Here is a 288,358-nt window from a genome sequence, read left to right as displayed (position 1 = left end):
TAGCCATGCTGACTGAGAATTCTGGGACTGTAGTCTGAATACATCTGGAACATTCATCTGCAAACCAGTATTTTTCAGATGTTTTGGGTATATCTTCCAGAGTTAAAAGACAGCATGGGTAAAGCCGCCATAGATTATAATTTATAGCGATATACCTGGAATTTGTAAATCACCATAGTTAGAGATTTATAGTGCTATATCTGGGATTTAAAGTTTAACATAAGTGGAAAATATCAGATTGGGTGCTCAAGCTCGCTCAAGAATATACAAGAGAATTGCATCAATTACACTTAAAGATTCAACTGTGAAATGCAGCAGTTGATTTAAAACCAGTTTAGAATAGCTGATGAAGTTCAGAATATAATCACAAAGCTGATTACCTTCTATCCAGAAATATAGGTGATATTGATTTGTTAATATAAACAAATGAGTAACCCAAATTTAGAAATAATATTTATTGAAATAAATAATACATCTAAGCAATGAAAAAGTGGCAGCTTAAGGTAAATTTTCCAGCGTGCACAAGATATTGCTTTCAGTAGATGTCAAAATATAGAAGTATAATGACTGAGGTGCTTTTCTGTTTCAGCATAAGGACCAACAAAACATCAGTTTCAGATTGCATCTGTGTAAAATGTTTTTATACCTTGTGTGCTCAAATCATGAATTGATTTCGGATTCCCTTCAAAAAGGATACATTATTTGCATTAGTGTTTTGTTCTGTGGAATTAAGGAATCTTCACGCACAGAATTAGGTGTCTGAAAGAAGCCTTTCTATCTCATTCTAGGTAAGTTACCATGACATGTGCCTAGTTGTACATCCATATATCTCTGAACATGCAGATTAAATTAAGTTCGGTATCTTGGCACCTTACAACATTTTTTTCACACCGTTTCTATGATACAAAAATAAGTAAAGACGAAACAGGAGGGATTTTACAAGACTAAACCAAGGCTGCTGCTGATAGCAATCAAAGATTGATTTCTTTATAGTACCTTTGAAAGGTCTGAATTTCCTAATGCATTATTTATTAGAAATACATTGAAGTTTAGATGACATCATTGCAATTCAAAAGCAATCTCTGGAAAGTATTGTCTTAAGCATTCAGGAATCATTTGTTTTTGCAACTAAAATGAGATGACTTGTCAGACCAACTACAACATTGCAGCTTAATTTGTTTTTCAAATGCTGGGCAAAAATTAAACTCTGAGAAATGTAATATTATTAGAATTGTTAGGGAAGAAAGCAATATATCTAGTTCATCATCTGAAGTTTTTATATTGTATAATTTTTCTACAAGAATGAAAGAAGACATGATATTGTGATAATTTCCACGGATGTGGAGGGGGGGAGGAGGACTTAATTCAACATATGGTCTATGATCCTTTAATGCAAAGAAGGTGAAAGAAGCTGTGCACTTAGTCTTTTCTTACAGCACAAAATTCAATAAGCAGTAGATACATTCACGGAAGAAGAAGGTGTCCCCTATTTGCACTTGGAAAATTGGCATCGCTGTGAAATTATAGCATGGTTAGACATTAACAGTTTTATAGAATATTACTACAGATGAGCCAGTTTGTTGTTGTGGTCAAGACATCAGGCTGGAGACCATGAGTTCTAATCCCACCTTAGCTATGAAGCCAAGCTATGTATTTTGAGCGTTCACTGAATCCTTTGCTATTTTTTCACTGCAAAGTGAGAATTGCTCAGTGGCAATCCATGCTAGCTGTTATCAACCCACCAGCTTGCAGAAACATTCGTGAGAAATATAATTGTAAAGACATTTTTTAAAAAAATTCCACAGCACCAAATAATAGAAGATAGGCTTTGATTCAATACAAAAGACAAAAGGCTAATTGTCTCTTCAATGTCCTTCAATTAGCAATTTTTTTTAGTACATCACATCTTGAACATTCCATTCCAACCAAGGAAGGGCAAACACAACTGCATTTCTATTACTCTATTATTCTATACATGATTCTCAATATTACATGAGTTGGCTGTCCAGCAGTAGAAAAAAAATAGGTTGGTGCTAAATAACTGTATGAACAGCATTTATTAATATTATCAAAGCAAAACAAATCACTATTATCTCCGCTACCATTTGCGAGGTTCAACCACCAATACCAGTATATAAACAAATATACTAACAGGTCAATAATGCAACTGTAAAAGCTAATATTAGCTACATATTAATAGCAATCAAACCAGTGTACTTAATTGTCAGTTTCTGAGCTCAACACCAAGGAAGCATAAGAAAATGCACTGGACTGCATACCAGTACATATAAAAATTTCAGCAAACCAACTAACCCAGCATAGAATTCTAGCCAAGATAGAATTTATTTCTTTATTGAACCAATGCAAAATAAAGGTCAACATTCCAATCATGTTGCCCAGAACATGCTGAAAAAGTACCATACAAAAGGGCGGAAATGAAGCAAAATACTTAGAAAAGAAATATTTTATTTTGAATATTAACAGAATATTCAGAACAAATCATACTTGAAAGGCTTTATCCATGAACTATTTTACATTCTTACAAAGTGGTAAAACTGAATTATTTGTTGGTTCTTCCCCCTATGTTCCATTACATTAAGCAATAAGACAACAATACTGCTAAAGAACAGTGACTAAATGTCAGGTTTTAAAAGACACATTTCAATGTATTTTCTGTTATACATAGATTATTTCCAAATTTATTTCTAGTGGATGGGTACAGATGCAAGAGCATGTGGCTATTATTTTCATTTTCCTATTATTTTGCAAAAATATTGCTTAACACATTGTTTTATCTCATTTTCTTCTTTTTATGTTTAATTTTATCTGATTTAATTTAAATATCAACATTATAAATCCGTTTTTCAAATTCTGCCTTTTTCTATACAGCAATAGGACTGATGGATAGTAACTTCCTGTAAGTACTGCACTGATATAATCCTTAAGAAAATTTTAATATCTAACAGAATAGAAGTAAATGACTTCTATCCACTATTTTGGAAAGAAAAGATAGAAATGTAGGTGGCAAACTGATTTACTGGGCAAGAAGCCAAAAGAAGATGAATAATTTAAATCCAGAGAGCTATTCCCCATTGGAACTTTTTTCATGATTTTGAAAAATAGCTTTTGCCAATGATATTTGAAAGAAATCAAGACATATCCAGACTTTGAAATTCTGATGGACTGAACACCACTGCTGTCTCTCTCTTAGGATTTCGCTTACCTCTATTAATAGATCTTAAGAAAACACATGACTTTAGGAAAATATGGCACAAAAGCTAACCCAAAATATCAGATTAAAGACACACCTTAATCAAAACTGGATCAATAGAGTAGTTCAATGACAGCCATTTTGTTTTCTAGAATAGGGGAATTATTGAAGTAGAAACAGCAGTATAAATTATCCTCAGCTGCCTGTGATTTAACAAACTGCTATTTCAAACAGGCATGATGCCAAGAGAGTTCATCCTGCCATTTCTGCCCATTTTAAAATCTAAGCTAAGGTCCCTCTGAAAGCATCTTTCATGTAGTTCTTCTCTGGGGTGTTTTCCCACAATCATTAATTCAGATAAAAATGTTTCCACGTTTTCAATGCTATAAACAGATGAAGGACAAGCTTTGTTCACAGGAACATTCTGAAGAAACCAATAGAGTACAGGGGCAAAAAGTTGTTTTAGGATAAAAACTATAAAACACAACCATGGAAGCTGTTGTTGGCAGCAATGCTATTTTTCTGAATGAGAGATTTTATTGTTAAAAGAATCAAGAGTCACAGGTTCTTTGCATGCTGTATTTTTAGGTTCACCATAGTGTCATTAATCTCTATCATATGTCCCATTTTCAAAGATAAAAATGGTATTTCAGGATATTTCAGTTTGTTTCTGTGTAAGTATTATTCAGAAAGAAAAAAGAGAAACACTTATCTGTCCTGCTCACTCTACCCATTTTTCATTTTTAAAATGTGAGCTGACTTATTTTCAGTTTGTAGGCAACTATAGAAACTTCAGCTGGACTGAAGAACTTCAGAGGATTTTAGAAAAAACGGTGGCACTGAATAAAATGTTGAAACTAAGAAGGAAAGAAGGATATTTAAAACTGAACAAAGAAGCAAAAGCTTCAGGAGATACTGCATTTCTCTGAAATGAAGACTTTGGATTTTAAAGCACAGTAGATAAAAAATTAAAATAAAATCCAATGCCCAGTCACTCCAGTTTATCAATCTATAGTTGATCACTCCAGATGAAAACAATACTGAATGTTTCCCCACCAATAAATGCATTTAAATGCCATATTTGTATGTGCATTATGCACATTTGTACCAGTGAATATCTAGTCGTCTGAAATCACACTCAACACAGAGTGCAGGAGCAGAGCAAAAATAATAAAAATTGAATTAAAATCATTTATTAAAACTAGTCTGTAAAATTGCGAATACCACATTTATAAAATAAAATAAGAATATGCCACCAACCTATTTCATCTGTTTCAGACAAAACATCTGAAACATACAGCTAGGCAGCAATAATACCAGCAGAAACCCAGTCTCAAGTAAAAAGAAAAATACCTTTTATTGAACAAACAGGAAGCTGAACACACAAAAAAAGAATTCCAATAATTTACAACTTATTTTCTTCTCTACTATGAAGTTCTATTATCTTTATGGCCAATAAATAATCTTACTCATTCAAGACTTGTTCTAAACCAGGCCTGTCAAACTGGCAGCCCACCAGATACATCACATGGCATCACTTTGCTCCGCAAAGGCAAAAAAAGTCACAATGCATCACAATCCAGCCTGTGACACAATCAAGTTTGATACCTGTGTTCTAAACAATTCATCCATATTTTTTAACAACTGTAAGATGCATAACAAGTGACCTCCAATGATATCATTATATCCTTCTGCAGTATTTGTCTGAGTTAAACTGGTCTGCTCTTTACTAGTTTCTCCTTTTAATTTTTCCTTTTTGAAGATAAAAACATTTAGTCCCCACCAGCCATCTGACATATCATACATTCTACAATAGTTCTCAGAAGAACATTCAGATTCACTTAGACTATCAGTAAAATAATTTTAGTCACCTGAGTTGCATCCGCAGAACTGGTCCTAGATCTTTAACTTCATTCAAAATAAAGCAGTATGCCCTGACTATATTTCTATCAATCTCAGGATTAAATTTAAGCCCTTTATCCTGATCTTCAAAGTTGACTACTGAAGCCTATACCATACATCGTCTGTGAAGACTAAGCCAAAATATGAGTTGGATCGCACATCTTTATTTTGTCATTATTTAAGACTGCACCATTTGTATATTTTTTTCTTCCTTGTATTAACATAGTCAAGAGTGTTTTTTTGTTGTCCTTCATGTATTTTGCCACTCAGGTTATTCTGAGCATTAGCTTCTTTGATATCTTCTACAATTCTAGGTCATCTATAAATACTCTTTCTTGATGACCTATCCCTGTTTATCCCTATTCTGTTTATTCATTTGTTTGCAGATCTTTTTTTGTGCAGCCATACTGTTGTTTTTTTCTGTTTTCCTTTTTCCCTGCATTGAACTTGTATCAAATTGTGTTTTTAGTGTCTGTTTTAGAAATTATATCGACCTCCAGCTCCTTTCCCCCTATAGGATATACTAGATCTCTCTTGATTTCTTGAAGGAATTCTGGAATATAAACCTAGCAATATAGTATATAATATAGTAGCCCCAATTGTCTTCAGCCACTTCTCCTTGATTGGCATTAAAAACTGTACAAATAACCAGTCTTTAAATATATGATCTCCTCCATTGCTGCCAACACTGCTCTTCATAGTAGCAAATTTGGAAACATTGAAGAGCTACAAAAATGCTATCAGCACCTTATTCATGAATATTATTATTGAAAATGAGTTACATGAGTGGGAAACCATCTTGAAATTTCTACATGAAATCTTAGAAAGAACAACCTAGCAATAGGAGAAGATTAGGTGGCAAGCAGAATTTACTTATTAATCCTTTTCATTGATCTGTCTGGACTGATTTGTCTGAATAAAAGACTTCAGGATGTGAAAGCAGTGCTGAAATATGTTTATAAATAGAATTCCTGACCAGTGATAGCAAAATGACAAACGACATTGGAGAAAAATATTTCCTTCCTTCTCTTGCACCTAGAATTTTAAGTTCCTATTCTGTGACTTTCCCCAGGAGATTTCAAGTCCTGATCCCCATCTCCAAAAACTTTAGGACCTCAAAATGTGGACTATAGCTGTGAATACTGATAAAATGGAACAGGCTACTGAATGAGGAGGGGGGAAAGAGAAGGTCTTTCATTTCACTGGCACTTGGAAATTTGTTGAGCTATTTGTAAGCACCAAGGGGATTGGGAAGAAAAATAGGGAAAGTATTACATATCACCAAGGAGTTATGAGTCTCAGCAATATAATTCATTTAGGCAGGTACTGAATAAGAGAAAACATTGAAGAAAGTTGCACAGAATCTGGAAACAAAGCTGGAATAAACAGGGGCAGAATAAAAATAGCCCATGTAAGTTGCCTACTGGAAATGTTTATGCAATCTAAAATTTACTAATAAAAAGGTAAATTAATATTACAAGAATAGCCAACCTTTTGTCTCCAAGGGCTGTATGTGATGCCTACTCAAGAACCACATTCCCACTGACACAGGGGCATCTATTTCTGGAGGCAGATAAGAGGCAGGAACAGCTAAGAATTGTTAAAGACAAATCTTCCCTCCCTCCAACAGCAGCAGAAGATGACTGCTTCCTTGTTGCTGCCAATTCAAAATTGGCTATAGGGAGAACAGCTGAAAGGAATACAGTTAAGGGCTGCATATTGGTCTGTAAATTGCCCATATGTGTTTTTTGGGAGAATGAGACAATGATCTTATAAAGAGAGGAAGCAAAAGACTTGCAGTTTGAATTTCTCTGCATTTGAAAATGATGTCAACTGGATAAAAAAGATATTTCTTAATACATTTTAGTAAACATACAAGGAATTTCAGAGAGGACTTTGATAAAGCTATAACCCAGTATGTTCTACTGTAGTCCACCCTACTGAGTCCACCTTTTATTATGTATTGTTATTAGAGATAATGAAGTTTTAATGATGTTCCTTCTTTGAACACCCCAAAATAAAGTCTTTTGGCAGCTTAAAGTCTAACAGCTTTATTATGGTTTAAGCTTTGGTAAACTAGACCCACTTTGTTGGCAGACTGATTGAACAGGAGTAGATAGATTTTGAGCAGCTGTTGCCTGTGCCAATTGTGAGTCAAAAATTACAAAGGTAACATAATTTTTAAAAATATCTTCTGAAATCATTCTAAGAATTAAAGTCTTTTAAGATTCCACATCGTTAGAGTCTACTAAAAGTCACAAGCTACTCCTTTTCATCTGGAAAATAAGAGGATTATGAATTGTTCAAAATTAAATTTTATACAGAATAATTATCTGGGTACGTTGTTGGCTTGTCTGATCTTTTATTCCTGCAGTAGCTATTTTAAGAAAAATTGCTGATGCTATGGGCACTGCACTAGATCAGGTTGGAAGGTCAGCTTGACCTGTGGTGACCTTCACTGCAGGAGCTCAATTGTACCAGATGGCATTACAAATTGCTGGTTACTACAACAAATAAAAAGATAATTTGCAATCACAGTCCAACCATGGTAACCATGACCAGTGAGCAATGCTACGGAGTAGGGGTACAATGCATAGAAAATGCAATAAGATACCTTAAACAGATTAAGCTCTTCCAGGCATACAGATGTATTTCTGGTTTAGAGTTAATATGGACATTTCTCTTCAGTGATCACATATTTTATTTTCTATGGATGACAATTGCTCATTCTCAACTAAATTCACAACTTGCGGTTCCCTGAATTCTACAGCAAGTTTGTTTTGTTTATCCCCAGTACATGTGATTAAATTCTTCTGAGCCTCAGACAGGGGTGAAATCCAGCAGGTTCTGACAGGTACTGGAGAACCGTTAGCGGAAATTTTGAGCAGTTCGGAGAACTGGCAAATAACACCTCTGGCTGGCCCCAGAGTGGGGTGGGAATGGAGATTTTGCAGTATCCTTCCCCTGGAGTGGGGTGGGAATGGAGATTTTGCAATATCCTTCCCTCAGGAGCAGGGAGGGAATGGGGATTTTGCAGTATCCTTCCCCTGGAGTGGGGTGGGAATGGAGATTTTGCAGTATCCTTCCCCTGCCACACCCACCAAGCCACACCATGTGCGACCTGCTCTCTACCTTGGGACACTGGCTTGCTATGTTTGCCACTGTGGCCATCTCATGGCCTACATGCTGACCTGACTAGTTTCACCGCCACTGGCCTGACCCAGCCGTCACTGCAGTCTCATGGCCTGCCACTGGCCCAACTTGGCCGCCGCTTCATGGCCTGCCCGTTGACCTGAACTGCGCCACCACTGCTGTTTCCACCTCATAGCCGAAGTGGCCTGCTCACTGCTCTTGCATCACCTTGCACAGCACAGTGAAATTTAGCATGCTTCACAATGGGGGAGATGGGGTCTCCTCGTCTTCCTAGAGCCTATTATGATGCAGAGCCACAATGCAACCCTGCCCCACTCACCCCTGGTAACACCTATGACAGCGACACGGGTTGGGTCAGCTGGTAGGCCATGAGGTGATCACAGTGAACATGGCAGGCCAGTGTCTCAGGGTGGAGAGCACACCTTCCCAAGTGACCAAGGTATGCCAAGCTGCACCGACAAAGGCCGGAAATAGCTGCCTGCCATTTCCTGCTGCAAAAATCTTTTTTAAAACCTGATTGTCGGGCTTATGGGAGCCATTGATCCAGGAAATCTTTCAGAACATGCCAAAGATCACCAGACTGGGTATCATGTGGCAGAAAATCATGCAGCTTTTGCCAAAGTGCCCAGTCTGGGAGATTTTAACCAGCATTGTGGCAGAAAGTTCCTCTGTGATACTACTTGAAGCCCAATGAAGTAGTTTTCCTTGCCTCACATGCACCACTGTGTCTAGCTCTTTGGGAAAACAATAAATGAGCTTGATCAGTGACCAGAGGGAAGGGGTGATGGCCAAATGAAGTGTAACACATTTTGCAACTCTCATTCCATGCTATTTTCTTCAGGTGAAAACAATTATTTTCATCACCAAGGATGCCTTAAGCATCATGGCATGGGGACAAAATGAAAACAATGTAATGGACAGAGAAAAGAGGTCACAGGGCATATTTGTACCTTGTTTAAATGCAAGTGAGAAAAAGGTTCACGGTGTCACTAGTGTTTTCTGCATTGGGAGTTAACAGCTTCTGGGGAAGGCAAGAGAGCAAAGAGTTAAAGCATATACTTTTAAAGAACTGTTCCACTTTTCAAAATTCCTATGTAGGTTAATAAAAAATAATCTATATAAGAATCTTACCAAAGATCTGCTGTATCTGATCCAGTTTAGCCCTTTCTCCAGACCAAGCTAAATGAGATGGGTGAAAAACTATAATGAGAGATCTCAAAATGTCTGTAAAAGCTAAATACAGACATGGAATTTATAACTTGGCACCAGGGAAAGAAAGTTCATACTGCTTTTTCTTATTATTATTTTATTTTATTATTTATTCGATTTGTATACCGCCCTACTCCCGAAGGACTCAGGGAGGTGAACAGCCAAACAATAAAATAACATAGACATAAAAAATTTAAAAACCAGATAAAATCAAATTAAATTATTTTGGCCCAGACAGATTAAAACACCCCAATAATTTAAAAACAGATTAAAATTTACATATTTAAAAGGGAAGAGATTAGGCCAAGCCCGCCTGCTGGAATAAAAAGGTCTTCACAGCGCGGCGGAAGGTGCGCAGATCCGGGATCCTCCGTATCTCCGGGGGGAGCTCATTCCAGACGGTAGGTGCCCCCACAGAGAAGGCTCTCCCCCTAGGGGTCGCCAGCCGACATTGTTTGGCTGACGGCACCCGGAGGAGTCCCTCTCTATGAGAGCGAACTGGCCGGTGGGAGGCTATTGGTGGTAGTAGGCGGTCCCGTAGATAACCAGGTCCTAAGCCATGGAGCGCTTTAAAGGTGGTAACCAAAACCTTGAAGCGCACCCGGAAGACCACCGGGAGCCAGTGCAGCTCGCGCAGGAGAGGTGTCACATGGGAGCGCCACGTCGCTCCCATTACCACCCGCGCGGCCGCACTCTGCGCCAGTTGGAGCCTCCGGGTGCTCCTCAAGGGGAGCCCCATGTAGAGAGCATTGCAATAGTCCAGGCGGGAGGTGACGAGGGCATGAGTGACCGTGCGTAACGAGTCCCGATCCAGAAAGGGACGCAACTGGCGAATCAGGCGAACCTGATGAAAAATCCTCCCGGTCACGGCCGTCAAGTGCTCTTCTAAAGACAGCCGTGAATCCAGGAGGACGCCCAAGTTGCGAGCCCTCTCCGTGGGGGCCAATGATTCGCCCCCAATAGTCAGTGATGGCGTCAACTGCCTATATCGGAATGTCGGAAACCACAGCCACTCGGTCTTGGATGGGTTGAGCCTGAGCCTGTTCCTCCCCATCCAGATCCGTACGGCCTCCAGGCACCGGGACATCACTTCAAGGGCATCTTAAACCCTCCAAGTATGTGTCTTCCTTAATCTCAGGTCTCTACCAGAAGCCTGAGAGTCTGAAGATTCTGCACAGGAACTTAGCTCTTTTGGACAGAGAGCTCTGGTGTTGTTCTTGTGATCTGTTGTAGCCACAGTCCTAGTTTAGGAGTCACAGGGCAAGTGTTCCTACCACTATTGGCACCACTTTGGCTTTTGGTTTCCACATTCTCTCCAGTTCCTCTTTCAGGCCCTGGTACTTCTCCAAGTTCTCGTGTTCCTTTTTCCTGATGTTGTTGTCACTTGGCACCCCTAAATCTATCATCACCACGGTCTTTAGGTCCTTGTCTATTACTATGACGTCTGGTTGATTGGCTAGGAACAACTGATTCTATAAATAAGTTTTTGAACATATTCTAACAGAAGCAGCAAATTTATATCATTTTATTGAAGTGTCCACATTTATTTCCAAAATGAACTTTCCTACATTTTTGAATAGATGTCAGCCTCATGCAACTTAGATGTTGCAATAAATGCATACGTTATGCAACATGGAGATCAAGTCCTTTTACATCAAAATTCACAAATATCAAATTCTTCAGACGTCCCTATTTCAGCAAGATATAGGCCAAATTGTACAATTGAAAATCAAAATGAAGAGATACTTTTGGTGTACCATGATTTTTCTTTCACACATTTACAGTACTGCATTCATACATTTTTGTATGACAGCTATTTGCACAAATCCCCACCCTCAAATTTCAGGCATATAATAGAGTATTAAGAATTCTGATTTTAACTGTATCATTGTGCAACTTTGCTCTTTTATGTTGACCCTGTGTATTGCCAACACTAAAAAACATATGAGAGAAAACTTTGAAGTTAATAATAGGAAAAAGGATTATTCCAACTCCTCTTACTATCTTTTGATAAACACAGAAGATATTGGAAGGCAATACTGAATTCAGTTGAAATCCCCCAGACATTTTAGGGTTTAATTTTCTTGATAAACTTTACTCTCTTTTTATTACCAATTGGTGAATAATACACAATTTTTACTATTGCTTCTATGTGTATGTGAGTTGCTTTTTCATATAAAAAGCATAGGTCAGACATGGAATGAAATATCAGCTTCTTAAGAAAAGGTTATTAAAATACCATTTTCCTAGTCATTTGCTCTACTGCTGTGATTGGAACTATACTGGTGATATCCTTCTAAGCAGATAAGAGAGATGATTGCCCAGGGCAAGGTTTTTCAATGGTCTTTACAAAGCTTCCTACTGACAAGTCAAGTTCATCAGATACATAGAGTAAAGATGTGTGATTTTCTCATCCCATTTTTTTTAGAAAATCTAGTTGTTAATTTCCTAGCTATTCCAAAGCAGGATTGCCAGCTCTCCAGCCTACTTTTTCATACATGATTGCAAAGCCAATTATTTATTCATTCTATTTGTATGGCTACTCATCTCAAAAAGTGATTCTGGGTGGTAAACAAAATTAAAAATAGAGCCAATTAAAATAATAAAAATATTAAAATACGTAGCATCCAAGAATGTATCATGCATCATAATCCCTAATTATATAACCAAGAATTAATTCCTGCACAGTCTTAGGCCCCAATTAGTATTTATATTACTAGGCTCGAGTATTTATTAGGAGCCAGACTAAATCTTTCAAAATGAGTAGCTGCAACTTTATTTTCATTTCACATTTATGCGTGTATTATTTCTTGTAAGTTCATTGGTAACAGGGGCATTTTTATTTTCTTTTTCCTGATATTCTCCATTCCATGAAGGCTATGAGATATTCTGGATAAGAGAAAAATCCAGAAAGAATGGCACTAAGTCTAAAGTGTTAAAACTATAGAACTTTTTTAAAAAAATATAGCTGCAAAAAGATATTTTTCCCCTCCTCCCAAGTGTCTGTTTTTCCACTGGGACCAGTGGTGGGTTAATATATAACCCAGTATAATATAGAATAGAAGGACAAAATTGAATTTGATTAAGATTAGAGATGAGGATGAAGGGTAATATTGGTTTTTAACAAAAATAGATGAGGAATAAATATGGCAAAAAGAAATATAGAAATTGTAAATTTAATTGAAATGACTAAACAGTGGTTAAATTTGTGAACCGGCCAAATACTCTGTTCAAAGAAAATACATTGTATGTTTATATGTGTGTTTCTAATTATTGCTATTTATTCAGATTTGTTCTCTTTTATTCCTTAAAGTTTAACAATTCATTCTTTATCTTAATATCTTTATATTTGTTTGGGGTTGGCTTTCTTTCCTTTCATCTTTTTTATTGTACAGCAATCTTTCTCCTCAAACCTACCACCTCTCTCTTTTCTTTCCTTCTTACTTTCTCTTTCCCCCACCCTCTTCTTGTCCTCCCTACTTCCTCTTCCTTTCTCCTTCTCCTCCTCTCTTCTTCCCTCTCTTACCCTCACTCCTACTCTAATTTCCCTTCCCTTCCCTTCATCCCTCTCTATTGCTGTATCCTTTTATGCATATGGACTACTCAGAGGGCTGAAAAGGTTATTTTTGACTGGTCCTCGCACTTTTGACCAGTCCTCAAACTTACGACTGTCCTCACATTTTACGTTTTTGCCCTATCTTGTCACCATGATGAAGAGTAGCAGTTGTGAAATGAGTGACACGGCTGTTAAGAATGCTACAATGGGCATGATGACCAGTCATAAGTGTGAAAACTGGTCAAAAGTGCGAGGACCTGTCAGAAATCACTTTTTTCAGCCCTCTGGGTAGTCCTTTTGTGCACATGGACTACTCAGAAGGCTGAAAAAGTTATTTTTAACTGGTCCTCGCACTTTTGACCAGTCCTCAAATTTACGACTGTCCTCACATTTTACGTTTTTTGCCCTATCTTATCTTATCACCATGGTGAAGAGAAGCAGTTGTGAAATGAGTGACATGGTTGTTAAGAATGCTGCACAGGCATAAATGTGAGGATGGTCATAAGTGTGAGGACCAGTCAAAAGTGTGAGGATCTGTCAGAAATGACTTTTTTCAGCCCTCTGAGTAGTCCCTATACACATAGCCATGGCTACCTAGTCACATGACCAGCTAGCCACGCCCACAAAATAAGCCACGCCCACAGAACCGATAGTAAAAAATTTTAGAACCCACCCCGGGTTGGGGGTCACCACAACATGAGGACTGTATTAATGGGTCGCGGCATTAGGAAGGTTGAGAACCACTGGTTTAAACTCTTGCTGTGGGGCTTCAAAGGTCCGCCCTACAGCTGATCAGTGATAAAAGGCAGTTTGGTGGTAGACCAGTGCCTGCAAAAATACATGAGAAGACCGATGCCTGCAAAAACAAATGAGTAGACCAGTACAGCTCTGCAAGCAGTTAAAAGCCTGGTAGACCAGTACCTCTGCTAAATCATAAAGAATTGTCACATGACCATCAAGCCATGCCCACAAAATAAGCCACGCCCACAGAACCGATAGTAAAAAAATTTAAAACCCACCCCTGACTGGGACCCATCAGTTGCACAATCACACTTATATTCTTCCATACCAGACTCTTTCCGTGACCCAAAGCTTGCAAATATTCATGTAGGCTCAAAAGTGGTTATGTATGTCTTTGAAGTAAAAAGAGGAAAACCACACCAAGTTTAAGCCATTAAACATCAAATGAAAGAAAGATACCTTGCAAATTACTAAAACCATTGTAGAAAGTGTAAAGCATATGAATATTCAGTATGAAGGGGAAGAGCTAAAGATAAATTTCTTCCTCAATGGTGTAAAATACCATGGGGAGAAATGGAAACCCAATCAAAATGATTTATACCACTTTGGTAATTTTATCTAATGAGTATAACATATGTACTGTAAATATCATTCACAGAAAATAATTATTAATTTAATTACTAGGCAACATCTGCTATCAGGAGGGAAAAAAACTTCAACAAGACACCAAACAACAGATGAGTGTAAGGTGACTAAAACTAGATCAAATTGTTTGTTCATTTATATTTTTCTGGCAGACATTCAAAAGACTTTTGTAACCCTTTAAAATGGAACAGGTTAGATTCAGAGAACATAAATAACTCAATTAGAGGCCAAAGCACAAACATGGCAGCTAGACCAAGAACCATGCAAATAAGCCCATTGAATTATGGCTATCATTATCCAATCAGCAGACTCAAAGGTTAGATTGGTTGGGTGATGGCAATCCAACAATATTTTAGAGCTTCCCCCAAAACAATCTAGATGTGACCTACAGTTTTAAAATTATTATTTAACCTATTCTGTTTTATTGCATTTTCATTATTCTCCTCTTTATAATCATTTAAATACAGTAACTTTCATGATGGATATATTTGTGCTATAGGCTGATTCTAATATACTTATATAAGGGTCAGTATCTTAACTATAAAAATTATCATTACTAGAACAAAGCCAAACTAATTCACGAAAGCAGCATTGTAATGAACAATACAGATTTAAGGAATATTACACAAAATAATAGCATCTATATGTTATAAATGGATATTTGGCACCTGGAATTTTTAAGAAGTGAAAAAAAAAATTGAAATACATCTAGAATTTGTTTTTAACTGGAATCTTAAAAACTTCCACAAATTCATGCAATAAACTTGGCCAGTACTATAGATACTAGGTTTATAAAAAGCATTCCGGCTTTAACAGACTTCTGTAATGTAGTATTGTTGAATCAGCCTGTAGCATAAATATATACATCACAAAAGATTAATATGCAAAGATCCAATAACCCAAGCAGAGTAAAAATTGAGCATATGACTGTACTATGTACTTGATATGCAACTGAAGAGATTATCAGGACATCTGTTGATCAAACTCCGTGAATTGTGGCTTTCCACTAAATAGAATGGACAGATTATTAAATAATGTATGCAATTATTTAAATAATTATTAATTTAAAATTATTTATTTAAATAAATATGATTTCAATAAGGCAATCTTGCCAAAGAACAATTGAATTTCATCTACCAATGATATGATCAGTACAAAATAGGCATTGTAAATCTCCAACCACACCCCAAGTGTTACAATATACATATTCAAAAAAATGACATGGTGAACCTGTTTGTAATGGATGTTTATATTTCCCCAGAAGAATCTTACTAGTGGTTCACAACATCAAATTTGTGACTAACATTAAGGCTCGGAAACTGGAAAGATTCTAAGCAGTTTGTCCTTGTATCCTTCCTTAAAGATCTAGTTGCAGCATCAACACACTGCTATTTTTATCTGCAGACCTGATAACTCAGAGAAGATTACAGGGAGAGACAAAGATAACAACTGTATTAGGCCCAAGTGAACCATCTGTTTCTTCAGGACATTATGACCAACCCACCCAACAAGTCTGGGCAATGACTATCTAGAGGCTTATTACTCATATTCAAGTAATTAAAATTGTTCAGCTTTGGGCTTTGGACTCAATGGCTGAAAACACCACCTGAGGCTCTGCAAGCTAATTGTCTTGAAATATACCGTCTCAGTATATTTCAAGTATACCGTCTTCAGCTGCTGAAACTCATAAAATGTTCCATTCTGCTACCACAAGAAGTTAACAGAACTCCCAAAGCTTTAGGACAAACTACAGTAGTCCTTGATTTAAGATTATTTGTTTAATGATCATTTGACATTAGGACAGCTCTGAAACAAGTGCTTTAGGACTGATCTTCATACTTATGACCATTTCAATGTCCCCTAGTCATGTGATCATAATTTGAACATTCGTCAGCCAGCATGTGATTGCCATTTATGACCTTCCAATGGGGGTTCTGATATTCAGACTTAATGGGGCAAATGAGATTTGCTTAATGACTGTGTTTCACTTAATGACCCTGGCAAAAAGGTCATAAAATTGGATATGTCTCACTTAATGACTGCATTACTTAGCAGCAGAAGTTCTAGTTCCAATTGTGGTCATACAATGCTACCTTTACATCCAACTACCCAAGTGTGCGGTTTGCATCTAAATATGACCGCAATGATATAATTCATAGTTAGTGGATGTATAATGGTGAATCCATTTTTAAATACTTATTGCTTGGATTTTGGCACCAAAAGGTCTTGCTTAATCATAAAGAGCCAGTTCTGATAAAATGACGCCAGGAGAGATCCAGCATAAATGAAAAGTTGTCCTCTGAGCTCTCTAGCATGGTGTGCCACACAAACAAAAGAACAATTTTAGTATATTTTACAGATATGATTAGAAGCCCAAAGTGAGCATTGGTTGCTAACCATTCAGATCCTGTGATGCAGCTGAATAGAAAAAGACGATAAGGTAATTAGTAGGCAATTAGTCATAGCTTCCTTCATTTATTGTGTCTCAGCAATCATCAGAGTGGGAGACAAACATGATGTTACTCATGTAGATGGTACATTTAATTATGGGATGATGATGAAAAAAGTGGGATTGAAATAATGGTTATTATTAGCAAAGAAACAACTGATAGTGAGTTATAGGGCAAGTTGTACCTTAGTGAGAACTTTTTTTTTCAGTTCTTTTTAATCGATTGTTTCGGGAGTACACAACTTGAACTTGAATGCACAAAATGAACTTTGTGCATTTCTTCACAAAGCCTTAGGAGAGCTCCCCAATCAGCCCATTCAAACGTGGCTGCCAAAATCTAAACGTTCCTGGGACTGAAGATGAGGTAAATTTAATTCAATCTCAACTTCATCCATTTCTTTCACCTACCCTCATCTATTTTATGAAATGCAGTTTCCCAGATATTACTCAAAAAAAAAAAAATACAGTACTAAAGTTGATGCATTAGTTTCTTTATTCCCCAAATGTTTTTCTGGGATTGATGCTTCAATAAGTAAATATAATCATTGTTGAATGGTTATTAATTTTCTACATTGTACTTCATGGTAGAACTCATGCACCAGTCCTTTTGATAACAAGGAAAGGACTGCAAATGAAATAGCTACCTGTCCCTCAAAAGTATAAGAGATCTTTTCAAGCTTTTAGTGTTCATGAAGAATTTGTGATACCTGATAGAGAAAAAAAATGTTCATTTTCTCTTGTATCCCAGTCTTCTATTATTTCTTCCTCTCAAGTGTGACGAGTGCTATGTTTGGCAATATAATCAGAAGACTCTATGATTAACTTGGATTTGTTGTTCTATTTGAATATGCTTCCCTAACTTCTTTCTCTATCCAACTCACAAGTCTTTCCAGGTACTTTTCTACTTATGATTTTTACTCTTTGTAGCTTGATTTGTTTTCCATAGATCACTTAAGAGTGGTAACATCAACAAAAATAATAATATAGATATAAGCATTTAATGTTTCATAAAATCATTGAAATTATTATTCAATTAGCTCAGTCTAAAAATGCCTTCCCTAAAACAAAGGTCTAGATTGTGATGCTTTTCTTCAAAATGGAAAAGGTAGAGACCAAGACGCAACTTTCAAACCTTCCAATAGCTTTGAGTAGTATGAAATAGGCTCTTTCCCATGAGCCCAACAAACAGATCTTAGAACTGAGGCTGTATTAATCAAGATCTATCCTGCCTGATCTTAAAATTCAGACAATTTCCCATTCAGATAGGTGTTCCTTTAGTCTCTTTTAAAGTTTAAAACCCTAATGTTTAAAAGTAGTACTTTATGCTTTACTTAGAAAACAAATAAAAGACAGTATAGGTTTTTTTTATATATATATGGATAATATGCTTTCAGATTTTGCATTAATTGAAGCACTTGGGAATTCAAAAATAATTGGGGTTATTTACTGTTTATTCCAGATTGCCTCTTTTTCTTTTATCAAGTAACAAAGGAAAGTCTACTTAGCTGTGGTCAAAACTTATATCTCTTAAAGCAGAATAAATTCTGAAAGCATATGATTATCCAAAAGGCGGGTGGAAAAGAAACTTGTAGAATTAATGAACTACCATTAGTATTTCTTTCATTTACTGTCTTACAGTTTAACCTACAACTGGAAAATGTGCAACAAATTAGAAAAAAAATTATCAGTTAGACATACTTCTTTTTTGTACATATTTCTTTATCCTCAGATTGAAATATTGGATTTATTTTATTTTATTTATTGAGAGGGGAGAGAGAAAGATATAAAATAAAATAGCTGCAAGGTGATTTATACACACATACACACACATATGCACACAAATATCTGAATCCTTTTGTGCCAAAAATTTCTTTTGTGATTACAGCTATTCCTTTTGGGACAAAGCGAAATAACAGAATAACAGAGATGGAAGTGATCTTGGAGGTCTTCTAGTTCTATCCCCTGCTCAAGCAGGAAACCCTATACCGTTTCAGACAAATGGTTGTCCAATCTTTTCTTAAAAACCTCCAGTGTTGGAGCACCCACAACGTCTGGAGGCAAATCATTCAACTTATTAATTGTTCTAATATTCAGGAAAGTTCTCCTTAGTTCCAGGTTCCTTTTCTTCTTGATTATTGTCCATCCATTATTTTTTTTTTTTTTTTTTTGCACAAATGAAAATCTTTTCAATGCCATTTTAATGGGTTGGGTGCAATAAGACTATTGCTATTCCAGCTGGGAATGGCATGCTGCTTATTGATTCCACTGTAATTCTACAAAAATACTTTTTGCCAATTAGCTCCTTGAAGATTGAAACACAGATGAGGACTGGCTTTTTCAGGTACAATCCTATTTAGAAGACACTGAAACAGTCTCAGAGCCTGGTTTCCTATTGACCAATATTTTCTTGTTAATAGTTAATTTTAGTTTGTTCATCATCAATATACTCGTGTATTGTGTTGTTACCATTAGTGGCTGAATAATGATCCTGTGTTCTTGTATTGTGGCTTGATTACTTTGGCCTATCAAAATATTGTATGTTGTGAACTTTGCATACTCACTGGAAATGTTTCCTCGGGAAGTTTCAGTAAAACAAGAAGCAGGGAAATCAACCAACTGTAAGTTCTGTGCTTATTCAGTCAAGAATACACATTATTGTCCCTGAACCATTGCATTTAATGGCTAGTGGAAGAGTTCACAGACAATCAAGATAGGGCAACAGCATTACTGCTGAGAATTCTTGTCATAGAAAACTAGATAATCCCGGAAGGTCCATTGGGGCTTCTGAATTAGCTCCCAAATTTACAGCACTACCTAAAGCTACAGAATGTATTCTAATAGAGACTTTCAGGTCAGTATACATGCACTTTTGAAATGTTTTACTGCCTACCTACCACCTTTGGCTACCTGGTTCTCATAAGCTCTCAGACCTGGGTATATAAGACTTGCCCTAGGTAAAATTAAACCCTATATTAGTAGTTGACCTATGGTCATTTCTGGAAATAGGAATAAAGAAAGAAATTATTGAACCCAAACTGAAAAGATAATTCAGCTTTATTCCGTGGCTTTATTTTAGCAAGTATGTTTTGCTGACTGCTTATCATATATACAGCAATGTGAAATCACAGCTACCAATTCTCTAGTTGGTTTTGGCCTTTATACACATCAAATTTTGCTTGTAGTAGTACTAGTAATAGTAGTAGTAGTAGTAGTAATAGTAGTAGTAGTAGTAGTGTATTATTATTAAAATTCACCAACCAGCAACATTTTAGTTAGATTAATGCCATTTTAATATTCCCATAAATTGTTTAATTCATTTAAAACTTGCCACTAGATTGTAATAAGTTTCAAGTGTTGACAGCTAGGAAAACAAATGCCACTCAATCTTGCAAATCTGTTATATAGCCAACTTCCCAAAGTTAAAGATTGCCCTTGTATAATATATTAATCTTTTAATAGAAGTCTTGGTTTTATTACTATTTTCTCACATCCAGCCACTTAGGAAATAATAAGATTTCCTCTAAATCAATGACTTCATTTGTTTCCATTTGAAAAATGTTATGGTCCATGAATTGCAAAGAAATAAGGTCTTTTACGAACAACATGCTTTGGAGTCTGAAAGGAAAGGAAGCAAAAAAAGGTAGTTTTGGCTTCAATTATCAACACATGGGGTTATCTGCCTGATTGCTAGATATATTTCTTCAGAGTTACAGGTTCCATCTATGCAAGAGTGTCATCTGGCAGGATCTCGGAAGACAGCCTTTTCTGCTGTGAGTTCCCCTTCCCCCCCCACTCCTTTGGAACATCATCCTCATGAAACCTAGATTGACCTCAGCTCTGCCGACCTTTAGAAATGCCCTGAAGACATGGCTCTGCCACCATGTCTTGGAGTCTGGCCATGGTGGGAAGCTTTTACATTGGTTTTGTTGAGTTAGATAAAAGGATGGACTTTGTCCACTGACCATAGTTATTTTTGTTTTCTAAGTGGTTTCTGTTTTATATGTTTCTATATTGGTTGTAAACTTTTTTTTTTTATTGGACTGCTCTTTTTAAACGGTTGTAAGCTGCCCAGAGTACTCAAGTGAAATGAGTGGCCATGCAAATAAATATATCAGAATTGGACACAAACCACATTTAAAATGATTGATCTTTCATTCAGAGCAATCCCAGTCTGAAAGAAAGAAGTATTTACATTCAAGACATAGTAGGGAAATAAGGTGTAGATGCTTTTATCTACAGCAATTTGCAAGTCTGTTTTAATTTATGTGTACATACTGAAAAAAAATTGTATCATTGCTGTTGTGCTTTTACTACCTAGGTCTAGGAAGAAAGATACTTTGGATCCTATATAGGATCCTTTGGGTCCTATGTACCTTGACTTGTTCAAGGCACCATTTGCTGCCTTAACTAGGTAGAAAGACAACTGAAAATGGTTTCCTTTTATTCACTGAATTTGAGATTAGCTCTTAATGAAGTTGAAGATGGGAATGGAGGAGAAGATCTATGCTATTATAAATTCCTAACTTGATACTTATAGAGGTCTATTGCTTATTAATATCATCTATTAGCTTGTTTTGATCTGAAACACAGTGTAGAGCCACAGTGAGAAATGTATAAAGTATCCGGAATTCCTGAAAGCTATTTCACTACATAAATTGCTTTTAAGAATTAACTTACAGACTTTCTAGTGAAAGTGTATTTAGGACATGTATTTGAAGGTATGCATGTCAGATGTGAGTGGAAGCAAAGAAAGAAACAAACAGTACATATTCTACAATTAAATAGCATATATATAGTAATATATATATTTTTATATTTCTCCTTTTATTACTAACTGGCTCATAGAAAATCATTATTAAAAGACACCACTAAGAATAATTCCTATGCTACCCCCACTGGACTGAATGGGAATTACATTGGTCATGTTCTTCTGACACTTCCATTCATCTCATTTAGGCATAATCAGGAGAAGCTCCTTGTGGAACTAACTATGGAAAATGTATGCTTGAATTTATATGAACATATTTAGTAGAAAGAGTTATTTGCACTTGTACTCACTGTTCCTGGCAAGCAACTACATCTGGAATTTGGTATTTACTACTGGAGCTGTAGTAAATAGTTTATTTAGAAATTAATATCAGCTGAAGAAACTCATCTGGGAGCCCTCTGGGAGGCCCTTCTAGGCAAAATGATATTAAGAGTTAGCTGCTACTGCTAGGAATACACTGAACTAAGTAAAATGCTATCATTTGTTTTGTTTTGTAATATGTAGTCCATAACAGCAAAAAAAAAAACAAACACACACACAAACAAACCTCTGCAGTACAGTTCATCAAAGCAACTTGCTAATAAAAAGAGATGTCTTCTTAATGCAAATGTTCAGTCAATAAAAAGTACCTGGAGAAACCTTTTTTAGTAAGTAAGAACAGACAGTCCAACAGCACATTGCTAGCACTGCAAGTCAGTATTTTCTGTTGCTTGCAATGGCAGTCACCAATGGCCTTATTCAATGCAGCAATATAGCAAATATGTTTGTGAAGGGAACGTGAAAAAGTAAGGGTAATATCAGAAGACCATTTCTTTACCTTGCTGTAATGCACAATCACAGTGTACAGTTAATGAACTGCACTTCTGCATGATCTAAAGTTCTATTGCACTCATACAAATACTCTGGTTACTAATGCATCTACAGTTGTTGCCGCAGGAGATCTAAAATGTGAAATGGGCAAGTCTGATTATATCTCAATCAACTGATGCTCCATTATAACATCTATTAAAGTGATACCAATGGTAATTTGTTCCTTTAAATCCTATGAAGGACTGAAGGCAAAAATAGTGGAATTTAGCCTCCACTAGCTGAAATGTCTATTAAATTGCATAGAGAAATATGTGAAGCCCTGGGCAAAATTCAAGTTACAAAAAAAAAAGGATTGGCTTTTGAGTGGCAAAACAAATCTAACTTTGGTGCTAAACCAAGAGGCATTCTCTGAAAATTGTTTAACTGAAGTGTGGACTGTAGATCACATTTTCCAAAATGCAGTGTAATTGGCTTTTGGCAGGATTGCCCCTGATATCAAGTCCTTTGTTATCAAAGTTTTTAATATTTATACCTTATTGATTGAAATAATTTGTTTTGTTTTAATTTGAAAAGTCAGCAACTTCTCAACACAAGTACAACCTGCTAGCTTTTTATGATCCTTGTAGTCAACAGGATGTTAAAGAGGAATCTGCAGAATTTAAATTCAGGAATGGGATGTTCTGGGAATAATGGAATGTTCGATCTTTCTCCCAATGATGCTGAATGTCTTCTAAGTCAAGGATTTCCAAACCTTTTCAGGTGCTGGAACTTATTAATTTTTTAAAAATTCCTGGATTTCCTGATCAAGCAGGCAATCTGGTGATATAAAATTGGTCATATTCATGTGGTTTAGCACAGTAGTCTATCTTCTTAATCTGACTTGCTTAGTCTGTCACAGAATCCCATCACATCATTTGAAAACTATGCTCTAAATTATACTTTATCAGAGACAGTTTCCAGTTTGACAGTTTCCAGAAAAAAGTCAGTCAAACTCAAAGCAATTTGAAGAGTTCCAGGAATGGTCCAGTCCTTTGGTCAAGAATTTTATGTCCCAAACCCCTCAAACTGCTTTGGGCTTGTTGGATTTACTTCTGGAAAAATGTTAACGGTGGTGTCCCCCAAGGCAGCATCTTAGGACCCACACTCTTTATACTTTACATAAATGACCTTTGCAATCATATTATAAGCAACTGTGTTCTCTTCACTGATGATGTAAAACTATTCAACACCACCGACAATGCTGTTGCCCTACAAAGAGACCTTGACTATGTGTCAGAATTGTCAAACAATTGGCAACTCCAAATATCAACCAACAAATGGTTTGTCTTACACATTGGGGAAAAAAATCAGAACATCAAATACAAGCTGGGTGGATACGGCTTCGTAGACGACCCTCATTATGTCAAGGACCTTGGAGTACTCATCTCAAATGATCTAAGTTCCAGAGTTGACTGTAACAGCATTGCCAAAAAGGCATTAAGAGTTGTTAACCTAATCTTGTGAAGCTTCTCCGGTAATATTGTACTGCAAACTAGGACATACAGAACTTTTACTAGACCAATTCTTGAATACATCTCATCTGTCCTGGAACCTGGACTATATATCAGACATTAATACAATTGAGTGAGTCCAGAGGTATTTCACGAGAAGAGTACTCCACTCCTCTGCTCGTAACAGAATACCTTATACTACCAGACTTGAAATTTTGGGCTTAGACAATTTAGAACTATACCGCCTTCGGTCTGACCTAAGCATAGTACACAAAATTATCTGCTACAATGTCCTACCTGTCACTGACTACTTCAGCTTCAACCGCAATAGTACATGAGCACACAATAGATACAAACCTAAGGTAAACCGCTCCAAACTCGATTGCAGAAAATACGATTTCAGCAATATAGTGGTCAATGCCTGGAATGCACTACCTGACTCTAGTTACTTCCCCAAGCCCCCTTTAACCTTAGACTGTTTATTACTGACCTCACCCCATTCTTAAGAGGTCTGTAAGGTGCGTACATTACCAACGTGCCTACCATCCCTGTCCTTCTGTCCCCATTTATTCATATCCTTATTTTGTATTCATAATCATGTTTATACTTATATCTATAATCTTATATGTGTTTGAAAATAAATGAATGAATGAACCATGTTTCCCCAAAAATAAGACCCTATCTTATATTTTTTTGAACCCTGAAATAAGTGCTTGGCCTTATTGCCATGTGCTCAAAAGCCCGATTGGGTTTATTATCAGGGGATGTCTTATTTTGGGGAAAACAGGGTATGTATGTATGTATGCATGCATGTATGTGTCTAGAGTGGGAAGTTTGTCATTATCTGACAAGGAAGGAAGGAGAAAAATATAACATTTCAGAGTTTTCCAGAATGACAAGTTTTCATATTGGTAAATTTTGTACAACCCTGAATTAAACTTCTTTTCAGGTCTTCACCTCTTACTTAGTTCCCGTAGCAATTTTTGTTTTCTTTCACCTACTGGGTGAAATCCAGCAATTGTTACTGCACAATCAGTTCTCCCTATTCAGCAACATAATAGAAGCCATAGGAAAAGAAAAGCCAGTGGGATTGACATTGCCCTGAAACAGACCCCTGAAAGAGATGTTTTTCAACAGAAGGGATGACTGTTTCAGGGGCTGCAGGTCCTTAAGGAGAAAAAAAAACCACCATAAACAACTCAGTTCCCATAGTAGGTCCACATGACTATTGTATTCCTTATCTAGTGGGATGGAAGGATATTTAATGAACTGCATACATCCTCATACAGCTAAACAAGATCCTGTAGCATTCTCTACAGAGTTATTTAATGAACTGACAAGTGTAAAGAAACAATGAACAGGCAACAGCAGAAAAAGAAAACAGATGAATGATTGGTAGTCACATTTACTCATTGTTTTAAAATCATTGATCTGTAGCATGGATTTTTTTCCCCCCATTATGACCCAAATAAAGTGAGCAGCTCTTAAATCATTGCTTATCTTGATGTCATGGTAATCACAGTTGTTCTGAATTTTATAACATACAAAGCAAAATGTTCAAAATGTTTTGTTTATTTCTTTGGCAATCTGGGTATTCTCAGGAAGTTTCTGTAACACTAAAGTTAAAAAGTATCAGTTCTTTCTATCCCGCTTCTTCAAAATATCAATGTTCACTTCTATAGAGTGCCATGTGTAAAAACCATTGCCTGTGCAATTCTAATCTTTGCAGATAATTACTACATCCTGTACATAATTACAGTTTAAAATCTGATCATGTCAGTTGTTATTTTTGTGATATAGAGGTGTATCAGGAATTGTGAAATTGTCCGTGTTATGGATTAAGATTAATAAATATGGAAGAGTATACAAATTAATGCGTCCCAGTTTTTACTCTTGAAAATCTAGTCATTATAAATTACACCCAAAATGTTCCTCTAAGGTACTTTAAAACATGGTACATGTTGCATACTGTTTAACTCATGGATTACTGCCAACAGCATCCTTAAATCCTACATTGACGTCTTCACTTCAAGTGTTTACACATAGTAGAGAGCACTTATTTTTCATAAGAAAGTTTACCTGAACAGAATTTCTGACAACATGAAACATTATGCATTATATAAGATCTACTTCAATAAAGATTGTCCATAGAAAGTGAATCCCAAGGCTCTTAACATTTAGAACCAGATACCACAATCACATTTAGCTTTTGCAAAAAAAAAAAAATCTCAGATAAATTTCTTGACAGCAAAACATATCTAATTTAATTTAAAGTAATCAAGGAGAATTAATGTGTCAATGAACCATTGAAGAACTGATGATTAAACCAGTAGCAAACATGGATTCCCACTTCCAAAAAGAAAAAAGGGTTTATAAAAACTTAGATTGAATCTATAGCTTTCAAATCATTATGGGCACCTACCTGTGCCCTGTATCATATTTGAGATATAGATTTTAGCTCAACAGAACTTGATGGTGGCAAGTATGAATCTAACCTCTTAGATTTACCTTGAATTACCTTGCCATTATTGCTAACTTTGGAAATAATGGACCTAATTTGTTCATTCCAACTTGCTCATTGCACATACATATTATATGTTTGATTTGAAAATTTTATTTAATAATGTCTTGTTGTGAAATAAAGGTTAGAATGCAACAAAAATGAAATGAACACTTTATCAATAATATAGCTAAAAATCCTAAAAGTCCTGAAAAAAATACACACACACATACATAAATGGTTTGTCTATATTGTGATCAGATATTTGCTTTTACATGAGATAAACAAAACTAGAACTCTGTAAATGGCTTTTTAAGAAACTGGAATTCTTTTATTACACTTGCTGAGTTAGTTTCTCCATAATTATAATCTAAATTGTATCAATTAATTGCAACATCAAGAGGATTATGATGGCATCAAGCAGGCCTTAGGTCCAACACAGAAGAAACCTGCTCCTCTGAAATCTGCTACAGGTGAGGTTATACAGGACCAAGCACAGCAGATGGCACGCTAGGTGCAGCACTACTCTGAGTTATATTCCAGAGAAAATATGGTAACTGAAGAAGCATTCAATAACATTGAGTGCCTGCCTGTCTTGGAGGAGCTTGACAGCGAATCAACTTTAGAAGAACTAAATGCGGCCCTGGATTCCCTTGCCTCTAGCAAGGCACCCGGGAAAGATAACATCCCTGCCGAAGTTCTGAAGTGCTGCAAAGAGAACATCCCCACTGAACTGCATGAAATCTTCTGTCTTGGTTGGAGGGAAGGTGGAGTACCACAGGACATGAAGGATGCAAATATCGTCACACTGTACAAGAACAAAGGTGACAGGGGTGACTGTAACAACTACCGCAGCATCTCTCTTCTTAGTGTTGTAGGGAAGCTATTTGCCCGTGTCATACTGAAGAAGCTCCAGGTGCTTGCAGAGAGAGACTATCCAGAATCACAGTGTGAATTTCGAGCCAACAGATCCACTACTGACATGGTATTTTCCCTTAGACAGTTGCAGGAGAAATGAATGGAACAAAGACAGCTACTTTTCATAGCCTTCATAGGGATGGCCTTTATAAAATTCTCCCCAAGATTGGATGTCCACCTCAGCTTCTCAACATCATCAAGTCCTTTCATGAGGAAATGAAGGGCACTGAAGTTTTTGATGGCTTAAATCAGATTCCTTTGATATTTGAAGTTGAGTGAAGCAGGGCTATGTCCTCGCACCAACTTTATTTGGAATCTTTTTTTTTTTTCTGTCATGCTGAAACATGCTTTTGGAACTGCAACAGAGAGTATTTACCTCCAGACCAGATCAGACAGAAAACTCTTTAATCTCTCTAGATTGAGAGCAAAGTCTAAAGTCCAGCTGAAATGCTCACGGGATTGACCATGCTGGCATCACTGCTCAACAACTTATGGACAGTTTTAGCAAGGCCTGCCAAGACTTTGGACTAACAATCAGCCTGAAAAAAACACATGTCATGGGTCAGGACATGGATTCACCACCCTGTATTACAATCTCTGCACAAGAATTGGATGTCGTCCATGACTTTGTGTACCTCAGCTCAAATATCTCTGACACTCTCTCTTTAGATACTGAGCTGAATAAATGTATTGGTAAAGCGGCCACCACATTTTCCAGACTTACAAAGAGAGTATGGCCTAATAAGAAGCTGATGGAACATATAAAGATCCAGGTCTATAGAGCCTGCGTCCGGAGCACACTCTTGTGCAGTGAGTCTTGGACCCTCTACGCACAACAGGAGAGAAAGTTGAACACCTTTCATATGCTCCGATGTATTTTTGGCATCACCTGGCAGGACAAAGTTACAAATAGCGCAGTCTTGGAACGTGCTGGAATTTCTAGCATGTATACACTATTGAAACAGCGACGTCTATGCTGGCTTGGGCATGTCGTGAGAATGGCTGATTGTTGGATTCCGAAAGATCTCCTGTATGGAGAATTAGTGCAGGGAAAGCGCCTCAGAGGGAGACCACAGCTACAATATAAGGGTATCTGCAAGAGGGACCTAAAGGCCCTGGGAATGGACATTAACAACTGGGAAACTTTGACCTCCAATCGTTCAGCTTGGAGGCTAAAGACGCAGCATGGCTTTCTCCAATTCGAAGAGACACTTGTTCGGCAGGCTGAGGCAAAAAGGCAGTCCTGAAACCAGCGAAATCTGGGCTGGGCAGGGGACATAATGTATCTGCCCTCATTGTGGAAGGGATTGCCACTCTTGAATTAGCCTTTTTAGTCACACTAGATGCTCTTTTAGGACCTCTTTCCAGAGCACGATAACATAGTCTTTTGAGACTGAAGGATGCCAATGAATGATCAATTAATTGCATTACTGGGAAACCCCTAGTTACCCACTCAATGATCTTGCCCTTAAATGCATTTGTTCAGGACAGCTGTTATTAACATTTTGATTGATTTGAATACCCACCGCTTTTTCTTCACACTGCATTGTCTCTCAATCAATGCCATTTTAATAGATTTTTATTCACTGATATCAATGTTCCAATAAATGGAGGCATGCAGGAGACCTAAATTACTAATATGTAAAATTTGCTATCAGGTATCTGTAAGGAGAGAGGAGGGAAAGTTATTTAAAAAAAAATTAAGACAGAAGTCATCATCACAGTTGCAACCATCATCTTGGGTTTTTTGAGGCCCCTGTAACTTAAGAAAGGACATACATGCCCCTGCTGGCTATTATATTTTAACTAAAGGGTTTATTGCCTTGAATGAAAAAATATGATCCAGCCATTCCAAATTCTAAACCATATATTGGATATGCACCAAACAATGTGTAGGCAACCCTAAGCAATAGTTTCAATCACATAGACTTACAGCAAGAAGACCTAGCAATAGGGAAGGAACACTGCCTCCCCACCCCCACACCCAAAGTTTAGAACAATTTGTACGGACATACATGGTTTAAAAATCTTTTGGGTACAGAAGGCTTTAACAGTAAAATCAAAAGGCTGAGGTTTTCCTTTGGTTACAAGAGACAACCTCATTTAGTTTGAAATCTGGAGCTAACTGCTATCTGACAGTGACATGTGACATATGTCAATCATGAGTTCACATTGCTGGGCTGTCACATAAAGTAACAACAAAACTTTCCTTCTTCCTTGAAAATTTCAGCTATCTTGACTTAAAAGCATTCTGTACTCCAGGACAGATGAATGTATAGCAAGAGATGAGAGATGAATGGGGGAGCAAGAGATTTGGGCAGATTTAGTTTCCATGCATCAAGCTAATCATTTCCATTGTTTGAATATCTCAGGTGAAAATTAATTAAATTAAATATTCACTATTTTGAGACGTTGCAAATATTGGGAGCAATTGTGTCAGAAACATCATAATAGTATCTAGTAAAATCCAGGTTCTTTATGAAACTTAATTCTGTTTTTCAATGTACACCTCCACAAAATGTCATCTATATTTAGTGAATAGTGGGATACAAGAAAGATCCATCTGTGATTTAGAAGATATATATAATTCTCTGAAGCCTTGAATCAGATCACCCTTATTTATCTGCATATGTTCAATATAACTGGGAAAAAAAACTATTTATAGTTTCCAGAACTTTGGGTTGAGATATCCAGAATGAATTCAGAGAATATCTTTTGGGCCACAATACAGAAAACATTTAATTGTCTGTGCAATTCCTGGAATTTAATACGAAAGATGCAAGTTTGTTTGTTTATTTGTTTGTTTGTTTGTCAAACATGTACAGATAAAAAGTATAGGTATGGACATAAACAGAAACAAAGGAAGTAAATACAAATAAATGGGGACAAATAAAAATAAATATTAAAATTAAAATTATTAGTTAATTATTTAAAAATTATTAATTAATTATTATTAATTAATATTAAAATTTCTATGCGTATCCCAAAGATTGAAGCAATATATCACTACATAAAGCATGTTTAGAACCCATATTCAGGGTGAAATCCAGCAGGTTCTAACAGGTTCTGGAGAACCGGTGGTAGAAATGTTGAGTAGTTCGGAGAACCGGCAAATACCACCTCTGCCTGGCTCCAGAGTGGGGTGGGAATGTAGATTTTGCAATATCCTTCCCCTGCCATGCCCACCAAACCACGCCCACAGAACCAGCAGGGAAAAATTTTGAATTTCACCCCTGTCCATATTGTATAATAATTAATTCTTCTAAATTGTATTACTTGTGATTTATTTTTTTAAAAAACCATTTCTCATCCTTGTCTTGGTCCTTCAGCTTGATTGTATTCTGAAAAAAGCAAATGTTTTGTATATCACCATAACTTCATACAGCAATGAACTTTCTTCTACTAAGCCTGAGGATTTTCTTCTAATCAGTTCTGTAAGAGTTGCCGTATAACCTAAGGGTGCTCTTTAGTTGCCCCGCTTGCCACCAGACTTCTTATTAGCAGATGCATACATAACACTATCAACTTTCTAATGGGGCCTTTAAATCAGCCTAGTGGGAATACAATCAAGCTATGAACAGAATGAAAGAAATGCTTTAGAGCACAATCTTGTTGCTGCAGCTGGAGTTTTGTAGATTTGTTATCTACATATTGAGTCTTTAAATTATCTCCACAGTTTTTACCAACACCGTCTGGAAAATTAATCAGACTCTGCTTAACCTGAAAATCTTGAAGCTAGCAGAAAAAAAAGAAGGGAAAGGAGGGGCGAATGCTATTTTCATAGCTAGCTAGCTAGATATTCATATTTTTTTTCTTAAACTGCTTTATGTTAATAATTTACATATCATGCACACTTGCTGAAGCTGTTATAGGAAAGTGAATTAGGAAGTGGAACAGATCAATAAAACCAGGGGGCTATGATGTTTTATAATTTCATAATTGTCTAGATTTTTCTTTTTATGATTTGGGCATGTATTATTTTGTTATAATAGCTCTCTTTGGGAGTGTTAATATAGATTGTGCCCAGAAAAGGCAGTCTTGGTACGATAAATGAAAAACCATCCCCTACGGCTTGGGCTGGATGGTTTTTCTATTTTTCTCCCTATCTCATTTCAATATCCATGTTAAATTAATAAAACCCTTTTTCCCATTAAAACCTAAATGGTAAAATATTTATTTTTCCATTAGGAGTATTGTTTTGAGAAAAGAGAAATAAGAATAAAAACTAGAAAGAATGAAAGGAGAAAATAAAGTAAATAGAAAGAGGTATCTCATTTTCTTTTAAATAGACTGTGTACAAATATTTATCGTAATAACTGTAATAGGAGAAATATTTATAAGTGTCATAAAATGTACCATTTATGCTAAAGCAATCCTTACTGCTAATAGAAACAATTCAGACAAAGTTGAGCTCCAGTTATTGCAGTTTTTCTATTTGCTTTGACTCAAGATTGGCTATTTTATTTTCAGACGCTTCAGCTTTATTTCTACATATCTTCAGAGACTTGGTCAAAATGTGCAGCATAATGGATACAATCACTTTGTATCACTGAGAGTGGGTCTGGAGTGCCATTTCAAACGTTTCCTTCTATATCACAAGTGGCCAATTTAAGTACACTTGGGGATCGCTTACAGTGGTGAAATCCAAATTTATTTACTACCGGTTCTGTGGGCATTGCTTGGTGGGCATGGTGTGGCTTGGTGAGTGTGGCAGGGGAAGGATACTGCAAAATCTCCATTACCTCCCCACTCCAGGGGAAGGATACTGCAAAATCCCCATTTCCTCCCCAGTCCTGGGGGAAGGATATTGCAAAATCTCCATTCCCACCCCATCTGGGCCAGCCAGAGGTGGTATTTGCCGGTTCCCCAAACTACTCAGAATTTCTGCTACTGGTTCTCCAGAACCTGTCAGAACCTGCTGGATTTCACCCCTGATCACTTACCATCTGAGAAGGGCAGGATCACATCAGTTGGAATGTTGATACAAAATATGCAGGGTTGCACAAATCAAGAGAAGCAAGATATTCTGATCTCCCCCCCCCCCCCGCTTAGGTATGGATGTTTGGGATCTCGTAGTTATTTTAGGTTTCTTGCCTCAAAGTAGTAGGAAGTTACTAGCAGAAATTTGGCTTTTGTGAAAGGAATCTCGAATCACGTAAAAGGATGCAAAAATGTATATTAAAAGTATTATGCCAATAGAAAACCAAGACAAGTGTTTCCCTTTAGTTCTTTAGTTTTCTAGATTGTATTTTTATAAACATAACTTCATTTGCCATTCCATGCGATTCTATCACTTCATCCTTCTGCTACGTCACTCTGATCACATTGTCCTGCATGTGAAGGTGAGACTATAACACTGATGTTGCCATTTTACAATAGAATAGAATAGAATAGAGTAGAGTAGAGTAGAGTAGAGTAGAGTAGAGTAGAGTAGAGTAGAATAGAATAGAATAGAATAGAATAGAATAGAATAGAATAGAATAGAATAGAATAGAATAGAATTCTTTATAGAATTCTTTATTGACCAAGTGTGATTGGACACACAATGAATTTGTCTTTGGTGCATATGCTCTCAGTGTACATAAAAAGACAAGATATATTCATAAGAATCATAAGGTACAACACAATGATAGTCATAGGGTACAAATAGGAAGGGAAACAATAAATATCAATATAAATCGTAAGGATACAAGCAACAAAGTTACAGTTATGCAGTCATAAGTGGGAGGAGATGGGTGATAGGAAGGGTGAAAAGACTAATAGTAATAGAAATGCAGCCTTAGTGAATAGTTTGACAGTGTTGAGGGAATTATTTGTTTAGCAGAGTGATGGTGTTCAGAAAAAAACTGTTCTTGTGTCTAGTTGTCTTGGTGTGCAGTGTTCTACAGCATCATTTTGAGGTAGGAGTTGAAACAATTTACGTCCAGGATGCAAGGGGTCTGTAAATATTTTCACAGCCCTCTTTTTGACTTGTGCAGTATAAAGGTTCTCAATGGAAGGCAGGTTGGTAGTAATTGTTTTTTCTGCAGTTTTAATTTCCTCTGAAGTCTGTGTCTGTCTTGTTGGGTTGCAGAACTGAACCTGACAGTTATAGGGGTGCAGACCCAATAATTCCTCTGTAGAACTGTATCAGCAGTTCCTTGGGCAGTTTGAGTTTCCTGAGTTGGCGCAGAAAGAACATTCTTTGTTGTGCTTTTCTCCTAGGAAGTTCCTACTTCTTGAGTTATACCTGAAAATCCATTGCAGCATAGGGCAGCAGATTAGGTGCCCTATGCTGCAATTCTTGCCAGATCAATCTTACTACTTTAATGAAATAATTCCGATATAGATCTAAATGGAGTAGCATTCATACTTGGTGTTTGAAGTATCATTTGAAATCAAAGAACTAGTTGTATAAAACTGCTGAGCAAGCTTCCAAGTCATTGTCTCCGGATCATACGCACAAGTCCAGGAAAAGCATAAATCTAAAGCTCTTCACAATGACCTGTTATTAAGGCACTAGACTGTCAAGTGGACAATTACCCAGAAAGCACTATCTGGGACCATTTATGAAGATGGCACTTAACAAAAAGAAGGGGGGAGACTGTTAAATGTCTGTGGAAAGGCAATTCTTTTTTCTCCTACACCACCTAAATATATTTCTTTCTGAAGAATAATTGAGCTTTCTCTGGCAATGATTTATGAGAAATGCTTGAGGATGTTCTGCTGAGATTTATCCTTATTGTGGAACAAACATGCTAAATCACTAGATTTACTAGGATACATGATTAAAGTTTCTGAACTGTCCACCTAGGAAAGCCTTAATTCTTTATAAAATGTTTGTGTCCATATTTACAAACACAGATGGCAACTCATCAAAACCCATCATTTATCCATCTTATGGGAAGTTTATAAGGATCAAGTTTTTTGTAGCTATTATGAAGGAGTTTTACAGAATCCAACCTAAATAATAAATCCAACTTTCTTTCTATTTTAGAGTTGCTACCACTGACATTGGATTTTGAATTGTCATTGACAGGTTGTTTTTTTAAATAAGAGACCAATTTGATAAGTAGCTTAAAGTACTTTAGGCTGTCAGTGGTGCTTCACCTTTACAGAGATTACAATGCCTAATTCAAAACTGATATGCCTATTGTTGAAAATGTAAACTTACAAAGGGATTTCCAGATGATTCCTATTTGGTGACCAAATGTTTTAATGTTTAACGCACAAACATCCCAAAAAAGTATAGAGTTGCAGAATCAAAACAGTGCAGTCTCCTTTCAGGGCAATTGGCAGACAGGAACTTGGTTGTCTTGTGAAATCTTTATATATTATGGGATATCATTTTTTTCAGGAAATTTTCTGCTTTTACAGTTGAATACTAAAGTGTCTAATCAATGATACTAGAATTAACTATTTCAATTTATTGATGAAATTATCTGTTTATTCACTTTTTAAGAACAATTATGTTCCCTTATACATTCTTTTTATGAACATATGATCTATGGAACTCTGTTGCCATTGGTCCCAGATGAGATAGCCGATCCTTAAGCATTAAATGTTTGAAATCTCAGAGTGTTGGGGAGAATGGCTAAAAGAATGTTAGAAGAGACCTAGCTCTCTCTACAATCCATTTCCCAATCCAATAACTTCAGAGTAAGGATTGGATAGAGGGCAATAAAGTAATTATTTCTCCCAGCTGTTTCCAAAGAGAATTCAGTGTGCTTCTGCTGGAAAATTTTCCATATTCTATTCTACTCTTAGATTTTTCTTTTCCTTATAGGATGAAAACATGGCAATAGTAACAGAGGACAGAAGTCTAAGGAAGCAAAATCCAGGCAGAATCTAACTAAGTAAATTCATTTATATTTGCAAATGATTCTTTGGGATATGCGTACTCTCTCCAGGACAAACTCTAGGACAGTGATGGCTAACCTTTTTGCCGTCGCGTGCCAAAAGCGGGGGTTGTGTGGGGGAGTCACGCACGTGCATGCCCACACCCATAATTCAATGTGCCCCGCCCCCACCATGCATGTGCGTGCAGCCCCCCCCCGCACTCTCCGCACTTTTGGCACATGATGGCACAGTGGCCCCAGTAGGCCTGTTTTTGCTCTCCCCAGGCTCCAAAGGCTTTCTTGGAGCCTGGGGAGGGCGAAAATTGCCTCTTCCCACCCCCTGGAGGCTCTCTGGTGGCCAGAAACAGCCTTTTCCCCAACTTCCGGTGGGCCCAGAAAGCCTGACAATCAGGTGGCCAGCTCGCACATGCGCACTGGAGCTGAACTAGGGCAATGCTCGCGTGTCCACAGATATGGCTCCGTGTGCCACCTATGGCACGTGTGCCATAGGTTCACCATCACAGCTCTAGGACATCCATGGGCAGTCTTGCTACTAAAAGTAGGTAGTTTTCTCTTTGACTAAAATAAAAGAAATCCTTATCTGTCCATATTAATTTATCTCAGAGAAGAAAAGTCACGTAATTAAATATAATAATTCTGGATACAAGATTTAGATGCTATGTTCCTTTAGATCCTGACTTCCTGATCACCCACAGTAGAATTCCTTATATACCAACAACAATCTTTCTCCCTCTTTTAAGCAAAATGGATAGGAGATGTATGCTCCTTAATTGACAGAAATACACTACTTCCATTTTCAATCACTTCTTAAGAATTCTACCTCACCATTAGTTTTTATGTGGTAAGGAACGGTGAAGATATTTGGACAATCTCCAACAAATTTCTTATTTTTGTAGCTTAAGCACATTCTCTCAAATAATAGCCAAATCATTTTGCTATACTACATGACCCAGGACTCTTGGACCAATGAGTCCAACTGGATTTATGCATGTTTCAGTGTAATCACACAACCACAAATGCTGCCAGCATGTAATAATGAAGTATTTTCTCAAGAGAAGGATATATTTATATCCTTAATGTCAACTGGATATAGAAGCATTTGAACTTTGACATACATTTTCAGCTGAAAATAACTAGTCTAGATCTTGAAAACTGTTTGTCCCATTGCATGCTTGCTACATAAATGATACTAGGTACAAGGAAAGTTGATTAAATTATTGATTAGCAACCACAAATCTAAAAAATAACCCAAAGGAAAAAATAAAACAAACCAATCTTGTCCATGCTAGATGAACCAAAGAAACAATTTGCCATGTTAAATAATCTGTACAGGCCTATAAACAGAGCAATCCTAAAACTGCTATTAGGATAAAATAAGCAGTAAGTTTTTGTTTTCACTGGAAGAAGATCAAAGATACTGTCTAATGCATTTCCCTTACAAAGTCCAATGATCATCTCTAAATCTACTTATCTAAATCCAATTAATAGCCGCACATTAAAAGTATCCTATTTGCAGTCCTGCAGTGCTAGCAAACAGATTCAACCCACTGAATTAGTAATGAATAGAAATAAATGTTTTCTTTCACATGGTGATTTGTCCTACTTAAGAATTTTTCTGAACCATCTTTTATTATGCAATAGACATTTTTTCAGTTATTACAGGATGTCCACACAATTAATTACAAAGATTTATTGTGAAGACATTTTTTTGTTCCAGTTCTCAAATTGTAGCATGAGATGGGAAGTACCCTATTTATTGTCCGTTATTCTGATTATCAGTTCAGAAATTCTCAGAAGAAACATCATTTGATTAGAAGGGGAAAAAATATCTTCCCATGTCACTGTTTTCCCATTTAGCTTTTGTTTTGTTTAGAGATATGAAGTCTTTATCAGCTTTTATATTCTCTCTACTGTTGATATCTGCAAAGATGATAATTACAGTATATCTGAATATAAGTGTTAGGTGAGCACATCTCAAGCCTGGAAGTCTAACAACAGGTTGTTTAGACCCATGCTTCTTGCACTACTAGAATATTGAATTCATCAGAGAGAATAGTTTCTATATATCAGTGTATTCTGCCTATGCTACTGAATGAATTGACTATTGTTGTGCAGCATTGTCCTTGACATAGTGCTGTCCAGGAACACAAAATATTATCTATGCAGAGAGACTAGTGAGATCCACAGACATTTCAACAAGAAAGAAGAAACTCTGAAAGTTAAGAAAATCTAACTGCCTGCCCTGTGCCACATCAACATCTTGCCCAAAAGCAGAATCAATCAGAATCAGCTCCCAAACATGGACAAATCTGAAACTTGCTTGCACAAGGACTAAAACAGGACTCAGCTGCTCAGACTAATTAATCAGAACCTAGAAACAAATTAAGAATCAATCAGGAATCAACATTCCAAAAATGGCCAATTGGAAGCCTTCACAAATAAAGGGCCAATCAGGAATCAAAACCACGAAAACAACAAATAAAGATCAGGGACAAAGAAAAAACCAATCAGAGACCAATTCTAACCAGCCTGTACCAATCAGTTTAGCTAAACACCAATCAGAAGTCAGGACATGTGGTTATAAAGGTAGGATTCCAGTCAGCTCCTGCTTGATTGCTTATTGTCTGTGTGGAAGTTTCTTAGGTTATTTTTTTAAAACAGCCAGCTGACTTTTATCAGAAATGGAGATATTTATCAGGATTTGTATAATTCCCATGATCCAAAACTACTTTTACAATGAAAATAAGGCAGATTGCCTTCTCACACCCTATAACCTTTCTTGTGCTTGATCAGGTATCTAGCTTCTCACCTATAATTGGACATGTAAGGCCAAATACTTCATTCCACAGTCAAAGGAAGGCCTTTCCTATTGCAGTCTGCTTGCATACACAGCAGTTTGCACTGTTGTCAGTGATGGAGGATGTTTGTGAAAAGATTGTGCAGAAACACAAAAGTGCTGATAATCTGAGCCAATCAATTTAGTATAGTTATCCCTAGTGTAAATGTAATTCCAAAATCATGTCATTGTAAATCATTACAGTAAGGGTTACAATGATTTGAGAAAATGTAGCAAAGCAACTTTATTATTTAGTGATTAAGCAAAAAAAAAAACCCCACCTATTCCTTTTGTTGGTTTCAGTTCCACAATGCTGGGAATTTGAAAATGTAGGCTGATACTTTAATCAATGTTTTTCAAGTAATGCTGCCATATAGTTGCCACAAGAGATTGAGATGCAAAATATGTGTTGGTAACCTGGTTTGCTAATTACAATCTATTAAAAATAGGATAATAAAATTTTCACAACTAAAGCAGGGATTAGCTTTCAGGATATCTAGTAGGTAGTTTTGTGGTTTTCAGCTATGTATAATATGTTAGAAACTGGATCTAGCCCAATAACTCAAAGACATAGCCCAATTCTTTTCAGTAGTTTTATTGTTGGTCTGTTGGTACTGGAGGTCACTGACCTTGTACCTTTCTCTTTCAGGTATACATCTGGAATCAACTGTGGAACATGTGGTTGGCCCTTTTGTACCCAGGAGGAGGGGTCAAGAGGTAAGGAGTGGTTACAGGGATTATGGGATATGTGGTTAGTTAACCCTTGAAGGACCGGGTGGTCAGGGAGAAGTAATAGTTAGGCATTTATCATGACAAAACCCCCTCTAAATGCCTAACTGGATACCAGGGGTAATGTATGCGCACATACAGGAAATACACAAGTACAGACATGAATTACAAGCAAACACGCATTTTTGACATTAGGTAAGCATGTTGTTTATGTGGTAGGGGTTTAGTGAGAATATCTGCTGTTTGCTCCTCTGTGTCACAGTGTACTGCTCTAATGAATCCTATCTCTGAAAACTGCCTGACGTGTTTGTATTTAATGTCAATGTGTCTAGAACGCTGACCTATGGCATCGGCCCTAGAGATCTCTATTGCTGCTTTGTTGTCTTCGTGGATAACTATTGGATATGAGGGTTCAGCCCAGATGTCGCAGAGCAGGTCATCGAACCATACTAAATTGTTTGCGGCCTTTGATAGGCAAACAAATTCTGCTTCCGTGGTTGATGTGGCCACCAGTTTTTGCTTTCCAGTGTACCAATGGATGGGGCAATTGTTGAGTAGTAGCACGTAGCCAGAGGTGCTTTTTCTGCATCCTATGTCCCCAGCCCAGTCAGCGTCAGCATAGCAGGTTAGCTTTGGTTTCTCGGATGTTTCTGGTTCTAGGCAGAGTAGGGCATCCGCGCTGAATTTTAAGTATCTGAGTAGTCTTTTGATGGCGTTCCAGTGTATTAACGTGGGCTTGCTTACATGCCTGGACAGTAGATTGACGGCTAAGGCGATGTCGGGCCTGGTCCAGTTGGATATGTATAGCAGTGACCCTATCGTTGATCTATACAGTTTGTTGTCTGTGAAGGGTTCAGATTCCTCATACATGGTCTTCAGGAACTCAGGCTGCATGGGGGTCTCGCTGGGTTTTGCTTCGGACATGTTGCATTTGGACAGCAGCTCGATGATCTTTTCTCTCTGGGAGAGGCGGAAGCCCTTGTTGGTTTTTATCACTTGGACCCCTAGGTACCTGTCAATCTTCCCGAGTGACTTTAGGGAGAAGTGGCTACCCAGGTCGGTGGCGAACTTGTCACATCTGTCCTTGTGTTTGCTGATGTACAAGATGTCGTCCACGTAAACGAGCACACCCTCGAATGTGTTGTTTTCTCTCCTCGTAAAGAAACATTTGTCGGCTGAGGTGGCCTCGAAGCCCATGGATCTGAGGGCCTTGGCCAGGCAGTCATACCACCTTTTGCCTGACTGCTTGAGTCCGTACAAGCTTTTGTTCAGCAGCCAGGTTTGGTCCTCGCCTTTGTTGTACCCAGGCGGCGCCTTGACGTATATTTCTTTGTCCAATTCGGCGTGCAGGTACGCTGTTTGCACGTCGAACTGGAAGACCTCCAAGCCTAGGATGGTGGCTATCACCAGGGCGCTTTTGACGCTCTCCGCCCTGACGGTTGGCGAGTAGGTGTCTGTATAGTCTTCGGGGTATCTTTGGGCGAAACCCTGCGCGACTAATCTTGCCTTGTATAGGACCTTGTTGTCCTCTAATGTCTTGACCCTGAACACCCATTTGGTTCCTATAGGTTTTTTGTCCCCTGGAACTTGGGCAGGTGAGTATACCTGGAGGTTCCTTAGGCTTTCCATCTCCTTCTCCATGGCAGACATCCATTTTTCTTTTTCTTCCTGGGGGAGCCCGAGGATGTCCTCATATGAGCTGGGCGTGAAATGGGTGTTGTGGATGGTCATAACGTAGTCCTCTAACTTCTTTGGTAGCTTGTTTCTGGTTCCTCTGATTGGCCTGCTGGGTGTTGGTTCGGTTTCCTGCATGTTGTCTGCCTCATTATCCGTTAGGTCATCTATCTTCAGTGAGGGGTGCCCTTCTTTCCAACCTTTGACGCTTGCCTTGCGATGGTTGGCTTTGTGCCCTGTGACCTCTCTGACCTCCCTTTCCCCTTGGTCATGCTCGAACGTGACCCTATTGGTTGGGATGTCATTGGAGTGTACCCTCGACCAGTTAGCGTTTTCGTGGAAACTGGCTGATCTGGAAACCACAAAACGGTTATTGTTGTCGACAAATCTGTAGCCCTTTGTGCCCGGTTCGTAACCCACGAACCTTAACCTTTTTGATAATTTTTCCCCCTTTCTTCTTAGTTGCCTGGGAATGTGGACATCAGCTGGGGCGCCGAATATGTGTAAGTGAGCAATGTTGGGCTTTCTGTTGTATAGCATCTCGTATGGTGTCTTATTGATAGAGCTTGACCACAGTCTATTCAGGGTGTAATTGGCGTAGTGTAATGCCTCTGACCAGAAATGCTGCCCCATCTCAGCATCCTCCAGGGCGCATCTCATCATGGTTTGCAACACCCCGTTTTTTCTCTCTGAGACTCCATTTTGGAAGGGGGAGAAAGGTGAAGAGGTGTAATGCGCTATGCCCTGCTCCCTCAGCCACCTTGTGAACTCTTTGGCCATGAACTCTGAGCCCCTATCGGTCATTATCTGCCTTATTCTCATGTTGTGTTGCATGTCTACTCTCCTGTGGAATTCTTTAAACCTTTGGAACACTTCATTTTTGTGTCTCAGGGAGTAGACATACCCGTACCTGGTGTAGTCATCTACAATCGTGAGGAAGAACCGCTTCCTATGTCCTACAGAGGGTTTCATTGGCCCTACCAAGTCCATATGCACCAATTGGAAGGGGTATTCCGTGGTTCGTTTGGATCCCCTGGGGATGGCCTTAACCTTGATCTTAGAACGCTTACAAACTGAACACTCCAAGTAGTTTTCGCAGTTCTTTACTTTGAGACCCTCGGTACATTCCGTCATTTTCTTTACAATGGGGAAGCTTATGTGTCCCAGTCTCCTGTGGAGGAGATGGGCGCAGTTATCATGCAGTGGCTTGCCGATAGATACGGACTTGCTTGTCTTCTCATGGCTACTTCCTGCCTCCTGCTGCACCCCCTCTGTTTCTGGATACTTATCTATCCTGTGGTTTGTGCTGGTATCAATGCCTTCTTCCTCTCTTGCATTGGGTGTGAAGTAGGGGAGTCCCTCGTGTATGGTTACCTTTCCTATTTCTTTCCCCTGCTTGATCAAGTGTGCCTTTCCATCTTTAAACTTTATTTCTATATTTGTGTCTCGTGTTAGCCTCGTGATGGCTAGCACATTGTGGGGAATCTCTGGTATGTACAGTACCTCCTTTAAGTCCCCTAGCTGTGTGATGTGTACGTTTCCTTTTCCCACTACTCTGACCTTGCTTTGGTTTGCCACCTTTATCTCTGAGTCTATTTTTGTGAGTGAGTCTAGCAGCTCTGGGTTACAGGTAGTGTGACTTGTGGCCCCTGAATCTAGAAGCCATGAGTTTCTCTCTATCCTGTGTTTGTCATCTGGGTCATCGTGCCTGATCCCGTACATGGAGCCAGAGCTACTCTCCCTGGAGTGGTCTCTGCGCTCGTGGTGTTTCTTGGGGTTGGGTGACCATCCTCGCCCCCTTTCCTTTGGGTACCTGCGTTCAGGTGACCTTCCCCCTCTACTGTCGTGCTGCCCCCTATCCCTATGGTTCCTGGGGCAATCCTTTTTTAAGTGGTTCCTCGATCCACAAGCATAACATTCTGAGGTATCCCTGGCCCTATCCTGGAAATCCACCCTCTTTGTGGGTCTGGGGTCCCCTTTGGCTAGTTGGCGTTCCCTCCTCAGGGTGTCCTCTGCAACAAGCTGACTGGTCAGTGAGCCTAGTGTGAGGTATTGCATGTTGAGGCTATTTAGTTGGGTCATGAATATGTCCCAGCTGCTATCAAGAGAGTTTATGATTATGCTTATCATGCTCTCTTCAGTGATGATTTCCCCCCTCTGCATGAGTTCTGTCCTTGCAGCATTCATCTTTAAGATGTGCTCACTCATGGGGACCCCTGCCTTATGCTTGGTGGAGTGGAACTCCCTGGATAGTCTAGTGGTGGTGGCTCTGCTTTGGCTATAAAACAGGTTACATAATTTTTGCATAATATCATAAACAGTTAGATTGTCCTCAATAGATGGATACATAGCGGATGGAATGGAGGTTAACATGATGCAAAATGCCCTGTGATGAATGCAGTCAATTTCCAGTGACCAGGGCTTTTGGGGAGGTTTGTTAGCTAGGAACAGTGCATTCTCTCTCATGAGAGCAACTCTTAATTGTTGGCTCCACTCTATAATATTACCCCCATCTAACTGCAGTTTTGGCAAATTGGCATAATTTGCCCCAGAAATGTTAGTAAGGTTACTTACTGGGGGGAGCTGTCCATGGTCCAAGTTGTGATTAAATTCACAATAAGGCTTTGGGATGTCTGTGGCCATTCTGTACTTGCTTGGATCTATGTAACTTGCTTCTCTTATTACAGGCAGGTACTGGGCATGCGCGAAGCTCATTCCGCGCTGGAGTCCATCGGGTGAGGTTCCTGTTGCTGGAGCTCCCAGGCCTAGGCCTAGGCCCGTCGGTGGGAGGCTGGACCCGCCTCCGGTGGGTCCGAAGATCCCTCCCTGAGGTGGACACCACTGCTGGATGGCCGGATCCCCGGCGAAGAAGGGCAGAAGGTGAGGGGGCGACGCGGTCGTAAGTCGAGGACTTTCGCGGGTCGGCGGCGCGGCAGCAGCGGAGGTCGTAGGTTGAGGACTTCCTGCTCCCGGCGGCTCGGCGGCAATGGCGGTGGCGGCGGCTGATCCTCCCTCGTGGTCGCTGGTCCCTGGTCGCGTGGACTGGCCTGATGGGTGTCGTGGCGTTGGTGAGTAGCCGGTCCTTCTCTTCTGCCTCGGGCCTCGCGTTGTCGGTGTAGCGGGTGGTGAGTTCGAGTCCTGCGGTTGACTTTTCCTGCAGGCGGGCGGTCTTTTGTGCCGGTTGCTGGTGCGCGCGGAGTTTTTTGTGGGCTGTGCCTCGGTTGCCTGGTCTCTGTTGGTTGTCCTGGCCTTCTTGTGCCCCCCGGGATTTTTCTTCGATTTATTGAGTGCCGCGGGAGGCTCGAAAGCAGAGCCTAGGGCAGCGGTGATGGTCTCGATTGCCTTTTGCAACTCGAGATCGGTGGGCGTTTTTCTTTTTGTTATTGCGATCTCTTCGTGGTCGCTTTCAGAGTTGGGCTCTTCGTAGTCACTTTCTGAGTCTCCCTCGTCTGTTTCGGGGTTCGGGCATTTTCGCGCCAAGGGATTCAAATCCTGGCTTCCCATTGGCTGGTGCTCGTCCCAAGATGGCCGCCGGGAAGGGGGCGCGGAGATGGATTCTGCCGGCTCAGGGTCATCGGGTTGGGGTGGCTTACCCTTTTTTGCTGGCTTTTCTTTCTCTGTGGTCTTTGGGGCCTCGATCGCTGCTTCTTGTTGCTCGAAGAGGCTTTGAAGGTCCGCGATGAGGTTTTCTTTGTTGCTGTTTCCCTCCATCAGTTTCAGGATGGATAGTTTGAATTTATTCATTTTCTGTGCTGTTTCTTCTTCCGGGGCGATGATTTCCTTGGATGGCCCCTCTTCATCTGATTGTGAGTCCAGGCTGGAGTCCTGTTCGCTTCCAGCTTCTGTCTCCTCCATGGCCGTGGCTTCGGTTGCAAGCTTCTCAGCCATCTTCTTGGTAAGAGCTCTGGTCTGTGCTCTGTTTGCTTCTTCAGGATAGGTGTTGGGTTCAGTCATTGTCTGGAGTTATGGGCAACCATCCTCTGCTACCATTTTGTTAGAAACTGGATCTAGCCCAATAACTCAAAGACATAGCCCAATTCTTTTCAGTAGTTTTATTGTTGGTCTGTTGGTACTGGAGGTCACTGACCTTGTACCTTTCTCTTTCAGGTATACATCTGGAATCAACTGTGGAACATGTGGTTGGCCCTTTTGTACCCAGGAGGAGGGGTCAAGAGGTAAGGAGTGGTTACAGGGATTATGGGATATGTGGTTAGTTAACCCTTGAAGGACCGGGTGGTCAGGGAGAAGTAATAGTTAGGCATTTATCATGACATAATATTCAACAAATTATTAAAAAAAACAGATGTAATGCAGATCAATATTTTTAAAACTTGTTCTCTGCATAACGTTGACTACTGTGGCTAAGGTTTTCGAAGAAAAAGCAGACAGATGGTCAGTAAGCTATGCCATTTTGTTACAAGATCAGCATTATTTGGCTTCTCCCCACTCTGAAAGATCTCAATTTAAAGAACTTTGCACTGCAGCATTTAGACTCACCTTTTTTTTCTTCCTTTTGTATTAATGGCTTTTTGATTCCCTTTAGGTAAGAACTAACTTGTTAGTTCACGAGCAGGCACTGTTTGTTTTTATTGGGAATCTTTTCATCTGAAAAGTGAGATTAAGAAGTTTAAAATCAAATAAACACAATCATGGCACAGGCTAGTCAGACTATCAAGCCCAACCCTCTGTTCAGTGCAGAAATCCAAAATAAAATATCCCCTACAGATGACTGGCTACACTTCTCTGGGTAATTGGCTCCACTGTCAAGCTGATCTTACTGAGGTTTATCTAACATTCAATCAGAATCTGCCTTCCTATAACTTGTATCTATTATTTCATGTCCTGTACTGTGGAACAAGAGAGAACAGGTCTCAAGGGTCTGTGGTAGGATTTATTCCCTCCAGACTAAGAACAAAGTTCTGGCAATATAGAAAATGGTTCCATTTTTTTCCCTTATAGTTTGTTGCACGTACTTTCTTCATGGCCAACACAGCCTGATTGAGCTTAGTTTGCAGCACCGTATTTGAACCAAGTAATCAAAAGGACATTGAAGTCCCAACTCAGATAGAAAAAGCAGGTATTGCTTTCTGAAGCCATTAGGATAAAGCAAGGGGACCTGTGTCATTCCTCTGTTTTGATAGAATAGGCAGTTATCCTAAGCCAAATGGCTATTTTTTGCTGATGAGGTCCTTGCTGCCAGATGCAATGCTTGCAACCTACTATATTAAAATGATTGGTGTGAAACTGTAATTCACAAGAAATGGAGCTATTTGCCTGTCACATATCTGGCCCTTCACAAGAGACCCTTTTATCTCTGGAGGATTTCCAGTGGGTATTTAACTGTCACTAGGAATTCAAGTAGCAAATAATTTTGGCACAGAATGGCTAGAGCAAGCTCCTCTATATATCATTGTCAGTCCCTTCCAGTCCCTGAAATACCAGTAGCCTCATCTATCTTTGTAATAATGTAGATTATCTCCTTGACACACAAGCCAGTATCTGCCCCAATGCTTTGGTTTTCTGTTTTAAAGGTTGAGCTATGTCAGTATAGTCTCACCTAATGAAGGAATAAAAATGGTAACACCATAATATGATTAAGCATCTCATTCAATAAAAGTTGGATTCTTGTCTACCACATCTGTACAAATATTTTGAATTACCTTAACCAGGGTCATTGCATTTCTTGATATGTGAATTAAGATGTTTATGACATTTGGCTTCAGACTATTTATTTTCCCTGGGGAACAATAATGGGCATTTCTTCTCTAGTTGTGGGGGAACTGTACCTTTATTACTTTTTTAAGGGTCTGGGAACATGACAAGCACATGTTATTGCCAAGGGTGCTGAATTTTTTTTTATTTTGGGGGCTTAGAAAGTCTTTTTGGAAAAAAAATATGTACTAAAATATATTTTGCTGGATAATAAACCCTGTTATTCTACACTTTCAATTCCATATTTAAGGACACTTTCAAGTCCATATTCAAGGACTTGTATATAGCAGAAGTTTCACAGACAAGATTGAATACACACAGACACACACAGAGAGAAGATTTGCCTACTGTATTACAGAATACAAAACACAATAATTAAAACAAGTAGATGGAGAGATGGGTAGATGAATGGATGGACTGATGGAGGAAGAGACAGATGGATGGATGGATGCATGGATAGATGATAGAGACAGACAGACAGAGATAATCTGCTCTAGAATTTAAATTCTTTTCCCAACTTGAATTGGAGACATCTGTCCAAAGTTTTGTCTGGTCTGAGAATTGTTGATTTCTGCCTCTTCAGCTTCATCTCTTGTTTAAAATGGCAAATAGTAATGCCATGAAAATTTGGTGATTTGCTGAACTCCAAGAGCAAATCTTCTTGGGGGACTACAAAAATGGGGTTGGGTCAGCTGTGAGTTGCTTGTTTCTGGATAAGGAGAAACATAATTTGAATTAAGAACAATATAAAACTTCTCTCAATGACTTTTTATTTGGAATCACAATGGGTCATCAAGAAAATGACATCTAAAAAATAATCTTCACAAAGCATGTTCTCTTCCGTCTCAGAAAATTATATCCTAGACTGCAAACTTCCTTGGCTTGGCCTAATCTCTTCCCTTTTTTAAATATGTAAATTTTAATCTGTTTTTAAATTATTGGGGTGTTTTAATCTGTCTGGGCCAAAATGATTTAATTTGATTTTATCTGGTTTTTAAATTTTTTGTATCTATATATTTTATTGTTGGCTGTTCACCGCCCTGAATCCTTCGGGAGTAGGGGGGTATACAAATCAAATAAACTAAACTAAACTAAACTAAACTAAACTAAACTAAACTAAACTTTAAGGTTTCCTTTATTTTGAAAACAGTTTGACATAACCTGCACTAATAAGAAATTGATATTCAAGAAATCCCATACTATGCTTCTGTGACTATGAAGCTGCATATTTCTTTATACTGCTCTTGAGTTACAACCACAATGGAGCTTGCCCATCATAGCTGCAATTCATGATAGTTGTAAAATGGGTCAGTCTATGTCAGTGATAGCGAACCTTTTCAACACCGAGTGCCCAAATTGCACACCTGTGCATGCCCAAACTGAAAGGTGCACACATGAGATGCAGCAGAGATCTGAAGACCAACTGGCCAGCGGAAGGCAGGACATCCCAACACTGGCAGCATAGCAAGAGGTAAGATTGTCCTTTATTTCAGGCTTCAAAAATGTCCCAGATGTTGGACTTTCAGGATTTAGAGACAGTAAATGCTGCTTTTCACTTAAGTTCATCTCATTGCGCTAACTTCAGATGAAACTTGCATGTTCATTCCAAGACTTTGTAAATCACTGGTGGACAAAAGCTGTTTCTGAAGCATGAGTTTTCTTCAATACTGGCTGAGTTTCAAAATGTTATTACATTTCAAAATCTACTCTGCAGCTGAGCACAAATTTGAAAGACAGGTTTTGGTGTACATGCACATATTATTGTTTTATTATTGATTCAATTTGCCATGATCCTGGCTCTTGGCTTTAACCCAACCTTTTTAACGCAGCCAGCAATGATGTTAGCTCTCTGCAAAGGAAATATCAGCAATATGATGCCTGAGCATGATTACGACTAATTCCTGGCAAAACACAAATAAATTTTGATTAAAATGCTATCTGTATTATTTTTTCCTAATCTCTTCCTGGATGAACCTAGGTTTTATGTGAAAAATCCAAATAAAGAATAACCTCACAAGTGGGAAAAAAATCCTAAAATGTTAAACTTTATATTCTATTTTTACTATATCCAGACCCCATCATTTATTAAATATTCTCTGATAAAATACTGTATTTGATTATTAATTATTTGACTTTCTATGAAAATTTCCCTTAATTTAACCTCAGTCTTTAAAATTAATGTCAAACAGTAAAAAAGCATTTATACCTTGTAATGCCTTTAAAAAAAAAACCTGCATAAACAATACACTCTGATAAGAATCTTAATGGAAACAAACCTAGCAGAATGAAATTCAGAAAAGGGGATATGTGTCTGATTATGTACATATGTGACTAAGGTATCCACAACACACAGAGATAACATTTTAAATTTCCCAAGTACTAAATTATAGCATTGTCAGAAAGAAATGATGCTGGGATGAAAATATGCACACTTATTTTTAATTAACTTTATAGAAAACTGCCGATATGCTGAAAAGATGCTAAGTCTGTTAAAGCAAAGTTGGCAGGTGTGAAGCTGAGACAGCTCTTATTGAGAGAGCAGCAAGGGAGCAGGTGTAAGGCGATCTGTGCCTGAAAGAACAATGAATGAAGATTCATAACACATTAGACAAACGGAAACAATTAAAGGTGGTGACGTTTGCTCAGGCTTCCAAATCCCTCACTCTTCAGACTTTCCATTTTAAGTAATACCACAGAATATTTTAAAGCTCCTTAAAATGGCAGCTGCACTTCATTTTCCAGCACAAATTAAGATGAGAGATTATTATGATAAAAACTAAAATACCCCAGCCAGAACATTTATTTTGCCCTGATAAATATGTAATTTCATGGAGTGTTTTAATGATAACTGAGATTGCCTAATGCATGTGTGGATTTGTGCCATGTGCTTTCTCAGATTCTAGAAAAATAAAAATGAATTTTCTTATATGCATGGAAATAATAATTTAAACTACCCATATTGATAGAATGGGAAGCTATTCAAGGAAAATATGAGCCCTGGTAGCGCAGCAGACTAAAGCACTGTTATTAACATGCACTGCCTGCAATTACTGCAAGTGCAAATCTCACCAGGCTCAAGGTTGACTCAGCCTTCCATCCTTTCTAAGGTAGGTAAAATGAGGACCCAGATTGTGGGGGCAATAAGCTGACTTTGTATAAAATATACAAAAGTATGAAGGCTATTGCTTAACGCATTGTAAGCCACCCTGATATGGAAGGAAGGAAGGAAGGAAGGAAGGAAGGAAGGAAGGAAGGAAGGAAGGAAGGAAGGAGAAACAGAAATATCCTCACCAGATTGCCATCATTACTATGCTACATATAAAAGTATCTGAAAATGAATTGGCACAGTATCAGCAATTTTCTAACCAAGCACTTTCTCCAGGATCTCTAAGCATGGTTGCTAGCGATAGAGGCAAAAGAGGGAGAGATAAGCACTAAACAATGCAGACAGATATCAGAAATTATATTTAAAATTCAGCCAATTTTGACAATTTACATATTGAAAACACAATAATGTAGGGAAAGAGAAGAAATTGACAAGTGTTCTGTCTGTTTCTGTTTCCTCGTCAGTAAGGGATCAACTACCATGGATATGCAATGTGTTAGGTTTCCTGTTTTGTTTTGATTTTTAATTATTATTATTATTATTATTTTGTTTTGTTTTAAATTTCCAAGCAACAGCCTGGAGATAAAATGGCTTGCTTGAGTCCAGGAGCTGAGAAGGAAGTACTGTAGAAGCAAGTGTTCCAGCCAGTGAAAAAATGGAATGTCTGAAAGTTCCAGTATTGTGGAAGATGAAACCAGCATTGTCCCAATTGAAAATAGAACAGAGCCAGAAAACAGCTGAACCATCCTCTGTTCAGAAGGATCAGAACCAATTTTGGATTTACACAAAATCTTCAAATTAAATGCCCTTAGAGACCAAATCCAGAAGACTGGAAGCAATAATAAAAGGGCATAGTACAGATACCTGGGAGAATAAAGACATTTTAACTTTGGCCTGTGATAAGAGGCATGTTCATGCTTAGAGAATACATCTACCAAATGACTTTGATGGTTCATGCCACCAAAAGACACTCTTCCTGGAATTTTCTAACAAGAAAAGAAGGAAAGGGATGCAAACAGTATTTAAAAATGATGTACCTGAGGGGTCAGGAAGTTGGTTTAAAGGCAGTATTTTGCAAGAAAGGGTCAGTTCCATTACCAGATACACTCCCTGAACTCTATAGCTTTGCTTTGTAGAACAAAAACTAAGCCAGAGCAGGAGATGGAGAATTTTAATGACTGGGAAACAGTGCAATTCTCTTCTGGTATTTATTTCACCAGTGAAATATATTAAACCAGTTTTATCTTCAAGCCCGAAGAGATTAACATTTTCTTCCAATGATCCAAAATATTTTCATAGTGCAATGAACACTAGGGATGCTCTTGGAAAATCACATTAAATATGCTTATACTTTTTATAGCGTTCATCTTCACAATTACAGGTAGTTCCCAATGTACGACCACAATAGAGCCCAAGGTGTATGTTGCTAAGTGAGATAGTTGTTAAGTGAATTTTGCCCTATCTTGCCACAGTTGTTAAGTGTATCATTGCAGTTGTTAAATTACTAACACAGTTGTTAAATGAATTTGGCTTCCCCATTGACTTTGCTTGCCAGAAGGTTGCAAAACCTTCCCATAACCCTGGGACATTGCAACTAATCACATGACCCTGTGACACTGCAAATCAGTTGTCAAATATCTGGATTTTGATCATGTGACCATGGGGATGCTGCAATGCTTGTAAGTGTGAAAAATGAACATAAGTCAATTTTTGCACTGCTGTTGTAACTTTGAACGGTCACTAAATGGACTGTTGTAAGTTGAGGACTATCTGTACTTTGGTGGGATGTAGTTTAGGCTTGAATGCTATATACTCATTCTTTACCACTCTCCTATATGTCTGTTTGTTACAGTTGTACCATCACTGTTATCCTTATTTTATGGAAAGGAAATGGAGCCTGAAATTAATAATTTGTCCAAACCTCTTTCCCTGTCCAGAAAATCCATTTCTGAGATAGGTTTGGAATTTAGGCTTGTTCTCCAATATATTGTTCAAGAATGGTTTTAAGAGAAGATTGGAACTTAGTTGGACTCTATTTTTACTTTAATAAATGTTTTTCAATCATGTCCATAGTTGGCGGTTCTCATTAATATCTATGGCTTGTGTATTTGTTTTTTAAAATGGTGTATGATTTTTAGGGCTGAATTATGTATAATATTAAATGCATTACTTGGAGCAAAGCAATGTTTTTTAAATTAAAAACTGTAATGGACATCCCTTCCCTCAAATGCACCTATCCATCATCATGACAAGCATTTTGTTAGTATATTCCTAACTTAAGCCTGTTACACAGAATTTAGGATATTCACTTTACTAAAACAGAGTATTTATTTTTTCAAAGTTTATAAGCTGACTTTTCAAAATGCATCCATTCACAACCGTAAATAAATAAGTCTCAAAATTAAAATGCAGTGGTATAATAACTCTGAAAGTAACATTCAAAAGGTCAGTTTAATGAGATCAATAAAAGAAATTCAGAGACCAGCAAAAACAGAGTCGTGACTTACAAAAATTAATCACAAGCCTTTCAGAACAGGAGATTTTCAACATGGTTTTAAATACAATTTCTGAAATGGCCATCCCACTTGTCTCATTCATGATAGTTTTATACTGCAAAAGCCAATGCTATGGAGAATTTAAAATGGATCTAACATATGCAGGTCCACCAGGCATATGCAGTCCTTCTAATAACTTAGACCAGTGTTTCTCAGTCTTGGCAGCCTGAAGACGTGTGGCCTTCAACTCCCAGAATTCCCCACCCAGCATGCTGATTGAGGAAGTCTAAGAGTTGAAGTTCACATATCTTCAGGGTGCTAATCAAAAAACACTGGCTTATACACAGTGCTTAGATACTTTGGAAATTTAAAAAAACCAAAGAGTAGTTTGAGTAGGGATAGAAATACAATAATGCAAACTTTAACATGCTTAATATATTGGGCAGAATCATAAGACATTGTATAAACCAGAGCTGTCAAACTTGCAGCCCGCAGGCTGGATGCATCACGTGCTGGCCACACCCAGTTTAACAAAGAAGGGAAAAGTCGTGATACATCACGTGATGCCGCCATGATGCTGTGAGTTTGACACCCCTGGTATAAACAGTTGTATGGTATGTCATTATTTATTTTAACATTTAATATATTGTCATATGGCTCTACAGTTCCAGACCGATGATCCTGATAGATTCCAGAAAAGAATTGAAATAAAGTAACTGATGAACCAATTATTAACCCACAAATAACATATTTCCCCACCACTGATCACATCTATTATCTACTAATCACACATCTTAACACATCTTATTTAATCTGCATCTTCCAGTCCTAATTCTGTTGTACATGAACTTTTCATTGACTGAAGGCCTGAAAGATGCAGAATTAATTTCTAAGTATGAATTCCTCTGTCCTTTGAGGAAGATGGTGGAAAGCAAGACAAAGTCATCCACATAACTGACACTAGCACTAGGTGTGATAAAAGGTCATTGTTGGAAAATGACGTAGTATAGGACTCTGAAAAAAGAAGCTGTATGTGCAATGCTTAAGGCATGGAAAAATAAATAAAATGGAGTTTGCCTTATCTCTCTAATAACAGAGTTATAGTGTTCATGAAGCAGGAGATTTATTTGTGTGCAATCAGAAATGGAATGACCTACAGTATCAAAAACTGGAAAAGCTTGGAGCAGATCAATAAAGATTCAAATGGTGGCAAACTGAGAACCTGATAGTTTTATACAGCCATGCCTCATAAAGTTAATCTTATCTGAACTTGCTAGGCCGAACACTTTCCAAGTTATAATAGTGCCTTTCACACTTAGTTTTCAAACTAGTAGGATTCCTTCGTGTATATTAAAAAAAAAAAAAAACTTGCTACTCTTCCTCTGTCTTTTAAGAACAGGATGTTTGGGAGAGCTGGGCAGAAGTCTATTTTTCTATTTCAAACCTTTATTGTCCAGCAGAGATTGAGATTGGCTGAGTCTCCCTTCGTGCACCCCCTCCCCCAACCCAATACAATTCACAGTAAAAGAAAAGAAAAATCCCTAACCCAGTGAATCTTACTAACAAATACACAATCCTACTGCACCATGTGAACTTATTGCACATCGTGCAAGTCAATCGTACTATGTTGTTGTAAAGTTATTTTCCATTCAGCAGCCTGACAGCCCTCGGATAAAAACTGTTCCTTAACCTATTTGTGCGGCTGCCTATGCTTCTAATAAATAAATAACTTTATTGTCATTGTATGTGTATACACAGTATATCCATACAACGAAATTCACTTAACACCCAAAGACCAGGTCCAACACACATAACAATCCCCAAACACACTCCCACCCACCACAATTCTCCACCCCTAAACCACCAAACTTCCCGATGGCAGGAGAATAAAGAAGCGCTGACCAAGATTTGAGTCATCCCTGAGAATTTTCCTCACTCTTCTAAGGCAGTGAGCCCTAGCGATGTCATCTAGTGATATCAGGGGACAGCCCATGATGTTGTGTGCTGTGCTCATCACCTCCATAGCAACATGCCTCTTTTTGATGGCCTTTTTGATGATGAAGCATTGGATGATCTCCTCCTGCATGCACCACTTGAACCTTCTCAATGTGATCAGAGTTTCTGTAGGAATTCCCTTCTTTCAGCTCCTTTGACACTGCAGGGCTGCCACAAGCAGGTATAAAGATGCCATGGCACAGGTGTGTCTGTTTGCCAAGTTTTAAAAATCCATATTTCATTTCTAACACAAATCAGATGTGCTCACTTATATCAGATCTCATTTCTTCCAAAATGACTGCCATATATCAATTCAGAGAAACCATATATAGTGCACAATCTGAAACTATCAGCACCAATAACATTTTCTAGTGCCTCTAGAGCAGTGATGGCAAACTTATGGCACCCATGCACACAGAGCCATCATCCATTGCTCTTCCAGGTTCCAGCACACTGGCCAACTGTCTTCATGTGCATGGGAGCATCAGAAACCGGAAGAGAAGCTGCCTGGTGTGCATACGCGTGCCGGGAAGATTATCTTCCGGTTTCGGCACACATATGTGCACCAACAAGCTGGTCTTCATGCACTCATGTGCACCAGAAACCAGAAGACCTGATGGCCGGTGCACATGCGTGCACCAAAACCAGAAGATCATCTTCCTGGTGCATGCATGCACACCAGGCAGCTGCTCTTCTGGTTTCTGGTATGCGTGCACTCCCATTTCAGCACTTGGAGCCAAAAAGTTTCACCAACATTGCGCTAGAGCGTTCTAGCTGCAGAACGCTCAGCTTAACAAATACAAGCTGTGTTGATTCTTCTTATTTTGCTTGGGGCAACGAAAAAAACACAAAGGTACATTATAGGTGAGTGGTAGCTCTGCTAACCTGCTTCTAGCTATTTGAACAAGAGAATCTCAGAGCCATCATTATTTCTACAATTTCTCTCTTTCCCCCCAATAAGATATTTTCCCTGTGCCATGTTGCATGTGATCCTTCATACTTTTATTTAGAATCCATTTAAATCGGGTATTTAAGTTATCAAAATGTAATTTTTAATCTGTTTTTTTTTTTAATACTGTAAGCAACAGCTTTCGGAAATTCTGTGAATAGCTGTGTTATTTTTATTAATGTATGCATGCATGCTCTGTGACATAAAATACATCTCTGGTTATAGACCCACTTGCAAGAAAGATTTAAGAGTATAAAAATTATAAAAAGGAGTTTTGGGGGTGTGCTAGTAGGTCTGCAAGAGATGCAAATTAGATAAGATACAATAACTAACCATGAGTTGTATGATTTATCAATATATATGAGCTTCTTCATAGGTAGAGCAACAAGATGTAAAAATACATTACATAGACTAGCTAAGGAATTGTAACTTTCTTCCAAATTTAAGATGTACTGTATGCTGATGTTCAATTTCAGAAAGGAAAGCAGAAAAAGGATTTCAAACTGAGACTCATAGCTTCAGAGACTTTTTTTTTTAAAGGAAGACTGTTTCTCTAGCACAATGTTGGAAAATCTTTTCAGCACCGATTTTTGAAACGGGAGGGTGTCCCCGGGGAAGCACCAGAAACCGGAAGAGCAGCTCCTCAGTGTGCATGCATGCACTGGGAAGGTGAGCTTCCGGTTTCTGACTCGTGCATGTGCACCAGTCACTTGGTCTTCCGGTTTCTGGCATGCATCTGCACATGAAGACCAGCTGGCCGGCACTCATGTGCACGCTGGAAACCAAAAGCTCAGTTTCCCGGTGCGCACATGCACGCCAGGGAGCTGTTCTTCTGGTTTCTGGCGCTCCCGCACACACGAAGACCAGCTGGCCAGTGCGCTGGATATTGGAAAATCAATGGGTAACAGCTGGCATGCTCAGAGAGATGGCTCTGTGTGCCACTTCTGGCACACTTGCCATAGGTACACCATCATGGCTCTAGCAGGACCAATTTGTCTGAAAAGTGTATGCCCAGAAAGAGAGAGGGAGAAAATCTAATTCCACAGGGATGAGTCATTAAGCTGGCAAACTGGCACAAAACAAAACAAAGTCACAAGCCAGGGATTTGTAACAAATGAATCTTCTAAATGAAAATTCAGTATTGCTACAAAAATAGTTGGGGAATCAATTCAAAACTGATTTATAACAAAACCTATAAAACTACTAAAACTTTACATTTTAAAAAAACAATCTGGATCATTTTCCAGACAAATATATGATTTACAAAGCCCCTAACAGGCCACAGAAATATTGAATACATTTCAAAGTACACGAAGAACAATTTAACTCTATTTGTATGCTTAGTCTTGGAATTTGAATCAAATGTTCTGACTATTAAAACAAATGCAACCTAAAATTATCAACCGTGGAAAAAATGACAAAAATATCCTTAGATGATTTTTTCAAAATATGTTTTCATTTGCCTTCTGAAAGAGAAATATAAAGTGTTCCAAAATAGCAAAGATATGTGGCCAGAGAGCACAATAAATTTGGGAGAAAGCCTGAGACTTTACATACTGCATACAATATAAATAAAAAAGGAAAGTGAACAAGGCCAAAAGGCACAAGGCATTAAGGAAGAGAAGACAATTCTGTGTATTCCAAAATAAAATAATGTGTAAAGAATAAAACATTGTTGGAAAGGAATTGAAGAATGCCTCTTAATAGAAGAATGCTAAATATACTCTATAAAGCAGTCATGAAGACAATTCAATTTCAAATCTTTATTGCCAGTGCACAACATATGTACAATGCGATTGGTTGAGCTCCCCCCCAATTTACAGCAGGGCTGTCAAACTCGCACCTGCCAGATGTGTCACATGCTGGCCACGCCCATGCCCGGTTTAGCAAAGGGGGGGAAGTCCCAATATGTCACGTGATGCTGTCGAGATGCTACGAGTTTGACAGCCCTGACTTACAATATACGCAAAACAAGTTGTCCAAGTAAAGGCATAGAAGCAGCACAATATACATCCTAGAATAGAATTAAACAAAACAATGAGTATACTAGTGTGTTGGGATTCAGTATTACTATTTGTTTTCCCAAAGAAAAGAGAGGAAAATTACATTGTAGAAATGATGATGAGCTGGACTTCACATGACATAGAATCCTTGATCCTTGCACAGAGAGTTAAATTACACAGTCTCCTGTACTAAAACTAAACTAACTAAACTAAAACCAAATGCCAACAAGATTTCAGAAATGCCAACAAGATTTCCTGATACATATCTTGAATTTGGCAGAATCTTTAAAAGCATATTATTTTCCCATTGAGTATCAGAATAACTTTATGATTTTTAAGTTATAAAAGTCTTTGTTAATGTAAGCTCTATTTTGGCAGTCGCAAAGTCTCACCAAACCACTAACAATTTTATGATTGACCAGGAAAGCTCCCCATATTCTATAAGAGCCTCTTTTCCAAATATATATATGCTGAAAAATAATCTTCATCCAATCAGTTAATGGAATAAAACAGTTCAATTTATTAGGAGATCATAGTTGTGGTTCCTTTAAGGCAATTTTAACAGATGATTCACTTGGTATGTTGCTGTGGGTTTCTTCTTCTTTTCAGAGTTTACACAAAGGGCTTTAAAGCCAGCAAAGAGGATTTCTCAAATGGCACTATCCTGTGGACTGCAAAATGGCAATGCATTTAGGCATTCCACTCCACTGAGAGTAAGTAGTGGTAGTCATAGACTTTCAAATTTAGATGGATTTTTTTTTGTTGATTTATCCGTTAAACAGAAGAAAAGGAGGAGAAGGGAATATTGGCAAGAGTCCCAGGAAATAGAGCGCAAGATACAAAACGGATGCAATCAAGAGATACGTTTTTCATTTTTGTCTGCTTAGATAATCTCTCCAAATGTGCTCTGTCATTCTGTGGTGCAGAAGAATAATTAAAGTAGAATTTCACCAGAATGTCTTCCCTCCTTTCTTGATTCATATTGAATCTATTTAATTCCAGGCAGTTTTTGCTACTTTCATTAAAGAGGCCATTCAAACACTAGCTTCTCAATGTAGGTTTTCCATTTTCTCAAAAAAGACATGTGAGGCTTCAGCATGAAGAGCCCTGAGCACCTCTCCCTGCCTGCTTCAGTACTTTGAAACTATGGACTAGGGGCCTTTCTTTCGACTTACTGAAGCTGCATTCCAGTCTTTGTCTCTGGGCTAATCAATGGAGTCCATTCAGATCTTCTAACTGCTAACCCTTTTCACAGCTAATAATTGCAGCAGTCAATTATCTTTTGCTCTCCTGCTTTTCAGAAACACTTTTGGGCTCCCTTTTCAAGCTTTGTTCAAAGACAAGAAAATTATTCTGATTGGTGTGTGTTGTGCTACTGAGAAAAAGAAAGAACTCTGTCTGCCAGATGGAAGGCTTAGGGCGAGCAACTTTTGTTCCAAGGCAGCTTAGAGAGAACTATCAAATTGCAGATATATTACCTTTGATGCAACCAGTGTTTGGATTACAAGAGCCCTAAAGATATTCTAGCCTCCTTTGTTATGGAACATAATAAGAACTCTGCTGGACCAGATCCTTGCTATCTAATTCAACATCCTGTTCCTTGCGCTGTCCAGCCAAGTGTCCATGGGAGGCCACAAACAGAGCTACGCTATCCTGCAATGATCTCAAGACCCTGATGCCATTTCTTTATTTAAAATTATTTGTTAACCTCATTTCAAAACAGGATTTCTAAGTACATTAAAGAACAACAGTATAAAATGTATACATAATAATAGCATAAAACTCCAGTTTATGGAACTCAGATCAATGCTTTTAAAATAGATTAGAGCATTACATGTTAAATTGTGCTCATCCTCCAAGCTGTGTATTTGGTCTCTGAATACCAGAGAAAACCCATCACATTCTGATTTCATAATTTCACCAAATTTCAGCGTCACCAAAATTTGACTGCCTTTGATTGCTTGTGGTTAAGTGAGCCATTATTTGATCAGTTAACATATTCTGTAAAATGTGCTTGGGTAGTTTCTTGTGTTGTACAAAAAGTATCCAGCATTTCTATCTGGATTAGGCATCATTTTCTTCACCTTCATCCACCCCAAAACTGCCTCTAAATCATTGTGTTCCACATAATGGACCTTTTAACTCAGATCTATGGACTTTTTCCTGGTATTGTAGATAATTAAAAACATGAGGGGCTAGAGAACTCAAGAAGGAGAATTAAGTCCAATTCTATTGTTTTCTGGACTTAGTCCTTCAAAAAGAGTAAGAATCACTATTGCAGCAAACACTGGTCCAACTAAGCCATCTAAAAATGCTGTACACCATAAGAAACTTTACTGAAGGCTGCTCAAAAATCCAGAATTTACTGGTTGCACTGTTCTTATCCAATCCCCAACAGAGGCTTTTATGTAATTATTTCTGACCCCATGAGCTCAAAGGCAAGACAGCATGTAAGATGCATTATGTATAAATCCATTGAAGCTGTTTGTCTTTTAATCAATTTACTATCATAGAAAACTAAGAAAAATTAAGCCCACTCAATGCTCTTGTCCTTTATTTGTAGATCATTAGGAAGTACTAATTTTATTTATCTTGTATCAATACATTTTAATTTATTGTTATTCTGACAAATAGTACAATGGTGCATAATTATAATTCAAAATAACACAAAATACAATAAAACGTTAAACTGTATAATCATCATAAAAGATTTAAGGCAACAAATAAAACAGAGTTAAAACCAACCAGTTCAAATTCCTGGACACAGAAAAAGATTTTGTTCTGCCTCTCAAACAGTTGCATCAGTTATACCCCCGTGGAGAGGCTGCTACAACTGAGAAATCTCTTTTTGTCAACCCTTGAAGGTAGGCAAGGTCAAGAAACAGACAATGATCAGAAGAATGCTACCCTATTTTTGTAGGATGTAGTGAATAGGCCTCTGCTCCCCTACCAAACACAGTCAAGGCAGGATTATTTTGAATTTCTTCCTCATGCTTTCCCTTTCCCAGAATTAAATTGTCATTTTTCCTTCCTTATCTGTTCCTGCAGATAACAGATAACCTTCATCATGGTTATCTCTTGATACTTTCCTTGGTCATATGTATTTATTAATCAAACTCATTTATGGATCTCATGCTTCCAACAAAACCAGAAAAACTGGATGCTGATGACATGCTGAAAGAGAATGTCTACTTATGGAGGTTTTTGACAGCTATTAAAAAGTGATTTGCTATTGCCTTCTCTTGAGATTTTCCCTTCTTTCTTTTTCTAATTTCCCAACCTAACCTCAGATCTGGTTTTTCCTGATAATCTTCCAAGCGCTAACCAAATTCAAACCTATTTCATTTTTGGGAATCAACCAAAATGTTGTTATTGTTTCCTTGTTCATTTTAGATTTATTTTAATGGGTTTTCCAAGAATTGAACTGAATTAGTGAATTTTGCTTGCAAAGTACTTACGACCACAATTGAGCTGCAAATTTATGTTGCTAGGAGAGACATTTGTGAAGTGAATTTTGCCCCTTTTTTACAACCTTCCTTGCCACAGCTGTCAAGTGAATCATTGCAGTTGTTAAGTTAATAACATGGTTGTTAAGTTAATCTGGTTTTCCCATTGACTTTGCTTGTCAGAAGGTCGCAAAAGGTGATCACATGATCCCGGGATACTACAGCCATCATAAATATCAGTTGCCAATTGTCTGACTTTTGATTATGTGACCATGGGGATGCTGCAATGGCCTTAAGCGTGAAAAATAGTCATGTCTTTTTTTTTTCAGTGATGTTATAACTTTGAACAGTCACTAAATGAACTGTTGTAAGTCGAGGACTACCTGTATATGCTATGACAGAGCTATGATTCCTTTCTGTTAGGGCTGCAGAAATCTAGATAACCATTAGGTAGACCCAGCCGTTCAGAAAACCCAAATTCATTGTTGCCATCTAGTTTATTGTTAGATATATGGTACATAATCTTTGGATATGGAACATCTTCATGTCTTCTCTCTATGTTTTCTTGCTAACTTGTCTTGTATAGATTGCTTTGTACAGAGAGAAATTTATGTTGGGTAAACCTAATCACTAAATTTTGCTGGTGAGTTATTCCCTTCCTAATTACCACCGCCTGATTCCAAACATTATGTCAAGCCCTGCAAGACTAATCATTCATGAAACAGGAACCACTCTGATTTCTGGAAAGAGGTCTTATCGAAGCAATTCTCTCACTTAATTCATACTTAGCATAATTAAAGTGGACATGCTCACTTTCTTATTCTTCCCTCCTCCTTTTGTCTGTGGTGTCTCTTTTTCCAGCTCTAGTTCTCCAGGGTCTGTCAGTCATTCTATCACACATCTCTAGTTTACTCCTCATCATAATCCATAATTTCAAAATAAAGAGGTTTATTTCTTTGTGGGAAACTACACAATGTATTTTATTACAGTTTCTTACTTTCCCTGCTGAGACAATAGTGTAAGCTGAAATATCTTGCATGCATTTAGCATAAATATACAGCGTGCTGTAAATGCATAACTAATATAGCATTTAAATTCCCATAGAGGTTACTTAGGATGTGGCCTAACATTCTTTCCGCTACCTTGTCCTTCTCCTTCTTAAGGATCCTCTAGACTATTGCATCTCTCTCCGCTATTATTGATCCATATAAGCTTGCTTTATACATGCTCCATCCATCTGCACTGCCTGGCAGAGAGATAATAGCTTCGCTACTATGTTACATTGAGTTAATGAGAAATTTTCCAAAATATATTGAGAAAGAACATTTATTCCCCTTGTAAATTGATAACCCGCTCAGAGTTCATATCCTATCAGAAGGAAGTAATGTCACAGCTTAACCAATTCAAATGTTCCATGAGAGAAACTAGAGAGCATATAAACCAGGGGTGAAATCTAAAATTTTTCCCTACTGGTTCTGTGGGCATGGCTTGGTGGGTGTGGAAGGGGAAGGATACTACAAAATCTCCCTTCCCACCCCACTCCAGGAGAAGGATACTGCAAAATCCCATTCTCCCCCAAGTCCTGGGGGAAGCATATTGCAAAATCTCCATTTCCACCCCTCTCTGGGGCCAGACAGAAGTGGCATTTTCCAGTTCTCCAAACTACTCAAAATTTCTGCTGCCAGTTCTCCAGAACCTGTGAGAACCTGCTGGATTTCACCCTGATATAAACCTATAGATCTGTGGGTGCATCGCTTCAGTCATGCGTAAGTCTGCCTAATAGTGGTTTTTCCAGCTTCAGTTTTGGGCCTCCAGTTGTGCTGCATACCCTCATCAAATTTAACTCTCAAAAATATTATGGAACATGAAATTAAAAGCAACTGGAGGGCATGATATTAGAAAAGGCTAAACAGTTATGTTTGAGCATATAATAATGTGGGAGAAAGGGTGCTATAGTCTTCTTATAGATGCTTGGATATAATTTCATGGGCTTCCTTTTTTTTTTTTTCATTTTTCTTATGACACTGGGGAAAGATCATTTTTAATGTTACAATTATGTTTAATCCTTAGTTTGATTTGACCAAACTCCAGCTGCAGCATCCGATAAATTTAATGTAATTTTGCAGAATGCTATGGAAGTAGTCAGTCAAGAGTTAAAAAGAAGCCAATACCAGGTTTTAAAGAAGTAAATAAACCACTAAGTCTTGCAGATCTCCATGTTGTCAGATGATGTTGATGATCTTACAAAATGTTTAATTTTACATTTTCATTAATTTTTAATATTGAGATTCATGCCATGACATAATGTGGTGATGCTCATTAATCAAAAAGCTTGCCTGCTCCTGATCATTTCATTGTTTCTCTTACTTGTACAAGCAAATTGTGATGCTTTTAGATGAAGCAGAAAATGAAGGATAAACATTTACTCAGTGTCCAGGGTAAATGATTTATTCTTAGTTCAAGCATGTGTTTTATATTAATGGATTCTGAAGTGATATTTATAAATAACGGTACCTCTTTCTGCAGAATAGTTTTTGGTCAGTTTCTTTAAATATCTTCTGTGATACATTGCACTTGTCAAATGCATGATCTAGACTCCCAAATGTTGATGGAGGATTTGCTATATCTGTTTCACTGATACAAGAAGCGAACTTTTGTTCTATATGTCTGGAAACAAATTAGCTTTTGATATACATAATTCCCAGGGCTCAGTTACAGAAAAGTATCTAATGACAGCAATTCTGTTGTCTCCTTTTCTATTCTCACTGTGCTGAATAACAGAACCTGGTTACTTTACAGTGGTATTGGTACTGTAAAGTAGAGCAACCTTTTCCAGGTAACAGTAGAAGAGAGGTTACCTATAAGCAGGAATAAGTGCCTGATTGGTGCGAGTAGACATGTTTGAAATGTTGAGTGTGCGCACAATGCCATTTAAGCTTCACTTTAGGCAGTTAAATGTCTTAGGCTGACACTAGATAATTGCTTCACAAAGGGATTATAGAGATAATCATGATTACGTCCAAGGAAATGTCATGGTTTCTCTACAGAGTTGACATCCTGATGGCCTGGTCTACGTGATAGTTCTCTAGCCTTAGAATTTGTAGTGATGTCTTGGATATAACTATAGTAACTCTGTTATCTCTGCAAGAAGGAGGGTGCCCTCCCAAGCATTTTTTTTTTCAGCAGCTACTGAAACTTGTCTAGCCTGAACAAAATTGCTTGTGGGCTCATAGATGTTGTTTGATCTCTGAGCAGTTTATTGAAACTGGGAAACAGCTAAGAATGAACGAATAACAGGCTCAGTTTATCCCAGGATAGACACTAAGTGGAGCAAATATTACTTAAGGAATTGTTAAAGCCGGAAGACAGGTGTACCATTTTATCAAAGACAGTCCTTGATGTAAAGAATTGTCAAAGGACAGCCCTCTGTTTGAAGGTATCCTCTTTGTGGAATCATTTCCAACACTGGCTGAGTGAAAAAGAACTTTAAAGAATCATATGTAGGCGAAGAAAAAGCCTCGAAAAGGCCTTTTGCTGATTCACTTTGACAGTAGATTGAGGAAACATGGAAGCTGCATGCATTTGATATCTGACACATTTAGTTTTAAAATAAAAAAGTATAACTTAATAAATAAAATTTGACAATGTGTCTAGGTTTGCATTATGAAACTGTGCCATTTTAATGTATCTTGTTTCCTATATAGCCATTGGTCTGTTCAGGTTTGCAAATTAAATGGTCTCTTTTTACTTAGAGAGCTCATTGGTTCGCTCTGACCTGTCTAGGTTAGTCAAAACATTTTTTTTGCCCTGCCAAACATAATAAGGTATGCTTACACAAGCCACTGTTGTCTATTTTGTTACCTTATGGTTGGGGATTATGGAAATTAAAGTTGAATTCATCTGGAAGGAATCAAGCTGGAGAGAATCAAATTGAATGTCACTCAAGAATTATTTTAATTTTTTTCTTAAACACATTTATGTATTGTAGAATGGTCTCACTCCTACATACCGCACCATGTTTACCCAACCCCACCAATCCCACTGGGGGGGTGGAGGGGCGTGAATGCAGCAAGTTGTATACATATATACATATGTGTGTGCATGTGTGTGTGTATCTTGGTGTCACCTTGTATACTTTGGCATTTTTGGATGCTGCTGCTATTATTAGATTATTGTTATTAGTATCATTATCCTTGGGATGTTGACATTGTTTGGTGAGTGGCATATTTTCTTTGGAGAACAGTGCATCAGAATTTCATTTTAATGTGTGCCATTATGTGTACAGGGAAATGACAATAAAAACTATTCAATTCAATTGCTTTCAATTGCTGCCCACATCATTTTTTCCCCTCATTCTCTCAATCAGGGCAAAAAGAAGGGAAATGATTCACTTCGTAATGAATGAAACACCTACACACACACACATACACACACATATATATACATACAGAGAGAGAATCATATTAATTTATTGAAAAAAAGAGAATCCCAATCTTTGTATGACATCTGAAAGATCAGAAAGTAGGTGGGTCGACTACCTTTGAGGAAAAACTAATTCCAAGAAAGCTGGTCATTGTATCAATGTAATGTAAGAGAGCACCCAGAGAAAGACCTCCAAAAATTACCTTCAAATGGCACCAGAAAATGATGTGTTTTAGATTAATACCCAAACATTTGAATTGGGACTGGAATTTTGGAGCTAGGAAGTTAGTGTAAAAATGATATTAGAGTAATAGGTTCCTAACAACCTGTTCTATTTACTCCTATTGCTACAGTATTTGATAGTAACTGAAGTTTCTGGGCCATCTTCAAGGGCAGACCTTATCTTAAAACTTTTTTAATTTACAGGATTCTTGTCAAACTGATGGATCACATGAGTTATTAATCTACTTGTTAAAACCACAAGCTGTCTTAAGCAGAATTTTGCTATTTAATCATGTAAACTGCTTTTGATATTTTTGTAGAGGCTTATCTGATAGCAAGATAATCAGGCTTATAAATAATGTATCTTTACAGTATGTCATCTTAACATTTTTACTGAGTTTTTCTTTTCAGAACCTAGTTTATTTTGCCAAAAGTCCCTATTTAATACTGTCACTGAATTAGTATGCCTAAGACGAAAGAATTATGCTCCTTGAGCTCGCTCTGGGAAGTACAATGAGGTCAGAGGAAAAACAAATCAGCATGTATACCAATATCAAGATTCGAATAAGCATAAATATAAAGCATAAAACATAAGCATAAAGTACAGAACTGTAGACAAGTTCATTATGCATACGTGCCAGTTTGGTGCTGAGTCAATGATCAACCCGCTCCCCACCACCACCATAGAGAAAGCTGTCAACTATAATGTCAATGTTTAATCAGCATTAAGATCAAATACAATGAGTCATTACATTGTAGAATGTAGGTGTAAATCATCTCTGAGGCCCGCAGTAGCACCCATTCTTGGCTCTCATACCAATACTTCATCTGCTCCATGAATTGGAGAGATCCATATATTATTTTGAAGCAAGAAGTCAGGTATGTTTTAGTACATCTTTTTATATAATACATTCTATTAAAGTTTAAAAATACAAAGATAAAAACTAATACAAACTAAGAAAAAAGTAAAAATAAAAGATTAAAACTGCTGAGAAAAATAAAAAAGAAATATAAAGAAATTACTTCCCCCTTCATCAAGGCAAGTAGACTTGTCATCAGCTTGTCTCACGCTTCTGCAAAGGATCTTTCCATATCTCATCTCTTATCTGTAAACAAATTATAAAGCTTTGTCATTTAGTTCTAATCAGCAAAAATTCCTTACCAGAAATAACATATATATATTGACTGTAATCAAATAGATCAGTTACATACTCCTTTCCTTACCTTTAGAACAATTAACTTATCATGTTCTCCAAAATTACAGTGAGAAATCTCTTTCTTCCCATATCTTATCTCTTATTTATAAAACAAAGATCTGAATGATGAAGCTTTAAAGGCTCATCATTCAGAACTAGTAAAAAAAAAATCCATTAAAAGCTATCAGAAACAACATATTAAGAATCTTTATCTTTAATCCCTTCAAATAGTATCCCAGACGTTAATTTCTTATTATTTTCTCTTTGTCTTCTCTTAGAAACTCCTTCACAAATTCAACTCCTATGTGAAATAATTTTAATCTTATTTCATTCTATATTTTAACCTTAATGAAATAAGCCCATTTTGTAATCCTTTCCTTTATTTTCAACACCATAACATTATTTTCTCTGAAAATGTAAAAAAAAAAAATTCCCTTCTTTCCATACCCTATCTACAAACAAATATTTAAAGTCTTGTCATGTAGACCTGGTGAAAAAATATCCATTAAGAGCTACTAGAAAAAATATACCTATTAGGCTTGATCACATAAGCCAACTTTATATTTATTTGTTTTAGTTTTAAAAATCTTGATATTTATGCCTTAGTGTCCTAACTGCTGATTTCTTTTCATCTCCTTTTTGTTTTTGCTCAGAAAGTCCATCATGACTACATTACATCACTTTTGTAACTCCAGAATAAGAAAGTTGTCCAAGTCACTCTTCTGATGTATTATTTGTGTGTCACTTTTAGATATTAAGAAATCAACCAGTTTCATCTGTAGATTCAGTGTTACATCATTTTTCATTTTTAAATCCAAATCAAAACCAGTCTGATTCTCACTTGTATTCTCTTCTATCTTCTCTTTTAAACCCATTTTTATGGGTTTGAAGACAATCTTAAGAGATTTCCGAGTGTATTGTTCCCAAATATCTTCTTCCAAAGTTGAAATGTTTTTCCAATTCTGTGTTACGGTAGATAGTCTTTTCTCCTTTAATTAAAATCTTTATTGTTTCAAGTTGCTTCTAGTATCCATCCTTCAAAGTCTTTTTTCGTATTTTTCCCTAATCCACAACATTTTCCCATAAAAAGATTTATTACACTTAGATTTGAAATATTTGTATATATATTTACTAGGATTTTAATTATAAATAATCAAAATATTATTTCCAATTCATCTGCCCTCTTAGTCCATTTATAATTTTGAGAAATCAATGTTCCAATCAGTCTTCTGCAGTATATTTCAGAATAAAATTTTAAATTCTTAAATTACATGAAATTTCTTTCACTGTGGATTGAAGAAAAATTACTTGGCATGAGGAAACATCTGATTCTGAAGGTTCTTAGTATCTAAAAAACAATTAACAAGCAATTTCCTAAAGTAATCAAGAGAGGAATTCAATGTCCATTTGAAGGCTCCAAAGGACAGCTTGGTCAAAGCTGACTGTCCCACAGCTCCCAGATCTTTAAAACCTGCCAGATATCAATGTTTTACAATCGCCTTGAGAGGCACCTTTGTGTAGAGCACTTGTGGTCTTTTCCTTCATCGAAAGAGGAATTTGGAGGCTCCCATCCATTTGCCAGCTGCCCATTCTTCTATGATTGTCAGCTTCACTGAAAGCGGAGCCATCTTCAGTTCACCATTGTTATCGTGGAAGTCCAGGTATGTTTTAATAAATTTATTAATTCAATTTATTATTATTTATTAATTCAATTTGTATGCCGCCCTCTCCGAAGACTCAGGGCGCCTGAACATACTCTGAACATACTCTGGGAAGACAGTGATTGAGTCCATTTAGCTTGAGTTTAGCACATTAAAAAGTCAACCAATTATGGTTTATTCAGCAAACTATACTCAAACAAACCATTACTTGGCATAATAAGCAAATCCAACCAACATCAAAAAGACAAGCTGAATAGCATCTTTATGAAATGCAGATTTCTTGTCTTTCTATTCCAAAAATATTTGAAAATGACTACAAAATGCCAACTGTATTTTTAAACCAGATTAATTTTTTAAACATGTTTCAATATAATACACTGCACAAATGAGAATTACAAATGCATCATAATGCATTATATAGGAAAGCAAAGTTTGAAGTAGGAGCTACGAGAAAAGTTAAATCCTTCCAAAGGTTTATGTTGTCTCCTTTTTAGAAATGGATGTTCAGCATTTTTCATATCATTGTCCCCATTTCAAAAACAAGAAATGATGCCTTTGATCCTGCACTTTTAATTTTATTTTTCTTCTTCCATAGGCATGTTCTCCTGTCAGAAATATACAAAGGACAACATGTCTGTTTTCCATCTGAATGCCTTTCATTTTCTACAAAGGAAACGAAAAAAAACAAGTAAACACTGCATTTAGAAGCACATTGTGCTTTGCATCCCACCAAATGGACAGTTGTAAATTTCTCCCGCTGAAGCTTTTGTATGGCTACAGAATCTGAAGTGGAGGCCCGCCAAGCATTGTTCAAGGTTTTTTTTTTTTTGTCTGAGTTGCTACCATTTACATCTGCTGGGAACATCTGCTGCCATAAGACATGTGCAACCATTTCTCTGCAATGCTTTTTCTTGGATTTTTCTACATATACTCCTTTCAGCTTTAGGTGAGGCATACACCCTGCCATTTTATTTGCTCTTTAGCATGACAAATTCTAATAAATCAATAAATAAATACCTTATCTCTCTGAAAGCCTCCTTTGCTAATTGTAGTTGAAGCATGTACCTTCCCCATCAGTTCTTATGAGTTTTCAAGTAGCTATATAGTTCCAATAATACCATGCTATGGCACTGGTGGAAGTGATCTAAAAAAATAACAATATCTGGTAATGTTCAGTTATACATTGTGGCACAAAATGAATAAGACCAGTAAAATTAACAGTTACATATTCAAAAAAATAAAAATTGCCGATTTTAATAGCTGAAGTTTTTAACCTTCTTGAGTAAAGAATTTTAATCTGGGCTCACAGTTCAAGGCAGGCTGTTCTTGTCTCAACTGGGTCTAAAAGCTTTGAGAAAGATGTCCATATATACTAGAACCAGAAGAATCTCTCTCTTCTCCAATCTTCCTACACCATAAAATAAAAATTGTCAGTGCTGAACTCCTACCATAGTACTCATTTCTGCCTGTTGAACCAAGTGTTCCCTCATAAATGATCAGGACAGAAGCATGAGTAAGTGGAACCCTGGCTTCTCTGAGTACCATTTGATGCATCCCATGCAGGTACGAGAAGTTTTAAATACTACTGTATTTACTTTTACTGAGACAGTGAAGACATCACTGCAATTCCTGTTATCATATGCACCGATTGCAAGAAATCAGGCCCATGGAGTCAACTCTCCAAGGTGAGACTGTCAACCTACTGGTCAAGTAATTGGTTCTTGTAAACCTTTGGGAGGAGGCCAAAAATCTAGCCACTGCACCATTATGTGATTCCAAGTAATAACCATAATAACCACACATCCCCCAGTATTTTGACTAAGTTAGTCTCAAAGAATTTGTTGGTGACAACTTACAGAAAAAGGTACCTGTCCTCCTCCTTCTATATATTATATTTTTGTAGTATGTTATTTCAGACTGTTAAACTCAATAACTATGAAAGCTGGAACTTGCAAAAAGGGGACCTTGAGACTCAACATAACCATTTTGTGAACAAAGGCCACATGCAACTAGGCTAACATAAAATATGGGCGCAAGCCAGGGGTGAAATTTACTTACCTTCCCTACCAGTTCGATAATTTGCGCGCACCGTACGCACACACACGCACCATTGTCTGCACATGCTCAAAGCCTTCTGCGCATTCACAGAGGTTTAAAATGTCACAAAAAAGCGACATCATGATGTCCGCATGGGTGGGCAGAACCTCCCACAGCTGCCGCTACCAGTTCGCCCAATCCAGATAGAACCAGCTGGATTTCACCCCTGGCTCAAGCCGTCTTTTACAAAAAGGTATATGAAAGAAGTATTTAAATTTTGGAAAATATGTTTTCTCTGATTTGGTTAATTTCATCACCTAATGTCACCTTCCCTCCATTCTTGAATAAATACCGATGCCTATATTCATCATATTTTACAGCATCAGGGTCTGGAAAGACACTATCTTATTTTCAACTTTTGGAATTTAAACACCACTTTTATCAACCATAATCGAATGGATTATGGAAAGAATGAATAACACCTGTAGCAATACTTCCATTCTATGTCAGCTTCCAATAAGATGAGCAAACTGCATTTTTCCCTGTGACTGAGTTTACCTATAAAAGGAGTGTCAAACTAGCGGCATGTTGGCTGGATGCCTCAAATGCAGGCCATGCCCACCCGGGCTCCACAAAGGCAAAAAATGTCACAATACATCACAATGTCACATGACGTGATCAAATTTGACACCCGTGACCTATAATAATTCAGTTTATTCTTCTACTCAAAAATTTCCATTCCACATATTTTTCAAGATTCAACACTCACATCTGCTGCTAAATGCCTCTTGATCTTTTCCCATTTCTCGGGCATCCTGGTTTCTCCAGAACTGCAAGCCACACAGCACATCATCCAAAAACAATTAGACTATGCCAAGGATCTCTACAAAAGTTTTAGGATCCTCATTACTAGGAAAGTTCTTTCCATTACACTTGTATGGTTTGAACAACATTGTGCCTTCTTTTTTATTTCTGTCTAGATACTATTTCCTATATTTTCACAAATTAATACTGACATTTTTCATTTGTCGTATCCAGTTTTTCCTCATTGCCTTTCCTCATTCCCATCAATTCCTTGTGCCCCTTGTCCTTGGCATTTACCATATTTCTGGGGTTGGAGCAGGAGGAACAGAAATCCGGAACATCCGGATTTCTGCCAGGATGAAATTATGATTCATTGAAAGGACTACCCTACAGGGAGAGACTGAGAAGCGTCAGTGTATATTGATGCCTCTGCCTACATTTCCATCTGCAATGTCCTCATAATTTCAAGCTTCTGATAGGACTTCACACAGGTCAGCAAGCTACCTGCCTGAAGAAGAAGGGACTGGTTTAGGAGGAGGAAGAGGAAAAATAAAGCAGGTCCCTGCCAAATGAGAACACTTGATTGCCCCTAGCCAAACCCCAAAGAGAACCTGCTGAACTTGGGGAGCTGCTAATGAAAATGCTGAAAGCATAGAGTTCCCCCTACCTCTCACTTTCTGCATAAGATCAGGATGACTCTGTCAGTTGTACATCTCTGTTCGTGAGGGATTAAATGATGCTGCAACCATCCTTTCTCTGTGCCTGGAGACTGTTGAGGTATGGATGGGGAGCAACAGCCTAAAACTGATCCCTGGCAAGATGAAGTGGCTCTGGATTAAGGCTCTTTGATTATTGGAGAATTGTCACCTTTGGTCATTGATAGAGTTTCATTGCCTTCTTGTCTCTTCTCTATGGAACATCATTCCCGCAAGATACAATTGCCTGCTTACCTTACTGCTTTTCCAAAAGGGGCTGAATCAGTGGTGGTATTCAGCCAGTTATATCCGGTTCAGGCGAATCATTAGCGGCGGCTGTGGGAGTCTCTGCCGATCTGCCCAGATGTCATCACGTTCTGTTTTTGACACTCTGTCCATGCGCAGAAGGCTCCACACATGCACGGACCTGGCGCAAGCGAGCGAAGCAAGCACACTCGCACGCATGCTCACATTTGCAAACTGGTAGCGAAGGTAAGCAAATACCACCCCTGGCCTGAATATGTGGTTTTGTCAGTGGGCCTGGGGACCATGAATAGAGATGGAGCCAATCACATGGTTAATTTGATTGTGTTGCTGCTGCCATTGCAAGTGGGGTGGGGGTGGGGGTGGGGGTGGGAAGAAGGGTGATTGTGTTGTGGATTTTTTTTTATTTTTTTTTTTATTTAATTTATATGCCGCCCTTCTCCGGAGACTCAGGGCGGCTTACCATGCGCTAAGCAATAGCCTTCATTCTTTTGTATATTTATACAAAGTCAGCTTATTGCCCCCACAACTGGGTCCTCAATTTACCTACCTTAGAAAGGATGGAAGGCTGAGTCAACCTTGAGCCTTGGCAAGATTCGAACCGGCAGTAATTGCAGGCAGCTGGTCTTAATAACCAGCTTAATAACAGGGTGCCTTAGACCACTGTACTACCAAGGCTCTTTTTTTTTTAACATTTTTAATGTTGTAAGCTGCCTGGAGTCACCTGTGTGTCAGTTGGGGTTATCATAAATAAACAAATAGATGGAAAATAGAAACACAAGAAAGAAATGCAAGCGTTCTGACTACAAAAGAATAAGAGATTAACATTCTTCCTCTTTCTGATAAGCACAGACCATGCACAGCAAGCCCAATATGAGGAACGGGTGTCAGGCTTCCCTCCTTGCAACAGTTAATTTAAGGTACAAGAATCTTCAATCTCTGATTAAAAGTATTTAATCAAGTTGGTTCTAATTCAAGCTGGTCTCAAGAGAGCTCTTAAACCCCTTGCCTATCACAGCAAGGAAAAGAAACTGGCTATAAATCACAAGAAAACCCCAAAGTGACAGTCTTCTCCAACAGCACTGAACTTCACAGGTGGTAATAGACAATTGGGCTGTAAAACAAGTTAAGTGTTTTAAATGTCCAGGAATCATTTTTTAGCCTTCTAAAAGAAAGTAGCTCTAGTTAACTTTGCCTCTGACTTAAAGGACTACAGGAGCAATTTTAAGACTTTATCACACACAAAGAGAAAATTTTGTTTCAGCTGCTATTCCCTGCAAAAACAGTTACATAGCTTTTATGTGGACCATTTTTCCAGCTTTAGCTCCTTATATTTTAAAATAAATGCAGTCAAATTTTTAAATTGATTACTCTGGACACCTAGAACTGCGTCTTGAAGTTAAATTTTTAAGAACAGCAGCTAAACTCTGACAAGCAGTAAAATCCACTTGGCTAAACCCTAATTTGATTCTACCTCCAACTGAGCTGCTTCCTCGAATAACATCTGATAGGTATAGATCTACTTAGTAGGAAAACATCACAAGGAAATTGCTGTTCTGTGGCCTTTCCCATGAACTTCTGTTGCATTCTTGTATTGAAAAAGCTAAGAAGGTCATTAAGCGGTGGACTTAATGATACAGAAATTCAGAATGACCTCAGTCATGTTACAAGGATTTATTGGTTCTCGAGAGTTCTCCAGAGACATTCTCTCATAGACTGTCTATGACTCTTACTTATTCTAAATATTGCTGGACATTTACCAGAGGCCATTTCAATGCTCCCCCTTCCACAATTTTAAAGAGAATGTATATAACACTCTAGCTTTCCAAACAAAGCAGGAGAGGTTGACATGATAGGACATGTTTTTTTGTGATGTGATTTTGACTGTGATATTCAAAGATTACTTCAGCTCAGATCATCCTGAATAATTTTATGTAAACTATTTATTGGCAGATATAGACCCTAATATGTTATATAATACCTACTGTATATAGTTGTAAAATTCTACTATTTGCCAATAAGAACTCAGCAGAACATTGTATCATCATAGTTTTCATGTTCTGGCTTCAGCGAAGGAGATACAGTAAATGCCCATGCAACTGGCAAGCAAGATGTGGACACAATGTGGGAACTTGGAGACAAGACTGGGGTAGAAAATATTGTGAAAGGGGTTTGGTAAAAAATGTAGCAAGACAGGGAAATAAGGGGAGGCACAAAGAGCGTGTTGACATGGGTGGTTCGACCAGTGCATTTGAAACAAGGCTTGTGAAGCCATCAGGAAAACTTAGCAGGAGAAACAGCAGCAGATGGGTAGGAAAGGTGGCAGAAGCACAGCGGGAAGCAGAAGAAAGAGTGTGCATGTGTGCATGACAGCTTACTGGAGGCTGGAAAGACATTAAGCCGGATCAGTCAATCCGTAATCGCAAAACATTCCATGTCTTGAAAAGTGCCAAGGAGGAGCCCAGAGACTTGGTCAGGAATGTGCCAAGGTTGAAAATGTAACAGGAGTCCAGAATAAGAATACACAAAGCGCAGCCAGATGCCAAAGTGGCTTCCAGTTTGCTTTCTCTTCCTTGTCAAGCATGCATAGCTGAAGCTTTTCTTGCTCAGCAGCTGCCAATAATGAGATACTAGGCTTGTTTGCATGATCGTGGTCTGGCTGCTTACTCACAAGGCACTTATTTTTATAGGTACGGGATTCACAGGCCGGGAGTGTACGTCTTCCCTGCTTCTTAGCACCTGTGTTGGCTAAAGAGGGATGAGTGATGGCCGAGAGAAACCTGAGAGGATATCAGCATTTAATTCAGTGGTTGTTGAATTTTTATTTACTTTATTTTATTTATTTATTTTTGTCAAGCATATATAAGATCACAGATAAAAGTATAAACATAATTATGAATACATGAAATGTATAAACATGATTATTAACATATGAATTGGATACGAATAAAAAAGGGACATTAGGACAGCGATGGTAGGCACGTTGGTGCGCTTATGCACGCCCCTTACAGATCTCTTAGGAATGGGGTGAGGTCAACAGTAGTCAATCTAAATTTTGGAAGTTTGGAGAAGAAGCCACAGAGTCAGGTAGTGCATTCCAGGCATTGACCACTCTGATGCTGAAGTCATATTTTCTGCAATCGAGTATGGAGCAGTTTACCTTAAGTTTGTATCTATTGTGTGCTTGTGTATTGTTGTGGTTGAAGCTGAAGTAGTCATTGACAGGTAGGACATTGTAGCAGATAATTTTATGTACTACACTTAGTCAGACCGAAGGCGGCATAGTTCTAAGTTGTCTAAGCCCAAAATTTCATGTCTGGTGGCATAAGATATTCTGTTACGAGCAGAGGAGTGGAGGACTCTTCTCGTGAAATATCTCTGACTCTCTCAATTGTATTAATGTCAGATATGCAATGCGGGTTCCAGACAGATGAGCTTATTCAAGAATTGGTCTATCAAAGGTTTTGTATGCTCTAGTTAGTAGTACAATATTACCAGAGAAGAAGCTAAGCAAGATTAGGTAACAACTCTTAATGCCTTTTTGGCAATGTTGTTACAGTGGGCTCTGGCACTTAGATCTTTAGAGATGAGTATTCCAAGGTCCTTGACAGAGTGCGGGTCATCTACAAGGTTATGTCCATCTAGTTTGTATTTTATGTTTTTATTTTTATTTTTTTGCCAATATGTAAGACAGAGCATTTGTTGGTTGAGATTTGAAGTTGCCACTTGTTTGACCAATCTGACACATAGTGAAGGTCTTTTTGAAGGGTAGCAACATTGTGGGTGGTGTTGAATAGTTTTACATCATTAGCAAAGAGAACACAGTTGCTTTTAATATGATCGCAAAGGTCATTTATGGAAAGTATAAAGAGTGTTGGTCCTAAAACGCTACCTTGTACAGGATAATTTTTTTCTGAAACCAAATTGTTTGTTGGAGAGTATATTGTTTGTCTCTAGATGGAGGGTAATGGTTAATGATTGATTCCATGACTTTGCAGGTGACACAACATAAAGAGATTGGTGTGTAATTTTCACTAGGCTGAGGTCTCCCTTTTTGAAGCAAGGGATGACCATGGCTAGTGACCATTGGTTGGGCAAGGAGCTGATCCTGAAAGATTTTTCAAAGATTATGCTTAGAATTTCTGCTTTTGCAGTGGAAAGGTTTTTTAAGAAGTAGGCACATAGTCCATCAGGTCCAATGGATAGAGATGGTTTTAGACTGCATAATGTCTTTTCAATGTTGTCTTCTGTAAAATCAATATGTATTAGATCATTGTAATCATTGTAATTATTTGTGGTACGACTGGGAAATATTGGGTATGAGCTGTTGCTATTTACAAAGATTGAGCTGAAGGTGCAATGCCCAGTGAGACTTGATCTGCCCGCATCTTGGAGCCTGGCTCCATTAGTACTAGTGTGAACCATGTATTACATAAATACAGGACAATTCTATACCACCCTATTGCTTTCTAATATCAACCCTGGGATAACATACAATGTTGTCAGGTTCTGGGCAGAGTGCTCAAAATTCCTAAGATGTTGATAAATGCTAAATACTAGATTTAATGAGCACCTAGTTCTCCATGTGCTTTTGTACCTTGATGTAGCCTTCCATATATTGACCATTTATACTCCTCTATATTCCTCTAATAAACATACATTTAATTTTGAAGGGTCCTTGGTGCTGTCTGAGCTTGGTTGTTTACCAGCACTGGTGATGTTTCAGTAATGAAACATCTGCAAGAAAACAAACAAGTTCAGAGAGGAGCAAGGACTCCTCATGTCAACCCTGATCTACAAATATTCTCCTTTACTGGTATTTAATTTTTAATTCATGCATCTTTTATATTTTCTAGCTTTTTTATAATTTGTTTAGATTTTTATTTTTACTCTTGATGTATTCTTTATGCTTTTCTAATTACTGCACCCAACCTTCCTTAGGCTGATCTGGAACATGATAAAGATTTGATTTGAACTATGTGTTATGGCTTAAATTTAGATATTGTCATGTTCATTCATTTTTATTGTTTACATATCAGGTGGCATTTTGATGCAAGACCCTAATAAAGTATACTTGATTTGATTAGAGAGAAGATTGGGGTTATATAGCCCAAGAATTCCAGAGAAAGTCCTACTCCTATATACAAGCAATTTAGTACAGCAAAACTTTCATTTTTTCCTGATTTATGAGGCTAGAAGCCTCTTTGATTAAGGACAAGCATTCCACATCTATTTACTATACTGATAATTATCATTCCTTTCAATATACAATGAACAAAGTAATTTTCAGAAAGAATTCAAACAATCTTATTACCAAAGAGCAGAAGAATGAGATTCAGGATTTACATCTTGGGACATAGATACATACATTAAATGGGGCTTCTTGGTATCTTGATTAGAAAGACATGAGAATTGGGCCATAATCATCTTCCCAAGAAAAAAAAGTACTAACTTTGTTTATGATCAGCTCACTTTCCAATCCATCATCGCTATTCTGACCTCTCCTCCTCTTTCACTGTACAGATGAGTGACTCTGATATGCCTTTGAGTTGTTGTGCTGTGATCCACAGTTTCTTCCTTCCCTGAGTTTTCCATCCACACAAGTTGTCTTTGGCCAAATGGAACAATTATATTTTCAACGTGACCCAGAATTGAGGTTGCCTTTCAATTCCAGCAGCAGCTATTAGAGAGACAACATACCCAACTGAATTCAAAGAGCTCACAAGACTTTGGACTGTCACAAACTATGTTTCTTCTATTTGGCTGTCCAAGGATCCAAACTTATTGGAACTTTTCCTATTGTGGTCCAGAGCAAGCCTATGATTTGCAACTTCCTATCCCCCTAAAAAAATCCATCCCATATTTCATCTTTCTATACTGCTCTTGGAGTGACCAGCTAGACAGTTCCTTACTCCTTTCTGTCCCACCATTCCCCCTAGCCCCTATGGGGGGGAAGGGAAAGTTTGAGATGGAACACACTTTGGCTTCTTGACATTGCTGGGGCAGACAAGAGCATTTCATCTATTGGAAAGGCTCTTTTGACACTGATTGCTCCTAGGAAGCGATGACTAATGTCATGCATCCTGTACCATCACTTCCAGGCATGATCCTTCAAATTCCCAGGTCCCCCAAACACCTGAGGTGGCTGTCCATAACATCAGACTTCTGAAAGAGGAAAATCTGAAGCACCTGAGTGATCCTGTGCTAATTCTATAGCACAGAATCAAGGAATGTTTTTGTTTGTTTATTCCTTTGTTTGCTTACCATATTTGTAACAGCCCTATTTTAAAAGGACTTATGATGGTATACACTTAAAATGACAAGCACAGTAACAATTAACAATAGATCAATATGCAACAAAATATATAGAGCCATATACATACAATGTCAAATAAATGACATTAATATTCATAAATTAATATGAATTCACATACAACACACACACATATAAATACACCTAAATAGAGCACTGATGAACATATGCCAAACCTCAAATGTCTTTTTTCAAGCTCTTTCCAAAGCTTAAGAACAAAGGCACCAACTGGATTGCCAGTGAAAAGCTGTTCCATGATGAATGTTGTCGCCCTTGCCCCCAAAAGACATTTCTCTCTTGCTTTCCCTGTATCACTCATGGAGAAGGGAACATGCAGCATCTCCCCTTGAACTGAGTTTACAATTTGGTACTGATCAAGTTCCACCCTTTTTGAAATAAGTTGTTGTACATTCCAGATATCAACCCATTCAGGCATGAGTTCTGCTTACCTTTACTACCGGTTCGTAATGGGAGCGCGCATGCGCTTCTGCACATGCGATCGTTAATTGTGATGTCTGGTTTTACTACTGGTTTTACTACCACTTTTACTACTGGTTCGCAAGAACTGGACAGAACTGGGAGCAACCCACCACTGAACCCATTCAATACCAGTTCAATACCAGCATTTTAATTGTACCCAGAAACCTAATGGAGAGCAATACAACACCCTCAACACAGGTATTATATGCAAATAGTGGTTCTGATCCAATACAGGATCTGCGGCTCCCACTTGGGAGAAGTTGCCCGGCTTAGACACCCAGGTGAACAGGGATGGTTCTCTTGGATATCTTTGTGCCCTTACTCCAAAGATATTAGTTTATGTGGCAAAGGAGTTGGGCTTGGGCTTGTAAATACAGAGTTAGTTACAAGAGACCAGAGGGGGAAACCTGACTAGTTGATGAGGGCGGTAGACTATAAAGAATGATGGTGTTAGGTCCGTGGGAAAGGAGAAACTGAAGACAATGCATTTTCTACTATTGTGGGAAAGAATGCAGAAACACTGTATTCCCTCCTGTTCTCAACTTCCCTCCTGTAAGAGGAGGAGGGAAGTTGAGAACAGGAAAAGCAGATTTGAATTGGCTAGAGAGCTGTGCAAGAAAAGGGGTAGAGTAGTTTGAATCAATATATATATTAAGAGTGGTTCTCTGTCAATCAGTGCTGTTCAGTTGTCTGACTTAGCCATTAATCTGCTTGCAATAAAGATTAGCCATGACAATTCCTTGAGAAAGCAGCCACAACTGAATTCCTGAACCAAAAGGTCTGACAATAAAGGACCTGGCTCCTTCCAGGTTAAGAACAAAACAGTGACTATAGTAGCTGAGAGAGGGGATCACCACATCAGCCTAGGGGATGGCCATGATGTTCAGGGATTGCAGAAGTACAGGATGATGAGTCTTTGCAACAGTATTAGACATGTACATAAATCCCTACACCCACACACACACACAAATGCACAATTCTAGACACAGAATTGGCACAACTGGTAGGAACATCTTCAGACTCAACATGATTGAGTCTGAAAAACCTAATCATGTTCAGACCTGTTTCATTGCTGAATAGGAGAAATCTTTCAGAAAATTCCAGAGCCATATATTAAGTTCAGAAGTTGGCAAATATTCAAAATAAAGCAATGACAAACTACTTCTATATTCCTACCAGGAAAATAGCATGCATTGGAACTGGAAATCACAAGGTTTCTAGTGGTGAGTTGTATTAATTGCCTCATTTTTATACAACAATATCCCCACTTTCCAGCTTGCAACTGAGTCTCATAGTTTATAGTCTTACACCAATTTGGTGCCATCTAGAGGTGTTGGATTATAACACAGGTCACACCCCCCCAAAAAGCAAATAAAACTGATATAGTATAAATCTTTTCCAATTGGCAATTTCTTTCTCCATGCCCCTGCTTACTGAAGTAGATTAGAGCATCCCAAAGAATTCTTTTAATTTAATTAAACATTGGTTAGGAGCTATTTGAATATTGTAAATAAGATGGTTTTGTTGTTGTTCTTGTTTCATGTTTCTTAATACTCAAGATCTGATTTCATGCTTTATAAAAGGGTGTCTTTAAATGCTCGACACAATCACATCTATAGAATGAGTGTGGAAAATCCCATAATTTTATAACATCAGCTGGTTTATAAACATATCAAAATTATTGCTGACAGTGCTGCCCTCATGCTCTGCAAGCCAGCACTACACAGACTTTGGAATTCCAAGAGTAAGACGCACAGGTTGATCTCTTGTTTCTCAGACACGAAGCTCTGCCTAATGAAAGGGAGGGAGGATTTTCTTCAGGTCAACCTACCAAGCAAAAAAAAAACCTGGAAGTAGATTTCCCTTCTGCAACTTCTTTCATGCAGACTTTCTATTTAATTCCTAAATTAAAGCAATTGATGGTCAGTCAAATGCTAAAATATTTTACATTGCTTAGTTGTTGAAAGAAAAATTACAACAATACATCTAAAAAGTTTCGTAACAGGCCATTACAATGGCCAAATACTAAAACTGCAATTCAGCGCGCGCACGTGCACACACACACACACACACACACACACAAACTGCAAACATAAAATCTCTGAGGATCTTGGTAACTTAATGCCTGCCTTTGCAAGACAGTGAATTAACCTGAAGAGCCTTGGTGGCGCAGCAGACTAAAGCACTGTTAAGTAACACCAGCTGCTTGCAATTACTGCAAGTTCAAATTTCACCAGGCTCAAGGTTGAGTCAGCCTTCCATCCTTTCGAGGTAGGTAAAATGAGGACCCGGTTTGTGGGGGCAATAAGCTGACTTTGTATAAAAAAAGAACACTGCTTAGAGGGGGGCCGAAAGCCCTACTAAGCAGGTATATACAAAAGTATGAAGGCTATTGCTTAACGCATTGTAAGCCACCCTGAGTGTCTGGAGAAGGGCGGCATATAAATCGAACCAATAAATAAATAAATAAATAAATAAATAAATAAATAAATAAATAAATAAATAAATAAATAAATTTGAAGCCATTTGTTATTAGTAACATAATTAATTCTGTGTTTGTTCAGAAATATATGCAACTGATATTTTTTACACATAAGAAACTTATATATTAATCTAATACATTACTTATGCAGTCGCTCTCTACTCTGTAACTGTTTTCTATTGTTCCTTTTAATTTCTTGTTTTTAATCTATCTCTATTAAAATAATCTCAGTTGAGAACTTCTACATATTTAATGAAGTTTGCCATACTCTTTATGAAAGAGAGACTATAGTATGCCAAGATAAACCACTATTTCCCCTAAGAGCTGTTCTGGTTGTTGCTCAAGAGCTGGACATTGTGTATATACACATTACAGTACTACATATCCATTTACAGTACTCTCTGTTCCTTTTATCCTCTCTCATTCATTTCCTTCACTTTCAGCACTATTAGCAGAAAGAAAAGAATTGCTGGGAAACACTCGGCAACTACACCGTTCTAAGGCCACCAAGTGCTGTGCAAAGTGGTTATTAATTTATGGGAAGAATGGGAAGAAAAGGCTACAGATTGGACCACCATGGGTATGAAGAGGCACTTGCACTTTTACACGGGCAGCAGGCAATCAACTGTTTTGTGTTATTTCTAGTTGTCTGCAGTAAAGACCCTGCTGAACAGCGTCTGTGAGACTTCTGTTGAGTCCTAACCTAGAAACTCAGCTCTGCATTTATTGTTGGGTCCTGGTCAGGATCACTGGTTCCTGCTAAAATTACCTGCAAGAAAACAATGACCTGTGGGGGCAATGCTGTGGCTTTCCCTTTTCTCCAATTCAGAACATTTTAAGCGTTGGCCTCTCTTTTTTTATATATTGTCACACTTGTTTTAGGGACCATTATGCTCCAAGGAACGTTTTCCTTTAACTTTTTTTGCTTTTGCTTCTGCTTTTAAGGTTTTTGCTTTTGCTTATGATCCCATTCATAATATCCATGTACTTTTTGGGCCTTGGAAAAGCATGCTGGGCAACCAAACATTGTTAGTAATAGCCCCCCCAAAAAATGATACCTCTTTTTTATTTCATTTATATTTTATTACAATTAAATGGAACTAATCACTGGAAGTTGAAGACTGGAGGCGGACTTCCCTGAACTATGTTCTCTAACGTGAAGATGTTCCACTAACTGATTCCAAGTTCCAAGAAAATATTTTGGTATGCAAAAAAGTATCTTATCTTATCATGAATGAAAAGGAAGTGTTGGCACATCGTGCCTCAGACTTCAATATTGAAGCAACCAAATGAAAAAGAACCATCGTCAAAAGTCTTTTTCAATAAAGTTCACAGAGAATATGAGTTTTAGGTGAAAAAGCATGAAAACTCCTACCTTTTCCTTCAGCATATCTTAAAATAGTGGAACCAATACCAAATATAAAAATAGGCTCAATTTAACCAATTTTATACTTCAGAGATGGATTAAATATGCCAACAAGTGCAAACTCATATATCTTATTAAGATTTATAATACGTGTGCAATGTAAATGGATTGTCCTTACCACAGCCAAAAGGCTGATATTGCACCATTGGAATGTATGGCCCAATTTATTCTGTGGGTTCATTTGCCACTTGAGAGCAAGATGCCTATAGATGTAGACCAGGGGTGAAATGCTCCCAGTTTGGACCGGATCGCCTGATCCGATAGTGATGGAGGCGGGTGGTTCGGAGAACAGGTAGAAAAATCCCTGCCCTCCCCGCCCCCCATGCCCAGCTGAGCCACACATTCATCAGAGGCTTTTTTTTAACTTTTAAAAGCATTTTTTCTACAACCTCTTCGGCCAAAAAAATGCTTTTAAAAGTAAAAAAAAAACCTCTGATGATCTTGCAGCTCAGCTGGGATCGTCAAAGGCTTTTAAAAGAAAAAAATCCTTTTTTTCTTTTAAATGCCTCTGACAATCCAAGCTGAGTTGCCTGATCGGCAGAAGCTTTTTAAAAAACTCAGCTTGGATCTTCAGAGGCATTTAAAAGAAAAAACCCTTTTTTAAAAAAAGCTTCTGACGATCAGGCAACTTAGCTGGGATCATGAGAGCCTTTTGAAAGCATTTTTTTACAACCTCTTCGCCGAAGAGGTTGTAGGAAAAATGGTTTTAAAAGTAAAAAAAAAAAAATGGCCACGCCTACCCAGTCACATTACCCCCCCCCACCAAGCCACGCCCACAGAACCGGTAGTAACTAATTTTAGATTTCACCACTGATGTAGACTTTATATGAACAAAAACATGGGACTCACTAATACAAAATACAGTAGATTAAAATGTGCTGTATAAATGAATTAGAAATATAAATGTGCTTGGATAATGATTGCATTAAATAACTATATATAGACATGTAATTTACAGCTAAATAGACATGTATTTACAGCTAAAATGATACATTGTACCTTTTTATTTTTGTTGCAATTTTTCCACTCTTAAAAGCACACCTTCGTGTTTTTTAATTTTCTTTGACAATGCATACGTTTTTATCTTTGTGTTTTTTCCATTTCTGTCATTTCTTTAAAAGCAATAAAACACTAAATAAAAATATAATACAGTAAGTGTATAAAATGTAAGGACAAAGAAAGAATACTACATGTTTTCAATGTTTCTTTTATAAAATGAACTGTCACACCATGTACCATATTTATATATAGTTTGGTGCCACAGTTTTGAAAAATGTAACAAATCCTGCTCTGAGAACTATATTTGCAACTTTCAGGACTCTCCTATGTACAGCTTTGTTCTAGAAGGATAAATATACTGTGAGGCTTCTCAGAGCCTTTTTCCTCATATCCATAGAGCCTATCCTGTTCCAAGCCTAACTAAAATAACATCTCCAGAAGATTTATTGCCTTTTCTATGCACTGGCCATAACTTTTCTTTCGTGATTATTGTCAACAGAATGCCATGTATTTTGACAACAACTTTCCAAATCAAACCAAAAGCTCTGAGCATTTAACATACTGATATCTTCTATAGCTTCAGATGAATCAAAACAATGTGTAGAGTGAATCAGAAGGTAAACAGTATCTGTCAACAAATTTAGTAATAATAATCATGCAGATGATTGGTTAGGAATTTGAGAGACTAAGAAGTAGATTCAAATATAATTCATTTTTTCCAGCCACCAACTTAAATCCTCCAGCTATGGGTTTCATCCAGATTAAGTTTAAATTCACATGTGGCTCAGCTTCTTGCTAATAACTACAAAGCTTTCATCTTGAATGATTTGCAGCACTTATATGTTTCTAGTAATTTATCCTTACTTTATTAGGTAGCTTAAAGGAATGGCTCCCAAGATGAACTGTGTGAAGCTTCATGCCCCACAGTCCAAGTTCAACACAATTACCATGTTCAGCTGTTCATCTCCTATGTTCCAGACACACAATATCTTCCACTTTATCCTTATAATACCAATACTACCATTACCTAGGTCCAAATGTGCTTGTTGTCTGCTGTAATGGAAGAAATAGTAGCCGAACATCTTCCTATAATGGAAGAAATAGTAGTCTAACATTTTATACCTTACTACATTGAGAAGAGGTGACTGGCTGATACATAAATAATACCAGGTACATCTCAAACCAGTTAATGGAAACAAAACAAACAAAGAAGACAAAGCAGCATATGTAGTATAGCATATCTTATAACAGTGATGGTTAACCTTTTTGGTGCCAAGTGCCCAAAGCCCCTGGAAAGCCTCCTGCACCAACCTGGAAGCCAAAATGGGGTGTAACTCCCCCCCATGCCCTGTTGTGGGCCTGGAAAGCTCCTACACCAACCTGCACTCCCCATGCATGTGCCCTGCCCCCCCCCACATGCACGCACATAGCCCCCGCAGGTGCCCTTTCCCCCGTGTATGTGCAACAGAGATCCAAAAATCAGCTGGCCGGCGGGAGGCATACGTGCATGTGCAGTGGAGCTAGGCTGGGGTGATGGCTGGCGTGCCTGCAGAGAGGGCTCTGCTTGCCACCTGTGGCACACACATGGCACACACATTATAAAGATAGAATTAGACCGAGAGTTGGACCAGAAGAATACAGGTAGATAGCCAGACAGCAACCATTCTTAGCCCTTGAAGCAGCCATTGCATTTAGTTTCATGAATGGGCCTGACTTTTGGGATTGGTGAGAGCTCATGAGGCTATTATGAATGGCTGCTATGCTATTTGTCCAAAAGATCCTTTGAGATACTCAATGGACTGGTACCTCTTTGGGTCATATCAAATTCTCATAAAAATGAAGTAGAAGAATGTAGGAATGCTGAAGGACCAAGAAGAAATTCTTCTCCTATTTATTTATTTATTTATTTATTTATTTATTTATTTATTTATTTATTTATTTATTCCCCACCACAACCAATTATCTGTCAAAAAAAAAAAACATCCATCTCATCTAAATATTAGCCATCTATCCTAATCTTTGCCTATTTCTGCAGTTTACAGGAATCTTATAACAATGCTCAAGTCTTCCATCATTATTATTTCTTTGAACTTTAGGACAACATTAAATACCTCATTAAAGAACAAACTCTGTTTCAAATGAGGGTTAAAACTATGAAAAGTGTATCTTTTCATTGTCCTAGACCTTAGATTGCCCTCAATATAATGATCAGATCCTAACATTTAATATAATCCTGTTTAATAGAAAATTAGTATCAAAGCATTGTTCAGACTCAAGTAATCTTGCTGAAATAATATGCAGTTATCCAGTTTTAACACTGGAACATATCAAGGATAATATTCTTGTAATGAATTCAAAGAAGATTCTGATTTTTGATATTTATTACAAGGCAAATATTAATATCAATGTTAGTAGATGAAATGCCTTAGGATAGAATAACATGTAATACAGATTGAAAACCTAGATCAAGAATCTGGTCTAGGAAATCTGAAGAGACCAAAAATATCAGCAAAAACTACTGATATCAAATGATCCCTGACTACTGTTGGAAAACACTTTGGAGTTCCATTTAACTTTTGAAGAGGACAAGCTAAACTTCTGTTTAAGTAGATAGACTGGGCCCATTTAGATGGAACATTTGAAGAATTGTCTTTATGTGCATGCAATCCTTATACTGAATACTAAAGACCTTGATAGTGTATATCTATTATAAGATCCAGGAAAAAAATGAAAGTAGATGTCCCTAATATGACAAATGTGGGAATTCTCCCAGAGATGTTCCTAGCATTCTGTATTGTCCAGGTGGGCCTTCTCTCTTTTTTTTTTTCCAATGCAACCTTATTCTACATTTGATGTCATTGGATTACTGATGCAATTTTGTTCATTCACTTTCGGAATATGGTATCTTTACTGTATCACTGATCTAATACTAGATGTCACAGATCCTTCTTCAGTGGACTGCAGTAGAATTCAATTGTGCTAGTTGTGAGGAAACAAACATCATTATGTAGAATCAAGTATTTGAGATGGGCAGCGATATATGCATTTTCCCTTGCACTGCAAAAATCCTTAATGCAGTAATACAAGACTTACAACAAATTGTATTGATACATTTTTATTCCACATAACCAACCAGTTCTTGTTGGTTCCTTCATCCTTTTGATTAGTCATCAATATATTGCAAATAACCCACTTTCATATTGGTTCCATGGTTCTTATTTGTTGTTAACTCATTCTATAGTAAATACCCTTTCTTACAATTAACACTCAGTGGGTTATTCTACCAGTTATGTACTTTTACAACCAAAGGCAAAACATCAATACCACAAGCTCCTTTGTGGCTCTTTATAGTCTCACATTTATTTCAACCGCTTACATAAAATAGTGCATAAATGCCAGCACTTCCCAAATCAAGACATTAACTTCCAAACTTAAATAAAGCTTCATTTCTCCACTGTTTCTTCTTTCATTACGAAGATAGAATTGCTCTCAAATATGGTACACAAAATGGGGATAAAACCCACTGTGTTAGTTTAAGAAAATGACATTAAATGTGACATTCTTTGTGTGATTCTTTGGATACTGTGGAAGATTTATGTTTGCTGATTTGAGAAGAGATGAGCTGCATAATTCACCATGCCTCTACAGAAGCACCTTTCCTGGGCCAAGAGTGTCACTTGGCCTTTGAAGAAATATGTGGAATTACAACAAATCAATGTCAGTTTCATTAAATTAACTTATTAATTAACATATTAAATTAAATTAATATGATTCTATCTCATTTTACTAGCATTGTGTTTTCCCATCATATTAAACACTACAATCTAGCAACAATTTACAGAGGTTTGGGGAAGTGTACCCAAGGCTTGGAGTGGGAAGGGAGATACATGTAGTCCTGGAGTCTCAGGTCATACAATCCTGCTTTATATTTAATGATTAGGAAAGCTGAATAGGAAATCTACCAGTTGCCTCTGTACTAATAGAAAGAATTTATTTTTGACATCTTTATTGTATTTTCCTTCAAGCCATTATCTAAGCAGAAAGCAATTTTTAGCAAGGGGAGGAAAGAAAGAGGGAGACCAAGCTTTGGTAGATAGATAAGTAGGTAATTTTTTATTACAGTTTTTGACTGACATGTAAACTGACTCTCTTTTCTGCCTGATTGTTACATTGAACTTTTATCTCTATTTTTGTCAATGAGACTGTAATATAAGCCACTGTGGCAAGTTCATACATGAGGGTGAGGAGTGGAGGCATGGCATTTTTCCCGTCCTCTGCCTATACTTGATATGCACTCGCCAGAATGTGTTGAAATCAAGTATTTTTATATCATAGAATGCTACAGATGATGCCATCTATAAAACCATGATAGGAAAATAACATTAAAGACATTTGGCTGTCTCCAATGTTGGTAATAGGCATAAAAAATGGTTTGGCCTCCATGGATCTTTTCATCTTAGAATGTTACTAAACCTGCTGTCTGAGAATTCCCAGCATTCCTAGCCAAGATCAGGAGCCTTGGTGGCACAGTGGACTAAAGTGCTGTTAAGTAGCACTTAGCTGCCAGCTGCCTGCAATTACTGCAAGTTCAAATTTCACCAGGCTCAAGGTTGAGTCAGCCTATCATCCTTCCGAGGTAGGTAAAATGAGGACCCGGATTGTGGGGGCAATAAACTGACTTTGTATAAAAAAGAACACCGCTTGGGGGCCCCCTGAAAGCCCTGCTAAGCAGGTATATACAAAAAGTATGAAGGCTATTGCTTAACGCATTGTAAACTGCCCTGAGTCTCCGGAGAAGGGCGGCATATAAATCGAACTAATAAATAAATAAGATGGCCTTCTCTGGGAAGGATGACAAATGCCATTCATTCTGTATGACAGTTTGGAGGGCTTTCCAGGGGTATTACAGGATGCAAACTATTGGGAAATCTCATCCATTTTCCCAGGACTGCACACTAATTCCAAACTTAGCAGCAACCCTCTTGTAGAGGGAACCTTGTAAAAAAAAAACAAAAAAAAAACAGGGAAGTTGTTGAAATCCCCAAACAGGCCTTTCTTCTCCAGCCTTTAACAACAATAATACAAAAGGCTATTTTTATACAAAGTAGTCTACAAACCCAATGATGTGTAGCATATTAAGAGAAATACATTCCAATCAACAGTTCCTGGTGAAAAATATGGCAATTTCATTATTTATATTCTGAGGTACATTCTTTAGATCAGGGGCTTCATGCTTCTTGGGAGGATGGGGGTAGAATAACTACATTTAGAGTTGTACTTTCTTACATTTTCCACCATAGTATATGTTTTGAGTTTATGTCTCCCTCTCTTTCTTTCTCTCTCTCGCTAACATATTCATAATTTCTATCACATTAAACTTTCAAAAATATTGCACCAATATAATTTCCCTTTGATGATGTTGGACGATTAGATTTGCCTGCCAGCAATTTTAGTTTTCTTCATACTTTATTTTACTATGAGATTCTAGTTCTTCCACATTTTTTAATATTTATTTATTTATTAAAGTTATATGGCTGCTATCTTGCAAAACATAGCTCTGGGTGCATTCCCTATTTATTTTTCATTCTCATAATCCTGCTTTTGTGACATCAGAAGAGCAACTCATTGTGACATCACAATGAAGAGATTACTGTGATTGATGGGATGAGGCAGAGACTTGGGAGACAAAGGGAGAGGAAAATAGTTCCTCATAACATTCTTTTTCTGCTTTTACTTTCCTTAAAGACATTCCTAAAGCAATGAAAATATTCCTTCTTTAACTAAACTGAAGGCAATATTACAAGATTTCTTTTAGTGCTAAATGCCAAAAGTAGCCCTACTATTAGTTGGAATGAGGAAGTTGTCTAAGGTGATAATGGCTGAAAAGGCAGCAAGCCACTGAAGAAGATAGATGGATACCCCAGTAGCTTTATTTATGCCCTCTAAGGAAAAGTCTGCTGCTCTAAAAGAAAATCCTGAATAGTTCTCAGGGTACTTTGCAGCTTTTGCACACGGTTTGAAAAAGGTTTCCCTTTTCATCTCATACAAAATAATTTTGGACTAACCATTCTAGTTTGAATCTTCAAACAATTCAAACTGTATCTCTATTACAAAGTAAACTCAATTAATGTGATAGGATTCTGTCCAAAGGGTAACCAAGGTCTAAATTTTCTCATTTGATCACTCATTTTGATGAGATCTGCAAAAGACCATTTGTTAAGTATGTGAAAGATCTCTGGATCGAATCACGCCATTCGTAAGCACAGAAATAAAAATGCTGATTATAATTTAGAGGAAAGTGTCTTTGTGGATCATTCCCAAACGGCCTTCAAGAGAAACCTTTTCAGAATCCTTAACAGTATTAAAACATCCTTGGTTAGTTGGCTTGTTCAAGATAATATTCTTACTTTTAAAGTAAAACTGAGTATCTAAATGTTGCATTTTTTTATTTTATTTTTAGGAACTAAAAGTTTTGTATTGCGTTATTGTAGCATCGGATTGTCAACCAATTCCCGGGTTTGTAATAAAGAATGGTATATAAATTTTCGGATAAAGATGACTGTGGTAATTGACTTTCAGGTCAGTTTTGATTCATCGCTCAGTTTAATGCCAGGGAAAAGTAGCACCTGTTGAAGAATTGTTCGAAAGCTCTTGAGGAGCACAACCCGAGAAGATAATACTGTAGAACCTGGATCCCGGGGTGGGTCTTCCTTTAATTAGAAAAGCGAGCAAAATAGATTTCGCGACTGAAGAACAGGCGGTCCTTCCTTTCTCTTGGATCGGGAGCGGAGGGGGCGAAGAGAGATCTGACCGCCAGTTCTGAAATCAATGGCTATCACTGCTCTTGAACGTGAAGATCGGTAACTGCGCTTCCCCATTGGTAGGCTTTGGTTATGTAAAAGAGGAAGTGGAGAAGTCCCCCAAAACATCGCAGCCACAGCAGCAGCCGCAGCAGCAGCAGGCAGCAGCGCGCGCACACTCAAAATTTCTACGGGCGGGCGCTTGCAACTTCGGAGCCTCCAGAACTGCTGTCTTTGCGGCGTGCCTGTGTTTGCTGCCGCCGCCGCCGCCGCCGCCGCCGCGATTGCTCTCCCTTCTCCAGTGCGCGCTTGGAGCAGCTAGAGAAGTGAGTGGAGGCGGCGCTGTGCATGCTGGGCTCAGATCATGGTGGGGCTTGGCAATAGGAAGCCAGGCAGGAAGGACTCGAACTAGCGTGCGGCGGCGGCGGCGGCGGCGGCCAGCGAGCGAGCGAGCCAGCGCTAAGACGGAGGGTTTGCGGATCGTGAGAGCCGATCGCCTGGCTAGATCGGAGCTGGAGTGAAAGGGGAAGCAAAGTCCCGTAGGCAGAGGCGGGACGGAGCTGCGAGGGAGGCGGAACCGGGGGAGGGGGGTCATTTGGAACCGCGCTGTACGGCCCCCCCCCTCCCCGGTCTTCGCCTCCCCGATCTGACTGAAGGAGGAGAAGAAGAAGAAGAAGGAAAAAAGAAAGAGAGGGGCAGGGAATCCCCGCTTCTTGCAATGGGAGGCGCCGGTTTGGTCGTCCGTACTGGTGCGTGAAGCAAAGCCGAGACAAGAGGAGCGTATTTCGGCGCCGCCAACACCTCCAGGAACAGCCGCCGCCGCCGCCGCCTCCCCATTGCCGGGAGATGGTGGCATATGAAGCGCGCTGGAAGGACCATGGTTGAAAGGAACAGCAAGTTCCTGCTGATCGTGGCGGGGTCGGTGTGTTTCATGCTCATCCTGTACCAATATGTGGGGCCGGGGCTGAGTCTGGGCTCGCCGAGCGGCCGCTCGTACCAGGATGAGCTGGACCTCTTCCCCACTCCGGACCCGCACTACGTCAAGAAGTACTACTTCCCCGTGCGGGAGTTGGAGCGCCAGCTGGCCTTCGACATGAAGGGGGACGACGTGATCGTCTTCCTGCACATCCAGAAGACTGGCGGCACCACCTTCGGCCGCCACCTGGTGCAAAACGTGCGCCTCGAGGTCCCCTGCGACTGCCGGCCCGGGCAGAAGAAATGCACCTGCTACCGGCCCAACCGCCGGGAGACCTGGCTCTTCTCGCGCTTCTCCACGGGCTGGAGCTGCGGGCTGCACGCCGACTGGACCGAGCTCACCAACTGCGTGCCCGGCGTTTTGGACAAGCGAGAGAGCGCCGCGGTCAAACCTCCCAGGTGAGACGGGAGCGGGAGGCTCCTTCGCGCAGTGATCTCTCTCTCTCTCTCTTTTTTTTTTTTCTTCTCCACCTTTCTCTTCCCATGTCTTATTTATAGTTTCTCCTCGCCGTCGGACCTCTATGTTTCCTCACTGCAACCTTGTTAGGTAGGCTGGAGGGAGCAGTAAAGCCCAAGGTCAGCCAGTGAGCTTCAGGCTTCTTTCTCTAAGCTTAGGTGTTGTGTATGTATACCTGGAGTTCTCTTTGCTAACCTGACGCTCTGACCACTACCTGTACTTCACAAGCCAGGCAATGCCAGGAGCTTATTGTTGAATCTCTCCAAGCTTGGCAGTTTCCATAGCTGACTGATGCCAACTACTTTGCTCAGCAGGCTGATGGCTGAGGAAAAGATACAGTTCTCCATGGCCCAGCTGGCTCCTGACTCTTCAGCCAAAGCCTTAACCTTGCAATTTGATTCACATTTACTGCACTGTTGTGACTCACTCTCACTGCTGGCTGCTTTTGTCATCAAACTCAGAATAAATGGTTGAACTGTTTTGCTACTTATCTAGCTCCCCATTCCATTCCATTCATTCGTTCGTTCATTCATTCACTCACTCACTCTCTCTCTCCCTCCCTCCTTCTCTCCTCTGTCCTCTGTTCTCAGCATGCAACATAGTCCTGAGACTTGGTGTTCAATGCAGTTGGTGCCTGTTTCCTCTGTTCTTGCCCATTTGTGTGTGTGTGTATAACACAAATTAGGCAGGCCCTTCATTCCTCTTCATGTGTTTGTGGAAGAAAAGAAAGAGAGGGAGGGAGGGAGAGAGAGAGAGAGGGAGGGAGAGGGAGAGAGAGAGAGGTTGCACCTATGGAATTTTCTGTGTCTCATGCAGCTGCTAAGCCTTTGAAAGGAATGAAGGCAGAAAGAATTGTATCAATCCCATATATGTGGCCTGCCTGTCTCTATATTGTGCTCATTGACCCCATAGTCGTCTTTCTTTTCCACTGCCTTCTGCTGGAACTCTCCTTTCCTGCTTTATACACTCTGGAACTGGCTTTCCTCATATACTTTGTAGGATTTCCCTGAGATTTTAATTCATTTTCATTCAGAGCTTTAGTGTGTACCTCGTCAATCTTACTGTAGCAGCGGAGAGGGCTCCTGAGAATGTGTGGAATGTATGTCCATTGCAGTCAGTCTCCATTCACCCAGAATAAGGGGCAGAAGTTCAGGGTCCCATTTAAGAGCTTTCAGAGAAATGGATGTCTGGAGGTTTTTTTACTTTAGATGTCTACCTCATTTCACACATTTTAACAAATTCCCTTCATTTGATTTGGGGTTTCAGGCATATGTAAATGAATCTTATTTTTCTAAACCTGGGTCTTTGTCAACAATAAATCTTTCCATTGTTAACCATTGGCAGTGTTAACACTTCTCATTCTCAGAGCTATCTTTATTTTTCTGCATTATAGTGCATATGGAAGAAACACTAAGAATGGTCTCTTGCCAGATTCCTTTATATCTTTTATAGACTTTTGTTTTACTTTTTTTTTTTGTAATATTGGCTGCTGTCTTTGTACATGTTTACTGATTGTAATAGCCCTTTTCTATTATTATCCACTCCTGTCAAGTTAATGAATGCCATGCCTAATTTAGAATTCTTGTTTGTACATAGTTATTTTATATCTGTGCTTTTTAGCCAAGTAACTTTTCTCTTAGGTTATCCTGTTGATTGTTTGTGCGTTTACTCTACATGCCTGCTGGATTTTCCCCATGTCTCTATCCCCCACCCCATTTTCCTTTTAGATGGCATTAATCTTCTTAAGCATCCTTTATTCCTAGAGACATATATCTTTTTCTCGTGCCCACATTAATTCCTAAAACACTTTTCATCTTCTCATTATGGTTTTCTTTTACCATGTTTGCCAAGGTTTTTGAGTATAGATTTTAAAAATCTAGCTAAAGTCAATCTTTTGAAAGCATTCCACCCTGATGTATTCTAGTCATCCACAATTCATGCACAAATTGCTTCCATCTACGGTCACCTAACTTAAAGGATGTATGTATGTAAGTATGTATGTACCTATGTATGTATGTATGTATGTATGTATGTAGTATCTTTTGGCCTGCCTTGTGAGGTAGTTCAATTTTTCTCTTCCATGCTGGGTTTTATTCTTTAAATCATCTGAAGTGTTTTTATTTCCTTATTTTCCTTCCTATCTTAGAGTCATGTTTAAAGATTGATTGTTTTCTTGCCATTCTACCGTAAGTCATTAATTCCTGCTACTTTTTAGAGCCTTGATCTCAAACACAGCTCCTCTAGTGCCATATGGTTTTCTGTTCATGTCTGTTGTCCATATATATTGGTCATATCCTCTGTAATCCTTCCAGTGAGTAGGTAGTCTTGGGAGGCCAGAACAAAGCATATTTGTCTTATCTCTGCTGCACAGCTCATTTATTACCCACCCCCTTTCCCCATTTGTTAGACTTGTTCAGCATGGGATGCTGCGTGGAGTTATTAATTATATGTATTGATTCTTCTGTTGTTGCTATCTTTTCAATGCACCTTGGTCAAATTTTGATTAATTGTTCTAATTGCCCTATAATCTACTTTTATGTAAACTGACTCAGGAATATCATATCAAGAAACTTATCCAAAAGGGTTCCCTTTCTGCAAAGACAAATATATGTGAATACTGGCATACAATGGTCCTCTCCCCTCCCTCCTCTCTATACATTGCTACTTGATGATTGTAAATGAATAATTGTTTCATGTTCTTGGAACTTTTACGTTAACCTTCTCCCCCCCTCTCAAAAAATTCCTAAACAAACAACTTTAGTTTGCAAATCATCAGTAGAGAAAATAGATTTATGGGCAGATATAGTTGCATGCTTTCCTTATTTAAATTTATACTTAAATCCTGTTCTTACATGGCTTTCCTTTCTTGGAACAATGCAATGCTTGGATAGCAAAAAGCCAAGTTGCAGGTTTTGCTGTGGGTTTGGTGATCATAGTGCCCACAAATTGTTTGCTTTGCCTGTGTAGACTTAAGGACTTTGGAGCTATGTTGTATCTACAATGAAGTTTACAATATAATTGGTTAAATATCTTGTTTTTATAACGACTTTCCATTTTTCTTTTCTTTGGGATCCAATGCTATTTCCTAAAATAATTTTCTAGGGGTTTAATAATAATAAGTAAGCATGCATAAGATTTCAGTTCTAAATTAAAGTATTACCAGATTTAGGATTTCCCATGTACACGTTCAGATACTGAGTTTGGCTTATCCTTGAACCTTTCTCATGATGTCCTACTTTGATCGAAAAAAGTACTGTATTGAAGCATCAATGGCATTATGGAGGAGCAATCTTATTTCTCCAAGCCATCCTCAATAAGCATCCTCCTTGCCATTCATTAACTCTGAACTGGATAGTGTTTTGTATATTAAGAATAAACAAGAATTGTTGACTGACTTGTAATATTGCTGTGTCACATAGGCCTATTGTATGGTAGTTCATTTTATCTTGTCCATAAAAAGATAACATTTCTCCTGCCTGTAATGAAACCTGGCTTCATAAGCAAGAGCTGTTTATGTAAAACCACTGATGAAGTAGATTTCCTTTGTAAGGGATTCATTCTTGCATTATTTCCACTACAGTGGTGGCTATATCACTTCATTTTGCCGCTTTGAATAATGTATCTAGGGTAATGGAACAACCTATGTTTTCATGTCTGGCACACATTATAGAGCCTGCTGGGAGCAGGAAAATTCATTGGGTGATAATCTTTTATTGAAACAGCTTCTGCCATTGAAGTATGTGCAGTATTTTGGGATTCCTGGAGCTTTCATCTGGTCAACAGAATTCTGTTGCTGTTGACAATTTTATTTCAAAGAACAGCAGAAATATTGGTCCTGATGCATTTCACTTAAATAACTCTTTGCTTGCAGTCTGTAAGCAAACATATTGGAAAGAAAGGATAGTATGTGGGTGGTTTAGTAGGACAGGATCCCATATATGACTGCTTAAAGGGACATCAGTACTTGAATCTCCTCAAATATAGCTGCTGGTGCTACCTTTTTGAATTGAAATATCAGTCTCTTTTGTTTCTTAATTTGCTATTCAGTAATGTGGAAAAGCTGTATTTCTGGAAAGAAAGGACTCGTGTTTCCTTAATGCATCTTCTGAGTGTCTTACAGGTATTCTTGAAGGTCATTCACTAGTGCTCATAAATGCATACAAACCATCAGCTAAAAGATTATTAACCCTGGAAGTAATACCATTTTAGCATTGCTAAGTGCATCCTTATTCTACATTCTGTGAGCTTCTGTGCACTTTCTGCATCCAGAATGCAACGGCTTTCCTACTTCAGGTTGGTCTTGATAATAGCAGTTCCTTTTTTATAGAGACACATTCATTGTCCTCTTTGTTGGTGCCTGCTATAGTGGTATCACACTAACCTAATTGTTTATTTTTAAGTGTTGTTTGTTTTGGAATATTGTTAGACAATTGCAGTTGTTACAGTATGCTAAGAATTATCATTTCTTTACTCTGCAGATTTTTTTTTTTTTAAGAATAACACTGACTTGCTGGAGTGAGATTATTTAAAGCACATTTGGTGGTGTTGTACTCTCACAAAGTAGCTGCAGTAATGAGCATGACAAGTCACAGAATTCTCATTTACTAGAAATGCAAACTAACCCCCGCCTCCCATATTGCCTATCGTTGCAGATTGGTATGTGTGTGGGAAGGGTCACTTGCGTTTTTTTCTGACTGCAGAGCGTAGAGCACGCTGGGCTGGAACCATCCATCATGTTGAATTTTTGTGGGCCCAATATGGGGTCCAGAGACATTCTTCTAAATAATGAAGATGCTGAATTCTGATACTCTGCTTTAAGAATGCTGATATCCTACCTTTGTTTTGCATTAAAATGATCTTAATAAAATTAGCATCAAGGCGCATTCCATCAGCACATTGATCCCTATTTGATATGGAGTATAGGTATGGAAGTTACACAGGGCACTAGATTTTCCCAGAAATGTCATGCCAACAACCAACATTCATCTAACATTAGGTTTGAAAAGCCCAAAGCAATATGTCCTTTAAGCTCTGAAAAAGGTGGCAAGAAAAGTGAGTATGAGAAGGGATTGCATTCTTATATTGAGAGAAAGGGAAGAATTCCTTCAAAGTGACGTCATCCTTGTATGCATTGAAGATTCTCACCTTGCCATACCATATTTCAGTAGTTTCTGCTAATAATAGAGCCAGAGACTACCTTATGTCTGCATGAGAACATGCTTCCAGGGGTTCTTCAAGGTCATCTCCTTTCTGCTGTGCTCTGCCCTAAGCAGACAAGAATTCCAAATTCCAGCTTTCTGTTTTACCATATTTCAGGCACAGTTGAAAATGGGGCTCAGGCACATTTGGTAGCCTTGCTTCCTCCTTTCAGGCAGTGGTGAAATTCAGCCGGTTCTATACAGCTCGGGCAAACCAGTAGCACTGGGAACAGGAGGCTCCGCCCACCGTCATCATGTGCATGCGCAAAAGGCTCTGTGCATGTGTGGAGGAGGTGCGCGCGCTCACATTTAAGAACCGGTACCAAAGGTAAGTGGATTTCACCCCTGCTTTCAGGGATTATAATTTTCCTTCACAGAAGCAAAAGCAGGGAAGTATGAACCTTTTAAGACCAATGGCATCCTTAAAGAACTTAAATAAGCCTCCTAGACCTCAAATATAGCTCACTTTTTCTCAGACATGTGTGTAGCTGATGCCCCAATAACTGTAGCTAGAAGGTATCTAACATAAAGATAAATGGGGAGAGGTGATATAGATTTTCAGCTCTTTGGGTACCATTTGTAAGCCCCAATGGGTTATTGTGTCAGAATTCACTGAAGCTCATATGCACTAAATTACCTAGTTCTGGATTTGATTTGGTCCTCTTTTCCACATAAGAGAGTATCTTATTGAGGTCCAACCAGACATTGTGTAGAATATTCACAATTAGGTTTTCTCTTGTATTGCTGATTTGCAGCATAGTGTGTTTATTGTAGTGATTAGTACAGTAGTACTCTTGGGAAACATGATATTAAAATCCTCTCTCCTCCCTCCCCCCCCCCCCGGCCCGGTAGCTATTTTTCTGCATGGAGGGAGACATGAAGAGCATCCATTTTGGCTTGGAAAGGATTGACTGAGCATGGACTTTCTTAAACTCCTTGGAGCAGCCAGTTGATATGGATTGCCACATTCTGCTGCTGAAAACAGAATATTTCAGTTTTCTCCTTTTGTGTTTCCCCTCCCACTTCCTCAGTTTCTTAGCTTCCTTCTCCCTACATTTACCTTTTTTCATTCATGAGTTTCTGCCACAGCTTTACTTAATCTTGGTTTTGTGCTCTCATTAACAAGAATCTGTCACAGAAATCTACCTGCTGAGCCTTTCACGGACGTTCTTATTGCTGGCAAAACCACTGGGAATATCTCTCATGTGTGCACAATAATATCAAATGATAACATTAATGCTACTAGTAAAAATAAATCTATCAAATGACTGAGTTGTCTGATAGAATTGCCCACAAAGATCTAAGTAGAAATAAATTCCTCTGGCTAAAAGCTTAAATATTGGTAAATGAATGTTATCAAGTTTTTCTGGCAAACAGTGTTTTGTTCATTAAGTCAGAAGGAACAAAAGAGTTCTAGACTGTGGCACATTTTGTTTGAATGTTTTATGTATATTTTCACAGCTTGTTATCATTTTCTCCTTCCTTGCTGCAAATTTATTTTCTGTCCATTTAGAAGCTCCAATGGATCACGTCAAGAACTAGGCTTTTTTGGAAAATCTTACATATACAGCTCATATATACAAGTCTAGGCTCATCCTCTGTTTAGACATAAAGCATTCTGAGCAACAAATATTTATACTGTATGGGGAAACAGCAAGTTGCAACTCCAAACTCCTTTTCTTGCAGCCTTCAAAGTAATCTGCTGCAAATCCATATTTGTTTTTAAAATATATATAATTAAAAAATTATATAGAACAGAGAAAAGGTCCAGATCTGTTTCTTCCTCTCCAACAAATCTTGGGGATAGAATGAAAATCCTAACTTTATTCTAAATCCTGGGCTTCCCTTCTTCAGCTTCTGTGTACACATAGTTTAATTGACAGACTTCAGGATTCTAATTAAAGTCAGATTGATCCAGTAAATTTACATCTCAGAAGTCTACAAATTAGGAAGTAGAATTGTTTAATTTCTCATTAGCATACTGAAGTGAATTGCACGTTTACTATGGACAACACACCAATTGTTATTAATGTTGTAATCAGGACAGGCCACAAACTTTTAATATTAAGTAGGGGAAGTGGCCTTCGGACCACATGTAACCCCAGCATTCCATTTGCCTCTGCAACACCCTAAGATTACATTTCTGAAAGTCTATGGCAAAATGACCAAATTTCAGTCAAAGTTTAGACCCATTTGGGGTTGGTGTAAGGATGGTAATGATCTTACATTTTTAATCCCACTTCCGGTAATGTTAACAGTGTTACCAGGTGGTTTCTGTGGACTTTGAGAAGGTTTGCAGGCTGAGTTTTTGCCCTTGATTACTCAAACTTTTTCTTTCTGGATTTACAGGCTCTGTGATTCACTTATGTGTCCCAGACCATTTTAAGTATTGTTCTTATTTTTGAATATGAAGCCTAAAAGCTAGAATAATCTTTCAAAACAAATTGGTATCATCAATGAATAAAATCCAGTCTTTCAATTCACATTTTTAATTGTTTTTTTAAAATTATGACTTCCCTTGGTTTGACTGAATTTCAAGTTATGTGTTGAAAAAGTACTCCATTAATGACCCCAAGTTCCTAGGATTGCACCGAACAGAAGCAGATAAAACTGCTGTATTCCACTACCATCTGTACACATCAATCTCCAAGTAACACCCAGCGAAAATTATAGGGACTTAAAAACCATTAAAACCTTTCTTTCTTCCCAGTTCTAGGTTTTTTTTTTAAGTGTTGCGTAAGTATGCATTCATAAAGTATGCATTGAAAAATAATTTTGCTTCCTCTGTAGGCTTCCTTAATCTTGGGCTTTGTATGCATACTTACACAATTCTGTCACAGAATTTAGCTGCTGACCTTTCTTTGGAATTTCTCACTTTCTGTAAGAGTGAAAGATACATTTTGATTCTCTTAAAAATAAAAAGACTACTACAACTACTACTATTACTACTAATATAACTATATATAACTTACTACTAATACAACTGTCAAGTGTATTTAGAGTCTTTAGAAAGAATACTTTTCATAAAGTAAAAACAGGTAATTTGCAGGCTGCGTGAAATTCTCAGCCCCTTTATGAAGCCTTCTAACTCTTTTTCCTAATGGTATCACATCTGCTGAGATATTACACCATCCTTTAAGTAGACAAATTGGCAGAGAATGTACCAGTAACACTGAAGACCACTGTACCAGTTGGATGCCAGTTTTTTGGATTTTGTGTTGGTCAGTTGGAAGAAGTGCTGTCAAGGTTGATAGCTTTTGAGGACTACTGAGGGGCAGAATTAAAACAATTGCTGGAGGTTTATGGAAGCATATGTGGTGGTAGTATGATAGGCTGAGAATCAAACAGAGAGCAAGTAATTATCCAAGATTGCAGAAAACTTTAAGGCTAAATGGGGATTTAACTTAAGAGTATCTCTAAGCAGATGCTAATTCCACTGAATAGAAAATTGTTAATTTTCAAGTTGATATTTGATCCCAACATTAGCATGAACACTGGTTAAGGTCATGGGAACTGTGGGCAACCTAAATGTGCTCTTTTCTGTTGAACTACACTCTGTTTCAGTCTCCCCTTTCCTTTCATTTTTTTTTTTAAATCTGTAACTGTAATGTACTTGCTACTTGGTCTTTTTGAACCTCCCTTGATTTCTTACTACTTTATATATTTAATTGATTGAGAAGTGTACACTGCATTGAGAATCCAGTGTAAATTCATTTATGATAAACTAATTTTTCTCAACCTTGTATTCACAAGGTTTAAATTCCCATAACTCCTGAGCCATGACTGATTGTCAAAAAAGTTGCAGAAATTGACATCCAATACATCTTGAAGAGTATCAGAATTAAGGAACTGTATTTCTTAGGTCAAGTGGGCACAGTTGGGGTGTACCTTTTTGTTTAACAGAGACAATAAAGTCTTTATATCAAAAATTGGACTTGGAAAGCCCTCCTTTTTTTACATAATATTTACGTTTATTCTTGTAATATTTGAGAAGTTAGATCTGTATCTGCTTTTTTCAGATATGTAAATTTGAAGCTGAAATTGCAGTAGTGTATAAGATGTGATAACAATCTTTTAAAGTCATGAATAACAAAGGAGTGCTTGGATTGGATTATGGATTCTCCTCCTGTTTTCCATTGACTGAAGAGGGTGGGAGTCATTGTTTTCATGGAATCAAACCAACTGTCTTTGTTTTCAGTCCTGATAATATTTTTGAATATGGTGATACTCAAGCTGGCAAGGAAATAACATTTCCATTGGATACTTCCAAAATCCTCTAAAAGAAAAGAAGAATACTGACCTTATAAAAGATTGGAAAGAAGATTGCTTGTTACCACAAATTAATTTGGTTCTGAAACTAAATATATTTATTCATGAACTTGGCATAGTTGTTCCAAAACATCCCCTTCTTCAGTGGGAATAATTTTAAGAATATGCTTCTCTTACTGAAATCAGTGGGATATTTAAAGTATTTAACTGGCTGAATAATGCTATTTTTCCACACTGTCCCTGTGGGAACTATAATAATTGATTTCTCAATGCAATATCTGGTTATTTTAATTCTCCAGGAACAGCTTTTTTTCCTTGTTTAATTTTCAGTGAAGAAATTGGAGCATGAGAAAGAAATAGATTATTTTTTTAGACAATCCTTTTGTGGAGCATTGCCATGTGGCCACAATACAAATGATGCAAGAGCATATATTTTGGAATATGTCAGATGTGAGATGTTTTCAATGCTACACAGCTGGGCAAAGAATGTGTCTAAAAGAGTATTGCTTAATCTCTGGTTTCATGTGGCTCTCACCATTATCTAGGCAAAGATCTTTCTTCATGTGTATGTGAAGGAGAGTCCTTCTTCTGCACAGTCCTATAAGGTCTGGCAACTTTCAGCCCTGATTCTGCCTCCATTGGATGTGCACAGCCATTAGTATTTTTCCATAAATTGGGGGTGGGGGGTGGGGGGATGATCCAAACTTGATAAACCAAACATGTCATTTGTATGTTCCATTATTTGTTTTCATTAATTTAACCTTTTAAAAATAAGATTTCTTATTTAAGTGTTACCTATGAAACCAACCTTTCTCAACTTATGGAACAACTCTTCATGTTTGTTGGCAATTAGGTATATAATCTTTTATATGCCATAAACCATTTTCTGTCAACCCACACCTAACTTGTACCATACTTCCCTACTCACATCTCAGTTTTTATTTGTCAATTCTGATTTTCAAACATTGCCAGTGTGACTGTTAACTCATACTTGTCCTACTTGTCCATTAGGACTTCTAGATCTCTCTCACAGTTGCTACTGTTGTGCCAAGTACCCCTTATTGTACACCTGTACATTTTTTTTTCTTACTATATGTGCTACTTTACTTTTCTCATCACTGAATTGCATTTTGTTGACTAGGGCTCAGTTCTCAAGTCTGTCAAGGTCCTTCTGTATCTTGAGTCTTTCTTCTGATCTTCTTCTTCCCAGTTTGGTGTCATTTACAAATATGATGAGTTCCACTTTTATCCCTTCATTTATGAAATTATTGAAGAGTATTGGGCCTAAAACAGAACCTTGTGGAATCTCACTGCATGCTTCCCTCCATGTAGATGTAGTTTCATTGAAGACAAAATGTTGAATGCAGTTTGTTAGCCAGTTACAAATCCATCTGATGGTGATGCTGTCTAACACACATTATTCTACTTTACTAAAAAGTAGGTTGTAGTGTACTTTGTCACATGCCTTACTGAAGTCCAAGTATAATATGTCCATAGCATTTCACTGGTCCACTGTTTAGTCACTTTGTCAAAGACTGTAGTAAAATTTGTTTGGCATGATCTGTTTTTTATGTTGGCTTCTAGTAATAGCTTTGCTTACTACTAGGTGTCCACAGATCCATTTCTTAATTATCTTTTCCAGGATCTTCCCAAGTATTGATGTCGGTCTGTAGTTTCCTGGATCCATTTTTTCCCCTTTTTTAAAGATTGGAACCACATCAGCTCTTTTTCAATTCTCAGGTAGTACCCTGGTGCTCCAAGATCTTTGAAAGATATGGTTCAGTGGTTCTGAGACCACATCTGCCAGCTCCTTCAGAACCTTGAAGTGTAACCTATTTGATTTTGGTGATTTGAATTTGTCTAGAATGAATAGGTGTTGTCTTACCATTTTCTTGCCTACTTTGACTTGAATTCCTAATCTGTCTTTAATGGTTCTATTGTCAGTAGGTTAGTAGATCATAGTTTCCTTGACTTTTTCTTGTTTTTGTTTACATGTTGAAGAGAGTTCTTTATGCAACCATGTTGATTTCTTCTTGGATGTCTTATTTTTCTTTTTCAACTGTATCATGCTGGACTGGGTTTTTGTAATCTCATTCCCGAGCTCTCTAAGTTTGTTGAAATCAGCAGTCTTAAAGTATAAAATAGTAGTTTGATTTTGCTTTATTGCTTGTGTCTGCATTATATTGAATTCCAATATGACATGGTCACTCTTCTCCAAAGTTCTCACAATTTGAACCCATTCTATTATTTTATCTCTATTACTAAGAATTAAGTCCAGTATAGCTAACATTCTAGTTCCCTTTTCTACCTTTTGGGAGACAGTTTTTTGCTAGATTTGTCAGGAGTCTGTTTCATCTCCCACTAGGTGCAGAGGTTGTCTCCTAGTTGATACCAAGATAATTACTATTGCAGTGTGCTTCCTGCATACCTTAGCTAACTGATAACGAAAAGTTCATCTGTTTGGTTTGATTGATCTGTAGTATACACCCATGACAATATCATTGAGTTTTCATTGTTGTTACTTTACATTTCTATAGTAGTGAAGCTGTCTCTTATACTATATATAAATCAACTCCATCTCCTATTTTATTATGCCTTTTCTTTTGAACAATTCAAATCCCTCAAGCTTTATGTACCATTCATGTGTTTCATCCCACCAAGTGTCGTTAATGACAACAGTGTTTATATCTGCTCTCATGTGCTTCAAGTTCACCTTGTTTGTTCTTCATACTTTGACTGTTAGTGTATAGTGTCTGACTCCTTTTTGATTGACATTGTGTTTACTTCTTACATCTCCTGTTTTGTATTGGAGTTCCCCTTCTTTCATGCTACTTGGTTGTTTGTTCTGAGATTTATGCTTGGCATTAATTTCTAAAAGTTTGTCTCCCTCTTCCTCCAGTTGTAGCTTAAAGCCCTTCAGATAAGGCAAGACAGTTGATTTCCAAAGATATTCTTCCTAGTTATTGTGAAGTGGTAGGGGTAGGGTCCATTCCCTGCCAGAAGCCCCTCATAAGGGGTTTTGTAGATCATGGTCTAAGAATCTAAAGTTCTTTCACTGTCACCATCTCCAAATAATTTCAAAAGTTCTGTGTTCCCTGATTGGATATCTACCTTGGGAGCACGGAAGAAAGCATCACCTATGCACCCATCTCTTTGGCTTTTATTTCTAGCTGCTCATAGTCTCTTGATCCAGGAACACGTTCTATATTTTCCTTTGTGTGATAGATTTTACTGTTAGTATTTCTTGTGCATGCATTACTTGGAGATGTATTAAGCAACATCTGATATCTCAATAAAATTAGATTACAAAGGTTAATTACTGCGGAAAGTAAACAGCATTTTGAGAAAAATGCTAAAAGGGAAATACATAAAGTAAAATTTGCCTGTTGTTGGAATCAAGATTTCTTACAGGTCTGGCATATCTATAATATGAATGAAATTATAGCTTGTTATAATTGGCTGTCAGTTAGCAATTATTACATGTATGAAATGCTAGAAATATTTGAAAGCATTATTTATACAAGCATGAGTAATAATTCCATGGGCGCAGAATTGTAGTTTGGAATATGTCAGTTGTATGCTTAAGTGCCTCTTTATTGTGCTTCAAAAACAATTGTAGCTAGGATGGTTTGTGAAAAAATTCCAGAGTTGAGTTAGGACCAACTCCAGTGTTTCCAAGAATTCTTCATCAAGCAATGAGAATGAGGAAAGAAGAAAAGTTAAACCAGATGTTTCAGGCATGCAGTGTGCTGTTCAAAGATAGTTGCAGGAATGGATTAATCAGGGATGGATGCAATTTCCCTGATAAATGGTGTTGGGGGGGGGAGGGCCAAAAAACTTATAAAACTCTTTTGTGCCTTGTTGAGTGAGTCTAATAAAGCATTATCCAATTACAAATTTGAGGTGTTTTGATAATAGTATGTTGGTTTATTTTTAAAATATATCCCATTGCTTGTAAAACCCTGCTTCGTTATATCACAGTCTCTAGAAATGTTCAGACCTCTTTTCCCTAGATGCTTTCTGATTAAGCTAAGCTGTGTGAATGTTTCTTTTCCCTAGAAAGGATTGTGTGGCTCTTGTCTTGATCTTAATTGAAAAGTGATTTGCTTTCTAGCCATGCATCTTAAAGCATTCTATACTGCCGATGCTTAGTAAGTATTACCTTTGGGACTGTTGATCTGTACCAAGTGCTAACCAATAAACTTAAAGAATTTTGATCAGAGTAGCAATACAAGAAGACCTCAACAATTGAACAGAGCGGAAAAGCACTTTCTCAGTATGCTCCTTGGAGGTGAGTAGATGAGACCGTTATCTTTAACCATATATTCTAAACAGTTACGTCTCCATATGTTCTGTTTAATCACGGCTATTGAATTTCTGTCTGAATAGTTGTTGATTTTATATAGATGATATCTGAAATGTCTCTAAATTTACTCCACTCTGTCCTCTTTTGTGTTCATGCTAAACTCAACTTAACAGCTGAAAACTCCATTTGGAGAAGCAATTCTTGGCAAATGCCTTTCATCTTTGAGAAGAAAATGGTGATTTACAATTAGCAATTTCATGTTAACATCGCATCTTATTGCATAACTCCAGCTAATGCAGAATCACAGTAGTGATTCTTAGATTATGCCTTAGTATAATTTACAATAGTACATTTTATTCATTGCGTTTTGGTATTTGTAAAAAAAAAATCCTGTTTGCAAAGTCTTTATTTTCATAGCTATATAAAAAACAATAAAGAAATATAAATATATACACTTTAAATGAAATAATAGACTTTTTGCAATGACAGACGTTTTCAAGATTTTTTTTTTATATTAAAGATAGATAAAATTTACAATACTCACTAAAAGATTAATATTCTGGTTTTTTTTTAATAAAGTTAAGCAATTTCCAGAATAGAATTAAGGGACATGCTCTCTACACAAAGCATTCAGACAAATAAAAGAGAGCCAGTTTGGCCTAGTGGTTAAGGCACCAACTGGAGAATGGAAGACTTGAGTTCAAATCCCACCTTAGCCATGAAAGCCAGCTGAATGACTTTGGGCATTCACTCTCTCTCAGCCACCTCACAGGGTTGTTGTTTTGGAGAAAATAGGAGGAAGAAGATGTATTGAATATGTTCGCCACCTTGAATTATTTGTAAAAATAACAAAGGCAGAAAATAAATAAAACTAAACAGTAGATGTTTTGAACACATTAAAAAATGAAACTGATATAATTCAAACTGCATCCTGAAAATCTATATGCAACTTATAAATGTTTTAAGCCTGACCACTCTTGCCGTAAAATATACCAGTAGATAGGATTATTGTGGATGTTTTTCAGAATCTGTTCTGATGCTTTGATTGGTTAAATAGTCTCATAAGACCGTAGAAGCAGCACCCAAATGACAATTGGTCACATTTTGTTTTGTTTCCAAGTTCTTTTGTTGCCTACGATCTATCTCTGGCAATTTCCCTTATGCTGTCAAATCTTGTCAATACAGAATCTATCTGTGTGCATGTTGGTATGTGTGTGTGTGTGCATGTGCATTATAGATGTGTGGCCCTTTCCTCCCTTTAGTAACGATTGCTGCTAGGATATTAGTGACAGCATTGCAAACCTTGGGGTGGGGAGAAAGAGATCAATGTTGCATTGCTGAGACAAGCTAGGGGAGATTGCTGGCTCATCAGTTCCTGGCCTCTTTCGCTTTTCCTAATGGAAGCAATGGATGGTCTTCAGCAAAAACATTAAACTGTAATCATAATCGGTCAGCTATTCCTCCTGTTCACATACTTTAAATCAGAAAAGACAGGATTAATCTTACCCTTCCTCCTTCCTCTCCCCTGGCTTTTAAAGCTCCTTTTAAGTGGGTTTCTCCAGAGGAAAGTGGCAGATACAAATTGGGTTGCTGCATAGGAGGCAAGAATGAATAGTTTTATCCTGTCTAATGCTGTGCCTGTCTGCTGAAATGAATCGCTGTCTCAGAACAAACATGTTTAGTGCCCCTTGTCAGGGCAACTGCAAGCCAACTTCTAGAATCCTCTGGTTTCTGGGTAGGGCCTGTGAATACTCTTGCTTTCCTAATTCAACTAACTAAACAGTTACTTACTCTGTCATTGTGTCTCAAACTGACAGAAAATGTAAGGGTGAGTTTTATTTTGAATTTTGGGAGCTTGGATTTTGTTTTTCTCTTATGTCATTATGTGGATGATGCCTATAATACATAGGTGACAGGCCTACAGCCTACAGATCTCTTACCCAGGTTTTCCCCATCAGTTAGACCAGATATGCAGATCTGAGGCCCCAAAACTTCATTGGCTCTTGCCAATGTACAGTCTTGAGGCTTCTTAGACTTTACTCTACATTTCAATATGATAAAAAATAAAAATGATTAAATATGTAGGAAGCTCTCACATGAGCTGTATTTTAATTATTGAACTGTATTTTCATTACATTTTCATCAATCCAAATTTAATGTTTATTCTGGCTCTGCCCACCTAGCTCTTCAATTTTACTCTGGTATACCACTCAAAAACCAAATGAAATCTCCGGTGAAAATTTTTAATGTGGAAAAATGGCAGACATTTGTACATGTCAAGACATAAAGTTAAAAAAGGTTTCCCTCCAACAAAATATAGGATAGCCTCACAATCATATATTTTCTTGGTTGATCAATATCAAGCCACAAAACTAAATTAGGCTTGAGCAACATTTAGTTAGTATCTAGACCAGGGATATCAAACTCAAGGCCCAGAGGCTGGATTCGGCCTGCAGGGTGCTTAGATCTGGCCCGTGGGGCCACTCTGGAAACGTTGAAGGACTGGCCTGCGGGGCCTCTACCAGCGAAAACAGAGCACAGGAGGGCCGCACAGGAGGGCTGCACAGAGTTCCGTTTTCGCTGGCAGAGGCTGCAGGAGGCTGTCACGGCCAAAAACAGGACTCAGGGGGGACACGCACGGGCCACCCAAGCTCTGTTTTCACAGGCAGAGGGCTGCAGGAGGCTGTTGCGGCCGAAAACAGAAATCGGGGGCCCGTTTTTGCTGGCAGAGCGCTTGGGCCACCACAAGTGGCCCCGACATGAGTGACGTCAAGCTGGCCACGCCCACCCTAAATACGCCCATCCCAGCCCACGATGTCAAACACAACCCTGATGTGACCTTCAATGAAATCGAGTTTGACACTCCTGATCTAGACTGACTAAGCACACAATGTAGCTCACTTTGTTCATTAGATTGTTTTGTTCCGTGTTTTTCTTCCCAATTAAAGGGGACGTAAGTAAATTAAATAAAATTTTACTTACAATAATATCCCAACATCTCTCCCCACCCCTACAAAGAACAATAATCTTAGAGTAAAAAACCTACAGTAGCCAACTGATCAAATTGCTCTTCAGGATACATAGGAAAATCCAACTTTTCTCTTAATAGACAACATATTATTCTAAATACTAAGGCTTAATTTTAAATTGCTTTTCAATTCTCATAAGTGGTAGAAAATGTTTTCTAATAACTCTCTCTCTATTTGCAGTCCTCTGCAAATTCCACATCATTCTCATTCTCAAACCATTCCTAGGCTCCTAAGAGCATACTTTTGGGGGCTGCCAAATCTGCAGAGGAAAGGGGAAAGGCATGAGCTCTGAATTTGCTTCATTCCTGTAAAGAAAATAAAGATTAAGCCACATCCTTATGTTTCTATAAGTAAGAACCAAATCTTTAAGAAAAATATTCAGAGCATTATTGATTAGTAGGTCAAATACATTTCAAAGTAATTATTTATCTCTTCATTGATCTTAGTTTGTTCCTAAAAAAAAAAGCATCATTCAATAAAATGAAAGACTACTAAACACTGTAAGTTATGCAAAATGTACCTAAAATCTATTTATTTGGTTGTCTTTAAATGTTTTAAAGTACAGGTAGTCTCGAGTTACGGCCACAATTGAGCCCAAAATTTCTGTTGGTATGTGAGACATTTGTTAAGTGAATTTTGTCCCATTTTATGACCTTTCTTGCCATAGTTGTTAAGTGAATCATTACAGTTGTTAAGTTGGTAACATGGTTGTTAAATGAATCTGGCTTCCCCATTGACTTTACTTGTCAGAACGTTATGAAAGGGGATCATAGGACCCCGGACACTGCAACCGTCATAAATATGACTCAGCTGCCAAGTACCTGAATTTTGATCATGTACCCATGGGAATGCTGCAACGGTCATAAGTGTGAAAAACAGTTGTAAGTCACTTTTTTCAGTGCCATTGTAAGTTTGAATGGTCACTAAATGAATTTTGTAAATCGAGGAATACCTGTATTTAAAAAGTGAAATGTAGATTTATTTATCTTTTTATTATAAATTCAGCTTGATTATGCATTCATTTCTTCACTAGTGACCCAGTTTGGAGTAGTGGTCAAGGCACCAGGTTAGAAAGCAGTAGACATTTCAGTTTTAGCCCTGCTTTAAGTGTGAAGGCATCTGGATAACCTTGGGCCTTTTCTCAGTTGCAGGAAGGAGACAAGCCACTTCCAAAAATGTTGCTAGGAAAATGCAATGTAGTTGCCAGGAGTTAAAACTGATGTGAAAGCACAAATTTTCTTTATATTCATTAGCATAAGCAGTAATATGATTTGATCTGATACTTTTTCCCCAAACAAATAAGGCATCTAAGCAAGGATGGCTGCTTTTTCCCATTTTATTTTATTTTGTTTTTTTCATTGTATAACATAGAGTATTAAAAAGAAAATGAATATTTCCAGTCTGAAGGTCAAAAGATAAATCCTGCAATAAATTTGTTTGAACATGGCATGCTCATTTTTCATTATGTCCAAATCAAGATGTACTCTTGTAATTTAAATTAAATAATTTACGCAATAGCTGGTTTTGAAGTAATTTTGATAAATCTTTTGTTATATTAAACAACATAGAATGAGTTTCAAAAAGCTGCTGGACTTCGTATCAGTAGGGTAGAATTGTCTTTGCTGCTTTCTTAATGTACCTCATGAATATATAATAAAATAGTCTATTCAACAAATCTTGTAATTTGGGGATAATGCAGAGAAAGTGTGAATTTAGTCCCCAGTCACTAATCATTACACTTCTATAGAAAAGCAGTTATTTCTCTTATCTGCAAATATATTTATTGTGGTCATTGATCAGAACCATATATACCGTATTTTTCAGAGTATAAGATGCTCCTACCTTTTTTGGGGAGGAAAACAAGAAAAAAATCTGTCTCTGTCTCCCATCAATTTGCCTCCTTGCAGTAAACAGCAAACAGTCCCTTTCAGTTTCAGTTTCAACACAGCCTGATTAGCACAAGCAGCGATTGTCGGTTGGGTTGGCCTCCTGACCATCAGCTGTTTCAAGGTTCAGGGATTGCCATTGCCTATTGCCGCCTTCATGCGTCCCACCCAGAACAGGCGGAAAATGGGGTGCACGGAGGCTGAAAATGGGGCATGAAAAATGGGGTGTGGGGAGGCGGCAATAGGCTATGGCAATCCCTGCAGCCTGAATTGCTGGAAGGCAGAGTCCAAAGGGTGGGGGCCGGTGGATGGGCGAGGCTACATTCGGTGTATAAGACGCACCCAAATTTTCATCTCTTTGGGGTGGGGGAAGTATGTCTTATACTCCAAAAATACAGTAGTTTTGTAAACATTTATGTGGCTGCATTTATGTGGGCTCATTTTTGTGAGCTCAAATGGAAATACATAAACAATTGTGATTAAATTAGGACAAACTAAACTGTTCTATCTGAGAGTCTGTTTTAGTCAGAAACTGTTCTGAAAACTAAGGCAGTGACTGGAAACTTCTGGCATCTGTATTCATCCACAGAAGCTTAGATGAAGTTTGCTCTGTCCCACCCACCACAGACACTCAGCTCCACCACTTCGGATACAATTCATTTATTTAAATTTTCCTCCCTTCTATTTTCTTTTTATCCAGCTCCATGCTGAGGAATGACCTTGCTTAGTGTTTTCCTATAAAGGGTTGGAGGTATGAGTTTAAACATATATTAGAAAAGAATGGACTTTTAAGAACTCCACAAGAAAATTTAATAACTAGGCTGTTGTTTCAATTCACATTCCAGACTGGGTTGTAAAATGTTCTGTTTCCTGATTCCATGCTTTTGGTGTTTGCCATTGGTCATATTTAAATGGATTATAAACAGAAAGAGAAAAAATGCCTACTAATACATTTATAGCAATTGCTAGTTTCTATTTGTAGCTGAAAGTTGCCTAATTTGGTGCACAACTAATAGGAATTAATTATGCTTTTATGAACATTTGAAAAATGGCCTAAATACTAAATATTTTTTTGCTGTCATGGCTCACTTTGAAAGCAACTGTCCCAAAACTTGCTCATTTGGTTGCAAAGCCTTGCACAAAGAGTCAAGAATGGGAACTAAGGCTATTTAGTATAAGTTTGTGTAGAAAACCTTGATGAAAACTGATCATTAATCAATGCTATAGCTGCCCTCTTTCTCTTTACAGGCTGTAGGTAAGGAACTTGAAGCACTTTAACAAATCATTCAATGTCTAAATTTAATGAAATAAATAACTACCCTCTATTCAGTTTTGGGTTTTTTTATGAGTTGTATGAACAAAAATATTTTGATTGTAAATTATGACCAATGACAACCATCTGTAATCTTCTTCTGTTCATGGGCCAGTATTTCTGTAACAAACTACAAAAGTAGGTGGCACCAGTAAAAAATCAATATATTTAATTTTAATTTAAAGTACAATTAAATTAGCTAAGTACGGTTTATATTATTATCCTCCATATATCTTCCTTATTCTGCTGTCAGGCTAAAATCACAATTCAGCAGAAACATTTGAAGTTTTCAGACCATATCCAAGGCTCTTGGGGACTGCATGGCTACCTAGACGTTTCTGCTTTATGATTCAGCTCCATGACCCTGATGATCTCTTAGTTGATCAAAGACAAAAGCTGATACTCTTCCGTGTCTTATTTTTGCCAGAATCGGTTGTGGCACTTGAGTTCCATGGAATTTGTCTCTTGGAATTTGGAAAGGCAATCAAGACAACAACAAGGCTGTTGTTGTTTTTCAGAATTTTCAGCACATGTAACAGAAACAAAAAGATTCTTTTCAATGGATCAAATTTTTCTATCCACATCTTCCCTCCTGAATTTTGTAAGAAGGATAAAAAAGAATAACAATATGAACTGTGGCTATTACAGAACTTTATTCTATAGTATGTAGGTGAAATAAAGCAAGAAAATGCTTCTCAAATTCCCACAACCTTAGGGTATTCATTCTTCTGACATAAATAGATAAAATATAACAGTTAAGGATTTCTCACACCTCCAGTGGAGAGTGACAAGCATTTTTCCCTTCTTCCCTGTCCTTTTGAAAGACCTGCATCATACTGTACTTTTAGAAAGTGTGTGTGGAGTGGAGTGCAAAAACACTGCAAGCTAAGCAGATTATTTGGTTCACAAACAGCAGTTGCCTCTTGATAAGCCCAGGGCATGTGTGCAATTTATTTTTGCCAGTTTTCTGATTTGAGAAAGCATCCATGGGATAAGTATATCTCAAACCAAAATGGGCCATGTCCTCAAAGAGCACAGTCTTAAAAGGTACTGTAGAGTTGGATGGATCTGTAAAGTTGATTGAAATTTATTCCTCAATTATATTGCAGTCTTTTTTTAATGCTATATGTTTTTAAATTAAAAATGTTCACTGAGAGTTAATAATAATGAAGGAATTGACTCCTAAGAAATATAGATTCCAAACTCACAGTACAAGGAGAAAGAGAACCAAGTTGCTTGATCAGGATTGTAACTCCAAATTTCTCATTATTTTCATTAATAAGAAGTAGGTTGAAACCAGATTGAATATGAATTTTATTCAGTATTCAAAAAACACCAGTGCCTTAGCAGGAATGTTGCCTTTCTCCTTGTACCTGCTCTGGTTGTGCTTATGAAACAGAACTGCAGGCACAGATGCAGGTCTTATAAATTCAGTCTGACGGGCAGAGTGGATGGAATTGTTTGCTTGGCCTCCAGCTAGAAAAGCCACAGATCTCTACTGTAGGCTTTGCAGCACTGAAAAATAAATAAAATAAGCAATTGGGTTTGTTTAGTATCTTTGAATTTCTCATGCATAAAGATCTTTTAATCTTGGTCATGGTAATTGAGCTGTCAGTGGAAAACCCAAACAGTAAACTTTTTAAGTGTAGATTTTTCTGTTCCAGTAGGTGAATAGATAATTTAACTGAATTATATATTAAGTGAAAATGATATTTTAGTAAAAATGTATTTTTGCTTTAAAACTGTTGTATTTTTTTCTTTTATTTCCCCCAACATGTCACTGTAATATAAATTCCTTTCCAAAACAATAATGTAACACTTGCTTGGATTCCAGAGCACATTCCTGCCCATAATATATAGTGCCCTTATTGGTAAAATAATTTATCTATGTTAAATGTATATCCCGCTTCTTTCTAACTAAATTCAAGTCAATTTACAACATTAAAACAAGATACAACGGTTGGATACCTCTCAATAGAATTTTACAGGTTGTAGTTTCCAAGCAAGTTTCATAAGCAGCATACTGCAGTTATCTAATCTGGAGGTAGATAGACTGATCATGAAAGTTCCAATGGAAAAAGTTCATCACCACTGATATGAATGAACATCAATGTTCATTTAGGAGGCACCTCACCCTGTTAGATAGCACCCAAAGCCCAGTCACACTGCTTAGCTGGCTATTTCTGTTCTATTTTGATTTTGTTGTAGCTTATCATGTCCTTTCTAATTCTTCATACCTAACCTTAGTATCAGATTAGAAAGAAGGGAGATTAACTGCATATTGATCCCCACATTTTTGGATGACTGTATCAGATTCCTATAGATAGGTGATGGCAAACCTTTTAGGCACTGATTACCCAAACTGGGCACATGTGCATGCCCAAACTGTGCATACCCTTTCTGGATCGGGACGCCTTGTGCACGGTCACTCATGCCCTAGTTACCTCCCGTATGGACTACTGTAATGCTCTCTACATGGGGCTCCCCTTGAAAAGCACCCGGAGGCTCCAACTGGTCCAGAACGTAGCCGCGTGGGTGATTATGGGCGCAGCTCGTTTCGCCCATGTAACACCTCTCCTACGCGAGCTGCACTGGCTCCTGGTGGTCTTCCGGGTGCGATTCAAGGTGTTAGTTATCACCTTTAAAGCGCTCCATGGCTTAGGACCTGGGTACCTACGAGACCGTCTTTTGCCACCAATTCGTCTTTTGCCCAGTTCGTTCTCACAGGGAGGGACTACTCAGGGTACCGTCAGTCAAATTATGTCGACTGGCGACTCCCAGGGGGAGGGCCTTCTCTGTGGGGGCTCCAACCCTTTGGAATGAACTGCCCCCGGAGATATGGAATATCCCTGATCTCCGTGCTTTCCGCCATGCCCTCAAGACCCTGATGTTCCAACAGGCGGGGCTAAACATACGAACATGTGAATGATTTTTTAAATGTTGTCTAATTCTGGGTTTTATTTGATTGACCAAACTAAGTAATAATTTTAATTAGCAATTTTATGATGTTTGTGTGTCTATATTTTTCTTGACTGTACACCGCCTTGAGTCCTACAGGAGAAAGGCGGTATAGAAATATAAATAAATAAATAAATAAATAAATAAATAATAGATAGATAGATAGATAGATAGATAGATAGATAGATAGATAGATAGATAGATAGATAATAAATGTGCAGGAGAGACCTGAAGACCAACTGGCTGCCAGGAGGTCGGGCACCCCAGCACCGGCAGCATGGCAAAAGGTAAGATCTTTTTCTTTCGTGAGCTTCTGTTTCATTGTTTGCAGGGAAACAGAAGCTCATGAAAGAAACACTATGGAGATCTGACCTGGGGTAACGGCGCCATAGGTTTGCCATCATGGCTATAGATGTTGATGAGCCAACGAGACAAGATGGAAACATTCAGCAACCCATAGGCTACCAGCCAAAGGCAAAAACAATAAATCTCATTGGTTTTCTTGTCCAGCTGTGTCTTGATATGTACACAATATTCTTTGAAAACTAAAACCAGAAGCTTTGAGTTACTGGCTCTTTTTCTCTTAGCATTGCAGTTGTATCAAAACCTTCAACTGCAGCCATATATTTGTATGAATTGAATACTAACTTGAACTTCATGAGTTTGTGTGTGTGCGTGTGTAAATTCTGTCTTTTCTAAGAATCTAAGGAAACTTAAGAGCAAAGAGATTCCAAACACAGCATCCTTAAATAGGGTAAACCTTAGTGTTGCTGTATATAGGCTGAAAAGCTTGTTACTGCTCCGATAGAATTTATTCTGATTATGGAAATCTGAGATGGTCACTTGAGCATGGATATTTAGTATCTCCAGAGTAGATCACAATTAATTATAAGCCTGTTCTCTCTCAATGCTTGTGCAAATTGAACAGAACTGTCCTAAATCACAGACAATAAAAGTCCATAAGATCTCAGAATGTGTCAGAAAGTGAAGTCAAATGATAGCAATTGATATAAAGACCAATGGAAATATTTCTTTTGCTTGTTATAGCAGTATAACAATTGACTTGCTGAGCCTGTCTCCTTTCCCTAGTTCTGTTTGTGCATCTGCTATATCCATTGCAATGCAGGTATTGAGCCATTCTTTATCCAATGTGCCCTGCGCTGCCTATGCTCCTGTTTTCATTTTTCAGTCCTTTAAATTTCATGGTGTTCAGCTTTCTATAATAATCCTTTTCTAAGAGGCAATAAGGACTTTCACTGTCTTGTGCCAAACCGAGCTGCACAGCTGCCATCTACTTGTTTTATTGTCTGTAGAAGCTGCACCTAGCTCGTATTTTATTCCATTCGATGATTAGGACAAGCATGCTGCAAATGTGCAGGAAATGTCTTTTTATATCGTCATCATAAAATCAAAAATAACTGCATTGTCTCCTTGATTTAACGCAGTTCAGCAAAGTCTTGAGTTCTAAATGGATTTTACTGCCTCTCCATTTTATTTCTCTTCCTTTGTGCCATGCCCACACCTCTTACTCCTCCTCCTGATAAATATCACCAGCTTGTTTTTGTTTAAGTGGTTGCTGGGAAGCAAATTTCCTCAGCTGGCCTCCTCCAGTAGTATTGGGTCTATAATCACATTATGAAAATGTAGGAAAGGTAGACAGTTTGTAGCCTGCAGGCATAGATGCTCCCCTGGGGCCTTCTTATTGCCCACTTCTTAGCTATAAAAATCTTGATGAGTTCTAGATGGCCACAATAAATTAGAATTCTTTTATCTCTTTTCTGGCATAACTTGTGGCTTTCCAGATGTTGCAATCCAGGTTTGGTAGCCCAAGTAAGGTGCCCCAAGAGCAGTGTTTCTCAACCTTGGCCGCTGGACGATGTGTGGACTTCAACTCCCAGAATTCCCCAGCCAGCAGAGCCAGACACATCGTCCAGCGGCCAAGGTTGAGAAACACTGCCCAAGAGGAACTGTGGCAGAAGAGCAGCATGAAAGAAAGAATGAGGAAAGTGCTACCAGTGCTGCTTCCTTCTTTGTCTCTTATTGCTTCCAAATCTGCCTTAGCAGTAGACTCCTACACCAGAAGCAAGTCCTTGCAAGCTCTGGCAACTCACTTAGCAATTGCTACTTGCTTCTCTGTTCTCCTCAGGATTCTCTTTCTCTTCCTTTCTTACAAAGGAGCTAGAGCTAGAGTAAGCATACCTGCAAAATCTAAACCACCAATAGATGACAGCAAAGAGGTATAAAACCAGTTTTTCTAGCTGCTATCTCCTGATGATTGATCAGTTTGTAACCAATATATGTTGAACCTTGTCTCCTCATTCTCTAGCTCATTTACCTTCAGCTGCTGCAACCTGTTTGGACTGCCCTGCTCTCAGTAGCAGCCTGAGGGGTTTGGCACCTGAATTTTCACAGTTAGAGAGCTGCATCTGAGATACTTGCTTTGGGCCCAGAGAGTTCTACTTATGGCCCTGACTTCCATAATTCCCAGTTGGCAAAACTATGCCAAATTATAAGATCTGTAGTCCAAAACACATTTTTAGTGAAGGTTGAGTAAGGGGGTGACAAAAGTTAGGCTGTTGGTTTATGCTCCGAGCTTGGCAATTTGGTTGCAAATGTTTCGTCACCATTCAAGGAAACATCATCATGTGACAAAAGTCCTGTCCTGAAAAAGCATGTATCGTTTGGAGTTCATAGGTCTTTTAAATTTAAACTAAATTAAATTTGCTTGCTCATTTCCTTTGAGCAAAATTACCATAATTATCTGCAACTAATGCTAGAAATGTTTGCTTTTACTATCCAGAAAATTTTATCATTGTGAAGTAAACAGTGCATTGAAAAGCACATGTACTTAACTATCTTGGTGATAAACACCTAATAGGTAACACATATGGTGGCTTGATCAGTGGAGTCCATTGGAACTTTCTAAAAATTTATTTGGAATAAAATATTTTTTCAGGATCCCTTAGTGCGTCACTCTTCTAATTACTAAGCAACAGCAAAAGACTTGAGTGTTCTTTGTATAAACCTAATAGTAGTTTCATATTGCTTTATTTAAATTTATACTATTCTTACCTTCAAATTTCAAAGAAAATAGAAATGCTATTTAGTAATATATACGCAGTATCTTACATATTGTCACTGCGCTATATGTTTAATTAACTTTCTAGATTTGTTATCTTACCTTTTATCACTGAAAGGCAGTTTAAAGGATCTGTAAAATGTCACAGTATGCTACATTTATGGTGACAAGAAAAACCAGTTGATATTGGCTTATCATAAAGCAGAAGAATCCTATTCAAAAATGTTTTAACGCGCTTATGGAATAAATTTGGCAAGAGGAGCTTGTCCACACTCAAAAAGCACCTACAGTACTAAGATGTTGGCCCATATTACTTCTTCGATTGGTCATATTACAGAGCAGTTTTTTCCCCAGCTTGGTGCATTACAGATTATTAGGTTTCAGTCCCAAAATTTTTTAGCTACAGAGTTAACAACTGGCTGGCAATCCTGAAAATTGAAGACTAGTATTCTACAGAACATCCAGTGAGTGCCAGTAGTGGAAGAAACCAATATAGAGAGTTTGATTGCTTTAAAAACTGCAATAAGCTATAATAAGAAGGGAGACTCTGTTAGCTACAGTGAGCCTAGGCCATTTAGAATTTTTCATAGCTCAAAAAGAAGGTTCTGCTTGAAAGATGAAAGGGTGACATAACAGACTCTGCAGCTCAGTTCCATTGTTGTTCCAGAGCCTGTTAGGAATGCCACATAATAGCTGTGGTTTCTGACCATTTTGTCAAAGACAGTCATAAAGTAGTGAGTTCTGATTGGGTGTTAAAGCCATGAATGACAGAAGGTGTGAAGCAACTGCAGCATGTTTTCTAGAGTGAAAGTTTCTTTCTAGGATTCTAGTGAAAAATATTTTTGATAATCAAATTACTAGAATTTCTGATTCAGTGCTAAACAGGCTGTGGATCAGGGCTTTGGGGTCCACAGAACAGAATCCAAGCAGATGGCAAACAGTTTTTTTAGGAACAAATTATTGACTGGATTTCTACATTATCCTCACCTATGAAACAGTTTTGGATGGTTTTGAATTAATGTTTTATGTGGACTCAACTAATTATTATTAAATCAACTAATCATAGTTAAACCATGTCAAAACAATGTTGTTAAGTCAGACAATATTTCATTACAGCAAAGAATGGCTTTGTGATGTTTTCTCAAGACAGTGCTCCAAGGAATTTACATCTATTATTGAATACTCATGCTTGCTACCATGGGTATATATTGTACCCGTTGTAAATGACAATTTGTAAAGATGAGATTAAGGTCACCATGTTAGTTTGCTGCTGAGCAGAGATGTCCATCAGATATCAAAGATGCAGTCTTTGATTATTATTAAGTTCAACAATTAAAAAGTCTATCTAAATCAAAAGTCTTTTGATTTAAAAAATGTATTTAAATAATCAAAGTATAAATAGTCATTCAAAGCCACAAGGATAATTGATAATTGAGTGGTTGTACCCACCACTCATAGGATAAATCTACATTGCACTAGAAAGCTACGGTATTAAGAAAAAGAAACTTGTCAGTTTAGCAGCCTTTCTATCTCACCCTTACCCTTACTGAAATATCAACATAAAGAACCACTGTTGTCAACAAAAGGCCTTTATTTTGAATATTTTTAATGCGAAAATAGCATTTAGTTGTATTGATGGGCTGTTAAATATATTGTAATAATATGGAAAAACAGTATCCTGATTTGGTACATAATATTTAAGCATAAGTATTTCCAATCAGATCACAATCAATCAACCAATACACAAGCCTACAGAATATAGCTTTCTTTGAGCTTTTAAAGACTTGGTTGCAATCTTACATCAATTGCCTAGATTTGGGTTTTTACATTGATAACAGCTTACAATATTGCATTGTCTTCAACAAGTTATATGAGGAACAATCATGAAACTGCTCAAAAAATGAGCAGCCGGAGTGGAAATTGTTTGTTTTACTCCTATTTTGGTCTATTTCTGGAGAACATTTAAAATAGCAAGAAAATGGACAGCAAGGAAGAATTTTTGAAAGGTATTCCTCGATTTACGACCACAATTGAGCCCAAAATTTATGTTGCTAAATGAGACATTTGTTAAGTGAGTTTTGGCCCATTTTACAACCTTTCTTGCCACTGTTGTTAAGTGAATCACTGCACTTGTTAAATTAGTAACACCACTGATAAGTGAATCTGGCTTTCCCATTGACTTTGCTTGTCAGAAGATCACAAAAGGTCATCATATGACCCCAGCACACTGCAACCGTCATAAATATGAACCAGTTGTCAAGCATCCAAATGCAAATCACGTGACCATGGGGATGCTGCAATGGTCATAAGTGTGAAAAATGGCCATAAGTCACTTTTTTCAGTACTGTTGTAACTTTGAACAGTCACTAAATGAACTTTTGTAAGTTGAGGACTACCTGTAATTGTTTCACCAAGTCCTCCAGAGCAATTTTATTTCTTTGCTAATTCACGATCTTCACAGAATACACAGTAGAGGCAAAAATATATGAAAATTATGAAAGCAAAAAATTCCATATATTATACTGTATTGTAGGAAGGTTTTAATAACTTTAATAACTGCTTGACAAATTTAGTAGTATCCTTCTATGTTGGTAGTATTCTGATAAAGCTATTCCATCTACTGGTCTTCAGCAGCCTAGCATATGAAATGGCAAAGGAGATTCAACAACAGTGCTGAAGTTTTCTATCCCTGCATTAGAAAGTAAACATTCAAAGCTTCAGGGTACTAAACTGGACTACATAATCTGTCTGGGTATTGTCTACTTTCAGGGATGCAAGATTGTAGTCTAGAGATTATGAATATTAAATCTTGGAACTTGCAGAATGTTGGGAGCCATGGTCCTCCCATCCTCTGCATATAAAATATATTTAAAGTGATTACATTTGATTTTGTGTGAAAAGATAATACCGGTTTTATTTTTCTTCTCTGTTTTCTAATATGTTGTTTCTGGTGATTTGGATTTCTGTCCCTCAGCCTCTAAGCAGTAAAATAATTTGGTTGCTCATGTACAGATAGTGTGTAGTTACAATGAAATTGATCAGATTTTTGTTAATTTCATTTGGTTGTTGTTTAGGAAACTGAGGTGCAATTTCATCAGGGTGATGGTCAGTGTAATTCAGGGGTGGGTTCTACTTACCTTTACTACTGGTTTGCAGTGGGATCGTGCGCGCGTGCAAGTGAAGCAAACACGCACGTGCGCTCTTCTGCGCATGCGCAGAAGCATTTTGAGGACGTCAGGGTCGATGGGTGGAGCCTCCCGCTGATTTTAATACCAGTTCTATAGAACCGGTGCGAACCGGGGGCAACCCACCACTGGTGTAATTGCAGGTGATTGGATAGGAATCACTGCCATAAAATTCATGGCATAAATTAAAAGGTTTTTAGGCAATGGAAGCAATTGTACCATCAGAATTCAGCAATGATGTGGGGCAGCTATGATGTTACCCATATCTTAAGTTGAATGTGGCACATTATTTTGAAGCATTTTAAACTGGTACTGATTTTTTCTAAATACCAGTATGTGCAATGTTTGTCCTGGTCTCTTATTCTCTACTGTCTATGCAATCAAGGCAGCATACAATAAAATAAAATAGCATTTGGGTTTAAATAGCAGTTGTCTAAAACAATAGCTTCTTTTTAAAACATTCATTAGCATAAAAAGTATGGTAAGGCTTGAGGCTATTTTGTAATCAAATTGCTTAATAAAACAGAGTCCAACAATTGTGTCATTGAATTTCCTTGTGTACATTTGCATAGTTTTTGCTAACATTTTATTGTATTATGTCTTGATCTCTATGTAGTTTTACTTTCCCTCTCTCCTATTTAAAACTCATTGCAAATTACTATGAAAAGGTCATAATTCTAATCATTGGCGCAGTGCAGTAAATTGGAATGTATATATGAGAGCCTGCATCATGGTGGTGATGTCTGCATCTAACTCCTTGATGTGTCTCTACAGACCTACGAACTTCAAGCCTTGAGCAAGATTTGTAATATGTTTTCATTATTTCTTCTTACCCTCCTCCTTCTCATTAAAATCCCAAGATCTACCATCTGGACTCTGTTTCAAAAAAGGAGGCACTTAAAATTAAAGAATTCGTAGATCAGAACTTTGTTTTAAATGCCAGAACTGAAAGAAGTTCCCAATCCTTCTGTATGAAAGGCAGTTTCCAGTTACTCCAAGTGGTTTTTACTTCACGAGTGTCATTTAAGTTGGGAAGAAGAGTAATTTTATTACAACTATTGTTCAGTGATTGGGAATCAGAAATCCCAGTTGATTTAAATAAATCTATTAATAGATCCAGATCTGTCCATGCCTGCACCAGAAACTGTTATGCATTATCCCCACTGAAATGATTAATGAAAGTAAACAAGGGGGGAGGGGAAAGGTTGGTAGCAATAAAAGTCCAGCAATCCAAACATTTATTGCGACATAAAAGCATTTATGAGACCAGCCTACCACAACATATGAATTAGGTCTTTAAAATGTTTCAGGGCTCTTAAAAAATTAGAAATGGATAAAAGCCATAAAAAAATAGAGAATGTTTGTTCAATGGATTTTGCTATCAGTGAAAGTAGAATACAGTGTCTGGGCTTTTTTAGCTGTGGTTTAGATTACAGTTATGCATTTTTGTATTCTTCAGCATTTCCACTTCCACCTTTGAGTGGGTGTTTTCTAGCTCTGCTTAAATGATTTATTAATAACAGTTGCTAAATATCTCAACAAGTTATTTCAGGCACATGCGTAGGAAACATTTAGAATGTCTCAAGTTGTTCTTCCTTAAAATAAAAAGGAGTACATGTACAGTTGGAAATCTGTGTTTTTGTTTTGTTTTGCTTTGTTTTGAAGATGGGGAAGGAAATGTATTCACGTTTAAGGGAAGTAGGAAAATGGGAAGAAGGCCCTTGATAATCTGGGCATTTTGTTACATCCTTTGTGCCAGATGTTCCCTGACCTTGCACGCTCTGGTGGCAATTAATACTTTTTGAGTTATTTTTCTTAGCAGCTGTTACCAGGATTGTCTGAACAATTAATGAGAAATTCCAAGAATTTTAAATCACAACATTTAAGGCAAATTATATAAGCACAGTCAAAATATCACTGGTTATTAAAGCTAGAAAGAGAAAAAAAACCATATGGACTCTAGTTGTTTGCATCTGCGCTATTTAATTGCTTTAGACAAATTTCAAGAGCAGGCTCTAAGATAATGTTCCTTAGAGCAAATCATGGGTGACTCATCTTTGCTGTGATTAGAATCATAACAAGGACTTAATTCTGTTTTGGCAAATATTGCTGCAAACTTTGCACTCCCAAATTTTTGAAAAGTGTCTTACTGTCAAAAAACAAGTTCCTTCATTCAATTTTTTATTTTAAAAAATGTAAAATAATTAAAAAGTTGGTTTAGTAAAATGGACATTTTTCACATTATTTTAAAAATCATTTCTTTCAAAAATATGTTTCTGAGATTGAAGTTTTTTCATAAATCTCAGAATTGGAAAAGGCTATTTAGGCCCTTTAGTCCAACCTCCTGCTTTGTGAAGGAATTCCAGATTAAAACGTCCATGACAGATGGCTGTCTAACCTCTGCTTAAACACACCCAGTCCACCACCATTCCATGTAATTGGTTTCACTGCCAAATTGGAATCTGCCTTCTTATAACTTTAAAACATTAATCCATGTCCTGCCCTCTGGGATGTGGTCTTGGCCTTCTGTGTGATTTATTTTTAGGGGTTTGATTTATAAATTTCTGTCCCTTATCATAACTGGTTTATGGCAATTCCTCTGTCCCTTCATTAGCGTTTCCCCTGCCAGCCCATCCTATACTATTTTGGAACCTCTGTTAAGGGTTGAAGAAACTTAAAGTATGAATATATGATAAATATGTTTATCACATAGGATAAATATGTGATAAATGTCTTTATCATATAGGAAACCTGTGGCCTTTAAAATTTCAGGAACCAGCATCTCATTCTATGGACAATGCTGATTTCAGGAGCTGAGAAAAGCACTATAAGGTTTGCTGTTTGTCTACAGAGTCTGTTCATTTAATATTAAAACTGAAGCTAGCTTGTATAACATTTGTGAATCATCTCTTATTGTCACTTAGTACTATGTCTAATATTCCTGTGAATATTATATATTCCTATATATATATGCCTATACTGTTGCATTTCTTCAGTTTTGGTGCCTCTGGTCTTTGGAGAGCAGTCTGTTTCTAGAGAAGATCTAAGGCCTATGCTATTTACTTAGAGGTATTTTATAATATTGCATGAGCCTCAGTATATTTTGAATACAGCAAGAACGTGGCTTGCTTTTTTATTATTACTTGGCTTTCTTTATATATATATATTTAAAATCATGCATTCAAAATCAAAAGGGTGCTTTCAGGGTGCTAGGGATGCAATTTTGCCTGCAGCTCCTTAAAGCTGATCAGTCCCAAGAGAAGGTGTGTCTGGTTTAATCATTTACCTTCCGCACTTCTATTTTGCTTTTGAATCCAAAGAGCTGCACGATCCTGTTGTAAATAATACTTGCTCTGAACAGTAGCTGGCTAAAACCAAGCTTTACCATTAACCAATGTATACACATCTTGTAGTTTTCCTCTGGGCTTAATAGAAGACCCATGCAGGTCAAGAAAGATTAAAAGGGCTTCGTATTATGCTTTTGGCATTTCAGAAAGGAAGGCTTATATATCAAAGGTAATGCATGAGATTGATTTGGGGGCGAAGAAAGATCTATGGCTCATTTCCCCCATTGTGAAGGCATTGGGTTAAAAGGGTTTCTTAAGTCCAGCTTTAGCTTCTAGGGCACCTGTAACCAACCACTGAATACAGCATAGAGTGTTTTGGTGAGTTTAATAGCTCATTTCCTCTGTTGAACAGAAGGGGGAAAAATAATCAGTTGAAGGAGAAAGAAAAACAAACTGTTATTGCTTTAATCAAAGCAACAGCAAGGTCATAAATCTGAGAGGCAGGTAAACAGTTGTAGGAAATACTTAGGAAATACACGGATAAGGAAAGTAAGTTTTTGTGCTCAGCAACCATTGGGAAACTAAACTGAATAGATTATATACTGAATAGATTGTGCAAGAAACAGATAAAACTGTACAATATGATTGTGCACTTGAGATCATACACATAAATAATCTATCTTTCTGCTTTTCACTTGTTTTCCATCCTGGTTAAGAGTGCAGTAACTTAACATAGAATGCCTGAAGCTAAACTAAGGGATTTTTTAAAAAGTGATGTTAAAAATCCTTTATGTTTGGAAGTAGATAAGGTAGAAACTTGATTAGGAAGAAGGTGTTTTATTTTTAAACATAAAATCTTATTGTTACATTTCAAACATTCATATTTTGTGTTATTTTTGGAAAAATGAAAAACAGTCTCTGTATTCAAAAGATAACATGGTCATTAATAACTACATTGGACCAAGCAACAGAAATATATAAACTTTAAGAGCTTCTCTGAAAGGGATCATTCCCCGTTTGTGCTTGAAAAGTAATAAACGTGGCCAGAGATTTAAAGTATTTGGCTCATGCTGAGACCATCTGGGCTGATAGAGCTTTATTCTGTTTCTCTCTGATCTGAACATCTGACAGGTTTTTCAGGAGGTATCCTCACTTTTACATTGCACCTTAACACACACACACACACACACACACACACACACACACACACACACACACTTTACTTTAGAACTGTGGAGGCTGTCTTGGCTCCTCTCATGCTGCCATGAAACATTCTCCAACGCGCAGCTTGGAGAATCCAAAGCTTCGGGTTGTTCAGTAGTTGATAGCCTACACTGAGTGTGTTCCTTTAAGAGATTTCTCTTCAGACACGCCCACTTGCTCAACAGAGTCCCAGTTTAGTTCACTCAGTTGAGCCTGTGACACTGTCTGAAAATTTCTCTGGTTAACAACTAGGAACTATTCCTGAAGCTTTGGATTCTTCAACCTTGCTCTTTGTAATTTGCTGGGGGTGAGTCTTCCTGCGGATTCAGGCACGCTGCCAGTGACTTCTGCTCGAATTGAAGCCTGGCTTCCTTGCCTGCCCTTGACAGCCGCGTGCGTGTGTGGTAGGCTTCCCACATTACGCTCTGACTGACTGGACTGCCTTTAAATTAGCGGCTCGAGATTGACGCCCTGCGCCCAGCGGCGTCTCTCTCTCTCTCCCTCTGCCTAAATTGGTGGTTCCTGGCGTCAGGATCACTTGTGAGTGATCGCACGCCGCCGCCCTAACAGGGATCGAGATTCAGCCTCCCCCCACGGCCGTTATCATCGCCGAAGCCTCTCCGGCGCCGGAGCGCCCCTCATCAGCCCTTTATTCAACGAAGCGCTCGCCTTCAATTGAGCAGCTGGGGAAGCGCTTCTGAGCCTTCGATTGCCCCTCCTGAATTCTAGCCTGCTCGGAGCTCAAGGCGGCGGCGCTTGAACGGTTTTCAAAGTGCACGCCATTTTTAGCCGCCTCACCGCTGGGAGCTGCGCTCAGCGGCAGCTCAAGCTCCTTGGTTTTTCTGACATCCTTTGTTCTCCTGCCTGGCCGGATTCACCGCCTGCTCGTGGTCAATCGGAGGGGGGGAGGGCAGCCCTCCTGGCCTCCACTGTCATCCTGGGCCTGCTGCCCTGTTTTTCGGCGCCATTTCTTTGCCCAGAGTAAAGTCTCCAACGGCTGTCAATCTCTGCCCGGCAACAGCCTCCACGCATGCGCAGTGGGTCCCTAGAGGCAATCCTCTATTTCTAATGCATTGAGTTCATCGGCTGTCAATTTCTACCCGGCAACAGCCTCCACGCCTGCGCAGTTGGTCCCTGAAGGAAAAACCTCATATTCTGCTGCATCAAGTGCCTTAACTAGCCTGCCTCTGGAGCAATCGGCTAGTTTTTTTCGTTAAAAAGTTTTTCTGTTTCCAACACCTCTCCGCCTCCTCCTCTGCTCCTGGACTTACCTGCCAGCCCTCTCCTTCACCTGCTTTCCTGTAAAAAAAAAAAAAAATCCTATTAATAATAATAATAATATAATAATAAATTAAAAAAAAAAAAAAAGAACAACGAACGGGAAAGAGACAGAACAGGAAGCGAAGGTTCCAACATGGCAGAACGTGCTCTCTCCTCGGATCTGGAGGACAACAACAGCTCTCCCGAGCGCCTCCACGAACAGGCCAAGCAGCGTAAAAGGTCCCGGAAACGCGCTGCGCATCCGTCTTCGTCGGCTGCTCCATGTTCTAAAAAGACAAAACACTCATCAGCTGCTGACAAGGACGCCTCCAGGAGACACAAGGCCCTGGAGCGCCAGTTTGAGAAAGCGCGCAGCCAGTCAAGGCAGGAGGCACTCACTCACTTACCGGTTCCACTCTCGCCCGTAGTCGTGGCTACTTCCCAGCCCGTCCATCAGGATCCTCAGCTTCCTCCGCGACCTTTGTCTCACACGCCAAGCATGGGGGCTGTCCCTGAGGCGTTATCGACCCACTACACGGAACCGGTGGACCTCTCGCGCACTGCCTCTCTCCCTCGGCGACCGCAACCAGAGGCAACCTTTACTCCTACTGCTGCGGGTTTGCGCGACATGGAGACAGCCCATCCACCTTTTCAGTATGATATTCAGCAGATCATCTCTGACACGGTTACCAGGACTCTGGCAGCAACTTCTCAGCATGCTGCTCCATATGGAGCTTGGCCTCAGCCACAATTTCCTCCTCCTCCTCTTCTGGCCCGGGTCTCTCAACAGAACCCTATCCAGAATCAGGCTACGACGCATGAGTCCGATCCGTATCTGGACCATGGTCACCGCGAGGAGTCGTCTTCGGAGGAGGGAGAGTGCGACCCGTCGGACATGGACTTGTCTGATGATGCAGATATGCCACCCGAAAAGCCTGCTTTCTCGGGGCTCTTTAGACCCTCGTTATTCAAATCGCTCCTGCGCAAGGCCAAGTTGGCCACAAATATGGCTGACCCAGTCTCTCAAGTTGATCAGCCCGGTACCTCTCAACAACATGAGGCCTTGTTTACAGCGCCTAAGGCGCAAGCGGACTTTATTCCGTGTCCACAGCTTTTTTCCGAGGTGGTCCAACGATCCTGGTCCACGCCTTCTTCCTTGCCCGCTCCTTCGGGGCTAGACAAAAAGCTCTATTGTTCGGCGCCTAGTCTCCAAGATCTCCTTCAGTTACCAACAGTAGACGCGCCAGTGGCCAATCTGACGGCTTCCTCTGTAATCTCCAACGACGTCGCCGACGGTTTACGCTCAGAGGACCGAAAAGCTGAGTTTAACTTCCGACGTACGCACAATGCGGCCGCATGGGCGGTTAAAGCAGCCACCTCTGCTTCCTTCTTCAGCCGTGCCTGCTTAATTTGGCTCCGTCAACTCCACGAGCGCCTTCCCTCTGCGGATTCACGCCTCCGCCAAGATGTCAACAAACTGGTGGCGGCTACCGAATATACGGCGGACGCCTCGCTCAACGCCGCGAAGTTTGCTTCGCGCGCCCTGGTGTCCTCCGTTACATCTCGCCGTTTATTATGGCTTAAAAATTGGAGAGCTGATGCCAAGTCTAGGTGGCGCCTCGCCTCAACTCCATATAAGGGTTCCCGTCTTTTTGGAGAAGCCTTAGACCCCATCCTCGTCGAGGACAAGGATAAACGGAAGGTGATGCCATCCTCGTATAAGAGGGCAGATCGTAGACCATCGTCCTACTTCACCAGGCAGCCCTTTCGGAACGACTCCGGCCCTTCGGGGTCCTTCTCCTCAAGGCCCTATTCTCAAGGATTCGACCGTTCCCTCGATAGATCCTCCTTCAGAGACCGTGGTCGAAAGGCCTCAGCACCCAAACGGCCATTTCGAGGTACGGGATCCCGTACCTTTCGAAGAGGGAAGTGACTACACCCATCTTCCCATTGGCGGCCGTCTGACTCATTTTCTTCCCCAGTGGGAGATCTCGACGTCGGACGCCTGGGTGCTCCAAACAATCCGTCTTGGCCTTACCCTGGAGTTCTGCTCCAGACCTCCCTCACACTTTGTCCAATGCCCTATTTCTCCCAACCTGGACAAGCGCCAGCTAATGGAGGCAGAAATCCATCACCTGCTTCAAATCCAAGCCATCGAACCGGTTCCCCACCATCATCGCGGGACCGGCTTCTATTCAATTTTCTTCCTGGTCCCCAAATCATCCGGGGGTCACAGGGGCATCCTAGACCTCAAGAGGCTGAACGAATTTATAATATATCATCAGTTCAAAATGGAGTCCCTCCGATCAATTCTGGCTTCCATTCGGCCATCGGACTGGATGACCTCTATCGATTTGAAAGAAGCGTACCTCCACGTACCCATACAACTGTCCCATCGTCGTTTCCTACGCTTTGCCTACAACAACAGGCATTACCAATACAGAGCAATGCCCTTCGGCCTCTCCTCCGCCCCAAGGACCTTTACAAAGCTCCTGGCAGCAGTGGCGGCCCATCTACGTCAACATCCGGTCCGCCTCCACTGCTACTTGGACGATATCCTAGTGCTCTCCCCTTCTCCGGCCCGAGCATCCCGAGACCTAGCAGTGGTGTGTCGCTGCCTTCGTCATCATGGCTTCTCCCTCAACATCCCGAAGAGCCAATTGCAGCCCACTACTTGCATTCTCCATCTCGGGACATTAATAGATTCTGTAAGGGGCCAGGTGTTCCTGTCAACGGACCGGTGTTCCAGTCTCCAGTCATTAACATTCCAGGTCCTCTCCTCTCGGAAGGTGCCCTTGCTGCTCCTGTCCCGCCTGCTCGGCAAAATGATTTCCTGCCTGTCTGTCGTCCCTTGGGCGGGATTCCATTCACGCCAGCTCCAGTGGTTCCTCCTCCCCTTTCAGAGAGCCAGGAGGAGCAACTCTCCCACACAAGTTTCCCTCCCGCCAGAGGTCTCAAGGTCTCTCCTCTGGTGGTCCTCCCAGAGCCTACATCAGGGCAGCTACTTCCAGAATCTACAGCGCCTGGTAGTGACAACGGACGCCAGCCTGACGGGATGGGGAGGTCATCTTTTATCCCACGTTGCCCAGGGAACGTGGTCAGCAGAGGAGAGCCTCAACGGGATCAATTGGTTGGAACTCCGTGCGATCCGCCTCTCCCTCCAATGGTTCCAGCAGATTGTGTCGGGGCACCATGTCCTGATACGCACGGACAATGTAACCGCAAAGGCGCACATGAACCGCCAGGGGGGGACTCGCTCGGGTCCATTGATGGAGGAAACGACCCTACTGCTGATCTGGGCGGAAAAGCACGTCCTATCCCTTGTGGCGGAGCACATCGCCGGGACCACGAACATCACAGCGGACTGGCTCAGCAGACAACACTTGGACCACGCCGAGTGGCAACTTCACCCAGATCTGTTCGCCGAGATCGTCCGCAGATTCGGCACGCCTCTAATCGATCTATTTGCCAGCCGCGACAACACTCACCTACCCAGGTTCTTCACCCGGTACCAGTGCCCTCAGGCGGAGGGAGTCGACGCCCTCGCCTCTCCCTGGCCCAGGGGTCTCCTCTATGCCTTTCCCCCTCTACCGCTCCTTCCTCGTCTAATCCGCAGGATAATAGCAGAGAGGGCAGACGTCGTTCTGGTCGCACCCACTGGCCTCGGAGGTCCTGGTTTGCGGATCTGGTGGACCTGTCGGTGGCACGGCCGTGGAGGATTCCAGGGGACAGGATCGTTCTCAGCCAGGGGGTCATTCTGCACCCAGACCCGCAGTGGTTGCAGTTGACCGCCTGGCGCTTGAACGGATCTTGCTAAGGCGAGCCAACGTGCCTAGCAATGCGATCCCCACGATTCAGGCGTCAAGACGGCCGTCAACATGCCGCATTTATAACGCAACCTGGAACTCCTTCTGCTCCTGGTGTGCTAAATTCCACCTGGATCCAACGTCTGCCTCTGTCCCCGAAGTGCTGGGATTCCTTCAGCGGGGCATGGACAAGCACCTTGCGCCTAACACTCTTCGTCGCCAAGTTGCTGCACTTAGTACGGTCCTTTCGACTTCTGCAAAGCTTCCTCTCTCCCAGGACCCGACGATTCGCGACTTTCTGCGAGGGGCATCCAACCTGCGCCCTCCTGTTATACATCGATACCCGACCTGGGATTTGACTCTGGTCCTTCAGGCCCTCATGCACCCTCCATTTGAGCCTCTCGCCTCCATCAGCCTCCGCTTTCTGACTCTTAAGGTGGCGTTTCTGGTCGCGATTACTTCGGCTTGCCGTGTATCCGAACTAGCTGCACCGTCTGTGAGAAGCGACCTTTGTGTCTTCCATGCAAATCGCGTGGTACTAAGACTAGACCCCTCATTCCTGCCTAAAGTAAATTCCACATTCCATCGTGCCCAGGAATTAATCCTTCCGGACTTCTGCCCCGATCCTCGACATCCTCGGGAAGCGGACTGGCACCTGCTAGATGTCCGACGGGTTCTGCGCCGGTATATTAAACGGACTGAGCATTTCCGGAAATCTGAATCGCTCTTCATTTCCTTTCTGCCCGCTTCCATGGGCCGGAAGGTTTCTTCCATGACAATTGGGAAATGGATTAAATCCTGCATCTCTAGGGCTTATTCGGCTCGGAACAGACCGGTTCCGCAGAGAATTCTTCCACACTCCACCAGGAGCGCCGCCACTACGGCCGCCTGGGCCACTAATGTCTCCATTTCCGACATATGCAGGGCGGCTACCTGGTCATCCTTGAACCCCTTCATCAGGCACTACAAGGTGGATTCCTTTGCCTCGGCGGAGGCATCCTTCGGCCGCCGGGTGCTCCAAGCTGTATGCAACTCTTCAGACGACGTACAGCAGCCGGGTTCCCTCCCTGTCTGAACTTGCTTGGGTAAATCCCGAAGCTTTGGATTCTCCAAGCTGCGCGTTGGAGAACGGACGTTGCTTACCTGAACGTCCCTTCTCGACGCGCAGCTGGAGAATCCAACCCACCCAGTTTGGCTGCTGGACATTCCTTCCTGACGCTCTACTGCTCCTTACTTCGTGAACAAAACTGGGACTCTGTTGAGCAAGTGGGCGTGTCTGAAGAGAAATCTCTTAAAGGAACACACTCAGTGTAGGCTATCAACTACTGAACAACCCGAAGCTTTGGATTCTCCAGCTGCGCGTCGAGAAGGGACGTTCAGGTAAGCAACGTCCGTTCTGTACAAGTCCACCAATTCTAAAATAGAGGACTTCTTGCTATTTCCAGTCTGAGTAGGAGAAACCAATAGACTGAATTTGGACCGGGTATGGTTGGCTGTAAATGGAAAGAAGCAATATTAGTGAAAACATAATATGGCAGAGTGACACAATGAGCATAAACAGATTGATTTGAACATGTCGTCTTTGAAATGCTTGGCACTCCCCATAAATTTGTGTATTATTTAGCATGGAGGTGAGGAAGTATTCTCTTGGTCCAAATATCTCAACGTAAATTGAATCTTTAAACATTCATTCATTCATTCATTCATTCATTCATTCATTCATTCATTCATTTTGCACTATTTGTGTGGTTGCCCTTCTCACAGAAACATGACTGTGTGGCATATTGTTGTATTCTGTGTTTCCTGATACTATTTTCAGATATATTTCTCTAGGTTTTGTAGAAATTGAGATGTCCTTTATGAGTCAGGATATTAATATGAATGTGGATGTATCTAAGGAAGATTAGTTTTGTGTAGAGGTTATCATATATAATCATAGTATTAATTCCTGTGCAAGGAAAAATAATGCATATAAACATGCAGAAGTCGTGCTGGGGTCTATTTTTCCATTGATAGGCCTACTTCAAAGTGCTTTCATCTTCTACAAAACTGTAATTGTAAAAAATATGTTCTATTTTTATACACAATTATGTGTTCAAGCGTTGACTTTCTATTCTCACAAAGGCATGTTTATGGAGCTACAGACATCTGAATATTTTATTTGAAAAATAAGTTATCTAAATTGCAATTAGGTTCACATACTTGATTTGGTGATCACCTATGAGCATTTTGAATTTAATTAGATAAAGCCATTTAAAATGGATGTTTTGTGGCCTTCCAACTTTGGTCACTGGTGAAAAGTTTAGTCTTTGGATTATGTCTTTGTGTCTTAATCTAGCAATTTATGAATCCAATGCAGAGGTGGGTTTCAGCAGTTTCTGACCAGTTCTGGAGAACCGGTAGCGGAAATTTTGAGTAGTTCGGAGAACCAATAGCAGAAATTCTGACCGGTCCCAGCCCCATCTATTCGCTGCCTCCCAAGTCCTAGCTGATCAGGAGGAAATGGGGATTTCGCAGTATCCTTCCCCTCTCACACCCACCAAGCCACGTCCACCAAGCAATGCCACGCCCACCAAGCCACACCCACAGAACCGGTAGTAAAAAAAAATTGAAACCCACCACTGATCCAATGTCCTGTTTATCTAAAATGAGGTTGCTGTTTCTGACTTCAGCATTGAAATATGCCAGTAATGGGAAATGAAATTAGTAAATAATTTAATATCTTTCCTTTAGGAAATTGAACAAGGCAAATCTGAAATCGAATGCTGTTATTTTTCTTTATTAGAGAAATTCTCCCTGTAAGTTAATTGTCCCAGGTTAACAAAACAAAATATTTCAAGAAAACTATGGGCCTCAGCTGCTTTGGCAATCTTACTACTACTTACAGAATGTAAGCATGGTTCACTTTTAGTGCTTTTGAATCTCTTGAGATCCTGAACAATTATCTAGAACTGGAAGGTGCCATTTAGTCCACTTAGTCCTTCTGAGAACAGGAATCCATTCCTAGTATATGGCTTTCCAATCTCTTTTTAATTCAACCTGGAAATGGTGAGCATTACTTCTTTGGGCATTCATTTTCACAGTCAAATTTGCTTTTTGTGTTAGAATTGCTTTTCTGACATTTGGTCTGAAACTGCCTTCCTATAACTTGAATTCATTATTTTGTGTCCTTCATTTTGGAACAATGAAGAACAAGCCTTGACCTCTTTCTGTGTAACATCCTTTCAGGTGTTTCAGGAGTGCTATGTTCTGTCTTCTCAAGGGAAACGCTCCCAGCTTTTTAAATCTCTCTTCTAGGATATAAATTCTGATTAGTTTTCTCTGAATCTTTTCTACTTGTGTGAATCGTTCTTGAAAATTTGTGCTGAACTGGACAGAATACCCAAAGCAATTGCTGATTACAGCAAAATATAATGAGTTACATCCCATGACTTTACTTTGAATGTTATGTGAGTTATATAAGCACCTATAAAGAAGTTGTTCTGAGACTTATTATTATTGCAGGCAATGGGCTTTGGGTTTGAAAAAACTGTTTGGCACAAAACTTTTTAATTTTTTAACTATCATTGCTCAAGAAGCCAGTTTCAACCTCAAATTTCCCAAGACGTTATTTTTTGAAAAATAGGTCTATCCATTGCACAATCAATTTAGAATGTTAGTTTCACTTCCCAGAAGAGGGTAGCGGAAATCAACATTGCTTGCAGAATTCAAGTGAATAAATTATTGCATCATCTGTGTACCTTCTTTTGGCAAGTGACTCACCTTGCTGATTCCAAATGTGCCTCAATAAAGGAAAACAACATAAATTCTGGGTTTTGGGGAACGTGACTCAATATGATGGCTAAAAAGAAGTAAGATTCAAATTCTGAGTTCATATTCATAAGTAGCTTACAGCAAGTAATTAACAGCATTTATTCACCATCTGTGATTGGGTATATTAATTGATTATTATTCTAATTACTGTTTAATTACATTAAATCTCTTTGAACACTAAAGCATGAACCATAGCCATCATAACTATTATGACTGTCTCACCTAAGCAGATAAAATTATTTTCTATTCCTTATTTCCAAACATTCAAAAACAATAAATGTTAAGCTCTTTATTATTGTCATTGACAGTTGATGATGTTTTTGAGCTAGTTAGAACATAATACCTTCTTTCTTGATGACTTTTGATGTACTTGTCAAAATGCCTTCCTCTTATTGCTCAATCTGGAAGACTTTACATCATCATAAAGCAATTATTTTAAAGCCAGAGAGTTATGATGATTAGCAAAGTTTGTAAATTCATTGCTTTGACCCACTATTTGACCCAATATTGACTACTGTTACTAACTCTTATTCTTAAAACTTGTTTGTGTCATCTCCTTTTGTAAATGGCAAGGGGCGTCAGCCGGTTTGACATCTCCAAAAATGATTGTCTTTCCAGTCCCAGAATGTCAAGAGAACATAGGATTTGCAGTTGAATATAATTGGAAGGCTCCAATTTCTGGAGAAAAAATATTTTCCAAGAATTGGATAGTTCTTCTATATACTGTAGATAATATATGGATATTTATTATTTATTTATTATTTATTTTGTCGCATTTCTATGCCAGCCAACTCTCTGGGCGGCTTACAACAAAGAATAAAACAATGCGAACAATCCCATAAAAATGTTAAAAAGAAAAACATTAAAATATTAAAAACTTTAAAACGTTAAACACATGCACTCCAATTCGTGGCCGAGTCTCTCAAGATCATTATAACGAGATCAACGGCCCCAGGCCTGCCGGAAGAGCCAGGTCTTCACCGCTTTGCGGAAGGCCAATAGGGTGGGGGCGATCAAGACCTCAGGAGGTAATTGGTTCCAGAGAGCCGGGGCAGCCACAGAGAAGACCCTCCCCCACGGGCTCGCCAGCTGACATTGTTTAACCGACGGGACCCGGAGGAGACCGACTCTGTGGGATCTTACCAGTCGCTGGGAGCTATATGGTAGAAGGCGGTCTCGAAGAATAGATAGAACTTATGAAAGTTCTTAACAGTGAATAGGTGAAAATATGATCACAAAAAACTGTACGGTATTGGGACTTATTCAGGAGGTAATTTGCCAGCATTCACAGCCTGCCTTTGGGATGTGCATACCTTGTAGTGCCAATAATAGCTTTGATTACTACCTTCCTGTATATGCATGATTATTTCCAGTGGATGGTGATGTGCAGTTTGGTTTTTTGCGTTTTATTTAAAACTGTTTGATTTGCAGTCTTAATTTTGAGGTCTCTGCCTTGTTGCTGGCAAGTGTCTTGATAATATTCTAGACTGTCTCTTTTAAACGATTGAGTCTCTCAGCTAGAAAAAGGAAATTCTTTCACATTATTCCATTTGAACAGCAAGGCAATTTTCCACATGGTAGCTTTATGGAAATGTGCTGCAGCTCCCTCCAACCATGACCAGGACATTATAGGAAATGTATTTTCATGGAAGATTTGCTTCAATTGCCAAGTGCAGGGTGTGGTAGTGGTGGCAATGTGGAGAATGGTGTTTGTTCTGTTAATGGACAACAGTGTGCCATGATGTGAATCCCTTCTGTTAAATTAAATTGGCTGCATTTCCCACCATGACCAGCTTGTCATTATTGATGCATTGTTCTTTGGCACAAAGAGCTGCTGTGTGATATGGCAAGACAAGTTCTGGAGAAAAGGAAGAACAAGAGAGAATGAACCATGAAAGAGATATATGCATACGTATGCATATACATACACACATACAAATTCTTGTTAGGAATCGTCTCATACAATCAGAAAAATCTCCCTGACTTACATGACAGCAAGTGGCTCAGAGTATCCCTTCCTTCTTTGTTCAGGCTGAAAGGAGATAAAATGCTTCTACTATTGTTTCATCATAGTCACAATTTGGTTTTATCTGTGTTGCCAATGGAAATACTTCCCACTCTCCATCTTAGAATTCATAGCAAGCAGTGTTTAACCCATCTATTTTTCCAGTACATCAGTCAAATGGAAAGAAAGCTTTTTTTTCCATTTTGAAATGTAAATATATGTTAGAATGCTTGTGAGATATTATGAGACTAATGGTGAAAATAGTGAGTATTAGAGGTACAATTATTAAGAATAACTATATATCCAGTTGTAGTTCTGTTTAAATTTAAAAAGTCCAAGTTAAGATCTGTTTTAGGAAATTATTTGAGGCAGTAGCTTAGACCAGACATGAGCCCAACATTGCAACATTTGCTGCATGTGTACATTCCAATTATTGTGTTTATGTGAATTTGTTCAAATATGGACAAATGTGTTCCTGATTAAAAATAACAAATTATATATACAAGGTATTTTCAAAATCGTATAAATGGAAGTTACCTCAGAGGTCATAAGTTCCTTTTTGGTACACAAGTCACCAAAGTTTCTTGTTCTTCTTTCTATTTTTAATGATAAATTTGGCTGCTTTGTAGCAGTGTTCTCAGATTTGATGAGGTTGTCCTTGGAAGCCTATGCAGATTTATTTAACATCAAAACAAGATCCAAAAATATGTGCTTCAGATTGTAAATGAGCGGAACAATAGACAACAATGGTAAAATTCCATAGTATAATGGTGGAACAATATCTGATATTCAAAGTCACTGCCAGGATTCTGTAAACAATAAGCAATAGCTATATGTGTTTTCCCCATTAATCATAGTGATTAAGTCCAAGAATATTGTCCAAGAGTAGGAGAACTTTAGAAAGCCAATTTGGTGTTGGTGTATAAATTGAGAAAACATGATTTATAGTTTCACCTTATGTCAGCTTTGGAAACCATATTAACACCAGAAGTTTCCACACTGCCACCTTCTTGCGCTTGGGAAATAGGAGGGGCGGAAATTAAATAGAGGGATTGTAGTTAGACATAATAGCATTCTTTTTTTTTTTGAATTTTTTTTTATTTTTAAACATAAAAACATCATCATTCAATACAATCTCAGAGAGTGTGTTGATCGGTTAAAATTCCCATATCGAAAATTACAAATTATTTAATTTCTCTTATTTAACAACTTTATATATCCCTTTATATTATTATTCTCATTTAACAATTATTTAACAAAGGATTAATTCCCATAAGAAAACATTTCATATATTTTGTCATTACCTTAATTTCGTGTTCCATGTTTTATTATCTAGCCATTGGTAAAACAAATCCCATATCAAATAATATTGTTTATCTTCCTGTTCTCTAATTTCAACTGTCAATTTACTCATTTCATCACATTCCATAATTTTCTTAATAACTTTATCATCAGTAGGTATCTTCTCTTCTTTCCTTTCCAATTTCTAGCAAATACAATTCTAGCTGCTGTCAAAACATTCACACTCAAGTGTCTCAGTTCTCTAGTATACATTTCTGGTAAAATCCCTAATAAAAATATCTCTGGTTTAAAGTCAATGTGTTTCTTTGTCATTTTTTCCAACCATGTGTGGATTTTAGTCCAATATCTTTTAGCTTCTGCACATTTCCACCACCTATGGTAATATGATCCAGTAGTCTGATGACATTTCCAACATTTGTCCAATTTGTTCTTGAACATTTTGGCTATTCTCGTCAGGGGTAAATGCCACCTGTAAAACATCTTATACAAATTCTCCTTATATGCTGTAGACATTGTCATTTTATAATTTTGCAACCACAATTTATGCCATTTCTCTAAATCAATCCCGACATAATAGCATTCTTCTTTTCAGTCAAGGTCAGGGTGTTCCTGCATCTGGGGGAAGAGTGGTTGCTCAATTTGGAACGGATGGTGATTGAGCCATGTGATGGACTAATGGGTGCAGGGGCTGGATTTGCGGTTTTGATTTACTGAGGAAAAACCCGGAACTCTCAGATTCGGGTTTCCCCAGATGTGCCTACTCTATCTACTCTAATAAATTGGAACTTTGAGAAAATGCCTGTCTCGGAGTTTTTAATTGCAGTTGGGTTCTTCTGGAACACTGACACCTTAAGCACTAAGTCAGCTAGGTGACCCTAGGACAGTCACTTTCTTTCAGGAAAGAGGCAATGGCAAACCACTTCCAAAAAGTCTTGCCAAGAAAATTGCAAGAACTAGTCCAGACAGTCCACCAGAAGTAAAAACTGACTCAAAAGTGTGTGTACCCACACACACATACACACACAAGGGAAGGGGGGGTTAGATTTACAAATGCATAGCCTCTCCTGAAATGGTGTACTATATGACTATCTGTCAAAAAGACTGAACCAACATCTATTATTATTATCTATTATGCACCTGCAAGGCCACTCACACAGAGATATATAGTTCAGCAGTTGACACTAGGATGCCAACTACAAGATCCTTGTGTTCTGAAAACACACACTATTGACCTTGTGTATGCCTTTATCAGTGGGCAGGATCTCTCTATCTGTACCAAGAAGTTGCAAGTTACTTGCCATTTCAGTAACCTACAGTGCTATAGAGCAGTGTCAGGGCATTATAGTTCATAACAGTATCAGGTGGTTTGCATTTCCCTGGTACTAATCTCCATGCCGATTTTACCTATCACCATTTCAGATAAGCTCATTGGTTGAATGAGAAAGGACTTTATCCTTTGGTAGTTTTAAATCCGTCATCTGCATCAGTTACTAATGAACATTAAAGTTTTTAAATCTTGCATTCCAACCCATGATGCATTTCTGGTGTGATTATTGGCACTGCACAGGACTTTCCTCCCTGAGTTTATGAAACATCATTCCTGTATTTCCTTTTCATAGGAAAAGCAAAAGAAAAGAAGTGCAGTTGTAGGTAAAAAAGAATAACAGCAATAAGCTTACCATGCATGAGAGCTGAAGGTGAAATAGAGGGAAGTCCATATCAATCTGGAGCTGGCCTTGGTGCTAGGAGAACAAAAGATCTGCATTTTTCACCTTTTCAAGTTTACAGTATATGCAGTTGAACTCTTCACTGACCATTTGTCTTTATCTTTTTCAGCTTCCCAATAATTGAGCATTCTAGAATATTTGCAAATACAAGATGTGAGCTGAATTGTCAAACTGTTGCCTTTCCTTCTTTTCTGCCAGAAGAGTGAATGAAATGCTATTTAAGTTTTTCAAAGGTGCTTTGAATGCTTTGTACAATTGAGAAGTCAGTTGCAATATGGGAGGATTATAAAAACCTTATCCTTATCTTTTCCTCCTCCAGATCCCCTATGGCTTGTCCTCACATTAAATATCTCCTTGGATTGCATCCAGGGTGTATAATCAAAACAAAGTTAAGACTCATTGAATCAATGGGATTTAAGTGTTTAATTGTGCATTCAAGACCATTGATTTTGATGGGGTTTAAATAATTTCAACTCTCTCTGGGTTGTGCCCAAGAGAATTTGCAAATCTTACCCGGCTTGCATTTTTTTATTGCATTTCTTTAAAAAATGCCTATTGAAACAAGGATCCACTCAATCTTAACATCACTGGGGTGATTTTGAAAATTAGTTGACAGTTGATTTCAGTGGCTAATTATTTCTGACCAGTTTTAGCATGTCTTTAGTTGCTCATCTTAAGAAAAAAGAAATCAAACAGTTTCAGGAAACAATCTCATTATTGGCCAATTCATTCCTTCTCCAGAGCATGCCATAATCAAGCTAGATGAGAGAAGAGGCATAGAGGTTTGTTTGCATATCATGGAGAAAAGCAGAAATGTGCAATTAAAACTATGCACATACTGTATGGACAGATGGTTGCATTAATTTTAATTAAGTATATAAATGGGACTTAATAGATACGATGTGTCAGATGTCATATAAGTCTTATTCCTGAAATGTTAATATATGCTAAAAAGTGTTCCAGGGAGGGCAGTCATCCTTGTTCCTTAACCAATATTGGTATTTTTAATGTACAGAATTTTATTGTGTGACAGTGCAAAATAAAAGGTCAAAGAGAGCAAGCCTTGAATGTTGACAAAGAGTTGTTTAGTCTCCATTGAAGTCCTGAAAGATAGGATCCCATTCTGATCTTAATCCTATATCTCAGTAATCTGTACTAGGTATACTTCAAATTGGAATCCTGTAAAAATCAGAGGACTGACTTTGTGTCCTTCATAGCTTTTCATTCTGTCAGGTATAAGGTGACGAAACTAGTGCCTTTCTTTGCATAATTACACCTAAAATATTTAGGGTTAGATTATTATAATTATTTGGTCAATAACAGACCCTGACTTAATCCTTAAAAACTAGGTGTGAGACATGCACTTTGTATTATTAAAAGAGACAGAAGGTGTAACACAGTAATTTTCTTGAAATGATGGATTGACTCTGTGTAAAGATAAATCGGGATCCCCGTGAGGAAGAACAAAGAAATATGGTGGAAGTAAGAAAGATCTAAAAGTCTTTCTAAATCCGTTCTCTGAAAAAAATGTAATCAAACTTCCTAAGCTTTGCCACATGAAATATAATAATTTTTTAGCAAAAGCTTCATAAATTCAGACCGAAGGCAGAAGGAAGGCCCTTTTCCCCCCACCCTGCTATTTGTTTGATGTGACAATTAAAATTTCTGGGTTAAAAACAGAGAACAAGAATTCTAGTCCTGCCTTAGGCACAAAACCAGTCGCTCTCTCAATCCGGGGAGGACAGTCCTGGCAAGCCACTTCTGAAAAACATTGCCAAGAAAGCTGCATGGACTTGTTTGTGCAGTTGTCAGGAGTCAAGACTGACTTCAAGGCATGCACACACCATTTTTATCTAGAGAAATATTCTCACAGTTGATTTTTTAATTAAAGTCATAAAACGGAAGGATTTTATACAAGGCTGGGAAGCTTTAATCCATTTATATCCACAATTACATATTTAAAATGCAAATGTAAAACTCCCATCCTCCTAAAGGGTATGCTGTATTTAGAAGATTTAGAAGGCCTCTTGGTGGGAGCCTATGTCACAGCCAGCTGTTTTCACAACTCTCCCCTCTGTGAGAAGAATATAAGTTGGGATAACAGGGACCTGGCAACGAATATACCAGAACACTGTTTCAACCTCATCAGAAATACAGAGAGAACAAAAACTGGTTCTCTGTGAACCAACCCTTTTTGAAGTTTGAAGTGTGCCTGCACTGATATGCTGTCATCACTGTGCAAGTGCCAAGTGTGCTTTCTGCAGCAGATATAGGGTATAATCCCCATGTGGTACAACTCAGCACTTGATAAAGCTTTTCTGGCTACTGGGTCATGTAGGATTTCTCAGCTAAAGGATTTATGGGGCAACCTGAAGTCTTGCCAAGCGTTAGTGTCCGTTTGTTATTAGCATTAATATGCCTAGTTTTCCTATAAATTGTTTGTTTTGATGTTTTTTTTCTTTAACATAAGAAGATTACACCGTCCCTGTTATTTAAATCATTGATATATTGTTTTATCTATAGGCAGCAATTCAAAATGGGTTACCAAGGATTGACCAATATGATCTAAAAAGGAAACCATCATGCATAAAGTTAGAGCATCTTAAAATAGAAGAACAATAATGTAAATATTATGTACTGTATCTAATGGGGATATGTTTTCGCCATATAAAAATAAGAAAAGAAAAAGCCTGCTCTGTCCCTAGGTTTCTGCCTCTCAGTAATAGTCACAGAGTTTCAAAAGTTGAATTTGAAGTTTGGAAATGCTGCAGAAGAGGTTTATCTTCTAGAATGGGTTTTTTTTTTCCCAAAAGACAGCCTCTGTTATTAAAATGAAAGTATTTAGCTCAGCTTTATGAATGTCAATGCTCTCTTATTGTTGATGACTTTGCACAGTTTCAGTAGCTAGCAGTGGCAAATGAATTTGATTTTACAAATAAGAAATTGAGGCTGAAATAACTTATCATTTGAATTGAAATTGATGTGGCACAATGAACATATAGTACAACTTAAGTGTACTAGCCTAGATGGGTCTAGCTTTCTTGCTCATATTACACACAAACATATACATATACACACAGGTACTTATATACATACATACCTTTTTCAGTGGAGAGATTTTGCATTTGCCCTTGAGAACACAAACACTGTTGAGAGATGTGCAATATATCGTATGTCTACATTGACTCTAAAGACTTGTATCCACATGATTATTATTTAGTTAGGAGGAGGGTCTTCAAGCAAAGGTGAAAACAAAATTGTCAGTGTCTAAAGTAGTAAAAGTAAATGGAAAAGTATGGTAAAAACAATCCTAAGGAAACAATGGTGTGCTCAGTTTAGGATGGTAGAAAAGATACCAAGAGTACAACATGGGAATGGGGAGACAAGACACATTTAAATTATATTAATTCAAAACAAGAGTTAATTCGAAAAAAACTTAACCATCTCAAACACATAGCTTTTTGTAAAAACTTTGAAAAATGGAATGGAACACTGCTGTAATGTCATGTAATTAATAGTTTCCAATGAGGATTTTAATAGCATCAAATTGTTATTGTTTGTATGTTTTATAAATCACTTTAACACTCTTTATTCATGACCGTATGTAAAAGTCTGAAATTTAATTTCAGATATAAAAAGCCTAAAATACAATGCTGGCTTAGTGCATAAGATATGGCAACATTATAGGTGTGAGCCGACTCCTCTCTAAAAGTTCTTTTAGAATTCTATTTTCTAGCTCAGATTGTATTTCAGTACAGTAATCTCCTTTGTTTGAGGCTTCAAGGGCTCTGAAAACATGTAGCTTTCTCAAGGGCTGGGGCAGTATTCTAAGGAGATATGCTTTACTGGGGTTTCAGGTCTTCCCTCAGCATTACTAGTTAAATAGACAGTGAATTGAGTGGGATTCATGATGAGAGACATCTGGACTCTGTTTCATATTCAATGACTTCATCACTGAAAATTCAACAGGGTTCAAATTTTAGGACTGGGTTCAGTAAAACCCAAGCTAGTTGCTCATTTAGCAGAAGAGGCACAGGTTTCTTTCTCTCTCACACACAGACATACACACCCAATACTTAAGTGCAGTATGTCATGATGCTTCTGATGAATTAGATGCTTCACGGGTCCAATTTTTTTATTACAGAAAGGCCACTTTCAAGGAGGTCAAGAGTTTTGGAGGCTGTTTGTTTGTGAAGGGAGAGGAAGAGAGAGGGGGAAATAAATTTTACTTTCTATTCTAATAGACTACCAGCATGTAGGGAGATATTATCAAAGTCCTGTTCTTGTTGGGCTGTGAGGGCATCTACTACCTTAAAGCCTAAGGTGGTACTGGTGATATGATTCTGAGTTGGGTTCACTAATCATTCCTGAGCCAAAATCAAATAAAATAACAAAATATGTAAAATAAACCACAGAGCTGAAAGAGTCATCCAGGGAGTATTTCTTTATGCCTGAGGCATTGAGCAAGAAAATCACCTCAAGGGCTTAAAACAAGGATAGATGTTTAGTGTCTGAGCACCACATTTAATTGTGTGGATTTGAAAACTGGAGCAAGTGAGGGGAATAACAAATAAATGTGGTCGAGTAATATGGAGGGGCCAAGCCAAGGTTTCCTGTTTCTGAAATATTATAAGCTTGTTTTTTTTAGAGCAGGGTGTCAAACTCATTGGCCAGATGCGCCACATGCTGGCCCCACCCCTGCCCGGTTTAGCAGAAGAGGGGATAGTCACGATGTGTCACGTGATGACGCCATGACGACGCGGGTTTGACACCCCTATTTTAAAGTGTACACTTATATTATTGTGAACTTTATGCCTTAAAATGATAAAAAAAAACCCTGCATGATCAAAGAAAGCTCTATGCTGTCAAATCTGAAGTTCTTGAACCTCAGCATTATCAATCCTGACTTATAGGGAAATGAAGTTCATACATACAATGTTGCCTACTGTCATCAAGGAGTAAGCACCCACAGAGATTGTAAATAGATTATTTATTTATCTTGTTGAGATTTCTTACCTCCACAGTAACATCTGGCATCTGCTAGTTTTTCAGTGCCAACTTGCCCAGGTAGTCACAATTGAACAGAAGGACACACACATACACACACACACACACACACACAACTATATATATAGTTATATAAACTTTGACCAAAGTTCTTGGTCTAAATATCTATCACAGGAAAGGATGAATTATTTCTTTCCACTTTTAATATTTTATTCTTAATTTTGACACAATTCTAAAAGGGTACCTTTTTATCTCAAGCATTCTGATCTGACAAGAGTGTCTTTTGCAAATGCCATGAGCTCAGAACATCAGTGGCATTCCAAAAAAAAATAATTAGACATTCCCCCCTTTCTTTAAATTGAATTTCCATTATGTTATGTATTAACTTGTAACAATTTACTGAGAGAAAGATTTCAGAATCTGACTTGCATCTGACAGGCTGATCAGTCAATTGCTAATAGACTTTGGATGCTCTAGAACAGTGTTTCACAACCTCAGCAATTTGAAGATGTGTGAAATTCAGATCAGCTGGGGAATTCTAGGTATTGATATCCATACAGTACATCTTCAAGTTGCTGAAATTAAGAAACAGTGCTCTAGAACTACAAGCTAATGGATTTTCTATTGTTGCTTTGTCGCTGTTATTTCTGGTGGTTAAGCTAAAGTTCAGGACAAATACACACCTGTCACAAAAAGGGCTTTGTCTTTATATAAAAGGAGACAGATAAAATTTCCAATTAATTTGTATTATACTCTGTTTTAATAGTCATGCTATTACCATGATAGATGCTTAGTTAATAGCCTGCAATATAAAATGTTCTCCTCCTAGCCCATGAACAATGGTTCTGGTATAGAAAAAATAATTTTACAGAGGTGACAGAGACCTAGAGAGGTACAAATGCTTAGTGTGAGATTCTTGGACCCATTGTAGATTGATGCAGATCCGTTATGATTCTGTAGCATTCAATATGGTGATGCCAGATTCAGTGTCTTAGAGCCTGGGTGGTGTAATGGTTTATGCATTGGGTTTAAGAATTGGGAAGATCCAAGTTCAGGTTCAGTCTCATGAAGAAATTCAGTGGGTATCTTTGACTCAGTCGCTCTCTGACCAAGACCAAGATATTTGCAGTGGGAATAAAATTAAAAGATTTCCCCATGGACTCCTAAGAAAAAGTAGAGGTATAATAAAAATAAATTATATGGCGTGCATAACAACATGGAAAGAGGGCCCACTGTAATGTTCTATATGGAAATGGGAACACGTCTCTTCTGATGCTAGCATTAGAATAAATTAAGCTAAATAATTGAGCTCAGTGCAATTTGCATAATTTATTTATAAAGCTTTCCTTAGCAGAACTATGATTTTTTTTTTTGCTGCGCTGATCTATGCTAGGACAAGTCTTTTAACCTTCACTCTTGATCACTAAACTAGAAATAATAATGCCTTACTTCAAAAGCACTTGGCCCCTTTTAAAAGTACTATAGAAGTCATTAGCAATAAGAATCTTATTATAGACCCACCTCAGTGGGAGCTGATCATTTAGTCTATTGGTGTCACATGGCAACAAGGTTAGCTGAGTGCAGAAGGCTGATCCAGTCAAAGTCAACTGCCATTAATTACCTACAACAGAGTAAGAAGTGTGTTTAACTTGTGCTTAAGTGCTTTATTGGATTGCAGGAGAAAAAGAGCTTCTGTTTGAACAACCAGGGATTAATATGGTCAGATTATGGTCAAGAGAAAAAGGGCTGATAAGGGCAGGCTGCAAACAAATGAGATAAATACCTCAATCAATGCAAAGGTTAGAACTATGGTTCTCTATTGCAAGTACAGAATCAAAGTGTATATGTACTCTGAAATTATATAGTATTTTATTGTTCTGGAGATGTTTCAGAAGATAGCTTGCTTTCCTCTGCATTCCAAATTGCAGCCTTCAGTTTTCTCTTTGATGAGTGGAACCTTTTAAAGGAAGTGTAGCATAGTCTTTGATCTTTTACTGCTGTTTGCATGTGTGCAGACCATTAAGGTTTTGCATGTAAAATTGATGCTAACTTACACACTTCATCTACTGCAGTGTTTTTGAAGCAGGAATTCTTGGGAGTTAAGAAGTCCACACATATTTAAGCCAAGCGTCATAGAATGGATCTCTGTCTTTCCTATCTCTGTGTTATAATATTTTTGACAAGAATATCCAGTTAAAATATTTTCAGCTCGGAGTTCACAAGAGTACAAATAGTCCTGTTTTCTTAGTAGCTATGAAATGCAGTACCTCCACAGAAAGGAATCTTCACTGAACCCTGATATAGCTTTCCCCACCCTAGATACCGTTCAAGTATCTAGACCAGGGGTGTCAAACTCACAGCGTCATGGCGTTGTCATTTTTTAAATTTTTTTTAAATTTTTTTAATTTGATTTATATGCCGCCCTTCTCCGGAGACTCAGGGCGGCTTACAATGCGTTAAGCAATAGCCTTCATACTTTTGTATATTTATACAAAGTCAGCTTATTGCCCCCACAAACTGGGTCCTCATTTCACCTATCTTAGAAAGGATGGAAGGCTGAGTCAACCTTGAGCCTTGGAGAGATTCAAACCAGCAGGAAATTGCAGGCAGCTGTGTTAATAACAGGGTGTGTAGACCACTGTACTATCAAGGCTCTTATGTGATGTGTCAGGACTTTTTCCCCTTTCACTAAACCGGGTGTGCGTGGCCAGCATGTGACGCATCTGGCCTGTGGGTCAGGAGTGTGACAGCCCTGATCTAGACCATGGATATGAAACTTGCACCGTCACATTGTCGTCACATGATGTTTTGAGACATTTTTCCCATTCACAGAGCTGGGATGGGCCTGACCTGCACATGACATATCTGGCCCACGGGCCACCTGTTTGACACTCCAAATCTAGACCTCCATCAATGACAAATAATTCTTCTATTGGAAAGACTTCCAGGTTTGAGAGGATCTGTTTACCGGCAAACCATTGATTTTGAAGTCTTTATTGTAACTCTTAAATGACACAATTTCCTGACATCATTACACATTATAGACTTTGCTTCTAGTCATCACAGCCACCTGATTGAAACAGTCTTCTAAATTACTATTACTGCAGGTGTATTTATATACAACTCTTTAACATTGTCAGAGTAACATTTTCTCTTTTAAAAGCAAATAACAAATTTCTTAGAATTTCTGCCTTCTTTTGGAGACATTTATCCAAACAGCAGGGAAAGAAAAGTGCTTCTACTTTTGCAATTTGCTTTTATGGGATGGAGGGAAAATGTTAGAATTTAGACGAATGTTTGTGAAGTCAATGCTACATTATAAACGTTCTCATGTAGAAAATAGTGAAACATCATCAAACATGGCACTACACTGGACTTTTCTTTTTCTTTTCTCATATTTCATAAATGCCAAGATATGATAAAGTAAGCTGCAGGTTAAATCATCTGCTTGCCTTTAAGACAATTCTGTTGAAAGCATAGTAAATGCTGTCCTACATCTGCTTTAACTATTTCTCAAGTAATTAACTAATGACTATCATATTAACAGTTAAGCTACATTATGAGCACTGTATAATGTGGGGAATCATATTCTCTTGCAATCTGTGGAAAATTGATTCCTACAATGATATTAAAACTCCTAGCCCAAAATATTTTTTTCTTTCTTCCCTTTACTCTTTTCAGACAATATCTAAAGAATATCCATTCTCCAAACCAATTGAGGAAGTGTTCATTTGTGAATTTAACTCATTCTTCCCTTTAAAATTGTAAAGTTTAATCCCACTTATGGCTAAGAAATAAGGATTTTACTGCTGCCAGTAGCAAATGTGCCAGATATACCATTAACTCTAACAAAGTTCTGTTGGAGAGGATTTATGAGAGGTGAAGCTGCGACTCATAAAATTAGAAGTGTCTAATCCCAATAATATCTATTCATTAGGAGCCCTATTTATGCTGATAGGGACTCCCATCTAATTAAGTATGTACAGGAGTCCTCTTTCAGAGACCAGAATATACTTTAGCGATCTTCTGTCCTTATCCCTGCTTCATTAAACATTTTCTTTCAAAAGAACCAAATTGCATACTGTATTATAGACATGGCTAGAAGCTTTTCTTTCTTTCCTCTCCTTTCTTTTATAATGTAAGCCCAGGAGACACTTCAGCACTTGGGGCTTTGTCTGGCAATAAAGGAATTTAATTTTTTGTCCTCTGCTGTGCCCTCAGTCAGGTTTGGGTGCCTGTTATTTGCCAATTGTATTGCAAAAGGTGATCCATTTGCTCCATCCCCCCTCCCTATTGATCTTTGCACAAGGCTATATGAAGCCTGTGGTCCTGAGTTTAGGGTTTCAGCTGTGGAAAGTGTTAATGAAGCTCCCTGGGTATTCATTTTTTTTCTCCTTTTGGGATTTGTGTGTGTAAGAGAAGGCAGCATGTGAGAGACAAAGACATACACAGCATTACCTTGAAAGTTATTCAAATATTGCAAACTGAGCTGTATTTCAAACATTATTCTTATTATTGCCATCATTCCTAAAAAGGAATTTGCACAATCTTTTGGAAATTTCTCACTCAGAACTTATGAAAAGATTAGTTGCTCCCAACTGTCATTTTTGGAGGTTCCAATCTTATGAAATGGGGTGAAATATCAACATTTAAACATGTGCGATAAAGAGCGTAACAACTCCTTATATTATTATTTTTTCCTTCACTTCCTCTATTTTTATAAATAAGCATAGGAAATCCTTAAGACAGCACCCAACTTGATTTTGATTCCACTGCTGTTTTAGAAATAGACCAGTTTTTACAATACCTGGAAATAGTTGCTTTGAAACTTCTTTCTACAAACATCTTATCTGGGAACTTGTAGGGATATATAGTTTGGTGATAGTGGAAGGTTAGATTGGAGCTTTTCTAACCTAAAGGACTAGTTGTCAGAGCAGAAGTGTTTTCAGAAAGAAAGCAAGAAAGAAAAGAATCCACACAGTGGTTACAGTTTTCATGTTGAACAGCACTTCCCTATTAAATAATTAACCAGCTTCAGCCTCAAAACTACTGACCTGAAACATGACATGCCACCAGGGGCACAAGTCTCTGTCAAGTCAGGGGCAAATCTGAGGAGTTCTGTAAAAGACAGCAGTGTGTTTCCCAATGCATTTCAGTTCTTCATTTGACTGCTACATTGAAGCTTTGCCTTGAAAATGCTTCTAAACGTGCTTTGTAATAGAGAAATTTTGGTGCAGTGGCTCTCTGTAGACAAGTAATTGTATTTTTGTATGTGCATCAGCATTACTCTGAATCTTCTGCTGAAGAATCCATTTTGTTCTAGAGGAGTTGAGGACGGGAGCTTTGCATAAATAAAAACAATGTTCCAGGTGGTAGCCAGGGGTGTGTGTGTGTGTGTGTGTTTCATTCTGGTTTTGTAAGGATATCATCGATTAATAAACTAAAGATAATTACTATAATTAAAATTAAGATATGTAAAATGCCCATTTGGCTGCCGTATCACTGCCTAACTAGTTTACCTACAAAAGTATAGATACCAAAAATATAGTGGTGTGGGAAAAAATTTATTCCAGAAATATTTCTATCTTATAGGCCAAAAGAAGTCTTGTGTGCTAGCAGTTCCTTGCCTTTCAAATTGTGCTAATTGTCCCACATAACTGGAATCTCTCTAGGGCTTCCTTTGATCTATAGGCTAGCATTAAAAATTTGTTTACCTGTCCCATTAAAATCTATGTACAGAGCCATTGAGGCCTTTTTGCTCCGTGTTTTGATTCTTAAAGACATCCTTTTTGATAACTTTCATGACTTAGGGAAAGTAGAAGTCTCTAGACTCCTGTCCAACACCGTACCCCACTACTATATACTAATCTGAATGTCTCTCATGTAAAGACTGCACTTCTGTTTCCTTGAAGGAAGAGAAGGTAGCATGTTTACACCTACATGCACACATTCATGATCTGCATGTTTAGTCCTGAGAAAGACAATAGGATAGCAGTTTGAAATAATACTACATGAAAGAAGATCAAGAGCTATTTGTCACTTCAGAGAATGGGATACAGAAAGCTCCCCCACCCGTGTTGCCCACCAGACAAACAGATGTGAGACCCATTTGTGAGTTTGGGCTTTCTGGAACAGATGGGACTGCTATTTCTGTACCAGCTTTCTTGCTGTGAAATGGCATACTGTCAGCCCTCCCAAGTAAACCAGATAGGAAACACAACTAGAGTAACTAATTCAACTTCATTGTAAGGCTGTATTAATAAATTTTGCAAATCTGAAAGTACAAATATCCTGCCACCAATTTTAACCATCTGAACAATTAAGGAGGGATCTTCCTATATTTCTTTCTCTAATCATTAAGACAGAGAAGTTCTTGACTCTCTTGTCTGATTGTTTCCTTGGCAGCATCTCTTCTCCTTGTTTCCCAAAATGATCCACAAGCTCCATTACACATACGTATCTGTACAACTCGATTCAGTTCTTAGCCTGGCAGTTTTCTTCAGGTTGCTATCTTGGTCCCTGAGTCTGGAATGGCAACTATAGTCCTATTCCAAATTATCAAGAGTTTAACACACAATTTGGAGCACCTGTTAGATCTATTTTATTTAATCTCAGGACAGTGGTGACATGATCTGAAATGGGAGGATGTTTTTCTTTGTCTTTTGTCATGGAAAGATCAGTCTTTGATTGATTAGAAATTCTTCTTACCCACTCCCTACTACAGAAAGGTAGATCTTATTCATCCAGTCTATCCCAAGTCTGGGTTCAAAGGGCACAGTGGAATTTCCAAGAATTTGGTGCATAGTTTGTCTGAGAGCTTAGTAACATATGGAATGAGAGGGTGGCAATGACTTTAGACTGGATTGTACCTGCATAACCTTTTTCTATCAATTCTGGAAGCCTCTGAATTTCTTTGTTTATTTGTTTGTATGTTTGTTTTCTGGGAGATGAAATAGCAGAAGAAAAATGCTGGAGAAAAATGAAGAGCAAATACAATTTGACACTGGTAAGGGCCTTTGTTAGAGACTGCACTGTGGCAATAAGAGTGGCAAAACAGAAGTATTTTGCTACTCTTATTGCTTCTACAGCCTGCTTCCAGTGGCCTTTTTAAGGTGACTTGCTCCTTATTAAGGGAGCCATAATGAAAATTTTTCATGGATTTCTCAGATAACATTACGGGGTTTACAGTAATTGGACTGTAGAGTTGGACTCTGGTTGTTCAGTTTCTACAGAGTTGGATGAACTCTAGTCTGACATGATTGGGCTGGAAACTGGATAGGTTCCTTAGAGTTATGAATGTGTCCATCTGCATTTTAAGTGCATTTTCCTACTGGTAGGATAAGGCCTCTTAGAAGGTAGCAGGTGGCTGGATCCAAGCAGTAAAGTCATCTTTAAAAGAGACAATAAGCCTACAGCCGTGATGACGAACCTATGGCATGTGTGCCAGACATGACATGCAGAGCCCTATCTTGTTGGCACATGCGCAGTCACCCCAGCCCAGCTCCAAATGCTTCATTGCATTTCACTCAATCAATTCCAATCTCTCGCGAAAGAAAAAGATCTCATGAAGTTGGAATTGATTGAGTGAACCTTTATACTCACGCGCTTCACAATGGGGGAGGCAGGGTCCTGTCCTCCTCCTGAAGCCCATTACAATGCGGAGCCACCATACGACCCTGCGTCATCTTGACTTGGCAAAAAAAAAAAAGCAGTTTCTTTTCCTGAACAGCTGCCAGTGTTGGGATGCTCCACCTCCCTGCCAGCCAGCTGGGCTTCTTCAGGCACTTAGCTTGGATACCTATTAGCTCCACCCCACCCTCCGCCTCAGCGAATGGCACGCAAAAATTTGGCCGGGCTCCTTGAGAGATGGAGTTTTCAAGGGGCCAATCTAGCACCCCGGCTGGCTACAATACAAACATTCATTGTCAGCTTTGAGATTCCTAGCTGCAATGGGGAGCAAAGCTAGGTTCATCCCCCTGTGCCGATCCAGAAGATAAAAAAGGAAAGGGGGGCAGAAAGAAACAGTCCCGTTGCCAAGATACGCGCAGGTCGGAGGGGGGCAGAATTTCCAACTTCAGCCACCTGGTGCAGCACAGGGCTTTAGGCAAAGACTGGAGGGAAGCACTGCTGGCTTGCTCATGCTCTCTCCCTCTCCAGTCTAGCTTGATGCAGGCAGCAGCTCAGCTCACATTGCCCTTTGCAAGCCCACTGTCAGTAAATCTGGGCGCCAGTGTGGGCTGACTTTTTGCCTAGCTTTGTCCAGCTGTCGGGGAGGGGGGACAGGCGGAGGCCTGGGGTGGAAGCCTGTGTCAAGCTAGACTGGGAAAGCTGGCTGCAAGAGGAAGAGAAGCCAGGTGAGCCGGACCCAGATGCTTCCCAGGTCCCCTCGTCCCAGAAGCAGCAACCTCACACTCTCCCCTCTCTGCTAGCCCCCTTCTTCACACAGGATTGCCCAGCAGCGGGAACGGAGTGGGAGAAGGGGGAGCAACAGCCGCTAGCATTGAGGGGAGAGTGCCACACAGAAACCGGAGCACACAGGAATGCCGCTCCCCCTCTGATCGCCTGCTGCTGGGCGATCCCGTGTGAAGAAGGGGGCTGCATCCTTGAACTCTTGGCATCCCTCAGTACTATGGACATGGTATCCTTCTGGATCACCTCAGGATTCACAGTGTTGCAGTAGTTCTTTTCACCTCCTGCTGGAAAAGGTTCTAGTTAGCATTCATGGGGAGAAATCCGCTCTCAAAGCCTTTGTTCTGGGGAGTGCCTCAGGATCAAACATTAGTTTCACATTTTTTAGACTAACCTCCCATTGGTTGACAAGAACAACACATTCAAGTTCATTGTTCCAAATATAATCTGAATTGATGTCACTTTAATCTTCATTATTCAGCTCTTTATCAAGATAAGTTATTGGTTTTGTAATCACAATTAATTTGTCCAGCTGCAACAGCATTTCCTCCCCCCATCCAACCAATAAATGCTTAAATTGTGTAAACTGCCAAGAAACGTTCTCAAATTAATCAAATCTAGTGCTAAGCTTGAAAAACATTTTTAAAATTGCTCTATCCAAATTAAGCTGCTCCAAAATAATCATATTATGATAAACCCGGGTTACTTTCCCAAAATGCATTCTCTGTGTTTTATTGGTTGGGTTCACACAACAAGTTAAGCTATAACAGACAAGGCCACGTCAGGGCAAGGCTTCATTTGATACAAAGATCCAGGTCCCTTCTCATTTTTGTTTGTTTTAATGCTGGAATTGAATTTGGATTGGGCTCTTGCTCTTATAGCACATGTCTGTGCCTTATTTTGTTTGTAAAAGCTGTCATTCAGCTTTGATAAGATAAAATTACAGAAGCTGCAAGTGGGCACTAAGAGCTCACATGAATGCTGTGGAAGGAATGGGCTTTCATTCTCACACAGGGTTCTGCCACTTTTAATATATGTATGCAATACTGTTTGCCTGAAAGTATTCCCAGCCACCCACCCACCCCCAGTCTTCCTTCCCATAAATTGAAAATGCATCAGGACAAAGCATTTCAACCCATTACATTTGTTGGGATGTTCAAAGAGCCTGGGACCAAAAGGTCTCCCAAGACAAAAGCATATGTGGTTGTTTCTTCCACACCATCACCTGGACAGTGTTAGGTCAGTCATTGCTAATGGGAATTATTTCTGCTGCTGAACTACAACATGCTGAGGAGAAGGCATTTCCCTCCTTTTCTTTCATTTTAAACATGGATGCTTCAGACAACACTTAGAACTTCCCCCTTGCTACCAGAATTTGCTTTAAAATACTGTTGATTTTTCTTATCTTTCTGTGGAATTAATTCAGCTAGGATTTTACATGTGTCTCTTATCCTGCCAGACTGCTGTATCATCTCTTTTTAATTACAGATATAAACTCTGTTTACAGCTAAGGGATTTAAGAACAACTCTATTTTTAAATGACTAGGGATGTGGTATTCAGGGATATGGTATTCATAACTGGCTTCTTTGGGATATGGTAGAAGACTATCTATCTATCTTCTCTTATGCTTGTTATACTGAGAGACTTATTGGAACAAGAAAGACAACTTTGCCTTTGCATTAATATACAATTAATGCTGTACCTTATGCCATCTGTCTTGCATTAGTTAGGTTCATACATTGCTCTAAGATGTACTGTGATTTATTGGTGGTTTTATATAATGTGCTATGATATTAATATTAAAGTTTATAAACCACATTTTAAAGTTTAGTGTTTCACTAAACTTTAGTGAACACTTTTAGTGTTTAGTTTCATGCAGCATAAAACAAGAGGATTTTTTTTTTTTACTGTTAATCTACACATTTCATCTGAGAATTTGGAACTCTGGTATGTTTGCTTAATCCTATAGTATAAATTTGGCTTTTTTTTTTTATTTGTATGTTGCCAAATGCTTGCTTATTAGAAAAAGTAACGTTTTCCATAATTTTTGGTGAAATGGCTAAGGCATTTTGGTGAGTTACACTGACAATAAAATAACACCTCCTTGTTCCATGTATAAATGCTGAGTAGCTTCTTTTCAACATTGGTCATAACACTTCACCTTTCCCTTGTCTGAGGGCAGTTGGCTAACTTCAGTTGCATAGGACAGCCCCTTTGGAAATCAAATCCCAACAATTCGCCTCTAATTCAACGAAAATAAGCAATTCTCAAAGGAATGATTTCACTGTGTCTGTAGACCAATTCTAATCCACTGCAACATCTTTAGTACAGTACTAGTTCCATACATACTATTTTATCTTTATTGTATAAAATTCATCTTAGCCAACATAATGATGTCAACCATTTGAACAATAATAAATAAAAGTATGTAGATAAAGGAGAACAGGTCTTTGAAAACAGTTACATGCCACATTTCCTGGATATTTTGCTGTATGGATTGTCCATTTCCAGTTGAATTTTTTTTCAATGAAAGTAAGTTTTACAATTATTATTTTTTTAAAAATAATATTCCAATAGGCTTGAATTGTGAATAGGTCTGAATTATGAAATATTTTTCATATAACGTGTAGTTGAAAATTGGCTGCTGAATGTGCTAAGAACTTCAGATGATGGAAGAAAAACATCTGTGAGAATAAATAGAATGCTTAGCAAATGTTTCAGTAAAACAAGAGTATGTTATTTCTCCTTGATCAACATATTAATAGATAAATGGATAAAGAATGTTTGTGACAGTAATGGAACTGTGTTGGTTGGGATTTGGGTTAGAGTTAGTGTGAATGCATAAGTAGTCTTGTAACCAGATGATGCCATGTTGCTGGTTGAGAAGCAGAATGACTTTCCCAAAAAAGCTAATAGATTGTATGAAGCAATGAGGAGTACAGACCTGAAAATTTATATATCAAAAATATTAGTGATCGTGGTATAAGACAAAGAAAATGGAATGAACGGTAGCCCTTTATAAATAAATTGTGAAAAACCACAGTAAAAGGATAAATTTGTGAAATCTTGATGGAGTGTTTACTAAAGTTAGCAAATCGATCAAAAGATTCTAAGATGTACAAATGTGACTAGAAAGGTATTGGGTAGTAAATAGTCTACTTCAAGTGAATGTTTCTCTAAAGTAACCAGTTGTTACACACTTCTGTTAATAACAACATGCTTCTTATTTATTTTGCTGTGGAATTGAGAATTGGGCAGGTCAGGAGAAATGGACAAATACGTTGCATTCTCACGTGCAGACATTTGAATGATCATCAGATGGCCTCAGAGGGAAGAAAGACATTCTTAACAGCCCAGGTAAAGGTAGCAAATATCCTTCTGGGTTCAGCTCCAAGTGGGGAAAAAGACACTGGAAACATGGTGACTGCTTGGAAAGATGGTTTAATGGTGGACAGGATCACATGGTTTGAGTTCCTGAACAGAAAAAGGGCCGAGATGCTGCGAGTCCCTGGGTTTTATGCCCTCTTTGAGGTTTGAACTTCCTGGGGTACAGAAAGGGTATCCTGATCGGTTGTCAGGCTCCCAGGCGGTGGGGGTCTTAGCTAACTTTGTAAGTTGTCTCTCAAGCTTGCTTGAGTCTTGCCATGTGGTGAGTTTCTGTTGCTAGATGGGTCCTATTGTGTTGCAGATGATGGTCCATTGACAAAAGGGGGGGGGAAATGAGTGGGCTTGGCTGAGGTCTTAATGGCCCATTGACCTTAATGGTGGGGGGGGGGCAGGTAGCTGCTTTGTCTTTAAAACATGTTTCTCCGTTTCTCATCCAGGGAACTATATTCTGCCTTTTTAATATTTCCTAAAATATTTCATTCTTCTAGGAGAGAGGTGGGTGCTAACTTCCTATGATTAAATCAGACTTTCAATAAGGAATATCAGGTATTTCAAGTCATCTAAATTAGAATAGATTAGACTGCTCCTGAATTATTGTGGAAAATGTAAAATATGCATGAGGCTATCAGCCCAGGGGCCAGGAAAGACAGAAATGGTATGCATTTGTTTCCTTTGGCTAAGAGAACATTTGTTTTTTCCCTCACTCTTAATCCTTTAAAATAGTTCTGAGCCATCCTTTGAAAGGATGTTGAGGAGCAAAATCTTATCTTGTTTCCCAGATTAAGCTGACATGATGGCCCTAGTGTCTTCACTGTCTGTCACTTCCTCCTTTGATGACTGGTAACTAAATAAATAAATGCCCCCTGCAGTGACAGGTTCTCTCATTAGCTTTTGTACTTCCATGCCCTCCAGTAAAGGGATGATGAACTCAGCACCTGTTTGTAAGCCAATCATTTTAAAGAGGTATGGGGATGGGCATAATTGTCTACAGAAATTTGACTGGATAGGCTAACAGACAGGACTAAGACAATCAGAATGCGTTAATCACAAATTACATATCCTAAGGCTTTAAAATGAAATCATTTTAAAAGAAAAATAATTGTGGGTGTTCTAATTAATTAATTTAGTTTTTTTTCCAAATCCTGCATGAGGGAACAATGGAACAGTCTTATGTGAAGGAATAGAAGGAAAAGGAGAGAACAAAGTGGACCTTTGAGCCTTTGTTATGGAGACACTTCTCAATGGAAGGATGATTCTGCATTGTCATGTTACCAATTTCCATTCTTGTGCAGGAAACAACTAATAAAATAAGAGTGTGGCATAAAAATCCATGGCATCATAACATGCTGCCATATGTTTTATATTACTAGATGTTGCTACTGATATGCCTGTGACTATCTAGCTGCATAATGCAGGATTATAATATGCAAAAACTGAAGTTATCTTTTGAAGACAATCTAGCAATTGAAATGGCTCATAATGCATCTGTGTTTTGAATGCCTTCAGGATTGCCCTGAGAGTTTGGTGAGTCCAACAAGGGAGAATAATTTTTGCTGATATTATCTGTCCAAAATTTTCAGAAGGTTAGGAATTACCTTTTAAAAACTGTATAAAAAAGAGATAATTTGTAGAAATCAACTCTGCTCATAAAAGCACTGACTGGAATGAAGAGCCTTCTATTAAGCAGAGGACAAAATTTGATACATTACATGTATTAGATTAACAAGGCCATTTTCCCCTATGTTGTTTCACAGAAGCTGCCATCAAGCAAAATATATTTCTATTTCCACTAAATTATCTCTCAAAAGCTGCCGGCATGGTACAGAATATTTCTGTCGAGCCCTATCCTCCCACTGGGCGCCGAACCGCTCGACAACTCACCTGGCTCCGCTCGCCCGCGCGGCAACACGTGCGTGGGATAGCATGGGGTTACGCCTGCCCCTCTGACACGCTTCCTAGTTTCGGCCGGGACACGCGCACATTTACACGTGGGGGGGATGCACAGAGGCGCTTCGGTGGGGGGGGTGGAAGCGTCGGGGCTAGGGTTTCACAGGGTCGGGTAGCTTTTGCTCGGGAAGTTTCTGACATGCAGCAGCTGGCTCCTATCACCGCCCCGCCCGTTTCCAGCCTGCTGATTCGCCACTGGCGGGGCGTTGTTCCGGGCTCCGCCTCACAGCTGGCGGGCGCGGGATGGATTTAAGCGCTACATGCCGTATGCATGGAGCGCCAATTTTACATCGTTACGACTGCAGCGTTTTCGGGACGGACAAGATTAAACCAGCATTACATTCCAATGTTGTTCTTGGTGGTTTGTCCTTGTTGCGCCTGAGGATTCTGAGAGGAAATTGGCGCTCCTCTTTTCATCTTTTCATCTTTTCTAAAGCGGCGGGATGGCGGAGGGTTTGGACCCTGAGGCACTTACACAGGACATCGTGGGGGATGAGCAAGAGGAGACCCCACCAACCCAGGACATTTCTCTGGCTCCAGATCCGGTGGTTCGGCCAAAAGAGCAAGTAAAGACCCACGACGGGGAGGAGCGCGAGATACTTGAAATACAGTCTGGCGCCACCCCCTCTGCTTCTGGTGACTGGTGGCATAGCTCGGCGCTCGCTGGCCCTGGAAGCCTCAAAACGCAGACTCCCTTTTCTATGGATGAGAGGTTTCTGAAGTGGCGTGAGAGACGGTGGGTGGAGGATGAGGAAGGGGGTGAGTGGAGCTATTCCACAGGTCTGGGCCCCTCCACCTTGGATGTTTTGAGGGAAAGGTTTGGGGAGTCCAGTTTCCGTGATGCACAGTCCTGGCAGCCATGGGCTGTGGGGGTGGAACCTGGTTCTGGTTGGCAGAGTGGGACAGGAACATCAGGTGCAAGCACACGTTTCCGGCTAGCCAGCCCTAAACCGCGGGTGGAGCGGGCAGCCAGTCAACAGAGGAAAGCAGACCCCCCCTCATCGGACACACATACCTCATCTTCAGGGGGGGACGGGGGAGCACGAATGGATGCCCGAGGATGTATTAGAGGATGTATTAGATATTATCTGTCCAAAATTTTCAGAAGGTTAGGAATTACCTTTTAAAAACTGTATAAAAAAGAGATAATTTGTAGAAATCAACTCTGCTCATAAAAGCACTGACTGGAGTGAAGAGCCTTCTATTAAGCAGAGGACAAAATTTGATACATTACATGTATTAGATTAACAAGGCCATTTTCCCCTATGTTGTTTCACAGAAGCTGCCATCAAGCAAAATATATTTCTATTTCCACTAAATTATCTCTCAAAAGCTGCCGGCATGGTACAGAATATTTCATTATGTCATAAGTGTAGTCTATTTGTGTTTGTCTTGGATTCCCTAGTAAAGATTGAGCCTTCTGTCCTGTCCTTTTACCTCTTTTCTGCAGACAGGAATCCTTGTCCAGACTACTTCTTTTTGCAGAACAATCCACAGACTATATACGTATTTTAGTATCATTTCTGCATTAGAAATAGCATTAGACATTACCATAACTCTGAAATAGACAACAGGGCAGTATTTCTGTAGCCAATAAAACACTTATTTTTTTCAAATTCTCTTTAAAAAGAGAGACCTATGTTTTTCCAGATTAGGAATTAATCCTATTATTCCCTAAACTTAGTACCACTGTAGTTAATCATGACTAACAATGTATTGCTTTCCATTCATATTTAAATTTAGTTAGATCAAAAGTTTTCTGTATTTATTATATACGGATATATATTGAATAGAAAGCAACTCCCTCACTAACATCTTTAAACTTAGCAATATCCTAAAGTTAATCTTTAAAAAAAACATTTAATTGAACCTTGAGACTTCCATCAACTTTGAGCCTTCCACCTTTTGTCTCTAACTTAAAGTAGTCTCAGAAAATAATTCTGTTCTCTCTTTTGTTCTTTTCCTGCTCCTTTTTTCTGTACCTCTCACTTCTGGGAAAAATTTATGCTAACTGTTAAATTCACTTACTAACCTCCATGCTACCCAGACATTAAAAACACCCCTACATAAACTTTGGCCAATGATGTTAATGATTGACCCATTGTTTCTTTAGTTAGCTCATCTAGTGAGCCTGTTAGATAATGTTCTTGTGGATTTCATGTTAAATTATTGGGATTTTATATACGGTAAATAATTTGAATAGTTCAAACTAAATTTCTGATTAATCTACTGTTAAAGTATTTCACTCATTAAATATAATGCGTGAAATAATAATCACGCATTATATAATAATATAAATAATGAGCTAAGGACTGTTTGATTCAAAAGAAAGCTGCATGTTCAAAGATATTTTATCTACCTACATTACTAAAAACAGAGTGCTATTTCAGTCTGCAGATAGATTCTGCAGAAGAATAATGAAATAGTGAGAAGACATTGACTCCTCAATGATAAGAACATAATAACATTTGCTTAATTTTATATTAGATGAATTGGGCAATAGAAAACTGTTATTTCACTAAGGCCTATCCTATATTTTTTATAGGGAGCTGTGGACATATTAATATCTCAGCAAAGGCCTGTGGTTGAATTCCCTTGTTGTAGCCTCACAATATTTCTCTGTATTTATGCCAACTACCCCCTGCTGCCAGGGTTCTGGGGCTCTAGAATTTCCCTAAATATTCTGTAAAAGGAGGAGACTTCATGCTGATCTCTTGCACATTCGCAGAAAACATTTTGAAGTCTGTCTGCCATATACTGTAACAAAGGGATTGTGTTGATCTGAGATAGATCACAGCTGAAATTGTGGGGAACAGTGTTCCTGATTTGTGGTGTTTTGGTTGGTTTTTGTGTTGGACTTCTATTGTAACTTGTCCAAGTTGAGCAGAGTAGAACGTGTCTGTTCAATAAGTGACCTTCTGATTTTCTTTGACAGGGAGACCATTGAGATGGTTGGGAAGGAAAGTTTCTTGGTGGTTTGTATTGTATTCTATTTCTTTCCAAAGCATAGGGCTTCCAGTTTCATTTGGCCCTTATATTGCTTGGACACATTTTTCAGTTTATTATGTTCAAGCAACTCAGTTGTTTTATTACAGGCTTTGCTGTTCACGTCTGTTCCTATTGCCAGAGCAGCACCTGCTGGTTAAAGGGAATATAATTGCTTTCTGGGTTGAGAACTGAGTTTTCTGAAAGCTCATATTTTTACCATCCCATGTTTGCCTGACCACATACTTCCTTATTTACTTTGTCTACTTATTGGTTGAATTTGTATAATCTGGCAAACTGCTAGGCTCTTCCTCTTTACATACACAATTACTTATAAAATACGTTTAGAAAAGGGCCAGGGTGGAGGAAATACACAAAACTGAATATTCAGAGTGATTAAAGGTTTATTGATATCATTGCATCTTTTCATTTTGTAGCTAGATTTTTTAAGAATCAGTTTTTAAATGTCATTATGTGTCAGGTGGGAAAGACCAGGACCACACATGAAGTTCCAATTAAATTGATTTATTAGTATTCATTCCTATGTATAAGAATCTATTCAACGATTAGCACTATTATGGCCTAGATGAGGGTCAGTGGAATTCAAGAGGTGTTAGATTTATTTTGTGGCTCGGTAGTGACTGTAAGATGATTTCTCTTTTGACTGCATCCCCAGGCTCTGCCACTCCTTCTCCTACAGTAGTAACCTAGCAAGGCATAGATCACCTGTTGCATGGCTGTTAATAAAAATGGAAGTTCAGAGTTATGCTAATGTCTTCCCAGTCTAGACACTCTGGGAATTACAAATCCAAAAATAGCTGGAAAATATCATATTAGAGAAGGCTTTTGTAGATAATCAACAGTAGATGCTTTAATACTTGTCAAAAGAAGAAGTTAATTGAAGCTAGACAAATAACCCTAACTATCTCATAAAAACTGGCCAGCTTACATAATTTGAACAAGAGAGCCAGTGTGTTCCTTTGAGACTCCATCCAATAGGTTACTATGTGTGCCTTGTTTCATTCAGCTATCACTTTTGACCTTCTACCCAACTAATCTTTGCAACTAACATAAATGTGCGCCTTAGTATTTCTAACTGCCTTGAGTCTGTCAGTACATAATAATCAAATTGAATAAATATTTCAAATTCCTAGGCATCAACATAATCTTTGATGTGTATATACTAGCAACTAAGCACTTGCATTTTCCTATTTACTTTAAGCCATTAACTGTTCAAAAAACCTACAGTGTTGAACGGCAGATATCCCAAGAAAACAAAGTTTGGAGGAATTGAATTTAAAAAAGAGTAAGAAGAGTGAATAAGAATTTTAAAAAGCTGAGTAAGAATGGTTTGTTGAAGACTTAGTCTTCAGCTTCATTACATTCTTTTTGTTAAGAAACACAGATTATGCAGCAAATATATTTTGCTTTTTTCAATATTTTATAAGGTTGCCAAATTATTTTATTTTCAAGTGTTTTCACTAGAGTCATAACAGCAAATATATCCAATCGTTATTCCCAGTAGCAAACTCTAGGTCAAGGCTGGTTTATTTTTTAAAGTAGAATATTCTAAATAGTGTTTGCCATCCAGTGTACTTGTACCCTGAAGTATGTACTTCCTTGTATGAAAGCTCTAGAATTTTTCAACCCCTTTCAAATACACATTTTAAATATTATGTCTGTGGAAAATGTGGAAAAATACCAGGCTTAGAAAAAAAAGTTACTGTTGGCCTAACTAAATAGCTAAGTGGGATATGATTAGAGAAACTGAAAATCAAGATACCATGTTCATATAGATGTATTTCCCTTTGACGTTCTCCAACCTGATGGAGAGATAATAGGAATGGGCCCAGCATGTCTGGTAAAGCCTAAAAGAAATAGCAAAGGAATCTAGTTGTATTTCATGTCATAGGGGGACCAAGTTACTTGAGGAACCTAAAAGTCTATATAGTGTCCAGGCTTTGTAAAAGGTGAGCTTTCCCCAAAACATCGTCTGACATTCTGCATAACTAAACATACTTCTTCTTTGACTTCCAGTCAAAGAATTATGTTTGTTGGAATTCAGCACATCTGGATGGCAACAGGTTTGGAAAGGTTGACATCAGGTAAACTGGAGAGAATGTGTATTGGAGTCTAAAGGAGATTGCAGACTAACCACAGGCTTTCTCTGCTGCCCTAATTTGAAAAGCAGCCCAAATATTGAAGGAGAAGGTGAGTATTCAGGAAATCAAGTTGCTGAAAATAAAGTTTCAAAAACTAAAATTCTTTCTCTTGGGCATTGCCTTTACTGAGCCTGATTGTGCAGAATAAGAGAGCCTGAGCTGATTGTGCAGAATAAGAGAAAGACTCATTACAGGCAACTACTGTAATTAACTTCAAATAATGTTAAAATCAAAGATGTTAGCTGTTGCTGAATTCCAAGACAGTAGGTCAACAGCTGAAAAATGCTGTGATGAAACATCTCCCAGCATTTGTCTGAGCTGGGCCAGCCAATTGTGCTGGAATCGTCTGTGGTTTTGAGGCTATGAGGGAGCTGTATGAGGCTTGCCAAATTCCTTTATGCTTGTGACTGAAGCCAGAACTAATACTTCTAAAACATAGCAGCCTTGTCCTTGTTATGGAAAAGTGTTGCCTTTATAGACTATTCTTCCTTTTTGCTTTCCTTGTCCCAGCATCAATCCTAGGCTGCCCAGAGACCCACAGGGCTTTTGTGCTCTGCATTTTATAGCAAAATAAACAAAGAACAGAAATGTAAAACTTTCTCTCTCTCCCTTTTTAATGGGTGGGAAATCTTCCATATTCTGCAAGTTTTAAAAATGCTTGCCACCTCTCTTGGGATATTGGTATGAAGAAAATCTGCAATTAAGACTGCTTAATTATTTTGTCATTTTCAAGCTGTCCTTTTAAGCATATGGCAGAAAATTGGTTCCTGTTCTGAATCAGTTTCCTCCTTCATTTACTTCTTTGTTTATTTTTCTTCATTACAGAGATCTGCCTCCTTTCCTCCCTATCTAAATTCCTCCTTAAAATCCTACAGAGCAGTGTTTGTCAACCTCAGCAAGTTTCAGATGTGTGGACAACACCCATCATTATCCACTGCTGAGACTGAAAAACACTGCTACAGATTGACTCATAACATTTACTTCTATGTCAGTGACTGAGACCTTGCACCCCAAATGTGAGTAACACTAATTCCACTGAGTTATGGGAAAGTATTGCATTTCCACTGCAGATTAAAACAAAGCTCAGGCATCGGTTGGGAGTGTTGAGAATGGAAGGTAGCGTTCCAGTCCATTCAGAAACAGGTTAGTTGAGCAGGGCTCTCCTTTGTCAAGGCTCAGTGTGTTGATTAGGTCACACATTGGTGCTTGTTCTGAATAATATTGAAACCCTTGAGAAATTCCTTTGCCAAATGAGGGGAATGGAAGGAAGAGAAGAATTGTTTTGTGGTGTGTGAAAGGAAGGACCAAAGTCTTGTTGAGACTGGCAGTAGAAGGTCAACTGTCTCCTCTGACCTTGAACTGCCTAATTGATCTTTTAAGACAGTTGTCTGCATTGCCAAAGCTGACTGAGGCTAATTGACTACTGGCCTCTGAGGAGTGCTAAGGACTAGTGTGCTTTCTGCTTCTAAATCACTGTGTTCTGTAAACTGACACCTGTCTTATGACTAACACATAATATGCCATTCTGTTCTGGTTAGTTTTTCTTTTAGGTATGTATAGAGAACATAGGCTACCAATTCTGTACAAATGAGTTTACATGCTGCGATTCCATGTGTAATTTTAATAGTAAAATAATGGGATTAGGTTCCTTTATAGTGCTCACTCTGATGGCAGTGCCTTATCTCCTTATCCAGGCATCCAGTCCTAGCTATATACCTTTCTACAAAATATATACTACTCCAAATAAAGAGTAGACGAGCTTTTTGTAGCTTAGTATTTCTTTCATTAATGTTATCTTCTTCATCCTCATTGAGTTCTAGGTTTGTTTCTCTTGTTCTCCTGAACAGAAAAAGACTCTTCCTTATGTTGGCTTTTACCAAACAAATGGATCTTTCTTAAGATCATGGGTTTTTCTCTTCACAGATGGTTGATCTGCAACTCCCCGCATCTTTCATTATTGATCATTCTGGGTGGAATTTTTCAACATTTGCAGGGCTGGAGATGCCCATCCTTACTTTCTAAATCATTACAGTCAGGCTGTCTTTCTGATTTATTTTGATAGAATTCATATATCGAAATAAACCTTATTGTGGTTTGTTTTTTGTCTGGGCAAGTTCAAACACTTTGGATTCTAAATATTTATTGTGAATCAAGTTATTTAAGGAACCATAGTTCCTTAAACCACAAACGTGGTTTAGGGCAATGAGTAAACCATTAATACTACATGGCATTAATTCTTCTATTTATCACATGGCTCCATAGAGGAATATTCTGCTTGATAACACATCGTGAGAAGTGTATTCACCTAGCTTTCCTAGCTGAGTAAAAGCAAGCAAGCAAACAAAAAAATATACTTAATTAATGTATGCCTATTAATTAATACAATATTTATTTTAAAAAATTACATTCCACCATTCCTTTTTCTTAGGACTGCAGTGGTATTAGAAATTTTTGGTTTTATATGTAGATCATTGGCATTGTAAAGAGCTCTCTATAATTTAAATATCTAAACAACAAAAGTAAAACATTAAAGCAAACTGTCAATTACTTTTCCTAGATATTCCGTATTGTTGTCACCTTAGATAAAGATTAATAGATTTGATAAATGAAGCCTCTCTTTAATATTTGACATATAGACACCAATTCCTTCTAAGATTCCAAAGAAAAGGTCTAGCATTACCATACTTGGTAGGTTAAATCTATAATTATACACTATTCCTTTAAGCATTGCCATGTTATTCTTCCCTAAAGCAACTAATAATTACTTGAAACCTTTTCTATGTTGTGAACTTGAAATGTCCCCAAGAATAATTATATGAAAATATGTACAATTGGACTAATACAATCATAGTTTCCTGGTGGTAATTTGGTGCATCTCAACTGTTTATTTTTCAGTTCTTACAATTAGAAAAACTGACTGACACTCTTTTATAATCCAGATTACATTATTTATTTTCTATACAGATGTGTTCCTGGAGAAACCCGGGAAGCATTGCATTGCATAGAATAAAAATCAGAATTAACCAAATTAAAACGTTTCTCACAAAATGTGATGTGAATATTATTGGAGTTTTCAAAATCATTTTCTTTTTCCACACGCTACCAACACTCTGAAAGTTGGTTCATTCTTCCCATTTACAAGGAAGTAAAATTATTGCTATTGGTGACCTGAGAGCATCAAATTCACAAAGTAGGCATTAATGGGAAGGGTGGCAAATCACAGTGTGTACATATAATGATTGAGTGATGGAACTACCAATCAAAGGATGACCATGGAAGGCATCTCATTGCAACTGGAATTTTTCCTGGAAGTTGTCTTCCTGTAATTGGCAATTTTGCCACTTAGTCATCAAAGTGCATGATTATCAGCTCTTTGAGGTAGGCTAGGTCATGAAACCAACAGAGCAAGGATTAGAGAAATGCTACTTTACTGCTGTAAGGTATAATTACAGATTCTTGAAAGCCTATTAAAGTTTTCTTCTGCCCCCTCTTATACCGAACAACTCAAGGCAGGATTATTTTGAGTTTCTTTTCTCACACTTTCTCATTTCCCAGAACTGAATTGTCTGTCATTTTGTCCTAACTATTCCTGCATTCTTCTTTGCATTCCTACGCACTCTTCTGCAAGGATGGCATTATCACACAAATTACATGCCTAATGTATTTACATCAGACATCATGAGGTCATTACATAATTGAAGCAGTTGGGTAATGATATAATAATACATGTGATGTTTTAAAGTCATTGGGATCTTGTTACAGATGCCACTGAATGGGGGGGGGGGCTGTATCAAATACAGGCTTTAGCATTCTAGAATCAGACTTGGAAAACTGGCTGAAATTAACAGAGATATTTCTGCATATCAAGAGACTGGTGGTATTTTCCCATTACTGGTTTAAAGCAATGCCGCCTATCCTTGTGTGGGCAAGACAGTGTTGTATTGTGCTTAAGGTGTTTAACTGGCATCAGGGAAACCCATGTTTAGATATTTCTTCAGCCATAAAAATCACCTGATTGTTTTGACACACACATCCCTCTCCCTCCCTCCCTCCCCCCCTCTCTCTCTCTCTTAACTTCATAGGCTTCCTGTTGTCGAATAAAATGGAAATGAGTGCTTTGCATAACATCTTTAGTAATTCAGTGAAACACAGGACATAAAACTAACCAAAAAAATTAAAATGTTATTATTTGTAATAACGTATATTATTTCTGTCCTAGCCATTCATGTCATCTAGCAAAATATGTTTGTCCTCTTGAATCTCATTCAGAATGTTGCACAAATCTTCCAAAAAATCTTTTCTGGTGCTCCCATTAGCATCATGTACTTTTGAGCATTACTCATGGATCCCCAATAATCATCTGTGGAGTAGTGTGTGTGAATTGGACAGCCATATAAATTTGTTTGCTAAATAAATAAATAATTGATGAGATCTATACATCTGTGAGTCCCTTGGACTGCAAGGCGATCAAACCAGTCAGTCCTAGAGGAGATCAACCCTGACTGCTCTTTAGAAGGCCAGATCCTGAAGATGAAACTCAAATACTTTGGCCACCTAATGAGAAGGAAGAATTCACTGGAGAAGAGCCTAATGCTGGGAACGATTGAGTGCAAAAGAAGAAGGGAAGGGAATGGCAGAGAATGAGGTGGCTGGATGGAGTCACTGAAGCAGTCGGTGTGAGCCTAAATGGACTCCGGGGGATGGTAGAGGATAGGAAGGCCTGGAGGAACATTGTCCATGGGGTCGTAATAGGTCGGACACAACTTCACGACTAACAACAACAACATACATCTGCAGCTTAGGTGACACTAGTTCATACAACTTAGGTGACACTAGTTCATACCTTCTAATATACTTTTAATTATTTCATAATTAAACCTATATGTTCATTTCTGTTAATCCCATGCCATTTTTCAATATTCCCTGCTAACAGTCCAGTTGCCAATATTGTCATTACTATTTTTAGTTTGTCATCAGACTGACTATTGGTTATTAATTTTCATTTTTATTTTTATCTCTCTCTTTTTATATATGCTCTTCGGATGGAACTTTTCCCAACTTGTCTCTTGATGGATGAATTTAGGTAAGTCTGTTCTTGCTATTTTACAGTTGAGTAATGTATACTGTATACTGTATACTGTATACTATCAAAGAACAATTAACACCTTTAGAATGCTCTTACTAGGTATAAAAATCTGTATCAGAGTTAATCTGTATATGAAATTTGTTTAGAAATCTACAAACATTCTTACATAAATACAACATAGTTCACATATTATTTGGCATATTTTATGTAAGGGTCAAAGGGTCTGTGCAAAAAAAAAAAAAAAAAAAATAGTAAATATGTATTCCTGACCAAATAAGAAGGCTAATTTTTACAATTAACAAACAATGATACACAACTATAACTAAAAAACAGGTACAGCGTTTCGTGATGTTTTTTCCCTTCATGGAGCTGGGGTGGGGTGTCCAGCCCACAGACTGCCAGTTTGACACCCCTGACTTAGATAGATGCTAGAAGTGCTCTCTGGAAAGAGATCTCACAGGTACAGCCATAAAAAGACAATAATGATATAAGACTGGATTATGTATATCAATGCCCAAAATAGGAGGCCCTATTAATCTGATATTGCTCCTTTTTCCATGAACAACAATAATAATGATGTACTAATGTTCCAGTTCAGATTTCTAAATGTTGTGTATGTCTTTTTAAAACTCTTTTATTATGCCCCAATGATTTAGCAAATATTATGGTTTTTATACTTCTGCTCACTGAATTGTTTGATGTATACATTGCTTGATAGTCTGCATATTAAAACAACTATGTAATAATACAATTTCTTAATAACTTTTGTGATATTCATGTGTTGTGGGCAAACCTGAATGTTAGAAGGGTTCATATGTGAGTAGAAAGTTCCAGGAATTCTCTCCTGAATTATAAATTATCTTATCTTGGTCAAGCTAACTTGCCAAAATTTCTAATGTATTCTCCGTCGTCAACAATATGACATCTATTAGCCCATTGTTGTGATGGACACAGTAATTAGCAGAGGTCTATAGAAATATAATATGAACCATTCATCCAAATATCTATGAGCTTGTGTTCAGAGCTTTTGTCTCTGAACACAAATATTTTCATTGATGCTATTTATTATTCCTGCATTCAGGGTATTCCAGGGCTATTTAGAATAGAATTTATAGAATTTGTTTGAATCTATTGCTGACTATCAGTTACTTTACATTTGTTACTTACAATGTTTTCGTATTATATTATGAGGAGTTAAATAACACCAGAGATGTAGAAAACGTCTGGTGAATGGGTTTATATTTTGGAAATATAAGGAAAAACGGGGAGGAAAGACAAGAAAAGATGTGTCAGTAAAATCTGTCCTTAAAATACTTCTTACAAAATTGAAGTCTTAGAAACAATAGCATGCTAGAGGACATGGATACATTCAGGAAAGCTTTTTATTTCCATTAAATCAGACAAATGGGCAAAACTTTAATGCTAATGGATGCACATTCAGTGATCATCATTCTGCTTTCTTCAGAGCTGTACTATCTCTTCAACTGAATTAAATCCACAAGTTCCTTTCCTGTAGAACTGTCAATTTTTCAACTGTTGCATCACTACTACTTCTGGTTGATTTCTGTATTTGATTAGGGTTGAACTTATTGCACTGCAGCTGAAGTTCCTAGAATCTGTGTTAATTCTTGTAAACTTTCAGTTAATGTTTCCAGTACTTTGACAAGTTCTTGTTGCGAAGATCTGATCTGTTAACCTAATAAAACAACTATAGAACCTTTTTTTTAATTTAAAATTCCCATTTTGTGATACCTTATGGCTTTATTTTTCCATAAAACATTTACCTTCAACCATAATATTGAATATCATACCCTGTTTCCCCCAAAATAAGACTTCCCCTGATAATAAGCCCAATCGGGCTTTTGAACGTGTGGCAATAAGGCCAAGCACTTATTTCAGGGTTCAAAAAAATATAAGACAGGGACTTATTTTCGGGGAAACACGGTAGATGAAAGAATACATAAAAGAAAATTAATACAAAATTAAGTCCGTGTACCAACTGTTTTAAGAAAAAGTACATATGGAGGCTAAATAAAAAGCTAATGTGCACACACTTCTGTAACTTTAGTCTAAATAGGGATACTTTATTAAATGAAAATGGAAATAATCACATAATAGCAATAGCACTTAGACTTATATACCGCTTCACAGTGCTTTACAACCTTCTCTAAGCAGTTTAGAATCAGCATATTGCCCCCAACAATCTGGGTCCTCATTTTACCAATCTCGGAACCATTTGCTACAAAATGCATAATTCTACATTTTATCACACTGTAAGCTGCTCAGAGAAACCTCAAACCATGAGATGGACAGCAAATAAATTTAATAATGAAAAATAAAATAAAAAATAATTCCAATAAAATAAAAATAATTCTGCTAGTAATAGACAAGCTAATTAAAGCCATCACAAAAGAAATCTACCTTTTGTCTTTTCATCAAATCTTGACAGTCTTTTCTGCCTTTTCATTTGAGATAAACTACTGCCTAGGAAGGTATCTCAAATTTTTAATTTGGGAGTCCAATCCAAATTGTAGCTTCAGGGCAGCCCCAAGTAGTCCCCAATGCAATAGTCCAATCATGAGATGATCAGGGCATGGATTATTTTCTGAAGGGCTTCCTAAATTGAATTTATTATGCAGGAATTAGTTCCAAACAAAAATATATGTTTGTGAAGGCAAGATCTCTTGATTCTATTCATTTTCTGTTTACTTTAAACAGCATTGTCTGTTGTTTGATAATAATTTAATTCAAACCAAATCAGCCACTCATCCTGCAAATGTTCTTAAAGCCATTGTGTCATTTGTTACTAGGCCATCTGCAAAAATATAAGCCTAAGTCTAGTAATACTATGTAATACTAGCTAAAGAACATTGATGATTTGCAGAAGGGGAATAAAAAGGATTGGAAGGAGCATGGTTTGTAAGACCATCTGCTACTATGATTTGGTCTGTCTATATTTAAACCATGGCTCCAGCACTTACTACAGGTTAACAAAAGCTTTTAAGTAGGGTAGCTAATGGGTCACATGTATCGTTCTTGTAAGGTTAAGACCCACAAGTCATCATTTGTAAGGCAGTGGGGAATGAATTGTCACTGGAGTGGAAAAACATTAAATCAAAATGCAATGCCACAAGGGCCTCTATTGTTTCTCAGCATTATGTGTCTTAATGAAATGCAACATTGCTGTTGCTTTCCCCTTTAGAATTTGAACTCTATTTAAGGCTATCAAGAACCTACTAATTTTAAAATCACCTGATATTCTATCAGAATTTAAAAGCTGAATTTTCAGACTGGAAATAATTATTGATTTCTAAATAAAACTATAGGATTTTCCCTTTTGTTTAATTTAGAATTTATATAATCAGTAGTATAGTGAGATATTGAATAATATGTTCCATATGGTCTAGACCAGTTGAATGTCATTTTGTTCATAATGATATTGTTTTGGACATAGAAGCTAGATAAAAGTTGCCTCGAACTACTAGATAGGTGACTTATGAATTTAATAACAGACAACTAAATAAATAAGCTTATACCCTGGAACATTCTTGCTGTGGACAACTTGAAGATTTGGTTCTGTTCCTTAGACCATGTTTTGTTGTATATCTGGATTCCTGGAGAAGTCTTTTTGAACTTACCTGTGTCTTGACCCTGTGTACAGTTTCTGGATTGTATCTATGCTTGACTACTGTTGACTAGATAAATCAGATTGCTTATTTGATTATGTGAGATTAGTACTAATTCCTATCTCTCTCTTGCTTTGCCTTTCATTTTATTGCTATAAAGTACAACATGAGACAACAATGTTAACAATTCTCTTATTTTCAGAGGGATTGCATTTCAGAACCCAGAAGCAATTACTGAGAAAAGCAACTCCTAATATTTGCTAGATAATCCAGCAACAGTTGAAGACAGATCTGTTAGTATTTTCTGGGTGAACTCTAGTGGAAATTTTTTTAATATTAGTATATTATAGTCCTTTCATATTACATTATAGGTCAACCTATTTTCTGCAGACTAAACTTTAGCTGTTCGTAAAGTATTTCAGTAATCCATTATAGACATTATCAACAATTTTGAGAAATCTTAGAAAAAGTTGATTATAAGGTATGCCTGGCTATTGTCACAATCTGTGATACCAGACAGATATTCATATCCAAAAGGACTCTTAATATTTCTGCCCCTTTTGAAGAAGCTTAATCCCATTCATAAATAGATAAATTTAGGATTCCTTCAGTGAGCTGGTTTGGATTCAGCTTAGCTGTATAGCTTTCTGATACACATATAAAATGATAAAAGGCAGAGATACAGAGCTCTTGGGGCCATTAAGATCCTTTCCTGAATCAGTTTTATGCTATAAACAGAGTCTCCCTTCTGTGGCGCAAAATCATTTAGCTTAATGATGTACTTCTTCAATAGCAGAATTTTTTGAGCGATTCACTTAGTGAAATCTTTTCATGAAATGGACTGACCTTTTGTCCATTTATTGATCTGCTAAATATCCGTATGTCATGAGATATTGGTCAAATCTATCAGAGCCCACAGCATATGTAGTGAATACATGAAATGCAAAAATGTATTTCATGAAATCCTGTAGGTGCCATTTTCTGAAATCTCACTTAAAACTGACTTATATTTGCAGATGTAGGAGATTTTTCTTTCTACAGGGATTTTAAGTGCTTCTACCCAATCCATGTTATATTCTCCCAAACATTCCAAAGTTCTTGGAAAATCAGCAGAAAGTAAATGTTTATATTTTATCAGTTCTTTTACTTACTTAATACATTAATAAGGTACCATTGAGTCAAGCTAAATTCTGGCTGGTTGCATGAACAAATTGCTCACCCTTTATCTTATTTTAGGGTAAGCAAAAGCAATTTTATAATCTCTTTCATTCCACCAATCCTCCTTCCTCTACTTCCTCAATCTTGTCAAGAATAATCATTTTGGTTCATCATCCACTTACAACGCATGCCCAAAATGTGTAAGTTTCTACTTCCTTATTGTTGACCCAAGAATGTTGTACAGGATCAACCAGTTGGTTTCTTCTCGTAAACCATGGTACTCTTAGTAATCTTCTTTTGGTTAGTCTTTGTAATTGAGTGGTATATATCTTCCTCCTGTAGCTGTTTCTTATTGTTCAAATTCACAACTGTATATTATCACTGAAAAGAACATTCTTTTAACAGTTCTATAGAAATATTTTGCTCTATCATTACCTTCCTCCATAAAATTAATCTGTTTACTTCTTGAGCACATTATCCATCTTTATCTATGACTGATCCCAAGGAAAAAAACAGCAGTTTTCACTTCTTCACTATGAACTTTCATTAAGAAAAAAGAATTACATTACCTTTGTCTTCTTAACATTTATCATTAATCTGTACTTTCACTTTCCATTTTTATTCTGCACATGAATTCTTTTAGTTCATTGTTACTTTCAGCTAAGACAGTGGTGTCAATTGCATATCTCAACTATTAGTATTCCAGCCCCTTATTTTGATTACAGCTGTCATCTTTTCTAATCTTGTTATTTTTATAATATATTCACTGTATACATTAAGGAGATATGAGAACAATATGCATCTTTGTCTCAATCCCTTTCTAGCCTGAATAGCTGTTTTCAATGTTCATGCAGGGTTTTATTCCTTCTGTGGCTGTTTATAAAAAGTGATTTTTTCTATGAACTGGTGAGTTCTCCTTAGTTCCATATTTTAATCTGAAATTGGAAAAATGTTTTAAGTAGTGCTACAGCAGAGTTCCCCAACATTTTTAGTTTTGCAGACAGGCGGGGAGGGGAGGAGAGAGGAGATGTTGCCATGCAAGAGGCCAGCAAGTGTGCGCAGTTCCATTTGTACGAGTGATGTGCACACATGCCTCCCGCTCAGCAAATGGAGCACATGTGTCCCCTCCTGCTTGTGCATGTGAGAATGCATGTGTGCGTAGTCTTGCTGGCCGTTTCCACAGCCCGGTTGCAAACCACTCACAGCCCACTAGTTGGCTATGGCCCACAGGTTGGGAACCCCTGCACCAGGGGTGGAATTCAATTATTTTTACTACCGGTTCTGTGGGCGTGGCTTGGTGGGCGTGGTGTGGCTTGGTGGGCGTGGCAGGGGAAGGATACTGCAAAATCTCCATTCCCACCCCATTCCAGGGGAAGGATACTGCAAAATCTCCATTCCCTTCCTACTCCTGGGGGAAGGATATTGCAAAATCTCCATTCCCACCCCACTCTGGGGCCAGCCAGTATTCTCCGAACTACTCAAAATTTCCACTACCGGTTCTCCAGAACCTGCTGAATTTCACCCCTGCCCTGTGCTGTAGTGCACTACATTAAAATACAGGTGATTCAAACTATCTGTGACAATAATTTCAGTGAGCTTTTCTAGTTGCCTTTGCAGTTCAGCCATAATATAGAACAAATGAATAGAACAATCATATATTAAGCACCTTTAACAATATATAATTTAGAAAAAATCAATAAATTATAAATTAATATAAACTGAATGCTCTGTTAAATTTCTTTCATTGGGGGTGTTACTTGAAACTCTGACAATGACAGTCTTTATTAAAACTATGTTGAAACTAAAATGGTTTTTATTTTATTTTTTTAATTTGTTTTGAAGGATGTGTATTACTACTACATATTCTCTTGAAAACAATTACATCTCTGTATGGGTTGGATTTGTACTGTGCAATGGCTAACAATGGCTTGTTATGAAAACAGATGTTAGTTTACAGATTTCTTCCTTGTAGTTGTAACATACGAAGATTGAGACCCCTCCTTTCCAAGAATGTAGCAACAATAACTTGCTATTTATTTTGAATCCAGTCAACTAGACTTTGCTAACAACACAGGCAAGGATTAAGCCATGTTTCTAGATTCTGGTTTACAGGCAAATTATACCTTGCACAGAAACCATCATTTTCCTAAAATATAGTTTATTAAGTTCCAGTGAAATATAAAAACACCAGCTTGCTGCAGCCTAAAAATAAATAAAATAAAATAAAAATGTTACTCTCATCTGCAAAGACAAAATGAAGATACTCTTTTCCTTCCTATAATTGAACAACCTCATGGGATTCTGTTTCCATTCTTGATGGGTGCATAGAAAGAACTATTTTTAAAGTTTCAGTGAAAAGTTTCACAAAGTGGCCTAAAATTGTTCTCTTTCCCAAATTGATTTCTTCTTCTTTAACCTGGGGAGCTTCTGGCAATACTATTTTTTTCCACATATGTAGCCAAAGAATGGGAACTAAACCTGTAAAAGCTTTCTAACAGCTCTGACATTTTGCCCATCAATTCAGACTAGGATTCATTATTAGATTTGGAACTTGCTGCCCTGTGATAAATAAATGAAGATTTGAGAAGACACATGTCTCCCTGCCAGGATCAGCAAGCTATTTCTACCATATTTCCTATGGTTATATCCAAATGAATTGTTATAATTCAACTAAGATAGTTTTATGTTTCTCTAAAGTATTTTAATTATTTCTATACATGGCCCATTACATAAATTCTTCATTGTGGTCCCAGTGATTCACTGTGTATTTCCAGTGGGCACCATTTGGAATTTTTTTAGAGCATAAAGAATTGGTCCAGATACAATCGAAATTTAAATTGCTGGGATGAATATCAACAAATTCAGATATGCTGCTGCTGATACTATTTTGATCGCTTGAATGAAGAAAACTTGGGGCTCGTTTCTTGAAGGTGAAAGAAGACATAAAAACCTGTTTAATGCCCAATATTAAGATACATACATTTATTTATTTATTTTATATTTCATATTTCTTAACCATCTATCTCCCACAGAGAGGGACTCTGGGCAGTGTACAATACATAATTTACATAAATGATTATTATATCTCAGTAGGCAGCACCAGCACAAAGTGGAGAAGAAGTTGAAATACTAACAGAGTTAAATTCCTAGGTCAGAAATTCACAGGGATGGAGCTGTGAAATAAAGAGATACCTGTTACTTTGAAAGTACAGAGACATCATACTGCCAACAAAGTTACATATTGCGAAGGTTATGGTTTTCCCAGGCATAACATACATATGTGTATTTAGGTTAAGGAATATTAGAGAGGATGAAGAAAGATAAAGATGCCTTTGAATCGTGGTGCTGGAAAATATCTGAGAAAAATCATTCACTGCTAGATGAAGTAAGAGCAAACTGCTCACTAGAAGCATTCACAACAAAGCTAAAGAATAAATATTTGACACATTTAATGTAAAAGGAAGAGTCCTGAAAATACACTAACGCTTGGAAAAACTGAAGCTAGGTGAAAAAGAAGCTGACAGAAGAGAAGGTGGCTAGATTATTTTCAATCATGAAATAAGCATGAGTTTACAGGGACTCAAGAAAGCAGTTTCTGATTGACAATCCTAGTGAAATGTTGTCTACTGGGTCACTATGAATCAGAAGCAACTGAACAAACAGTGAAATGGTCACATATTGATGTCAAAAAATAAATTGCTGCAGAAATATGGGGAGACAGGTGTTTTAGTCTTCACTGGTGACATCTGAAGGCAAAGATTATTTTTAAGGAATCACATTTTGCTGTAAGAATTGTTAATTAAGATATTAAATAGGGCAGTGATGGCAAACCTTTTTTCCATCGTGTGCCAAAAGTGAGGGGAACGTGAGGGAGTTGTGCAAGCGTGTGCCCACAGCCATAGTTTAATGCCCCCCTTCCCCCCCCACACACACATGTGCATGTGAACCCCCCCCCGGGCTCCCGTCACTTTTGTCAGGTGACAGCAAAAAGGTTACTGGTGGGCCGAGTAGGCCCGTTGTTCGCCCACCTCAGGCTCCAGCGGCTTTCTTGGAGCCTGGGGAGGGCGAAAATGGCCATCCCCACCCCCACCCCCGGAAGCCCTCCAGAGGCCAGAAACGGCCTATTTTCTGACTTCCGGTGGGCCCGGAAGGCCTGAAAATAAGCTGGCTGAGCCATGGCAACGCTTGCGTGCCCACAAATATGGCTCTGCATGCCATCTGTGGCATGCGTGCCATAGGTTTGCCATTACAGAAATAGGGAAATGCAATATTTCCCACAGAAATACTACACTAAAGATATACTATCATTCATTGTAGAAAAATCACAAGAATTGTTTGAGAAAAAAGTTGTAAGATGTAGCTCCTGATTTTAACTCTGAACTTTGTTCAGAAATGTGTTAACAAACATTAATTTGCACATTGTGTTCATTTTCAGAGCCATTTGTCACCCTTTTATAAAAAGGCTGGTTTCAACAGCCTCATAATTCATTACAACTGCAAAAACTATCAAGAATGAAGATAATTACAAGGATGATACTGAGATATTAATTTTCAGTTGTTGTCTAATTATTTTGATGGTTTAAATCTGAACAATTGGCTGCCAATATGTATGAATCACAATAATCTTTACAGGGTTACTTGGCAGCAATGAAAATCTTACTAGAAGAGGACTTTGCATAACAGCAAAAAGACATTTTTGTTCACAGTGTATGCAAAATTCATGTTCAGTTTGCTGCAAGAATCCAGCTACCCAGATAGATAAATTACCAATTAACATTGAAGAGAGGATGTCATTTTGGATGATTTTGAGTTTCTGGAAGAATGTATATATAAAATCCGATTGGAAGATTTTATTGAAATTTCCCAGGATTAAGATAGTAATGTGATCTATAGCACTTTAACCCATCCAATGGGTTTCTCAGACATCTAAAAGAATCACTCTTGACATAGTATGAATACCAAATGGGATGAGTCTGCTAGATTTTTGCTGCTATACTCAAGTGATAGATGTAAGGCTGTCTCCATTTTCTTTTTCTGGTGTGCCATTATCTGTATCCATGCACAAGCACACTTTTCTTGCATTCATATTTTAATCTTTGATCAGAGATCTTCTCATTGCCTCCACTGTCTGTACATTAACCTCCACAATACCTTGCAGCACCACTTGTCCTTTTTCTTTCCCCACCAACTTGTTTCATAGCTATGGTGATGAGGCACAGCTTTCAGAAGGGACTTTTAAAGAGAGGGATTGTGTAAGACCCACCACCACCACTGATTTCTTGTGGCATAGATTTCACGTGGCTAGTTGCATCAGATAGTAAATTCTAAGCAGCAAGCAGGATTACTTTAATTCTTGTATAGTACTTAATGTTTTTTAATGGGAAAAGATACCGAAGACATATTATAACTGTTAAAAACCAAGAAAAATTGAGTTATTCCCTCCTGCTACCTGTGAATTTTTAATACATTATATTCTCCCTTCTAAATTGATTTGTGAACATGATAAATGGTATAATTTTCAAATAATCAATTCATTTATTCATAACTGATGTTGCCCTCATTAGTCTGTATCGGTTCAGCAGATAGGTTTCTCATAAGTATCCTACATCCTTCACTTTCACCGAAATGACTCATGATTCCTCATATGATCATTCAACCTTCTGGTTATAAATGTGTTTCCTTTTTGTCCTTGTGATCATTTCCCATAGAATGAAGACACTATCCATTGCATTTTTCCAGTCACAATTTCTTGTAACACATTTTGTCACCCTCAGATATTATATCTTCCCTTCCCTAAAAGTAATTGCCAGATGCTAATAACCTAAGCAAATTTGCCAATTTGATCAATTTAGTGTTTACTATATTAAGAAGAAGTACTTTCAAGGAGGCTCATAGCAGCATGAACAAGCAATATAGACATTAAAGATATGAGTGAGAAAGGACCCTGCTTGTTTATGGATTACTGCATAATTACATATTTTAATCAAGGAGAATGACTGACTTTCCTTTCTTTACTACCCATAACACTGTTGTTAATAGATCTGGATTCATGAGCAAAGAATTTTAATAGAATGTTTGGGCTGTTTTTTTCAATATGCCAAATAGAGTTTTTTTCTCTTAGCTAATCCTTTTAAGTAGCACACTAGTGGAAACATCTGAGTTATAGAAATCAAGCAACTACCATTGTCCTAGATTCTGCATTGCTGGAAAATCCTTATATGTTCAGCATCATAATCATTTTCAAATCATAACACAACCCAAATGTTATGCCATATATTGTGAATATCGTAAGATTTATTACCTCTTCTACTGAATGGAACTAAATTGCTAATCATCTATAATTTTCTTATATAGTCTAAGGAGAGCTTTACAGTGGAGCCAAAACAATTACCAAAGCCAAACTAATAGGTTTGATGCAAAATGATGGCTGAGATTGTAAAACCATTTCTGTAGAGGCACTAGAAAGAGTCTGATTGGAAGAAAATATTTTAAAGATACAGGTTTGTAAAGGTTTTAGGAATCCACTGGGTACTTTTAGTCTTTAATCTAGAGTACTGTTTGCATTATACATTTTTTTTTTTAAATTGACAAAAACGTGTTTTTATCCCTATTGAAAAAAGGAAATAATAAGCCCTGGCATAAGCATCAGTAGACATGACAAGATATGAATTATTTAAATGCATGTTTTTTAAAACCTACCTTGGTCATTCAAATAGCAATAGAGTTGATCAGCACAGTGATAAATGTAAGACGCTGATTCTTTTTAGAAGAGAATATATGTAGCTCACAGTTGAACTATGTTTGAGCTCCTGGTGCTGTCTGAGCTTGATGGTTTGCTAGCAGATGTTTCATTACCCAACAAGGTAACATCTTCAGTGTCCTGCTGATGTTACCTAGTCAGTAACAAAACATAGGCAAGCTCATACTGATTTTTTTTTTTTTTTTACTGAATTAAGGAGAATCTATTTCAACAGCGTTGAGGGCTATTTGGAACATGGAACTATGGAAGACTGACAGAAACATTTGATATTTTTTTTCAGTACTTCTGGTTTGCCTTTGACTTTAATTTAAAATTAATCTGGCAAGCCAGCTGCCCAGAAGGAATTTTTCACCACTTGCTACAAGTAAAAAGATGACTAACCAAGTCTCGTTGACTTCTTTTCCACTACCGAGTTTCAAGTCTGTAGGTCATTTTTGCCAAGGTAAACTGAAGGAATATTTTTGGTTCCAAATCCCACAAAGGTTGAGGTGGAGTAAAAATAAAATCTGGATATAGAATTGATTGTAACAGAATATATGTATTGTACAAGTACTCCTCAACCTACAACCTTGTTCGAAGTTACAACGGCAACAAAAAAAAGTGACTTATAATCATTTTTCAAATGAAGCCTACAGCATCCCTATGGTCACATGATTAAGATTTGGTTGCTTGGGAACTGGTTCATATTTATGGCAATTGCAGTATCCCAGGATCATGTGATCACCTTTTGCAATCTTCTGACATGCAAAGTTAGTGGGGAAGCCAGATTCACTTTGTAACTGTGATACTAACTTCACACCTGCAGTGATTCACTTAACAACTGTGGGAGGAAAAGTCATATAATGGGGCAAAACTCATTAACAACTATCTGAGCAACAAATTTTGGGTTCAGTTGTGGTCATAAACAAACAAACACACACACACACACACACACACACACACACACACATCCATCCATCCATCCATGCTTACTGTAGCCAGTGGGACATTATTTGACATTGCCATATGTTATGAAGAGCAGTTAATTCCACAGCTATTTCTTGGGCCATTCAAGTTCTGTGTATTTCTTCCTTTTTGAGAGGTGACTGCACCCCTGTGTTTACTGTGAGGATTAATTTGGCAGCTATCCAAATGTGGTTTGGAAAAAGTCAATGTTGGATCTTGCTTTAGCTAAGGTTGTGGGAATGGATGGATTTTTAGCAGTCAATAGTATTAAATCCCATTCAGATAAGAATTTATGAGTGTCTGTATGGGGAGAAGCAGAATTCTTATTATTAATAATACCCATTATATTACTGTTGGGTTTCATACACCTAGTTATAAATAAGGTTCTCTCACTGTGATCTCAGTACTTGGCTTCTCTTGCAGATTTGGATTGATTTCTCTTGCAGAAATAATGGAGTAAAAATAAAATGTATTTTCTGTTCTTCATTTAAATACATGCATTACCAACTTTATTGTTGTGCATGGCATTTCACACAAAAAACTAGAAGCACTGATAGGATATCTGCTCTACCCAGAGCCATATTCTTCCTCCAGATAACAGATAACAAATGATGCAGCGATTCCAAGACTAGTATTTTTCTATAATATCTGTCCTTATCACCTGTAGCCTTATTGTTTAAAATTTTATTCAGTTGTTGGCTTCCTTCATGACAGATGTATTTTTCCATTGCTTGCAAGTAGCTCCTGTGAATGACATAGGCAAGCCAGTGCATAATGAGTTTATTTTTGTTTTGACAACATAAATAATCAATCTTGGTATCCATAAATGTGTTAAGAAAGGTTCAAAAACTGTTTCATGTGTTTCTTATTAAAGTAAAAGGAATAAATCTAGACCATGACCATTAAACTTAAATGTCTTTGAAATTAATGCAAAAGAAGTGAATGAATAATTGATTTCATTGGATACTATGACAAACAAATTTACCCTAAATCCAATCCAGGGTATTTTCTAAAATATACCGTGTTTCCCCGAAAACACGACATGTCCTGAAAATAAGGCCAAGCCTGATTTTTGGGATGGACGTAAATATACGTCCTCCCCCAAAAATAAGCCCTAGTGAAGGGGTGGGTGTGGCCAATATAGGAGGCAGCCCTTCCCTTCTCTGGTCAGCTAATGGCAGCTGGGCCCTTTAATCATGACCCATGGATCAGCTGAGCTGATGGGGAGCTGCCTCTCATTCTCTCTCTCCCCAGCGTTCTTGGCGCTCGCTCGCCTGCCATCCATTCATCCATCCATCCCCCTTACCTGCAAACTCCTGGCCCACTCACAAGAGAGCAGCTGCACTTCTTGCCACGTGGTGCCCACCTAGCATTCAGGATGGTTTCCCTTGCGGCTTCCAAACCCCGGTTGGAAGCCTCTGGAAACAGAGAAGATGCTGATCAGGCCAGCCACTTGCTGCCAAGTCTTCCAGCTGGGGCAGAGAGATGGCAGAGGGCTAAGGGAGCCTCAGCCCCGCATGGGGAGACCGTGCCAACACCGCTGCCATCCGAGCACTGAGAATGGCTTCCACTGCGGCTTCCAAAACCCAGCTGGAAGCCACTGGAAGCAGAGAAGAGGCCAGTTGGGCCAGCTTCCTGCTGCCAAGTCTTCTGGGAGTCTCATGGAGTTGGAACCATAGAGCGGGAAGCGCACTCCCAGAGTGGCTGTTCTATGATTCCAACTCCAATTCCGGCTCCCGGAAGACTGTTAATATTTAAAACTTAGTAATATTTTTCTGGGGTAGATTGCTTTTTAAGTTCTGGTGTACCCAAAGTATCCTGCTAATTTGTTTGGGATAATGAAGACATCTTTAGAAAGGTTGAGAGTGTATCAGTTTAGCAAGAGATCAAATCAAAAACAATGATCACAATGAAGCATGATGTGGTTATCCCCAAGGTGCTTTTTCAAGAGGCAACTGGACTTTCTGATTAAGGTATAGTTTCTTGCATGAGAAGTGAAACATCTTCAAAGAAAAACCAGAAAGTCCAGTTGCCTCTAAAGCACCTTGGGGACAACCATGACCTGGATGACTGAGAATCTCCACAGACACGATGTGGTCATTAATTTCTTCCAGTTTGCTATCTATTAATGTGATGATTGAGGGCAAAAGAAGAAGGGGACGACAGAGAAATAGGTGGCTGGATGGAGTCACTGAAGCAGTAGGCGTGAGCTTAAATGGAAGAGGATCCAAGAAGAGGATGTGCGGAGGCCAAAGGGTGGGGGCAGCGGGAGGGTGGAGTTATATTTGGAGTATAAGATGCACCCAAATTTTCAGCCTCTTTTACGAGGGGGAAAAAGTGTGTCTTATACTCCGAAAAATACAGTACTTGATCACAAGTAGTCCCCGACTTACAACTGTTTGTTGCAATTCACACAGCAGAGAGGTTTTATGTGAGCATACCAAGAGTGAGGCTCACAGTATAAGCAGAGGCATAGCTAGACACAGCTGTCTCCAAAAAACAGGACAGCAGAAGCAGGGTGTGTGATTCGCAAGCACTGTTTGGGATAACAAAGTCTTCAAAATGCAGCTCATGGCCCAGAAACTCAATAAAATACTGTGCTGTTTTTAAATAGCATAAGTAATAGGTGGTGGTTGTTTTTTTAAAAAACATGTGATTGAGGCTTTAGCCAGCTAACCAAACCATGTATAAAGGTAAAGATTTCCCCTGACCAATCATGTCTGACTCTAGGGCACAGTGCTCATCTCCATTTCTTGGCCAAGGGAGCCAGCATTGTACGAAGACACTTCTGTGATCATGTGGCCAGCATGACTATATACCAAAGGCGTATGGAATGCTGTTACCTTTCCACCCAATCGATTTATCTACTCGTATTTGCATTCTTTCAAACTGCTAGGTGGGAAGGAGCTGGGACAGGAACTGGAGCTCACCCCATTGCCTGGTGCTCAGGTCTCGAACCCAGGCTGTAAGCTTTCCAGCTGACTAGCTCATCATCTAGCTGCTGAACCATCACTCCCACCAGCTCGTACTACAATGTTTTTTCATGTTGATTGTTATTGCATTTTTTTTCTTGCTCTCCCAAAAAACATCCTATTTAAAATTCCAGCAGTTTGCTTTGGTAAAATCCAATTTAATCTACATCATAAATTGTTGCAATAATCAAGACAAGAGATAAAGATGTATTAATTTATATTGTGACTGTAATTATAGGTAATGTCACCTTTCTGATACATACGATTCTTGTATCGCATTTTTTATACTGTATAAAAAAAGCAGGCAAAGAAATAGCATTATTATTATTTATATGAAAGACTGGCTGTCAGAAATACATTGTGTCCACAATTGGGTTTCCTGTTTCTTAGAGTGATTGTTTTGGCACTTGTAAAAATGCTAAAGAATACTATGGTTCTCCTTCCGGCTTCAGAAATGGGATAAATTAGTCTTGGCAGTGATCTCTAGTGTCAGAATAATTCATGTCCTAAGACTATACCAAAAACGTACCTTGGAAAACAATAACAAATCAAACACTGATTTGTAAAAATGCTAAAGAATACTATGGTTCTCCTTCTGGCTTCAGAAATGGGATAAATTAGCCTTGGTGGTGATCTCTAGTGTCAGAATAATTCATTTCCTAAGAGTGTACCAAATAGTACCTTGGAAAACAATAACAAATCACATTGACTCAATGCTGGCATGTCTTATGGTCCCAGCCTCTATTTGCTGTTTTCAGGTGGGTTTCTAAGGAATATTCTGAGCCAAAGTAAATTAACTTGTTATAATGAATGATTCCTGAACAGGATGTTTTTATGTAACCCAACATTTTCTTTAATAATTCTTCATAGGGTTTAACCCATTCTTCAAAGGATTTTAATCTCCTGCTCTTTAAACATGCAGTGTGTGGATTTTTTTAAAATCAATATTTAAATGTTTACTTTAGAAACCTTAAAAATATTTTTGGAAAGTATCATTAAGAACAGGCTAAGAAGTGTAACAAATATGGTCGCATTGTTTCAAAATAGTTTAGCTGGTATTTCAAAAGTGTTTTTTAATTGACCTGAAATGGCAGACTTCACAGAAACTGTGTTTTAAAGAAGGAATAAATCAGATTCTAGTTATGAAAGAGTCTGTGTTCACATATCACTCTAGACCAGGGGTGTCAAACTGGATTTCTTTGAGGGCCGGATCAGCATTGTAGTTCTCCTCTGCGGGCCGGGGGGCGGGGAGTGGGAAGGGAGACAGGACGGACACCTCCTGCAGCACCCTGCCAGCCAAAACAGGGCATGGGGGCTGTGTGCGGCCCCCTGTGCTTCATTTTTGCCCTCCATGGCAGAGTGCTGCAGGAGGCCGGGGAGGAGGAAGACGGGCCATGGGGAGCCAGACACAGCCTGTTTTGGCCAGCAGAGCCACTCCGGGCCAGTCCTTTGATATTTCCAGACTGGCCCGCAGGCTGGATTTAAGCACCCCGCAGGCCAGAGTTTGACACCCCTGTTCTAGACTTTGTAGTCATTGTTTTAAATAGATGTGGTTCAGAAAAACCACATCAGCATTCCTCCCCTTACAATATTCTGAATCTTAAGTCAAATAGTTTGGATGGCTGTCAACCAAACCATCAATTCTCAATCATTTATTTGGGAAAATTGAAAATACTAAACAAATGGTCATTGCAGTATCAGCTTCCCTCATCTTTCATCTGGAACACAATAAACTGTGCAAGATTGCACTACACTATATGATCCCTAAATTGATAATTTGATAAAGGAAGTTGTAAAGAACAGACCACAGATAGTCCTTGACTCACAACAGTTCATTTAGTGACTGTTCAGATTTACAACAGCACTGAAAAAAAGTGACTTATGATCATTTTTTCACACTTAACAACTGTTGTGGCATCCCTATGGTCATGTGATCAAAATTCAGGTACATGGCAACTGACTCATATTTATGACGGTTGCAGCAATAGCTTCTGGGAGTCATGTTACAACCTTCTGACAAGCAAAGACAATGGGGAAGCCAGATTCACTTAATTTAGTAATGTGTTACTGAACAACTGCAGCGATTCACTTAAGAACTGTGGCAAGAAAGGTCATAAAATGGGGCAAAATTCACTTAACAAATGTCTCACTTAGTAACAGAAATTTTGGGCTCAATTGTAGTCATAAGATGAGGACTACCTGTAATGCGGATCTCCATTGCTGTGTCTAAACCTCTAAAGCAGGTGCGTCAAACTCATGGCCTGTAGACCAGATGTGTCACGTACTGGCCATGCCTACCCCCGGTTTAGCAAAGGGGGAAAAAATCCCAATACATCACATGACGATGACATGACAACATGAGTTTGACACCCCTGCTCTAAAGAATAAATGGAATTTATGGGTGATTGGTGGAAATGAAATTAGTGCTCTCATTCTGGACAGTTATTGACAACCCCAGGCCTCAAGCTACGAAATTGTTCTATTAATGGTGAAAGAAATTACAGGGAACTCTGATAATCTTTCTGTAGCAAGCATCTACTAGTTCAAATTCTCTGTTAACAATGTAGTTTGTTGATATATGAAAGATAGAGAGAAGCTGATATTAATTAAATATGTTAAATTTCTCACCCATTTTGCAGTTTTAGTAGTAATTCATTTGTGGGATTAACAAATCATGATGGAAACTGTTATTTCATCATGCTTCGTCTTTCTCAGCAACTAGAATCTGTCTTGGATTTTCATTTTCATTTACATTTCAGATGTACATGAAGCTACCACTCCTTTTAGTTTGTCTTGCTGTAAAAGAATAAGCTTATTTTATACTAGTAAAGATCATTAGAATTTAATGAGTTAAGCCTGTTAAATGGAATTCAAATGTATTTATCACGACAACAGGAACAATCCATGAAGAATGACCATGAAGATAAAGGTATTTTTTAAAATTCTAATTTAATTAAATTAAACTGCAATTAAGAAAAATAGGAAATATTTTAAGGGTGAGATAAAAGGAAAACAAAATATAAGAAGTGATAGGAGATTGGTTTATTTTGAGTAATTGCTCTGTTAGACACAGATAAGATGTATCTACATCAAATTTTGGTGTATCTGCTGTGTATTTTAATTTATTTGTCTCTATTTTTCTCATCTGTTTTAAGTTCAAAGCAACTTATATTTCAGTTTAAAATTAGCCTGATTTTTCAAGGCAGATGTTAAAAATAAGACATATTTCTTACTGAATTCTAAGTTCTAGAATTGGGTATAGGGTCTCATGTGATAATACAACATAGAATCATATTGTCTTTTTAAACACCAGGGTCTTACATTAATTTACTCTATTTTAGGAAGTCACTGTCTTCCTAAAACTTTTGATTTTCCTGCAGTGTTAATCATGGATGAAGAAGTAGGATGAATAAATCAGTTGATTTCAGACTCATTCATAAATATTTTCTGAGCTAAAGTGTTCCTTCATTCACCCATATAAGATTTTTTTTTAATTTTTAAATTCATTTTTTACAAAACCAAATGTTTTGCATTTTTTTTTAAATTTTACAGCAAACATGTATATATACATTTTCTTTAGCATATAAATTGTGTTATTTTTTGAAACGGAGATCTGGGATGCAAATTTTGAAGACATTGAAAGATTAAGGCGTAATTACAGTCTCTGGATGAATCTAGAACTGTGAGTCAAAACAGCTCTCTTAAAAAGGAGAATAAGCACAATCCTTGAATGTACCTCTTTGCATGAAGGATTACAGTATTCTTACATAGCTAAATGTCTGTGGAGATTCTTAGTCATCCAGGTCATGGTTGTCCCAAAGTTGCTTTTTCAAGAGGCAACTGGACTTTCTTGTTTTCCTTTGAAGACGTTTGGCTTCTTATCCAGCTCTGACTGGATGGTGGAGAATATAAGGATTTATATTCCTCGCAGAAAGTAGTCATTTGCATTATTTTAGAGAGTCCTTGAGGCAGTCCTTGAGGCAGTTCCAAGAAGGCTCCACACCCATTTGCACTACTCATTTGCACCGGAGGCCACAGACAAACCTCTAAGTGGCCTCAATGACTCTTTAAAAGAATGCAAATGACCAGCTACTGTATCTGCAAGGAATATAAATCCTTCCATTCCCCCACCCCTCATACAGTCAGAGCTGAAGAAGCTTCTAGGATGAGAAGTGAACCATCTTCAAAATAAAAACAAGAAAGTCCAGTTGTCTCTTGAAAAAAGCACCTTTGGGACAGTGTTCTCACATGTTATAGACTATCGTGGGGATATCTTTAAACCAATATTCAGAAATACAAAGGACAGAAATATTTCTTAAGACCTGGGAAAGGAAGTAGTATTCAGAAAAGATTCAGGTTAGCTCTGATATACCTGATTCACTAGTATAAGAGGAAGGGGAGAAAAAAACATCTGCAAGTTTACTGTAGCCCATTTCAATAAAGTATAGTTCTAGTCTTCCTATGTAATCAGTTTTGTGATCTGGTCTAGGACTGGAACATATGAAGCAGGATGGCTGAGTAGCTTCTGCAGAAGGATCCCCAAATTGCTATTCTGTCTGATCATGGTGTAAAGTTAATTTACACCAGTATTAAAATTACTGTCTGTGCTTCTAAACTGATCAGAACTCAGTTAACATGTACTTCTGATCCTCAGCCTTAAAAACAAAAATAATCTCTAGCAATTTGAGTATTTTGGGAGGTGGGTAGAGATAGATTATGAGAACCTCATCGCAACACAGGTCACATAACTTGCGTATTTGTGTGCACCGTTGGGGCAGAAGTACAAAAGTTTTTCACCATGATTCACGACAGACATTTAATTATTTTCACATCTTTGCAGTTTGTTCTGGATGTTATATCTGACAGTAGTAATTCTTAAGTGGCACACTTAACTGAGTGTGGATATACTGTCAAACTACAAAAATTAATAACTAAATAGGATATGTATGGGTTTTGTTTTAACCAAGATTTTATTGAAACAGTAACCAGAGCAATGTCAGTTAAAAGTTGCCAAGTTTGAAAAACACTGTTTTATACATTTTTCTAATATTTTTCTAATATTAGAAATATTATAAAAATATTTATAATATTTTTATAATAAATACCATTCCTGAAATCTTCAGTAGGTCCTTGTTTGAAATATTCTAGAAATTAATATTTTCTCAGGGCATCCATCCATTATAAAAGTCAAGATGACAGCTGCAATTCCCTACCACCCCACACACAAATTCCTAGGTTTTCTTGCTTTTAGAGAATTCCATACTCACTTATTCATATAAAAATTCTATGAATTATAAGTTATTCCAAGTAAAAAGCTAACTTGATTTATAAATTACATGTCTAATATGGTTACTGTCATAGTCTGGCACCAATTTAAAAATGTAGTAGAGATGGTAAATGTAAGATGTATGTTGGAAATAATTCTCCTGTCGTATGCTGTAACTGAGCAGAGAAGACAGACTACAGCTACATTATAATCTCATAGTATAACTGTTAGCAGCTACTGTAGGACACTGTAGCAGAACTACAATATAATTCTAGTGTTTTGTTCCTAATGGATTAGGGTTTCTGCTCAGGAACAGTGATGATGACAATGCTTGAATGATCCATTAATCATCAACTAACTACCTAGATTTTAGTTTAGCATGCTGGATTAACTCAATCAGTATAGTTGATTATGATTGTTTGTTGTGTGAACCCATAAAATTGGAATAATTTCAGTATAAGGCCTGTTTGGTCTAGTGGTTAAGGCACTAATCTAGAAACTGGGAGACCATGAGTCCTAATCTCCCTCAACAATCGGCTGTTTAACAATTGTTTGAAGTTGCAGTGGCATCACAAAGGGTGTTTTGTGACTTATAAAGCATATCCAACCATTGTAAAATATCACGCACACCCTCCTCTACATTTTGGGCACTTGGCAACTGCCTGACATTTATGACCTAGTTCTGCAATGCTTTTTGCCATTTTAAAGCAGAAAATTGCAAAAATACTCATTGGATATGCTGGATTTATTTTAACCACATAGTTTGCTTAACAACCATAGTGACTCACTTTATGACCATTGTAAAATCAAGTCAGATCATGTGGTGACCCATTTAATGACTATTCTGACTTTTGGCTAAAATTCCAGTCCCAATTGTGGTCATAATTGAAACTACCTGTAAAACAGGATTACATTATTAATGGTGTATTGCTTATTTAAATAATAAATAAATAAATAAATAATTTTATTTCTATACCACCCTTCTCCCGAAGGACTCGGGGCGGTGTACAGTCTATTAAAAACACAAAGACAAACATCAGTTAAAAATAATTAAAATTATTACATAATTTCAGCTCAGATTTAAAACCCAAAAATTTAAAACACCCAATTTAAAAATTATTACATTGATAGCCCGGCTTGGCGGAACAGCAGGGACTTGAGGGCACAGCGAAATACACAGAGGCCGGAGATCTTACGCATTTCCGGGGGCAGTTCATTCCACAGGGCAGGGGCTCCCACAGAGAAGGCCCTCCCCCTGGGTGTCTCCAGCCGACATAACTTGGCTGATGGCACTCTGAGGAGACCCTCTCTGTGGGAGCGAACTGGCCGGTGGGAGGCTGTTGGTGGCAGAAGTTGGTTTCGAAGGTACCTGGGTCCTATTTCTAGTTCTAATTCTGTTTCGTTCTTCAAGATACTATTAATCACCAGTTAGTTATGCTTATCTAGAGATCATAAATCTAACATCCATGCTCTCCCACCATTTCCCAATCAAAGCATCTGAAGATTGATGAGAGACCACAATATATCAAGTATCTTATTTGAATTCTTAATGGTGCACAGCATATATATTTTAATCATCACTTGTCTTGGTAAAATAAATGGAAAAAGGTAGTTGGCAAAGGATTGTAGAAGTCTAGAGCCTATTCCATGTAATTTTCATATTTACAATTCCCACAAAAGGTAGCCTCAGATTGAAATGTTTTTAGTTATAGACATAGTTTACTTTCCCCTTGGATTCTCCATACATTTTTCTAAAGAAGTGTAATCCGATCAAATTCAAGATTTGATTAGTTCCAGCTGTTGAAGGAAAAGGCAGCTAATTTTTGTTAGAATGCATGTTCTCTTAGAAATCTAGAAATAATAATATAGGAATTCCTTAAGTGATAGGGTCCAAGATAGATAAAAATCTTGCTAGACACGTTGGCCCCGTAGAACAAGAAACACGTGTTCACATGACAACAGCACAGACATGTCTGTGATCATTGCCCTTAGCTCATGAAGCTCCACATGTGTTTTTTATATTCCTACCTGGAAATAATTTTCATCCACAGCATTGGAAAAGCCCAAATTATAAAGCTATGTATTACATTTTAAACACTAGTTGGTCCAAATAAAAAGGCACAGTATGCCTCGTTTTGTGTTTCAAGGCCTAAGTGGCAGTGCTAATGAGAGGAAAGATTCCTGTTCTGCTTACACTTGGCAGTGGAGTCATGTAAAATCTAGGAGGTTGCTAGGCTGACAAGCCAGGAGATGAAAGAATAAGTAACAACTGCTTTGAATTATTCAGTCCTGGGCCATCAGGTACTTTTGACCCTTCAATTGTAGCACATTCTGAATAATTGGAGGTGGGGGAATGCCTCAGGGATATTTTAAAAAATACTGGTATCAATCTTTCACAAATGTTTTTCAGAGAAACAGATTTTGGCTGAATGTTGGAAGAAACATGCTAATAATTAGAACACTTTGGATGGATACTCCTGGTTAATTAGAAGGTCTTTGCTGAAAATATTGAAGCAAAGATTGGACAGTCTAGCTGGATAATATTCTACAATATGCATCCTGCATTAAGCAACAAATTAGACCTCAAATATTTTTTTCCAACTATAGAGTGACAACCGTCTATAGCTCTGCTGAATTGCCTCCGCGAGATTCTATATTTTACCTCTTTTGTGCAAGAAAAGGAACAACTAAAGCTTTCTTTACCTGTATATAATAAATCTCTACATTGCAGTCTGACAGTTTGTCAACACCCACCTTAATTCTTCCATTTCCAATAAAAAGGAGGCTATATGCTCCTTTAATATCTCATGCGTTTATAAGTTCATGACTCCTAAATTATGAACACTATCCTTCAAACCCTTCTCTTCTAGATTAACATACTTTATCACTTATTTTTCCCTCTGTGTTCTCTCTCTCTCTCTCTCTCTCTCTCTCTCTCTCTCTCTCTCTCCCCTCCCTCCCCCCCTGTCACTCATATCAGCAATTGCCTTTTCTGTAGGCAACTTATTTCCTTAGCATACGCTTAGTGAAGGGTTAAATCTTGCATGAGTTGCTTCAACCGGCTTATGAGTTGGCAGCAAATATCATGGGTGCCCTTTGTAGTGACCGGTTCTCAGGTTGCTACTAAGGATATGAAACCATGAAAAAGCGATAAATGATATTTCTTTTTCAATTGATCATGCATGTGCCATGTATGTAACCCAAGGTTATGATACCTATCTTGCAGCACTTTGCAAATAGTGGAATTGTCTTGCTTTTGGGTTTCAGAAGTTTTGGTCTTAGAATTGGGCCTAAAAATTCCTTGCTTGATTACCGCTTTCATGTGCGAGGAAGACTTTCTACATCTTTGGCAAATAATACCAGAAACCTATACACAGAGTCTGTGGGATACATATTGCTTTAACACAACCATATCAAGAGAGAATGCTATTTTGTGAAAAGTGCAGTAACTGATAAGGAGAAAGAATAGTGGAAAGAAAATAAGCCTTAGCCAAGTTGGTTGAAAGAATGTGGAAGTCTTTAAGTGCTAATCACAGGGGGAGTATGAAGAGGTATTCTAATGTCTGAAGTCTGTGGGAAGAAGAAAGGCAAGTGCTGGAAGCCACATGATTAAAAATCCCAAGCTCCCAGCAGAACAGACTTGTAAAATAAAACAAGGTTTCCCAGGCACCAGTTTAATAGGCTATCAGATTGAATGGCCCAATTGGGATAATCCATACCTCTCTCCAAATCATTGGGAAGAGTGGAATGTGAAGTTGGCTTTCACTTACTTTTAGAGACTTAGAATGCCAAAAGAGTGCAACTAAAGTGATTACAAGTTCCTTTATTTCACTTATTTGCAAATAATCTTTTTGTCTAGTTTCCACAAACACTGATCAAAATCTTAGTGCAGGAACCATTAAAATTCAAATTTCTTAGAATTTCATCTCTGAGCCTCTTAGGTGAACATTTTGAAACCAAAGGCATATTCTTTCTCTTCTTTTCTTTTAAAGACAACAAATTACTCATTTTTTTCTGTTTTGTGTATCTTGTGTGCTCATGTTCTCTTGCTACTCATCAAGCTATATCTAATTTTAAGTTATCCTGGCTTGTGCTTGTTTTTTTGTCTTGTTTTTTTTTAACTTTCTTCTGTCTTACAGTTTGATTTTATTATCTAAATAATATGGTAAAGAAACCAGTTTCAATGTTCTTTTCCACTGATATGCAAGCATTAGGGGTCTGTTTTTTGATATTCATGCAGCCCTTGGAAAGCACCCACTTTTCAAAATCATTGCCAAAATCTTTGTGAAGATAGCAAAGAGTATTTGCAAGGGGCAGGAAGAGGAAAATTGAAAAACTGGCCTCCAGAACTTATTAGGCTCATTCACTAAAAAGAAACCACCGCTACTGCCAGACTGAACAGCCTCTCCTAATTAAGCACAGGAAAGCAATGGGCCGGTTTAATTGACCACAAGGTCCCTGCTAGTGGTGGTGGAGATGATGATACATGCACACTTCTATTCAGATTCTAAGGAATAAAGTTCATAGAGGTTAATGGTTGAGATTAGTTTTGTGGGCTACATAGTAAAATAAAAAACTGCTTTCAAAGATGTTCAGAAGCAGTGTAGATAGTTTCAGTTTCATAAACTCAAGACTAGATTATCATAGATTCATAGGGCTGGAAGGAACCTTGGAGTCTTCTAGTCCAACCATCTGCCCAAGACAGGAGGAAATTAAGGAGAGTGTACTGAAGAAGTAAAGGTGGGGGATGTTCTTGAGAAGGTATTTATCAGCTTACACAAATTCTTGAAGACTAAGGATATTTCTATAATGGCAGAAATCAGAATAGTTATAGCAATAGAACACTGCAGTGATAATATAAACAAGTTGTGAAAGTTGGACATTGAGAAAAAAAGGAGACAAATGATATATGGGTTTGGAAATAGCTGCTAAAAGTAGCAACAGCAACAGCAATAGTATTTAGACTTATATACCACTTCATAGTGCTTTACTATTTTACTATGGAAATACTATTAATATTTCAGGATATCAAGGAAGCTGAATCAACCTTGAGCCGGTAAGAATCGAACTGCTGGCAGTTGGCAGAATTAGCCTGCAATACTGCATTCTAACCACTGCACCACCACGGTTCTTAGTACCACAAAATGTTAAGAATTTATCAGTCAGTTCCAGATAAAATAAAGACTAGTTTAGTCTTTTGAGGTGATGAACCTCAAAGCAGAAAACCAGGTACTTTGGACACTTGATGAGGACACATAATATGCTAGAACAAATCCATTTTGCAAGGTTGTGGAGAATAAAAGAAAGAAAAGACAATGGATAAGATAAAAATATGGGATCAAAGATATGACTTGTATGTCCATTGAAAAGTTATGCATTATTGCTAAGGAAAGGTGAGAATGATAAGCATTTGTCTACACTGAGCTGAGATTTATTAAATGGTACCTAACAAATTATGACAAACTTTACCATAAAATGTTAGATATCTGACCTAGATTAAGAGCCAAAACAGCCCTATTTTGGGAAGGGAGCATTTTGTAATGATTTTAAAATAGAAAATAGTGCTCCAACTAATATGATTTTGAAAACCCTCCTCACCAAATCATACAGATCCAGTTCTGGCATATGCATTTCATTTCAATCTTCTGTCTATTAATATCTCTACTTAGCCATTATGTTGACTTTGAAGCATATTCTACATTCTATAACCTTCCTGTATCATTACAGTGCACGTTCTTAAAGCATATTCTGTCCATTTTTTGAAAACAAGCACTTAATCAAGATGTGTATTAATTAGGTTTGTCACCTACTTTGCATTCTGTTTTTAAAGCTGCTAATGAGTTACGGCATATTGATTTCAATATGCCACCTTTTCATATCACAGAGACACTGGAAATATACAAGTCCTTTAAGATGCTCCGATGCTAAGAGTTTAAGAATATCAGAGATCTGCCAGTTTTCCTACAACTTCCAGTTTATACACCATTTGAAGAAATGAATAAAAAAATCAAACTGCCTTAAATTGTATTGTCTGGATATATCTGCATATATCTGCAACTCTGAAAAAAACTGCCATTTTATTTCTCCAAAAAAAGTATCATTTGTGGAAGGCAAACAGTTCCTAATTAACTGGCATCTTTACTTGTTCAGAAGGCATCTTTTGACTTGGACATGTGATATTACAGTAAATGTGAATATTTTAGTTGCTGGTTGTTAATGTCATTTATTTCCACCATGGTGAGAAGAATAATATACAACCAGGAAATTTGTAACTCTGTAAATCTAAATCTAGGCTAGGCAAGCATATAGACTCCTTGAAAATTATATATAAGAAGTAAGTATGTAAATATTCTTGCTTTACAAAGAATATATCTAAAAAGTGGATTGAATATTTAACCCTATATTGATAATGATGGCCTGTTGAGTCCTTATTGTTTCTGCTTCCTTTGCTTTGGCCAGGTTCATAAATCAAATTGGTTGGCTTGCTTGATAGGTCTTGATTTAGTTCCCTAAAATTTCCCTACAGTTTAGTTAGCAAATCATACTTTAGTAGGATCCTCAAATAAAGTCTTGAGATTTGACGTCTTTTCTATCACTTAAACAAAGCATTGCTGCTTTTCCAAATCAAGACTTGCTACTATACTTCAGTTGCATATAGCAAGGATGGGCAAGTCCTGATGACTCCATGGGCTATGCTGGAGCTTTTGGGAGTTGAAATGCAATATCATTTGAATAGCTATAACTTCCTTATCCACCCTTATGAAGTGTTTTTCATAAGACAACAACATAAAACGTCATAGGTTTTAAATCATTGACAAGTAGCAACAAGAATATATTTTTATTTTTTTCATTGTTGTCTTTTCCTCAAATAGCTCTTCTTAAATTCTTTCTTTTGCCTTTGCAGCTAATCTGAGCTATTTTTCAGACATCAGATGTGTGAGGTGTCACTACTGTTAGCAGGTTGATCAGTTCCAGTCTGATTGGTGTTCTGAAACAGTGTTTTCAGAAAGCCAATTTATTTTGCTCATAACTTAGTAAGAAAGCAGTATTTTAGATTCTTCTCAAGGGGACAAGCCTGTCAATCAAAGTGATACAGACAATAATTACTGTTTCCTTCCTCTGATGCTGGCAAAACCAGTCTCTCTCTTTGCCTCCAAAACAATCAGTTAGTGCTACCAATATAGACAGTCTATTATCATAATGTTGGTTTGCAGCCTAATTAAACAGATTCTGTTACACCACTTCAGGTCTATCTATCACCTTCTACACTGCCAATAGTCCTATTTGTTGCAGAATACAATCAGTGTGTGTGTGTGTGTGTGTGTATGTATGTGTGTATATGTAGATAGATAGATAGATAGATAGATAGATAGATAGATAGATAGAGATAGATAAAAAAGCAGATTGAGCTAAACATTACACTAATCTTCAAATTCCACTGTTAACCATTATTATATTTAACACATAGAAAGTCCACATACGGTTTCCAGTCTCTTATAAAGCTGTCTAGTTCAGTGGTCCCCAACCTTTTGGACCTCAGGGACCACCAAGTTCATAATTTTAAATCCCGTGGACCACTAATACAAATCCAGAGTGCCGCTTGCTGAAGCACCTGGACTCCCAGTGACGGGATGGGGTCCTTCAGGCACTCTCCCTTCTCTCTCTTCCCTCTCTCTCTCTCTCCCAGTCTTTCTCTCTCATTCTCTCTTTCTCTCCCCCTCTCTTTCTCTCTCTCTCCCACTCTTTTTCTCTCTTTCTCTCTCTCCCACTCTCTCTCTCTCATTCTCTTTCTCTCTCCCCCTCTCTTTCTCTCATCTCTCCCACTTTCTTCTCTCTTTCCCACTCTTTCTCATTCTCTCTCTCTCATTCTCGTCTCACTCTCTCTCTCTCTCTCTCATTCTCTGTCTTTCATTCTCTCTCTCATTCTCTCTCTCATTCTCTTTCTCTCGTCTCATGGGCCAGCCAGTGTCTTGGGGCTGAGCGGAAGTCCAGCCTGCCCGAGAGATCAAGGTGCGCGGAGCACCAACAAGGACTGGAAGAAACAGCTGCGAGATCCAGCGAGAGACAAAGCTTTGCTCCCGCTCTTGAATATTGAGCAAATCTCCATCCCCCACCCTTCCCTTCTCAGGCCAGGCGAGGAGTGACTGGGGGGGGGGCAAGGGGCGGGGACAGCCACTGGTGGGTTCAGCTGACAGGAAGCTACAGCAGGGGGAAGAAACAGCCCTGGGTTCCCGCCACCCATTGCTTCGGCCTGCCTGCACCACCACCCTCCCTTGCACCATTACCTCATTCTAGAGCTCTAGTCACAGGACTGGCCATTGCTCATCTCGGAGCAGCTCTTCTACCTGGGTGTGCCGCAGACCACCAAAATTTTCTCACGGATGACCAGTGGTCCGCAGACCACCGGTTGTTGATCACTGGTCTAGTTCATTATCTCTAATCAAAGCTGGTAATTTCGCCATATCTGCTAATTCAGTCAATTTCAAAATCCATTCTTCTTTTTCTTTCCAGTGTTTGGCAAGTACAATCCTTGCAGCCGTCACCATGTCTTCAAAATAGCACCCCAAATTGTTTTTCAATTGGCTTTCAATTGAAAATCTGACTCCTGATTTATGACTCTTCCTGGGCCACACATCTGTGGCCCAGAAAACACTCTAATCAAGAAGCTCCTACAGCATAATTGCAGGAAAAGGAAACCCAAATCTGGCTCGCTTTAAATTATTCCTTATGTCTCTGTAATCTTCTTCTGTAAATCTGCCTGCCTGAATGACACCAAACCCCTTTTTTTTTCTATTCAGGTTCAAAACTCTTCCTATTAATCCTCTTCAAAAACTAATAAATGACAAAGTTAGAGTGATTTGGTTCCACAATAGCAAAGGTATCCTTAAAACCTGTCTGCCTAGGATTCCTAGTAGCTAACCTCACTGAAAATGAACATTTCTTCCTCTCTGCCCAATGCATTACACTTCACACATAAATTCAGTTCACTAAATTTGGAAGAAAGAAATACGATTATTCAAAAGAATTTAAATGTTGTAGGATGATAGAACTAAAAATATCAATAACGATACATAGGTGCCAAAGCTGCTGACCTACCGAACTAAAGAATTGCAGTCAAAAGAAACATTCGCAAACCTGAAAAGATTAAGCACCTTGGAACGTATAAAGTCATGCTTCTGAAGTCAGTAAGTTTTAACACAAGTCTTGTTATGGCCACTCTTTGGAATGTGAGATACATGCACAACTCAATAACAAGAGCTTCATTGAGTGGAAAACTTTCTATTGATTGCTTCAACTTGCTTCAACTCTTTTTACTTCTTTCAATAAGCCTTGAAATTGATAATTGTGGAAACAGAACTTGGTAATTTAGTGGGAAGCCATGAGTATTCAGCATTTTTAGCATGGGATATCTTCTTAATTAGCCTAATACCATAGGATTAGCAACTAGGAAAGTAACAGTTCTCTAAAGCAACCTCTAAACAAAACTGAATACCAACTCCCAATACCAGTCCACCATACTTTGGGCTGCTAGAAATCGTAATTCAGCAACAACTGAAGAACTGCCGTTGCTATTTTAGAGCATTACATCAGGGGTGAAATCCAGCAGGTTCTAACAAGTTCTGGAGAACCGGTAGCAGAAATTTTGAGTAGTTCGGAGAACCGGCAAATACCACCTATGGCTGGCCCCAGAGTGGGGTGGGAATGGAGATTTTGCAATATCCTTCCCCCAGGAGGGGACGGAATGGAGATTTTGCAGTATCCTTCCCCTGGAGTGGGGTGGGAATGGAGATTTTGCAATATCCTTCCCCTGCCACGCCCACCAAGCCATGCCCACAGAACTGGTAGGAAAAAAAAATTGGATTTCACCCCTGCATTAAATAGTGATCTTTTGCTTTCCATAACAAAGTTGCTCATAGGATCAGTAATTTCCCACCCTTTTATAATAAAATAGGTAATGTGATTCAAATCATTTTAATGAAATGATCTTGCCTCAGACCCACCCCGTTTGTTTTGAGAAGCATCTCTTGCCTGATTCTGCTTCCTCAATAGAAACACTTAGATTTAATTATTAATTTGCAATTGCTTCTACAACAGCAATTCCCACAGACTACAATTTCAATCTACTTTCCTAGAGTTTTCTTTCTCTTCCATGCATCCATCTTTCAATTTCTTACAAGAAGCAGTATCTAATTCTGTTTATTATTTACTACAGATAGATTTTGCTGCTGGGCAAAATCGGAGACTGGAAATGGACAAACAGACCACAAGGGGTAACATTATCTTGGCAGTAGCAGATTTTTTTTTTTTTTTTTTTGGTGTAGATAATCCCATAGATTTCCTTAGGGTAGGTATGTGAGGGCAGTTAGAAAAATACGATTTAAATCCAGCACAGGAAGAGAATGCTAGTAAAAAAAAAAAATTAAACTGATTCTCACGAATGAAGGCAAGCTGATTCTACCTGCATTTTATTTGGTATCAGAGGGAGGGAGGGAAAATGCTGTCAGGCTTTTAAGATGCTGTTACTAAAATCTATATTGATAGAGTAGAGTTCCATTAAATTCTGTGGATTTACTAACTCTGTTTCCTAACCTGCCCTGGCCTAGCTCAAAGTGTTGACATTGGGGGTTGCAGATTTGTCATTATAATCTCTCTCCTTCAGTTTATGTCTGGAAAGATAAAGCCAGTTATCAGTTTCCCTATACCAAATACTGATTTGGTATTGCCTTAATCTCAGGGTGTTTTTTTTTTAAAAAAAAATTGCACCATTTGTTGTACTCTCCTTTTTCATCTTCAGAAAAGAGGTTCCTTAAACCTTCCTTGCTTCCAGCAATCAAAAAGATACTAGCATGCTTAGGATATTTGATATTTCACCCAGCGAATTTTAATTCTAATTTCTCTTTTTATTCCTCTTTCTTCTAATCACAATATATTCTGCATATATGCTAAATATATAGGTATACTTCTTTTCCAGTTTTGAACCATTTAATTAATATTTCATTCCATATTTCATTCTAAATTCTTAGTCAGATGAGATAAAGACAATTTGTTGTGGTCAACCCAGATTAAAGCCTTGAATAATCGATGTAAGAAATATTTTTTTAGAATTCCTTTACCTTTTCCACTATCCATCAGTTGATAATCTTGGTTTGTCCCCACCTTTTCTGTTTTCATCTTGTATGAGACAGTGTACAAGTGTACAGTGTACAGTGTACGAGGCTCTTGTTCAAGTGTTAGTTGAAGATCACAATGCCTTGGATATTATCTTACTAGAATATAATATGTGCAATTGTTCAGTCGTTTAAGCATTCTTTAGCACTCTTTTTTTAGTACTAGAATATAAATTGATATTTTCCAGTTCCTTAGCCACTGTTGTGTTTTTCATTCCAGTTTACACACCATAAAGAACATTCTAACCACATTGTTTTGTAATGTATTAAATATCTCTGTTGCAGTTCAAAAAACTCCTTCATATTCTCTTTTTTCCCTTTCTTCTTAACTTTCTCTTATGAAAGGATGTTCATTACGTAGTCTCAAAACTCCTTATCTGCCCAACTGGCAGTTGAAAGAATAATGAGTAGAGATCAATAATAAACAGGATAAACAGTAACTTGGGCCTTCTAGTTATAAAGCTGATTTAAAGTTGAAGCATTATTCTCTTTATTATAACTTAACAGGCACACTCAGTGCCAATGGCACTTCTGCAGCAGTTCTCTATCCTACTCTTTGCAATTCTTGCAGCTTCCAGATGTGTTGGAACTACATCTTCCAGAATTCATTGCCAACACGTAATATTGTTCCAACATATCTTGAGGATGCCAAGTTAGAGAATTAAAGTTCTTCCCAAAGTGCAAGTTTGTATCATTAAAGAGTTACTAAGAAAAGCTTTTGGTAGGCATTGTTGCATTGATAATCAGAAATGTTAAATCTTCAAAAAGAAAATCCTCTGGCAATACCACAAAATTCAAATAAATGGCAATGAAACAAAATGCCTGGCTGAAAAAACAGCGAATGCCAGGTATGTCTTACATAGATTTGGACCATAAGCAAAAAAAAAATTTTAAGTAAAAGTGGAGGTCCATTATTTACTTGATTGAATTTTACTTCACATGTTGCATTCCCTTGAAACTGGCAAGTCTTCCAGAGATATATGGCTAGGGATATGAAAAGCATTTAGAAGTTGTTAAAATTTCTCCTATGTCAAGGGAAATGTATGAAGTAGTGGAAAATTAATATTTATTATATATTTTTATATATTAATATTTTTATATATTTATATTTATTTATTATTTATTAATTAAATTTATTATATTTATTATATATAATAAATAAACTGATTTTATTGATTAAACTGATTTTGTAGCTTTTAAAACTGATTTTGTAGCTTTTTAAATTCTTAAATCTTGAATTTGAATTTGTATTCCCACGTTTAACCTTATTTATTGGATATTCTGATTTAATTTGTCTTTTAACTTTTGTATTTTCTGTTTCTTATTGTTGTGAGCCACCCTGAGTCCTTCGGGAGAAGGGCGGCATACAAATCCAATCTATCTATCTATCTATCTATCTATCTATCTATCTATCTATCTATCTGTTTTCGTAGATTTTCACAGGTACAGGTATGTAAGTCTTGGTGTATTTGGGTCTTCTCCCATGTATGATTGAGAGCACTTTGGCAACATTTCGGCAGAATCTCATCTGCCATCATCAGGCTTATGCAGAAGACCCCTTGCATAAGCTTGATGATAGCAGATGAGATTCTGCCAAAACGTTGCCAAAGTGCTCTCAATCATACACGGGAGAAGACCCGAATACACCAAGACTTACATATAATATTTCATATAACGTTGCAAATAAATAGTTAGCTTCAAAATAAAAAGCCATAGTCTGTTTCAGGAAAAAAAAAAAAAGCTTTAAAAAACCCCTTAAGGAATCCTTGGTACGCCCTGAGCTTGGTTGTTTTCTTGCAGACATTTCACTACCAACCTACCAGAAAGTGTATTCCTAGCAGATCTTTTTTGAAAATTAACTTTTTTACTAATATAGTTGAGAAGACACTCACCTAAACATCTATGGATCAATATTCTGTGCCTGGAGTAATTCAGTCCAAGTCTTTGACTTTTTTTTTTTTTTTTTTTTTGCACAGTTAAATTGCCAAAAATATAGCTTAGCATATGAAGGAACTCAGTTTTTCATCTCCGAGCAGATCTAGACACAAAAAATAAAATTGAGGAGAATTTTTTTTTTAATAGAAACAAGTCTTTTGGTAGCTCACAATCTGTGTGGAGTATTGGCAGACAAATAGCCTTGACTCAAAGCCCAAAACATATAAACAATTACTTAGCTTGTTACTACTAAGTAGGAAATCTACTGAAATCTAGTGATCAATAAGAAACCTCTTAATAACAATCTAGCAAAACTGGTCAGTGATGTTCTCTTATCCTTACTAAAAATTACAGTAAGACTTGGTGTGGAAAGATAAATATTGGGTAACATAATAAAGGCAATAAATTGAAGTAGGCATACAAATGGTTTGGGTTCATACATTACTTTAAGTTATAAAGTGGCTGGCATAGCATCTTCTCTGAACAGAGACATTTATCATTTATAGCTTAGACATATGTATCCAGCCAATCATGGCTTATTCAAGAGACAAAACAATGATATCAAAATCCACACAGCGCAAGGTAAAATTTGTAGTCCTGTCTTTAGAGGATTTCCTTATGTGCACTTCCCAGAGACCTGCAGTTCTTGACATACATGGATGCAACTTGCTCACCAATGCATGCAGAAACTGTTCTGTGTCTCACTTAAGATTACTTTCCAGTAGTGCATTAGAATAGTCTTGGAGCTTTTTGTAACCCTGGTGTCATCTGATCATTGTCCTGACTTTTACAACCACTTTTGGGAGCACACATATTAAAGTATTGCTTCTTTCAAGGGTTGAGTTAACAGAAACCTAGAAAAGTCTCCCAGTTGAATTAACTTGTTAGAGGATCTCAAGCTAGGATTTTTTTTTTCCATTCCTCATCCCCCTTTGGTGGCAGTGGGGAGGAGGGACTACAGTCTATCAGTTCTAGTGCTTTTATTTTTTGATTGTCAGGTAGTAAATTCACTGTGAAGATGGTCTGAGGGTTGCACAATGCATTCCTCTTCCTATACTTAGTGACTTTTGATTATGGAAGGGGAGGGAGCTGGAACCAGTTGGCTTTTCTTTTCTCTGTCTCTTAATTCCAGGCAACTGTCACTCACTCCTTTACTTCCATTGTACGTGCCTAGTAGCGGAACGGATGGTAATTATGCGCATTTAAACTGTAGCACTTTTCTCTTGCTGAAGTTACTGTTGCTTCTGCCACACTTAAACTAACTTTCAGTTCCCTTCAAAACACCTGACAAAATGCTCAGTGCTTTTTTTTTCTCTCACTGTTAATTAAAATGTCTAAAGAAACTGCTCTGTTCTCTTTCAGGTTTATGTCTGGCTCAAGCTCTATGCATAGTCATTAGATAAACATATTTTATCTGCATAACGTCTTTCATCCTTTAGAAATAGATATGTTCTTAACAGCTTCTAACAGCTTCCCAATTTGACACCTTATAAATACTTTGGGATTGCAGAGCCCAGAGTTCTCAGCCAGTGTGAGTCTGTAATTGCTTTATTTGCATACTAGTTCCTAGCAGGGGTGAAATGATCCCGCTTCGGACCAGATCACCCAATCCAATAGCGATGACGGCGGGTGGTTCGGAAAACCAGTAGCAAAAATCCCTGTGCCCGCCCCACCATGCCCAGCTGAGTCGTGCGATCATCAGAGGCTGTTTTTTTTGTTTTTTTTACTTTTAAAAGCATTTTTTCTACAACCTCTTCGGCCAAAAAAATGCTTTTAAAAGTTTTAAAAAAACTTTTGATGATCTGGTGATCATCAAATGATCATCTGATGATCGCGCGGCTCAGCTGGGATCGTAAGAGGCTTTTCAAAGCATTTTTTCTACAACCTCTTCAGCCGAAGAGGTTGTAGGAAAAAAAATACCTTTAAAAGCTTCTGATGATCCCAGCTGACTTGCCTGATCGTCAGAAGCTTCTAAAAGCATTTTTTTCTGCATCCTCTTCAGCCGAAGAGGCTCTAGAAAAAAAAAATGCCTTTAAAAGCCTCTGGCGATCCCAGCTGAGTTGCCTGATCATCAGAAGCTTCTAAAAGCATTTTTTTCTGCAACTTCTTAAGGTTGTAGAAAAAATGCTTTTAAAAGTTAAAAAAAAAAAAGTTGACCATGCCTACCCAGTCACATTACACTCCCCCACCAAGCCATACCCACAGAACCAGTAGTAACAAATTTTAGATTTCACCCCTGGTTCCTCGGCTAAGTTAATATCGTTATGACACTTTTTCTTACTGAGATCTGAGTTCAAAGGGACTCATTTTCCTTTCTCTGCTCAGTATTTCATCAATTCTATTATTATTTTTAGCAAGTTTAATTGCTAAATCTTAATTAAGGGCCCATATAGAACTCTTAAGGGTTGTGTGGTGATGTCATGTCTAGAAATTGGCTTAAATTGAGAAGAAACTCAGCACATTGATTTTGGTTAGAATTAGGAGTTTTGTTTGTGTTATTTTTCTGGTTGCGGATTTGTCAAGTTTGTCAGAATCATAGTTTAGTTTTCATATTATGCTAAGCCATAGTGAAAGTATGTCTACTTTGAGCTTAGCACAATGTATAAACCAGGTCATTGTCACTTGTTCAACAAACCATGCTGGTTTAGCTATGCCATTGAAGTCTATAAAGCCTTGCTTTAAAATACTGATTAAATATTATCTACAAAGCAAGACAATATGAATAAAATCTGAGGAAAAGTTTTATAAATTCCAAGAACTTATTTTCATTATTATTCTTCTCTTTATCCCTTATTCTTAAAAGATACTGACTTTGTTTCCAGGCTTTGACAAAAGGAAACTGAATGCAGACCATTTGCTTCCCCTGTGTTTAGCCTAAACCTTCAAGGATGTATTTACAGCTGTCTCAACTGAGGGCCATTTTTACTGCTGAGGGTTATATCCAGCTCTTTCAGAAAGAGAGGGAGATGATTCCTCCAGCACTTCTAAAAAGTGTGCTGTCATCAAATATTGCAGCCTAAAGCCCAGTTATATATCCCAAATGATATGGGGCTCATATTCACAACTGAATCCTGTATATAGGTGATGTCAGCCCTTTGATGAATGTTAGAATGATGAGGTAATATAAAGCATTAAAGCAAAAGCTAAAGAATCATCAGTTGTGAGCTAGGATGTGGCTCAGAATGAAACAAAGAGAAGAAAATGCAAGGAAAGAGCTGATATAATGATGCTGCTCAAGATGCGGTAATCACTTAGTTTCTAAGGGAGGCTTATAGAGTCTCTATAACTGAGTCCAAGTCTGTTCAGCATTCAAATATGGGCCTATTATCTTTTTGAGATCACCAAGGAACAGTTGAAGGTTATTCACTTTCTTCGCCAGCCACATTTGCATTGAGTGAACCTTGCTGTTCTTTTCTCTTGTCACAGAGAGAGAGGAGGCAGGGTAAAAATAGGAGCAGCCCTCTTCCTATTTCTGGTAGCACTGGGCCTCAGTCAGACAGCCCTAGATTCTTCTTCCCCCGCTTCTGCTAGGCAGGGTGTAAATGTGGCGTGAAAGCAGTTTAAAGGGCCGGGCCTCTCTCAAAGCCAGCAGGATATCTGAAACAGTCCCACGTCCCCAGTGGGTGGCTGTCACTGGCAGTGTGCTTCCTTAGGCAGAAATAGATTAGCATTCCCCTTTTTTCTGTTAAATCAGCAAAGAGAGTCTAAGTGACAGCTGTATTAAAAACAACAGTGCCTCAGAATGGGATCAGAAGCCATCTGCACCAAGGTTCATGATGAAGAGTCTTTTCAAAGTACTTAGCTGTTTCTTGAGAAATCAAAAGGGGGGGGAGAGAGAGAAAGAAAATGAAGGGGTACAAGATTTTCAGCCTTCACTTTTTTTAAAAAAAAATCTGTTTTGCACAACTGTTGTTCTTTTTCTACCTCTCCATCACAGCAGGATATCTTTCAGTCTGATATCCAGTTCTTCCTTCTTCCTGGTATAGTTTGCTATCTGCCCAGTATCTTTTTTCCTGAATGTTTCATGGTATCAGCTGGGAGCAGGGTGGGATGAAGGAGACATAGATTCCAGACTCCCACCCTTTGCCAGTGGCCTTTGCTGCCACTGCTGCTATCAGACTGGTAGAAATATTTTAAGAAGCCAAAAGGCCTTTGTTCTTTTTAATCTCTCCTGCTCCTTGCTGTCCTTCAAGCTTTCCAGGATTTTCAGCTGCATGGCTTGGCTGAACAAAAAAATAATGCTAGAGCTTTTATCATTAACCTGCTCAGCTGCAAATCTTCCCACCCTCTTTCAGCAAATTCACACATATATTTGCATGTGTAATAAGCTGTATTCTTCTGTCTAAAGAGGTGCTCCTTGAAAACATTGTACTGTATGAGAAAGAAGGCCTACAGAAATTATATGCGTGTAATTACATTTTTCATATTATATAAAATATAGAAGTGGACCTGTCATGTAGCTTTTTTTTTTTTTTTGTGCTCCCTGTAACTGAATAGTTTTATTTTATTATTTGAAGGGGGCAGGGGTTTATTTAAAAATATCTCAGCATGGTTTCTTCCAGTACTTTTAGAAGTATAGTGTTAAGCTTACAACCTTTTCTTCATATTAATTTTCATTACATTAGATATATGTTTCCCAGATTTTTTAGCAGTTTACAGTTTCTGCATGACGTTATTATTTAATTGTTGGTAATATTTTTCCATTTTAATTTTATTGCTTGTTTATTGTTTGTTTTAAGTGGGAGTGATGTTACAAAATTGTTGGTTATAGCTATATTTTGGCATAAGATGCAGAATAGTATAAATTGGGGTAACCTTTGAACAATGTTTGTTTAACAAGGATTATTCTTTGTTAATACTACAACGGAAAAAAGATAATCAGGTGGCTTCAGTTATTTTCTCTTGTAAAAAAAATCTGAATGTGTATTTCTTTATCTGTATATTTTAAAAATAATCTGAAGACCAAGTAAACTATTATGTCTTTCTTATTTCTAAATTAGATTAGTTGTCTAAATCTACCTATGACATATAATACATATATAATATATAATACCCTAATCTAGAAGTCTTTAAAGTACAGTGGACCATATTTTTATCTTGGATATTATCCTCAAATAAGTTTCTCAAATAGTTTGTACAACTCACATACATTTTTTGCTTCAAGTGACATTTTAATATGTTTGGTATTGAAATAACAAATGGAGGTATATGACATAATTCACATCATTTGTGGATTTTACAGATATTCAGGTTTCATAGATCCCTCTTTCTCTTAATGGTCTGTTAAATTGTCTGTTTCATTAGTGCTTAAAGCAGTATCAGAATGTGAAGGTGAGGTGTGAAATGAATGTAGCACTCTGTGGAACTTCCAGATTACTATAAATCATTGCTTACCATTCTGATTTGCTGTTAGCCTCTAAGATTGGAAGTATGGTCAAACTATGGTCTGTAGACCTGTTACAGAGCATAAAGCACTTGGTGCCACTTTAGAAATGCTGACCAACAATAGTTTGTTCTAAACTGGAAGAAAGAAAGTCTACTATAGGCATTCTTGGACAACACAGACAACAGCTTTATGTTATTAGGTGCTGAGACATTGGAAAAAACCCCGACCTTGTAGTTGGGAGAAACCTAAAGGCCAACAACCCAGATTGTTCTCATCCCTGCAAATGTCTAATGAGGAGGTTACAACGCTGAATGTTTTTGCCCTTTGTTTTTGTTCTATATGTATGATGAGAAGGAAAAGCCTGGTGGGAGATGTAATACTCATTCATGTTCAGACCAAAGCAAAAAGGAGATGAAAAGACTACAACTCCTATGGGGCCATAGAGCAGTGGTTGCTAGATTTCTAACAATTTGTCATCTTTAGTTAGTTTAGTATATGCATCTGACCTCAGGGATGGATGGCCTGAATAGAAATAAAATACTAGGCACAGAAAACCAATTGGCAGCCTCTTTACTTACTTCCATTCTGCATGTCATCAAAGCACTTCAGTATTTAAGACCTAAGTCTACAGTTTCTTATGCTGCTGTTTGAATTCAAAACAATTTCTGAGTGAATGTTTGCTTCTGTTTTGCTTCCTCTCTGGAATGTCTTGCTTCCTAGATGGATCTGCTCAAAGAATTTATTGTAAAAAATAATAATAATAACTTTATTGTCATTGTATACCCATACAAGGAAATTCACTTAACACCTGAGGACCAGGTCCAACACACAATAACAATCCCCCAAACACATCCCCACCCACCACAAAAAAGGCACGGGGAAGGAGAAGGCCACCACTTCCCAATGGCTAAGCTCATTATTTTACTGCCTTATTTTAGCATGTTAACATATTACTTCTCACTATTATCCAGCTTGAGCTGCACATCCCTATAACAAAACTTGTGTAGCTAATTGCTGTGACTGAATAAATCAGAAGGAATAGGTAATAATGCTAAGTCACTTCAGCATCTTTTGTTGAAATAAGGATTATTTAGGAGAGTTGGCCTGAGTGGTCCTATTGCTACTATTTAGTCTTCTCCTTTTGAAACTAAAAGGAGATTGAGATTCCTCTTTTTCCAGGATTGGAGATATTGGGTTTTCTTCCTTTGGAAGAAAACAGCCTTCCCCTACCTGGTGCTCTCTGGATATATTAATACTGCAACTCCTAGCATTCTTATCATGGAAACTGAGTTTGGGGAGCTGTAGTCATAACATCTGAAGATTGCCAGATTGGCAAAGGCTGAAATAAAATCTTCTGATATAAGCTTTTGAATATTCAGGTTTTAAAGAAACGAACAAAGAGAAAAAGAAGTGGACGCTATCATGTTGCAAATAAAATATTATTCACTTTTGACCTTAATTTTGTTCCAACAATGAAATGATTGGTTTGGATTTTACTCCTGTACATTTTATTATGTGCAAATGTGTCCCAAAAAGATCTACAGCCATCCTAGTCTTTTAGTTTTGCTATGACAGGGATAAAGATCTCCTCTTTGCTCAAAGCTTTGTGTTCATTAGTAAACATATGACCAACTCATAATTGTTGGTTCTCCACTGTAACTCTATTAATGGAAAGCTTTTCTTTCCAATGCAAAAGCTTTTTCTCACTAATGACCAGTTTTGCAGAAAGCCCATAAAGCCATTAAGTTATTCCATCTTTAGTAATATAGAAATATGGTACAGTATTAATAGCCATCTGCATATTAATGTAGGGTAAGATGGTTTGCTTCTATTTCATTGTTTGCAGCATTCTGTATAATTATGCAAATAACCAAAAGTTTTTCTGAACATTCAGTAGAAATTGCAACAAGGAAGGAGGTTTGGCAATCTTCCCTGAATTCCTAAGACTCCTTGTCTCAAACTAGTTAGTAGTACAACTGGAAGTTCTCATATAATCTTCTATGGCCATTTTCTTGCTAGAAACTTAAAGCACTACTTGTTGCCAGCGAAAAGAATGAACTTGATTCTGGCATTATTCCTCAGTGATGTTCTATACTTTTTGGTCAACATCTTTGGCTAATGGAAATCATGCACAAATCAGGATGCTGTAACAAAGAAGAATAAAGCTTTTTGAGTCTACCCTGGCACTCTTAATGAGATTTGCAGTATTTAATATTTGCTGGAAGTAATACTGAGGACTTGCCCAGAGAGTTCTAGCCACATCTTCCTCATGTTATTTGAGTGGCCTGGGGTCGTTCAAAAGATTTGAAAATTTGATTGAAAAGCCAGGCTGGTACAATCTTGCAAATCAAGCCTACAGAAATTGACAAAAAGTCTCTAGGCATTTGGAACGATTTAAGTCAAATTTGATTTTGAAATGTGGGGGAGCAGGAAAATGGTATTGAGATCTGCTTATAACTGCAAAGGCAAAGCTGGAAGAAAAGTGATGGACTAGAGAAGAAGTGCAATAACCATATCACTCGATGTGGCATTGCTTGTGGTTATATACAGGAGCAGCTCACCTGGCCTAGATGCCCTGAAGAGATGCTGCAAAATAGCATAGATTATATACACATTATTAAAATAAAATCCTGTAAATTTGAGTAAGTAAAATGCCTTTAATCTGAAATGTAAAATTATGACAGAAGACCGATTCTGAACTGAAAATGAGAGAAAATCAGCATGGAGATGAAAAGCTTCAGGGAACCAATTTAATTTGGCAAAGGATTGAAGTTTTATCTTTTCTTATTCCTAGCACTTAGAATATTAGAGTGGGAGCATCTCAAAAGAAGAAATCCTGCAAAATGTTGATGCTATTGCAGCATTTTAGATGCCAGAAAGAGGTAAAGTGAGACAGACATCTGGCTTTCTTCAGCACTGTTTTTTCCTCAAATGAGTTTGAGATGAGTTCTTGGGAAAGGAGGAAGAACTATTGATGTCTGGCAGCAATGCTATGAGTGCTGCCCATGCTCGGACATGCCCACACACAAGTACATGCATACCAAGAATCTCAGTACTCAGTTGGAAGGAATTTGGGCTTGTCTCAAATTGGGATGAAATGTTTCACCCCAGAGAAGTTTATAATCTAAATTAAACGTTTCAGATTTTGCTTCCATCATTTGTCAATATGTTACACTTCTTCCAGGACCTTAATAGCTCTTTTTAGGGAAAGTGAGACCTGATTTATATAGAGAAACTGTCTCTGATCAGAATCTTGTAAATCAGAAGAATTACTCAGGATATATATCAGAACTTTCTGAAGACAAATAGGAATAGAGATATGATAAAAGAAAGGAATAAATTGCTCTTATTTTCATCACTGGAGGTAGGGAAATGTTGGAACAGAATTAAGATGCCAGAAATAGCTAGTACAAAACCAATAACTGGATAACAAAGACAGGATTTCCATATCCAAAGATCAGATAAGACTATTGTGTTATTTATTTAAAAAATCAGAATGAGAAACAACTCCTTACTCAGAATAGAATTGGAAAGTATTATATGAAATTTAGTGCCTAAAAGGTGTAGACTTCTTACTCTCTTACAGCAAGAGCAACAAAGAACCTTGTGGCACCTTAAGGATTCATTCAGAACAAAGTGTACAAGTAGACAGATTAACAAGTTGCTTCGTATTTTCTGGCTTCTCTCTGTTTCCTAAAATGCAAGTGCTTGGTCTCTGTCTGAACTCGTTAGACTCCTTTCAGAACTGAATTAGAAAGGAGCTGGGATAGATGAATGAATGTTTACCTGCCCTCACACGAGTAGAACTACAAATCTAGAAGTCAATCTTTAAAAATCCAAAGTCTTATTCTAATAACATACAATATTAGCTTGATTCCTTCAATTTTCAGTCTTCAGACATCCATTGTAAATAGATCAATCAACCTACCAGTATGTCTTTAGCAAAAAACATTCTAAATATGTTTTTCTAAATTCTAAATATACTGCTAGATACAAAATACCAAAACATGTAACTGCTTATGATTATAGCAAATATGTCAGAGAAAATGGTGTTGCTGTTTATGTGCCAAACAAATTAATGTCAATGCAGCCTATAATCACAGTATATTGAAAATACAATCATATTGTAAAATTACCACGGAAAGCAACAATCCAAATATATTGTGACCTTCTCAGTATTATATCCAGTAGCTATAAATCTGACAAATGCAAGATCCTGTAAATAGAGAAAGGTTGACTGGACTTTAGAAAGCATATGTAAAGACCTTATGGCTCTAAAATGAAGCCATTGTTCCTCCTTCCCCAAATATAATATACCATAATCTCTGGAAGGCAAGTGGAGTCTGGGTGAACAGTGAGAGGCTGTTTTTAGAGTAACTCAAGAATATCTTCTGATTTTGGAGTTACATTGGGGGTAATAGCTGCACCAGTTTTACTGAAGCTGCATCTATTTTTCAAAGTATCACCTTCTATTGATTCCAAGGGTGAAGTATGGTTTTCAATCCCACAAAAGGTTTCACTGGCTTGAGTCACTATGGTACATAACAACTTGATTTTTGCTTTCATTAATGCATATAATCTCAGGATACTAAGAAAAGAGCAAAATAATATTTGGGTTTCTACTTTGTAGATGGTGACATAGAGAAGCCAGACCTATTTAATTAGTTGATGCCCTTTTTATTTTAAGTGAGGTTCCAGTTTTAGGGTACATTTAATTTGTCTAAATGAGCCTATTTATCCTTAATGTGACAAAGAACAAATCACGAAACCATGAGTTCAATCTTCCTAGGATTTTCCGTCTGGTTCTTAACTTTTTTTTTCCTGCCAAACTTGGCTGAGTTCACTCATGACATTAGCTTCATCATAAATTGCACTTAATAATAAGCAGCTTGCATCTTAAGTAGGATGTATTAACTGGCTACAAATCTTGGTTTATAGGAGCTCTGCATGTATTAAGTGTGATGAATATTAAAGCAAATGTATTGTTTAATTATAACTATGATATATGCAAAGGAAAGTCAAGGAAACTTCATGCCAGAAAGAATACTTTTTTCCATCTACTAACTGTTAAGAAATCCCAGTTTGTGAATCTTCCTTGGAGAAATAGAAACTAAGGGGTAATCAAAACCCTGTTTTAAATATTATTTTATTCTCATTGCTTTGAACCAATTTGTTTATATATAACCTTTGGGTTAATCAAGTTTAGCTTTATTAGATTCTTTTCATTGGAAAATGCTAATGGGTTACTCTTTTAAGTCATTAAAAATTATGTGACTAAACTTGTTCTTTTCGCTATGTCACACTTCTTTCACTTTTTTTGTGCCTGTAGCATTCTAAAATATACACTTTGCAGATTATTCATTGGATACGAGGGGATACAAAACAAAATACCCCCCTAAAGTGCAAGTGCCAATTACTACAATTATATCCCTTTATGGGAGATAGAAAAGGTGCCATCTGTTTTGTCCTGCACACATCTTGTTAATTAATATATGTCTTACTTAGACTACTTCATTAGTGTCTTATTATTCTCCTAACACAGTAGTTGCCATCTACTTTTCACACATCTTCCTCTCTGCTGACTTCTAGATCAGATGGCAGGTGGCAAATAAAAATTGGTCCCAGTTTCTCCAGGATTTTTCAACAGATGCAGACCAACCTTTATGAGCTTCAAATAGCAATGTCTCTAATATAGTTATATATAAATTTGCATGGATGAACAAACCATATTATTCAACTTTCATCATTATATATAATTTTTATTTTTACAATTCAAGCTGAAGGGAAACAAGCAAAATGCATCCTCTCCTTTTTTGTTGACCTTAACAGGGCCAAAAATAAGTTTCCATAATGTGCTCATGAGGTTCCTGCATAAAATAGAAGTTTTCTTGATTCTCCATATTCCGCTTGCAATACATCTACCTTCTCTTGCTATCAAGTTGTTTTCATGAGAAGGTGAACCAGAATGATGTGGTAGGCCTGAAAAGGCCTAGCTTTGAATCCTTAATATTGGGCTAATTTTTTATTGGATTCATACTTACTCCAGATAGACCTCGACTTGTAGCCAGTCACTTAACAACTGTTCAAAGTTAGGACAGAGTTTTAAAAAGCTATATGCAACCTGTTTTTGAAGCTACAACTGCTACTCACCTCTCCCCCTTCACGGTCACATCTATGACCAGTTGCAGCATCCCATAGTCAGGTGACTGCAATTTGTGACTTTTTTTTTGCCAGTTTCTCACATTTTTTGCCAGTTTCTGGCAAAAAGACATTGATTGAATATGCTGGATTCTCTTAACAACCCCATGATTTGTTTCATGAGCACCTAATCCACTATAAAAAAACATGATGACGCGCTTTATGATTGTCATAAAAATGGTCACAAAATTGACTCCAGTCACCTGGTGTCTTACTTTATGACTGCAGCAACTTATGACTGAAATTCTAACCTCTATCATAGTTGCAAGTCAAGGACCAACTGTACTATTATGGTCATGAAATTCAGGCACACTCATGAATGCACTATGCACAGGTCACAGGAGGTTCCTCCGGTTATTCCAAATGCATTTCCTTGACACCCCTCGAAGACTTCTGGTATAAAATTGCTCCTGCAGGTCCTTGGTTTAAGACCTGTCTCCAGATGATTGCTTGGCCCCCATTCTCTTTTACATGTCATGCAAATACGAGATGCCTGTCTCCAGCTTTATTGTCTCCAGCTTTGTCACAATGTATCAGTCCTTTCTTCATCCTAGCAACACTGCTTATCTCAGCCTAGCACTCTGCAGATCCCAGCCTCAGCCAGGTTTCTGCTAAGCAAACAGACAAGCACTAACAAAACTAATTATTTAATGCCAAATATATTATCCACACAACAAGCTTACAGCAAGCAATTAGTGACTGTAGCCCCAAACTCACTTGTGAAAGCTTTGTTCCATTGTGATAGTCCAATCTTCAGACTTTCATTCATATATGCATATGTATACGGATGTCTCTGGCAAGAAGAGGTGAAAGCTATAAATGGCAATTACTTTTTATTTATTGGGAGTTTAGTTTAAAGCATTCAGATTGAGAAGGAGCCCATGCCTTAGATAAGGCAATTCCTGTGAGATAGATGATGGTTCAGCTAACTAATGGAAGAAAAAAAGTTCAGACCAGTAATTAGAATGAAAACTCCCTCCAAACAGTATTAGGAAGAAATGGAAACCATAAAGTTTTCTGAAATATTTATAAGGAAAATAATTAATGGGAGAAAATTATTAAGATGAGGACCTTCCCTTCTTTTTTTTTTTTATCAGCTTTATACATTTCAGGAGACTTAATAATATATTATTGTGAAAGCATGATTATAACCCCTCCCCTTGAGATGAATGGCAGAGGGATGAAGCTTATTGGAGAAAATGTCGTGCTTATTGCTTATGGCTTATTGTATCAATTTTTTAGTAAGAAATATCTTGGCTAAGCTTGCCAGTTCCCTAAATGTGTTCCAGCCTGATTTAGCTGTTAAGCAATTCAAAGTGATCCACAACAGTATCCGTTTGTTTATGTTTTTCACTCTAAAGACTTTGCAATATTTTAACAGGTAAGAGGTCCCTACTTCAGCTAAGGAACATGGAGCAGGGAGTGACACTGGTTGAATATAACTGGGTTGTAATGATTTTCTCCTTCAGGATGGAGTCGGAAGGATTATATTTCAATTATGAACTTAGTAATATTCTTCCTTCTTATTCTATTCTTGTGAAGTCCATGAGCCAAGGAGATCATATTATTATATAGGCATGGTTGCAAAGTCTTAATACTCTGAAGTGCAGCAAATATGTCTTTCTCTTTAGACTAACCCATTGCCTTTGCTCAATCCGTCACCGCTAACACTCCTTTCTTTGTAATAGTGGAAAATATCTGTAGCTGAGAGTTGAGTTGTAGTTTCTATAAGCTTGCTTTTCTTCCTGCAGACATTTCATTACCACCGTAGATAACTTTATTCCCCCATATATGGCTGATGCTACCTAGCCTGGCAATGAAACAACCTTAAAAAAAAAAAAAGCAGCACACTCAGAGATCACTAAGAACCTCACTTCTTTAATTCTCTTTTTGACTACTTTCGTTTTTGAATTCAGTAAATGAAGAAAAAATAGCATTGCCATCCTTGTGATAATAACATGATGGTTGTCACTCACTCTGTCTATCACTTGACTTATTTAGTGGGTTTGTATACTGCTCCAATTGCAGCCAAGTGATTTACGTACCTTATTCTATAAAATAAGATTTTAAACATACATTGAAATCAAGCAAGGAACAAACCGCTCACAATTCTGTGCCAAGGACAACAAGCAACTCAGTTCAAAGAGAATGCTACATTGCAAAAGGGGACATTTCATAACGTTTCTATACCAAAGGCCTCTATACACCTTTGGCCAGCTTTTAATCACCTTTCTAAAGCCCAGTCAAGTTAAGTAATGTGTCTCTTAAGGGAATTACTGATGCAATGTATGTGATAGTCTGCTCTACTAAAGAACTTCAATTCTCATTCTAACTCAGCTTGGTGTCTGACTGATCCCAGCAAAACCTCAACATATCGGAAATATGGTTGCAAAATAAATTATAGTATATGTGAACATGCACATCAGGGTAAGTAATACCCTAAGAAATAAGATGGACAGTTTTTGTAATGCTGAGATCTGTGAAAGAAAGTACTGCTGCATCTTCAATTTCCCAATATATTTTTCTCCTTGTGAAAGAGGCTTTTGTTTGCCTGTTACATGAAAAGTATTCTCTCTTGGAATTTAGTTAAAGAATGGGAAACCAGGAAAGCTGCAATTCTTAGATTATTTGTACTCTGAAAATGAAAATGCTCTTTAACCAATGCCAGAGCTAAGGTAAGGGCATAATACCGCTCATTCCATCCATGGGAACTTCACCAAATGTTCAACATTTGGGGAGCAGGAGTAAAGCTACTTTGCTATCAGATTGAAAACAGTAATAAAGCAATGCAAGGGAAATTTGCAGTACTATGCTTAGCACTATTCAGGGCCAAATTATAAATGAATAGTAGCTGAATAACCTTTTGTAAACAGGAAAGCTGTTATAGAAGACTGAAGCTCCATACTCCATTTCCATTCCACCTAACTGTACCTTCTTGCATGGAGTTGAAAAAACACGAAGTGCAATTTGCTCAAACCTTTTGCAGAATTAAAAGTGTCCTCATCCTCCTTTCTAATCCTAGCTATTTTATTTTTGAAGTGGCTGTCCCAATTCAGTCATAAACATACTTTCTTCTAACACCATTTTCCATTCTTCCACTGCTCTTTTGTATAAGCCAACATTGAGAGAATGGTTAGCATCAGTGTTGGGTTGCTACCGATTCACCCCGGATTGGGCAAACTGGTGGCGGCGAGAGGCTCCACCCACCCACCCAGACGCACGTGCACACCCCCATGAGCGAACCGGTAGCGAGGGGTTTTGAAATCCAACCCTGGTTGGCATAACTCCTGCTTCTAGTTTCACTAAAGTGCCCCAATTTGACCAAGCCAACACATAACATTCCTGGTTATTTTAATTTTGCAAAATATCATTGGAGAAGCCATACAACAAAGAACATGCTCTTCCCTCATTTCTAAGAACAGAGAGGCTTAGTGGATTAATCTGTGTTCTGGGACCATGAATCAAATTACAGGACAGGATTATTATTAAGATTGAGGCTACTTATCAATTCTCTGATGGGAAATTGGTCCCTTTTGATCAGAGCAATAGCAGGAAGTGTCTATAGCAAATCTATTTCAGAGCAAAGGGAGTGGGAGAGGAGATATGGCTCTAGTGACACAGAAGATTATCTTTTTAATGTGAGTTTTTTCTTGAGGTAAATTTTGCTGAAGAAGATTTCAATGTCAGTTTTGTAGGGTTATTTCATGCAATGCTTGCATTTCTGTTGGAATTCTTTTGTGTGTATGCATGTTTCCTCAGATAAATATAAAAGAATAAAGGAACCCATTTCATGCTAATTCAAACTATTGGTCCAACTGCCTTGTTACTTTAATCTCCAACTACTTAATTCTCCTTGATGGAGGATCAGATTTTTCCAATTCCCAAATAGTCCTCAGTACTTACTGAGGAAGTTCCCTTAGCTATGGACATGATAATCATCCTATGATTCGGCACTTTTACTGAAGTGGAGCCTCGATCCTGGGTCTTCTTGGTTGCAATTCAATCCTTTAAACACTGTACCCCACAGGATCATCAAAGCAGAACATTAGGTTGGGTTCTATTTTTGCTGCCCTTATTTTTGTTTCTTAGCAATAGATGTGAAAACTATAGGTGACTGAAGATTTTCCCATCAAGTTTATATCAGAGAGAAGAAAAGGCTCCTCTGTTTGATATTTTTATCAAATGCCTATATCTCTGGTATGAAATAAAATATTTAAGATGTGTTTAAGGCATCATTCTTGTCTACAATAATCTGAGTTTGCCTAAGAATCTTCTGTCAGGTCAATCCAAGTGAAAAATGAAAGGTTGAGTGTCTTAAGGATTTAATACTAGCTGGAACCCTGAAGTGGTATATTTAATATTGCACCTAGTCCAGCATATGAAAAGTTCCAAATTTCAGGAATATTGCTCTTTCAAAAGCACAGCAGTAATTTTGGTACCAGAAAAAGCATAACCATTCCTCTTTAATGTCACCAAACACAGTTTGGCTGTGAATAAACAGTTTGCAACCCAGAACATTCATTTGTGTCTCTTTTCAAGCAGACTTATCATATAAACAATAATCACTTCCATTTGGAATAAACCTGAATGAAAATAATAGACAAGTTTAAAATAAATGATAAATTTTCTCTTTGGTGATAACAACCTATGGTGGAAGCCTCCTTAAAACCCCTAGTGCAGTGATGGCTAAACTTTTCCAGACTGAGTACCCAAAGCACATGCATGTGCATGAATGCGTGCACGCCCAAACCCCAAAAATGCATTGCGCATGTGGCCCCTGCACATGCCCCACCCCTCTGCACATGCACTCGTGGCCCCCTGCACACGCCCCGACCCCCGTGCATGTGCACACGCCCTGCTCCCCCCACACACACACAGGCGTCGACCCCTGCGCATGCGTGGGAGAGTCCTGATGACCAGCTGGCTGGCGGGAGGTGTGCATACATATCCGGCAGAGCTTAACTGGAGCGATGGCTCACGTGCCCACAGAGAGGGTGCTGCGTGCCACCTGTGGCACACGTGCCAGAGGTTCGCCATCATGCCCTAGTGTTTTACATGAAGTTATACAGTTAGAAGAGGTTATTTAGACTATCATGTTCAATCAACTGCTCAGTGCTGGAATCTAACAAGCTCTCCAGCTTTGCTTGAACTTGTCCTATGAAGACAACTCCACCTCTTTTTAGGTAATCAGTTCCATTTTCCATCTATTTTAATCGTGAAGGAAATTTTCTCAACACTTTAGTGGATGACATTTCTATGTTCATTATAGAGTGCAAGTCCTGCACTCTGAGAATAATAGAGAGAAGATCCTGATCTTTTTCTGTACGTCATCCCTTCAGTATTTAAAAATGTGGTGTCATATGGATTCTTTTTTTTAATCCCATCCCTGAGGCTACATTGTTGCTGTTATTAATATCCATTCAATGTTATTCATGGAAAGAATGACTTGGATACCATTCAGTCAGATCTTACTGGCAAATTGATAGGGTTTTTTTTTCAAGGTACAATTTCAGATGCAAACATGCAAACATTGATATTATTGTTAGTATCAATCATCATTAGTAATAGATGCCCAGTTTGAAAATGTGTGTGTGGGGGGTTGGTTTACCTCAAAATTTCTTCCCACCAGGAGAGTTTTATGGACATTTTGTAAACCATATCAAAATACTTTATTATGTAAAATAATCCAATAACAGAGAAAACAGTCATGTATTGGAGAATACTTGATATAATTTACATAACACTATTAATATAAACTGAATCTTCCTATCATGTTCTATTTGTAATAAAGACAGGAAAACAGATAAGATAGAACTTATCCTTACTATTTCTGGCATAGAGATTGTCATGGAAAGCAGTATATCAAATCACAAATGTTGAATACAATTGCAAACTCTGATAGAGTCTTTAGCTTGGCTTCTTTCAGTAAACACCCATTAAAAATGTAGAGCCATTCTTATAGCCGTAGTTAAATGAACTCCATTTTCCTGGCTTTTTGAACCATTTAGGTTTTCTCTTCTGCTCAGCACCCCTCACCTCTACACCTTCCCTTCTCAATGCAAACATTATGAAAGTATAAAAGTTGCTAAATATCTACTTCTATGATATTTAAATGGGATGCCATGCAGAGAATCCCTCTAGGTAGCTGCTTTGGTTCAAAGCCAAGCCTGCATTTGTTATACAGAGAATTCATTATAATACATTAATATGTAACATGTGGCATTATATCTCTATCTGTATTGCCATTATTTAGTGATACAGTGATTTATTATGTTTTGCATTTGCATTATGTTCACCATAGTTTCGCAAAGAACCATAAATGATTAATTAATCTGCAAAATATTCTTATAAAAATTTATGGCTCTTTTTTAAATACTGTAAAATTATCCACTTTAGGATTGCATATCCAAAACAACGAAAATTGTCTTTTCGTAGCATGCTCTTAATATTAGAAAAAATCTCATTCCCTCTTTTCTTTATTATCTGATTATAATTCACTTATAAAGCTTCATTTTTTCATTGTGCTTCATACCCATGGGATTTCAACAGATTAAATTCATTTAGGATATTGGCTAATATTAAAAAAAATAGAATCTCTATTTATCCAGCACATTTTCTGTTTTTAAAAACTAAGCATTGCTGGAAGTGTCAGCCAGGCTAATAGATATGCTGAGATTTGTAGTCATTAAAAATGCTGTCAAAAGTTTGGTCAGGAATACCTGTCCAAAGCAGAGAGATCCTCGTCCATTTGCAAAGCAGCTTCTCCCAAGTTGGCATCCCAACAAATGTGCTGAGCTATCTTTCATTAGCCCAAACATAACCAGAAGAATCAGGCATTCGCTACTATCAATAGTAGCAAAAAATGATAAAATATTCATGGTAACATCTGGATTTAATCTCCACTTGGGTCTTGACATCCTGAGATCATAACAATTTCTTCATTTAGCGCTGATTACCACAGGTGCCTAGATCCCTGGATCATTTAAGTCTTCATTCAACACATTTTTAAAAATTAAGATTAAGGAGGTGTTTTCTAAAGTTTCTTGAAAGGATTGTTTATCCAGAAGTTTCTTATCTGGTAGAGCAGTTAAACTGCTTCACTAGAAACATGGAGACTGGTATTCTGTCCTTCCTTAGGCATGAAAGGAAGGGACCTTCTTCTCAGCCCAACTCAAGCGGTGGTTGTTGTGGGGAACACAGCATTACTATGTGTACACCACATTAAAAAGACAAGAAAGATGAAGGAGCCATTTCCTCTGCAAACTCACAGCGCATAAATGAAAATTAAATTCTCTATCCTTTTGCAAGAGAATGGGGGAAGAAAGAGGATTCTTGGACCTTTCCCATCTCATTGGTTGGAGGATTTGACACAGAACTCTCAAAATCAACCTGTAAACCTAAAGTATGTTCCTCCCTCATCCAAAAAAGTGAGTAGAGTTCACTTATGGATACATTCTTGTAAGGCCACACAGGCACATGTAATCTTAAACCTTTGACTTAATTTTTTTTTAAAAAATGAAATCATTTTAGCCTCCCCAATTCTGCAGCTTTGGGGCAGCTAGCGAAACATGACAAGGTAGCCTGGTAGGAAGGAAGGGAGCTTGCAAATTATCTTAATTAGAAAATCATATATATTTAATATTTTATTAAGACAAAAGATGTAAAGAATGGGAAAAAGGAAAATAAAATGCATTGTATCATGGAACGTTTTGGAAATGCGTGGGTAAATCTCAAGTTATATGCTTGATTTTGGAACATCTTGGAGCTGATTAGGAAGAAGTCACATTTGCACAGCAGACTGGGTACTTCTTTTAGCACAGGGGTGTCAAACTCGATTTCATTGAGGGCCACATTAGGGTTGTGTTTGACCTCAGGGGAGGGGCCAGGGTGGGCGTGGCCATCACTCCTATCGGGGGTGCCTGTGGTGGCCCAAGTGCTCTGCCAGCGAAAACAGGCTCCCAAGCTCCATTTTTGGCTGCCACAGCCTCCTGCAACCCTCTGTCAGTGAAAACAGAATTGTTTTCACTGACAGAGGGTTGCAGGAAGCCGTGGCAGCTGAAAATGGAACTCAGGAGCCTGTTATCACTGGCAGATGCATCACAGGCCAGTCTTTGCTGTTTCCAGGGTGGCCCCGCGGGCCAGATCTAAGTACCCCGCGGGCCAGATCCGGCCCCTAGGCCTTGAGTTTGACACCCCTACTTTAGGACTTCTAAAAAGTTTAAGAAAGATATGCTTCCACATATTATATCCACTAGTGAAAACAATACATATAATATCAATTATTCTAGTTCCAGGGCTTGCAAAATATTTAGTAGTTGCCTTTGAAAATGCTGCAGAAGACCCAGATTATTATGTATGATGTATTACAGGTAATGAATGTATACTAAGAATTCATTCATGTTCCAATAATTCTGATTGCAAATTCTCTTGTCCCTTTTTGGGGTAATTGACACACTTCCACATTGCTGATATCTATTCATAAATTTAAGGTGGTATATGATGAAGATCTTTCTTTTCAAACTATCTGAAATGTCACAGAAGCTGTTACTTTGTTTAATGTTGTACAAGGCCAGCAAAATGCAGTTCAAAGTGCCCTTAAAACAATGGGACAAATTTGAGATGGACACAGAACCTATTTTTATGTAAGGACTACATTATACAGGCTTAAAGAGAGCAGTTGTTTTCTTTCCTGTTTTGTTTCACAGCTGGCAATAGAACCGCAACTGGGCATGTCATTCCATCCCTTGCCATCTGCTAGAGCAGTGTTTCTCAAACTTGACAACTTTTAAGATATGTGGACTTCAACTCCCCAGTCAATCTGCTGGTTGGAGTCCAGGCTGAGAAACACTACAGGAATGATTTTTCTCTTGAATTAGTGCGTTAACCACCAATTAGAACTTCAGGAAACCAACTATCTTATTCATTGGTGGGTGTCCCTATTTGCAACCTCAGACAAGACAGCCAGTTTGGTATAGGGGTTAAGGCACCAACCTAGAAACCAGGAAACTATGAGTTCTGGTCCCACCTTAGTCATTTGGGACCAGTCATTCTCTCTCAGACCAAGTCTCAGCTTCCCTCGGACTGTGCTCACAAAGACACAAGGAATACGCTTGACTCAGAAACTCGGAGTATCTTGGTTTATTCGTGACATCAGCTCTTTACGGAAGCCGGAATGCAAGCAAACCAAAGACGCGGCTACCGTGCGCTACAAACAGAGTCCTTTTATAGGACTATGCCTAAATGTAAGCAGCTGTGAGGATTTTACACTTCCCGCTGTCTCTCTCCATGTGCACAACGATGATGTCATCCGTGCTGTTCTCATCAATGCTGCTTGCTTCCGTCTCTCTTTTATACCCCCGTGATCCCCGTAAACACCCGTGCACTGTAAACTCCTAGTCGCCAGCCTAACCCCAGCACCAGCACCCATGTAGACCACCTCCCCCCTCCGGCAGGTAGGATATCCATGGCTCAGCGTTCATGCTTATGGTGTCGAGTGCTTCTTGACGCTCGACACCAAGCTTATAGGGATGTTGTGGGGAAAATAGGAGAAGGATGAATTACTAGGTAGATTTGCCACCCTGAGTTATTTATAAAAATGGGGACGGGGAAAGGAAAGGAAAGGGCAGACTACCGCCATAAAGACATGCAACCAGTCAACCACATCCCAGTATTTTCCTATATGTAACCTATCTCTGATTGTTCTAGCTGCTATTCCTCATACCCATCTCTCTAATTGATGGAAGAAGCCACAGTGTTTAAACTTAGAGCTTGTTATCAAGTGAAATTACTACTCTTGTAAATGCCATCCTGCAGGCAGGATTGAATCATTAGAAAAGCCAGGGCGCTTGAAATAAACTGTTTCTCAAACCAGTTTGTACATCTTTACCTCTTTTCACATTTCCAGAAACAATGGCAAAAGGCCTTTATTTTTTTTTTTCATATTAGTTCTTTATGTTATCACAGAATCAAGCAGTACCTCATCATAAACTATTTTCTTCTGTTATGCTGTCACTCACAGAAATAACTGCAGATTCACAGAACTATACTTTATTGAAAGCAATTGGGTTTGAGTGTTTCTTGATAGTCCTGGCCCAAGAAACCTGTTTCTAAAAGAAATGTTTCTGAAAACCTTAACTTACAATCTTTTCTTTTATGGTTGTGATCTGTTGACAATCCAACATTTTTAACCAAAAGTTTTCCTTTATCATTTTTATATACTTAGGTCCAGACCAATAGTTTTTTTTGAGACAGTTTTCTCCAAGTGGCCAAATGCCAGAAGAGAATATTTGGCTAGTTTAATCATCAAATGCAAATATGGACAAATAGATAAATTTGATTGAGGAACGGCAGAATCTGGTTATCTAAAATGTTAGCATACTAGGGGATGCAAGAAGGTGCAAGAGGGTGAAATATATAGATATATTTCTTTACGATATAGATCATAAAGATAGAAACAATATAGATTGTTTCTAAATTGGATGCATTAACCATAGCTTCAACAAGACCCAGAAGAATGATATAAAATCTCAAAGAAAGGTATAGTTAGTAGCATCCATATTTCTAAGAGAAAAGCTTATAGCAAGATAATGCAAAGCAATAAACCACTGTACTTGCATTCCATCTAAAAGCCGTCTTATGGGAATGGTTGGAAAACTATGAACCACTGTAGGAAAAATAAGGGGTTCAGCATGTTTGGAAAAGCAGCCACTGAGGACTTGTATATAGAGTCATTGACGAAATTTGTAAAAATTTTCCCTTTATCGGAGCAGGCTTTCCTCTCTGTCTTTTCCCCTAAACATGGTTGGATATAGCCTTAATTCTTTGCTTTCTGCCATTTTTACTTTTTGCCCTTTTTCTTTTTTTCAGCTTTCACTTAATCCCCTCTTTAGGCAGTGTACTAGAACTGTGGACAAATATTCCAAATATGTCTCATTGGAACATAGCTTTGAAGAATATAGAAGTTAACAGACTTCTTTTTAAAAGTGCTGCTTTTCACATACCATAACTTCAAGAGAAGCCACCGACACCAAGAGGTCAAATAACAAACTGTGACCCAATGGCCTCCAGACTGAAGGGCTTCAAGAAATAAAGATGATCTTTTAATGGAAAGGTTTTTGTTCAAATCCTCTTACATATTTACCCACTTTGAAAATTCACTTGATGAGTCTATCCATTTTTTTAATTTGTCTTTTTTTTCCACTCAAGTGATTTAGCATTTCTGTGTGCTACAATACCAACTTTATTCAAAACAAGTTAGATTTATTTGCGTACAAATCAATGGCAGCTTGTGCCTCAGAAGCACTAGTTATTGTCTCTTAGCTTTCCCAAGAAAGGCCAGAATTATTCAATTTTTTAAAGTCATATCTCACTGTTCAATTAGAAACTCTAGTAATAGGTTAGCATAACTTTGCAGGGTGCAGTATGTAGTGCCAAATATATAGCGTCAAAGTTTCTTGTAGAATTTTATGCATTGTTGGTTTCCCAATTCCCAGAGAATTGATGATATTGTAGGTTGTTTTGATGCAAAGTTCTTACATCATAAAATATAACTTTCCAGGGGTTGACTGGATATATTTTTAAAAAGTAATAGCAGTGATCAGCCAGTTACATATTGCAGGCAAGACACACACACACAGATTTGTCTATGAAATCATGAAGAAGCAAGCTTGATTTGAAGGAGATTTACTATTGATGTTGCAGTTGTTATTCCAAGTATAGATTTCTTATAGATTGATATGTGCAAAATATTGTTTTTTTTAAATGACATGTCGCTATTACCATCCCAAAAAGAGAACTTTTAGTATGTTAAGCCCGTTCAGTATTTAACTTCAAAGCTGCTGTCTTTGTTTATTTTATCATTAATAGTTTCCTGATTGCCTGTGGTCTCAGCTTTGTTATAAACATTAGGGCTAGTTAAAACATGGAAAAGTGATATTTTACACAGTGCTTTTGCTGAAGCAAATTTCCTTGAAGCGTTAAACAAACTATATCCTCATGAAATTTGACATGGCTGCTTCAAAATTGGAGTATTCCCACAAGTACTTTTGCTGGGACTACCAGCAACTGTGCATGCTCATGTCCATATGGGCAGTCGGAGAATAATATCAAAATTATAATGCTGAGCCTTGTGGAAAAGGTGGCTGCTTTAAATCATCACTGAGGGTTGCTCTGTTCATGTCAATATACCTGTGAAGCTCCCCTTTTTAATGCTTTATAGAGTCCTTTAAAACATGCAAATAATATACTCTGCTAGATGCATAAAGAAATACTCTTATGGGAATGGCTCCCTTTGAAAGATAAACTGAGGTTCTGTTTATTGCTGAAGAATGCAGGTGCAAATGTCTAAAAAATCAAGCTTTGCCACTGAACTCATGCTTTATATAAGACAACCAATTTTATTCCAACTATAATAATTTTAATGTCTCATACCCTCTTGATTTCAAACAGACACTACTTAACTGGGAGCTAGATTAAGTTTTCTCTTTTCCATAATAGTAAACAAATTTTAGTTGATATTTCAGTTAGCCTACATAAATCCAAGGCCGAATCTTTTGGATAAAAGTATTTTTGTGCTGTTGTCTATCCTCTGAGTCATGTGTGAGTATAATCCTCAAACTCTCATATCTTCCATAGAAAAGGTTCCAGCAACCTTTGAAGTCACTTCACTAGTATCTAATCTCTGATTCATTGTTATAGCAGAAGTATTAAATGTCCTCATTAATCAAGGGTCCATGTCACCCAACTGCATCCTATAACTCTGCTAACTAGCTCATTCTCTGAATGACAGAACTTGACTATCCACATACTTGCAAAGGTTGTTTAAACAAGCCCAAGTATGAAATGTTTTGCATTGTGTGCAAGGTTCTTCATATTAGCTTCCCAATCATTGCCTATAAAAAAGATTCCTATAAAAGAATCTTTAAAAAATTAAAATGAGGTAAAGCATGAGCTAGCATGTGTCAAAGGAGATCCTGCTGGTGAGTTAAGGAGACCAAGGTATTCATTTGATCATTTTGATTGTACTCCCCTGCAACTTTTCCGGATCCATTGTACAGATTTATCTGAATTTACATAGAATTAGAAATGCAACAAGCGCACTCTATTGTTACAGAAAGGATGTATGGGTGTCTTTTATGCAACAAATTACAGCAAAGTATTCTCTTTCTCTTTCTTTCTTTCTTTCTTTCTTTCTTTCTTTCTTTCTTTCTTTCTTTCTTTCTCTTCCCTCCCTCCCCCCCTCTTTCTCCCTAGCACTAAAGGTGTTGATATTTTCATTATGTATCCAGTGCAACCTCTGTTCTAGATATTACTAACCAATGAGAGCTATCCTGCAACATATCCAGTGAATGTTCCAACAATGTAATGGGGTCTTCTGATCTTGAAGTAGCCTGTTTTAAAGTCATCACTTTTGGAGCTACCATAATAAATGGAATGGACTATTTTTTTTTTTTAATTTGATTTATATGCCGCCCTTCTCCGGAGACTCAGGCGGCTTACAATGCGTTAAGCAATAGCCTTCATACTTTTGTATATTTATACAAAGTCAGCTTATTTCAAGGTTCAATCATTTCTGGAACATCAGAATGGCCCACAGAATATCCTGTGATGAAATTTTTGCATACTTTCCAAGGCAGAATAATGTTATATAAGACAGTTATATGGGTAATATGCAGAAAGGATTATATAATGTAAATAGGCTTTTTTAAAATATCAGGAGCCAATTACTTTATTTTTCTCTAAGTAACTGTAATACTTTCCCTTTTGTTAGGGGGGCAACTATGAATTGTCTATGAATTGCTGTTAAAAAGATTTCTAAACCTTAGTTGCCTAAAATAATTTTGCCTTATTTTGAAGATTTCACAGATGTCTGGCTGCTTCCATCCAGTGGTTTCTGTTGGATGGTATACTAATGTAAAGCAGTATCGCTTATCTACAATCATTTTCTTTAGATATGGTTGGTTTGTCAGCGGAGTAATCATCACCAAAATGGATTTCCTTCTTCTACATTTGCCATTGTTCATTACACAAATCTCAAAAGCTGACTGTCTGCATAGCTTTTTTGCACCTCTTCAAAATAATTTTGCAATGTTACAAATAAACTGAAAAAAGCTAGTGGTTTGTGGGTTGGGAGAAAAATTCAGGGCAAACGTAGTCATATCTCTTTAAAGTTTCAACTAGTATTTATGATACGAAGTTCCATAGTTTTCTGAGAAAAAAGAATAATATGATAATGGGGCAGGGAATGTTACCTAATTTTTGCACTTTGAAGAACTACCGATTAAACAGTTTCTGTGAATTGGAATCGACAGCCAGTTTGGTCATCCCAAAAGATCTGACTGGGCCTACCTTAGCTTTTTCAGTTTGGAGCTTTGCAAATTTATTGAAGCTGCAACTTGAATTAATTTACAATTTTCTTTCTTTCTTCTTTTAACTAAGAACCTGGTTATTACTATAACAAAGTACAGTAGTAATAGCAGTAGTTGTTGTAATTGTCAGAATAGATCTTTTCTTCCTCTGAATAGGTTGCAACAATTTAGTGTCAAAACATCCAAATGCCTTACAATCAGTCATCAAGGATCATTAATTCCATATTCTTTGTACTGTAGTTTAGTGCTAAATTAGTATCTGCCTACAGTTAGGGATGCTCCTTTCAAAATTTTTATCACTTTATTTGTGAAGCATCCCAATTATTTATAATATGTGAAAGTTATTATATAGAATAAGGGCATTGATAGGTTAAATGGGCAGTGGGAGATAGCTGCTCCAATTCAAAAACATTGCCTGCCACTAGGATGACTTCTGTAGCATTTAGGTGCAGTACAGTTTTCTTTACAAAATCCATATTATAGCAAAACCAACTCAAGATCAGAAATGAGCATGAGCTTTTTGAATATTCCAGAATCCTACAATAGACAAGAAGATAAACCAATGCTATTTTTTAAAATGGAATGGAGGTGGAGAGAGAAGAGAAAGTGTCAAATATTCAAGTCATATACAGGTATTCATCAAATTATGGCCACAATTGAGCCCAAAAATTCTGTTGGTCAGTGAAACATTTGTTAAGTGAGTTTTGCCCTGTTTTATAACCTTTCTTGCTACAGATGTTAAGTGAAGCATTGTAATTGTTAAGTTAGTAGCGCGGTTGTTAAGTGAATCTGGCTTCCCCATTGAGTTTGCTTGTCAGAAGGTCTTAAAAGATGATCACATGACCCTGGGACACTGCAACTGTCATAAATATGAGTCAATTGCGAAGCTTCTGAATTTTGATCACATGACCTTGGGGATGCTGCAATGGTCATAAGTGAAAAATGGTTATAAGTCACTTCTTTCAGTCCATTGTAACTTTGAATGGTTCCTAAATGAACTGTTGTAACTCGAGGACTACCTGAGTTGGTCGTTTGGTCTTTCCAAAAAACAGCCTGTCTGAGTACCAATCCTTTGGGTTTCAGTATAAAAAAACCCTCTGAAATGGAGCCTGGCAGTTTATTTCTGCAAATGTAATTCTTAGTTTCCCTTCGGCAACTTTTCTGGTCTGAATATTGTCCCAGACAAAGGTAGCTTCAGTTGAATATTGAGATTAATGGAGGGTGGTCATATAAGTGAATAGATGTGATTACTGTTTATTGGATTAGGCCTAGTAGGTATTTAGAGTTGAAATTGACCAGAGTTATTTATCAGTAGACCAACTTATGTCAACTCATTAGGTAGGACAAATTTGTGGGAACTTATCAATTTCAAAAGAGCAAATTCTTAACAGTGGAAGTTCCTGGCCATCCACAAGAGCAGTAGAGACATACAGAAACATTTTAGGCTGAGGTTAGGATCTTGATTGACCATCAGTTGGTTCATAGACCATCTACAATCAGAAATAGACCTTTAGCTAGTAATTCTATTAGTTACTTTAGTATCCCAAGTAATACTCAAATTAAAGTAGGCAGCAGATTTTCAAATCTAGGATGGTCAAGTACTGTACATGCTTCATGATGCTGGGATATAGGGAAAAAAATCATTTCTCAGTTTTGAAAATATCAGAAAGAAAATCTGCTTCCCTAATCAATGTGGATACCACCCTTCTATTTTCCAGGCTAATTCCTAAAAAGATGGTGGTGCATTTTAGTTGTAGTCTTTAGGCCCTTTTAAGGTCTTTTAAATTTAAATTTTAACTTTATTTCCTCTTTCTGTATTTCTGCCTACATTAAAAATTAAAACCAGTTCTTTTGGATTAAGTCAGTTCTGTTTATAAATTAAGGAAAAGAAGAGAGTTAAAAGGATATCAGACTTAATTTTGAAGCTCCAATTCAGAGATTGGGAAAAGTGGGTGGTTGTTGTTTTTGACAAATTCCATAATGGTATAATGCTCTCCATTGCATTTCCCCAACTCAGCAACATTCATTATTTTCTTCTTGTAGATTGTAGAACAGCTGAAACCAATTTCTTGGGAGATTACCATGAAGCAATTAAATGAATAATCTTCTAAAGAACAACTGCTGCTCACATTGGGCAGGGTCTTTTATATGCAAGATATTGTTGTTCAAACTTCTTTGCAGTTTGAAGGATAGTTGGAACGGTCTCAAAAGGGCAAGAGGATGTCCTTTAACTGGTGGAGTCAATCAGGGCAAATAGGATGGTTGCTGCTTCCCTTCCCCACCCTTCCTTACTGATTTAGATGTTTTATTTGTGTGAGAGACATACATGCGTATTTGGTAAAAGGGAGTTGCTGCCACTTAGATGTAACATGTGGAGTACTTATGACAGGAAGGGAAAAAAGCAGGCAAGGATTTTTTTTTTAATGTTTGAATGTTTTTTGGTTGGTTAGTTTGCGTATGTTTTTGTTTTTGAGGCAAAGAAAAAGGAAACAGGCAAACCAGTCCTGTTCCTTTAAATGCAACTTTCTAGGTGCACTAGAACTGCTGATATTTTGAAAAACCTTCCTATTTATCCAGAAAATAGGATAGATCTCTGGAAAAAAAATCTAGCTTTGGTTAGAAAAGTACCTAAAGATAGGTGGACATCAGCCAGTGAAAGGCTGACAGAAGTGCCCTCTGCTTCTTCTCCCAGGCTCTTTATTGCACTGCTTCTCTCAGTCATCCTTGGCAACCCATCATAGCATACATCAAGGAAGACAGCTGTGAAACACCAAAAATATATTGTTAGTCTCTTGGGATTCTTTTCTGTCTCAAAAGCAATAGAACATTCAGCCATGTAAATAAATCAGAACTTTTTCTTGGATTCAGCAGAGCTGCGTTTCGGCTGCTAGGAAGCTTGTTGAATGATCTTCCCCAATGTGTTATCCTCCAGATGTCTTGGATTGCAACTCTATTAATTCTTAGCCTACTAGGAATGCTGTGAATTGTAGTTCAACTTAGAAGCTGCAAAAGAGCCTCACAGAAACACTAGACAAATTAAATGAAAATAGGTTTCTTTTCTTGTGGCTTTTTCAAAGCAAAAAAATGATAGAAATTCTGCGCTTTCTGCTAGACATATATTTGCATTTCTTCAAGAGCTGTTCAATAGCAGAAAAAAATGATACAAGGATTTGGTGTTGAAAGAAGGTACATTATCCTCAAAAGGACAGCGTGTAACCAACATGGTTGATATTTGAAAGTATCAGATGTATTAATATATTACATTTAAGAAAATAAAACATACAGCCCCAATAATTAATTCCATATTAAACAAATTAACTCTGGATATATTCTCATTAACTGGATCATTTGAGTCAATGGACAATATTTTTTAAAAATGAGAAAAAGATTACATTGATTTATGATACCAGGGGAAAAAAAAGGGAAGTGGATGTTTTAATAAACATCCTGCCCCCAGAGAGTATATCCCATATAATTATTCTTCCTAGTTCTTTAAAAAAATGGATACATTTCTTTTGGATGACAACCAACATTCCTTCAGTGTACTGATACTACCTAGGATATTTGAATGGCATTGGTAGGTGGCTATAAAAAGAGCAGGGCTCTATATTGGTACTATGAGCTAAAGAAAGACTAGCACTATGAGTAGTAGTTGATATGAAAAGCATGGGTTATAAAAAATATCACCCAAACAAAAAATAAAATATTGCCAAAATGTAATTAACAATACTAGCAATTTTAATAGTCATGTCGTAAAGAAGAGTTTATCTTCATGTTAATATGTTCAATTTTGACATTGTTATAATGCATTGTTGTGAGGACATGAGAACAGTAAATGTTATAGTGTAAAGTTGCTATTTTCATGAAGGTTTTAATGAATGATACTTTTTTTGCAGCTTGAAGGCACAAATAGCCATACAGATTTCACTAAAAGAAATAACTGAAAAACGTAGCAGTAGTAAAGCATGATATGCAAATCCACTTCTTTTCAAGAAATTGTCAGTAATGATTTATTTTATCTGGTCGTGATGTTGGATACATTATTATGCCCCTGATGTTTTTACATTAATGTATAGAAAAAGAACTAGAAGTTATATGGAAAAAATAGCTTAAGACTGACTTATTTTCTGTCCTTCTTAAACTCCAATTGCACTTTCTTCACATAAGCCATATATTTTTTGATTCCATACAAAGCATGGAATTTGGTTTTCAAAAAATCAATACTATATATTTTGCCCAAGGAAATCAATACAATACATTTGCCTCTTTGTTCATCTGTGTTATAACTAGGCATATTTCCCACAGGCATATTTTTCTTCCACTCTGCCCCTGTGACTGACAGCTTCATATGCTATCTCCGAGAGAACAAAATGTATACTTTTTCCATGATGCCATGTTATACAGGGTCAGGGAGCCCTTTGAGGGTTGGCAGAGCAGATCTGAGCAAACAAGAATGGCTCTGTGCTGTATACTAAATGTTGCCTGTGAAATTAGAGACATGCAAGAAGCATGATGATTAATAAAATTTAGGAACTTTGAAGCTGGACAGCTTGTAGATTTATCACAGCATAGATACTATTGGCAGTGTGCTAACTCTTGACTGCAGCTGCCTTGAATTATTCATTATTCTACTGTTGGAAAAAAGCAAACCTGTATGATCCTTTTGAAAGCCGAAACAGAAAATAATATATTGAAAAATTATTATTAAACTTCATTTTCAGACGTTGTAAACAATTTGTCTCATATCATTCTTCTAGCAATTGTCTTTATTATTTTCTTCCCCACATCCTTCCATAATGAGAAAAGAAAATATTGCTTACATTTGGCAAGCCATCTTATTTCCCTTTGACAGTTTAGAGCATTTCCATCTTGATGTCCTGCAGGACAGTTGAGTATTGTGAATTATGATGTGGCTCAATGAAGCTGACTCCAAATAGCATATGCTTAAGCAGAAACTGATCTTTTTCTGAAAGTTTGCCTTTTAGATGAACCTTTAAATGTTGCTCAAGATTCAGTTTTGTAAAGATAGAATTTTGGCTCTCAGCTGAGAGCTTGGCCACTGCCAAGAAAGAAAGCAAAAATTCAGTTTAGCTATTTACGTGCAAAATCTTTTTGACTCATCCCAGTACTAATACTCATTTTTCATCAGATTGAAAAATGTATTGTACAAGAATTCTTATTTCCTCTAGAGCCATAGTCTTCAGAGTAAAGGGGAATAAAATACCAGATTATTGTGTGCAATCTGTGTGCATCTAGCTACATTTCATGTTACAAGCATCATGGTAGAGTGAAATCGAGATCTAACAAAAGCAGAAGAATGGTCTTCGTTATGTGTTTGGGGAAAGAACAGCCCAACCTGCAAATTGGAGTTACTGGAGGTAGGAGGAAAAGTGGGTTTTATGAAGATGCTTGAGGATACTTAGGAAATTTATATAAAGGAAATTTATTTCCCCCTATTTCTGCTAATGTTGGTCAGATCTTATAATATTTGGTGGACTTAATAAAAAATGTTGATTCAGAAGAAACAAGAAACAGTTTCTGGCTATTAGACACATAATGGTATTGTTAACTACTACTATTGTTAACTTAGGCCATCAGGGCAAACGCTTAGTATATTAATCCAAATTAATGGGCATTTTCTAGACAAAGAGCATTTTCAAGGGAAAGAAAAAAACCAGAAGGTAATACGGAAAAGGCCGTTTTCTTGCCCTGTGATCCTCATTTATAGGGTTTATATCTGCTCTTCAGTATGTAACTGTCTTTCATTTCTTTACTGTGTTCATCTTTTGTGTAATGATTGGAAGGAAGGGAGGGAGGAAGGAAAGGAAAAGAGAAAGGAAGGAAGGAAGGAAGGAAGGAAGAAAAAGAAAGAAAGAAAGAAAGAAAGAAAGAAAGAAAGAAAGAAAGAAAGAAAGAAAGAAAGAAAGAAAGAGCCAACTTGTTTGTTCTGAGATCCTCACACATTTCCTGAGTCTAAACGTTTGAAGTCAGCTCAGAGGGGGGGAAAGTCCATTAAAAAACCCTAAGTTCTATGCCAATATGGGAATTCTCCGTCTCTGAAAACATTGTCATTTTGAATTTAGAGACATATCTGCATGCTACCAATGTTTGGCTCTGATTCTAATCTAGAAATTAGTTAAATATTGTCAAAATAGACTTGGTGATGTGAGACAGTGTTGTTTTTTAAAAAACCAATTGTTCATTATTTTGTGAAAATGTCACTGTACTAATTAATTAGCAGTAGGCATATAATTAACTTTATAAGGCATTATCACCAAGAAATTACAGTGCTGTTGTAAGGAGAGAGAATATTAGTTTTTTTTCTAGATCAGTAGGGAACTGAGGACACTCTTTGGAAGTTGAAGTTGGTATCTGTTTTGCACATAAATAGACTGATATTCTAAAAATGCAGCAGTGTGCACACACCAGCCCTAATTCTAACTTCCCAGTTAGTGATAGCAATAATCTTCCAAATCAGCTTCCTCTATCAATTGTAATAAATTTTGATTATTAGTTAGTTGATTCCACCATATGCCAGAGACATGCTAGATTCTCCGCAGTGAATTCCAGAGCACCAAGATCATCACAATATTAATTTCTGCTCAATATTTGCAGAAATAGCTTATTCTTCATTACAACTCAAAAAACAGTTCTTATGTATTTAATGTTATTCATGCATTTTAATTGTTGAAATAAGACCTTTTTTAAAAAGAAATGGCTTTGCATATTCTTTGTCAGTTTTGCATAATACAATCCAATTTTACCTTTTGATTACAGGAAAAATGGGAGTGGGGCAATTAAATTAGCATTATCCGGATGAAATGAACATTTTCAGACTAATTAAACGATTCATTCACTTCTTCTGTGGGGTCTTACAGGATTATTTGCAACACATTTCTTTTGAGTGTGGATGTGTAGCATTTCTAGGGATAATTCATCAGGACTATTTGTCTTTTGTCTATTTTTAATTCACGTGCTCAAAACTCATCATTCAGCTTTGGGGGGAGGGCACCGGAAGGGGGATGTTGGTGAGATTTTTTTTCAAAGAGGAAAAATTAACCAGGCTTGGGATGGGAGGGCTGTAGATTTTTGAGACATGAACATGTCATCTTAAACTTCTACCAAACATAGTATGTTTATTTTGCCCTAATCCTTCCCTGGCTCCTTAAAAGATATCTAAAAATATTGACTCTTCCCCTCCAGTAATATGCCCTAGGGAAATGCTTGTGGTTATACAGCCTTTCTTTAAAATGTGAGATAATAAACTGAACTGGTTTATTCCTGTGATACACAAAGATGTATAGTGTCATATTCTGTGAGAATCAGGAAAACTTCCCCTGTACATATGTTAATTTCCAAATGTGGGCTATTGTTTCTTAGACTGTTTTATAGGGTGTCTTAAGGGTGAGTTTGATTCCCTTTTTTCATTCTGCAACTGGGGCAAACTTCAGTAGGAAAGACATAGAAATGGCAGTCCTATTGAAGCACAGACTGCCTGTTTAACTTTCATCTTTATTCAGCTAGAGGGCGCTTTAAGCAGAGATTCCACAGCCTGGAGCACTTTAACTTTAACTCTAAGGGCCTAGTGGCTCAGCAGACTAAAAGCATTGTGATTAACACCAACTGTCTGCAATTACTGTAAGTTCAAATCTCACCAGGCTCAAGATTGACTCAGCCTTTCATCCTTTCTAAGGTAAGTAAAATGAGGACCCAGTTTGTGGGGGCAATAAGCTGACTTTGTATAAATATACAAAAGTATGAAGGCTATTGCTGAACGCATTGTAAACCGCCCTGAGCCTCCGGAGAAGGACAGCATATAAATCAAAATAAAAAAAAAAACCCTTTGGCATCAGTGCTTTTGTGTCTTGTAACTTTCAGGTCTTGTGTATGGTTTGAAAATAAGCCAATAAGCCAATATGTGCTTACAGATAGCAATATAGACTCATCCTGACAAGTTGCACATCTCCATTACACATGTCACATTACAGGCTCAGTTATGTTAGTTTTAAGATATGGCTATTTTTCTGCCACTACAAAGGCCATCTTCTTGGTAGGGCCCACTTTCCCCCAACTTTCTATGGTTGGAGAGGGGGAAACTATGATAGAGGTATTGTTTTACCATGGTATTATTCCAAATACTGGGCCAACTTCTTTCTAACAATTCAAGTAGAACGTTCAGAATAAAGTGTGACTCAAAGAAAATGTATGTTTGTTCATGTACATGTGCACAAGCAGAGTGCACATATGCTATAGGCAGCAAGCTGTTATCATTTCCACACTCTTTATCTTCAGCCATTCCTTGCAGGATCTGAGTGTGATGTTACTTTTTCTTACACTTTCCTCTTTACACTCTTTAGGATGAAGCCTTCCTGGTTAATATAATATTTATATATATATATATATATATATATATATATATATATATATATATATATATATATACATATACATATATACATATACATATATATATATATACATATACATATATACATATACATATATATATATATACATATATATATATATATATATATATATATATATATATATATATATATATATATATATTCTGAGGTTTTCGCGGGTGTTTGTATGTAGGTCTTTGGTTATTCGGGTTTTCTCCCGCGTAAAATTGGAGGTTTCTTGGCAACGTTTCGACGAAGTCTCATTCGTCATCTTCAGGCTGGTGTCTTCGGCTTCGTGCTTCTAGGAGCAATGTGTGTGATCGCAGCTGTTTCTTCCTTTTAACTGCCAGTGGGAGTGTGAACTGATTGGGTGGGAGCTTGGCTGTGTTCTGATTGGGTGGAGGTGTGTTCTGATTGGGTGGGGGTTTGGCTGTGCTCTGATTGGATGGGGGTTGGCTGTGCTCTGATTGGATGGGTGTGTGTTCTGTTTAGGTGGGGGCTTGGTTGTGCTCGGGTTAGTCTGAGTAGCAGGGGGGTTTGAGCTGGTGAGCTGTGTTGCTGTTGTTTGGCTTCATGTTCGTGGCCGTGCTATCTCTTCATGGTGGGTGTCAGTCTGCTTCATGTATGGATTGGAGGGGTTTAAAGGGGCTAATGATGCAGCTGTGGTCTGGCTTCTGGTCCGCGGTCATGCCTCATCCTCAGTGTGGGTTTGAGTCTGCTTTCTGCGTGGATGTGTGGTGGTTACATCCTGTGTGGCTCTCGTGAGTGTGGGTCTGGTGTCATTCTTTGTGTTAGGGACTCGTTTGTCAATAAGGGCGGGTTTCCAAATGGCTGGTAGGCGGGAGGTATCATCTCGTTTATTCATGCTGTGTGGACGTTTTTCTATCTCGATGGCTTCTCTGATTATTCTGTTGTTAAAGTGTTCGGTTTTGGCGATAGTTCTGGTCTTTTTAAAGTCAATATCATGTCCTGTGGCTTTGAGGTGTTGGACCAGGGAAGAAGTTGGTTCCTCTTTTTTGACTGAGTTCTTGTGTTCTTCAGTGCGTGCACTTATTCTTCTGTTGGTTTGTCCGATGTATGTGGTGGGACAGGCGGTGCATGGGATTTCATATACTCCTTCATTTTCTAACTCAATTTTGTCTTTGGGGTTTCTTAGGATGGTGGATATTTTTCGGTTTGTGCAGAATGCTGTCTTGATGTTGTGTTTGTGGAGGATCTTGCTGATTCTATCTGTGGTGCCTTTTATGTATGGGAGGAGGGCTTTGCCGTTTTCTTGTTCTCTGTCTTGGATTTTCGTGGGAGTTTCTTTTTGGATTAGGTTGGTAATCTTATTTCTTTGGAATCCATTGGATGTTAATACGTTAGTGAGAGTGTGTAGTTCGGTTTTTAGGTGTTGTTCATCAGCTAAGCGTTTTGTTCTGGAGATGAGTGTCTTGGCTACGGAGTTGATCTGTGCTGGGTGGTGGTGTGAGAGTGCGTGCAGATAGCGGTTTGTGTGTGTTTTCTTCTGGTAGATGGTGTGTCCTAGGGAGCCATTGGATTTCCTGTAGACTAAGACATCCAGGAAGGGAAGTTGATTGTTCACTTCTGTTTCCATGGTAAACTGTATTTTGGGGTGTAGGCTGTTGAGATGTGTGAGGAAGTTGTCCAGTTTTTCTTTCCCATGTGGCCAGATTATGAAGGTGTCATCTACGTATCTGAGCCAGAGTTTGGGTTTGTGATCAGATTTTTCTAGAGCTTGGGTTTCAAAGTGTTCCATGTAGAGGTTAGCAATGACAGGTGAGAGGGGTGATCCCATGGGTGCTCCTTCTATTTGTTTGTATTTTTCTCTGTTATAGATGAAGCATGTGTTGGATAGGCAGTGGTTGGTCAGATCTAGAATGTGCTTCGGGGGGTTATATTTGTTTTGGATAGCTGTCAGGGCTTCTTTGATTGGCACTTGGGTGAAGAGGGATATTACATCGAAGCTCACAAGTAGGTCGCTGGGCTGTAAGTTTTGTTTCTTTATGATCTCTATGAACTCGAATGAGTTTTTTACATGTGAGTTGATGGATTCTGCATAGGGTTGTAGTTGTTTGGCGAGAAATTTGGCTAGGTTTTGTAGAGGTGAGCCTATGGAGCTGACTATAGGTCTAAGTGGGGTTCCTTCTTTGTGTATCTTGGGGAGACCATAAAGCTTAGGGCATCTGGATGATTTCTCTCTGGGAATGATTCTTTGCTGGATCTCTTCGCTGATGGGGGAGGCTTTTATTTTGGATCTAGTGGTTTTTTCCAGGTAGGTGGTGGGATCCTACCTGGATAGATCTATTATATTGAAAATATAAATTAAAGTATAAAACAAGATAGACAACAGTAAAGTGCAAGTATAATCCTGTAAAAACGTGCATGACTGAAATTTGGAGTTTTTTTATTATTTATTATTGTGCAAATGGAAACCTGGGAACTTGCAGAGTGTTTTGCTTTGTTTATTTTGTTTTCATAAAAATTGATGGCACCTGGTGGAAAATCTGTAAATACGGAAATGAATTTTTTAAGGAGCTAAAAACATAACACTGTGTAAGATATTTAGAGTTAGGTTATAATTAACATCATTGAGGCTCATCTTAGAGAATATTCCAAAATATTAATTAAAGATGTGCCCTCTCTGTCCTCAAACATATACATTTTTTCTGGAGTTCCTTAGTAATATTAAATCAAGCAGACTATGAATTGTTCCCACCTACAATTTAAAATTATAGATTTGTAACTTGTGATTTGGAAATTAGTACTGTTTTTTCTGTGTGATTCAGACATCCTAGCAAATTATGCTTAGGATAATTTAGAAATGAGAAACAAATCATTATGTTAGACCATGAGCTTATAGCACGTACCCATCTCTTAATGCAAAATAAATGGCAAATATCACTCAGTCTTCCTCAGGTATTGTTGTATACCAGCACATCTATAATCCCTTCACCATCTGTAATAGTATTGCCCAACCCACTGTCTTACAAATGTCAGAAGAAGCCTGGTTGCACTTTAAATACCAATAAAATGGATTAAAAGGCATAAGCTTTCATGAGTTACAGCTCACTTTATCAGCAAAATTAAGAGTGGCTAAAGTGATGTAAGATTTAAATTGAGAAGAGATTGGAAATGAGAACAAGATAAGACTGTTGTGCAGTTGCAGATTATATGTAAGACAGGTTAGAAGACTTATATACCACTCCATAGTGCTTTACAGCACTCTCTGAGCAGTTTATATTGTCAGCATATTGCCCCAACAATTTGGGTCCTCATTTTATGAAAGGATGGAAGGCTAAGTCAACCTTGAGGCCATCAGGATCAAACTCATGGGTGACTGAATGGAGTTGAAAGTTTACTGGCTGGATGCCTTTCCTGACACCTATGTGGAGTTCACAGCAGATATTTTCTCTTTATGTCCTGAGAGAGAAACTTCTGCTGCTACCTAGGATTGCACTCTGAACCTTCTGAGTAGGAGGTGAACGTCTTCACCACTAGGCCACCATGCCACACAATTTCTCAATCAATCATGTTAGCACAATTTCTTTTCTCTAAGAGGGCTACTTTGAGATCTTTAAAGTAATGACATAGAAGATTGAAATGCTCTAACAGTGCTTATTTTGAATTCTGATATCAAACTTGTCTGTTTGGCCTACATAAAGTCCATTGCTGACAAATGATAATATATATTATAGGAGAAGATAGAAGAGTTTTGTGAAAATGTCTCTAATCTTGTATGTGTAGTTGTTGGGACCTGCATTCGTTTTGTTGACATAAATGGGTATAAACTTCTGGGTTTGTTGCAGAGTTTGATTCTCATGTAAACATTCTGTTGTCTTTTATTCCTTTTAAATAACATTTGGTAGTCTGAAAAAGCGCTACTAAATTTCTTCCACGTTCCTTAGATTAACATGGGTGTTAACATTCCTATAATGTAATATAAATATTGTTGGACCACTTGTTTCTGTTTCATCTTCATTTACAGGAAGATTAGATGTATGAGAATCAAAAGATTTCATAGCAAATGTTTCCAACCTGAAAGAGATTTAGTCCTCTTATTATTAATGATACCTATGTATCATCCATAAAAGGTTTTCAAGTCTCTTCCAAACTGTTTCTGAGCATCATTGTCAGTGATGGCTTTGAAATTACAAACATTATATATAAATTGATGCTACTTTCCCCTTTAGGTTTCAGTAGATAGTATAGCTTTTAAATGGAAATCAGTATAAATGTAATACAATAGATAAGGCGCTTTTAAGAAGGGCTAGTAGAGGCTTCAGATTTAATTAAGAGATGCACTGCTACACGTGCTTGATTTATATCTCTATGCTGTTATGCATGGATAAATATTGTTGCCAAATTCATATTTGTGAGACCTATTAGCATCCAATATGTTGTGAAGGTCAGGCAGCCCTGAATATACTGAGGAGGGAATGCCAGAAGGGTTAGTAAACTGAAGCAGACCATTGAAAAGATGAGCCATGTCCTCCTGGTAACAAAAGTAATCAAATGGAATCCATTGCGTTAACCAAAGTGCATTCCAGTTTCCTATTTAGTTTTTCAGTTCATTCAACTGATTCCAGATTTGGAAGCTACTGTATTTATCCTATTGATCTCTCTAAAGAAAAGGCTGCTGTACGATCTTTTCTTTCATGTTTAGGGCATGAGGAGCCTGAGGCAGCATAAATAGATGGATTGATCTTAGGTCAAGCCAGACTTGAAATTGGGGGATGGGATGGGATGGAGTAAGAGTTGATCATGAAAGGGGATTTTAACACAAGCCATTACAGTCAGAAGTGCTTTATAAAACTCAGTTTTTGAGGCACTCCTTAATTCAAACCTTTGTTAAGTGAATGATCATAAGTCAAGGACTACCTGTAATGCCATCAGAGCATAGCTTTAACACATCCAACAATAACTTTGTCACAACAACAACATCTGCCTATCTACATCAGGTCCTTGGAAAGGACTCAATAGGTGGATAAAAATGACAAATCCAGTCTAAATATCTGGCTGGCTGTCTGACTAACCATTTTAATAATGCATAAATCCATTCTAGCAGATTCATTGGTATGTACATTTTCCCTGGGCATATGTTTTATATATATCAAGACGCAAATCATTCAAATCAGTAAAAATACAATGGAGAAATTGTTGGAGCCACGCAGTAAGTACTTGCACAAGTATCATTTGGACTTCTCATTACCTTGCTCCTTTCCTAATTGTAGTTTGCTGAGGAAATATAAATTATTAACGGACTGTGAGTGAAGTTTTGGAGTGACTTTGCTTAAGGCTGTAAATTAAACTATAGGCTGAATGGATTCACCATGCACCATATTGTCTCCCTTCCCACAACTCAACTAAATAGCATAAGTCAGAAATAAGAGAGATGCACACATTTTTCTTTCTCTGCACAATTGCAGCTTCCCTGTGCTCTATTCTTGCTTTAAGTTTGAAAAGCCTGAGGCAGTTCTGTGTCATTGGTGTTTAGCAGTTCAGAGTTCAAGATACTTTTAGTTCCAGGTCACCATGTCAAGTGCTATGGCTTGCAACAATATTTTGAAGGATTTAACTTCTTAAAATTTATCTAGAGATTAGCATAGCAATTTAGAGAAGTCATCACCACTTTGATCAATTTATTATTATAATCTATATTTCCTGCTGGGATAACTGTAGAGTTTTAAATGAGCCAAGTCATTATTATTATTATTATTATTATTATTATTATTATTATTATTATTATGGTTAGTTACATAGTCATCCAGATGTTTAAACTGGACTTAGATATTTTCAGGTATTATCATGGCAATAATGAGGTAATTTTAATATGGATTGGGCACTGGCTATGCCCCTATAGCATTGGCTTATCAGAATTTTAGGCAAAAGTATTTTTTGTTGCTTGAGCTTTATAGTTAGAAATGCCTTAGTAATCTGTGCTACTAAGGTATGTTTTACACAGAGCTGCCTTTAAAGAGTTCTTAGAAAGTATACTCGGTACAAAATACTAGTAGATGAGACCCACTACAGTCATATAACATTTATGTTGTAACTTGTAGATTGCTTGCCAGTAGTTTTCCAGGACCGATTCAGAGTGTGATTTTGACTTGTCTTGACTCCCGGGTTTCTTCAGAATCATTTTGTCCAAGTGGACTTTTCCTGTTGTGTACACATGTCACATTTCCCTACATTTGTGAAATAAGAAGGCTAGGGGCCAATATGTAGCATAAAAGAGTCATGGAAATGATAACATTTATACCAATCAATTATATGTTTGTTATGAGCCAGTAAACTGCTTGGTAAACTACTTTTAAGTGAAGACACAAACTGGCTGATTAGGTGAAATTAATATATGAAAAATTGTTTTGCCTCATTCCATTCTTTTGACTCTCATTCCCCAGTTATGAATTTGAATGAAAAGTAATTATTCCAGCGTTATATATTGTCAACAGATGGTACCGTGACATCAGAAATTCTTACAGTACATGTTTCTTAAATATGTTCTTTCACTTCATTTTCACTTGATGAGAAATTGCTGTGAGAAAAAGTTTTGCTATTATCCTTCATGAAAGGGAAACCTGTAGTGAATGCTTGTCAGTGGGCTTTAAGCAATGCACTGTGATCTAAACTTTTTATTGATAAAGTATTCCCTTTAATTGAAATTGAAATTCATCACCAATGCAGGTTATTTATGGTGGTAGACAGGAGTACTGTATGTCACTGGACCAAAAAAATAAAGATAGGTAACTAGGAAGAATTGACTTGTGTGATCAAGATCAAAGTAGATGACTGGTGACAGCAACAGAGAAAGTTTGATGAATAAGGGCAAACAGTAGATCATTCAAAAGAAATTGCTATCAAGCTTGATATTGATGTTCCTCAGTATTGGAAGACTTGTGAAAGATGGGCTCTTCGCATGCTGGAAGCAAAGAGTTGAAATCTTCAAGAACAAAAGCTTGAAGAATTTGTCAGCAATTGTTATCACATTATGAGAATGAAGGTGTGGGATTTTCTCATAACATTATAACAGCTGATGAAACATGGGCTCATTGATATGACCCAGAAACAAAGAACCAGTGCACAGAATGTCATCACAAAGCTTCATCTGTTAAAAACAAATCTTAACCCTGGCTTCAGGGTTACACTTATATATTTTTCAGAAGCATATGGTATTATTGATTACCTTGAACATTGCATCAGTACCAATTCAAAGCACTACTTTACAATGCACAGAATTTGAAACAATGATTTAATAGAGTTCAGTAGCAAAAGAAGGAAAATTTGCTGCAATTTGACAACATTCATGAGCCATCCAAGAACCAATTACAAAGTTGGATCTCACTGTTTTACTCCATCTGCCATATAATCTTGACTTGGCACCATACACCTTCCATCATTTCCCAAAACTGAAGGAATATTTTTCTGGGCATCTTGACTCAAAGTATTGGAAAAGACTCTCAAGACCTGTTTGAAGGTTCAACATGTGAAGTTACTTTGTGGTAGTTTTAGTAGTTTGTCCTTCATTAGCATGTATTAGTATGTAGTAAATGGTGTTGATTATGTGGAGTAAATACGGGTAACAAAAGAACTAATTTCAAGAATTATTTTCTTGTTTCATTTATTAAAATATCTCTATTTCAACTTAAAGAGAGCCAGATTGCTATAGGTTAAGGCAGGGGTGGGCAGATGTGGCCCTTTTACAACCTGTGGACTTCAACTCCCAGAATTCCTGAGACAGCCAAGCCAAGGAATTGAAGTCCACAGGTTGTAAAAGGGCCACATTTGCCCACCCATGGGTTAAGGCACTTGGTTAGAAATCAGGAAGTTGTGAATTCTAATCCAGCCTTAAGCACAAAGCCAGCCAGGTCACCGTGGACTAATCACTCCCGAGAATAGCAATAGGAAGCAAGAATTAGCAAACCACTTCTGAAATCATGTCAAGAAAATTGCAGGAACTAGTCTAGGCACTCACCAGGAGTTAACAATGATTCAGGTTACAGAATTTACCTTAGTCATTTGAAACTGCATCTTCTGAGACTTTTGATCGGTTTAAGCAACTCATCTGATGCTTCTTCCATGGGGATGGTATGAGGTTTCTATCCTAAATAAATAGGCAGGTGTCCTTCCCTGCACAGAATTTGGACTGTGAGCATTTTGTTGCTAACAGCTTTGTTAAGTGAGTTGTTAGAGCATTCACAGGCACAAAGACATGCTGGCTCAGCTAATCAACCTCAGAGATTTCACTACAGTATATTGGCAACTTGCTTGTCCATCAGTTCATCCGACCATCATAGAAAAGCAGCAATAGCAATATATTAATAGCCAAAAAGAATCACGGTTTTTTTTATGAGCCAGTCGACTGCCCTGTACTTATTTAAAGCTCTGCCAATTCATTCAGGCAAAGTGTATTTCTGATTATGTAGTGAGACTTCTGTGAACAAGCCATTTCACGAAGCCATTTCGTTTTCAGACAGGATTTCAGAAGTCCTGTGGTTGAAAATATATTTTCTGACTGGAAATGTGTGGCACAAAAATAAAATTGGATGAATTTGATTTCTTTTGCTAATCTAAGTCTAAACCTTACTTGTACTTGTAAACCTATCATTCTCTTCTGTTGGTAGTCTCATAATTCTTACCAGCTTTGCAGAAATGCTGATTTGATTTGTCAGTTTCTGAATAAAATACGGGTTTATCAGTTGTGTACAAGTTTCTTTAGTGTGCTTCACTAATTAGTTTTAGTTCTATCCTGTTAGTGTAGAGTTTTGTAGTTTTGGATTTGGGTGGGGGTTATTTTTACTTTTTGCTGTTGCACAGTGCAATTAATACTTTCATTAATACTAATTAATTAATATTAATTAAAATATTAATTAATACTTTCAGTCAATGCCAATTTGACTCTAATATAAACAATTCCTCCAGAAGAACATTATCCAGCATTCACAACAGTTTTCTCAGACATACTGTAAGTTGTGGATGCGACTTGGTACTTTCACTGTTGTGAATTAAGATCTTTCTTGTTATTTTACAGCAAGAAAATTGTGTCTCAATATCTGCTAGATTTAATGTGCTAAAAGCTGTAGGAAGCATATCATTTTCACTTCATCTACTCAACTTCTAGAGGTGAACCCTACATATTTTATTACTGATACTATACAATCTTCTGCTCCATTACCGATAATAATTTATCATAGTCATAAAGCCACCTCTTCATCCCACAATGCCCTTGTTAGTTTTATATTCCTAAGGGATTCCAGCTGAATAAGAAGAGATGTCCACACAACTCTTCAGAAGCTCAGATATACAAAGAAAGCAATGTGTGCCTCACTGAGGAGTGTTGAATTATTCAGTGATATAAAAGTAGCAGTCCTCATTTTAGAGAATTTAGGTTCTACTCCCAGGATTCAGGCAAGATTCCAGGAAATTCTATGATGACAGATGAGAGTTCAGACAAAGAGTACTGAGCAATATTCAGCTTCTCTTGATAAATAAGGACAGGAACAACTGTATGCCTTTTTCATATTTTGAGTTTCCTTTCTTGTACTCATTGTTAGTGCTATTTCCAGAGTAGAATGTTGTTCAGTATTCTACTATGGTGTTCCCTGAAGGAGGTTGTAGGAGGGATAGAGGTGAAAAGCAACAAAATGGATCAAGTGACATCATGTGATTTGGAATAACTTAACTTTAGACACATCTGCAAGTACCCACTCAGCTGAGAAGCCCTGGAGCCTCAGTTTTAAATACCTCTTTTTCCAAAAGGATAGACATTACACACCACAAAAACAAACAACTCAAGGTCTGCCCATCTCAAATGATGTAGATCAGGGGTGGGCAAATATGGCCCCTTTATGACCTGTGGACTTCAACTCCCAGAATTCCTGAGCCAGCTTGGCTGTCTCAGGAATTCTGGGAGTTGAAGTCCACAGGTTGTAAAAGGGCCACAGTTGCCCACCCCTGACGTAGATTCATTTGAGTAGTAAACTGCCTGAATTTCCTGCCAGTCCAGTTACTATAAAAATCTAGATAGTTTGATTTCTGTACTTCAGTCAAGAGGTTAATGTTATAGATTAGCTAGTCACTCAAAATTGTTATTATAATAACTGAGAAGCAATAAAGAAGAATTAGAAGTTTTTGGTCTTAGATGTCTGTGCTTCGTACACTATCAGGGAGAGTTATCAATCTCCCACATCCCAGTTCAGAAAATAATGCATTTTGGAAGGCACAGTAATGGGGGGGGGAGCTAACTTGGGAAGCCTTCTGACATAAACCAATCACCCTTCCTCCAGGCATTAAAGCAGCTCCTTGGCAGATTCATATTGTATGAGTGCACACACATTGCTCCTTCACTGTCAGCAGAAGAGTAGTCTGTCCATGCACACAGCTAGTAGGGGAACTCTTGGAAGCAGCTGTACTAACTTTTCTGGAGGATACAATTGCTGAAACACACTGAAGTACAGTGTGTACAGTTCAACTTGGGACAATGTGCTCATAAAGTGCCTTTTAAAAGAAAAATGAAGTGATAAATAAAGAAATCATGCCAAGCATGGTAAGAAGAGAGCCATTTGTTATCACTCCAGGGGTGAAATCCAGCAGGTTCTGGAGAACCAGTAGCGGAAATTTTGAGCAGTTTGGAGAACCAGCAAATACCACCTCTGGCTGGCCCCATAGTGGGATGGGAATGGGGATTTTGCAGTATCCTTCCCCTGCCACGTCCACCAAGCCATGCCCACAGAACGGGTAGTAAAAAAAATTGAATTTTACCACTGCATCACTCCTTCGGTTAGCCAACATCACAACAGCAATGAATTGACAACTTCAGGAAAGTTTAGGATTTAAAATATTGTTTTGGAAGAAAAAGAGAAAAACATCATAAATTTTATTCCTGTGCAGAATTTTCAACAAGTGGTATTTATACTAACTAAACAAAGAAAAATGTGTGTGTGTGTGTGTGTGTGTGTGTGTGTGTGTGTGTGTGTGTGTCGTGTGGGGAGTTGTAAAAAAAATCAGGTGCAAGGTACTGCAGTGATAAATCTTAACACAGAGAGAGACATACCTATTGCATCACTGTTCCCATATGTACGGGTAAATACTAGCTGTAATGAGATTCTGTGAGATTAAAATGAGAAAATAATATGATTTTGCCAAATACAGCATACATAGAAAATACAACAGTCCCAGATCTGTGCAACTCCCTATTATGCATGCTATTTTTTTTAAGTGTATACAGAAATACTGTATTTTTTAAAGTATATAGATGCTGAATAAGTCCACTTCTTGAATATTTTGTGAATATTCCTAGTACTGTCCAGTTCAACAGATATGCTTCTATGACTGTAAGTTCAAAAATACTGTGTTTCCCGAAAATAAGACCCTGTCTTATATTTTTTTGAACCCCAAAATAAGTACTTGGCCTTATTTTCGGGGAGATCTTATTATTTTGCGTGTGGAGCAAGATGGAGCTCCTCTTACTATCTTACCTGATTTCCAGCTCTGCGTTTAAATATTTTCAGGGCTTATTTTTGGAGGGTGGCTTATTTTAGCGCATGCGTTCAAAAGCCCGATTAGGCTTATTATCAGGGGATGTCTTATTTTCGGAAAAAGGGTATTTCTATAGTAACAAATAGTACATGGTTAATTATTGTTTTCAAGTGAGAACTGGTCAATTAAACTTTCACCCTGTGAAGGCCAAACTCTGAAAAAAATCTCTCTTTCTGGGTTTTGGGGTCTTATGTTCTAACATATCAGTTTGACTAGAAGATAGGAAATTGATTGATTTCTATGTTATGAAAGTCACTGTAATGTACTAGACATAATACCAGATCTTGGCTCAACTCTCCATTTATCTAAAGAGCTGGTTTTTATGGCACCTTGTACCTAATCTAAGTTTGAGAAGTTTTCACATTTTGTAGATTAATTTAGATTCAAATTAAATTGTAGTGAGAGGACCATACATTCCACTTTGAGAATCACACAGTAAAAAAAAAAAAAAAAGTTTTCAAATTAGTTTCTTTTTAATTTAAACTTTTTCCCCTGGCTTAGAGTTCTTGGATATCTTTTTCTCAAACAAAATAAATAATACCATTCCAGGGGTTCATTTCAAGAAAATACTATCTTCTGGAGCCATCTGTGTTACAGTTGAGAATGAGTCTCTTGTTGGTTTCATTTGGACGGAAACAAATGTTTTGATCATGTTTTTACAATAAACATTGAAAATTCTCCTTGTGACAGCATGTTAGTCCATTAATAAAAAGAGATATTGGACTGTATGCATGTCTTGGAGCAAAGAGCCACCATCTAAGTAAATGTGTTCAGACTATGGGACAACTGTCTTTTGATTATTGCTGAAGTACAGAACTCAATTTGTCATCTTTACCTACTCTAAAACAGGCTAATAGTTCCATAATGAAGCGTTGTCTGTTTCTTCCAGAATATGGATGAGAGGGAAATTACTTGTTCTTTCTAAATGACAATCCTTTGAGGTATCTAAAGGAGACAGAAGTTGTAGTTACAATAGACATCAAGCTTTTATCTGAATAATTTCAGTTGGACGAATATGGCAGAGACATTTTGAGCAAGGGAGCATAGATGAGTATTTCTACACAAAAAAACTAGAAGGCCAACCAGAACATGTTATGAGCAGCAGGAATGTCAAGAATTGTCTCTTTCACTATCTAGTCACAGGCCAATATCAAGTCTAGACAAGATTAAGAGAATAGGAGATTACGTTAACAAAAACACAACATTTTCTAAATTAGATAAATTTCCACAATATACCTTGTCTAAAGAGTTAAAATATGGTACAATTAAAATATATTTTCAATAAACAATATTGATCCATAAGCACATTTATAAGTAAATAATAATTTATTGCAAAGGCTGCAGCAGTGACTACCAGTAGCCCAAATTTCCAAGTTTTGCTACATACCAATCCTTGGAACAACACAGTAATAATTGAAGTTTCAAAGGCCAAAATAGACTGAGGTGGGGGGAGGGGGGGAATTTGTTCCATGATTGATTTCTTAAATGTTGTTTTTATCTAAAGCTGCCTTTGGAGGCTCCCAAATTTGATTGGAATAGCGAAGAAGCAATTTTTAATCTCTTCTCTCAAAACCTTTCTCCATTTAAATTGCCTCCAAGTTACTGTTTCTCATATTGTGGAGAACATTGGTGTCAGTATCTGTATACTTTCTGTTACTGGACTGTTAGCAACAATTTAGATCCAAGCAAAATCCACACAAGGGAAATTAAAACCAAAAACCTTCATCTCTCAGCCTAAGCTACCTTACCAGGTTGTGGGTTGTAGGGCAGGATGGACAGGTTCTGTGTAGGCTATTCTACTTCTGCAGAGAAAGAGCAAGATGAAAGTTCAAACGATCAATAAAACACTATGTTCATATTACACTATAGCAGAATGATAAATTGTAACAGAACCCGTTAAACACAAAGACTTTCCTTTTTTGCAGAAGATATTTTTGACTCTATTTGTCAGCTTTCCCTGTCATTCAGAGAAAATATATGTCAAAATGAACAAATGGCATCCTTATGAATAGCCATGCAAAACAAGCTAGGACATTACTATGCAATGCAAGCACATCAATTTATTAACCAATTTTACACATAAGTCTTCCACATCCCTTCCCTTTTAATACCTTTTGAAAGGGGTTGTCCCTGAGCTTCTGTATTTCTATTTTTCTTACTTGAAAATATAATAACCCGATTATGTTTTTCATTCTTCCACTAGCCCAGTGTCTGATTTTACTTATTTATTTATTTATTGGTTCGATTTATATGCCGCCCTTCTGGAGACTCAGGGCAGCTTACAATGCGTTCATATTTTTGTATATACCTGCTTAGTAGGGCTTTCAGCTCCCCCCTAAGCGGTGTTCTTTTTTATACAAAGTCAGCTTATTGCCCCCACAAACCAGGTCCTCATTTTGGAGGAAGGCTGAGTCAACCTTGAGCCTGGTGAGATTTGAACTTGCAGTAATTGCAGGCAGCTGGAGTTATTTAACAGTATTTTAGTCTGCTGCGCCACCAAGGCTCTTTTTTCTTAAAATTTCCTGATGGGTAAGGATAAGAGGAATAAAATTCAGCATTCAAGGACTGATATATGCAACACTATATTCTGTGAGCATTTATGATTTTTTAATTGTCATGAAACATAAGAGCAAAGAATTCAAATTTTCATGTTTAAAAAAAAACCCTCACAGAGCAATCAGTATGAAAAAGGCAAAAAAAAGGATTTTAAAAACCTCACATCATTCTTCAGAGTCACCAAAGGCAAATGTGTGGGAGAAAATACTCTCATGAGACTTTCTTAAATTCAGCTGTCTTTGCATCAGACCATGTCTCACATGATCACAAGTGTCATCATTAGCCACCAGTGTGATATAAATGGATTTTTGGAATCTCCAACAAAATTATTTTACTAACATATTGGGGTACCAAGTATTTACCATAATTGGAAGTACCTTTATGCAATGCAAGGAAGACATTATTTCAATGAATCATGAAATATGAGACCCAGCAATAATTAGATATTTGCTGAATATCGGTCAGATAGAGGGAGAAGACGCAACTAAACTTTATCTAAAGAAAATTAATAGAGAAGTGGTATAATGTGGAAGGGGTGCCTGTTTAAGAATCCCAGTGCATGCATTAGAAGAAACTTTACTTAATAAATGTTTATTGTTCCACAGGGAATATTGATACTCATTGGGTAGTTCACCATGACCTAATCAAGCTTAGTTTAGATATTCCATTGAATCAGAATAAGTTTTGTATGAATTGTAACAAACATACATTTATTTATTTAAAAAAAATAGACACATACCTGGTTCTTAGCCAGCTCTAGGTTTGACTCGAGACAGGATTATGCTTTTCAAGAAGTAGGTTTTTGTTTTGAAAGTTCTCTTGAACTTAAAACTATGGCTAGATTTGTAAATGGCAAGATGATAGAGGAACCTCCTTCAACTTTAGCTGCTGTCCCAGTTTTTGCTCTGGAATAGGAAGCCTTGGAGATGGTTAAAGCTAGACTACTACTATAATTTCCATAGGTCTCCCTTCGTAAACTATTGGTGCAAAATGTGATGCTGCACCTACCTACAGGTAAGAATTATATAACCAGTTTTGTGAGAATTGCATTTACTTCAAGACAATTTCCAGGAGTAATTCAAAATGATGGTTTTAACCTCTGAAATCCTTTATGGCTTGGCTTAGAACTATCTTCTTTAAATATCAGAGAGGCTGGAAGTGATACTTTGCATCCCCTTCCCTTCCCTTCCCTTCTTCTCCCCACGGATTCACTTGCTTCCAACCTGTTACCTTTTAAGAAAACTGTAGAATATACCTTACTCCACAGAGTATTTAATGTTTAATATGCTGCCATTGGGATTAGATACCAGTGGGTATTATTACTGTTTTATTCATCCTTATGTTTTTATTGATATTTTGTTTGCTTTTGTGGTGCTTGTTACACTTTTTAGGTATGAAATAACTAGGAGTTTTATGTATAATATATTTTACACACATACACACACACCCACACATCTCAGTAGAATGCAAGCATTTAAATCAAAATTAATTGTAAAAATGCCTGGGAAAAAAGAATGTTTAAACTGGCAATGAACAGCATCACTGAGGGCTGCCGGCACTTCCTCTTGGTCAGGACTGTGGTAAATGAGTAGAGGCTAAAATCTCAGGTTTCTGCATGCTGTAATGCTGATAAAAGCTGGGAATTTGGAAGGAATTCATATAGAAATAATTAAATATGAAACCTTAAAGCAGTCAGCAGTGCATTTGACATAACATGTGTCTAAGCCCTTAAAATTCAATTAAAGCCTTCCTTTGCCCTCTGAAATTAATGAATGTATCTTTGAATTATTTCAGCTCTGTCATTTTGTTTGTCAGAGCCTAAAGCAAATTGCAGATTACTGAGCAGAAGCATAACTAGTCATTTGATTTAGAGCTGATCAAGCAAGAAATGTAGGTTTTGTATAACTTAAATGGTTTATATCAGCCTTCTTTAACTTGATGTCCTTGAGTCAGTTGGCTGGGAACAATGGAAGTTGAAATCAACAGTATCTGGAGGAATGCTGCTTCTAACTGCCTAACCAGTTCTGCAAAAGTGGACTCGTGCGGAATAATTTCTGTTGTACCATTGGCACACTTTCCTATAATATAGATAGTGTACACTCTTCCCCACGTTACTTCAATTGATTTTTATTTATTTTTTTGCTTTCATAAGCAATGTTTATTGCTTATGAAACCTGGAGTTTAATTGTTATCTAAGAGATGTTAATAATGAAGTCATTGAAATTTTTAAAAGTTTCAGATCAAACAGATAACAAAAATTTGTATATTGCTCTTCTATATTCGGAAAAAGCTGGCCTCCCAAGATCCCACATATGGGCTGATTTAATAATTTCACAAATGTTTCTGGTAATTTTTTAAACTAACCTATAATTGCAGTTTCTAGTTGTTTTATTTTTAAATCTATATTTTTATTTTTTTTAACTGTGCTATTACAACATTTTACTTATGAGGTTCAAATTATCATAAGATGTCCCTTCAGTGTACCTGGCCTGTTTGTTTCAGTTCTGCTTCTTTTTATTCATCTGAAGCTCTAGTTGCCTTGACTGCTTGTGCTTATCCTGGGGAGATTCTTGGTGCTTTTCAGTTCAGCCTCTCGTCTATTTTTATGTTGGCTTCTGCACTTGTCTGCAACTGAATAATATGAGGGATGTTGCCTCTTCTCAGAGCTTAGTTTCTCAGGGTCAAAACAAGCAAACAAAATAAGTATTAGCATGGAGAACTCCAATCCCAATGCCTAATCACTAAATTCCTTACATGGCATCTTTGCTGCCGAAAGAATTGAGCACTAATAAATATGATTTAATCCAAAGGATCCATTACTCAAGACTTATTTTGAATATAAAAATATTTGTATGACAATTTTGTTGTAGCTGTTTCTTTCGAAGCTTTCATTTATGTAATGCTCAGGAATCTCTGGTTTGGGGGAAATTTAGAAGATGAATTGAGATGAGATGTAAAGGTATATATGTTTGAATGAATGAATGAATGAATTGCATTGAAACAATTCAAAATAGACCAAAGCAAATACTATTTTCTAGAGGAATAAAAGGAATCCAAGGGGAGATTCTGAACTAACTTATCAAAATATGGATAATTTGCAGAATAATACAAAGTCATTTTAGGAAAGGCAAGAGGATAGCAGTAGAGAAAACACAAAGGACCACAAATGATGACTGGCTTGTTGCTTGAGGAATAGTTAGGCGCATTTTTTTCCACTCCAGTTCTAAATTGGCAGATGTGCAGATACACTCATGGGTTAGCTGGCTAGGCAATGTTCTGGCAGTCAGGGAGGCATTGTGTGTATCTGCCGTTCCATGTGAGCAACTAATTTAATCAGTGGAGAAAGCACATATCCTTTAATTTAATCAAATCGAGGAAACACATTAGACTTTGACCCCTATACAATTTTTCAAGCCATTATTCTCCTGCCTAGCAATCTCCCAAGCCTCTAGTTTGGCTGCTTTTTCTGGAACAAATTGATTATTTTGCCCAGGTGCCATAGCAATGTCAATGAAAAATACATAGCAAAATTAAATAACCGTAGAGAACCAACAACTCCAAGCTCCCTATGACAAAGGGAAGGAAGAGAATGACCCAATGTCATTCGAACATTTCCTGCCCATCTGAGGCCCAGTGTTAGTTGCAGTGCAGTTGTTCCCTCCTCTTCCAAAACTGGAAGATTTTGTTTTTCCCTTCAGTCTAAACTCTTTCAGTTAGAAAAAAAGTTGTAATCAACCAGCTGTCTTTCAACAAATTCTGTTGCACATGCTATTAATATTTAGACTTGAGGTAGAATTGTAGGAATCAATAAAGGGAATATCTGAACACTTCTATTCTTAACTTTCCGGGCATTTTGACTTCAAAGGGAACAAATTATGTTACAAAATAATAACAAATATGTAGTTACTTGGCAAAATGTAAGACCTCTTTTCTGAAAAACAACTCATGGTTGTGGTATATCATCAGGATCAGAAATACATTTCTATAATTTGAAACCTTAACAATGGGTTATTTTTACTCCAAAACATTTGAGTCCATGTGAATGGCTTTTTAACTTTTCTCACAGAGAAAGACATGTGTTATATGTTAAATCAAAATTGGTCATTCATATGAATTTCTTGTCAGAAAGGTCTGAGAAGAGGCATTAACAGCAAATTTTCTTTTCTTTTCATGGCTTTTTCTTGGGAGAGTAAATGGTATGAATGATCAGTTAGACTTAGAATAACTTTATTGTCACTTTGACTGTACACTAATCGGCATACATTAAAATGAAATTTCATTGCATACAGTTACAATCTTACCGTGTTTCCCCAAAAATAAGACCCTGTCTTATATTTTTTGGAACCCTGAAATAAGTGCTTGACCTTATTGCCATGCTCTCAAAAGCCCGATTGGGCTTATTATCAGGGGATGTCTTATTTTGGGGGAAACAGGGTATGTAAAAAAAAAATATTTATTAATGCAACTTTGCTGACATCTGATTCAAGACCTCCTTCTCTATTCCATTGGCTAGCATATAGGAAGAAAGTCATAATACCCCTCCCCAATACTCTGGTGGGCACAAGGCTGAATGAAGCCACAGGCAATATGGCAACCAGCAATGGTAAGCAGTAGCCCCAGTGACAACAAATCTGTCATTGTTATATCAGATGTTTTTCAGGTCATATCATTGGTCTTTATATCAAGTTTGAAAGTGCAACAATTTATGTGTTAATAAGATTTTTCAGCGAAAATCCTGCACATTTACAATACTGCTACACTCTGGGAAGTTAATTGATTTGACCAAAGTATATTTTAAAAGGCAAGCTATAAAACAACAACTTGAACCTGTATGGAAAAAGATATGAATAGAATTTCCTCAATTATGTGAGTTTTTTTTTTTAAAGTGGAAAAACTTCCTTTAAAGTACATTGTAAGAGAAAGAAAACAAAGGTAGTACCAATAGTGATATTGGTGCAATTCCAAAACATCGGGAGCATCACTTGAACACCTTTGGCATTGATAAGATCACCATCGGTCAATTGCAAAAGGCAGCTTTACTTGGAACAGTTTATATCCTGCAATTATACCTTCAACACAGTTGAACAACCATATCTGCCCATCCCTAGTCCTTAGGAAGAATTCCCTAAAAATGGCAAGTCCTGTCAAAATATCTGGCACTGTGACCAACCATAATAATGCCATGTGCTATACTTGCTTTGCATCCAACTAGAATGGGACAATTCACTATAGCCAACTCACCACAGCCAATTCACTGCAGGACAACTCTACATGGCTAAGTCTACATGGTCAATTTGCTGCGGGGTAATTCAACAATTTAATTATTTAAAATAATTTTTAAAAATATTTTAATTTTTGTCATTCACATTTCATGTCCCTCCTTTAATTATTCTATTTCATGATTTCTTCAATATTAATGTAACTCATACCCCGTGGTCTTCTCCCGTGGCGAGTTGGCTGTGGCAAGTTGCCGTAGACCCTCATTCAACAATTAAGTGGAAATGAAAGTCACTGAATTCTTTGTAAATGTGCTCCTTCTCAATTATTCCTGATTGTTAAAGGCCTACTGGAATCCAAGAAGAAACAGGATGATTTTTCTGTCATATCCAGGAATAATGTCTTCTGTTTGCCCAAAATATAAGTTGTTCTGAACGAACTGCACAATTGTATTGGCATTGTAGACAAAGCTACCATCAGGAATGGGGCACTACCTAGATTTAGCAGCTGCAAGGAATTGACTTACAGAAAGTGGGAAGTTATTTTTAAAGCTAACACTCACACCAGCCTAAGGTAAATAAGCCTCCAAATGCCTGAGGTAGTTGCTGCTGCTGTTTCTCTCCATTTCTGCCACTTATAATCCTGCTATCATATGCTTTCTTTCAACATTTTTAAATGCTATTGTTGCACACTCATTCCAGAGGAACTCTGCATAGCCTGTGATATCAAGCAATAGCAATGTATCAAAAAACTGTAAATGTTAATTAACATAACGTGAATACCAATGGCAGGTCTTATGATAGTGTAACATACCAAGAAATCCCCCTGGAGAAAATTTACTTGTTTGGCTTCATGAGTGCCCAGTGTTGCTGGCATAGCACACAGTTGATATCCAGACGTGCCTTGACACCAGTTGGTCCTGGTCATCAGTACTTGTCACAAGCTCCCTGGCATTTACTCTCCTACAGCTGAAACGTGTTCAGGAAATAGAAACAGATTATACCTTCTCTCCCGTCCCCCACCCAAGCCAATTATATTCACTTCGGCTTGTGACCTTACCATGTAAGACACATACCAGCCCCATGAGAACTGAAGGAAATGCATTGTGCTACTATGAAATGCTGCAATCTTTTGACTCTTGGAAAAGCACTGGAGCATGTTCCCACAGTGCAATTTCACATCTGATTATCAGAGTAACGAAAGTGCCATCTAGTGGATGTTTGCTTGAATACGGTATTTTCAATTATCTTTTGAGGTATCCTGTAGCTAACACTGATTCAAAAACATTTTAGTGGCTTATATATGATGCCTTTCTGGTTTAATAATACTTGATTCTATGTCAGAATATTTGATTCTATGTGAGAGAGATAGAGAAAGAGAGAGATAGAGAAAGAGAGTAATAGAGAATATCATCATTCAAATCTCAATTTTGACTTTTTTTTCCCCCGATGAATCAACATGAACACGTTTCATGCTACAGTGAGATAAATTTATGACAAATAACTTGGAGGGTTCTTTCATACACACATAGCTGTAGTATTAAAACTCAGTCACTAGCTCAGTCCTGTTGCTATTAAGTTGCTGCAAAATTATTTATCTTTTCAGTTTCACATAGTTCTTATTTCTCTTTAATTTTTATAAGATCAATTCATAATGCAGTCTCATTCTACAAATCTGTAGTTCTCTAAGCTGAATGGAAAATTCCAGCAGTCATTACATGAAAACATACTGGAAGTAATCGATTCTTAACAAGATGAAATCATTGATTCTATGATAACTTGTACAATTTCATTCTTTATTAGTAGCAATTGGATTTTAAGTAGTGAAACAAAAAGTAAGATTTTCTGTTCTCTTTGAAGTAATCTATTTTCCTCTCGTCCTTTAAAACAAAAGATGGATTCGGGCATATTACTTGGGGAACCTGGGAATTTTAGTTCCCACATCTTTATTATTAATTCTATTCTTAAATACATTGACTTTGTGAAATTGCATGGAAATACAAGTCTCAGAAACACTTAGACAATGCAATTATAAAACCTATTCTAGACTGCACCCTGTTGAATCTAGTGAGATATTTTGGAATAGAGTTAATAATGAAGTTTGTTTGTTTGTTTGTTTATTAGATTTATATTGCCACCTATTCGCCATGGCGACTTACATAATATAACAAACCACATTTAAAAAACAGTAAAACTCATAAAAAATCAAATAAATTAATGTAATAAAATCACCCTGATTCTCGCCCCAGCAACAGCTGAACACACGAGCCATTTAATGGGCTCCATCCCGCTCTGGGTTTCCCAGGCCCACTGGCAGAACCAGGTCTCAGTGCCTTCTGGAAGACAATTAGGGTGGGGGCCGTTCTAATCTCTGGAGGAATGATGTTCCAGAGAGAGGGAGCCACCACGGAGAAGGCCCTTCTTCTGGGTCCCACCAGGTGTATCTCCCTCAGAGATGGGACCCGCAGCATTCCCTGCCTCCCAGCTCTAATGGGTTGGGTAGATGTGACCGGCAAGAGACGGTCCCTCAGACCATCCCTCAATTGCAGTCAGACCAATCCAATTTCTGTCCAGACAATGTATTAAAACATTTGTATGCAAAATTGTAATTTTGTTTCAGACTGTGATTAATAAAATGTTATCTGAAGGCGTTTTTGGGCTTAATACCTATGTATGATCTAATTTATATAATGTATGTTATACATTAACAGAGGTATCGAACTCATGTCATGACATATCGGGACTTTTTTCCCATTTGTTAAACCGGGCATGAGCGTGGCCAGCTTGTAATGCATCCAGCCCGGGTGCCCGGAGTTTGACAGCCCTGTTCTAGAACTTGTGAGACCAACAAAGTAATATAGTTATTGATAGGAATATCAGTGTATGGATTCAATAACATGTTTACAATTCATTATACATTATCAAACTTTTCCCTTTTCCAGAAAGTTTGTACCAGCATCAGCCAGCTGGTCTGCATCTGTTCAATAATTATATAAGTACATGAATTGCAAGTAAGGCAAGGAAACCAACCTAATGAAATATTTTTATGCAACTGAACAAAAAGCATCATTCTCCTTTCTGTTTTGAACAATAACTGTTAAGGAATTGTATGTATCGCTTTAAAATGTCTATAGAAGAAAGAATTGGCATCTAAGTAAATTATATTGCTCTGGTTCTTGTTAAATATCATGCAAATATTTTATTCCATACAGGTGATCTGAAAGCTATGTAAAATTAAAAGGGGAAATATGTGAATTAATCACTTCTATATTTCAACCTTCACTGTGCTTAAAATTGTTTAGCTACTCAATTTTACCACTATGTTTCAGAAGATGTGATGATGATGTGATGATTTGATGTGATGATTCTTAAATTGGACAGTATATATTATCTAATTTATATATCTGACCATTGATTAATTTAGATGCCTTGATTCCAAAGTACCATTTGGCATAAAGCAATTGGATATTCCATATTCTGTTCAAAACTGGAAGTAAGCTTTAATTTCCAGACAAAATATATATTGGTATTTTCAAACAAATGAAGTTTAAGTATTCTGTGGAAGAGGAGGAAAAGGAAGAGGAAGGAGGAGCAGGAAACTGTAGTATACTTTCTGTACTGAGTATACATTCAGGAAGCAAGGCTTTTGTTATTCTACTAATCAGTACCTTTGCTAGAATCAGTTCGCAGTTTGTTTATATCTATTTGCCTTCTGAAAGAGTCCCATATTTTTCCATGACATTTTTAAGGCATGGTTCCAGCCATTGTTTTGAACATTCTGTAGATATGTCCCTTTATTTTGACCGGCTGACTGAAAAAACACATCTGTGCTTTTTGCTTAGATTACATGACTATTGGTTATTCCTATTGTTATCATTCAGAGTGACAGTTTCTAGAGCGCAAAGTGTATCTCTACGTACAATACTCTGTCTGCATTTTGCTTCTACCAAAAGATAAGTACCACTTCTCGAGAGTTACAATACTGTTTCCACCAAGTCTTGGTGTATTCATCTCTTTTATATCAACCACTTTAAAAAAGGTCATGTGGATCTTAATTCACTAAACTCTACAGTTTAGCTTTTATCCATTTTAGTTACTCTGTCTACATCTTGCTTTTACCAAAAGATAAGTACCACTTCTCGAGAATTACAATACCCTGTAACTGCCAAGCCTTGGTGTGTTCATCAATCACTTAAAGAAAGTTCATGTGGATCTTAATTCACTAAACTATGCAGTTTAGTTTTTATCCATTTTAGTTAGCCTGTATGCAGATTCCTAGGTGATGTTATTTAGAAAAATTTTCCACTTGTGGTGATCAGTCGTCCCTTCTTAAACCACTGCAACAGCTGTCTTAACTGTTGTGCATTACTGTGTATTTCAAATTATTGTTGCTTTATAATAAATCATTCAGGAACATTTCCTAGCCTTAGAGGAAAGATCTGATTTACAGCACCATCTGGCAAATTTATCCACACCCCTCCCTCTTTGTTTTATTACAGAATGGAATATTTTAATTTGACAGAAACTGATACTATGACAGCTAGGATTTCTGCAGTGGAATCTAATAAGAAAATAATAAGTGCTCTGTAATATCTACATCTGGCTTATATTTATACTTGCCCTAGGAGTCTTTCATTAATACTCGGTTTAAAAGATGGGAAAATAAAACTTTGAGATAGTTATCTAGGATCCTTAAAGAAGTCATGCAAAACAAGAGTCTCTCTACAGTCCGTATAAACTGTTACTGATTTGTTTCGCTGAGGTTTTTTTCTTTGATTTTGAACTTTGGGAAACTTGCATGGCACCTTCATAGATTTTTCTCCACATTGTTCTCTCAGTACCCTGAAAGGTAAGAGTAAAATAAAATGGCCTGACTCTCATATTAAATCATGCTAAGCCATGGTTTGTTTATTCATAGCTAACTGAATATATCACAACTGTTGTAGATCTCACAATATGCCATTGTTATGCCAAGTCCCAAAAGTTAGTTTATAAACAGTACATTATCTGGATAAACATAATAAAACAAAAGCAAACCACATTATGGTTGAATAAGATGTATGAATCTAATCAATGTTTAACCCAAGGTCACATATCATGGCTTTAACTGAGTAGAGTCTTAGTCTTTCTGAAAATTCTGCTGCCAGATACTGTATTTTAGACAGTAGCTTCTATTAGATTCAGCCAATGGTCAGGGTAATAAGAGCTATGTGTCTTTGGAAAGCTTCAGATCGAAGAAGGCTATTATACTTACTATCTCATGTCTCTTTCATAAACCACTCTTTTCTCATTACTGCATAGTTCAAGGAGGAGACCCAGTCTATAGCATTGCCTAATTCAGTATTTATTTCTGTTGAAACCAAATTATTAAATATGGAAGCAGTATAATCTGATAGGAGTTTAGAATTCCATAGGAATTCCATAGTCATCTATAGCAGAATGTTTACTTGACACATTATATACTAATTATTGTGGCAAAAGGTTTCTTGTGTTTCTGGTCCTGATTTGTTCATTAATCTAAAATGTAAAGAAATGATTTGGATGTAACAGAAAATTGGATTGTTTGAAACTGGAGGGATTTTAACATTTGTGAGGAACTGGGAAGCCTCAGTTTATTTCTATAGTAAAAAATTTATCATTTAAATGGACCAGGTGTTATTGAAGCAAGTTTGTCTCCTGTAACATATATACAAACAGTTCAACATCTTGTCCAGACTTTGGAAATAACCAGTAGGGTATTCAACTTCTTTGATCCCATCCATCCATCCATTTTCTGCTCCTGCTACTTACCTTAGTCTAGTGAGCATAATCATTGTTTTTTCTGGAACATCATTTGCTTGCCTCAGATAAGCAAAGTATTGCCGATCATTTTGGCATAGCACTTATTCATATTTATACATTTTGGAATGATCTACATTGTGAAAGGTTTTCCTGTATCAATAAAACACAAGTCAGTTTCCTATTTGTTCTCTTTTGCTCTCTCCATCATTTTAGCTATCTAATCTCACATCCTGCCTTTTCTGTTCATTTGGCATTTCTTTCTCCATATATGACTCTCTTTGTTCAGAAGATTTTAAGCAAAACTTTGTTTGCATGAGAAATTAGAGCAGCATTAACACACCAATGAACACTTAGTAGTGCATGTTCACTTGCAACTCTCTTCTATGGGATAGACAGATGTACCAAACTCAAAACCACAGTTTTGCTTTGCATTTGTGAATACTTAGCACTAACTGTTTTTTTCTTGCAACTTTAAGTGGTTGAGTATTTGACAGTTGGTCTATTGCCTGTCGTATCTCACTTTCTAATGGAGTCACTTCCCAAACTCTTTCAACAAATGTTCCTGTCATTCTGTAATCCCCTTTTTACAGAGTTTCAGTATAGCCTTTCCAGTTTCCTTTAACCTCATTTGCTTCTGTCAGATCTTGTCTGTGATTATGTTTGAGTAATCCTACCTTAGCTGTAAATTTTCCTGCAATTTCTCTAATCTTCTTTTAAACTATCTCTCAGTTTTTTACTTATTATTTTCTCTATTTTTTGACATTATTGATTGAGCTATCTTTCCTTGTCCTTTCATACTTAACACTGAAAGTCAGTATTCAGTCACATTCGTCTATATTTTTGCCCGAAGCTTTCATCCTTCATCTTTCCCTAGCTATCATGATGCGTTGTTATGAAAGCTACTTGGATCTTTCTTCTCTGAAATTTTGGGAATATTTTTCTGTTTCAGTTTTCATGAATTCTCATATCTTTCAATTGCTCCTTTGTGCTCTATTGCATAATCTAAGCATACTGAGTCTATTCTTTACATTGATCTTATATTCTATGTTCTCTATATCATCCTTTGCTGACACAACTATTCTTTATAATTATTTAAATTTATCTTCTATATTTGGTACCACTAATGTGTGGTCTGTTCTGTAGTCTGTAATAGAATTTCTTATATCCCTGTTGTGGTCGCTATTTGTGGTCCACATTGATTTCAGTGTGGAAAATCTACAGTGATCTTGCTTAAAACAAGTGTTGGAAATAAAGAATTCTGTTTATCTAGCACCTTCTAAACTGTCTTTATCGAGCTAAATCTTCCTGTGATTCCAAATTCTATTTTTTCAACTGATCAACCATTGTTAATATTATATCCTTCTTGAATTTACAACAAAACACCTCATGCAGTTTGCTAATTAATTTGTCACGATATCTATGTTTTTGAACTAGGCGTTGGAGAATGTTGTTAAAAGTGCCATCAATAATCAAAGAAATCAATCAATCTGGATTTCTCACTAGAGGTGTAAATAATCATGCTCAAATTATCATAATTTGGGCATGTGAAGATTAATAATGCTGGGAAAGGGGGAAGCAAAGAGAAGACACCAACAGCAAGATGGATGGGCTTGGTTTTAGTAGCAAAGAGCGCATAGATGGGGCATATAAAAGACCAGATTGGAAACAAACCATCATGGAGAAAGTCTGCATATGTGTCTCATAGAGTCCACATATGTCATCAAATCACTATATACTGATTTCGTAACCAACAAACAGACAGTATATTTATTGGAAGACAATTTATTACATACTTTTCCTTTTAATATATTAGCTTTAAGTGTTTTATTTTTATACAAAAATCTGGCCTTTGACTATAAATAAAAATTGACTGATACTTTAATTATGGTCAGAAATCTTGAATGCCTATAGAACAAGTAGATCTTGTCTTTATTGGATTAATTTGTGTCTTTATTAAATATATTTACATAGCCATCCAACTCACATATGGGTGACTCTGGGTGGTTTACACATTAAAAATCACAACATAAATCACAACATAAAACCCTTAAACCATCTCCCTATAATAGCAGCAACCCATTCAAATTAACCACATGATTGATTCCATCTCCATTCAGAATGGAGTAACAAATGTGTAACAAAAACACATTTATAGGGCTTTTTTAAAAAGCAACAGGATGGGAACCAACCATGCCTGAGGGAGGGGAATGATGTTCCATGGAGGGGATCACCACCAAGAAGGCACTTTTTTGTGATCTATATGTGATTATAGTCAAACAAATAGTTACGTGCAGTGGTGAAATCTAAAAATTGTTGCTACTGGTTCTGTGGGTGTGGCTTGATGGTCATGTGATCGGGTGGGCATGGCCAACTTGATGTCACATACGTCACTCATTGTTAGAGACAGGAGCTGCACATTCTGAAGCACATTCTGCCCTTCTGAAGCCCCCAATGCTTTGAGTTTCCCTCTACCATCTGGCTTGACTGCCCAAGCAAATCTCAGAGCCTTCTCTTGCCCCGCTCTCCATCCCGGAGGGCCGCACATTCCCCCCGCCAATCCTCCATACAAACTGCCCACCCCGTTCTGCAAAGGCAGAGCCCCACCTGCAGGGCAATCCAAAGAGGGGAGGGGTATGCTGCAGAAAAGGCCGCCTTCACCCATGCCTCCCGTGCCGGCTCCATGGGGCTTGGGGCTCTGAAGCAGCCGACTGGATTCCAACCTAGCCACTTGCTTGCTCTCTTTGACCGCCTGTGCCACTCCAGGAACTCGGCCCCCGGAGACAAGTGCTCTGGGGGAAGGAGGCTCAGCCACAACAATGCTTGCTGGCGGCAAAGAAGCAGAGTGAAAGAAGCAGAATCCCCCTGTGTGGGGAGAGGGCCAGGCCCGGCCGTGCCACTGCAGAGCCCGCAGTGCTTTCCCTTCAGCCTGGGCGGCAGACCTTACCCAGGGAGGCCAGTACAGGTAGTCCTTCATCTTGGCACTCCCTTGCCTGCCACTGCCATTCTCGCTGCCCTCCCTCCCTGCCTGGCTACAGACATCTGCCTCTCCAAACAACCTCCCGAAGCAACCCTGCCGCCGTTTGCTTTCATTTCACAGTGGGACAAGGAAGAAAGCAGTGGTGCTCCGGGAGGGCAGGCAGGATCCAAGATAGAGTGTAAGGCAAGCGGGCAGCAGTCGGTCAAAGGCCCCGCAGAAGCCAAGCACACCAGGCCCAAAAGGCAAACAAGCCTCGCCATGTCCCTCTGAGGAGCTGAGTGCAATGGGTCTCCTTCCCACCCACCCACTGCCAGCGTTGGCCTTACCTTCTAGATCTTCTGCTGGCATATTCATTGTCAGGTTTCGAGGTCATCTCAAATAAATTGCATTTCAAACAAAGTCTTTGAAGAAAAACTCCCATTTATTAAGCAAGACATTCTAACTCCGACTCTATCGCAGCCAACACTGACTTCCAGATCCAAAACCCTCCCTTTCGCACTCCCCTGCATTCATTGGCCATCTTCCAAGTCACTCTACCCCTAATCTACTGCTCCAGCTCAAAGGAATTTCCCCCCTCCCATCCCATCTCCTAGGGGATATTATCTCCAGGGAAAATAAGTAGGTGAAAAGTCAAACGTCCCTTTCCAGACGCCTCCGCTTCTCCTTCTTATGTCAGCACTAGAGTAAATGCAGCTTGAAGTGCTGACACTCATGCTCTGAATCATATACTTATTTGCTTTAAAATCATCTCTTCTGGTCTACTTAAATTCACTGATACCTCCCTTTGCTATTTTTTAAGTCCTTGATTCACGCTTGTCACATGAAAAATGTATCATTTTCCTTGGTTCATTTTTCTCACATTTTCCAATAGTATATTTAAAATAAGGAAATATTTCAATGCTGACATTGTCAGTGATCTGACATGCAGCTTTGGTCTGGGTACAATATTATCTGTAGAATACCTTATCGAAAATTGAGCATTGTTTCTTAGTAACTATCATAATGCTGTCCAAACTTGGAGATGGGTAGGTGGGAGTTCATATCTGTCACCCAAAGTCATGTTATAGTCCCAAAAGAAGTAATATTTTTCCTTCTTAGCTTTTCATAGATTGGCTTATTTACACTTGGTTTTAGCCACAAGACCAAGAAAGCAACTTATTTTCACCGGTGTGGTTTATTGGTGTGGTTTAGCTGTGATCTTTGGATCACAGCTAAAATTTCCAATTCTTCATCCTCAGAAATATTAATTAATATAAATGTATATACAACCAAGAAGATTGGGAGCTATTTGTTTATAATTGTAGAAGAGCAGGCAGAGATGGGGACAGAGTTAAGTTTAAAGTCATTGCATTTTCACAAGCGGTTCAAGTCTAATCTCTCCTGAATTCCCTTGACCCTTATCTTGGTACCATTTTAGTGTTGAACTTTAGTTAACCAGATTCTGTATAGAGTTGTTCTCTTTTATGGTTTTTATTTTGCTAAACAAATTTTAATAAAAATTATTTTTAAAAAATAAAAAATACTGTCCTTATTGCCCATTTTAACCTTTTGACCTGGTGCCTGTGGTGAAATCCAAATTTTTTTACTACCGGTTCTGTGAGTGTGGCTTGGTGGGTGTGATGTGGCTTGGCGGGTGTGGCAGAGGAAGGATACTGCAAAATCTCCATTCCTACCCCACTCCAGGGGAAGGATATTGTAAAATCCCCATTCCTGGGGGAAGGATATTGCAATATCTCCATTTCCACCCCACTCTGGGGCCAACCAGAGGTGGTATTTGCCAGTTCTCCGAACTGCTGAAATTTTCCACTACCGGTTCTCCAGAACCTGACAGAACCTGCTGGATTTCACCCTTGCCTGGTGCTATGGGAGCAACTGAACCAATGTATTCTGCTGAATCAGAATGTGGCCTATGACAGTTTCAGCCAGTATATGGTAGGATATGATCTGTGTTAGAAGAGTCCATTCATGAAACTACTCAGCATTTTATATAATAAAAAATCATTTTTAATGTTGCCAGGTGTACCACCAATCATTTTTAAAAAATGGACTTTCAGAAAAATACAGCTTCTAAAGCATTATTCACTAAGAGTCAGTTACTTCTGGTAAGGTTAAAAAGCCATAGGAGGGAGGCTGAATGTATTTTTTTTCATGACTTAAAGAAACAGGACATGGTTCGTCTCCCTTTTGTTCATTTCTGTGCCAACCTTTCCTTTGTGTAAATATACAAGGGAAATATAAATATAAGGAAAATGTATGCGTTATTTTTATTGACAATGTACTTAAAAGGCTTTCATTGTTAACTTTGTGCATAGCAAAATTAAGAAACCAAGATTTTAATGAGCACCTTCTCAGAGAAAGTACATTTATTTATTACCAATTGTTTATTTATGTATGTGGGTAAGTTTGTAATATTGAAATAGAAAAGGTGGTTGATGAGAGAGTGGAGAAAAAAATGGAAATTGAATGTTGTAATTTCAAATGATAAAAGAGACTTCTAGAATCCCTTTTCTAGAGAACTTAACATTTATCAAGTATGTTTTTCTATGTGTGGAGTATTTATTACCTCCTTTGTTTATTTAGAGTATTTATAACATAATGTGAGATCATAATGAACTGAGAATTCTTCTCATTTACAAAACACTGTCAAAAGGTGGAACAGTGGCATACAGTTCCAAATATAACTTTTTCTCAAGATATATATTCTTGGCAGGGTATTCTGTCAAAATAACCTTTACTGTTCATCATTGTTCTATGGAATGTACCTAAAATATCTCCTTAATATAGTAATACCTGTTAATATCTAATGTGTGTCAGGTCAGACTTCTTTCTTGGCATTCAGTTATAATGCAATTGAGGGCATCAGCTGGCATTTTAGTTATTTTCTTCATGGTAATTTGTCTTCTCAACATCTTCCATCTACTGGGAATTGATTATTTCTTGTTTCTTCCTAGCCATTATATATGATTTCATATGGCATATGGCTCTATGGTCTTGAAATACATAAGTATACAAAAATATTAATTGCATCAAAGATTTTTTAAAAAAAACATGGACATATTTTAGCAGACTGCTATATTTATATACCAGGTGTGAGACTCCATTTAAATTGGTAGGCTGTCTGATTTTTTTTTTTTTTTTTTGATAGATGAGTAACTTCCTGTTACCATTCTTTATTAAATGATACTATGCCTAAAGTAGGATAAACTTGAAGAAATAATCAATCACAAAGCAAAATAATTTCCTTGATTGCTTACAAGAAGCCTTCCATGTTTCTTATTGCAGGACAAAAATCAACATAGGGAAGTTTGCTCTAAAGTCTAGGCCAGGAAAAATGCTGCTGCTTATATTGCTAATCAGACACCATGAATTCGAAAAATAAATATTGTAGTCTAAACAATTGCTTTGTAGATTGTGATCTAGACAGAATTTATTTAGTTATCTATAAATGTATTTATTTAATTTATATCCCACCTTTATTATTATGACCTCTATCCAGGCATATATTATAATATTCTACCTATACAGGTAGACCTTGATTTACAACCATTTGTTCAATGACTGTTCGAAGTTACGACAAGGCTGGATGAATATGGTTGCAACTGGTCTCCAGAGTTCCAACTGTCTCAGTATCCCTGGATCATCCCTGGGCACTTGGTGATAGGCTCACACAACCAGTTGCAGCGCTCTGTGATCACATGATCACCATTTGTGATCTTCTTTGCTGGCTTCCCCAAAAAATTAGTGGGGAAGCCAGCAGGAAAGGTTGCAAATTGCTGAAGTAAGACTGCCCCACTGACACAAACACCCTCACCCCTTCTGTGCTTGCACAGCACTGGCCACTCACATACTCATGTACCTTGCACACCTTCCTGCACTCCCATACACCTTCCCAGATCCTCGCCACAACTCTTTCACATCGTCTCACATTCCCATGGATCCATTCCATGCCTTCCCCATGAACCCTCAGATACCCCCTCCAACTCCCTCACTTCCTGTCACACCACTTCATGCTCTTCCCATCCAGTAGCAGTAGTTACCTGCCTGCTACGTTGCATGCAAGTGCCTGGAACTTATAACTTCCTGCTAATTTTCTCATTGTCCTGTTTCATAATCACACATGCCTAAAATGTGTGTAATTAGAGAAATGGGAACATTGGACCAGGTGTTTCTTTCAATTTTGTGTATTGTACTAGAATATAATGTGATTTGTTCATTTTTGCCTTAGTGTAATATGTAAACTCAGACATTATTGGTTGCATATCATGGCTTATGGCTACATATTTCTGAACCTGATTTCATCAAATCCTGATTAAGCCAAACAATGTTTTAATACACATTAAACTCAGCTTGCAGGTGCTTCATCACAATGCCAAAAAAGTTCAATGAGAAAGAATGTGAACTATTGCAACACAAAGGCTGCTATGATTTATAGCTTAGCATTACATGTAAAGCTAGCCAATTAGGTGTGCTATGAGATAAATCATGGTTTATTGAAATATGGGAACCAAGTCAGTGTAATGTTCTTATTAGACAGAAAGCAGGTTTCTAGCTTCTCAAATTGTAGCATAGAAACCCTGCTGCATTTATATTGGGGTGAATTGCTTGTGACACAAGTCACAGGTCGTGAAATGAATTAAATTCAAATTTCTCTGAAATTCCAAATGCCAGAGGCATCCTGGTCTAAGTAAATTCCAGGGAGTCTCCTGCTGCCACCTCCCCTAAACCTACTGGGATTTAAAAGCTCAGGTTAATGCACATTTGACTTTATTGAGAGAGACCAGATAACTTAGGTGATATCTAATACCTAACAGGTATGTAGTTGCCGAACAGCCTTTTTGTGCTATCCCTTGGATGATTTCCAAATCTTTCTGGAAATGCCTTGTCTGGTTTCCTGGCTTGTCAATAACATATTTTGCTGCCATTGCTTAAAAAAAACTTGCATTGATTGATGCCTTCTTTATCAGAGGATGAAGTGAACAACTGAATTTCTAGTTCCAAGTTCCTATATTTGGAAAGATTTCCAATGCTGAGCAAGATCCAGTTACTTGCCATGATTCTTAACTGATTGAAATGCCATTCTTCTGCTAAGCTGTGGTAAAATCCACTTCCAGCCAAGTGTTCTGAATCCAACATTTAGTAAAAGCTTCTCTCTTGTAGACTCCTTTCTTTGATGACTGTTGGAAATCCAGCAAAAGCTGCACTATTAAGATATTTTCAGGTTTTCTGTTTTCATTCTTTTTTTAAAAATCTGAATGCATACTTAAATAAAATGTGCCTTTTAAAGTCTTATAGCGATAGCTTATTGTAGTTAATCCAAATGGACCAGTACAGTACCTGAAAAGACCTAGGATTTTGTTCCCCAAATAATTTATCTTTAAAATGGGAGGTCAATTTTTTCCTTCTGGTGGATTATCTTAAATTCAATCCATTATTTCAGATACATGTAGTTATTGGGAGAATATCATTCCTTACAAATCCACTGTTACAAAAACAAGCACAGAGAATGTTGGAGTACAGTTCCCATTATCCTCACATAGCATACTCAATTGTGAAGATAGAAGTTGTAATTGAAAAGAATCCACTGGCCTCTGGCAAGAGTCTTCTCTTTAATGACTATGGTGAGATGTACTAAAATGGATGGGAAGAAATCCAATCCCAAGAGAAAGAGATATGAAAGAATTAAAAGAAAGCATTAATGTAATCTGTCAATCAAACTTAACCTGTCAATCTAGATAGAGAGAGGAGGTCATCAAAATCAGAATTGAAAGATTTTTCCCTTTTTCTCAGGTAGACAACTCCATTTTTCCTTTCCTTTTCCTTTTCTCTCATAGGGAGGAGTAAAGAATCTCTTTCCTGATTGGCACAAAACCAGATAAGCAACTCCAATTCCAAATTTCCTGGAATTTCAATAAAAGAACAAATGCAGAAATCTAGAAAACAATAGAACCAGATGCTAATTGGGATTTTAGATTTAATGTCTTTGTTTTATTTTATTCTGTATTTGATTTTATTCTGGTCTGGTGTATATATATTCCTAGCTGAGAGAAAATGTTTTGAATTATTTCATTAATTCTCCTCTTTTTTGTTTCTTCCTTTCTTTATCCCACTTCCATAATTTTCTATCTTCAATTTACTTCTCAATATACTTTAATTTCATTTATGAATCAGCCCATTAATTCTAAAGGACTTTAATTTCAAACTCTACCCTTTGATTAAGCTAACAAGAAAGGTGGATTAGTCACATTATTCTTTATGAATAACCCTGTAGAGAGGGGGCATTTTTCTGGAATGAAGTAGATAGTGATATGGAAGTTAACAGTATAAATTTAGCGGTTGGAGGCTCTAGAGCTGTGCCCATAGGAGCCAGGAGCCTTGTCAATCCCATTTTTGTGTGTGCTTGTATAAGTATTTCCATGCATTTTATATCAGTTAGGAAACCTGCCTGACCTTGCCTCAGAATTATGCATGTAAATGCTTTCTTTTGAAAGTCAGTCAGAGCTGAAGAAACTTGTTGGATGAGAAGTGAAATGTCTTCAAAAAGAAATGGGAAGGTCCACTTGCCTCTTGAGGGAGCACTTTTGGGACACCCATGACCTGAATGACTGAGAATCTCCATAGACACTTTCTTTTGAAAGAATGAAGGCATTACTGTGCTCAATCTGCTCACTAGTTAGTAAAAGGAGACATGACATTAATTACCTTAAAACAATTGTATTCACAGATAGTCCCTGGGTTGCTACAGCAGTTGGGACCAGGAATTCCATTGCTAAGCAACATGGTCATAAACATCATGTGAGCCCACCATTTAGCAATGGCAATTCCAGCAGTCCCAGTTGCCATAACTAAACAAGACCTCTGCAGGTTTTTAAGCAAGGTCCTCAAATGTTTCAACTGCTGACTTCCTGCTAGTTTCTTTGTTGACTTCACTTGTTGGAAATTGGCAGGGAACATCTGAAATTGCAATCGGGTGACCACAGCTCACTGAAACATAACTGCAAGCACCAAATCACAATTACATGGCCGCAGGGATGTTGGGACAGCCAGAACTCCAGGGCCATTGTAAGTCCCACTTATTCAGTGTCATTGTAACTTTGAATGATCGTGACCATCACTCAAGCTTCATCTATATTTTGATGGTTTCTTGTTATGTGAATAGTAGACGTAGTAACCCTGAGCACCTTCAGGATCATGGAAGATGAGGAGAGGAGTTTAAACTTTTTCTGCTATCAGTCCACATAAAAAAGTAATTTTCTGAAACTGCTGCTTGCACTTCAAGGAATTCTCCTATTGATGCCTTCAATGGAGGTGTCTCAAATAAATAAAAAAGTGCCATAATTCCTTGCTGAAAATGGCTCTCAGTGGCTCTGTACTATTTTAAAATATTTTTCTCTTCTGTATGTGCTAAATATTTAATGTTAGATATACCAAGTGTCTGTACCAGTGGTGGGTTCCTCTCGGTTCGGCCCAGTTTGGCTGAGCCAGTAGCGGTAACAATATGACGTCACTGAACCGGTTCTCTTTGTTCGGGAGCTGGGCCCTCCAGCCCTCCCCCCACATTATTCTTACCTTTTATTTGGCCCCGCCCCAGTCTATTCACTGCCTCCCGAGTCCCAGCTGATCAGCTAGAAGGAAAAAAACTGTTTAAACTCTTGCCATGGGACTTCAAAGGGCCACCCTACAGCTGATCAGTTTTAAAAGGCAGTGTGGTGGTAGATCAGTGTGCTCGAAAAACAAATGGGTAGACCAGTGCCTCCAAAAACAAATGGGTAGATCGGTACAGCTCTGCAAGCAGTTAAAAGCCTGGTAGACCAGTACCTCTGCTAAATCCTAAAGAATTGTCACATGACCATCAAACCACGCCCACAAAATAAGCCACACACCCCAAAACCGGTAGTAAAAAATTTTAGAACCCACTCCTGGTCTGTACAAAGAAAACTGGTAGGCAGACATTAGGTCCATCTAAACCAGAGATGGCGCAGAATCCTTGCTAATCAGATCTGATTGAATCCCGTGGTTAGAAATGAATTGATGATGGATTTTTAGAAATAAGATTTAATACAATATAGAAAACAGAAACAAAGTAATTAAATTAAATTCTAATATATAGAATTTCAGTATTTGTATCATAAATGTCAATAACTGGAAGAATATTTGGATTCTCGATTATTATTGTGCATTCCAGACTTGACACACTTCAGGATATATTAGATCTAGTATAGCATACAATATTTTACTATTTAAGTTTGGTTTTTTTTTTACATTGCCTTCTGAGAAGAGAGATTGAAAAACAAGTTTGAGATTGAGAATTCCTGGTTTGAAAAAAATACCCACTTGACAGAATTTTTAACGTTACAATGATCAGAATCAATGTCTGTCCCTCTTTCTCAATGAAACATTTCACATCACTTATAATCTTTATGTATTCCACTAATATTTTTATCCTTGCCTGTTTGGTGTTTCATATGATTGATAATTTAAATCATATGATTTAAATTCTGCTTGGGAAAAATGAATCATTGTTATTTTTTATTTCATATATTTATTAGTCAAATTTATATGACTGCTCATATAGATTAATTAAATCATATAACTTTTGTTTTTAAAACTGGTTATCCAGGATGTAAACATAATTTGAACTCATATGACAAAGTGGACTATGAAATCTCCGTAATGAAAAGTTTGTAATAACACAATACAACTTGACAGTTTTATATATAATTAATTTTTGCTGAAGTTTAAAAATGTCATTATCATACACTAACAGAAAGAAATTATATACACTGTATGTATTCATAAAATGGTATGAAATTCAAGTTTAAGAATCACAACTATAAAAAAAGCAAGGGGAAGAAAAAATATGATAAACAGATCTGTAGCATTCTGTTAACTTCCTGATTCCTGATCATTCCAAAAAAAATAGGAGAGAAATAGAAGGGGTAAAAACTATCTAGAAAAGTAGGGAGAAAACACCATAATGTCACTTTTTTTTTTTTAAACTTTGGATTGGGCAGATTCGCTCTAATTTTTCCCTCCTACTCCATGCCATTTATCTGTAAAAATGCAAGGAAAGAATACAAGTTAATAAAACTTCAGAAATTCTAAAAGTTTGACATAGCCGTCTCAGAACAAAATGTTTACTTTCCAAACCTGTGTAGATCTAGCCCTGAAGTGTTATCGTTTGCATAACAGCATTGGTATTTGTTACTATCTACACAAATAGTATGATAATATTTCTGTCCAATTACATGGTTCCCCTATTTTATTTTATTTTGTTTTGTTTTGTTTTGTTTCTTTCAAAGTAATTATGCACAGAGTAGTAATTGTGACTTATATAGGAGTTAGTGGTTTGTTTGATTTTCTTGGATAGAGATTTATAAAGGTAGGCTTTTTAAACAAAATCCTGGTTGTTATTTTCCTTAAGTATAAATAAGAAATCAAGTTTATGTGTGTATTTATAGTTGATCCATTGGAGCATGAATATGGAATACCCTTGGGTAAGCAGCTGTGAGAGCTCTCATTATGAGCTCCTGAACATAATCATTTAAAGTTACATCACCATTATTGCTTGCCACAGAAAGGAAACCCATTAGAGCAGGGCCAGAGCAAAGAAAGTTGGAAAATTTCAGTCAATAATACAAGACAAATAATACAGCGATATATAATGATACCAGACATAAAACATTGGATTCAGGACATTAGCTCAAAATGCAGCAGCCAGATTACTGGCACAGCAATCCTGGCATTACAGGATAACACAGACTTTGGGTTCACTGCAGTAATTACCAATAGGCTTCTGAGCCCAATTCAAATAGGATGTGATTAAAAAGCTGTAAGGTGAAACATTCCACTCGAGTATCAGGCCCGCCTTGCCAAATTGAGTTTACCCATCCAGTTCAAATATCTTGAGGGAACTTGCAATTCGAATTCCATGAAACATCAGTTAGATGGAAGGCCTCCTCTGCAGAGATTCCCATTCTCTGGAACATACTTCCCCTGGGGATATGTGTAGTACTAAATAAGTCTACCAAATATCACATTTTTCTTTGTTTGTTGGCCTTTATGAGGTTTCTCTAAGATTTCAAGGTGTTTTTTACCTTTTATGACTCCAGAGAATTTTCAATATTCTCCTTAAAAGCCACATTACAAAGGCTGTTCTTACCCTTCCAGGATACTATCCATATTTCATGTCATAAAGAGAATTGACTGAACATAGCATTTGGTCATTCTTAATTTAAATTCATTCCCCTTGAGGTCACAATATTACTTAGTTCTTTAAATGTTTTCCTGCAATTTATGTTGATAACTCATCAGTTTTTCCATTTGCCCTGATTAAGTGTTCAAGATAGACAAAGTTTTGGCCTTGCTGGAGGAACAACATTGATGTTTTTTTTATTTGGGGAGGGTCTTTCTTCCCCAAGATTATTATTACCTTAGAGTTTTTTATACTTGCATTGAGATCTCCCATAGCCATTGGGATATTCATAGCCTTTACTAAAGAAATAGCTTCTTGTATTGTGTCATAAAAGTCTTCTAGTTCTCAGTCTGAGTGGTCTCTTAAGGTACATAAATCTGTAATTTTATTATACTGAAGGATTTGGCTGCAATTTTGATCATGATTAGTCTGTCATTTATTGGCCAAAAGCCCACTGTTGCTTACCCTTTGTTCCTTTTCATGACAAGTGATTTTTGATGAGAAGTACCACCACAATAGAGTATTGTATGTTTCTCCCTCTGTATCTTTCTATTTCCTGCCCTTCTTTCTTTTTGTCATGTACATTTAATGTGTATAATAATATGAAATGTCGTTGATTCTTAATGCCAAAAGAACTGTTCAATGATCACAGATCAGTTGTGTTCTACTAAATTATGCTGACACTGCTTGAAACTAGTACTGTGGAGCCTAGTGGAAAAGAAATGTGTATGATTCAGATAATGTAAATCTTAAAAATTGATTTGATTTGATTTGATTATATTTTTATTCTTATAATAAGAAACAAATAATAGTATTAACTGTAACTGGATAAATTACCCTGTGATAAGATGGGCTGCCAATAAATGTAATCAATCAATAAATAATAAAGTAAAAATAGTTATGTGTACAATCTGTAATTCTTACATGCATTTTTTTCTTTCTTACAGGAAGTTTTATTACATCACTCTGCTAAGGGATCCTGTGTCCCGTTATCTCAGTGAATGGAGGCATGTCCAACGAGGAGCTACCTGGAAAACATCCTTGCATATGTGTGATGGCCGGACACCAACCCCTGAAGAGCTGCCATCATGCTATGAAGGCACAGACTGGTCAGGCTGTACTCTTCAGGAGTTCATGGATTGCCCATATAACTTAGCTAACAATCGACAAGTGAGAATGTTGGCTGATCTAAGCTTGGTAGGCTGCTATAATATGTCCTTCATACCAGAAAACAAGCGAGCACAGATACTGCTGGAAAGTGCCAAGAAAAATCTCAGAGACATGGCCTTTTTCGGCTTGACAGAATTCCAGAGAAAAACACAGTATTTGTTTGAGAGAACTTTCAATCTAAAATTTATCAGGCCATTCATGCAGTATAATAGCACAAGAGCAGGTGGAGTGGAGGTGGACACCAAGACCATACGGAGAATTGAAGAACTTAATGACTTGGACATGCAGCTATACGACTATGCAAAAGACCTCTTCCAACAGCGCTATCAGTACAAGAGGCAGCTGGAGAGGATGGAGCAGAGAATAAAGAATCGGGAAGAAAGGCTTCTTCACCGATCGAATGAAGCACTTCCCAGGGAAGAGACCGAAGAACAAGGACGGTTGCCTACCGAGGACTACATGAGCCATATTATAGAGAAGTGGTAGCATTGAAAGAATTTTATACAAAAAAAACCAAGATATTAGTGTTTCCATTACAAAAGAACATGGAATTTAAAAAAAAACTTATTTAAAACAATCTGTAAAACAGAAAGTAGAATGCTTCTTTAAACAAAGGGTCTTTTTACTGTTTCTTACAAGACCAATGGGGTTCTTAATAAAACAAAATAAAAATAATAAAAAAGTGAGCTCAGAGTTTAAAATGCACAAGTGTAGTCCCCTAGATCTGAGGCCAAATATCACCTCATATTTCATCTCTTATATGCAGATCTAGACATCATAGAGAGCAGCTTTGTACCACTCTTCTCCATCGGCAATGGCAAATGAGCTTCAAAGAATCAGTGTTTTCCTCCCTTGTCTATATGAGATGTTCAGTGGTGAACATCACAATAATGGCAGTGAACCTGCCACACAGTGACTTGATCCCAGATCCAGCTGCTTGACTTCAGATTGAAATCATGGCTAAAACAAAGGCAGAATATATAACCAACAGCAGTCAAACTAAAAGGAAATTTTAAAAATAGAGAATAAGAAACATTCAGCAAACAAATTACAGCCTGGACTACGAATTGGGGACTGAAGTTTGGATTACATGGCACTGGTGTTTTGCATGCATACATTCACATTCATACATTCTACATTATCAAAACAACTGGTGAATCTCTGCATACATTTTCTCAGCCTTTGTTAAAGGGAGAATTAAATCCCTTGTAAAACTAACTGTAAGTGATCTTGTCACAAAGTGGTAAAAAAAAATGGTTTGCTAGAGAAAGACTGGCTGTGTATCACTCCAATAAATTTAAAGAATATGATCAACTGAGGCCAACATATCCCATGCAAATTCTAAATTTATCATTTGGTTGTTCTTTTGCTCATGATGGAAAATATTCTTCCCTTCTGTTTGGATGTTGATTTAATAAGACACAGTTATTATTCAAAGTGATCATTCGTTATTTGGCATTACATATTGTCCATCGCTGTATAGTGACTGCTATACAATAAACATTAGATCATTATAAGTCCTAGGTCAAATGAGGCTAACTTAAAATTTAATGAAGTAATTCATCTCCACTGATTGATGTCAGAAAGATTTAGATGCAACTAATTTTCACTGGATAATATCTACTATGTATGGGAATGCTGATGTTAAATTTAAGACACTGCATTGCATCAACACATCGCAGCACTTGGCTGATCATGTCTGAGCTGAAAACCTAAGCAGGCTCAGGATTTAGGAGTGTGATAATATTAAAGGATACTAGGGCTTTAGACTAGATTAGAAAATTGGAAAAAAAATAATCCCATAAAGGTGGCACTTCCACAGTATTACCAAAAACAAATCTTGCATGGACGTGTCCATGAAGTCATTTGCTTACTTGAAGGAGACTTTACTTGTCTGGCTTCCTTTCTTATTTTTAAGCAAACAAGAGAACTTGTAAGGCTAGAAGTGTTCAGTTGTTCTCACTTCAAGCTCTGATTTTATAAGCCTTATACTTATTAAGCATTAAAAAAAATCACAATGCCATACATTTTTTTTCTTTTTAAAAACATCCAATTATCATTTACTGTTTCTCCAAAAACCTATGTCTCTTTATTTTCTAAACACTTTTATAAGTTTTTAAACCGTTTTATAAAATGAGAGTCTGAAGGAAACCAAATTGTGTTTGTCATTATGACTTATTGTTTCTGTTCTCTTGGATACTGAGTTAAATAGTATTTGAATATGAAGGTTGACAGCTGATTCTCAAAGACCAGGCACACTCTGCATCATAGAGAGAAGCTAGTACATTTGTTCCACATGGTTTTCAGCACAAGAAAGTATGGAACTTCCTTGTGGTTCCATATCTCAATATAGGTAGTACTTGACATAGAGCTATTCATTTAGCAGCCATTCAAAGTTACCAAACAGGGACTTAACAACTGGCTCTTCCATTTGCAACCTTTGTAGCATTCTCCAAGGTCATAGCATCAAAATTCAGGCACTTAGCAACTGGCATGTATTTACAAAAGTTGCAACGCTCCAGAATCATGTGATCACCATTTGCAACCTTCCAAGCTGGCTTCCAACAAGCAAAGTCAATGTGGGAAATAAGATTCATTTAAAGAATGAATAATTATTTAACAATGCAATGTGATTCACTTATTAATGCAATGGTTCGCTTAATAACCATAGCAAAAGGTAAACTTGGGTGTGACTTACTTAACAACCGTCTTGCGAAGCAACAGAAATTCTGTTCCCAATTGTGGTCGTGAATCAAGGACTTAATGTATTCTTTCCCACAGTTCTCAGTGTCTTCATGTCTTACAATTTGGTCTTCTTCCTAAGGAGATAACCTAATTAAGCAACCTATTATATATGCTCAGCTTGCTGCTTCTATGTTCCATCCACAGGACAGTGAGAATTATTTAGAGTGATAACAGAAAGAAAACTTGATTTAAACTTAACTTTATCCATCTATTTCAGTGTTTAACACAAGTACCAAAGGACCTGTAATGATCTACATCCTGAAAAACACTATTTCTTAAATACAAATATTTGGCAGCTCAGTCAGTCCAAAGGTTTTCTGCTGTATTTGAAAAAGCCCTTTCATATTCACAGCTCATCAAAACTAAGCATTTGAATATAATTGGGGTGGGGGAGAGACTTTATATCCCTAAATCTTAAATTTAGGGATTAACGACAGTCTGCTAATTCTCTGGAAAACTCTAGACTTTTGTAACAAATAAAAAAACTTTTTAAAATGATCTGTCTGGAAAAACATCTGCAGGTTTTGACATGCAGAAAATGGACCTTTACCCAGAGTGTTGTACTGTGTTCATCACTATGGTCTCACAAAAATGCGCTGCAGCAACTAATCAATATGCATAGTGTGAACAGCAGAGAGCCTGTTCTATTAGGCTTTGTATGACAAATAGCAACTTTCTAGGGCTTCTTCATCGTGTGGGTAAAGATAAAAGGAAACTAGTTTTTTTGTGTGTTTAAATTTAATTTCCACAACAACCTGGATAAAAAAACCTTAATGGATCTGCCTGTGATAATAGGCTTCCTCCAATATTTTTGTTTGCTGTTTTATAAGTAAAAGCTAAGAAAATAAAAACTACTGAATATTATTGTCAGCTTCAGCGCCAAAGTGAGTGAGTGTGTGGTCATTTTATGCTTAGATCACAATATAGGTTCTTGCAGCAGAGGGAAATATCAATTTCATGGCCTGTTCAGTTAAGTTGTCTTCCCAAATTTTGCTAAGATACAGTATTATACTATTACAAAGACATTTAAGTTATTCAAAATAATTTGGACTAAAGCATCTAAGTTGGACAAAAAAAACAAACTACAAAGGCAAAGAAGCTGTGATTGGGTATGAGAAATAGAGGAAATCAGTCCAGGATTTTAAAATTATTATAAGGACAATTATAAGGATATAGGGGGGAAAATGTGGGTGGGACTCTTAACACTAAATGTGACTGTTTAGAAGAATTCATTAATATCATGGGAAGAAATTTTATATTGAGTATTATTTGATGTGTGACCAGATAGTTCAAGAGCAGATCAAAGATACTGTAAAGAAAAAACATGCTTAGTTTAAAATCCTTTAGCTACAATATAGCAGGAACTTTTTGGGTAGCTCCTGTTGTGTCTTTTCAACCTCCATATCATCTTCTGAACTTTCCTTAACTCTGACAGGAGTAGTTTATAATGTCAGCAGAGCTGGTGCTGTGGGAGTCTAGAAAACATCTCCTCTAGCTATTTAAAATCAGCATGCTTACTTAGTCAGAGCAATCCCTACAGAAGAAATGCTATAAACATTTCCAACAGCACACATCCTTCCCCCAGCACTCCCTATTGTTCCAGGACATTGGCTCCGGACTTTTAGCAAAAGAGACTTTTGCAGTACCAGCCAGCACATTAGCTCAATCTTCACTGAAATTACTTAAGAAATTGTTTTCTGCAGAAGCCTTCTGAAATGAGAACTGAATGGGGATTTGTGGAATGGTTCTGAGGCCATAAGCCAGCTAAGTATTTTTCATATAATACAATGTATTAGATTTCTTGTCAGTTTATTATGACTGGAAGATCCTTTCCAGAAACAGGTATAATTGACAAAGCTTTCCAACTTGGAGTACACTGGGATTAGATTGATGGCAGCATTCCCTAGTGAAATTTCTTAGCAGAGAAGAGTAATTACAAAAGATGAATTAACCAGTTGAATGATTAGTGCTCCCTCTGTTGTTTTGGGACTCTATTGTGATATCTGCACTCAGTCTTGTGTTCTTATAGGAAATCAGCTCTTAGCCCTGACAATGAAAACAAGCAGTTTCAGAAGTATGTACCTCTAGTATACCAGTTGCTGGGTAACAATAGGAGTTGACTTTTCTAGAATTATCTTGGGTTGGCATAGGATTTGCAGAATGATTATTAGGAAAATTTAACAAAAGGAAAATCTAGTGGTTTTCCTCCATTTTTGGCATGGAAAATTATTAGCTCATTCTACTTGTGCAAGATTTCTCTTACCATCTTTATTAAATACACTGAAATGTCAAATTCTAAGAGTTTGGATATGCCTGGTCTTGTAACCAATTTTTAAAATCTACAGAGAATTGTCTTGGAAATTATAGCACTAGTGGGGAAAGAAAGCTTCAGCCAACCCAACCATCTGTAGCTGCAGTATAATTGCATCTAGAGAATGGGGTTGAGAATGATTGACAAGAATAAAGCATATACATAACAATTTTAAAAGATTATGCAGAAAGATACTGCATCTTTTTAAAAAAGATTTTGTTACATTATTTGAATGGGGATGTGGAATTGCAGAGACATGGCAGAACAAATATATGTTGCATATATGTGCTCTAACTAACACAGTATATGGAAGAGTAAGACCAACATTAACAAGGATCAATATGGCTAGGCAAGGGAAGCCATGGTTCACTGGTAGAGTATATGCCAATGCCAAGTTTATCCCCAAGTGTTTCTACTTTAATAATAAAAAAGACCAAATAGTAATTTTAAAAACTTTTGCTTAAAAGCTGAAGAAGACTGTCAGCCTAATAAATTCCTACATTTCCCATCTAGTGTATACACATATACCATCATGTTCTCAAAACAAATTCATTTTCTGAATGCAATATTTGACTTTTCTTTAAACGCAATAGCAATTTCTTGCAATGAAACCCCATTAGGCTTCCAATTGTGCAAGCGCGAAGGAAGTTGCTTGAAACTATTACACTAAATGCAAAGGACTGCCAAACATCCATGCTATTACATGAGGCTGAATTTACATTGCTTTTTTTACAATTAGAAATACAAGATTTTTAAGATGAGAGGCAAAGGGGCATCAGGAGGCCACTGCAAGGTCTTTATGAGTTTAGGTTCTCTTCCAGTTCATGTTTGACATATGCAATTCAAATTCACACAGATTTCTCCAATCCACTCTGATCCTTCACCTGAAACACTATAGATATGACTAGCAGTATGTTGTGCTAGTCTAGCTTTGAATGCAAAGGGTAGGTTTGAATGTCCCCTTTAGTTCTAAAGCATCTAAATTAGAAGTGAATAATTTTACATTTATAGATGATTCACAAATTAAAGATAGTTTTGACAGGCATGCGTTGCTAACTTGAATACTACAGTCCTCTACTGTCTTCAAATCCATTTGAGCCATGCAGTTCTTTATAATACCTGGAAGGTAACAGAAGATGCAACGTTTCCCATGATTGGGCATAGGATATCATTAGAACCATTATTCTTTTTGTTGTTGCTCACATTCCATTAATATGGACAGGTTTAAAATTTTGTGTGTGTGTCTGTGTGATATTAAAGCAAAGAGGAGTTGGCCAGCCAAATGATTGTCTCCAAGAGTGGGCTGCATGCATTCATAGGCTGATCGATTGAGGTTTTCCTCTCATCGAGCTTTTATGTTAATATCTTTGTTTTCTAATAAATCCTGAAGCGCATCATGGGGAAGTGCTCCACCGTGTGATTCCCTATCCCATTCTGTGCCTATAGTTCCTGCTTTTTCTCCTCTACCTTTTTCTCAGGTGCTCCCTCCTACATGCTGAATTTGAGTGATGAGCTATGAAAAATTATTGTTGAACTTATTTTCAAACGATGATTTGTTTTGTACATGTTGGAATATGTTTTAATTTATTTGTGTTGCTGATTTGAACTGATTTTCAATTGCGTGTTACAAACTCATTTTAGTTTCAATATCTATGTCAATGCCTCTGCAAATTCTGGTGAGTGCTAGTGCTTCTATCAGCACAACTGCAGTTGAGTGAGATATCATGTTACGTGCTTTATGCAAACTGCTTTTAATTTCACAAAGATGTCTAAGTTGCGTTATGAAACTGATGAACAAGCTATTCCCAAGGATCTATTTCCTCTCCTTTCTTTGGGTGACTTTGTCCAATAAACTGGTACTTCGATCTTTCCAGGCTCCATTTTTCTCTCCCATTTAAGATCTCAAACAGGCTCTTCTTATTAACACTGAGAACATCTACCTTCAGACCATTATTTTCCAATGGACCGACTCTGTAAGATCTGCATGTTTGCTGCAGAAACTAAAAGCAATGTTTAAATTGAATCAAATAACTTCTTTATATATTTATTTATAGCTTCTTTTTTAAAAAATGTTACAAAGAGAAAGGATTGTGTTCCTTTTCTTCATCTCAGTAACTACTACAAAAACAGACAAAACAAAATAAAAGGATAGTCACCTAATTGTTTCTGTCTAAATCAAGACTGGACCTTAGCAAGTTAAATAAAGCGTACAGAAAGATTTTTGGCCTGTTGTTATATTTTGAGATATGTGCATTCTCATTGCTGTGTCTATGTCTATGTGCCATGTCATTGAAATTCTAATTCCCTTTAATCTGTTCCATGGGAAGAAAATTGTTCTGAGTTTGTGGGGGGAAGGGAAATAAACCTATTATATATCTTCCTTGAAAGGGGGAAATCAGAAGTAAACAGTGTCTACTTTAATTTTCAGATTATAAATCATTATTAATCATTAGATTCTACTATTAGTAGAATAGTAGAATCTACTACAAAGGAACTCAAATTTGGATTTGACTATTTACGAGCCTATTGCTTTATTTGTATGTAAAATTATTACAGTTTAAAAGCAGTTTTTAGAAAAATCTTAGCCTAACCAAATCATGGAGCCTGTTTAGCATAACCTGACTTAAATTTTCAAGCTTCCCCATGAAATGATGCAACTATTTATTTTATGGAAAAAAAATATGCATGACAACTCCTGAAAGATGGCTCAATATCCAAGGAAGCTATAACACACCTATGCTTTCTGTTGGTCAATTTAAAAAGGAAAAAAAGAAGAACATCCCAGCAAGATATCATATATCATGGACATGTTAGCATCTCCAAAACAAGAAATTAATCTCTCTCCTGCTGTTCTGGCTGACAAAGCTTCTAAAGAAAAAATGCCTGTGGAAGCAGAGGCTGCTTCTACCGCTCTACAACCCAAAGTCTCATTAGTATGAAACCACCATCTGGCTTGCACTAATGGTTACCATAAGCTCTTTGCACAGGAACAAGAATCAATTAATAGCTGCTACTAGATATTTTCAGAGGAGGGTGCCCACACCCTCCCTTACTAAAAGCTCCCATTGGGACCAAGCACTGATTTCTGGTGAAAAAGTAACATATACTTGCTGTGCAGTATCTAATCATATTTCATAAGATCACAGACTAAAAGTCAAAACAATTTGCTTCAGAAGGAGATGGTATTTCTAATAATGCAAGGCTTTGCAATTTCCCAAATCTTTTCTTCCTGCATGATTTATCTTTTCTACTAAATTCCCAGGATGCTTAAGATTTCTTCCTTGATTTTCCAGGTGGAGCATGATAGCAAAGAGATGACAGAAAGTCCTACTGCTGCCTTTGTTGTTGCTGCTGCTTTTGTTATGCATTTTTTCTTTCACCATATGGCTACCCATACTTTCAATCTGAAAAGGCACCATGGGAAGAGTCCCCTCAGGACATCTTTTAAAATTTAATGAAAGCATGGAAAGACAAGGCAGATCACTGGAGATAAAATTCTATAAGAAAAAGCAGAACAATTCTGCCAAACCTCTGGCCAACTCATGACGAAATAAATAGAACACTCCACTCTCCATGAGAATGTAATGGAAGTCCTCTTCTCCTTTGGAAGAATACATTTTAAAATAAGTTCTCTTTCATCAAACTGGTAAAAGCAAATTCAGGAGAGTTTTTATGTGTAGTACTAATTTGTAATAAAGACAGAACAAAAATAGAAGTGGATGTTTTTAAATAAAAGATACACATTTCAGGAAGGGAACTGTGAAAACGCAATTTAATTTACACATAAGATGCAGCAATAAAAGAATCAGAAGTACTATATGAGTCATTCAAGCACAACCTATCTTCCCAGAGAAAGCAAGTCACCTCTGTTCTGTGCAACAAATTCTAGTTGTTCAACATTCAGAGTGACTTCGTGCATCTGCACAAGATTCCTAAACCTTACAGTGAAACTGTAATCTCATTGTTGTATATATGTGTACATTTAACTTGAGTTGTGAATTCAAGCAGACTCTGATTAAATAAACTTGTGAGATCATGACTGCTCTATCTGCAGTTTCCAGTACATTTAAAACTTCTTCAGGCTCCTGTAATCCTACTATGCACATAATCCACATGCATTGGAATTTGAGGCAACAATTTTCGTCACACTATACTACTTACAAAGTGGTGATAATCAAATATAAGGCGTGGCGTTTGAAATAGCAGAATAGATTTACCATGAAGATGGGACGATTGCTGGAAAAACAGTGATTTCAAAGCCTATTCTTTTGAAGACTTGCCTGATGAAGCAGGACTAAACTTCACAGCTAGAATTATGAAAGTAAAGAAAGTTTCCAATTATTTGAGTGTTAAGAAATTCTATAATGCTACAATTCTGTAGTGAGTTATTATCTGTGAAAAATTGGTCAATGAAAACAGTTGCATTCCCAAAAGAAGTTTCCACAATTGCATTCCCAAAAGAAGTTTACACATTTGTCAGCTTGCCTTTCAAGTTTGTAGGCAGGCTAATAACATTCAGTCCATTCTGCTTTCCCATCACGCCTTATAACCAATTATGTCTAGAGTCCCTCAAAGTCGTAATTTCATTATAGTGATTTCTTGATAGAAAAGTACAAAGAGATTGGCAAATGTTTGAACATTAGATTATAAACCAATACATCAAACTTTATTTATAAGATATATATGGAATCAAGCCTGAATTGAAGACAAATAAGTAGAGACATGAGCCAGACCTTCAGTATGTTTATTCTCGGGCTGGGGTTACATCAATAAATTAAATACAAAAAGGATGAAAAAAACCCAAACATGATAAAAACAACAGTTAAAGGAGCATCTAGAAGATGAGATGGTGCCAGAAAAATAGAACAAAGGCATTGTTGCTAATCCTATTCTCATTTTCTCATCACGCCATCAGTTAACAAGCAATAGAAACATGAGGTTCTCCCTTCTTCCATCTTGCTCACCTATCAATGTCCCACACCTGATCACTACATTGAAATATCGTAATTCCAATCCTCATGTTATTCACTTTTCAATAATTCTTATATCAATTTATATTTTTTTTACTGTCATTTGGAATTTAAATAAACATTCTGCATTCCCCTTAGTTGCCTATTTGCATGTTGTCCTTGTTATTTTAAATGATTGCAAAGAAGATAGTATGAAAGGCGTGAAAACATTCCCACCCTATTATTACCAAACCAGTAGTTGTTTATATTGTAGCCTGTCTAAAATGCAATTTAAATATACTTCAATAGTTAGGACAGCTAAGGTATTCAAAGCTGAACACTGGTCAGATGGTTTGGACTATTCCAACTATCATGCTTGACATTTTATTTATTGGTGGAATAAGAGGAGGCTGTAGAAGATTTCCATGCTGGGAGAGGCAGCACAAGCAAGATTTATCTGACATTGACCAATCAATTTCAACTTGATAGTTAACCTGAGATTCAGAAATTGAACAGTGAAATGGGGAGAGGATAAATGAAGATAGAGGTGTCACATCATTGTAACACAAGCTCTGCCCTTTCTCTATATGCATAATGACATCACAAGGACATTCCAAAAGACAGAGATCGCTTGTGACAGCTATACACTGTCTGGCATTTTATTAACATTTCTTTATTATGACTTTATACCAAGAAGGTGCAGTATACTCCAGTACCTATTTCAAATATATACACACACACACACTGCCAAATTCTACAGCTTTGGAAAGGTAAACCTAAAATGGAAGAAAGCAACTTTGTGTGTCTGTATATATTTAAAATACTGGTAGGTATACTGCACCTTCTGGCTGTAAGGTCATAATAGCAAAGTATGAGAGATAATAATAACGATCACAAATATTAATACAATTCTTCAATTACAACTAAGAGGAACAGAACAAATCAAAGCAGAAAAACAAGCAACTTGGCAGTATATATCAAAGACCTGACCACACAGAAGAAATGACAAATATGCTTTATACTCTCTTCCAGGATATTTTTCAAAATGGCATAAATGTCATCTGACAATCCCCATAAAAGAGGAATGAAAAGAGGAGTGCATGGCTCAAGGACTTTGCTGAATCATGCCCATAAGGGTCTATGCACTGATGTAGGGGGTTATTTTTATAATGCTCCAATAAAGCTACAGATAATAATGTGAACAATAGGGCCAAGATGAAGGCCCAACAAATTGTAAAATTATAATGAAAGAAAGATAGGGTAACCTTTGGGGAAAAAAGTCCATGGACTGTGAGATTATATATTAGGCGTAGGCTGATTTGAAAATCAGCATCTCTACCTGGCAGAGGAAATGCTTGACAAAATTGTCCAGCTTGCAGACGCCTCTGCCAAAATCCAAATAAATCCTGAAGTGTAAATGCCTCCACTAGTTCTGTTAACTTTTTAAGTCTGACTGAAAATGGGTTAAGCCACCTACAAGACTGAAACAGCAGCCATCTGCTTCTTTTTGAATAATCAATATGTGCAAAAAAGTATTTCTAGATGTCAAAAACATCCCTGATTATACAATGCTTTATTGCATTATGATCTCCATAATGAGTTCATGGCATGGAGACAGAGTGCAGCTTTGAGACTTCCACTCCATATATCGAGTACTTCCTCCTAACAATAAGACAAGAAAGCCAATATCCAGTGCTTTTCTTCCCACACCCTGAGGGCATCCACAGTCCCCTCATATTGGATCTCTTCCTCTCTGAAGAATTCACTGGTGGACCCAAAAAGAAAGAAACCATCACACTTTCACCAATTGTGCATTTCTACCATTTGGCCTGGAAGAGGAAGCTGACAGAATTATTGTCATTTTCACCTGGCTATGTAGATCAAATTTCTCCCATAGACACTGTTAGCCAGCCACTTATTTGCATTATTTTTCTTTCCCTCTCCAATTCTCTTTCACAGATGGATGAGAACACCATGAGAGCACCCTCGTTCTTGAGCTTCCTTTCAAGTTGTTCAAAATTCACTGTTATATGTTCTACCTACTGTATTCTTTGCAGTACTATTTATCACCAAATATAAGAGCAATAATGGTTAATTGCCAATAGATTGATAAGTGTTGAAAGTTGTTTTGTCATATCCTTGATTTATGCTCCTGACACATATTTGTTTTGACTTTAGTTCTCATTTCCTATCAGATTAGCAAACTATACTTTACAGTTAAGAGAAAACAAAATATGCCATTTTTATAATTATCCAACTAAATGGAAAATATACAATAATCTGCTCGTTTCAGATAATTGAATAAATAAATAAAAAATTAAAATGTTGACATAGAATTTGGCAGAAAAGCAATACCTGTTTTTACAACAGGATTTAGTATTATGTTGTGGCCCGCCAGCAGTCTGCGTGGATCGTGGCTGATCCTGACGACGAGGACGCTGGTGTGGGGTTGCACCAACTAATGGTGCAGCCGGCACAGCCGGCGCTCACATCAGACAGCAAGGAGGCTGAAGAGGATGTGGTGCCAGAGGCAGAGACTCAGCCAGGGCCTTCAGAACCTCCAGAGACTCCTTCAAGTGGAGAGAGCAAAGTGGAGGAGCCTCTCCTCAATGCTCGAGCACGCAGGGCTGCCAAAAGGCAGGAGTGGCTACTCGGGAGGAGGAGGTCTCCTCGAGAGTAAGGTTTGAGGATAATTGGCCACTCCCTTAGCCTATTTAAGTCGCACACAGTTAGTAATTTCTTGCTGGAAACAACATGT

The 288,358-nt window shown here is 37.7% G+C and overlaps 1 protein-coding gene across 1 annotated transcript; it reads left to right on the top strand.

The window, feature by feature from the left end:
• The first annotated feature begins 90,274 nt into the window (after positions 1–90,274).
• Positions 90,275–276,918, top strand: HS6ST1 (heparan sulfate 6-O-sulfotransferase 1). Its single transcript, XM_070945303.1, has 2 exons — positions 90,275–91,310; positions 275,373–276,918. Exons 1-2 carry the CDS (start codon positions 90,793–90,795, stop codon positions 276,079–276,081), a joined length of 1,227 nt encoding a protein of 408 aa, XP_070801404.1. The 5' UTR covers positions 90,275–90,792; the 3' UTR covers positions 276,082–276,918.
• The last annotated feature ends 11,440 nt before the right edge of the window (positions 276,919–288,358 follow it).

This window comes from Pituophis catenifer, unplaced genomic scaffold, assembly GCF_029215685.1.
Source record: "Pituophis catenifer annectens isolate HBS135680 unplaced genomic scaffold, rPitCat1.0.hap2 SCAF_6, whole genome shotgun sequence".
Classification (NCBI taxonomy): Eukaryota; Metazoa; Chordata; class Lepidosauria; order Squamata; family Colubridae; genus Pituophis; species Pituophis catenifer.
The sequence above is the reverse complement of the archived record's forward strand: the minus strand, read 5'-3'. Positions and strand labels throughout refer to the sequence as shown.

Coding starts and splice junctions, on each gene's coding strand:
- HS6ST1 (XM_070945303.1), top strand. CDS start 90,793: ATGAAGCGCGCTGGAAGGACCATGGTTGAAAGGAACAGCAAGTTCCTG. Junction 91,311..275,372: donor GCCGCGGTCAAACCTCCCAG/GTGAGACGGGAG, acceptor TCTTTCTTACAG/GAAGTTTTATTACATCACTC.